At 41.4% G+C, this 206,792-nt stretch overlaps 2 protein-coding genes and 1 long non-coding RNA gene across 14 annotated transcripts; 1 reads left to right on the forward strand and 2 right to left on the reverse strand.

Annotated features, from left to right (window-relative positions):
- Nucleotides 1-5,510: 5,510 nt before the first annotated feature.
- Nucleotides 5,511-14,775, forward strand: LOC119715649 (uncharacterized). 2 transcript variants are annotated; one of them, XR_011806370.1, is made up of 3 exons: nucleotides 5,601-5,750; nucleotides 6,940-7,043; nucleotides 10,297-14,775. It is a non-coding gene; the product is annotated as an uncharacterized lncRNA (long non-coding RNA). The 2 variants fall into 2 exon arrangements; XR_005262922.2 differs by lacking the exon at nucleotides 6,940-7,043 and having other exon boundaries at nucleotides 5,511-5,750.
- RAP2A (RAP2A, member of RAS oncogene family) lies at nucleotides 14,316-44,680 on the reverse strand. Its single transcript, XM_005027684.6, has 2 exons — nucleotides 44,307-44,680; nucleotides 14,316-18,333 (listed from the first exon to the last, which is right to left on the reverse strand). The coding sequence occupies exons 1-2, from the start codon at nucleotides 44,618-44,620 to the stop codon at nucleotides 18,096-18,098; spliced, it is 552 nt and encodes a 183-aa protein (XP_005027741.1). The 5' UTR covers nucleotides 44,621-44,680; the 3' UTR covers nucleotides 14,316-18,095.
- Nucleotides 44,681-62,602: 17,922 nt separating this feature from the next.
- MBNL2 (muscleblind like splicing regulator 2) lies at nucleotides 62,603-171,161 on the reverse strand. 11 transcript variants are annotated; one of them, XM_027443310.3, is made up of 10 exons: nucleotides 171,022-171,161; nucleotides 132,331-133,144; nucleotides 96,706-96,870; nucleotides 93,455-93,655; nucleotides 92,328-92,591; nucleotides 86,070-86,123; nucleotides 85,252-85,405; nucleotides 81,988-82,023; nucleotides 80,478-80,572; nucleotides 62,603-65,561 (listed from the first exon to the last, which is right to left on the reverse strand). In XM_027443310.3, exons 2-10 carry the CDS (start codon nucleotides 132,502-132,504, stop codon nucleotides 65,547-65,549), a joined length of 1,158 nt encoding a protein of 385 aa, XP_027299111.1. In that variant the 5' UTR covers nucleotides 132,505-133,144; nucleotides 171,022-171,161; the 3' UTR covers nucleotides 62,603-65,546. The 11 variants fall into 11 exon arrangements, with proteins under 11 accessions (XP_027299111.1, XP_038029394.1, XP_027299132.1 ...); XM_038173466.2 differs by lacking the exon at nucleotides 171,022-171,161 and adding an exon at nucleotides 154,619-154,879; XM_027443331.3 differs by lacking the exon at nucleotides 86,070-86,123.
- Between the last annotated feature and the right edge of the window lie 35,631 nt (nucleotides 171,162-206,792).

Here is a 206,792-nt window from a genome sequence, read left to right on the forward strand (position 1 = left end):
CTCTCTGCCTGCTGAGCACTCTTCTTCACCATGCTGTCCCCCTGGTCCAGGGCCACCAGGAGGGTGCACAGACACCTGCATCAATCCTTTGACTTCAACCCAATCAGCTCATGTCCACTTGGTTTCTCTGTTTTCTTAATTGTTCGCAGATTGGTCACTTGTTCTATCTATCTATCTATCTATCTATCTATCTATCTATCTATCTATCTATCTATCTATCTATCTATCTATCTTCTATCTACCCGATTTATTTATTTATTTATTTATTTATTTATTTGTTGGGAAACCCTTTGCTCCTGGAAGGAGTCCTGCTCCTGAAAACGCCTCCTCTTGCAGCAAGACTATGGTGACGTTCAGCTCATGCCCTGCCACCAGGAGGGATAATACACGTGCTCTCTTTTTCCTGGCTCCCCGGGGAAGTGCAACCTCTCCTTTCCAATGTTATTATCAATAACTTATAAGGCAATGCTGATTATCTGGTGCGAGCTAATCAGGCTGAAAAGTAGATTAACTATGTTAATTCACTTTCATTTAGATTTTATTGGAATTCAATCCTGCTTCAGCACTTAGCTGCTGAACTCGAATATTGCCTGCTTCAACCTGTGAGCAGACTGCGGTGTGTGGTCCACTGGTGCCCGTGGCTTTTCAGGTCTCAGGCCATGGAGGCAGGTGATGAATCCAAGGAGAGCTGAGTAAGAACAAAACTGGTGTGGCGATGTGAAAACAACCCTTCAGGACAAAAGGCTTCTGCAGACACTGATCTTTTGTTCTTAAATCCCTGGGGATGTTGCATTGAAACAGGGCAGGAGCACTCATGTGATCCTTAGCGAGGCTGCCTGTGTGGTTTCCTGCCAAGGGGCAAAAATGGGTGTCTGGGCTGGGGTTCACCCTCAGGGACAGTCACCTGAATGCACATCTAAATGTAGGCAGCCATGGGTGAGCCAGGTGTCTACACCCTCACTGTGGTTAATGGAGCCTGGAGAATGATTCAGATGACCAAAGCTGAGTGTCCACTGGAAGGTGAAAGGCATAAATTTAGGAGGCCACCATCTGGAGCCGAATCCCTCCTCTGACGGCTGATAAAACCTTCACCACCTCCAAGGGTGTTCCTAATGACGATGCCTGTAAACCCAGACATGTTGTGCGTGGACAGAGGCTTTTTTCCAGCCAAAAGCTCATGGTTGCCCCCCACACATACACATTTACCCCCATCCTTCCTCAGGCTGGAGCAGCCAGGTCTACCAGGGTCTACTACGATTTCCCCTACCCCCATTATCAGGTGCAGATCAGTGTCTGGGGAGAGCATCTGTGTACGTGTGTGGTCCTCTCCCCACCTCCATCTGCCAGGGCAGGGCAGCCTCGTGCAGCTTCCCTGTTTGACCGGGTGCCAGCTGAGCCACCAGGGAGGTACATTTTCCTTGCCACTGCTGCCACATCTGATCTCTGGCTGAAAACCAGCCCTCCGCACCTCCCCTCTGAGTGCAGGTAGGTTTTGTTTGCTGAGGCGGAGGGCTGCAGAGCCTGCCTTTCTGCACTGCAGTGCCGGCAAGCACATCTCACAGGGACATTTATCCCTGCTTCTGACTTTCAGGCTTCTATTTGCTCGGAGATATGAACAGAGAGACTTTTATTTCCACAATTTAACCTGTTTAACCTTGTTTGTCTTCTAACAAATCCCATTTAAGTGCTGTTCTTTTTATTTCAGTGGCTGGCGCAGAGGAAAAAGTTCATCGGGAGAGAACTCCCTCTGCTTGTGCCAGAACTCACTGAAGGAAAACAAGCCTGGGGTTTGGGCTCCAATTATTTTCATTGCAGATTGGCCCAAAGCAGTCTCAGGGCTCTTCATTTCCCTCGTGAAGCCTGTAGGTGACATCTTACAGATGGTAGCATGGGGAAGGATGGTGGCAGGGAGCAGGTGGACATCTCCAAGCACCTTGACCCATCTCTGCCCTGCCCCACAGCCACGTTGGGGTAAGGATGGTTGGGGACAGCCCGTGTGCTGGGACCACGTGTGGTGCATCTCCATGGGACAAGTCCATCCCCAGGGAAAGGGGGACACCGAGCATTTTAGGAAGGCACCCAGCTCTGTGTTGAGCACCTGGAGCAAAGGGTTTTGGGGGCATGGTGCTCCACAGCGTGCACATCGCACTCCTACAAGGCAAGAAAAGGGGGAGAGAGTGGAGGCAGGGGAGAAAGGAGCCAGCTGCTTCATGTATGAAAAGATTTGCCAAGCTCCCATGGTTAGATTTAATAGCTGGGTGCTCTGCGCCCTGGAGAACAATGTAATTTATGTCATTCCCGCTAACGGGCTGGTTTGATGGTGAGGGCTTCACTTGAGTTGCCTAAAACGTTAACAAAGGGGAAAGCGAAAACAAACATGAACGCTGTAATAAAAATTATGAGGATTTTGGGGAGACTGCCAGGCACATTTTTCTAACGGTACAAAGTGGAAAGCGGCTCGTTTTGTCTATTCTAACTCAAAGACGTGAAGCTGGAGTTAGAAATAGAAGGAAATAATTAGGCTTCGCTTTAACTTCACAAGTTGCTGGAACATAAGTCAAGTCACCCCGTTGTGCCTGAGCAGCGGAAGCGATGGTGCATTTTTTTCACTCCAAATTAATTTCCTGTTCTTGAAAAATGACTTCTTAAGCATCCTTTTTAAAGTGCTTTGGGGATGGGAACAGGAGGGGGCAGAACGGATCCAAGGGGGCCTGTCCTTCCTCCCACGTCTCGCCAACCACAGATGTGCTCTGCAGAGGGCTGCACCATCCAGGGCTGCTGTGTCCCCATGCCATTTTGTGATGTGGAGCCGGGGGAGATGGACACCAGCAAAGCCCTGCTCCCTCCCCTGGCCACAGATGGTGACCCGATGGGAGATGTGAGATGCTCAGCATCCCTCTGCCACCCAGCCAGACCCAGGTTTGCTTGCTAGTGACGGTGGCTCTTGCCACAGAGCAGCTCCCAAGCTGTCCAGATCACCTGCTCCTGTGCTTTGAGGCTGCTGAAGCACAGAGTAAACCTGAATACTTTTAACTGAGCTTTAAAAACACCACCTGAGCATCAACTGTGGCACAAGGACAAGCACGGGGCACACAGCAGCATGCAGCCAGCACTGTGCAAACCTGCTCCCAAGAAACATCCCTTGTGGTCAGCTGGACTATACTCTGAAACACTGAGCTACATATTTAACCAAATACATGTAACCTCACTGTCTGTCATCACTATTTCGGTGTATTTATTACTTTACTTTGGTTATCAAGCGGAATAAACCCCACTGCCTTGCAGCTGTGCTGTCTCCAGTTGTTTTCCCTGCTGATGTTGGAACAGGACGGTGAACGGGCTCTGCTGGGCCTGCACAACTCCCCGACTGCTACACCTCCCCCTGCCAGCCCCTTGTATCGGTCTCATCTTCAACTCAAACAACTCTCATTTTTCCACTGCTGGCAGCAGAAGTTTTGCCTGTCATTGATCCTTATCGGCCCCGTCTCTGACTCGCTTTGCTGTTCCTGATGTGGATGCTGCGAAATGGCACGCTAACACCTCTGCATAGTATCTCACGTGGGGGGCACAATTTACTCAGAAAGAAGCCCTGCGGTTTGCTGGTTTTCAGCTTTGCTGTCTTTTTGGAGGCTGGGTTACCAAACGCAATCGGCTGGATCCAAGCAACTTGAATTAGCATGGGACACACAGCCTGCATATAATGAATGCTTTCAAGTCATCCCTTCCCATGCATGTTTTGAGAAGGAGCTCCACCTGCCACCGTGCTATTTGTCTGGTTTTCCCAGCTGGCAGCAAAGCCGCCGGTGTTTATGAAGTTAACTGTATATTTTGCCTCCAGCCAGCCCTGCCCCGGTGCTGCTCTGCTCCAGGTCATTAACAGCTCTGTTAATCACTGCTGCCAGCCTGGTAGCAGAGCCTACCCAACTCCTCACCTCTTGCTGCATTACAATGAATCACTCCTCCCTCCCCACCCCACTTTGTCTCCTGCCTGTTTTCGTTGATAATCAGAAACATCTTTTGCCTGCTCTTGCAATTTCAGCGCCTTGAGTACCTTCACGGAGCGAGCAGGGCTGACAGATCTGACAGTGCCAGCCAGCTCCTCCGTCTGCTGGGTTTTGCTGACTAAGTCCTGGTGCCGTCAGCGCCGAGGAGGGCACGCAGCCCAGCTCCAGGCAGGGCGGGGAGCGGTGGGAAGATAAACTCCTCGGCAGCTGCCTGCAGAGCAAGTAGCGTGGCATTTAATCCAGGCACAGGAACGTATTCCCCATTCAGCACTGGTGGTGATATTTCCTATGTTTACAGCCAGGAAAACAATCCGATGGCCGTCCTCGAAGGCTCGTTGACCACTTTATCTATGTTCACAAATGTCAAAGGTAGCTCATCCCATCCCACCGCCCTGCATGATGCTTGTGCCCATGGAGATGAGGGCATCCCAAAAAGGCACACGGCACCTTCACTACCCAGCAAGCCAACCAGCAGGAGAGCTCACAAATGGCAGACTCTTAGATGCCTGCAGAATACACTCTGGAAGTGAATTTTGAATTCATGTCAAGCACTGGCACGAGGAAGTCGCTCCTAAAAAGCTGTGCTCAATCAGGGAATAGATACACCTCGTGGCCTTGCATCCAATCAGCACTGCCTGGCTGACACGAATCTCAATTAGTCACAGCAAAGCTCGCAGCAAACGTTAGACAAGCATTTGCTGAGCTGGAAGGCTTTCACTCAAAACCTGTGGTGTGGAGGAACGGGTGAGCACGTTGTCACTAGAAATTATCGCCAGCCTAAACAGGTAAGAAAGACAGAGTCTGTAAGGGCTTCCCAGAAAGTGGATTTTAACTTGAAAATATTAGAAGAGTGCAATGAAACACGAAGCCCAGCTCCCGACATCCACTGAAGGACAACCCCACCAGTAGGGAGGTCAGATGGGGAGGCCATGCTCTGCTTGTGGGCTCAGAGGAGCTTGCATCCACCTGAAAAGCACCTCCCTTCCCTTCACTGAAGACAAACTTCTTTGCAAAGTCATTTTTGCTTTGCAAAGGGGATGTGCCACTTGCTCAGGCTGCCAGGACCGGAGCTTTCCTGGTGGCAGCCTTCATCTACCCTGTCACAGACCAAACTGGAGGTGGCAGACAAGGCCTCATCACCAGGCCAGGTTATGTATGTGTCCCACAAGATGTGCTGCAGGACAGCATTCCTGCTTCTCACTTTGTGGGTTTTCCCTAATGTGCTGTTTGCAAAAGTGTGGGAAAAAGCTACTGGAAGGGCATTATCACGGCCAAGGATTCCTCTCAGCCCCTGGGGCTTCCCTAGAGAGATGTCTTGAGGGATTTGTGATAAACACAAACTTTCCCTTTCCTCATGACCAAGGCCTTTAAATGACTTGCTGCTGCTGAGACCAAAAGAGGACATTTTTCAGTGTGTCTGGTTCTCCGTTTCTTTAAATTGCCTCCCAAGTCTCACTTCACCAAAAATCAATGCAACACCCAGGATGCAGGTGCAGCCAAAGCTAAGCTGCTCATGGCTCTGCTGTGGTGCTCAAGGGTCATGGCCAGCTGCTAACAATTAAAGCTGCTAATTAATTAAATTAATCAATATTATTAATTAAATAAATGAACCTAGAGAGAAAGCACCAGTAAAAGCTAAACTGGGATCCCACCCCATAGGACCTACAGTGGCAGGCTGTAGCACTAACTAGCAGTGGTTGCCCTCAGTCTGAGCCTCCTCTTCCTCCTTGTCCAACTCAAAAACAGGTGGGTGTAGAGCAAGCTGAATTTTATTTTTTTTTATTTTTTTAATTTATTTTTCTTCCATTTTAGGAAAGAAAAAAATATGTAGAGTTTTCTTTTGTTTGTTTGCTTTTCCTTTCCTCTGGATTGCTATTCTTTCTGTGGGAAGCTTACACTCTAACTTCTCTTCTGTAGCATTTTTCCTATTGCTCACTTTCCAGCTACAAACCTCTCTATCACCAAAAGTAGGTTTTACTTTAATGAGCTTCTTCCCCATGTTTCTTCTGAGTTTTGCCTAGGGGGGAGGGGGGAAGCTTGTGCCTGTCTGTGGAGTCACTCTCTCCTCAGCCCATTTGGGATATCCTGCGCGTTTTTAAACCAGCCTGCGTTGTATCTGTAGTCTGAATAATTGGCTGTAGGAAGATATACATCCCTGGGTAAGGACTGAGGAGGCTCCCAAGGGGCTTGCTATTCATCACCATGCTGCCAAACCCACCAGCTAGTTAGCTTTTACATATCAAGTTTACAGCGCATTGCTCCATTTATTTTATTTATTTTCTTTTTATCTTATTTTTCACCCATTGCTGAAGCATTCGGTATGTAGGATCAAAATATATAAAAGGAACGTGTCCCCTCATTGCTTCCTCTTTTCCAATTCACCAGGGCAGAATACAAAAACCAAGAGAAAGTATTTTATATTCCCCCATCTATTACAGTTGCGAGCAAAAATGTGCTGTTGCACACAAACGCACCCTCCTCAGTTTATAACAGCTCTTCTTAAATAATCCTAGCCAGTTTATTAAGCCTGACCTTCTCTTTTCCTGGAATCATAAGGCTTGGCTCTATTCAGGCTGTCCTTTTCCAGGAGATTCCCCATTTGAGCACTCAAAATGCTTTGTGTCTCTCCTCACACACAGCACTAAAAGGACTGGAACACAATTGCTGTTTACCCAGCCTATTTTCGCAAGTGCAAGGCCTACAAAGCTACTTCTTACTTCACTGGGATTTTAAAGCAAGGGACGAAGGGATATCGAAGCTGCAAGTTTTTGTAACAAACAAAAATACTGCAAACTTCATTTCCTGCCTTGTTGCCTTATGGTCTCTGTGTGCTAATACCCTCAGAAGCAGGGTGGTTCAGTGCTTTCCCAAGTCCCTTTATTTTCAGTCTAATTTTTATTGTTGCTTATTGCTACCACATCTGTGTTCATCACAGGAGGGAATGTCACTTGGAAATGTGAGGCTGGGGATCTGCTGGGCCACGGAGTGCTCCTTTGGATGAGTAACTCCCTCTGAGACTTCCCATGGGCATGAAATGAGGTACTCATTTTACTTAAGAGTTTAAAGATCATTGCTTGAGAGCATGATATCAACATAGACCAGAATATCAGTAAAGAGAAGTCAAAAAACTGTGTTTTTAGATGAATTTCCCTTCAAGAGACTGTTGGGCCATTAAAAGAAAAGGATGGTGATAAAGTTTGTGTGTGTGTCCAGATAAATTACCGGTGGATCAAAGTATCAGCAGAGAAAAGGATTTCTTATTCCCAGGCTTGAGCACAATATGCATGCAGAGGTGTCTCCCTGCCCTAACAGGAAAAAGAAGCTTGAAAGGAAGGACAAGCCACCTGAGATACTTTGACCTGAGGGCCCTGAGTTTAACTAACCTTTGAGACATTCAGCCAACTGCTCATTTTTTCCAAAGGCCTTTTACAATAGCAGCACAGAAGGAAGAAGTTGGAAAAAATCAGTCTTCTTGGCTGGAAACTAACCTTGCTTTAACTGAGGATCAAGTATTACCTTCTTAAAAACATACATTACCAAGGTTATTTTACTTTTTGACAGGCTTTCAAGATAGGCCTTCAAAAGCCTGCTTTTACCATCAGCAGCTCACTGGGCCTGGCAAGAGCACGTTAAACGCTGCTGCACTGCAATCACCAGGCGGGGAGCCATGCCAAGTTTTGCTCGATTTTTAATTTAGCTCTTCTGTAGGAGTCTCAGAAAGCCCTCTGGTCTTCATGGCCCTTCAGTTAACTGCAGGAAAACCTCCTGTTCTGCACTCAAAGCTAGTTACTGTGGTCAGCACTGGAATAGCTGACACCGAGCGATCTGCAAGTGATGCCAGTAAGTTGTGCACATTGAGGGAAATGCCCCCATCCTTTGAGGAACCTGAGATACACTGGTAGAGAGATGCTGAGAAGGAGGGAAAACATCCCGTGTGCTACCCTGATACAAGGTTTGCTGTCATCTTCTGTGCCTTTGGTGACTTGTGGGTAGGCAAGTCCTGAAAACTTCCAGGCAGAGAACTGATTTCTGTGTCTTGCTTGATGCTTTCGTGAAGGACACAGGATGCTTCAGATCCGGCTTGGGTGTACAGCAGGTGTGCTGAGGGACAGGGTCCAATCATGGCCAAGCACTGTGGCCTATGGCTTGAGTTTTGGCAGCAGTGCATGGATTTTGTCACAGGAGGAGCACACCCTTAAGAAAGCCAGTCATGAGTGGTGGTGAAAGGCCTAGAGGGCAAGGTGTATGAGGAGTGGCTGATGTCCCTTGGTTTGTTCAGCCCAGGACAGAGCAGGCTGAGGGGAGGCCTCATGGCGGCCTGCAGCTCCCTCAGGAGGGGAGCGGAGGGGCAGGCGCTGAGCTCTGCTCTCTGGGGACAGCGACAGGACCCGAGGGAACGGCATGGAGCTGGGACAGGGGAGGGTCAGGCTGGGGGCTAGGGAAAGGTTCTGCACCCAGAGGGTGGTCGGGCACTGGGACAGGCTGCCAGGGAAAGTGTCAAGGCACTGAGCCTGTCAGAGTTCAAGGAGAACTTGGACAATGCTCTTAGACACATGGGCTGATTTTGGGGTTGTCCTGTGTGGAATGAGGAGCTGGACTGCATGAACCTTGTAGATCCCTTCCAACTCGGGATATGCTGTGAAATACTCCCACAGTGCAGTATCATTTGCACTTCACAGTGCTAGAGGCCAACAGAAGCAGGGCACTGTGCTCTGGGTCATCAAGGCACTTTGCTTTTGGTGCAACTCAGAAAAATTACTGCATCAAGCATCCTAACATCCAACGCTATGGACTCTATTATCCCACAGATCCACCTTTGGCAGCATGTTTACCTCAGCCAGTGTGTGGTTGCTTCATCAATCACAAAATGGACAGAGCTGCTACAGAGTCTGTCCACACAAAGCTAGGGCAATGGGAGGTCTGCTCTAAGGGGATTAGAGGGGGATCTCTGCTTAATTAGTCTAAGAGGGCTGATCTCAGACATCTCTTACACAGAGTAAAATGAGCGACCTGGTGATCTTTGGATCAGTCAATTACTGCACACACCACAAGGTGTGATACAGACAGCTCTGGCTAAGACTTGCCCATGCAGAAGAAATGTGGTAGTCTGAAAGTAGTTTAGGCCCACAGTGATGTGTGGCTGGTCAGGAGTGATTATTCAGCATACACTGTTCTGCAGTTTGTGATGGACACCTCACATCTAGCCCTCCTCTGTGATGGAGAGTACCTGAAGGCTGTTTGTAAGGAAGATGCAGGTTTAGGTGATCACATAGGCAATTAAAATAGCTGTGTATTTCTAAACTTACTAAGTCCCAGCTGTGGTCTGCAGCAAAGCTTTGCTAAAGACGTTGAATCTAGCAGCTGCTGCAATGCTAATCCAGCTTTCTTGGTGCTTGCAGCACCACTGTTGGAGGGTACCACTCATCACCCAGCACAATTACTGTGTGGTAGACATCAGTTGTTAATGCATTTCTTTGCAGGGAGACTTGCATGCGGAGGAGAAAACAATTTTATTACCACCCTTAAGCCCAGTGAAAACCAGCTTTCATAATCTTTCTATACTCGATCAGAGATCTTTATGGATAATTTTGATATTGCCATCCAAAGTCAATGAGCAGTCAGAAACCCTTGTATTTTCCCCTGTAAGCCTACCCCTTTCTTTCCTCTTTATTCACATTTATAGGTGACAAACAGTAGCAGAAACTTTGTTGCAGATACCTGGATGAGGAAATGGGAATAGGCTTTATTTTCTATATTGTTTGTTTGGGTTTTATTTTTTATTTTTATTTTTTTGGTGGTGCGGGTATTTTTTAAACTTTAGACCAACATGCCAAAAATAAGAAAAAATGGAAAATCTTAACAGGAGGCAGCATTACAAACTTTTCCAAAAGAGGGGTCTTCAGTTCTTGGAAAACATTGCCATTTATAAGCAAGTGAGCTCTATGTATAGTTTCAGTGATCCATAGGCTCTCTGTTCATTTCTGAGAGCAGGGGATAAGCAGCTTCTGCCATCGGTGTTTGCTTCCAGAACAGTTTGCTAAAACATGTCTGCGAAGTGTGAAGTCAAGACAATAAATAAAAAGGAAGGAGAAAAAAAAAAAAAAAGGTGCATGTATAGGGGAAGAAGGGAAGAATGTCTCTTCTAATTGAAAATAGTTGCTTTCCACATAGGAAAAAATTTTTTTCGCCACCTGGGAAAAAGATGCTCATCCAGTGGCAGAGGTAGCCCTGTTGCTATTCTTTCTCTATACTGACAAATATGATGTTTTTGCCTTTTTTTTTTTTTTTCTAGACAACCCAAAGAGCTCCAAGACTGGAGTTGCCACTGCTTGATGGGAAGAAAATATTATTACTCTTCAGACTTCCTGTAAATGTGAAAAGTGAACCAGAAAATAAGCATTTTGATTTAGATGTGAAGCAGACATGGAAGACTCCTCCCCAGTTATCTCAAAGTGTGTCTCCAAGTGGATGTTGTCCTCCTGAGTGAAGGATGCCCACGTGATGGATCAACTCCCTCTTTAAAGGCAGAAATCAGGGATAATCTGAGTAAACCATCATGCATAGTGGAGCAAGTAAACAACATGCTGCAAGTGCACGCCCACACTTAATGGTCTTTAACTGTTTGAGTAAGCAAGTTCCCAGAAATAGCTGCAAATACCACCTTCATCAAGAAAGGGTGCTTGAGTTTATCTTATGAGAAGTTGCCACCTCTTAGGAAGACTTCTGGAAAATCTTGAATCTTCACAGCTGCATCTTTCCCTGGTAAATTAAGCAGAACCAGCAGAGGTATTATCTCAACACAAACCGTAATAGAAAATCAACAGGGTCACCCTCCCTGGAACAAATCTACAGTAGAGCCACACAGGAAACAATGTGAACTTCAGCTAAAATTGACTGAGAGAAACACACGGGGCTTTACAGACTCTTACCCCATTACAGCAGCACCAGCACAACTCCTGAGGCTTTGTGGAGAATTTGAGAAGAGCATTGCTCTGTTTTGCATTGAAAGTCCTCATTCGTTCACTTGCTATCAGTCAGACACTTGTGTGTCATCCTTTCTGCTTTGCAGAACCCCATCTTCTTTGATTGATCAATTACTTGTGTTCCCGTAATCAAAATCTCATACGGAAATACTGTAAAGGTTAATTTATCATTGCCTTAATTTAAGAGAGCAAGACTTAATTTAGGAGAGCAAAAGCTATTTGAAAGCTTTTCCTGTCCCGGTGTTGGTCACGAGCCATGAGGCAGGTTATGTTTGCCTCCTCAGACCAGGCCTCTACCCCTGGGGTAGTGAAGTCCACCCCCAAGTCCCTTCCTAGGGGACCTCACTGTCAGCAAGCCCAATTTCTGCTTCTTCAGCAAGATACGCTAAGATGTACGGCTGGGAATCCTCCCTGCTGAACGGTGTCATCCTACTCTTTCCCACTCTATTTCTCAGCTCCCACCCACTGCATATAAATACATACCGCCCTCCCTAGCAGCTTCTCTGCAGATCCTTCATCCCAGCTAGTACGAGGCCGCCTGCTCCTTGCCTTCAATCCTTCCCTCACTCTTCCTCCAAAGAGAAGCAGCTTTATGCTACCAGCAGCAGAAAGACTTGCGACATCGCTTGCTCCAAGCACTGAAAAAGAGTGGGAAGAAATTGCTTCGCTCAGCAGTTTCCATTCCAGGATGAACGCTCACATGCACTGTGCAAGGTGCCTTGTGCCCAGAAGTTACTATAAATGAACTACAAAGGGCCAAAAGCATTGCCTGCGGCAGCTGAAGACTCTGGATGCCAACTTCTAACTTGCTTTGTACTGACTAAAGTGCACCCCACCCCCTCAGTAGCTTATAAATATGTCCCAAGACAGTGGTTTTAGGGTAATTTCCCTATGGTTCAAACCAGAAAGGTGCCAGATCTTAAACTATTTTAAAGAATTTTGCATATGCAGAATGATGCATCTTCCTTTGTTTTATCCTGAGAAACAACCGAACCATTTTACTTAATATACTGGATTACAGCATTTTTATTATTATTATTTTTATGTTCTCAGCTGTAGGAGGTGTGTTTTATTTTTCTAAACTGTTATACAACAGGAAAGATAAGGTGACACGTCTCAGGTATTTGAGGATAACATTTTTCCTTTGGTTATTGAACTGTACAAGGACTCTACAAGAATGAAAAATCCATTTATGTAGAATACTTCCCATTACTGTATCAAGGTAGCTTTATATCTCTTTCAGATAGAAGAAATTTTTTGTAGAATGCTGCTTTTTGAGATCCAATTCTCTGATACAGCTGCCTTTACGTTACTGTGTTAGTGCAGGAATACTTACAGACTTGGTCAGCCATACAGGCTGTACTTCTCCCCTTGTGCTTACCACTCTCTCTATCGACCTTCATTATCAACAATCTTTCAGCTGTATGTGTTCACCTCCAGGCAGATCCATCTCCGCTCCCACCTCACTTTTCCATCCTTCAGCAGGATTCCTCTGTGGCTGCTGGACCTCTCATGCACTCCTTGGAAGAGCAGACAGGCATCGTACCCAGTAGCCTTCACCCGTGGGCACCGTACCGTGGAAAGTTTGCAATAAATTCTCAGTGATCCCCAAGCTGTTTCATATTCAAGTCAAACCAAAACGTGCGTGCTTGTAAGTACACTGAAAAAAAAAACACCTCTATCAGAGCAGGATGAAGATTTGCTGTTTTAGTGATTCCAGTACTGCATGGTGTCTGGTTCACAGGAATATTGCTCCCCTGCCACCCACTTGCAACCCAGCCTCTGAACACAGCCTCCCGTCTGAAAGTCAGCGTGGGCTGTGCCTGCTCCGTGCCCAGACAGAGCTAGAGGAACGCCAGTTCCTGCTTCCACGCCGCGTTGGTTTCGCTAGGCAAATAGGCACAAAGTCTAGCAAAGCTTGCACAGCAACAGCTCTGAAGGCTGCTAGGCAGTCCAGCCGCTCAGACAGGGCTTTTATGGTCATTCTTCAAGCAAAAGTGCTGTTTAAAAATGTTAAGAGGCCACATGATGAACGTAATGTGGGAGCTGAGGCAAAGAAAAAAATAAAAATAAAAAAATCTTAGCACTATGTTAAACTCATGCAGTACTTTCTATCTGCAGTGTGAGAAGACAGAAAGTAGTGCAGCTAGATCCAGTAAGACTGATACCTGTGCAAGACAGAAAAGACATTTATTTCCAATCAAAACATTTTACAAACCTTTCGCAGAGGCAGCTAGCTTCCTGCACAAGCTAAAAGTAAAAAAAAATGAAATAAAATAAGAGGATTCAGGGAAGGCATAAGAGCAAAACATTCAAAGATTTCTAGTTGTGTTTGTAAAGAACATGTTTCACCAACTTTTTTTGAACTCTTTAGAAGAGCCCAATGGATTCCTGTTGTCTCTGTATAGATATCTTCTTGGGCAAAAAGAAAAGATATTAATAAATGAACAGTATGGCAAGAACCCATCCACATAAGCTCCCCTGGAACTGTTTTACAGAATGAATTGGTGTATCAGAAGCACAAAAACAACAGTGTGTGCCAGCCCTCTATACTATCCATAGAACCAGGAGCTTTTAAGATGTGCCAGCCTCAGGCTTCGTGTTCCTTATGGCATGCATGACATGAAAGCAAGAGAGCATCAAGCACCCATCGTTACTGAGAACAGCGTATTTTAGTGATACTGGCATGACCAAAATGTAACTGCTGATCAATGCCAATTAGCTAGAATAATCCTGTTAGCATTAGCTCAACTGTTCATTTATCTCTGCAATGCTAATTGTGTTTGAAGTTCTTTCTAACGCTGACTCCTTTTGTACTGCAATGAAAGCCTGCAAAAACACTCATCAATTGAACAGCTGATATAGGGAACGATCCCCTTTGTAACCCTTTGTAATCCTCAGCGTTATAAAAGTACCACTGGATACTGATTGTATCATATATTGACCAAGTTCATGCATTGTTTTAATCTGTTTTACAGGAACTATCATCCTTCTGCCATAACAAGATATGTATCTTATCAAATACCAAGTCTTGATGATTGTTGTGAGTGTATATTCCTCTAAGAAAACAAACAAGAAAACCCCAAACCTTTGCTTTGGTTCATTATCAAGCATTAACTTAAATCACAACACGCATCCATCTGTTAAAATGAAAATATATTCTTTCTTATTGCTTCTTAATTTGTACTAGAAGAGCGTTTTGGCAAAAAATGCTTCGCTGAATCCCAAAATAATTGACAGCATGTTTGAAATGACTGGGCAGCTCTTGTTATTAGCTTTGGATGAACTTTGTGACCAAACCAAAATGGACAGTACAGAAAATCCAAGGGCAGTTTCATTAAATAAATTTATTTGTTAAAATAATTTAACTCCAAATACAACTGCTGAGTTTGCATTGAGTTCTATGTACAATTCTTGTTTTATTTGAAACATCAAGGTTTAAACAACTGACATTGTTACAAAACAAACTGTTGCCCCATTTTATGTTGCCAGTTGTATTAGAGCTCAACAATTATCTGTGAAATACATTAATTCACCTCTGGGAAACTCCAAATCAACAGCGTTACGCCTGGTTCCAGCACCCACTTCAGTCTTTCTTCAAACCCTGATCAAGAATTAACAGATGCACAACAATGCAGATAAAGCCTCCTGCAGTTGTCCAACATTTGCTTTTGTCGCGGAGTTTCACAATTAAAGCCTAGCCAGTGCTTGGACAGCACACTGGCAAAAAAATAAAAATAAAAAATAAAAATAAAAAACAAACATGCACAACCCCCCCCCCAACCAAATGGCTGACATCTTTAGGCAACATTCTATACAGGAAAGCAAATACCAGTAGTTTTCCCACAGAAAAGTAATGGCAACTGTAGCACTGGGGTTAGGGAGAGGCTAGAACCAGAACAGAAGTCATCAAATCGGTTTGATGCTTTGAAGGGGGGGGCGAAAACCAACAACAACAACAAAAGCAACTACGTGTAATACTCGAGATCTGATTCCCGTTTTGTTTGTTTGCTTGGACCAGTTTCTTGTGTGCATTTTTAAGGGAAAGAGGAAACAGTTGCTATCACTATCATCGCTTAAAAGAATAAAAGTTGCAACATTATATATATATAAAAAACAAAACAAAACAACAAAACCACAATAAAACAGGAGAAATGCTGTCTTTGTAGAAAAGGACAAAGCTCTACAAGGACAGCCAAAGGAAAAAGCGGGTCTTTGGAACAAATCATAACGTTTTAAGGCATGTTATAAGAAACTTTCCAATACTATAATTGGTAATCCGATCAGGGCACGAATTAAACACCGACCAATGACTCCCACGGGGTGGCCACAAAAGCGCCGTGTGGCTCACTCAGCTGCGTTTCTGCTACCCCTGGATTTTGGAAAAAATCTCTTGTCAAGTGCAACTGTCATTGATTCAAGCTCCACTACCTTCACGTTAGTGGAAATACAAATAGTGCATAACTACTTCCTCGGAATTACCCGAAAAAAAACAACACAACACTTACGCTTTTCCCCCCCGCAGTACTGCACGGTGGCATACACAGCCTAGGTTTTTGAAGACGTGAAAGTGTACTGAAAAAAGCAAAACTGGGAAAATATTGTCACTGATATTTTCTGTAAGGAATTGTACTGTGCCATTTTTCCTATGTTAGATCCGTTTCACAATATGAACTCCACATATTGTACTTTATGCCATTTTGTGGTCAATTAACAATTTCCAAGGTAAGATTTTTAATACCTCTGTAAATAATGTTGCATAACGTGCACTTTGCACCTCCAATTAAGCATTTTTGATTTTGTTTTTTTGAGTGCTTATACAGTGGATCTCATGCTGACAAGCTATTTGGCAATTTGTGCTGCTCAATAATCCATTTCCCAGTCTAGATTTCCTAAAAACTGTCACTAAAGCAAGACTTCAGCTGTTGAATTGATCTTGCTTCAGCATGGTGGCTGCCACGGCAGGCGGGGGGGAAGAGAACATTCATACCATCTAGTTTAGGCATAGAAGCTGTGGACCCAAACTAAAAGCCTACGTTTGCTATATAGTCAATGGAAAGAGGTAGGTGCCTCTAGGAGGGCGATTCGGAGCACCCCAAAACGGGCATTCAGATGCCAGAAATAAATGGTGTGAATACCTCTCGAAGAGAAAGAACAAAGCGCGGTAACAAAAGCTCCGTAAGGTAGACATTGGGGGGGGTAGGGGGGGGAAAAGGGCTACATGAACTTTCGAGTAAGGCGTCATTTTGTGTGACATCTAATGCCCTTCCAGACGTTGGCGGTGGAAAGGTTTTGAAAGCTTAAGGGCAGAGATGGCCAGTTCTCTTCCGTCAACATGATCTCCTTTGTTCACCATCCACCGAACTACAAGTTAAAACGTTAAGAACACGTATGACAAATCTGCAAAGCGTGTTGCACTTCAGTTTCCTGTGTAGAAGATGAGAGCATTTTAGGCAGTTCTGCAGATGGAGGCAAAACTCTCGAACCTAACTCCAATTACAGCATTTCTAAGGGCCATATACACACACACGTACACACTCAACACACACGCACACCCCAGCACCCCTGTTTGCACTCGTTGAAACACAAGGAACTACACTGTTACTGCACAAGATTGAAAAACTAATGAATGCATGGTGTTATTTAGACCACAGGCTCAGTGACTGTATTTTTATGGCCAATTTTACCTATAAAAGATCCAGCTCAAGACAATCTCTCCAGCATTTAAAATCTAAACATTGTGATTGAAAACTTTTCTATACTTTGATTGTAAGACTTCAGAATAGGTATTTCTGTGCCATTAGTCATGCAAATGATAAATACTTCACTGCTATGAAACTAGCAAGCCAGAGCTCGAGCATCCTTTCAAAATAAAACATTTGCTCCCACCATTTAACACTCCAATAATTGGGGAAACCTTTGAATAGTGTGTCAGGCAATTAAAGAGCCATTTCCACGCTCACCTAAGGAATTATAACTGCAACTATTTCACCTCTGAACCAAATGATTTCAGGTGGTTATCCAATTTGCGTTTTCAATATTAAAGCTACGAAAGAGCAAACGTGATTTTCAAAGGTTAGTTAGGGATCACACCAGAGAACATAGCCCTTCAAGGCAAGAAAAACTGTTGTCTTCAACAAACTTAAAAATGCAGGATGTTCATACTGTCCCATGAGGTTTCTGCAGAAGGGAACATATGGATGCAACATGGCTTAATTTTCCTTACAAGATGGTACTAGTTAAACTATTAAAGTGTTCCTTGTTAGTAAGGCTCAGCAATTTTTTTCATCACAGTTGCTTCCTCCTGGTTCAGTAAAGTGATAAATAAAGATGCTTCCTGCTTTGTAAACAGAGGGTTTGTTTGGCTTTTTGCAGACCAAAACCTGAAGTGATCCTCCATTTCTGAGCAGCAAAACAAAAGATTCAAAACATTCCCATGCCGTCCTGTTTCTTCACCTGCCACTTCTTTTCGGATCTTGCCTCTCGTTTCACACACCGATGGCAATGTCTTCTGTTTCAAGATGTGGGATAAAGTGTTGAAATAATAGCATCACTTTTTGAAAAAAATCCGAACTTATATAGGTCTCTGGTAACCTCTTCCTCTAACACTGTCAGAAGTTCAGGTGAAATCAACACATTTGACTGAACGAACTTGGCCACAAGTGATAGCGCACACCTGAAGCACAGCGGTTTGAAAGACTTGGCTCTCCTTTTGCGCTCCTGCTAGACGCCAATGGTCTTCAGAGATGATTTTCTCCACTGCTTCTGTTTCCCATTTCCAAAGGGTTTCTAACTTCTTCGGAAACGGTGGCTGTTGTTGCCGTGTGACGTGACAACGTGCGTACGCTCAACTGGAATGACCCTGTAGATCAACTGGCTATGCCATAAAACTGCAGGTGCTCAAAGGGAAAAACGGGTGAGATGTGGTCATTTAACCCAATTATATATCCAGAGTCAGTGATTGACTTCCAATGCTCAGCTCTGAGTTAATGATGCTACTTCACTACAGATGTATTTCAAGTGACCCACAAACCAGGAAGTGAAGTAGACAGTTTTACCACCTTACAAAATTTCTGCAAATCAAGTCCAGGTTAGGTCATTTTTAATGCTATTGTATATTACATGCAGAACAGCATGGATCATCTTTGTCTGGCTGTGCTGCATAGTTCATTTGTCTAACAATTTCCGCAAAGAGCTCATCCACCATTGTTTTACTTTTAGCAGAGGTCTCCATAAAAGGGCAGCCCCATTCTTCGGCTAAGGCTCTGCCTTCGTTCGACGACACTTCTCGCTCGCTTTCCAGGTCCACTTTATTACCAACCAGAATTACTGGCACTTTCTCATACCTGCAGTTTAAAAAAAAACAACAACCAAACAAAAAGAAAGCAGCAATCATTATATTTCAAAAGAAACAGCATTTGAAGATGTAAACACCTATTTATGAACACTATAGAGCCAACAAGAAAGGCAAGTTTGGACAATGTGAACATTCTACTTGGAAAAAAATGCTTTGCATGTTTTGCACCATTTTTGCCCATCTTTTTACACAAAAACTTCCTTAAAATTCAAGGGAGTTCTTCCTCCTCTGAATGTTCTTCATCACCAGGAAACCTGCCCACTATTACCTTTTCTACGTTGTTAATCTCAGTTAGGGTGCAAGAACAGGACCGTGGTACTACCCTCTCTCCGACATTACATCTTCCTTCTCCCTGAACAGGTTTCACATTGCATTTCTTGCTTGCAATAAGGAAGATGCATCACTCCCCCTTTTCAAAGGTACATCTACCTTCATTTAATGCACATGGAAATCTCGGGTGAACAATAAATGGGAGTACACCAAAGTGCCAGTAAATTCATTTGGAATTCAAGGCAGCCCCCTACAAGTCCTGTCTACACACAGAAGTATTATATAAAAACAGGCATTAGCTAACGCAGAAGATACAGCTTTTCCCTGCAGCATTCACATCATTATATGAGTTACACAAGCTGAAAAGAAAATTAAGTACCAGGCAATGCTATCACAGTTCTGCTTCATCACCAACTTGGACAACACAACAGATCATATAAGCTTTGAAGGAATTTATTACTTTGAACCTCTCTGTGAGGGGATCCTTGGCATTTTTATTATTATTATTTTAATTAAAATGCCTATCTTGTTTTTTTTCCCCCCATCCTCACATGCATAAAACCCTTCTTTAAACATGGATCTCAGCAAGTCTTTAGTCAGGTTTTAAATTTACATATTTGACATAACAGAGAAGAAAACACTGGGCCTATTTCCAAAACGCTTTTACACTGGTTTTCTCATAAAAGCAACAAGGACTAAGAGAAGAAAAGATTATGGTTTTTAACACTTGAACTAAACTAATATCCAAGAGAAACAAGATGGTTGGTTCCCTCCTAATTTAAACCTCATTTTCTACTTTGTATTAGCTCAGTAGTGCTGTTCTGAGTCAAACAATTTGAGCCAAGACATTCATTGTTAACAAGTGCAGCAGTTTAAGATGTTACTGTCCTAAAGCCACCTGTAATAATTTATTTATCCCTCTCTTCTTTCTGCCTCCCAGGCAGGGCAGCAGAGCGGAGCTGGTGCATGTGGTTCCGCAGCTTGGTGTGACCCAGCAATGGTGATGAAATTCGGCTGTGGAGACTCTGCACAGGAACAGGGAATCTACGTGTTCCTGTCGACTCGATCCCAGAGTCAAAGGATAAAAGTACAGGAACTTCTCAAACCAACTTAGTATCTGAAATTGGTCCAACTATGTCATAAGATGCACGTGAAATTCTAAGCTTTATAATGTGTCTTCTCCGAGAACATCACTTAATCCAGAGTTTAAGGCTGTGGTCAGTAACTGTAGAGGATTCCCCTCACTTTTTCACCATTTATCCTATCCTCGTTTACGACCTGAACAGCCGCAATCCATTTCTGACTCTCTAGATGCACAGTATTTAGCACAATGATACCTTTGGAACTCTTACAAGAGCTAAGTTGCCATTAATTAAATACCAAAATACACACAAGCATCTTGAAATCTGTCCTCCTGCGTTTCAGCACATGATGGCATAGTCTTTAATTACATAAGATGGATGGTGTTGAACAGATAAGACAGCAATTCAGTATTTTTCTTTTAATCATTGCTATCCGCGTGCATGTGTCTTATTTTATTTGCTGTACAGCATTAAAAACCTTTAATGGAAGTGGAAACAGCTGCACCTTCACTATATGTCTTGAATATCTGAGGGCCCCAAATGCAAACCTTTTTCTTCCAGCTTCCATAGATATTCTCTCTCTTCTCAATTTTACAAGTGGGAAAACGTGAGAAATTCAGAGTAATCGCTTGAGAAGCATTCAGCAAAGAAGTAGCTGAGCCAGAATTAAAACACAGGATCACCTCTCTTCTTGTTCTGCAAGATCACTTCAATTTGTTGAGAAACACAGAGGGAAGAAAAGCCCACACACTTGTTGCAGATTTACAGATAGTTCAAATAAAACATGTTAGTGCTTTGAATGGTTTGAGAACCCTAGAAAAGCTGTGCAACTAAATATCCAAGGATCTGTTTTCTATAAGTGCTTAGCATCTGGGAAATAGGGGGACAGAAATTATGAAGCTTCATGCTAGATGACAAAAAGAGGAATTGATGAGCTGATGGGATAGATATAAAAAACTTAACTGAATTTATCTGCACAGGACTATCTAAGAACTATTACATGGAACAGACTGAATCACCCTTCTGTATTGCTTTTTTTCCCCTGCCTTCAGGGCTTGTGTTTGCCCTATTCACTACCTACCTTCACTGTGTAACATGAGATGAGAATCCTACAGTCAACAGCCGTATTTACCTCATAATCTGGATTTATCTGATGACCACTATGTAACATTGAGTTGTACGAAAAATGTTTCTGCAAAACCCTCACATTGTTTTACTCAAATACTTCCTCAAAGGGCAAAAATAAGGTTGCTCTTGCAAAACACACATCTGTATTACCTCACCTTTGAGCAGTCAAATTTACAGAGCAACTACTTTATGTGAAGTATACGTATATTTTAAAAGGTACACTGAATGTATTAATTCTGATTATATTCTGGTTTTATACATATATATATACACAATGTATATGTATATTCTGTATGAAAAGAGTCTTAATCTGTCTTTCTACACACAAAAGTTGTTATCCATCATCTAGATGAATGCAAACTGGAATATCACAAATAATGGGAAAACAGTCCATGGACACCAAGCAGAAGACTGGCTGCAGTATAGGCTTAATCAGCTCCAGTTCAGTATTACTCAGTATCACAGAGATGTCTGTGCCTTATATTCTCTGAAGATCAGGACGATGATGGACCACCATGCGCTGGGCCGTGCCACACCTGACCTAGCAGGCCTCTGCAGAAGCTACGTGGCTCCAAGTCAGCCCCTGCTATCTTCAAAGGCCCTACGGGTCTCTGCAGCGTACTTCCAGCTTTAGGGTTCTGGTCACACACCGCAGAAAACCTAGAAACCCTGGAGCTGGCTATTGACTAAACGTCTCTACAAGATCTGAGGGTCAGGCTGGCTCTCCATGCTTGTCTCCCAGAGCTGCCAGAATTTCCTGCCTCACTCAGCACCCGGGCAGATCTGTTTCTGCTGAGCATGGAGGAGCTCCCCGCTTCCACTCCCTCCTCACAGTGGCAGCTGATCCCACAGGAGGCTACTCAGAGGTCCCACACACACGACTTCGGCCTGCCCTGGTTTTGGCACACCGCTGAGGTGGTGGGCAGCAGCACAGGCCCACTGTGAGAAAGGGAGATTTGTCAGATGTGTCAGAACTACGAGATTTTAATGAAATTTGAAGGGAAGAAGAACATCTATTCCCCCACAGGCTTTTCACCCTGCGGATTTCAGTGACCCAATAGGAAAACAGCTTCTTTATGAAAGGAAAAAAAATAAAATAAAGAGCTGTTATTAGGTTATCTGGCACCCGAGCAGCAATGCAGATCCTTCCCATATAACCACAAAACTCAAACCTAGGACATCACAAATCCTTCCAAAAGCTTCAAGCTGGATCTTACCCACTCACAAACACGCTCCTGAAACAGCCAGCGTGCTTTTTATTCCCTCAAATTCTGTCTCAGCTTTCAGCCAATTCTGCCTCAGCATATACCTATCAAATTGTGTATCAGCAGAGCAAGAGAGGCTAAAAACCCACTGCCTATACTTGAGCCTGGAAAAAAAAACACAACAAAACACAACCAAATTGCTGTTGCTGCCATTCCTGGATGTGTGAGAGGGCAGCTATCCACCACGGGAGCTGTGTAGAGGTCTTGCCTTTAGGCATGGCCTGCTTCCCCCTGCCTGTCCCCGTCACGGTGGAGAAAGAGCACGTTCCTGCCCCTCGTTCCTGGAGCAGAAAAATCCAATTTTCTCAGCACTGCTGAAAAGCTCCAAGCAGCGCTGATCTCTCCTAATGAAAAGGCTGAGGGCCACATGAAAATAAGGACTGCTGCCAGTTTGCTCTGTCTCGGTGCGGTGAAGTATGTATTCCAGGGCAAACATCACAGCAGAGCTTGAAAGCAATATACTCCAATGTAGCACGGGAAGACTTGACTTTTCAGGACCTCAGGAGGAAATTTTTGCAAGACCAATTACACGTGTTTGCAGAACGTGTTTAAAGAACAAGGTACTTCACCCTGCTGAAATGATCTCACTATCTTCGGCTCCAATCTGATGGGTACAGAGCAGCAGCAGCTCCTGAAGATATAAACCTGACTGAGATCATTTACAGCCCCGTGAAGGACACCAGTGCAGAGTCAAATACCATCATATCTAGAATGTCACTCCGGCAAGATTCAGTCCTTGCTCCTTAAAAGATAACCAATATGTACTTACCAGTCTCAGATAACTTTATTCAATGCTAAAAGACTACCCTGATATCCATCTTTACAAGCTTCTGGGACCAGCAGGCCACGGTAAATCCCCCCAGTTTTCCTGAGGATGGACACCACAGCCACACAAGATCAGTAAATACACAGACTTTAAATGTTTAATGCAGCTCAGCTATGCACCGCTGACCACACAGCCTTACATGACATAGTGATAAACAGTTTCTACATTTTATCTTACCTCACATGGCACGTCCACCCGCATTTCTGTTTAGATTAATATGTATACTTTGAGTAACAGCTTAATTAACTTGTTAAACATTTAGAAAGTCTCTAGATGAATGGTATGTAAATGACCTCCATAGATTTCTACCTCACATTTTTTCTACCTCCAGTCTTACTCAGAGAGAAAAACATGGGCAGTACAAACATCACATCTGAATTTCTTTTACATTTACAAGGTACTTTTCAGATTTCTGGTTGAAGCTGTCACTGGAGAAAGATGAAAAAGATGACATGAAGCAAAAATAGAATAAAATGAAGAATAATAAATAAAATGAAGAACAAAAAATTAAGAATTTAAAAATATACACCACGATGCTGATAAACAGATCTGACTCCCTTAAACTGTACTAGAGATTGTCCCGTATCCCTAGAACAGGAAAATAAATAAGTTATGCACTGGACCAGAAAAGGAGAAGACAAAAAGTGCAAAGGGGTTCCTACTTTTTACTTCCCATTCAGGAAATGCTGCATCTTTTCTAGGATTTTTGCCTGAGCTCCATACCAGAGCTGGACATGTTGAACCAAAATGCAGAAGCTTTCTGTATAATAAAAAACAAATTAAGAGAAAAAAAGATGTGTTCTTAAAGACTATTTTTATGACTACCTTAATTCCTTTTGAAGTTTACGGAAAGATGTATGGATTTCTAGCTTTATACGTTAAACACTGTGACCACTGAAATGCAAAGGTATCTATCCATGGTAACATTTCCTAATCGTCGGAGGAATCTGAGGTTTGAAACCACCTTTATCTTCTTCTTTTACACACAGTTTATTCCCTCCTGCTTTTCTGAGGGTGCTTCTGACACTTTTCATACTAGCTCAAAAAGGAAAGCCTGTAAAGTGGTAAGGATACTAGGGAAAATGATGATACAAATATTAGCAGAAGGTCAGGAAAATAAGTATTCTTCACTTCAGACTTCCAAAAAATTATGATAACCATCTTGCCAAAAGACACAGTAGAATAGTTCTGGGAAATATGAAGTACCAAAAATAGCAGTTAAATCCATTAGATTGTTTATAAATTCATATGCATCTATTACTAAACATTATTTTGTAATGCAGCTTGCAAACTTTGATTGCCTGCAGTGAAGTCTGTCTTAACTTGAAGTTTCCTCAACTAGGGAAAGAATTTATTCTGCGTTTAACTATCAAGACTGTTTCTAGCCCTTTAACACAGTTTCTTGGATATTTAATGTAAAATCCTCCATAGATACAAATCACTTCAGCTGCAGAGAATAAGAAAAGAGACAGAGTGTTCCCCAGTCTGGTGCTGAGCCTCTCAGACATGAGGATGAGAGGAAGCAAAGCTACAGAATCATCAAGTGCAAACATGCAAGCTGAAATGTTTATTTAAAGCTTCCAATTCTTGAACCAAAGCAACAGGAGAAAAAGAGGTATCTATTCTACACTTTTATTATGTGTATATATATATATATATATACAAGCACTTCTTTACTACATTACTACCTTACCTTAAGAAATTTAGGTTGAAAGGATGTTTCACTATTTCCAGACCCCAATTCCTTACATTTTGGTAGTTTTTAAAATAAAATTAACATTATGGGTTAAATCAACAGCACGTGCCCTGTCTGTAGAGCTCTATCTTGTCCCTGTGGAATTCTACAAATACACACCAATGAAGATGTGCCTGTAACTGTATACACAGATCAAATGTGTCAAGAGAAATAGATATATATATAAATCCAAAAATAAGTAGGTTTTTGCAAAGTTTAAACTTTCCACATTTTGCTCTTTGCAACATGAAAACTATTGCAGCTTCTCGGGTAAATCCATACCTAACAGCTGTAAAACCCACACCACCGTGATACAAACGAGTCATTCCAGTTTGCCAATTAATTGCATTTAATATTCAGTTTTGTAAGCTAGATTGTGTAAGGATTTAATTAGTTAAGCAACAACTCCCAACTAAAAAAAAAAAAAAAAGTCTTAAAATCGTTTTTTCTAAATGAGTAGATGTTAAAGAGCTTATTGGAAGTCCCACTGCAATTAGGTGCCTGAGTCATGAATTATTTTGCTGTACAGAACAGCGTATGGCCTAATTGCGGGACGACGGATCTAACGTTTCATTCGAGGCTTTGACATGAACTCCCTATAAAGCCTTCGGGAAACAAACTCTTCAGATGGGTAGACTGAGGATAACTGTCCGGTTAATTGTACTTACTCATAGAACATCGAATTAAATAATAATTGTAAAATGACTTGAAGAATAATATTAGTATAATAAATAACCACCACACCACATTGCTCTTGAGAAGACTTCAGAAACTATCCTTGCTCTTGTACATGAAACCTGCTGGTAATAATCACCTCAGCTTAAATTAAATACTTTAAAGGCCAATTCAGTTCACTGGTTGTTGTAGTCCACTTACACTTTCCAGTTTGGTTTCAAGGTCTAACTGAAGTCTCGGCCAATCCTAGTTTCACTGAAATTGTCTGACAGGCTCACCTTTGGTACTGTGCCTAGGTAGTATTAGAGGAAATAGTTGTCTTCCAACCAAAAGCCCAAGAAACAACAACAAAACCCAGTGCAATGAAGCCCTATATATACATACATACATGTTTACGTGCACACACACACAAATTCACATATGTATTCACACACACACAAATATATTTGCTTCCCAACTGTTCCTACAAGCACTTTTTACTTTAACATGTTACTTCTTGGTAGCTTACAGCTGAGAACTTGCTAGGGACATAAATGCTGGATTATATTATCCTTTACATGTACTCAAAGGTGTACACCACCTCATAAACCTACATTCCTTTGCTGCAACAGATGATATGTGTCATCTATGTATGAAGGGCACTGAAGAATTTTCCAGGCTACTTCCAGTCACGTCAGAGATAAATTCTCATTTACAGAGGATTTTCCACATCTAAGATCTCACATGGGAACAGTACAATGACAACCTCCTTCCAGATGTTCAGCCTGCTTCTAAGGGTCATTGCAGATAAAACCTCTGCCGGCAGCTCCATCACCTGCTTATATAGAAGAGCAAGGCTGCCTTAAAATTCAATCGCTTGCCAGCATGCCCCATGTGAGAAGAGATCACCATCCACTTTAATGTACCAAGCCAGTCCTAAAGAAAAATTACTGATCTTCAAGTTCCTTGGGAGACCTTTTCCTCAGCAAGTTCACAGAAGCCCATCCATGTTTAAATCGCATCCAATGGCATTACCAGTCCCCCTCAAAGAAAGGTTCTGGCACAGGAAGAGGCAGACAAGCAGCCCTTTTTGCACTGGGATGACAACAGGGAGCCTATGACCCAAGTAACACCAGGTCTCACCCTTTCAGGCACTCAATAGCCTGTGCAAATAAAAGGTAGACTTTCACCTTAAAGAGTATACTATACCTTTCCCTAAGTATCTATCATTCCAATTCATGTCTAATGCTGAAATCAATTACCAACATTGAAAAGGCTTGCTGTGAACACATGCATACACGTATAGTATTTCAGTCCTTGCATCCCCCCTCTATACCACTCAAAGGTCTCATCTGATAGCAGCAATAACCATGAGCAGAAAAGGCAAGGCAAGTGTTTTTACCTGACCTTTTTCTTCGTGACTTGTTCTCTTATTTATAACATGATACTTCCAAAGCAGCAGGAAAAATCAGGATGTCCTACAAACCTGAGGTTCTCACAGGTGCATCACTTTCACTTAGCTCCTGTCTCGTACTCAGTTTGTGTTGAAAGAAGTCAAGTTATCACAAAGGCTACGAACAGATAAGGCACAGTAGGGTTGCTTAAGTGCAAAGCTCTCACTCAAAAACTGCAGAAACTCTAAAACTAACCATCTAGTTTAAAATAAATAAATAAAAGAATACAGCTACTACCGGTAGCAATGGCTCAGCATCTTGAAAATTAGGCTGCATGCTGATGTCTTTGAACTTTGTATCCATAATTGAAAATTACTCTTAATGACTGTATTAGTTTTCTGACCTTAAATATTTTCAAGTCATATGCCATGGTAATATAGTAATGTTTATCTCAATGGGCATGACTGGATGTGTCAAGGGTTTTGGTGCATACCACATGTACAACACGCAGAAGATACTACAGTTATAAAGAACAGAAAATGCTACAGAGTCTACCACTGATATTTGATTTTTATTTTAAAGTCTTCCAGACGTAGCCACTTAGAATTAAATTTTCTACAAGGTGTCAGAGGATAAAACACATTAAGTGAGAGGAGTGCCAGCACGACGTGGGTTCAGTACCAAACCCTGCTAAAAGACTTCCTGAGTGATTTCTCACAAGTCCTTTAAACTCTGTATCTCTGGTCTCCACCTGGAAAAACTGCCATCAGCCTTTACCTCAGAGAGCCTAAGGCATGTCACCACCATTGAGGCCTTCCATCCTTGGTCACCTGCACCCCAGCTGTTCTCAGCAACCTGCTACGTAACTGCACAAACCTTCAGTTTTTCTTTACAAGCATCCCAAACGTGTACATTAAGACAGATTCAGTGCCAACACCAAGCTTGCCAGCAGAGATAGTAGAGCCTTTAGATGAGGTGTGCCTCAGAGCAGGAGCAAAGAACAAACACCAGAGTGGGGAGGAAGCCAGGGTTGCTACCTCACTTCAGCTGCACAGACTGGAGCAAACAGCAGAGCTCATGGTATCTTAGAACACTGACATTGAAGGATTTGTCCTCCTCCTCGCGTCTCCATACAAAACTTGCACAAGGTCAAGAAGCCTACCTACTCCGACAACGTGGGACTGAATACAACCCTTTGCAAAGGCAATAAAAAAATGCATGCAGGCCTCTTGAACATCATACAGCAAATTTACAGAGCCTATTTTTTTCACACTTCTAATTTATGAGATCGTGACCCTAGCAGGTGCTACCATTTATCTAGCAATACATGCTTTGTCACAAGAAGCTTCTCTCAGAACCATACTTTTTGAAATGCAAACCTTCAGATGGATTACTGTAATGTTATAAAAGGTACTGTAAACTTACTGCACGAGGAAGCACTGACAAGCAGGGGGAAGGAAAGTTGCCAAATAGATTTGTACCACTTCAGATATAGCAAAGTGTATGCCTGTAGTTAGGTTAAAGAAAAACCTCTGAGACCAAAATTTTGTTAGCATTCCACCTGGAAAAGCAGAATCAACATCTAGCCCTTCTGCAAAGCACAGAATCTAGCAATAAATGTACATGGATGATGTCAGGTCTACTTTCCTATAGATTTGGTCAATGCTGTACCTAAAGCTCCAGTTTTTCCTTCCGCCTTGTACTCTTTCCCTCAACCACCCTCAGATCTGTAAATCTCCAAGCTATACAAATACGTGTAACTACTAGTTTATGTTGAGGAATTGACAACCATACCTACACAACTCAAGGTAGGCGTATATCTTATCACTATGAAAGCAAAGCGACTTAACGAGATTTTACAAAACTAACTAGAGCTCCCTCCCTAAGTTAATGGTGACTTCAACCTCTTTATCCTTAAATCTATAGACAGGGGAACTCATTAGTGAATACACAAAGTAAAAACTTTGGCTAGCATATTCAAATGCATAAGCCCTTTAAAAGGGTCAAAAGACCACAGTTCCCGTAAGGCCTTATTTCACTCTTCAAATTGAAAACGTTCTTATATTCCTTGAACCAACTCATAATCACCGATAAGAATCCAACTACAAAACTTATTTAAGTAACTGTTCTAATAGGATTTTCTCTAGCTCGTTAAAATTACACTTTTACAGTCTTTAAGAACAGGCCTAACAAATAATTCAAAACCTTTTTAGTAGCATCATCTGCTTCTGAAGGATTAGAATTTAGGAACCATCACATTGTTTGGTCCAAAGAAAACCACACAGCCTCTTCTCAACATCAAGCTAAGAGCCTTCTTACTCCAGTAAGTAAGGGCTGCTGGTTTTTACCTCTACCCAAACATATTCCTTTAGAAACAGCTGCAGGCCTGGATCACAAAACTCACAGGTAGCACAAAACAGCCCGGGTTGTAAGGGACCCCAAATAATCACCAAGTCTGATCTCAAACACCTATGCCCCTGGGTAGGCTTAAATTCACCTCCAACAATTTGATTGCTACTATCTGCATCAGCTGTACAATCAAGTACTGCATGTGGCTATAAACTGCATTTCCACAGTGCCTTTTACTTATTTACTTTTAAAGAATTTGACCTTTTGCGATGAACTTAGCTCCAAGTCACCTAAAGCTTCAGAAAAAAATAAAAACTGGATTAAGCAGCAACCAACCTGGCATCAATTTCTGTTCTCCCATCAGTCCCCACGTAGAAGAAGCTCAGGCAGATGGATACCAGAGCGTATGTGACGTGGCACAGCCTGAAGAGAATTTGAGAGCCTCGCACGAAGCAGAGGCTTCCTTGTTACCCTAGTAACCACAGAATAATACAGCTTAATGTCCTTCAAGCTAATAAAAATACCCTACACTGCTTCTAAGAAAACTTTGCAAAAATGCTCTGCTGAGACAGATTTTCCTCACAACTGTAGTATTATATGACAACTCTGGGTATTATTTGTAAGATGGGCTATTTTGCAGAAACTCTAAGCGAGTGGCAACACAAAAATACCGAACCCAGAGAGGAGACAGAAATCTGACTTTTATCATTTTGTCTTTTACTTTAGAAGCAGTATTATGATTTCATATCCTTTTGATTATATTCAAGGCCTCTTTCACCAATGTAAAATTTGTCTTAAGGAAAAGAAGCCCAAGAACTTTGGGTTACAGGTCCAACTGCTTCATTAGCAGATGCTCTGGAAGCCTCTTCCCTCCTGCTGAGTTTCTACCAGAAACTCTGACTCCTGACTTGAGAAAGAAAACCATTCTGCCACGACCACAGAAAGTTGGTAGCCCTCACCTTAAAGAGTAACTTATTTAATTACCATAAGCTTGGTTTAAATAATTTGAATGTTCAGTCCGACTGCTTTGGATGAACAGAGCACCAAGAATGTTTCTTCTCCACAGTTTTCAGAAGTGGCCTCTATGTTTAACAATTCAGCTACTTAACTCCAGAAATAAAATGCACATCAGCCAGTTAAGTGAAACTGTTTCCATATCTAAAGATTAATAATATATAAATTATGACCTTCCAAAAATCTTGTGGGTTTTTTTTTGGTTTCGTTTTTTAAAAATGCTTTGGTTCACCAGGTATAAAGTAGTGCCTCCCAGCACACTACTGCTATGCTGAGAATACCAAGTATGATTTACTAATAACCTCTCTTCTATGTTGAGTATAAACCTCTGAAATAAGTTTCTCAGGAACTTATTCTTCCTACGTAAAGACAAGTACCCATTAGAAAAAAATACCTCACAAACTATTTTATTCTAAATCGGCATCCTGAATATGTTGGAAGACATTGAACAAAAAGTTCAACCATCCTAGCATCCAGAACTTTCCTAGGAAGAAATTAATACCTATAAAACGATACCAGATACAAGGTATCAGGTACATAGAATAGTAAAATGTAAATACTTTCTTCCTTATGTATATCTCAAATCCAATATTTGTGTAAGTATTAAAAATGACGTCAGCCAGAATGAGGAACTTGGGCATACTCAACAGCCCAGATGTTATTTATGTTTCAACTCATGTACAAATGTTAATTTCTTTGGGTCTGGCCTAGGTTATAAAGGAATAAAAGCTGCCTTTTCCCAGACACGTTTTATTAACACGATGGACAGATGTTTTATCATCTATAAAGACAGCCTGTGGTGTCTTCCCCAGAAGAGTCAGAGCCCATGGCTGCTGGCACAGCCAGTTTGTGGGATGCTGCAGTCAAATAGGTGGTAGCTTGGTTGACAAAAAAGATGTGTTTTGCTAGCTTGTGGTGAGAACTCGTGCATCTGCATGAAAGTGGAAGGAAAAGAAAGGAAAAAAAAAAAAGACTTTTCAGCAAAAGACCATACTGTTCAGACAGGGAGATTTTTTTTTCACAGGAAAGAAAAAGAAGCCAAGCCAACCTCAACCATTTAAGATGTCACAAATTCTGACATGGACACCACTCTCAGTATTGCTTAAATTAGTGAGGAAAATGATTACATTTATCTGAAGCGGGATCAAACAATGTGGCTTTATACTGGCTCAACTAAACTTCAGAAAGTAATTTGGTGATGAAATTTTCATCCAGGAAGGATGGCAGTTTGTGTACTTAACACTCAAAATGGTAAGAAGTCATTTGAAAAAAGTTGGATTTCTTTTAAGAAAGAGTCTATATTTGAAGGAACCACACACCCAGTGTCCATAACACCTTCTTTGTTGAATCACTAATTGGTAACCAGAATTTCCTGAAAATAGTCCACTAATTATTTTTTCCACATTAAGTCGTCCTATGCAGAAAGGCCATTTCAATTAATATGAAGGTGTGCGTGGGGGTGTGAAGCCCAGGCTGTTCCCAGTCCTTTTAATCTAACCGTGTTTCTTGCTGACAGACGAAGTCTTTCAAAGGAAGGTGTTTTGATCATCTCTGGGAGAAGAATGTAGACTTCAATTACCGGCCCAATTATCCCAGCTAGGAAGGCAATACAATTGCTTAATTTTAGAATAATAAGTGACTTTCAAGGTGAGCCTTTTCAGCTTTCATCCAAGACTGAGCTTTCCATTGTCCCCCTCCAGAAGACTGAGCTACCACGACTGTAGTCACTTTTTTTTTTTTTTGGAATAAAAGCCAGCTGCAGGAGAATTCAACATCCCCTGAGTTCAGTGATTTGCCACCTGTAGGTGATTTGTCCTCTTTCTTGACTATGCTCATGCCAATGTTAAAAAAAAACAACACACAAAACTTTATTTTGGGTGTACTTCAGCCAAATACAGTTGCTACGGTTGGAACAGGATAAAAAATAAATAAATATACAACATCCTGCAATAAACGGCAAATTATATTAAGTGATCAAGTTCTTGAGAGTTCATGTAAGGAATATGGGGTAGCACTAGGGGATACATCAGTAATCCCTGCAGTACATGGCATGTATGCCACCCTCCCTCCTTCTTCCTTATGTTCCAGAGCAATCCTGACCTTCTAAGTTCAAGTATCCTGACCTCAAGTTTCTGCACAACTCATTTGCTTTTTCAGAACACAGTTCTGAAATTTTGATCAATTTTGGTAGGTAAAAACTGAATTACGTGAATTTGTTTAATCAAAGAGTTACATGAGGGGGAAGAGGACAAACATTTCCATCATCAGATCAGATCATCACAATGCTAATCGTGAGCTTCCTGTGGCAGAATGCTCAGCAGATAAATGTATTTGAACATGTCCACTTCAGGAGGATGACTGGGGGTTTGTAACATCTCCTAGTGTCAGTCACTTCCTTCCTTTGAAACAGGACCCCAGTTTTAGTTACATATTCATTCACCTCATGTGTCCCAGATAAAACCGTTACCGTTGCCCTGTAGCTGAACACCGGGGAATTACAAATGTAACTGACAGTGAAAGTGAAAAAGATGCAAAGAGCATGAGCTCCAGCCCATCAGGAGGCTGTCCAAGGACTGCATTTGCTCACTGTGGTTCTTGAAAACCACCCCAGCACAGGTGCAGAGCAAGTCCAGCAATCCTCCTGTTTGCTGAATCAGAGGTCAATGCAGAACACAAAGTGTAAGGCCTGGAGGCAGCAGGGCTATTTCCACAATAGCTGCAGATCTTTAAGTAAAAACTGGTACTTGGAGTGGTAACAGGAACAGCATTTCTTGCCAACGGTTGCTGACAGACTCATCTGATGAGCAGATTCAGCATATGAATGTGGTTGCTATGAAATCTGGTTACAGAGAGTGCTAGAAGTAAAAGGGTTAGAGGAGGTTTGACTAAAAGCTGCTAGATGGTAAACAGATTCTTCAGGGATTTGCAGCAGCTACATAACAGCACAGTGATACTTCAGCAAGCGACGGAGGCTCCACAAACCCAGCTGGAAAGTCTATAATGTACCTAGTGCCAGATTGAGATTGTTAGATATCCATTCAAATAGCATAGGAAAAATTACGATCCAATCCATGATATTATTATTAAAGGCAGCCCAGCGTTCCTCAAACCTAATCCCATCACGACATAACCAGATGTTCACCCCACTGAAAACAGGGGGATTAGCTTCTCCACAATTTGAATAGAATTTAGGAATATCTGGATCCAGCTAAATTACCTACATTTTCTGCAATGTGATTGAGGATCAAAGAGCAGAAGGCCGTTGCTTATCTCACACGGCCAACCTATAACTACTGGAGAAGCAGATGACAGACAGCCTGCTAAGAATCCACGGCTTTTAATGTTAAGTGAGGCTGCCAATATCCAAGCAACGGGGAAATACAAAGAGACACATGTGAAGACTAGTCTACCAACTTTCCTCAGATTTGATATTTGACTTTAAAAGCTGTGGGCTCCCAACAGGCTATCTTGATATCATCTGCTCACCCAGTTTCTTCCTACAAAAGAGTCTACCATCCCTCAGACAACTGTTTGTTCAAGGATAGCCACCCGAGTAGATTCTACTCCAAATATAGTTTATTAATAAGCAACCTGTGCATGAAACTTGTTTTTAGAGAAGGAAGACATCTGAGAATGGTTAAATATATTCTCATGGAAGCAATGCAGTTTGTCTTAGTGACTGACAGTAAATCACATAGCAGAAACACAATTTTATAAGGAGAAAGAACTCTCGGCTGTCCAAAGAGAAAGGCTTCCCCATTTTGCATTGGCAAGTCTCTGGGTCACAGCATTCTGGGTTTATTAATACTTAAATCCGAAGAAACCTCAGCCAGGAAAGGGTCCCATGCAGTTCTGAAGCGTAATAAAGCACCACAGGCTAGCTGATCAGCTCCAGGTACAAGAACTGTCAAGCCCATGCTGTGGGCCTTGTGATCATCAAGCCTCTGGTCTACTTGCTTGTCTGTACTAAGAGCGATCACACAATCGTGTGGTGGAATTTCACTGCTCAAAACATTTCAAAACGTTAAATAGATCTGAAAAATAAGGAGGTGAATGAGGAAAACCATTTTGGTGGCAAACACCGCTAAGCCTGAGGTAGGTAGCACACTAGGCCTCCAGAAGGATTTAGGCAGCCATGTCTGAGAGACTGCTCCACAGACCCGCTGCCGACCCGCTTCAGCTCCTGACAAGCAGCATATATCTCAGGCTTTTTTTTTTTTGGCTGAAGCGATACAGCTGCTTTAAAACTGTGCTAGCCCAGCCGAGCTATGTGCTGGAACCACAACAGGGTCACACTCCTCAGCTCTCGTGGGATTTGTAGATTAGGCACGCAGGCAGCTCAGCCCCTTGGGAGGCCTAATTCACTGAACGCTCCTCTGTGTGTCTACGAACGTGACAATGCTAAAACACTCGATAAAAATCATAGCAGATATCACTTCCACACAAAACCATGGGAATAAAAAGTAGTGGCAATGCTGTTTCACGCATTGGACATGCATGTTCTTCAGTCAGGGGAGTTCATCACCTGCCTTTCCCAGAAGGCTGTCATTACCACTACACTACAAGCAAAGCTGAGGGAAAAAAAACAACACTCTTCAACCCTCCTGTTGAAGATGAGCCACTATTAAGGCATACGTAAACACTTGAAGGTAAACTCACGATTTCCAAGGGAACAACAGAAAAAAGATTAGGTGTACAAGGTAGTATGGACAGTGGCCTAAGGAAAAATACCAGGGACTGAAACCCAGAGATCCCCTGATACTGTTTATACAGAAAAGTCACTGCAAAATGCAAAAATCAATATCCCAAACACTGAACAGTCACCAGAAGACTTCACTGACCCAGGTGACTGCAACATTTCAGGCAAAGCTCAACTGTTGCTTCATTACTGCACAGTGGTTCCCATTTATTTCCTCACTACTAGAATTTTTAAGTGTTTTAATTAGCGAGAGAGCCTGCTTCTGAAGAGGTGGGATACTACATGAGTAAGGAGATAGTTCAAGGAGTTTGCTGCAAGAGGGACCACACACCTCAGAGCACAGCAGACTCCTAAAGCTCTTTTGCAAGACCCATTTCCCATTTAAGTTCCTCCCTATTTCTCAATGAAAGTGAGAAAAGAGAAGGCTGAAACTGAATGTAAAAAAAAAGGGGGAGGGGGAAAGCATCTCCAGTGCATAGCATGTTCAGAAAATGAATGCCAAGATTCGCTGCATCCATTCTGCTTCGGACAGCATCCTGCACGCTTAGTACAAAAATGAAGCCATCCCCTCTTTGCCCCCAAGTCCCCTGCTGCATACTGAAGAGGTTATCTGTTAAAGACCCCACAGCTGATGAAAGAGGTTTAAGCTGTACTACATCGATCCCCTCTCCCCCCAAAACCTTATCAACACGCAAGCAAAGGCGATGGGAGAATTCACTCCAAGTCGCTGCCTGGCTCCTGGTTGCGGCTCGCAGCACTAACCCAGCAGAAGGTGACTCATGCTCCTCTCTTCCAGGCATCGTAGGGAGTAACCTGCATGTCAGCCACAAGGAATCTGACTGCTTCTCAGGCAGGCAGAGCAGATGCCTTCCTTAAGCAGTGAGACAGAGAGCCTGGGTTTGGTCAGACTCCGAGGCACTTAGACTAGTTAGGAGATTTATTTCTTTTTTTGAGGCTATCAAAGGCATCTGAGAGAATGCTCCAGAAGACGCCATGCAAGGTGATCATCCTTCCAAATTATTTTCAAAAAGGCTGAACTCCTAATTAAAAAAATCACTACCAGCACCGAAACAAAAAGCCCACCACCTCTTGACTGGTTTTCAGTAAAATTACTACAGTGAAAGAGGAGCAAAAATGTGAACCTGGAGATTACCACTAGGAAAGTCCTTAACAACATCGAGTCTTTTTGGCAGTAGAAAATACACAGACTGAAAAAAAACTTATCTTCATAAAATACATTATAGTGGCAGTATACAAATAGGACTGCTGTCCTGTGGTTCACAAAACACACACCTGCAGGACTCCATGTCACGTCCAAGTAAAACACAGATGGGTGAAAAAACAAACAAACAAAAAACAACAGATTTCCCCCTGTACCTTTTATAATTTTTTAGGGAAATAGCGTAAGAACAACTCTTCACATCCATTATTTTATTCTGACAAAAACAATGAAATTCTAAAATTTAAAACATGAAGAGGAAATTTCAGAAGAAAAGCACATCTTCAGAACAGATTTATGCATTTCTAAATGGTTCTTACCAAGTTCATGTCTTTCTGAAAGAAAAAGCATACAGGATTTTTTTTGCATATTTATAAAACGCTTTAAGTAAGATTTTGCAAAGCAGTTAAAGATGTTTTAGCAATGTGAGAAACTGCAAGCAGATCTACTCCAAGGAAAGTAGGTTGATCAGTCTTGGCTTATCCTCTATGCTGTGAAATGTATTAGGAGTAAGAGGGCAAACAGCACAAACATCCTCCTAGCAAAACCAAAACTAGCTTGTCACAGCAGGCTCCCTTATAGCCCAGACGTGATCTATGTGGCTATTTCTTGAAAGCATCTTTTCTTGCAACTCATCAGAAACCCAGGACTGAAGCTTTTCTTCACAACGCTCAGAGCACTTCAAGTTCAGTGCCCTTATCCAATTCACGGGGATCCAATTCATTTCCAGTTCAAATTAAATTGCCATGTGAGTATCAACTCAACCACAATCTCAGACACCATTCATCTTTAGTTAAGGTGGCTGGCTACCTGTTAACCAGAACAGTAAGAGGAAAACATGAGGGTGGGGGGGTGGAAACAACACAAAACCACTAACCAACCAACCCTTACTTTCCAGAATTATTTTAGCACAAAAAACGATCCTCATCGATTACATTCCAATACTTTAAAATGCTTTAGTCACGTCTCCTCGTTACCCTGATTTTTTGCAGAAGACAACAAGTACAACTTAAAAGATGTTAAAGCTCTGTCTATGTGACCTGAGCAGTGTTTCGAAAACAAGCTAGTCAACTCTGAACACATTTTTCCCTTTTTTGTCCTTCGCTAGATCTTTCATCTAGTCTAGCCTTTCATCTAACCAAGACAAGAATTAAACACCGTCACCACTGCACCAACTAATTGAGCTAGCCCCATGACGTTACTGTTGGGAAAGGATAACATGCTCCTATCACACCTTTAATTCTCTCGTCTAGACTAGGATTTAAGACAACACAGCTGCTAAAACACAACCCATCGACAAAGAAAAGCACTTGAGTTGTATCCGTCGCTGTAACTGTACCTAGACTATACCGTTTGCCTTAATGCAGTAAAAACTGAAGACCACTCCTGTACTGGAAACCTCTGGCCAAGAAAAAAAAAATAAGCAGGAAGCTAATGAATAAGAGGACATGAAGAAGCAGATAGCTATAGCTCTTGTTACCTTAATCACATAAATCTTTGTGCAAGTCACTACGTGCCAAGATAATTTAGCGCTGCAGTCCCAATTGCTTCCCAATTCTCTCTCAAAACGTTATCATCACATACCACCTACACAATTTACAAGGAGGGGAGGAAAAAAAAAAAAGGAAGAGGTGTTTTAAACAACACCCGCAATATTTCTTAGATGAAATAACCAGTAACCACAGGTTTGTTCTTAGTTGCAAAAAAAATCTTGAAGTGAATTAAGTGAAAAACTAGAAAAGGAATGGATTTAATGATTTTTGGGACAGCCACTCACTCAGACATTTCAAATTTTATTCATTTAAAAACTCTCTTAAAAATAGAATGACAATTGAAGTCTCAGTCCAAAGAGTATGCCTGCTAACAGAAGAGTTTTAAGGAAACCTACTGTTACTCTGAATGTTTTATTTATGACCCAAACAACAAAATTTGTTTCTTACACATACTAGCCAACTGAAGAGCAGACAATCATGGTTATTTTGAAAGAAAACACACAAGTTACTGCCAACTGTGCTGGCTATATTAAAAAAAAAAAAAAAGTATTTAGAGAATTATTGTCCTCTACATATCAAAGGGAAAACAGAAAATCTTGTAAGCAGTGACTTTTTGGATAGAATTTTCCAAGTAATCATTGCAAAATCTGTCAAAACCCTAATTAAGCGTAATTAAGAGCAAGATAGAAAATATTGAGCCCCAAGCATTAATGTACAAAGTCCAAGTATTACTGTTCTAAACTATGAAAACCATTGAAGTCACTGTTATATTTGCTCTTTAACATATTAAACTGCATTTTTACAACGCAGACGTGATCAAGTAACACTGCAAGACTGAAAACAAACTTAAGAAATCTTGCCACATGCTGTGCTACTGTTTGACAATTTTAGCTATCCACATGTATTCACGCACCTCTGCAACAACACGAGCTGCAGCAGCAATTAAGACCTGAAGAGAGAAAATGATGCTGAGTGACACAGGCATGATTCTAAAAAAAAAATAAAAATGAAAAGAAATGCTGTTCTCTAAACTAGCACAAACTAAACTGAACGTGCACACAAAAGGAGCACGCATTTCAGTAAGTCTAAAAAGAACAGGTAAAAAGCAGGAGGGCCCAGGGAGGTGGTTGAGTCACCATCCCTGGAGGTATTCAAAAGAGTTGTAGATGCGTTGCTTAGGGATATGGTTTAGTGGTAGACTTGGCAGTGCTAGGTTAACGGCTGGACTTGATGGTCTTAGGGGTCTTTTCCAACCTAAATGACTCCTGATGGATGATTCTATGATTTGTTTTCAGTGCCCATATATGCAAACTGTCACATCATTTTACCTTATAATGGAAAATAAATAAATCTTGGAAAATACCTACCAATATGATTAGCTGCTACGGGTGGAAGCAGACAAAAAAAATATTGGAAGACTCTAGTTAAAGGCATTGTCTCAAATTTTCACAGCTTCCACAGAAAGTAACTCAAAGTAGCATGAATACTTCAGATCATCAAGAAAGGGCGCGGGGAAAGAAGAATCAGGAGAACTCTGCAAGTACAGAATTCAGTTAAAAAGCTTCTACAGGAGAACATGAAAGGTGGTATGTTCCAAAGATGCATGAACACTTTGAAATATTTGACTTTAAGACCAAGCTGAGGAATTTTAAAATAATCTTCTATGGTTTAAAATTGCACACTGTCAGAGATTTTTTTTTTAGGGGATTGTCTATGTACGAACTCCACAGTTAAATCAAGAAACCTATAATTTTGTCTGACAGAATTATTTCATTAACTTCATATTAAAACAAAGGTAGATTGACTAAAAAAATAAATTAGAAAATTTACATTCTAAAGAGCCAGAAAGAAGTCTGGCAAAGTTGTTTGAAAACTACAAAGGGAAACTAAAGTTGAAGATGTTACTGTAAAACTTATTTAGTCCTGTACCCTGCAAACAGGTACTCTTTCCATTCTAAAGAGTTTCTAGGGGATAGTCTATGTATCAGCTCACCGGTAAGACATAAGAGCTGTCTGAACAGCTGAAGAATGTGGTGTTACATAGAGGGTCAACTTGGTAAGACTGCCAACTTGTGTTTACCACTTTACATCTCCACACACACATAAAATATTTGCATTTTCTTCTCACTCCATGAGATTCTCACCTGAGAAACTGCCATCTGTAGCATCCCCTCCAACAGGGGGGAAAAAAAGGGAGACAAAGGGTCAGTACAGGTCTTCTTTTACACTTGGTGATATTTTAACATAATGTCTGAAGCTTGCATCGTGTCCAAATCCCACCCAGTTTCCTGCATTTCCTCAGAAGTAGGTACACCTGTTTGATGAGATTTTAAAGTCTGTTAATCCGTCCTTGCAATGAAGCGCTAAGTTTCACCTGACAAGCACACAAGGAAGGCCTGGCAGCTTGGCAAGCCATGCAATGGAGGATGTGGACCGTGCTCATTACCTGCCCTGCCTTTTTCACTGAGAGATGAGTAATAAATCCACTGTGTCACGATTACTGGAAGAAAAAACGAAAACAAAAAAACCCAACACAAACAACCCACCTCTTGCTAAAAAAAAGACTGAAGGATTTCAGTCTCTTCATATTTCTACCATCCTACATGGAGAGCATCTGTGAAAGTCCCTCCACTTTTGCATACGGTACTTTAGAAGGAATAATATTTTCCAAGTTTCACTTCAACTGCTTTTGCTATTTCTTCCTGGAAGGCTTGAGCCATACTCGTCACAAGTGTTGAAGCTGCATTTCTTGAATACTGCTCTACATGGTTCTTAAAATTAGACTAGCAGTTTCTTAAGTCAAAGAGAGATGAAAAATAGATAAAACCTGGAACCCTTGCCCAGATGACCTCCTGAGGCCCATTCCAACCAAACAATTCTGTGACACTGGTAAATTCACTGCAGTGAGAACTCTTTAAGCCAGGTTGAAGAGCTAAAGAATAAATCCAACTATTTAATCCCTTCCAAACTCTATTGACAGTCATTTGTATGATCATATTGAGATTTAATAAGGAACTGGACCCTAATGTGCTAAGTGATTTTTTTGTAAAAAAAAATATATTTAATTTTCATGGCACTTGGAAAACAACATTTTTAAACTAGACATTTGAGTAATTTGTAACTTCAAGTATAGTTTTGCAGACTTAATCACCATGAAGACACTAAAAACATCAATCATCATTGACTCGAGATGCTGATTTCACAATTAATACATTTCAATAATTGCTTCTCTCGTGTGTTTTGAATTGCCACAGAGAATCCCTAGACTGGGAGGCAGATTTTCATCCTGATGGTAAGCATTGCCATGAAGAACACTCAACTCAGCCACATTTCCATGATATTTCATTGCAATATACCTGTACTGGTTAGTCTGCACTTTCAGTCAAAATTAATGTTTTCTCGTCATTGCTTCCTAGAGAAATTAGGCAATAGGTTATTTAGAAGTTTTATATTTACCTGTTTTCCCACTACTTGAAATAAAGCGTTTCCCAAAAGCACTGCCTGAAGTAAAATCTGGCGGATTCTCCAAAAGATGAGCCCAACAGTCCTGTCTTTAAAACACCGGTCTACAGAAACCACAACAAGTGAAGAACGGCAAATTGACTTTGGAAGAATTTCCCCTCTGTGCTTTAGGTTCTGTTGGAATAACAACACTTTTCTATTTCATGGGGTTCTCCTAAAAACGTCCAACAATCCTTAATATGTCCAGATTGAGAAGTTTCATTAAGGAAAGCTACACAAGTGCCTAGAGGACACAGTCGACGACGCTTAAGCATACCTCATGGGAATAAAACACTGGCAAAGTCACATCCAAAATTAAAATTCAGTATATGGTAAATGTCAGCAGGTTGGCTTCAGAGAGCTTTCTAATCACACAACAGACAAACACAACCGTGTTAGAAGTTATCCAACTCTGCTCTGAAACAACCAACCAACCAAACAAACCCCCCCAAAAACCAACAAACCACTATTCCACACTTCTTAATCTACATCCTTGCTGTTTCTTTGCGAATCTCGCTGTCTAACTGGGGTGTATCACCACCAATCTGTTTCATCTGACAGCTTCTGCTCTCGCTTCACTGCAGACCTTCACCAGCATGGGCCCACTCATCCAGGTCAGCCTTGTTCTCACCAGTAAAAAGTTTCTCCAGGAAACAGTTCAGTCCGCAGCAAAAGCTGAAGAGCTCTTTGCTGCCAAACCTGCTAATCCATTCTGGGAGGAGAGGAGGTCTCGGAACTGCAGTACCTACAAATGCACAGATAACGTTTTGTGTTTCTCACCCAGCAGCACAAGGCATCCCCTGCTTTGTGCATCCAAAGCTGGCAGCACGTGTAAAGGTGGGAAACTCCAGCCGACAGCGCTTCTAAAACCTCTCCCTTCTCCTCACCTGCCTGCTCAGCGCTGCTGGAGGCGCACCTTAGCACTGACAGGGCTCCTTCACCGAGGGCGAAGCGCCTTGAGTCGTTCCCAGAGAAAGCCAGACAAAAACGCTGCCTTTCCTTGGAAAAGCAGGCGGTTTACATTTCAAGCAGCATTTTCCAGGAAGGAACTTTAATTACCTGCTTGAAGGCTGCGGAGCCGTCCCCTGCTCTTTTTGTGCAAGCCGTGCACCACGCCTGACAGGGCTGCAAGGCTCCCACACCACGCGGTACAAAAGAAATCCTGACTTTATAGTCGTGCCACTAGGAGACTCCTCTGCAAACTGGGAGACCTGGATTTCGGGCCTGTTTCTGAGGAAATTCATGCATTTTTTTAATATTAAATAGCCATTTAATGAGAACAGAAGCTAACCTGACAACAGCTATCTGTTGGACAGCCTCTAGGGACTGGCTTCAGAGCTAAGTAAAGGTCCACTTTTTCCCCTCTCTTTTGGCCATGTAAACATGTCACTCATTCCTGTGAAGTTAATCAACTTCCTCGGGAGGAATGAAGGGCTCCCTTAGCTTAATTTGGCCTGGTATGTGGTGGCCAGGCCAGGGAAGCAGAAAACTCAAGCCCGCATCTCTCAGCCTGAAGAGGGAATTTCCCCCCAGCTTTTCTACTTCTTGGGACAGTAACTATAACTATCCTCTAATTATGTGAGAGCACGGGAATTCTTCCATCAGAAAAAGTAAAAATAGCAAGGACACACAAAATGCAAAGGCACCCAGCAGCTGGGGACCTGGTCAATCAGTTTCCAGGTACAATCAAAGTTCAGAGACTTTTATATCATGGTTTTGTACCCATATAAGCAAACACTGGCAGTTTTCAGGCACATCTCCTCCCAAACACCTAAGTAAATGAGACTGTGATTATTTCTCTCTCATTAATGCATTTGTGCAGCTGTAAATGATAACTCAGAACTCCCTGCACAGGTACATATCTGTACCTCTGCATTCTTCCAGTTAAGCTTGCATCCTTCTTACTGTTTAAACGAACGGCACATCAGGTCTCAGACGCTGCCTTTTAAACTTGCATCAAGTGGTAAAACAAAACAGCAGACCCCACAAACAGAAGGCGAGGTAAGTTGACCAGGGAAGACCTGGTACATTTGCTGAGATCTTGTAATTCACTCTTTAATATGGCACGTCGATATTATATTCCTTTCAACTGCACCTCAATTAAAAAAAAAAAAATCAGGACTGGCCAGAACCTGGATTTTTTGCATAAGAGAAATTTAGCATTAAAATACTGCTCGGGTGTCTTTCACAAAGTAGCTCACTGCCAGCCAGAAGAAGTTGAAGTCTTGCAGTAAGAGCCCTGACAGCAGCAAGCGCCGAGCAGCGTGCAGACCCACCCTGAGCAGTGCTGAGTCAATATAACCCTGCAAGTGTGAGTTGCTTTCTGTTCTGCTTCACCTACCTACAGGCTGGCAGCTTGGCTCTGGAGGCAGACGCTCCGCTGCGAGGCACAGAGCACGCTGAGAGAGCTGCAGCTCGCGTTCAGGCACTGACTGAATGCAGAGCAGCGATTAAACACGGGCAAACCAAAGGCATTTACCAAAGTCCACCTTAACTACTAGGAGAAAAACTGTTCTGCTATAAGGCACATGTGAATGATGAGGATCGTGAGGATACAGAAAATGCATTTTCCCTACTAAGTTTAAGATAACTTTGTTACATCAGCCTTCAGACCCCCCCCATTACAAAGTTAGGACATATATTAAGAAACGCCTCCTGCGAGGAAGTTGCGAGTCTCTGAAAATATCCGAGCTTCGCCTCCTCCCTCGCCTTTCCCCTGCTCACCCTCCTCCCCAGTTTCAAAACACATCTTTTGGGGCCTCGGGCTGGAGCAGCAGCTCCTGCCACCAGCCCATCAGCCCCTGCCAGCACCGCACGGCGGGCTGCAAACCCCAGGGCTGCGGTGCAGCGGGGGTTATTGACAGGGGTTTGCCTTTCAGGTGGCTGAGCCTCTGATAAAAACAGGTCTGTAGCAGAAGCCCAATCCCTCTCCATGGCGGGGAAGAGATGTGGGGATGAGCTGCGGGCAGCATTTTTGCAGCTCGAAGGGTCGCCGCGATGTCAGCCCTGCAGGCTGCGGGGGCCTGGCCGGGACCTGAGCATCACGCACCGGCAGCAGCGGGGTGATATTTGGGATACCCAGCGGCGCCTGCAAGGCCTGAACCTCACAGCCACCACCTCCTCAGCGAGGAGGGATCCCAGTGGGATGCTGAGGGGAATATCTACGTGCCTGGGGAACGCGGGACACCCCCACCCACCCTGGTGTGGGTGCGTGGGGAAGGAGAGCGCCCCAAAAACCCCCTCGCAGGGCACCTGGGGCCCCATCCCCGTCCTGCCAGGGCTCCTGCAGCCGCCCCGCGGGGCTGGCGTCGGGGAAGGGCCGCGCCTCGTCACCTCTTGACGCGGATGATCTGGTCGCGCATGGGTCGGATGTCCTGGAAGCTCTGCTGGTTGACCAGGCTGTAGACCAGGATGAAGCCCTGCCCGTTCTTGATGTAGAGGTCCCGCATGGAGGCGAACTGCTCGGTGCCGGCCGTGTCCAGGATCTCCAGCACGGAGGGCGACGCGTCCACCTCGATCTCCTTGCGGTAGAAGTCCTCGATGGTGGGGTCGTACTTCTCGATGAACGTCCCCGTCACGAACTGCACCGTGAGCGCCGACTTCCCCACCCCGCCCGAGCCCAGCACCACCACCTTGTACTCGCGCATCCTCCCGCCGACCTCCGCCACCTCCTCCTCCTCCTCCTCCTCCTCCTCCACCACCTCCCTCCTCCTCCTCCTCCTCCTCCTCCTCCTCCTCCTCCTCCTCCTCCTCCCGCCGCCGCCCCGCCGGCCGCCCCTCACCCCCCCCCCGCCATCCGCCGCCGCCCCCTCCCGCCGCGCCTCCTCCCGGCCGCCGGGGCCGCGGCGCGCCTCGGCTGGGGCGGGCCGCAAGCCACGCCCCCTCCTGCCCCGGTCGCCATGGCAACAGCCAATCAGCGGCGGCGGCGGCGGCAGCGCGCGGGTTGGTAGGGGGAGGGAGTCACGTGCCCCCCCGCCCTCTCTCTCCCCCCCCCCTCCCCAGCCCGCTCGGCCAATGGGAGGGCGCGGCCGGCGCCCACGTGACGCCCGGCCTTCTGGCGCTGTCGCCCTGGTGACAGCGGCCCCGCCCCGCCCCGCCCCTCCGCCCGGCCGCTCGGCGGGCCCGCTCCGCCGACACGCGCCGCGCGCCGCGGCCAATCAGAGGGCACGCCGCCGTCACGCGCCGGGAGGGGACAGCCAATGGGTGGTGGCTCAAGAGGCGGGGCGGCGGCGCGGCCGGAAGTGTCCGTCAGAGGAGCCCGGGGCGGGGGGGAAGGCGGTTGGCGGCCGTTGGTGCCCGTTCTTGCCCCCGTTGTGGGGTTCCAGGGTCCCAGGCCGGCGTTTGAAGCGTGTTCTGATGTAAAACACGATTAATAAAAAGTGCATTGAAACGGTCCTGCTTGAGTGTCCTTCCTGGTGGTGGTGGTGGTGGTGTGGGCTCGCACGGGGGTGTGTGTCACACACCCAGCGGGGGCTGGGGGGCAGCCTGAGGGGAATAATTACAAATTAACAATATCTGAAAGGAAAACGCCTGATGAGGAGACATAACTTCTCGTGGGATGCAGTGTCAGTTCATAGAGATGCGTTTCTATGCGTGTCTTTGCAACGTGCACCTTCTAACCCTTGATTTTTGTTCTCATCATCACCACTGGCCAAAACAATTGAATATACAGAGAAAAGACTTCGTTTCCCTTCAAGGCTTATGCCCCTTTGGAACCAGAGCCAGCCAGGTAGTTCCTGAAAGCTGCCAGCAAAGCAGCTCTCTCCCATGTTACGCTCCTCACTGTGCTGTTTTCCTCTTTGATTTATCAGCCCTTCATCTTGGCTAAGGCGCCTGCTTTCCAGGCGAGTCCGGTTCTACTTCCTATTTCTGACCTATTTCCAAGCTTATCGTGGAGTTTTTGGTGGCAGCAAATGTATTTCTGAGGCTTTGCTGAACATCATCCCTTCGCTGAGTCTTTTGGTTACATGCTTGCCGTATGCAGAGCTTCCACCTTTCTGGCCTTCCACTGTCATAGCCTGTCTTCTGTGCGTTTCTTCTCGATCCACAAAGCTTCAAAACAAATTTATCTTAGCAGGATGCCCGTAGCTTTAGCCCGTCTGGAAGGAAGAAGGTTGTTTGCTGGCTTCTAGCAATGCCCATGTGGTATAAAACCACCAAAGCGAAACCAAACCACGCACGTCCATGTGGTGTAAATACATTAAGTAACCACGACACACAGGATTTTTATGGGATTGTCAGAGTCCGTTTGTAAATGTTACAGAGCCTGGCGAGGCTAGTCAGAAGTGACTAACGTTTTCAATGAATAATCTCATTTCTGTTTGTTTCTTGACTTGAGACCTTCGAGTAACAGAGGTGAGCCTACATGAACATGTAGCAGCAGAGCATGCAAGATGCTGCACGAACGGGCTAATGAGTGTTTGCGCTATAAATCAGGGCACTCTCGAGCACAGGACTGGGAAAATACCTGGGTTTATTAGGCAACGATGAAAGGAAGCTAGAGATTTAATGCCGTTAGGAAAAAGCAAACATGACTGTGACATCCACAAGGTCAAGCCTCTCGGTGAGGTTAGTGAGACATCAGTGCACCCAGTTCTGATGAACCATGTCCAAGAAAGAGGGACGTGTACAGAAATACACCCGGGAGGGTTACTGGAAAAGAACAGAGCTTATCTACAAGAGTACACTTGGAATATTTGTCTGGATAAACCAGCAGAAGCAAATGTGGAGGAGGCACACGGCTGCTAGTAACAAATAAGCTGGGGCAGAATGAAAGCGTGGGCATTTTAGCTAGCAAACACCACAGAAGTGCATGGATCTAAACTGGTTGTAAGTCTAGGTGGAAAAGAGAGATCTCAGAGGACAGAGGGTCTGTCCTTCTGTTAAGAACAGTGGCAGATGAATGAGCCTAACAGGCTTTAAAACGCATTGTGCTTCAGAATAGGAGGCTGATGTGCAATCATAAAAAATAGATGCAATTATCTGTGTTGAAGGGAGGAGATGGGGGCCTCCCTTACGCATCCCGGGATTAGAGCAGGCTCCTGGAGCTGGGTATTTCTCAGAGAGAAGCTGTTGACTGCTGGTTCAGGTCCTTGGGATGAGGATGCAATGGTTCAGAAAGAGACACGAGGAGCTTGCGTGCCCGACAGGTTTACACCAGGTGGTCAGTCTCATAGGTGGCCGAGTTTCATGGGCAGCAAAGCATTATTTCACATAGTGATAGTGGGGTGATGTGTGCAGGAACTAAAGAAACACTTAAAAATGAAATATAAGGGAAATTAAATGTAAATATGGCATGGAGGATGGAAAAGAGCAGGATGGTCAACTGGAGGAGGTGCTGGCTGCCTGGAATGGATGACTGTTCCCAAGGATCTGGTAAGGCTAAAAGCCTTGTCATTGCCCTGTTTTTGTAGCTTTCACCCTTGTTCGAAGATGGCAGCATTGAAAATTCAGCTGGTCAGTGCTGGAGCCTCTGCCCTAAAAAGCAATGCGGGTATCAGTGGTGTGGAGTTACTTATTGTGAGGTGGAGGACATGGGGCTGCCTGCTTTTCTTTTATGCACACTGCTCATACTTCTGTTATTCCCTACCAGAGAAGGTGGGGGGTGGGAGAAGGATGTTTTGGAGAAAGAGAAACATCCTGCCACCAAAGACTGAATGGGCCAGGGCTCGTCCCTGCAAATATCTCATCCCACATCTGACCAGCAGACAGACGGTCTCCTTTCCCAGCACGACCTCCAGGAGTTATCTAGTCCCTCTGTGCTGTGCGTCTGGCTTGTGCTGGCTTCCCAGGATTTAGGAACTTCAGACAGTTTTATTGCTCACTTTGCAAGTCTTTTATGTCTTATATGGAACTATCATATTTCAGATTTCAGCAGCCTGTGGCTAACCACACTGTCTTATGATAGGCTGGAGTCTCTCTATAAATATTTTTTATTTTATGCAGAAAACAACACGCCGTTGCATAAGTTTCATGCTAGCTATTGTAGCCTCTGACTGCACATTATAGGATGGGTACGAAAGAGGGACTAGGCCTCGAACATCTATTTTTATGCCATAGCTAAGGCTTGCTGATTTTTCAGTAGTAACAGTGCCATTGGCAAGATGGAAAATAGGGAAATCTGAGTGCTGGTGACTGTCTCCTGACATTTAAGCATGAGAGAGAGGATAAAATAGAGCCTGTGTACTCTACAGACTGTTCTGGTGAATATATTTGCTTTCTGTGGCTTTTCCAAGTGCAGGTCAGTAGAACAACAGTGACGTCCCGACCGTGCTTACTGCCGTATTTTTCTGTTCAGGCTGGCAGAGCAGTTCTGGCATCACATGGATCCCTCCTAGCCATGTGTAATTGGAGTATTTTAGGAAGTGTAGCCAGCATCAAGTGTTAAGGATGAGATTATGTTCAGTCTTTCATGTGATACTTCTTGCCCAATTAACTGTCTGATTAATTGTCTGCCCGTCAAGTTGTTATCAAACTCAAGATACATCTAAGTGGGGCGAAAGGTGGCTGACTCTCACCCTATCCTTAGCATTTTTAGGTGGTCGCACTTTTTTTTTCCATTTTTTTGGAAATTTCCGTTCCATCCCTGCAGTGACCTTATCCCTTTTTTGTTTTGTTTTGTTTTGTTTTGTTTTGTTTTACAGATTGCAAAATCATGGTTGTTTGACATCCTTGTTCACGAAAACAGCAGCTGGCTAGAGGAGAGCAGGTACAACCCCTGGGTGCTCACACAGGGTAAGGAGGTTGGACCTGATTCCTCTGCCATCCTGCTTGGCCACGGCACAAGAGCCAGACTAACTGGGAGCCTGGAACCTGGTTTGGGGAAGGCACTTCACGAAGCTGAGGTAAGCACTAGGAAATTCTTGGCAAAACTGAGGACTGAGCGCTTGGACTGTGTTCCCAGCAGACCAAGCATGCTGAGCAAGGGAGACTGTAAACCAGCTCATCAGAAATGATGTGTGGGCAGCTTTCTCCTTTGGTTAAGTTGCACATAGTCTACATTTAAGCATTTTTGGCGTTGGGAATCCAAAATCTGCAGTAGTGCTAACATTTCATGTAGCTCCATAGGGCGTAAGCAGATCCTGCCATGAATCTCCCCGCTCCTCCCGAGCCCACGCTGCCTTCATCCCTGTGACACCACTGCTGGTGCCCTGTGGTGAGCCACTTCAGCCCACTGAATCTGTAAGAAGCTAATCCAAAGTAGAAATGCAAACTGTTTTATCATTGTTAGCTGCCCCGGACTCAGCCATGACAGAGGAACAGAGTTAACTCCATCCTCATCTCGAAACATTTAAACCCACACCTATTGCTTCCCACAAGACTTTTTGTTTGGTGAATTAAAACAAACTAGATTGCGTTACAGCAGAACTAGATTGAATTAATGCATTTTACCTTACAACTGGAGAGGACAACAAGTGTGAACACAATTACTGTGGCTCCGCCAGGAGATACTCATTAAGTTGCTGTAGCTGTCACTTCCAATTGTGTGCTCCTGTCCCTGGGGATTTTTTTTTTCCCTTTTAACAATTTGAAAGACTCGGAGACAATAGCAGTAGGCATACCAAAGTCTTCCCTCAGTCATAATTTAATTTTCTAATCAGAAAGGAGCATTCAGGCTTCAGTCCTGTGGGCTTATTTCAGAGGATGACCAGTTTAGTAGCTCTGCAAATGGGGACAGCTTTCTGTTGTTATCATCTCATTAATGCTCATTCCTGGCATTGCAGATTAACCATTCAGAGGAAGGGGATCGCTCACTGAGGGGCAGGGCTGATGTTGTTTTAACTACTTCGTGCAGCCAGATATCCATCCCTGTCACGTAATAAGGTCATTATATTTAATTGAGAATGGTGGTTAAATTTGAAAAGAATAATTGCTCCTGGTCCCTCTTTTTATTAGGAGTGAAAATCTGATTGGACCATTCATTCCCAAAGCACCAAGAAATCTAAATGAAAATACTCTGTTTTAGCTTGTGACCTGATTTTTATTGTTTTTAGTGGAGATTTGGTGGACTTCTGCTGATGTCTCGTGATGTTTCACAACGTTTTCTTTGCTCACCATAGAAGCAAACAAGAAACCTTGGTGGTGGTATTAATTTTAACGAAAAGTGTTCCACTGCATATCTAAGTTTCCCAAGAAATACTCATCTGCCAATGAATTGAAGTTAAATAGCTGTTGTTCACATATAGTTTCAAAACAGGGGAAGTCAGCTTCAGGATATAAAAAAAAAAAAAAAAAAAAAAAAGCACAGTGAAATAAACTAGTAACAGCTAATTTATTATTCTATTTGACTCCTTCTTTCTCCTTATGATGTTCAAAAATAATTCAATCACAAGATTTAAGAGAAAATGAAGATAATGATAGTCTGTTTTTATGAAGGTACAAAAGTCTTGGAATGTCTATCACAAGCCACGCAGACGTATCTTTCTGAGTCAGTCTTGGAAGCAAATGTTTAACCCCTCCTTTGTAATAACCAGAGTGTGGGCATCAGGGCCTTGTATTTCACAAGCATTAGATTTTGTACATATCAATAAAAAATAATATTACAGCTAAAATAATATTTTCTTATTTTGTGGTTGTTTTGAGCAAAATATACAGAACTGAATTAAATTTTAAGATGCCTTAATTGTTGTGAGTTACACTGTAAGTTAAAATAAACTTTCCAATCCACTTTTCTTGTATTTATTTCTTAAAAGCACGTTTCCTTAAGCAGAGTAGTATTTAATTATATCAAGTGTAATCAAATCATTTAGATCATTTCAGTCTATGTCCTAAAACTTGTTTAGTAATTTTGGTGCATGTCCGAGTAGACACATTTGCTCTGGATGTTTGGATTTGCATCGTCTGCTCTGGGCAGGGAAGTGGATTGCTCTACAGGGTACCCAAAGCACACAGTGGGTGACAGGCCCCTAAAGAGGGGCAGATTTTAAGGGCAGACTGAGGGGACTGGGGGAAAATGAGATCGTGTCTTTCCGAAAAATACTCAGCAGCCAATTTGTCTGCAGGCATTGTGCAGACCCTCCGTCCCTCAATACGTGCGTGTATGGAGGTAGGATGTAGCTTGGGATAAGGATGTGGGGAGGCCAGACTTGCTTGTAGGGTAACTTCTCTCTTCCTAGCTGAAGGTCTTCCCGAAGGTCCCTGCTGCTGGAAGCCTGTTGAGCCAAACTTCTGATTAGTGGAGCAGGAATTCCTAACTAAGTGCTTCAAAACCATGAGTTTCAGATGTAATCAACACAGCAGTTGCCACAAAGATGAGCATTAAAGGCCTGAAAATCATGAGGGCTCGGATGTCTTTTTTCACCATTGGATTTGCCTTTTAGTCTTTAGATATTATTGCTTTTCACTACTTGTACACTTATGTATTTATTTATTTTGAAACAGAAGTTGTCTGTTCTTGTTTCAAGTGGTTGGTGCTTTAAGAAGACTGAATGTCGTAAATTAGTGATAAAATCGGAAGTTTTGGCAACAGGCACTATTGACAAGATAAAAATAGGTTAGTTATTATTTTGAGCCTGAGGAAAAGATTCATTCAGAGAAAAAACGAAAAAGAAACTGAGTTTGTGAGGTGTACGAAGATCTCATCTTCTTCTTTAAGTCCTCAATGCTGTACAGGAATGCAACCCTGTGAGTACTTTCTAGCACATTTTCAGAGCTGCGTTATACTGGGTGCGCTATTTTACAAGCAGGAGATACACGTACGCTACTTTAGTGAGGAACCACAGTTAATTTCCTCGGCAAAAATAATGCAAAGAATTAGCTCCAGCCTCTCTCTGCATTTTCTCTCAAGACTTCAGTGAGAACTGCTACAGCTGAAGGTAAATTATTGCAAAATAATGGGGGAGCAACTTAGAATACAACAAAAAATCCAGAAGATTAGATTTTCAAAAATCATTCAGATTTTTTTTGTACAGATCTGGTCTCATTTCACACAGCTGAGCTTTATCAGACTTTTTGGGGCAGAATGCATGATGATTTCCTAGCAGGCTAGGGATGAATGTAGTAGGCATAGCAGATGAGTGATGAACCTGATGGAACTGCCCCTTGACAGTTTCTCAAAGCAGTGTCTGCTAGTTCCTCCCATCTTCCTGGTTCTCCTCTCATCTTCCAAGTCAATGCTTTACTGATGCTTGAATGTCTTGTCCAGCTTCTCAGCAGTGGAGGAAAGAAATACATAACTCTTCGTGTACTTACTTAAGAGTTTGATATAGCAGTACAGCAAGGGGGTTCTGTTATTTTATTTTATTTTATTTTATTTTATTTTATTTTATTTTATTTTATTTTATTTTATTTTATTTTATTTTATTTTATTTTATTATTTTATTATTTTTGTGCTGTCATATTTGCTGGTTTTACACTTTGGTGCAAACTTCTCTTCCTTATGGGATGTCTTAGCTTCTTTCCTTTTTAATGTAGTGTCCTCACAACAAGTCTTCCCCAAGGCTATGTTTTCATGGTATTTAGCTCTGGCCAAGAAACCAGATTACAGAATTCCTCCTCTTCCACTTAGCTGCTCACCCGATCAACTTGTAGTGCTATTTTATCCAGTTAGCACAGAGCTCCAACACAGCATTGCTTCTCCTCTTTCAGTCAAAAAACAACCAACTAACTAACCAAAAAACAAAACAAAACAAACAAAAAAAACAAACAACCACCAAACCAAAAAAGTCCCGTCTCTATAAACATTCACCTCTTGGTGTAGCTCTCAGTTTCCAAAATTAGCTGTGAAGGGTGTTGCTATGATCTCTAAAGAGGGACAACATTGAAGATCTTGCTTAGAGATGTTAAGACTGCTGCCACAAGCACCTGCAACTAAAACATAGAGGAATGTACAGCCACAAAATAGGCTGAAGAGTGAATTTTAGGAGTTGGCAAGGCTCACGCTCTGCAGTGGGGCAGTCTGAGCACATTGGGGTCAGCCCTGATGGACATCTGCACAACTGTTTCTGAAAGACCTCAAGCGGTCTTGCAGATCTTGTGCTGTTTTTCTTTCTCTTTTTTTTTTTTTCCTCTTTTTTTTTTTTTTTTTTCCCAGTTTATGAGGTTCTGTTTTGTCTTCCAACACACTTGCAGGCCATTCTCAGCTTGGTATCGTCTTCCAATCTAATAAGCATCGTCTTTTCCATGTAGTGCCCTGATAAGTGACTAGTTGCTGGATAGTGCCCTAATAAAATAAGTATTCATTATCTTTACTCTTATTACATAAGAAACTAGATTTGAGCGAGTACAGAAGCGATGTGCATTGGATGCAGCTCTGTAACCACAACAGTGACAGCTGTGCAGAGAGCAGAGACCTGAGCTAGCTAGCCTAGATAGCATATAAATACTCACTTAACCTGAAACAGTAATTAGTAACATACTTTGCACTTTTCTATCTGATCATCTGATTCTCTGGGTAGTGGGGTTTTGTTTTGTTTTTCCCCTGAGAAGTTTCTATCTGCAAAAACTTGCTGTCTTTAGATATAGCTGCACCACTGATCATGCTCACACCGAAAAAAAATACTGCTCAGGTAAAACTAGTGATGGCTCAGCTTTTCCATGGGCTGAGACATAACTCTCTCCACATCTCATGCCAAGGAGCTGCTAGGGAAATCTAATTGTTTAATAAAAAAGTCTACTGAATAATGCACATGGCTATATAACTTTATTGTACTTACTCTTGCTTCCTAAAAATGTGCATCGTGGTGTAATTAAGTGGATTCCTTTTTCAAAGCTGCTGAAAGTTTAAAAATCAAGCATAGAAGTTTCTTTAAGATAAAAAAAAAAATGTTTTAATTGGTCATTCTCATTAGTTTCAGCAGAGAACACATTAGATAACCTAGACAGCATGTAAGTATCCAGGGAGGAATTGCAGAAAGTGGTAGTCCAGAGAGATGTTGTCACACATGTAGCATGCAGCAGATTAGACCTGCTGCTTGGATGGGAGCTGGCAGAAAACCGATGCAAAATCGAACTGGGAAATCACGTTTTAGCACAGGCCAAGAGCCATTTCTTTTCACGCAGCTTTGATGGGGATCTCCTGAAGTACCATCTTGGTGGCTTGTGGCCTTCAGGGCCTAAGCCAGATGTGACGGGGTTGGTGAGCCCCCAGGTCATCCAGGTGTTTGAAAGGTGTGATCCTGTATATTTTTGGCTACAGTCTCTAGTTTAATGTGGCAGGCAAATTGTGTCCCTCAACAAATTGAAAAGTTGTTTGGAACAAAACCTGAAAAATAACCATTTAGATCTCCAAAACACTTCTTTACAAGAACAACTAGCTGCAGTTTAACATGGGAAGAAGAGGAACCAAGGCAGCAGTAACTCCAAATCAACCATGAGTAAATGTGCTACCTGTCAGGAGGTGACAGATCCTCTGCTGTGCTGAAGGGATGTCTGAAGCTCACGGCAGGGCTACCTGTTGATCTGGGGTCCATAGGGATGCATGCCTGGATGGATAAATGTGCAACCTCTTGCTCTGTGGGGACTGGATCTGTACCTAATTTAATGGAAAGGTGGATGTGCATGCCTGCTAGCTGCAGTTAGGTATGTAACTGCTGTGCCTGCTTTAGAAAAAATACCCTTCTGTCAGATAACCTTATCTTATTCTTTTGTACACAGAGGGAGATAGGAGCAGGAAGAGTTACTGGTCACTGTGGCCCTGTTCTGTGAATCACACAGATCAGCCACCACATATCTACTTAAGGTCTAACTTTCCAAAAAATACTCTTACAAGCCAACTTATAAAAATGTGCTGGGAAAACAAACAAACAAACACACACAACGGCGTTGTATTTTAAAGAGTGATAGCTCAATTTGCAAATATTATTTAAGTTTCTGTTCCTGTGTATACATGCAAGTGTATTCTCTGTCTGTGTTCCTGTGTGTGTTTGCACAGGCTCAAACCCCACTGAGTTTTATCTAAACCTGTTTCATCAGGAAATAATATTGTTTCATGTTCTAAATCAGGTAGATGTCCAGATGAAAATGATGATAATATAGTTAAGCTCCCTTCCCCTCCAATCTATATACAAAGAAAAGATTAAGCAGCATGCTTTGGTTAAACCAGACTATTTACAACTTTATTTGCCCTTTCTTATTTCTTTTGTTTTCGTATTTTAGCTAGTGCCTATGAAATAGATTGTCACTGAGGCTGATATATTGTTATACAGTGTCATTTGATTCGAGGATGAAACATCTATTTAAAAACACATAAAGGAAATTAAAGAGCAGGACCAGTCTTAGTTGCAGTATTTTTCATGGCCTTGAAAACCTTCAGCTAGAGTCTCGGCTGCTATAAATTGGCAGAAACTCCAGTATCTTGATGCTGCATTGGTTTATGTGACCCAAGGAGGAGACCTCAGGGATTTGTGGGACTACTGTATAAATATCAGAGCTTTCAACCTGCCAACGTGGAAATAAATAATGTGTTTGGTCCAGTCCTGGCTCCATGCTTACGTGTTGCTCCTTGGTTTAAGCAGTGTGGCGCGAAGCAGCTGAGGGGAGAGCGCGGCCTTCAGCAGCTCTGCGCTTCTCCTCGACCAAAAGCCCACCCTTCTGGGTGTTGCTGCTTTCGTCTTTGGACACCAATGAGTTTATAATCCCTCACAACACCCTGCTCGAGTAACTCAGCCCCATGATTTCTCCTTTCAGCTGCCCTTCCAGAGGCAGAAGTAAATTTCTAATCCCCGCCACTGCAGATCTCGCTGCTGAGGAGGCAGCCGCTAGCTCCGGCCCAACACTGCCACTCACATGTTCTGGGATAAAACCCATGTTGGGACACATTTCCATCTCCGAGAGGGCTAAATCCCAGTGCTACAGAAACCAGAGCTCATCAAGGCCATTTTCTTCATCAGTTTTATTGCAAATTGGCTCAAGTGTATAGACTCCTGGAGCTTGGAGCCGCATCCAGCTATGTCTTAGAAAGGAGCTGAAAAAGAAAGGAGAGACAGCTGTCTCTGTGAAAGTATTTGTGAGGTAATAATAGCAATAATAAAGGAAAGTCAAATGGAGTGCTTTCACTGTGATGTTTTTAAAAAAGTAAATATTCAATTGAATATGAAACGATCATTGATTTTAGGCACTTTGACTGACTAATGTTTGAGTCTAACTGAGTCATTTTCTGAGAAGAGCAGAAAGAAAGCTGTGCTACGAGGAAACAACTCTGGCTTTGTATAGAGGTGCTGCTGAGTAGCACCGCCGGAGTCCTTTATTTAAACAGGAATAATTTCGTTGTACAGGAAACTTGGATTTGAGAACAGTTCCTCTGATAATTACTCCTGAAGAGGAATACATCTGCCGCGTTCACCAAAGCTTGAAGCTCGTGTCACAGAGGGTCATCTGCATTTGGGCTAAAATTAAAGCAAAGGGAGAGGAAAGAGTCACATAAGAAAGGACGTAGATTCCCAAAAGCCAGGTCCATGAATAAATAAATAAATAATCACACACAAAAAAAGGTTCATTTCACCAAGAAGTGGCAAAATGGCTCTTTAGCATGAACATCTGATGTAGGCAGATGTGAGAGGCAAATAAGAGAATAACTATGTCGTACTTTGGTTCTTTTTCAAGCATCCCTGCTGAATTGTTGCTGGAGGATGTCCTTTCACTGCTCTACACCTTCTGCCTTTCTGAGGGTTTCCACAATACTTGGTAGCTCTCATCAAAACCTGTCCTGTGGATAGCATTCCTCGTGAAAGACCGGCAAATTTCTCTCACCTAATAATTGCATAGGGAGAGCTGCTTTCAATTCTGAAAGTAGGTTTATTTACAGCCAGCCTGGAATGAAGCCTGCCCTCTCCATCTCGTCTCTGATCTCAAAACATTGCATGGAGCGGGCGCGTCACTGCCTGCGAGGAAGTTGGATCCTCTCCGGGAAGGTCCTGACCACTCTACCTTCAATGCAAAGCAAATCTGTAATTAAACAATGCTTTGAATACTCAGGCCACTGAGTGGTTTCCTGCTTTAGTTATGAAAATGAAAACTGTCCGGTCAGTCTTACTGGAAATGACTCTCACATAAGTTTTCATAAGACTTTCATAGGAAGCTTCTGCATGTGGTAAAGTGCAGTATGGCTCCTAATTTGGAGCAAAAGGCCTCCTAAAGAAGGCCAGCAGAAACAAGGGGCTAAAAATAAATGCCTCTGCATACAAACTAAACCAGGATCAGCTAATACTTTCCATAAGTAGCAAGAGGGCATGTTTCCCTTAAAGTTTCTCTAGATAGTAAGGGATTTATGTTAACATGCATAGGTAGTGGTGGGGAAAGGTCTTTGATTATTGCAGGAGAGGTCACTTGCTCACAAGTCAGATCCTCACCTTTCAGGCAGCCTGCTCAACCTGTGCTGGCAAGAGGAATCAATTCATTGCAACTAATGGGCAAAAACGACCTTTTAGAGAGCTGCATTAGAGCAAGGACCAAAATATGCACCTCTGCCACACAGTGGTTAAAAAAAATAAATAAACACCACAAAAACAAAACAACCTGTGTCATTTCTAGAAAGAAAGAAGAACGAGATGCTTTAAAAAACCAACAACTCGGAGAAAAATAAAGGAACAGAAGCTGGCTGGCAGCACGGGGTTCCCATGGTGCACATATGCTCAGAAGCGAAGCTGGGGTGAAAGTCAGAGCAAGGAGGATCTGGCTGCCTGGGCGCAGGAGCGGGGATGCACAGCATGTCACTGTGTGCCCCAATACGACTCAGCAGGGCAGTCACCTTGGGCATCTCTGCAGGCAGCTGGGCTGGGCAGGCTCCAAAAGAGGCAATGCTGTGCAGAAGCTGGATGTTGCTGCTCTGACTGGGCCCCTGGTGAAGCCTTTCTCTCTCCGTTTGCCTACACAGGAAGTCTGGGGCTGAATGCAAAAGACCTACATTTTGTGGGGTAAAAATAAACTTCTGCTATTACTCAAATTCGTCTCCCACCTGACTTCAGTGGGCCCGTATAGACAAAAAGATGCCCGCTAGAAAACCAGTGCTGCAATTTGGGCAATCTGTATAAATACTGTGCTACATCTGGCAAATAGAATGGTTGCAAGTGCAAAGTTAGCTGACAATCTGATATAATTAATTCAGTTGCATTTGCCTTATAGGCTCTCTGTATGCTGTTGTAAATTATTTTTCAGATTGTGCTTCATAAAGTAGAATATTTGAAATACCTTGCTGCAGAGTCAGTTCTGTGAAGAATAAGAAGAATTGATCTAGAAGACAAATGAGCACATCTGAAATGTGCATTGAAAGAGGACTAAAGCAAATCTGAAATATAAGTAGCCTGGCCCTTAAAAGCTACAAAGGATGTGCAATCAGTCTAACATTCAAATAAGTTGGGGAGAAAACCAATAACCAAACAGAAACTCCTGTACATACCTGCAGCTCCAAATAAAACAGGGAGTTGAAGTTCAGCCTCTCCCATCAAACAATTAAAAGGAAATTAACTGAAAAGCCCATAAACTGCAGGGAGAGCTGCAGAGTTTCCACTGCTGCCCATGAACACATGCCATGGGCTCCAAGATTGAGGCTGAAGAAGGGGCAGTGCCAGCAGCCCAGGGATTTCTCAAGTGGTTGGTCTGGATCAGAAATGTCCCCCTCACAGAGGAGGGAACTGATTCTTTTTTAGAAGAATTCAACATCTTTTTTGTTCCCCTGGAACTGGTATAAAGTAATCACTTTTAAGATCAAGAAAAAAGGAAAAATGCTTTCTTTCACATCTTGTTGTTAGAAAGCCTGCTGAAATCTGATAATCTTACCCCACATTAAGTCCCATGTTTGCTCATGTAGCTTTTCTTTCAGTCACGTTTGGCTTGAGGAAGGACACGAAGCAGGACCCTTGCCTTTCAACATTTATCTTAAACCTGGAAAAGAATGCGCAGGATCTACCAAACACCTGTCAAAGGACAGCTCATTATCTGGCCTTACAGACAGAGAAATTAAAGCAACATAACTAGATCAGACAAAGTAGGGTACATTGGGCCCACCTGAAACATTTGGAATAGAACGATTTATTTTCATACAAGAATAGTATATCCCATTGCAAGCGCATTCATACTAAGTGATACAGATAAAATCACATCTCTATTGACACCGTAATAATAATGAAATAAAGCCCATGTGAAAACTAATCCTAAAAAGATGATACTACATGCCAAAGGGGTACAATATTTCTCAATTACTCCCTATAACTTGGTAAGAGATAAGAATAACTCCAAGTCACCAAACCTGTAAAATTCATGTTGTCCATTTTCATGACTTTCTCACGAATGTTGTGAGCTGCTCTTTACCTCCATGAGTATGTGGGCATCTTAGTTAACAGGAAAAGTATTTCTAGGCATCAAGGTAGGAGAAAAAAAGAAGAAGAAAACAAAAAGCTTTAATATGCAAGCTGAAAGTACTCCAAACACCTACAAACAAGAACAGGATTTGTACCAATAAGACCATTGAAGCCAATCTTGTGATTTTTTGATGGTTTGTGCTTGATCCTGTTTGGAAATCCATCAAAGCCATTGTTACAATTGACAGTCCCTTGTGAAAACAAGTGGAATTCATTGCTTAAACCCATCTGAGGTGTTGTGGAGTGTATGAGACATCTGCAGGGGCTGGCAGACTCGAGTTAAGATATCTATCCAGATCTGTGCTCCTCCAGAGCAGTGGCTTTAGGCCAAGTCGGTACCCTGCAATGTCTGAAATGATACTAGACAGCTTCCGATAAGAAGCAGAATCCCACCCCAACAGCTTTCCGAGTGAGAAAAACTTGCTTGCTCACAGTCCCGAGCAGTGCTGTTAGCTACCAACTTCAGCATCTCTGAGTACGCTCCACCGCCATTCAGTGCGGTGACTGTCAGCACAAAAAATAAAGGAATTAAAAGGACTTCCCCTTCTATACCCCCAGGAAAAGGAGAGGCGTTCAAGGAAAATGTAAACACAGTGCTCAGTCACCCTTGCCACCACCACAGGCCAGCGCCTGGTTGGTCCTGTGACCCTCAAAGGAGTGACCTACCAGGCAGGCACCACCCTGAGTGGTTTTGTGACTTGGACAATTGGAATAAGGAGGGCACTCACCAGAATTTGTTTTCCTTACAAGTAGTATCCAAATTCAGCTCCTTGCAGAGGAGAGGGGCAGGGCATCCTTCGTGCAGTGGCTTTCCTAGATCATAAAGCCACGTGTACTTACATTGCATAAGCGGTTCACACCAATTTCTCCCTTTCAAATATCTGAGTGTTTTTTTTTTTTTTTTTTTTTTCCTCCCGTAGCAGAAGGTATTTTCATAAAACAACATGTAATTTATTTTCTGCTGTTTCTGTGGGTTCTGTAATTACTGAACTAGGCGAATAAGAATTTAGAAGGCATTTCTGTAATTTATTCATTCACAGATAATTTGACTGTGTAGCCTGTACCTATCACAATTTGCTCAAATCCACTCCATTCCAGAAATAGTAACTGCTTTGATGCAGCAGCTGAGATGGTATTCCCCCCCCTTCCCTTCCCCGCCCCGCACAAGAGCAATAAAAATCATCGTGATCCATCTGAAAAGCCCTCAGAACTGTCAATTATATGACATTAAAAAGGGAGGTTACTCGAAAAAGGGCTTGGCTAGAGAAATGATTGCAGGCATAAAGAGCATGGTATGCATGTGATCAGATGCCAAGGAAGGTTTTCAGCAATTCAAGGCATATTTTTGGGTCCCACACATTCATGCAATAAATGCCTCTAGCAGAAGACTCAATACGGACTACGTTCACGCTGTCAAACAACCATGCTCACAAGTCCCTTTTCCTTCATCATCCACAATACAGAAAATGTCGTGTTGTTCCTGGGCTCTCTTCTGGAGCGAAACAGCTCTTTCTGAGACAAACCCCAGCTGCTGCTTTGGTAACTTGCTCAACAGACACTCCCAAAATGCAGCATGGACAAGGCTGAACCAGTTTTGGCTTCCTCCACTGTATACAAACATGCAGAACTATCCCAGCAGGCTCTGACCCCTCAAATGTCACATACCCTTTTGTTTCATGCTATTAATTCCAGTGGGCCAAGAAAAGAAAAAAAAAAAAAAAAAGAAGAAGAAGAAGAAAAGAAAAAGAAAAAAAAAAAAAGGCTTAGATTGCTTTAGACCTTTGAACTGAAAAACAAACAAAACCATACTGAAAATAATAATTATGCCTTGTGGCCATGGCAGCACCGTGTGAGGCCGGAGGAGATGCACAGCCAAACGCAGTGAGCGTGGACCTGGCCAGGCTGCTCTGGAGAAGGCTGATGTTAAGCAGCGCGATGCCCCTGGGGCAAGGGGACCGCTCTCTGCAGGGGAGGCAGCGTTTGGCACCAAAGTGGTGGCCCTGGTCTGTGCGTGTGGGCATGCCGGGCTGCTGAGACACAACCCGCGGCCAGCTGCCTTGTGGAGAATACCAAAGGGCTCTAAAGTCTCTCGGTTCATTCTGGAGGCCCTAAAAATTTTCTGAAGGAGGGACACTGCACGTAGAGAAGTACAAACCCGGTGGTTTGGTGGGGTGCCCCAAAGCTCGTGCCTCCCACAAGAGCTTCTCCATTGCTTTGTAAGTGCCCAAGTTGCCAAGAAACAGAGCAATTTTTAGACAAGAAAATCAGCACGTCCTGACCCTCCCTGGCTGCTGACAGCTGTCCAGAAAGTCACTGCAGGTTGAGGTTTAGCACAAGGCAGTGTAAACAGACAGGGTTTCCGCTCTTCAACCTTTAGGAGGTGAATTTGAATTGTTTGCTGCTGCTGCTCCACAATGCCCTCTAAGTCTCCAATCCTCTAGCTCTGCCAGGCAGCACCGTGTCTGTTCTCCATCCCACATGCTTGCTCTCAGCAGGCTTCTGGCTCAGTACCTTTGTGATACATCCAAATTGACTGGTTGACCTGGTGGTTTTCCACATCACTTGTGACCTTGGACTCCTTTCAAGCCAGCCCCGTGCTGATGCAATGTATGCAACCTTGTGACACAAATCCTTCGTGATTCGGCATGCTTCTAAGGGAGCGGGAACTGCTATTTCTTTTCTTTCAAGCATTTGAAAAATGGATCAGAGGAGATCGTGTCAAGAAACCATGGAGCTGCAAACCAGCGGGTTTTATCCCTCCTCTGCCTCTAAGCTTGCTGTGTGATCTCCTGGGCACGTACCTCCTCTGCAGTGCTGCTCTCCCGGGAGGAACGAGTACCTAACAGGGATGACCTGTCAGTACAAAACCCTCCGAGATGTGGGCACAACAAGAGGACGGGGCATAATGTGCTCACAGTTCTCCCTGGTGGTTACCCATCTGTGAGCCACCCTGGCAGGCCTGTGTAGGCAGAAAGGGCACGAAATGACTGTCTGGGGCTAAAATCCATGCCCAAACCTCTGCTCTGAGCAGGGTGCATGCAGTGGGCATGGATGTTGGTACTGCGGTCGGTGGTACCCACTGGTCAGTGGGTACGCGGCCTGCAGCAGGAGAAGAGCACAGGCTCCCTCACCAAATGTCTGTGTGTGTCACGAACCAGGGAATTGTACTTAACAGGTAGTTTCTTGAACATTCAATTAAGTAAAAAAAAAGAAAATTAAAAAAATAATAATAAATTACAAGCTTTTAAAAGACTACCTCCACTTTCTTTTGGCCATTTTTGTTGCCCCATCTTGTCAAGAGTCACATCCCACGAAAGGAAAGGCCCGACTCGTCTCTCACTTTAAAATGCTTCTTTTTATTTCAGTGGTTGTACATTGGGTGAATGAATTTAACGTCACAACAGAAATAGAATGGCTATTTAACAGACCACTAGTAGTTATATGCTGGAAAAGAGCAAATGGAGGGGTTTCTCGAACGGTTACCGAAGTATTCATTGTAAGCGTTGTCAATTATACTGTATGAGAGAGGCAAACAAAAAGGTATTTTGGTGAGGTGCTGTATCGTTTGAAGAAAATAAACACTGAGGCATCTCAAGTAACTTGAAACCACGCCTCAGCTACAGTATTCACTGTCTCTGTGTTGGCCCATCTCATGGTTCTTTTGGGGGGGGTTTATTTGTGTGTTTTTTGTGTGTTTTTTTATTTTTTTTTTAATTAAACAAAGCATTTAAAATTTAACCATTTTCATTAGACTTTTTTTAAAATATAAACAAAGTTTTGGCAAATAATATTTATACAGAAAAATAGTTTTAGATCTTCCCAAATTTTGAAATAGTCTATAAAATTACTTTATAAATAAATAAAATGCAGAATCTGTTGTACACGTATTTGCACATCTCTGTAATTGCCTCCTTACTGTTAGCATAGGTTTGTACTTGTACAGTTTTTAGGAATATTACAAAGTCATAAAGTCGGAAAGTGGATCTCTTATTAAAAATACATTTTCTCTTTTTGTCTGTCAGTTTATCTGGATGAAAGACCTGATGTATCTGAAGCTTCGTCATCCATGGGCAAAAAATAGTAGTATTGGATTAATTGTAAAAAACATAGAATAACAGTTATTTTGAAACATAAAAAGTTCACACAAAACAATGTCTTGAAGAGTTATCTACATAAAATATTTAAACAACATGGATAATTTACCATTTAGTATTGTACAATAAGCTACCCAAATGCCTAAATTAACTATTATAAAAAAATAAAAACAACTTTGACAGATATAGGCAAGTTGCAGTGTCAACTACCTAGTTATAATGACTGAGAAAGTCTACAAATATTAGTGTTTTAATAGTATATAATGGTGATACCTTAACTGCTAAATAACAAGTTAAGATACATTATTTTTCCACAAATTAAAACTAACGCAACGTTACAAGCACTATGTTAATTTTACAATCGAATTGTGATTATTTTTTTCTGTCGGATGATCAAATCTCCAGCTTTATATATAAATAGATAGTAATTAGACATTGGACAAACAAGATTTAGCCTGGAAAATAATTTCCAAGACAAATAATTATATGGTTAGTGCCTTCAGTCGTTCAGAACAGGCAGTGCTGCCAAAGTTTAAAATAGTTTACAATCAATCTGAAGAGGTTAAGTTAAAATACTGCAATCACTAATAATGTCCACATAGAAAACTTATGCTGCAAACAATTATACATAATATCCACTTATAACAGCTGTCTTGTTTTTTAAACAATAATTTAAAAACTATGTAATTTCTGTGATACATGTGCAACATATAAAATGTGAAATATGAAATATTTGGTACAATAGTGCTTGAAACAAATCTCAAATCAAACAAATGAAATTTTAATTATACATATATAATTACCTTGTAAATCAACAAAGTATTTAAAAAAGTAAACAACATTAAAATCTGCTTCATCCATATATATGTATGTATGTATATATAATATGTATATAATTGTATTAAAGATATCTTCATACTTTTGTGACATAAAATATGTTTTTAAAGAAAAACAATTAAAAGAACTATTTTTCTCCATTCTAATCTGGTTACAATCTTATAATCCAATTAAAAAAAAATGCAAATACAGTAATGATTTATTAAACTGAATCTCATTCTACATTCTTAGTGTTCAGTTAATAACCTAGATTAAAGTCACTTATGAAGTCTCAGTGACTAAACTGAATTTTAATTAAATTAGAGTATCATACAAATCTCTTCACCTACATCCTTCTTCTTCTCCTTTTCCTTTGTTAGTTTGGTCTTTTCATTTGATTTTTTTACATTTATAGAAGTTACTTCTTAAGAGCTTGGATCTTTTTGGTAATGTGACTATGAGTTTGAGAGATTATTCGCTTCCGGTAAGATTGACTGTTGGCATCAGGCTCACTTTCATCAAGTCTGATGTGACAAAATTTAGGCACTTCTGCAAAGTTTCTTTTAAAAACATTATAAATATACTCGTAAAATAATATTTTCAAGACTTTGTTCTTTTGGGGATTGAAAGGGGTATGAAGTTCATACTGTGCAAAATTTTTAACTTTTTTTTTTTTTTCTGCTATTCTGCTATGACTCAAATGCAACTTCTCCATACAAGTCAAACACCAACTATGTGCATCTAAAGAATTTGTGCTTTACTTTGGATTTCTGGCTAAAAATTTTAGACTGGCAGGGTGATGTGCAGGATACCGGGCTTTGTTTCACTTCCTTTGTCTTGGAGTTAACTTGCTGCGGGAGCAAAACCAAGATTTTTTAACCAAGAAGAAAAACCCCAATCGTAATTTGGGTTAAAATTAAACCTGCAACTGGCATAAGTTTTTAGCCAATACAAATTAATTATTGCTGAGCTTGAAAGATTCATGACCGCTGAATCTCCCAAGACTAACTTAATTGGACCATTTCCATTAGGTATAGTTATGGAGAAAAGACAATATTTGCAAGAATTAAACTATGTTTTTAAAAATCTTCAAAACTAAATGTTACCCTTTATGTCTTGAAACATCACAGCTGGTATCAGGTAGTTAACTATTTTAGGTCGGAGTATAGTAAGCATACCATATTTAATATTCATATATGACATAGCAGCACTAGCTTCTTAGAGTTTGTGATTTGTCCGTAAGAACAAATTCTTTACTTAGCATGCAGTTTGTGGCAATTCTAGAGAGGAGGAGACAGGATAGTATGTACAGTAGCCGTGCTTGGCCATCCGCAGGGAGGCTTCTTGACACTCCGTCCCATTCCTGCTGATTACTTCAGGATTATCTGTGGAGAGAAAGGAAAGTGTGATGGGGCTTCCAAGTGGCACTTCAAAGAGCAGGTCACCGGCACGGGTGGCACCGGTCTGACTAAATCCACCTTGTACGAGACGGCCTCCCGTATCCTTACCGCTAGGCGGGAGGCCTGTGTGTGTCACAAACCTCTTCATCACGTCCTCCAGTGTGTGAGGACACATGAAGGGGACGTTTTAGGTATCAAAATGTCAGAGGGGGGCCACGCCAGCCGGAGGGCACCCTGCGAGGTGTCCCTGCCTCCCCGGCTCGGTGCCTCGTGAGGAGGCTGGGGAGGGCATCGGGGCCTGCTGCCCTTTGGCAGCCCCCATCCCCAGGCAGGAACAGCAAGGGGCAGAGGTGGAGGCAGGGCCACTCACCGCTATCAAGCCAAAAAAAATATATAAAATAATATAAATATTTATGTGTGTACTGGGCTGGATGTTTTCTACAAGCTAAAGTGCCTTTTTAATGTGTTTTTAGCGACTGCTAATTTCCTAACAAGTTATCTTCGGGTCAGTGAGCCGAGAGCTTCTTCATGCTTCCTCTCAACAGGAGGTCCAGGGGGATGGTCGTCATGGCACCTCTGCGCGCCCGGCTGGTCACTAACCTCCCTGATTTGCCTCCACTGTGCCTGAAACTAAGGGTGAGGCAACCATTTTGCAGCTGCAAGCTCTCTTGCTTCCAGTGCTGCGGTGGCTGAATGCAGGTTGTGCCCAGCACTCTTCCAAAATGTGAAGGCAGCTGACTCAGCCAGCTGGCTGTTTTGGGAAGTGACCTGGATTTCCATCACCTGCCATATAAATGGCTATCAGTGGAAGGGATGTCAGAGACAAGGGGTGTGATGTTTTACCGTGCCGTTGCTAATCTGTACTCCAGGCCTAAGCGTAAGTCAAGGAATTGGAGTGCATCGCTTGCTCTTCCTGTTTAATTTGGCACTTGACACATTTCTGAGCTGTATTTGTAGGTAGTACGCAAGGCAGGCATGACAGCACTTTGACCTACTTGTGTATTATGCAGACAGACCGCTGCTCAATGCAATATTTATTTTAAAAGGAAAAGAAAAAATAAAAAGGAGATGTTTTGAAAATAACTTCAGCAACATACTACCTCTGACATACAGAAAAGAAACACGCTCAGTGCTGCCTGGAAAGCACTTGCTGTAGGCACTCCCGAGACCACCTCGAATGCACCTCACAACCCCTGCACCATCGAGGAGGGCTTCACTTTAGGTACAGCACCTAAAGCTGTAGCCCCCTCCATCACTACGTGCTCTCTGTACTCAGCTCCCTGACCCCGTATGACTTGCTGGCATGCCTAAAAGTAATCTTTGATTGCCACTGATAATGCGGTGACACTCGAAGCCCCATTGTAATGATCCTGTACGAACACCTGCCGGCTCCAAGGGGCGGAACATCTAAATACACCATTCATACAACAAGGACATATATTTTTAATGACTTCCACTCATTGTGGGTTTGTTGGCTTATCGTCTATCTTCTGTTTCCTTTTGTAATAACAAAGAAATACCTTTGCTGAAATAATAAAGCCCTGCCTGTGATAATCCTGGTCCATCTACAGCACTGCAATTTGGCAGGGAGTACAAAGAACAGAGCCGTGCTGGAAATAAGAGGTGACCAACATTATCAGCACTGGTATTTTTAGCACGTTACAGCCCAACATGTCAATGTAATTAATAAAGCAGCTTTATCTATACTGGGTTAGCCATAATCACACAAATGTGTTTAAGGGATCCTAATGTCAGTTTTAATGGAACATAACCTGAAATCTACTCAGTTAAAAAAAAAAAAGGGTTTCAGATAATGCAGCTGCCTACCTCTCCTGACAATTTTTGAGGGGATAGGACTTGCATTTTTCTATAACTTTTTTCTCCTTGTTTCAGAAATACTCAGAGAAAGGATAGAGAGAGATCATTGCGGTTTGTAGCGAGATGTCCTGAAAGGTCAAACAAGCCTGATGCTCCCAGCTTCTCCAAAATATGGGACAGAAGAGGCAAGGGGCTATAACGTGGCAGAAGGGCTGGGCTGTCCCTGACACTGACCTGGGTGCAATTCACAGGGGGCTCTCAGCAGCATGAAAGAGCAGGGACCCCTTCCCTGCACCACTCAGGCGAGCAGCAGAGACCAGGTGAGGACTTCCACCATCGCCTCCCTACTCCTGCCATTTCTCCCCGTCTCTCAACACTCAGGAAACAGCAAAGATGAGGCGGGCACTTTCCTTTTGTGGCCTGCTTATGTGGTGGTGGGTGCAGGAGGAGCAGACGGCAGCTGGAGCCCTCCCCACCGCGCTCCTCTGCAGCCCGTTCCCACCACATCTTCCTCGCCGCCCCGCCACGCATGCAGGGGATGTAACTAGGGCATGTTGCACCTTGGCTATTTCTAGTGCACGTAGGAGTCCTCCTAGGAAAAAACCTCAAGTCTCTCCTTCAGAAGAAGCTTCTCCAGCCCAGGGAGGCAGAACAGAGGAGCTACATTTCTTTTTTAACCTCAGCCACAAAGTGTAAAATGCATCCCATAGTCTTTAATTATATCTTCACACCCTATTTCTCCAAAGATATCACAACTCCACCACAGCTACATACACGTGTAGCAGCTTCTGCAACTGTTTTTTTATTCTTCCTTTTTTTTTTTTTTTTTTTTTCACTGTGTCTGACGGAGAAACATAAAATGCTAAGCTACTTTACATGGAAAATACACTGTGAACCTCTCCCGTTTAATCTACAAACGAAGTAATAAACTGTGATGGAACATGTAAGCTATCTAAGTCTGCATCACTGCTAATTGCTCCATGCTAATTGCACGCTGAAAAAGAAGGAATTGCACAGACCACACCAACCAAAGGACATCCCTGCAAACACTTATTACAGTCTCTACTCCCTCATTACTTGCAAAGAGGTCCAGCAGCCTTTATGCTCTCTGTTTGAAGGATTACGTCTCATGTGCACATCCACATGACTCATTACATTGGCTGTGATACTATTATTTTCATTAAACTTCACAGCAATGTGATATAGCGCGTCTGGCCATAGTAAGTGTAAACAACAACAAAAACCCTGAAAAATAAGGCTACACAATGAGCGTTTGTGTGTGTGCATGCCACGCTCCATGCACAAAGGTCGACAAGCCAAGCATGGGAAAGCAAATTCTCATGGATAAGACATATCAATGTCTGCAGGATTGGGTACAGACATGCCAGAAAACAGACTTTGTGTGACCGCAGTAACAGAGCTAATAGGAACACTATTTCTAGCAGAAGCAGAATGGCCTGGCACTTACAATCTGGAATAGTAATGCACAGAAGATTTAATAATAGCAAAGGGCATTTTTTTTCTGAGGCAATTGCAGACATAGAGTACTCTCTCCATTGCCTTCTCACTTGGTACCTGCTTGAAGTGCCAGAAAGATTGCCTCTCTGTAGAATAAAATCACTAACACAGCACCACTGCTAGCTACTAGACATCACTGAAATGAGTATATACATAGAGTGAAGCTAAATTTCTGCTTTCTGACTGCCGGGAAGGGTTTGCTTTTCCAAATTTGCCAGCTGTAAAAAGCACCTTTTTCACCTCTGAAATGTCAAGACTTTCTTTTTCTCTTTTCTATCTGAGCACGGCTCTTTTAAATGTTGACAGCCCTTCAGGAGCTCTGAATGGCCACAGTGCTCATTGAGCCCACTGCGCAATACAGAGCATCCACAAATTCAGCCAGGATAACCCTGGTTACTCCCAAGGGTGACACATTCCTGCCGTGTGGTCTAGGGGAATGGCAACCAGGAGATGAGTTACTGCCACTGGTCTCTGTTTCTCACCAAACCGCTGGCCCACAGCTCCAAGTCAGCTGTCAGTTCCCTCAGGACCCCGCAAAGAAGGCTGTGATGGGTTATTGTTTCAAGATTTACAGGGTAAAACTGAGAATTTGTTTTAAATTAAGGCGGCAATTCCACCTTTGTGAACTCTTTTCTGACCCCTAGTTTATTTTGTGCACTGGCTCACTTGGCATGGCTCACATAATCACCTGAATTCCCTAGAATTACCACTGGGTACTACTGATTTCATGCATACAACTCATGAAACTCCTTGACATGTTGACTTGTTTCCAGCTCTGGATTTCTCATAAAATGACGAATACAGAAAATTTACCTTTCTGTGCGATTTCAGAGCACAAGAATCTTGTTCAATTTAGAGACCTGTCACGGTGGATCAGCTGGAAAACAAGACTTTGCATCTGTCTCCAAGATTTCTAAGAAGTTTTGAAGCAATTTCTCCAAGTTACGCTTTGCTCTGTAAGCATTAATACTTTCTATGGTGGGATTTAAGATCATACTTGACCTCCACATTGCAAAGTGCTTATCCTTCTAAAAATGAACTCGCAATGTAGTAACATTTTTAGACTACTCCGCCTTTCGTTTTTAGAGCGATGCAGCATGAGGAGTTCTTTGTAGACAAGACTCATCTCAGATGATTTCAGACACGGCAAGCCTCAGCTGGTCACCCTGTTTTACATCTTGCTAGCCTACCTCAGGCAACTTATCTTAGCATGAGACAAATTATAAACTCATGATGCTTCTTGTCCTCCACCCAATGTTAAGAGTCTGTGGCAAGCAGTTCACACTGAGGTATTTAACTCGTAGACACCTGCGTCAGGGCAGAGGACTCCCACCACAGTGACATTTTCTATTTTCATGTTTTTCACACCAGTAGCAGAATGGTCAGACGTAAGTAGGGTATACATTAAAAACGACAGATATTTTCAGACAGCCTGCTCATATCAGGCTGTCTTATAAGTTCTCTCACTTTCTAAAAATAAAACTAACACCTAGTATTTCTTCCCTTTGACATGAAACCCAAGACTATTTATATTTCTCCGTGCCTTTGGGAGGTGCCGCCATCTCTTTATTTTTCATTTTCTCTTAGGATGCTCTTTTGTGGTATGCACCTTGTTCTTTGTCTTCCAAACGAATGTCTCTTTTTTTTCCTCAATCAAAAGTGGAAATGGAGGAGTTTCAGCCTGAATGGCTGAAAAGATACAGACATTTACTGAGAGCAATCCCCATCGTAACAGTTATGCTTGGTCATGTATAATTTTTATGTAGCCTTGTAGATGGATTTTTTTTTTTACCTCTTATTTCTCCATGGCTGCAGCAGCAGCACCTCCAGGGAGCACCAAATGGAGTCATTCAGTGCCCCCCTCCAGGACTCCCACCAATGCCCTCCATGGGCTGTAATTCCCCGTGGGAAGTCTCTTCCCAAATTGCTGACTGGATGTCAAAGCTCTTGTCACTGTCACGAGAGCCTCTGTTCCTTGTCTCGACCAAATACATCTATCTACATGTTGATGCGTCCGTCTAACCTCAGGCTTGCCTCACTGACCTGTCCATTTCCAAGTCTACGCGTTCTACCCGATGGGATATTCACCAGCCAAATGCACAGAAAACTGCATGTTATCACAGCCAGAAAGAAACACGCAGACCACACACCCCTGCAAGCCAATTCTGTCCGGTTTCTTTGGGTAAGATCCTATAGCAATGCTTTTTCAGTGTGAATTCAAAGGGTCAGATGTAGCAACAAACACTAGCTTTGTTCTTAGGGCTGCAGAAGGAGTAAGGAGAACATCTTATGATCTTCTCAAATCTGCATACTTAGCATATTTAGTTCCTTTTATAAGGAAAAACAGGAGTCGCCTCTTATAAATAGTAAAGATTAATTTATCATTAAAACTAGATTACAGGTTTTTGCTCTTTTATGCCTGATTTATGCACTTTGGGCACAAAACTTGAACTCTTACGCTCATAGTTGCTAATAGGGCTTTGGAAAAAACAGAGGGTCAGATGTCCATGCTGAGATGAACACTGCTAGCGTACTCCAACAGGCACAAGCTGTTGGTCATCAGGGTGTTACAAAGCTGGCAAAGACTTTGTCTGAACTTAGCTTTTCATGATGATCTAAAGAAAAGATCAAGGCACCTATGGGATCCCAAAGGGCTCATGGGTTCAACATTATTCATCTCATTTAATACTCACACAGTCCCAAAAGAGAGTCCAAACCCACTGGTGCTGCCAACTTCTTAGCATGCTTATGAGCTTCGATAGGTATTTACTCAAATAATATTCTATAATATTTAAGTACAACATAATAGGTGTTTACTCACTTCAGTCAAATAGGACTAGTTGCTTTTAAAATGAAAGCAATCTGGTTTTATTTATTCTTCTTTAAAATAATTAATAATGCAGTACTTGAAATTGATCCTAAAATACTCTTAACACATTCCACCAAAATCTATTTTAACTAATCATGCAGGCAACAGACAGACTACCTAGAAAATGAGAAAATTACTGCTGTAATATTTTAGGAGCCCCCATACAGTGACTGTTTTGAATGGCCACTCAATGCTACCTTTCAGCAGACCTGAGCTACTGCAATCATCTGTGTTTTTCACTTCCTATTTTTAGGTCATTGTCCTTAGCTTCTTGATCTTTAGAAACTGTCATAATGGGCTTGCACAGAGGAACTGAGAGCACAAAGGAGCGAAAGACCAAACAAAGCTATTCAAAATCTGCACTATGGGATGTGCACAATCCTCTTGTAGGAATATGGGCACCCTTCTTCAAACCTGTGTTTTCTTCAATTCAGATTCCCTTCAAAGCAAGAGATGCTCCACTGCTACATCCAGAACTTCTCTTGAACACAGAAAGGCATCAAATTCACATTTTCTTCATCAAGGTTCCTGACGAGACATGACACTTATAATAGGATATATTTATTTCAGTTACTGAACTTTTTGTTGGTTTTATAAAACTCACTATAGTTATCTCTGAGGCGGATTTAATGTTCCTGACTTTACCTACTTAGTGCTTCCTTCATTTTTTTTTCTTATCTGAATCCTCTCATATTTCCCTGTCCATGGCAGGGAGGTGGGAACTAGATGATCTTTAGAGGTTCCTTCCAACACAAACCATTCCATAATTCTGCACAAACATACCTGCATATTCTTGTGTGGCACTGCACATAATATTATGCCAAAAGTGAAGGCTGTCAAAGTTAACAGACCTCTGCCTGAAGCCAAAAGACATGGCAAGTACAATAAATAAGTAAGTACCTAAGTAAGTAAATAAATAAATAAATTCAAGCAATGTTTCCGCTGCAGTTACGCGGGCAGCCTCCTGCACACTCAAAGCCAAAAAAATGACATTTCTGGTGTGCAAAATGCTCATCCAACAAATCGCACACTAAGATAAAAATATGATATTAGTTTATTTCAAAGGCAAATAGCTGCAGCAGCTGTAGATGTACAGACACAATTATTTCAAAGAGCAGAATCCCAGGCAAGTAGTACATCTGGAGCTCTGCACTGCACTGTCTTGTTAAAATTTTATGATGGAAAAAAACGGACTCACAAGAGCTGTGCATACATACTAAGAACAATGAGACTAACTCATTTTTTCCCCAAATGCCTACAAAATCGCTTGACCTCAGAATTTTTTTTCCTATGTTTAAATAATAAATAGATGCCCCAAAAGACTTTTACTCAACTTGTCAAAGTATCATTTGTTGAATAATTGAAAGAAAGAGCACAAAGGAAAGTTATCTCGAATATAACTCCATTGTATTAATGTCAATACTATGAAAGTTAAAACAGTCTGTAACAGGAAAGGGAACTATGTCTAGATTTTTGTTATATAAAAGAAACGTTCCCCTTAGCTTAATGCTCAGGTTATGTGATACTGCCATCTAGCAGGCTACCAGGGGAAGCCAGGCTTCAGTCTCTACAGGGATGGGACAGAATTACTGAAAAAAGCAAATCGATTTTTCATTTCTTCCCACTTGTTTCTTGTGTATGAGCATGTAATATGAAATTCTGCAAGTAAGACTTCATTATCTACACAGAACAGCAGTCTATCCAAACTGAAGAGACAAAAAAAGTGAAATATTAGAAGTAAAATGAAGACTTGGTTAAACTTCGCGTGAGATTTAAAATAGAGTTCCTTCAAATTTTCCAAGGTAAATTTTTGCGTTTGCTTCTTTGCTGACTTGCAGTTTAAGAAAACAAAGTTTTGCCATATATTTTGTAATGTCAGTTGTTTCAAGGCAATTCAAAGGGTCTTTTCTTGACACTGCTTGAGATTTGTTGCAGGTTTTACGATTGAAAACTCTCACTTCTTGAGACTGAAAACTGTTCATTCTGAAGGTTACAGCTACTTACATGTAACTTGCTGTCTTCAAACATTATAACTTGATCGAATTGAGGCTTGTGATTTTTGAGTGTCTAGCTTGAAATAGGCAGCAGCAGTTTCAATTTGACTTTCATACTGTGACAAGATATTCCTATTCCAATACCTTCCCTGGAGAAATTACTCTTCAATATCTTCATGTTCAATGACAGTTTAGGAAAAAACAAATCTCCCTGCAAACCAGTAAATGCACCTGTTGCTGCTACACATCAGAAAGAAAAGAAATGGAAATTTTTAACCGTTCCCCCCAAATGTGTTAGGGATCAGGACTTGTTCCCGAGCCACTCCGGACACAGCCAACCCAGCCAAGTTAATCGGTCAGCCTTGAAGAGCGTGATTTCAGCAGATACTCAGAGTGCAACATGCTCAGTGTTGCCCGGTTAAATTTCAAAGCTGAGTGCTTGGAGCAGCATTTGGGAACCACCTTCACACTTTCTGGAGGCTCGTTTTGCCAGCCTGGTGTTGGCACTCAGTGCCCTTTCACATGCAGCCAGGTGAGATGTTCATCCTGCATCCCAGATGGCAAAGCTTGCTGGTACCTCCACGTAGGCTCACCAGAAGCCCAGCTCTATTCTGCCCAGGGCTCACTCTCTGCAAGCATCCCTTCTGATAATGTGCTGAGAAAAGAACCTGCTCTTCTGCCTTTGTTTTTTTTTTTTTTTTTTTTGGACTTTTTCATGCCCAAATGACCCTTTATGCTGTTAGAGCAGAATTTTTTATGGGAAAATTTAACTTGGGACTTTCTGGAATTTTTAGACCAAAACTTTCAGCCAAAAAAAAAAGCCAAAAAAATTCTAGATACCACTACTTCATAGTGACTCTCATTTGTAATGTTATATCCTGGCACTAAAAGATGCAAATAAAATCTGTTTCCCCTTCCCATCTTCCTTTCTTAAAGTTTGTTTTTAAAAATCCAAACAAGGACGTTTCCAGATTTCCAACTCACTTCCCCACCATATTGTTGCTCTTCTCCTTGTTTACATGTTCAGCAGGTTTCCACAAGGAGCAAAGGGAGCAGGAGACAGAAAAAGACAGAAAAAGCCTTTTCACTCCTCAGCAGCTCTGACGACAGCCATCTGCCCTAGCAGGCGGCTTCTTGGGGTGAAATGCACAGCCTGGAGAAAACACCCTTTTTGGGGACACAGGGCTCTATTTACAAGAGCAGCTGTCACTCCATGCTTTGCTCTATGCAGACGAAGAAATTTGCTTGCATGGGGCTGAGTAGGTGCCACAGGATATTTTGGTCTAATGGCAATCTGCCTTTTCGGGCAGCCCCACACCGATCCTGGCCAAGAGAGGTGTTTTCATGCTGTACTTCCCTGCTCCCCTCATGCCCAAGAGAGCTGCCGCTCCGGGCTCATCAAATCCCCACAAAATATTTGGCACATTAGCACAGCGTTAATGACTTCTTGAATCTGAGCAAACATTTTAATTGTTCTCTTGTTTGTGGTACTTGAATGTAACATAACCATTTTTATTTTCGCTTCTTTGTATTTTTACAGATTTTCACAAAACTGAAGGCTACCGAACGATTTCATAATTAATATTTGCATAATTGCCACCTAATTTAGTGTGAACACTGATGCATAATTTAAAACAGCTGTGCTAGATAATCACAAGCCTTAGCATGAGACAGCCTGTTGATCTTATAATTCTTTTCAGACATGGCTTATAAGCATTTTGTTTTTTCTACTAGATATACCTTTTAATTTCTCTTCTTTGGCGAAAAGTCACGTAACCAGCAGAATTGTGACTAAGCAGTATCTCTACCCAGTATTCTCTGTAATTCTCTTTTTATATGGTCAGTCTTTGGCCCATTTTCATTGCTGTAGGAAATACAGGCTTGTTCTGTTCTGTACCAAAGTGATGTGAGTGAAACTATCTTATTTAAAGCAATTTGGAAATTGGTAATCGTCCTGTAGTAACCAACAACTAAATAAGCGCTCAGTAAGCTGGAGGACACAGATGAAAACATAATGCTGGTGTCTGAACTCCCATCAGTGCATTTGCTCACCAGGCTTTGACTACTTTGGGCTAAGGCCTCCTCCCTGTGGTCCAGCTGCATATTCAGAAGCGGGCAGATTTGCCTGTAGGTCCTGTACGGTATCTGACAAGCCCGTCTTGGATAACCTAGACATTCAAGGTTATCTTAGGACAATCTTAAATGTCAGCAGGCACATGTTTAGGCAAGCAAATCAAGGCCTGTGCACCTTCAGGAGGGTGAGCCAGGCTGTTCTCCAGACCAGGCTGTTAATCTTTACTGCCTGCTACAGGCACTTACATTTCCAGCTTGCATGTAGACACGTATACTCAGATACCAACTCCTAGGTGCCCTTATTTCAGACTCAGTCCTAACCTTTAATCCTTGTAATCCTTGTGACTCAGCAATGTGTGTTTGTAATGTAAATGAAGTAGTAGCAAGGCTTTCTACTTAGAAACTAAAGCAAAACAAACAGAAAACAACAAACCAAACTGAAAGAAAACAAAACAACCGAACAACAACAACAAAACCAGCTGTAAGTATGCTGGAATTATTCAAAATTGGGATTCAGTATAACATTTCTCTCAGGTAATATCAGGACAGATTGTCCTCTTTGGAATCTCATGGCCACCTGTGAGTGAAGCTGAGTGGGGAACAGTTGATCTGCTTGCTCAGGTACTATCTGGTCCACTGTCTGATCCCACTATCTACATGAGTAATAATTAAAAGTTGTGTTAAAAATATCTGAAGTGTATATTTATACAGAATTACTGCACTAGTGTTTTAAATAAGTTGCTTACATTTCTCTGACCACAGACATGCACTAGAGGGAGCTAGTACCAAACCCTCCGTTGATGTTCCCTGATGTTGTTCAGTTACTCCACAGTTTTTGGAACTTTTTTGGTTCCATCCTGCAAAGCAATGCTGTCAACATCCCAAAACACCCAAGTTCCTTAAGCCTGAAGTAAGGTGAAGCAGCTTCAGCCTCCAGCACCATTCTGGTGGGAATTGCTGGAGCAGTTGTGAACAGGGGAAGAGGAAAAGGGGAAGGGGTTTGTTACTGAGGGCTCTCCTCTCTTGCTGCTCGTGCTTCCAGACTCCTCACATTGCTCTCAAAGCCCACCTGCCTTTCTCTGGAAAACCCAAGCAGGGCAGATGTCCCTGCTCGCTCCCTTCTCATCAGTCCTGGCAGCTACAGTAAGTGGTGGGGTTCCCCTCACAAGATGCCCCCATGCAGTGGGTGGTGACACTGACAGATCTTGTATGAACTGAGTCATTTTTTTATCAGAACTGATCCAGAAATTCTCCTCCCCTCTGAAGTACACTAAAATAAAATTATTTTGGGTTTAAAATGTATTTTCTGTAATCAGGAAACACAAGAGACTCCCAATTTTTCTGTATATTCTTAGCTGGGTCTCCCTGCATGTATGCGTTATGATATAGCTTTTAATCCTACACAGTCTTCTCTTGTGCCTTATCCACACTCATACTGATCACAAAACACAGAGAGCTGCTGGCCGAAAGTGAATGACTGTGAACGGGTCAACGCAGGCCCGTTTTGCACCCTGTCACTAATGTTATTTTCAGAGAAGAACAATCTGTAGAAGACATGAGACACAGCTCATCTCCTTTCAAAGTACAAACCGACAGCATGTGCTATATAATTTTCTGGACCCTACAGAGTTGTTAGTTCTTTTCAGCTGTCACCTGAGCAACTCCATGGCTTTTGGGATGTTGATGTTTCCTCCCACTGGTGCTTCTAGGACACCTGGATCATCAGACTCAACACAAGGAAGTATAGCAATGTTTCTCCAGGTTCGAATATTAAGCCGAAAGGTATTGAGTGAAATGATTCACCACTGCTGTGACTCTCCTTTCATGCCTGGCATTGTGAGGAGAAGCCACGGGAGCAGAAAAGGAATGGTGTGAAGGCTGCATGTTGATTAAAAAAGTGCAGTAGATACACTGGGAGGAGGAAACTATCCCACAAAGAGGTAAAGAGGCTGCAGTGTGGCACAGACCAGAAAAGGAAATTTTATCTAGATGGGAATAAAGATGTCCTTTTCTGAAATATACAACAGAATTTAAACCCACACAAGGACATGATGACCATGAGCTCAGTCTTAACAGGTGAACTCAAGTTAACTACCCTCTGCTGCTATGTTTCTTGGGATAGAACATCAAGGGTTGGGAACATAAGAGTTACTATATGGCCTCTCTTGGTGTAGTGTGGTCTTCAACCCTTAGGAAGGTGTAAATAAACAGCAAAGGTGGAGCCTTGCCTCTTATAAAGAAGTAACTACTCCTCCTTTCCCTGCTTTCACATTTTTTTAAAGTAGCTTTTAAAGGTTTACAGTGGCTACAACAAAGGCAGGAGTGAGAAGAAGACAGTGATGGCACACACTGCAGAAGCCAATGAGAAAACCTGCTGGGGTGGGACTCATCCCTTCTAACTGTGGTGCTGCAGAGCTTCAGTTGCTCTACTAAACTCCTTCCACAGCCAACAGAAAGAGCCAGGACCCTCCAGGGCAACTTATCTTGCTCCAACAAGGACTTCTAGAAGAGCAGATGAACTGGATGCTGAGCTTCCAAGTGGCTGAAGTCCAAGTGGAAACCCATCCCTGTGTTAAACCATCCTTTAATTTCAGCATGGAATTATATGTATACAGAGAGAAAAAGAGACATGCATGCAACTAAATAAATACAGACGCTTTTACAACTACTGTTATACTTAAAATGCTCTAATCCACCAATGCAAACAAAATCTGCATTGGGAAAGGAGGGGCTCTGTCTGCTGTCCTGCTAGGTCAGAAAATGCATTGGGGCACACCTCAGACTCCCAAGCAGCACAAGTTACTTGTGTGAAAGTATTCCCTGTAAAAAGCCCTCCGACTGCTTACTGCTCTTGCTGTAGGTGCCTATACCTTTGTTCGACCTCGGCCACAGCCAGCCCCTCTGGTGCAGGAGGCCATGGCTGCCTTCCCACCACCCTTCCTGGGCATCTCCACAGCAGTGCATGGTGACCCCCTCCCCCCAAACTGCCCAATTTTCTCATTTTCTATTCTCAAGTGCCACTTTGGGATCACATCACTGTCCTGGGTACCACCAAGCAGACATTGTGAACCAAGAACCTGTGATCCCATGCACCCACAGGCTCTTTGGCCTACGCAGCCAGAGCATTGGCCTGCTACATTACCACACTGCCTGCTATGTTACCACACCCTAAAAAGTAGGAGGGAAGGATGGTTAAATGCATCATGTGCCCGCTACACCTTCCTCCTCATCCTCCTCGAGTGTTTTCTTCAATAAAACATGCCAGCCCTCAGAAAGGAGCGCACAAAATGACAACCTTCTCTTGATGAAAACGCTAGAAGCACAAACATCACAGTCTTGGTAAACAAGCCTATCAAAAAAATGAAGAGAAAATGGACTAGTTTGTGTTTCTTTCAGAAAGTTGGGTGTATTTCAGAGGTAGTATATTTTTCCTAGTTTATTAAAAATTCTTACAGCAAAATCTGTTTTAAATATCTGCGAGATATTTAACCCATTTTGGGACTTCAAAAAAAAAAAAAAAAAGAAAAAATAAATAAATCTGCTAGTATAACATTATTAAGCAAAACATTTTCACGAATTTCCCCGTAATTCCTTGGCAGGTGGAGGGAATCATTCAACGGGTGTGCATTTCTGCTAGGTCTGCAGCAGCATGTTGGTCTGGCCAGAAGCAAACAAGGGGAGACATGCTTGGGACACAGCCCTTTTCTTTCTTTTGGCTTCTTGCTCTCTTTGCAGCTTGACCTCTCCAGTCCCGAGGGAAAACGGGGCACCCCAGCTTGTTCATGGAAGTGCCCGAGTGTGACAAAGCCAGGAAAAAGCCAGGGCTGAGCCTCAGTGGAGTGAAGGGAAGAAGCTGCAATAGATACACGTCCTTATGGACCAGGTCCTACTGGAGGAGGGGGAGACCCTAGCAGAATGAAAACTGCCATTAACATAACAAACCGCAGAAGAAAAGGAGAAAGTCTCATCTTGCCTAGTCTGTCTCCGCCAATAATCCTGGGGAATTGCTGAAATAATGTCCTTCCTTAGGGAAATACTCTTTCCAGGTCAAAGATATTCTTTCGAACATAAAGCAGACACAGTCATAAATACCTCGAGGACTGTTTTGATCACTAGCATTTACAGAAAACATTCAGTTTTGTTTCTCTCATTTTTTTTTAGCTGCCTTGTTCTGCTTGTTATTTCAGACAGCTTCCATGCTTACGAATTAGTGACTTCCACACACTGCATGGAGAAGGTTACATTAACACACCTGAATATTTGGAATCTGTGATGGTCTTCATTTGAACTTAAGGAGTTAATAACAGACTATTGTAAGCAGTCCAGTACTATGGTGATTCTAACTTCAGCTGGGTTAATTACACAATAATTAGGTACAAACATCGCAACACAAAACACAGCTACATCATTATTTGCAACAAATGTTAACTCTAAATAAGTGCAACCTGTCCCACAAACACTTGCTATAAACGACTTAAAAATAAAAGTAAAAATTTGATGGGGTAAACACAGAGAAAAAAAAAATTCTCCGGGAGAATTTTTTTTGTTAAAAAAATAAAAGTAAATAAAAATCTCAGCACTCATTTAGAGTTCGGGATCTTGTGAAAGAAAGCTTTAAAAGGAGCAAACCTGATTTGCTGTGGCTGTTGCGGCGAAGGGAACACTTGTTGCAGGAGTTGTTGCTGCAGAGACAGTGGCGGCCGTAGCGTTGTGCATCATGGGTACTTTCAGGAGGGGAACCATGGAAGCAATGAACAGGAGGGTGCAGCATTATGGTAAGAGAAGTGGTATTTTTGGCATGGTGAATATCAAGAGCGGCAAGCCATCGTCATGGGTTAAACCGGCAGATGGCATGCAATCACAGTGCAAAGCGAGAAAGCGTGGCGGAGAAATAAAAAAAAGGGAAAATAGCTTATTACAAGTACAATTAAAGGAAGGTTGTCAACACAATCGGCGATTCCCAGAAAAAAAAAAAAAAAAAAGAGCAAGGAACATTGAAAATGCAGATGTTATCTCAAAGAATGGGATAACTTATGTAATACGTAAGGCCTCTGCCAAAATAGCCTGGTACCTGAGAACTGTCACAGGGACGATTTTTTTTTCTCCCCAGTGTTGCCATAAAGCACTCCAAAATAAAAGTCTGCTAAAAAACGAGAGCGTTTGGAACTGGGAAGGAAAATTGTAACTGTTTATCTTAATTTTTAAACAGAATTAAAACCAAATTATTTTCATGCATCTTCATTTTTAAGTAAGCCAGATACTCGCTGTCTTCCTTTATAATCCAATTTATGCATTTTTTTTTCTACTAGCACTGCAAAACTGCTAGACTTTACCAGAGCTAAATTGCCATCTGCTTTGAGGCAAAAATCAGAAGGATAATAATCATTTTCCTGATTTAAATACTATTTTGATCTAAAAAAGCAAGGTCAATTTTGTGAAAGTTGCTGCTTTTACTCATTTTAAGAACAAATTTTCATCAGCATCTTCATGAGAGAATACTAACTTCATGTTTTAAAGGCTCAATGCTTTAACTGCTTATCTGAGTAGTCCCACAAAAAAAAAAAAATCACTGGGATGGGGCTACAGAATAGAAGGAAGATTACTTTTCCATCTTGAAGTCTGTTGCACTGGACTTCAATTTTGCATGCCCCAAATGTTCATTCCAAATGTATTTCAAGGAAGAGTAAGATTCAGATCATGGGTTTCAACAGACCCTTTGTAGATCAAAGCATGCATTTCTGGGAAACGCTGATAAAACTTTCTAACACACAGCAAAAAGGAGAAATAGGCACACCACTATGAAACTTTAAAACACTGATGAAACTTGCTGGCTTTTCCAGTATTTTATGATTTTATAGTACTAGACAATATAAAATATAAAGAGAAATAAAACTTTGAAAACTGAAAAGCAGACTGGAATTCATGATATTATGCTTTTGCAGTGTAGTTGTTATAGCAGGTGATATCACATCTAAACTGCAGCTTCTTCTACAAATCTAAATACTGCACAAAGTCAACCAGAAGGACAAGTGAACCTTTAATTCTAGTCATTGGCTAAATCTCGCCTAGGATTTTTGAAACAAGTGAATATACATCATATACATTATAAAAGAGATCAATAAAGAAATTTGGAACCTACCAATACTGGTAGCGGGTGTCATGCACAAAACTGACCCTGCGTGTCATGCAATGATAGGTGAAAAAAGTGGATAAAGGGAAGAAACAGGTTAGCTGTTTAGAGTTAACATTCAAAGTGAGATTCAAGCATAACCACAGATAAGTAAGTTAGTTAAATGAAGGATTAAGGTCATTCATAGTTTTGCTTTAACATAAAAATGTGATTATGTTCATATTAAATTCCTACTTGGGTATATTGTATGACTTTTGGCATGTTTCTGTGTGCACACAAGATACTTCATAAGCTCTTTCCTTCAGTACTTTTACCCTTTCATTTAGTACTACTGCAGCAACTGGTTTTTTGTTTACAGAAACATCTATGATTAAATATCACATTATTTGGCAATTTTAGAACTCACTGCATAATTCAGTGAGCTTAGTGCTGCACAGATTCATCAACTTTTTCTGCAGCAGAGGAAAAAGTTAAAATGGAAGTACCCAATATCGCTCTGCAGAAGCTTTGTCTAATTTATGTTTTATGTTGACATACGTGTTCTTAATGCAAGGCTTGGAGCAGAGAGGTGTTTCTGACCAGCGAAAACACTACTGGGACAGTTCCCAAGCTAAGCATGTGTAAGTGTGTATGTACCCTTGCAGCAAAAGGTTCCATAGGCTTTGGTGCTGAGTCCACCTTTAGCCTTTCTAAAAAGACCAAATGAAAAGAAAAATAAAAAATCAATCAAACAAACAAACAAAAAACAACAACGTGTTTTCAGTACAGGGCATATAGCAAGCTGGTGAAGGTGAGGAGGCAAGGAGACTACCGCCACGTACACACATATTTGATATAAAATCAAATATGCTTCCTGTGTTCCTGTTTAATTATTACAGCAGCCTCTTCCCCGCCCATCACAGCAGCAGCAGCATAACTATGAATGACCTTACCGAAGAACAACCCCCAGAGAACACACACAGTTCCTAGTCTAGCGGCCATAAAAACGCTAACGAACAGCGATGGGAGGAGAGAGAGGATCTGTTGGTTTTGAGATCATTCACCAGACAAGAAGGAGAGGCGATGAAGCAATCAAACTGATGTAAAACATGGGAAATGCAAAAATTTGGAGGTAAGCCATGCTCAGTGAAGCCCCACACGTTTTATTAGGGGAGCAAGTGGTTAAGAAAGCAGAGAGGTTATATAAAACAATTACGTTTTATATATATTCCAGCAGCAAAACTTGTCTTAAAAGTTAACTTTTTTTAACACACACGAACACACACACACAAGGAACACATTTGAAAATTATACCAGTTCAGAAAATATCACATCATCATTTAAAACCCAACAGATAACGTCATGCATTGCTCCTTAGGGCCAGGTGACATGACAGGCCTCGCACCCACCAAATCCAACTTTCTCTTGGACTTCCCAGGAAACATGGGAATATTGGATAAAGCGTCTTTAACAAAAAGCATGTTGCACCCACTCATATAGAGCGGGTTCCCTCTTTCTAGCTTCCTCCTACACCTCTCTCCTCTCTCTAATGCCCTGATGGTGTTCACAAAAAGCAGGAGGTTCAACATCTTGTGAAAGGCTTTCCACTCCGGGCCTGGGCTCCGTCTGCTTTGTTATCCCTCCCTCTTCCTTTTTGAGCTCTTGTTTTGGGCTTGTCAATAATCCGGCCCTTAAGGTTTGGTTCCAAGATCCACCCTTTCTACCATGAGAAATTTATAAGGTACTACTGTCATTACAGCCATTAGCCAGAAAGAGGGATGGACAATAAATGGCACAAAGAATGAGCTACTTAAAGAAGCACGAGCACTCAAAAAATATGGAAAATATCCAAACGCTATTTCACTGAAAAAAAAAGTTTTAACTACTTTATTTTGCATAGTTAATTTAAGTTCTATGGCAGTTCCTTACAACAGTGATAAGCCCTGAAAGGGAGCGCTTAAGAGCAGGAGTAATGCATATCAGTACAAATTGTTAGGGTTATGATATACAATAAATTTCTACATCGTTAAGCACAGGGCAGTCTTCCATTCATGTCCAAATAGGCAGTCTCACCATTTTTTTTAAATACTCCCATAAATGTCTGCATGTTTTCTGCCACAGATATTCTGGTGTACGAGTGTGCTAAAAATACAGCATTCTATAACTTGCTATTATCAACACAGGGGCAGGCTCCAAGGTTGTTACTCAGGCCTTATAGCAAAATCTCATGAAGTCAATGCCATCTGTGTTTGTTTTCATCTTCAGAGACATACGGGGATGCTGATAGATTGGGCAATCCTTGCGTGTTGTGTTTCATTCCCTGTTTAAACCAGTGTTATTCCTATAAACTAAAATAATATTGCTGAAATGTTAAGTGCGTTTGCAAACACGTTGTTATAAAGGGTTCTGACTGCTCTCCATGATCACGTTCTGATACCAGAACATGCTATTTGTCAACCGCAGACCACATCACATTGGTCCTTAGAGAGGATGTTCAGCTGCAGAAAGTTCGGAGTAGGGGCAACTGACATAATTTAGGGGATTCTGGTGTCACTGTTTATGCAAATACCAAGTGCATTCATTCCTTCGTGGTGTTGAGGAGGAGCCCCAGCACCAGCACCATGGTGCAGCTCAAGCCTCTGGACCTCACAGGCTTCTGCGCACTGACATGCAAAGCGCATCCTCTCACCTTTGGCTCACCCGGACGAAGAACTACAACCTCAGCTATTAGCTGCAAATGCTAGGAAAAGTACTGGTAGCGTGACAAAAGGAAAGCCAAGAGAACAAACCTGATGCCTCCAAGCCCCTTTAGTGCCGAGGCGGGGAGCAATTTGTTTTGAGGATGCTCCTGTGCGGGTATGAGCAGAAGGCTCGTGCTGGGGCACCCGTTCTCAACCTGCTGCAGAGCAGCAACGGACGGGCCATGGAGGGACACCCGTGGCATCTTCAAAGCCCTATGCTTTTCCCAGCATTTTCCCAGCAGTGTTTTGCCCTCTCGTTCCCTGGGAAAGCTCTAGCAGGTGAAGTCAAAATACAGCCAAATCGATGTAGGAAAAAAGGGCGAACTGTGGGCGATGATGAAGGAGGCTATGAAAATGGAAAGCAGCCTAACGGCGTGCCGGGATTTCAGCTTGAACCCTCACACTTTGCAGAAGGAATTAAACCAGCGTGGAAATAACTATGCAGGCCTCATCTCAAGCAGGGCGGGGAGCATAATAAAACCTTTCCTTAAGCGCAACTGGCTGAGGTAGAGGCTACCCTACACAACCTGGGGTCAGTGCGGGTGCAACATACCTGTCGGGATAAACGCTGCATGTTGCTGCAACTGAGCATTGGCAAGAGCCTGTTGGTAGTGCAAGACACTGGGATTGAAAACGGCACTGGCACCATTGCTTTTTTCAAGTGCTTGTCTCTTTGGTAAAGGGTGAAGAACACCGGGAGGAAAGGCCTGTAAATAAGAAAGTTAGTTAAAACAGTGTAATTCCCAAGGCGTTGTCTGCAACATATACAAAAGTACAAAAACTTATTATTTTTAAAGCGGCTAAAGATGCCTTGCCATGCATATTAACTCAAAGCACAGCAATGTAAAATGAGTGAAATTTTGTTATTGATAGCAAAAGCGTGGTACTATTAACCTAAAACTGTAGCAGCACAACTACTGAAAAGAAAGGCCTTTAAAGCAACGAAAATGGCATTTCCTTTAAATAGGCTTTCAAATATTATAGGGAGAAAAAACCACTTGTGTTTCATTGCCAAGTATGTTCTTTTAATTTAAGTATTGTTTCCTATTATTATATAGATTAATGGATTATGTTAAGCGTTTTCAATTACAAAAGCAGTTTTATCTCAATTCGACTTTTTATGAGGAGGTATTTAAAAATGAAACCATGTTAGGAACCAAACGAAATCGTTCTGCGTTTATTACGTATGAGAATGAGATGGATAAATACGGTACCGAGTTGCCGGTAAATTAAGAGTATGTGAAATCATTTCCGGTTGATGTTCAAAAGAAAGCGGTACGAATTTCATTAGTTGCTTCTCCGAAAAAAAAAAATATATATAAATAAATAAAAAAAGCTACATGCAAAGCAAAAGGTGAAAGGTCAAAGTACCAGGTCTACAGTTGCTTCGAGAGGTCGCTTCATTGCTTTGGCAGTCGACTGAGTCTTTTAATAACAGGCAGCGAGCACATGATGGCAGTGGGCCAATGGGAGTCAAGCGAATTAACATACAGGTAAACAGCAAGCAGAGGTGCGTCATGGGAACGGCATTGCATTGTGGATAGGTGAGAAGGAAAAAAATATTCTGAATGCAATATACAACATACAAAAAACACTAGGCATGCACAACAACAAAAATGTCTTCTAAAGAAATGAATATTACACTTTCGAATTAGTACTGAAGCAAAAACGCATCTACTATACCTTAGTTAAAAGCATATAAGAGAGTAAAATATAGATGTTTGAAATTCAGGAAAGTTGAGTAAAACAGCAGCTTGCAGACACTATTAAGCATTTTATAAACACTTCACAGAGATGCAGAGAGTTTTAAGGATACTCCTACAAGAATTTCTGATAAGTTAGTTGAGTCAAATTTGCCAACAAAATCAATTTCGAACGCTGGATTTTCAAATCCAAAGCACTAGGGAAAGTTGTAATTCGTTACAAACGCTACCGATGCTTGAGTTTGCAAGGTGAAGGTCTTAGGTAATAAAACCACGAAATTCAATAAGTTTGGGATTCAAAACGAGAGGTTGCCCTCTTCCAATACAGACTACACAATATGTCTTACACTAACTTATCATTAATTCCTTATTTTTTTCCCTACAAGTGGGTCATTGTTGTAGATTTTTTTTTTCCTTGTGACTTACCACATTACATTGAGAGGAAAAAAACCAGCCTTTCAGAATTTAAGCATATTTTCTAAATTTCACTACAACCTTCAGTACCAGCTTGGGGAGCAGGGAGTGAAAACACTGCTCCCAGCTTAAAAGTGAACATTAAAGTATGATTTACAATACTAGTTCAACATTATTATTTTTTTTTTAAAGAAAATATGTAGGCATAGTACATAGACATATAAATTTATGTATATTTTCATTGTAAGATTAAACCTATGGCTGATACGATGACATTCTTTGATTTTTTTTCATATAAAATATTACTTCTGAGTTTTGTAGTGCAAATAATGTTTATAAACCTTCAGAAAGAAAGGACAATTTACTTATAAATCAGATTTTTTCTTTTTTTTTACAGGCACATGCTGATATTTAGCTTTTTTTAGGATACGCCAATTATGTCCATCTTGACATCAGTATGTGGAAATGTGGAACAAAAGTATAAAAAAGAGAACAAGGCACAAAACACCTACAAATAGGTTATGGTCATGGTATTAGCTAGTGCCAACAGGTTATTTTGCAGGATAGCCCTTGCTTTCCTCATTCACAGCTCTGTTGCAGCTACGTTGCACAAAGCTTTCCTTGGCTCCCTCCTCCTCTCCTGCAGCACATTTCTGGATTTTATATACCTAATCTACAGGATCTGCTCATCTGTCTGGGTCAAGACCTGGATATAACAAGAAACACCTGATGCCAAGTGAGGATGTGGATAGCCTTCTTGCATCTAAGCATGGTGCTGTGCAGCTGACATGTGGTACCCACCACGGGGGACATCGCTCCAGTAAGCTAACACAGCCTCAGACCCACTCTGCATCCACTACTGATGGAAGTCTACCTGGAGGTGAAGTATCACAACTGAATTTAGCATTATGTGATGGTGAAGCCCATAAATTCAAACCAACATCAGTAAGAGTAGAGCATTTCAGTTAATTACCTACAGGTATTATCTCGGTTATTTTCTTACTATCTCTGTATTTCTGATTGCCTTTCTCCACCTTTTCTCCATGCTCTTCTGCCCCTTATCTCCCTACTTTGAAAAATTTTGCTGGCTTTCATCTCATCTTCCATACCAAGTTCAACCCGAAAGCTTTAAATTGATCACTGTCTAGACCTTCAACCTTGTTTCCATGTGGTCTTCCCCTCTTTTCAAGCTTTTAGACTGCCTATCCACTCCTCCCTCCTACCTTTATGTTTCATTTTGTCCCGATGGTAAAAGCTTCTTTTGATTCTTTCTGTTCCATCAGCTAAACTCCTCAACATTTAAGCTCCTACATAACTAACAACCAAAAAATAAACAGTTACAGACTAGATAGGAAAATGCTATGGAAAGCAAATAAAGATAATAATAAAAATTGTCAAACAATCTGAGGCACAATATTTTTCTGCCGTATGCCACATCTGTATGCTATAATGCATCCTGGAATATGAGCAAGATACACACGACTGCATGGATGAGCAAGGAGCTCCTGACTAAACTTAAACGTAAAGAAGAGAAGCACACAAGAAGCGAAGAGATGACCTATAGGGGCATGGCCTCAGCATCCTTGGTGGAAGAGGATCAGGTTAGGGAACATTTAAACAAACTGGATGTTTACAGGACCTCATAAGATGCATCAATGGGTGCTGAAGGAGCTGGGCAATGTCATACAATGAGAGGCCATTCCTAATAATCTTTGCAAGGTCGTTATGACTGAGGCAAGTTCTGAAAACTGAAAGAAAGTAAATGACACCCCTATCTTCAAAAAGGGAAAGAAGGGAACGACAGGTCAGTCAGCCTTACCTTGATGTCTGGGAAGGTGATGAAGCAAATCCTCCCGAAAACCATCTCCAGACACAGGAGAGCCAAGAAATTGATGGGGACTAGCCAGCACAGATTTATGGAGTGGAAACTGTGCTTAACCAACCTGATAGCCTTCTACGAGACTGGCTTGGTAGATGAGGGGAGAGCAATCAATGTTGTTTCTCTTGACTTCAGGAAGGTTTTCTACGCTGTCTCCCATTTCACTTTCACAAACTCATTTAGTACAGGCTAAATAAGTGGAAAGGGTGAGGTGGATTGAAAATTGTCTCAACTGCCAGGATCAAAGAGTTGTGATCAGCAACATAAAGTCCAGCTTGAGTCCAGTCAACAGTGGTATAAAACTGGGAGGAGTGATTTATATATCAGACAGCTGTGTTGCCATTCAGAGGGACCTCGACAGGTTGGAGAAATGGGCATGGAGGAAGCTCATGTTCAATAAAGGGAAATAACACATCAGGCACCTGGGGAGGCATAGCCCCAGCCAGCAGTATGTGCTGGGGGCCACCCAGCTGGAAAGCAACTTAACAGAAAAGGTCTCTGGGATCCTGGTGGACACCAAGATGAACATGAGTCTGCACTGTGCCTTCGCAGCAAAGGCAGCCAACAGCATCCTGGGCTGCTGTGTCCTGGGCTGCACTGGGAAGAGCATCACGATCAGGTTGAAGGAGGTTATCCTTCCCCTCTACCCACCTCTGGTGAGGCCGCATATGCCTTGCTATGTCCAGGTCTGAGCTCCCAGTGCAAGAAAGAAATGGACATACTAGAAATAGTCCCATAGAGAGCCACAAAGGCACTGGAAGGAATGAAGCATCTCTCATATGAAGAAAGGTTGAGAGACCTTAGATTGTTCAGTCTGGAGAAGAAAAGATGCAGGGGGATTTCAACAGTGTGTATAATAAAACAGGGGAGTAAAGATGGAGCCAGGCTCCTTTCAGTGGTGCCCAGTGACAAGAGAAGATGCAATGAGAACCAACTGAAATACAGGAGATTTTATTTAAATATATTTAAATTATTTAATTATTTAAATATAACTTAAACAAATTACAGTAAGCACGATTTAATCATGCAGTATGTTGCCAAAAGAAGTTTTGGAGTCTCCAACCTTGGAGACATTCAAAAGCCAACTAGGCATGATCCTGGGCAGTCTGCTCTAGCTCATCCTATTAGAGCAGGGAGGGTGGACTAGACAGTCTCCACAGGTCCCTTCCAACCCCAGCTATCAATTCACATTTTAATTTAGGCTGTACATTATTCTGTGACTTTCCATGCTCTCTGATGCTCCACATGAATACCTGCAGCTCCCTGAGTATAATGATGGATGACTATCTTCTAATGAGCTTCGGATTTACGCTGCATGTGGTTTATAGCCTCTGTCACAGTGTCTTTCTCCTTTCTTTTTAGTTCATATTATGAGGGTCACCTAAGACATCCGAGAAAAATTTCCTTAACTTTAGTGTACAGAAGTACAGGCAGGGTATTTTCTGGTACCAGACTGCAAACTTCATTGACCTTCAATGTTCTTACAAGTTCTGCCTCCAGTGCTGTAACCCCATCCACAAAGCTCACCTACAAGAATACCCTCTGGACCAGAGCAATGCAGACAATTCCCCCAGGAAGGAAAACCTCTTAGACACAGCTCATCCTGGGAGCAACCTCCAAGTGAGTCCTATAGTTAAACATTCATATTTCTGCCTTATTTTTTTTCTCTCTAGATCCAATTAAGTATTCTTGTTCATTCTTGGGTAGCCTTGGAGGCATGTCTTTTCTACCACTTTTTTTGTTGTCAATCTGGTGATTTTTCATTCACTGTATCTGATTGTTTCAAGTCTACATTAAATAAATAAAAAAAAAACCAACAGTTGGATTGAAAAGAGTCTTTTCTGTTTGATAGTCTACATATTCCATGAAAATATTCTGTATATATTTTTCTGCAAAAAGTTACCCTGAATTACAGGTCCCAGTCTTCTTCCTCCATGACATTAGAATGCTAATATTTCAGTTCTGTCTTTCCAAAGATGCTTCATCTTGCTTTGAGGCTGATGCAACTCCAATTATGGCTTATTTAAAATCACAGGATATCTATCCAACGATTACTGAAGCGCAAAAAAAATGAATCCCCTCATCTCTCTCCTTTCTTCTTTAGTATTCTGTCTAGAAATATTACATTCTCTAAATGGTCAATAAATATTGCACAATAGAAGCTAATTAGAATAAAAATACAATCTCCTCTGCTTTAATTTCCAGATGGTATTCAATTTCCGCAAGCACAGGAAAGTTTAACTAAAAATCATCATGTGTAAAACAGTCACTGGGAAACTATATGAGAAAGAATTTACAACTTAAAAATTTTTCTTCTGTTTGTAGGTTTACTTTCTTGCATAACTTATCCTTTGTTCCTCAGAAAGTCTGGTCTTTGCTCATTTGCTAAATACAATAGCTAGGGGTAGTTATATACTGTACTGTATTGTGTTTCTGGTAGGCTCCTTACTCAGAGAATAACTGTATTGTCTGTTACTATTGTATGCACTGCCCACAAGTCCACAAACCACATCTGCTTAATTATTCCTCCAGTGCCAGCAATGAGGACAACGATTCTTTGATTTACTGCCAGCAATTTTGTCTCCCAAGACAAATCCCGCATGCTCGATTTATTTAACTTTATCAATACCACTTTACTTAAATTTAACAACTTTCCTGGTAGCAACCATAAGAGATAACCAATACTGGTAAAAGGATGGGCTGACTTGTCTGAACAGCTTTCAGTAAGAGCTTAAAATTTCTGAAAATAGTCCTCAGTCTCTTTTTTTTTTTTTCTGACTACACTCACTCTGCTTTTTCTGAACTATTTCTGAACTATTCTTCTATTTCTGAACTATTTCCATTTTAGTTACCTGATTTTTAACACCATTATTCTAATAGAAAATAGAAAGGCATCATGGAGAGATTCAAGTAACTTGCCTTGTCAGTGGGAGAGGTAAGAAAGGTCTCTTAGCATGAGACTCATCTCCCCTAACCAAAGTTCAAAAAGATGTAGTCAACACTTCTTAGGCAGTGGGGAAAGATCTACAGAGGACAATTCTTCCTCGTCCTTCAGTGATGAATAAATGAACAGCATGGATGAATATGCAGGTTTTTCTCCACCGCCTCTGAGGTGCAACCAAGGTGTCTGGGTTAGGCTCAGGTATCTAACTGAATGACATCTTAATGCAGGTCTCTCTTCTACTACCAACCTCTGAAGCAAAAAAACGTCTCTTTGCTTTTCTTCCTTTTCTTCCAAATTTCCACATCTATATATTTCAGAGTTTTCAGAGCTAAACCAGCATATCCATGCCTGTTTTCCAATGGACATTGAACGATTTTATTTCTGTTTGGAAATACGAGGGGCAAATTTAACATATAATCAAGGCAGAGAACAGAAGTGGTATAGAGTGTCATTTGCTTCACTGTCTTGAATAGAAATACAGCATTCAAATACGGGAATGAAGAAAAAGAGCGCTTCCTCCCATCAAGCAATACTAGCAATTTTATCAATTCTTATCTTTTTACCAAAAAAAAAAAAAAAAAAAAAAGCAAAAGGGAAAAAGAAAGTATAAGCAAACAGCATTAAATTGAAGCAAAATAGGCATCAAAGAGCTTCTGTCAAGAAAAGCAGCCATATATGCCAGCACTTACCATCACAGTCGCAGCTGCCGCAGCTGCCTGGGCTGCCACCGCAGCCTGGTTGGCTTGGTGTTGCGCCGCTTTGATTTTGGCCTGCAAATGTGCAGGAGGGTGAAAATACTTGCATTTCTCCCTCATGCAACGACCTTTTATGTAATCCATACACACGGTTACGGTGTTGTCGTTTGTGTCAATCATTGTGCTGTCTGCCGGATGTGCAAAGCGGCAATCAGTCTCTCCACGCGCACAGTTGCCCCGCTGGAACTCCCTGCACACCTACGTGCAAAACAACACTGGTTGCAACCCGAAACGGCAGGGAGAGCCCATGTCCCCCCAGAAAGGACCATCCCCTTCCCCGGTGAGATCACTGAATCCGATTTAATAAACCCATTATGTTCTTCTGGGAGAGGGAAATGCGTCTATTTTACCCTTGCGCATTGGGCACCTCAGGTAGCTTTGTGGTATGTGGCTAAATGGACATGGAACAGAAACATTCCCAAATGTCTCTTCTTTTCCTGCTTAGAAAACAGCTGGGAAGGATTCTTACTGAAGAAACTGACCCTGCTAAACTAGCTGACTCACAAAATGTTCAGTCCCTTTCTAACTGTAGTTTATATTCTTGCAACTCCACTGCTATGGATGCAGTTCCTCTTGCTGATACATGAGGTAGAGAGTCTACAAACAAAGTGGACAGCCTCCTTAAAAATAATTAAATTAACAGAATGGACAAGCTGATTTTTCTAAGGAGAATATAATATAATAATAATATAATATAATATAATAATGTAATAATAATATAATAATATAATAATACTGCAGTGACAATGTGCTTGCTAGGTATTTCACCAAAGCATACCTTTACGGGCATGCAAACTTGAGGTTTATTTGAAGAGATGAAGTTTAAGAAAGATGAATCTTCATGTTGATTTCTGTGTATTAAATTTGAGCAAATGCACTACCTTATAAATGTATTTAATTACCACTGGCTGCAAGTGTAGGAAATCTGTCCAGTTATGATGTCTACACTTCGAGCAACTATATTTCAGCATAGTTCCTAAAATAATGCTTTTTCTCCTCCACAATCTTCCCTATAGCCTGACAGAGAATCGCATTTCTAGTCATGGTGGTGCCCACAATACCTCCAGTTTATCAGTCCTGAGGAGTTTCTGAGTAGCAGTTGAACCAGGGACTGAAACCGGTGGACTTCCAGGAACAATGACAGGCGGCGTGGGTAGGATCTCGGTCGGGACTAAGCCAACTCCCGGTGTTACTGGCGTTAGGTAAGGAGCAAAGCTAATAGCCGTGTTCGTTCCTATTGTGGGACCCACTGGAAATGTGGGCTGCAAAATGAAAACACAGACCAAGATGAAAAAACCCTTAATCAAGAGCTTATTAGTTGTCTTTTGCATGTTCTCCCTGGCGCCGATTCATTTTCTTAATCAAAGAATTTCAAGCAGCTGGCAAAACACACAGCATATTCTCTTCTTTTAATCACGTAACACATTCCAGCTGCATACTAGGAACTGCACATTGTAGCTCTGCTATTGGAAAAGAGGCTGCCACTGCAAAGGAAGTCCCACTGTGAACCCGAATCTCTATGGAGGTCCAGCTTATATTGCAGGCTTATTTACACATCAAAAAATTGAAATAACAGAACTTTATTGCTTTTTCTCAATACCTGCTTTCCTTTGGAAAACAGGCTATTCTTTCAAAGTACCAGATTTCACAGGTGGGGCATTATTACCTATATTAAATCCATATTTCTAGTAAGACTACAAATAATGAACTCTTTGGCATGTAACTTCCATCTCTTTGCATGCTATATTCAGCCAGCTCCTGCAATTGGAGGAGTTGCTACGGCTCACACATCAAAAAGTCTCACCTTTGCAAATGTTTGTGTGCTCAGCTGTCACCAGTGGCAAGCAGAATAAATATTATAATCTCAGCTGGACACAATATTTAGAAAGCGATTACTCAGCCTTAGCTTGAGTTCATCTTACAAAAAAAAAAAAGGTTGATTGGAAGGAAAGATAAGGGTCTAAAAATCTGTTTCTTGCCTCCTTAGAGCAAGTCAGTGAAGTCACGACCAGAAGAAAGAGCACTTGTGTAACTCTAAAACCCAGCTCTACCAAGGCAGAATAGTGGGTTTGTCACCACCAGCTCCAAGGGGGGTAGAAGCAGAACATCGCCATGGTCAGACCACGGTCATGACTGGAAAGTGATTTAGCTCTGCAGAGCAGATGTTTACTCCAGAGAGAGAAGCTATAATGGAGCTATAATGGTAAATAATTATGATTATAAATGCAAAACTCTGCAGAAACAGTACAAATCTGACATTAGCTTTGTCACAAATTAAGTCCCTGAGTAAGCTGGCAGCTAGAAATGAACCATGGAATAGCTGAACACTAGAGATGGACTTAGGAAGACTTAAAAACACTTAATGAAAGAGGAAAGTCTTTCTCATCAAGATGGCCTGCATACCCTTGGTTCCAGAAGGGAAGCCAACACACAAATTATACAGAAAATATGCAAGAGAAAGCACACAAGCTAGAAGGTTTACTTCTAGTTTTTGTTTGTTTGTTTGTTGTTTTTTTACTAAATTATAACTGAGTTTCAGTTAGTACCAAGAAGATGCTGAGAGCAGCACATTAGCCAAGATAGCCAACTGTACGGAAATGTCATCTATTTGCCCTAGAGCGTTAGAAGTGAATAATGCTCTGTTTTTATCAGAGATCAAAACTGCTCGATATCAAATAGCATGGTTTATATGCCAAGTGTGAGCTAAATTATTTCAAGCATAATAATGAAGATTTATATGAAACAATGGTTCAACTATTTTAGGGACAGTATGTGTTATGTAAAATATAAATACCATCTTTGTATCAGATACAATTTTAAGAATAAATCTACACGTCAAATGACTTCTATGGAATTTTCTTCTACATTTTATCCATTTGGTCAAGGCTGAGTCATCTTAATCAGGCAATTTATGCATGACAGAGAAATAAAACTCTCCACTTTTATCACAGCCATCAGCACAGAAGGCATTACTTCAATGAAATTGTAAAGTTCAAATGATAAAATGAGTGAGTAGTAAAAAGCGTGATTTTGCCATTTCCAATTTTTATTCATAATACCAAGAAGTGGAATCATTTTATTATTCCATGAAAACTTTTTTGGTGAAAACTTAAGCAGTAGAAAATCAGGAAATACCAAAACACGATGTGACAATGTATCAAGATACATCTTCCATATGTACTGAAAGCTGATAAACATGTACCTGAAACTCAGGGACTTCTGACACCCATTTTTTAATCATGCCTTCCACCTTACGGCAGATGTTTCAAGTGTAAAACCAGGCATCTGGGGGCAGTTAATGTAGCCAAATACAGATGTCCTAACCTGAGATGCTTATACTTATCTCCTTTGACAGTTCATGGAAAGACAAAGGCACTTAAAAGAAACCAAACCATATAATCTGAATGCAGATTTCTGAAACAAGCTAGGTGAATGGTAATTAGAAGTGCCTATTTCTTTTGATAAACTATCAAAGGATTTAGGAAGCCCAGCATAAAATTTGATGCCAATGCTGTATACGCCTCAAGTTAGAGAAAGAAATCTCACTCCAGTGCCTTACAGTGGGCATTCGAATTGAGAAAATATCATATGTGAAAAGTGTTGTTCAGATTACGTGTCACTGGAAGTCTGGTGCAATGAAGAGCTGAACTGCAAAGGCAGTCCACAGCAACTGATATTTTTCATGTACAGCCCAAAGTTGCTGCAGGACACTATTTTTATGTCACCTACTGGATTTGAAGTGTTCCAGGTACCATGTGAATTACCTTAAAATAAATCACAGAGTTTGTAGGTGGACATATCATCAGTTCTTATTCTGGGACACTTCAGATCAGAAGAGAGAGAGAAATCGTTACCCTGAATGACATTACCCTTTTTTCCAGGTATTGGGATTAGATACTGCTTGAAGCCACTCAAATTCACAGGCTTCTGAGAGGGGAACTTTGCAATCCTACTCAAATAACTTACTAACAAATTATTATTATACAACTTTACACCTCCAGAGATATTATAGGTAAAATCCTTGCAAATCTAGACAAAACCTAACAGGAACTGAATGAAGGGAAGAAAAAAAAAAAAAAGGTAGAAAAAAAGCAAGTGAGTCTAGGATAAAAAAGGTATCAAATCTCCAGCAACACTCCTTCATCTCTTCAAATGCAAATATAAATGAAAATATTTCTAGCATCTCAGCAGTTCCCTAAATCAACAGATGGTGATTATTTTTATTGGTACCACTTTAGAGAGCTTTTGTGGGTCAATATATTCTTCTACCTTAACTTACTTACCGATAACACCACCAGAGAAATAAACTTACCACTGGCTGTAGTGGTGTTCCTGGAAACATAAACTGCATTTGCTGGGCAAGCATTGCTGCTGCAGTTTTTTGTTGGATTAAGTTGTTCCTGCCATTGATTTCCAGTTGAGTTTTTAAATGTGTTGGTGGATGAAGGTACTTGCAGTTCTCCCTCGTACAACGACCCTGGAAAAAGAAGTCACACTAATTGGTCTATTGCTTTTGATGATAGCTTAATGCCCCGCAGCACAATATTACACCACAAGCTAAGCGAGCAGTAATGAAATGCAGGGTGTTTCCTGGGAACCGTGTAGCAGGCTGGGAGGAGCTGATGGCCTTGAGCTCTGCCTCAGCCCACTACCTCTGACTGGTTGTTAAGGGTATTAGCCACGGACAAGGAGAAAGGCTTTGAAAATTGTTGATGGCACTTTCATTGTTAAGTACAGATCACTGCCGTACAATTAATAGGCTGAGTATTATCGAGGCTGCCTGAATTGCCTCTCATGGTATCTTGGCTTGGGTACCCAGTGTAACCATACCATAAATGTTTTTATGAATTACATTACATTATGAATGATAAATGTAAGCCTCCTTTAAGAGAAATATTTCTTGTAAGTACATTATATTAAAAAATAACCGTGTGGCAACTCTCTGCTTGTGTTCTCTTGTACGTTCATGCTTATTTCAGTCCACTGCCTTCTGGCCTCCTGTTTTTATTACATCATATAAAACTTTGCCTCCTGTTTTTATTGCATCGGGTAAAACTTTGAACTCTTTCCATTCAGGTATAAAATAACAGAATTCGTGTCGGTATTTTTGGAGCCTAAATTCAGTAGAAGTGCATGGGGCTAAATCTGAAGGTGCACAGCAAAAGGAGACAGCCTGAAGACAGGGGTTTTAGATAGCTATGAGATAGTACAGACACCAGAAGCTGGATTATTTTGGAAAGTTGATGGTGGTGGGCAGCCATCCTTGAGGTGATTAGTGTTGGAGGTAATGGGCGTGGAGCACACCTCTACAACAACTGACTACATGTTGGCCAAAAGGTCGGCAGAGCAGCGTAAGAAGTAGACGCATTTTCCCCCAGAAAAGGAAACTGTAGGGTGCACTAGCAGGTCGTGTATCTGCCTCTGCAGCCGCAGGGCTGGACTTGGTGAGATGGGCTCTTTGACAACATGGCTCATAAATTGTCACGAAGCTTTGAGAGCTGTGACCGGAGGACCTAGGGCATTAGTCAAACTCGAAGTGACACACTCAACTTGCAGAAACAAGTTTCCAAATTGAGACCTTTTTTAGAAGTGCTTCTTAAACTTTCCATTCTCTGGTATGAGCACTTTGTAATGCTCTGCCAGACAGGAATACCCTCCTATAGCCTCAAGAACATTAAGATCCCTGTGAGGGAACATCACACAGCACACACGTACTCGGATGCCGCGTATGTGTACACGCACACACACTTTTTCCTCCAAAACCCTCTGTATGCTTTGGATGTCCCAGAATGGCAGTATTAATGTCACACTTTTTACTCACACACTGAAATGCTCCTGGTTCCAGCTCTAATCTGCGATAAGGACTTAATAGCTACCTGTGCAGGAGAACATTAAACACTTCTAGGAGTGCTCTCCAGCACCGAGGCCAAGGGGAATGCAGACAGCTATTTCCATGCCATTAAACCACGGAGAACAGCCCTTAGCTGCTGCTAGCACCTGAACAGCCCCTGGATACTGTGACTGTACTGAATGGCAGAGGCCAGAAGGAGTTCAGGAAAGCTAAAAATTTCAGTCTATAGACAGCTACGCCTCAGTGCCCAGGAACATTACTTGGTGCTCTTTAGATGTGCTGGTATAGGTGCAGCCATTTTCGGCTCTTCCTCCTTATTTCCACGAGTCACTAATTCTGAGGGTTTTAATTATGCACCCAAAAGGAAAGTCACTTTGTCAGCTGGCATAAGGAGAACCAGAAGTCGTCACGATTCGCCTTGGACAAAGCAAGAGGCAGGCTCTGCCATTCATGGGGTAATAAGGCCATCGCCTTTACAATGTTAAATGGGAACATGCTTACCCGTGAGCGCGGCAACGAGCGTGTGCTTTTATGTTGGCTGATGAGGATTTCCTGATTAAGACATTTTTAACTGAGACCTATTTAACCTTAATCTAATTTGTATGTAACCTTAATCTAATTTGTATGTAAATGGTTCATACAGCAAATGTGAAAACGAAAACAGCAAAATAAAATCACGTAAATCTGTCTGATGGAAATATCTACCAATGCAAATGAAAGTGATCCTCAATTAGGGAGTAACTTTCAACTGCCATGGCTTTTGAAGTACCTCAACTTTGAAGTAAGCCTACAGTGAGCACTCCACCACCACCTCCCAAAGCACATGGCTAGCATACACCATCGCTTCAAGCTCTGCAAAGCAACCCACAGAGCACAAAAGACTGGTTATTTCAGAAAATTTTCCAAAATAATCCAAGCACATAAAAATTTACTCCATTCTCTGAAGCTATTCATGTTTGTGCTTCATTGACTAGTTTTTTCGAGCTCTTGGTTAGCAATGAACTTGTGTAGCCCCGTCACGCTGCTATAGACGCACTGTAAACAGATCAAGCCTTGTTAAAATGAAATGACCCAAAATAAATGGCAATGGAATGAGCACTGAAAATAGTGAGCAGATGAATCCCGTCCTAGCTACCAAAACAAAATAAATTCTGAGACCCAGTTTCACTTTTTGGACCTTCAGTGGTTGGGGGAAAATGCCTGGAAGCGACTTTTCATTTCTTTGGCGAGAAATGCTCCGTGCCCCTATGAACTGCTGATGGGAACAGTTTCACAGCAGAACTGGGCTGATTCCCAACAACTGATCAATGCAAGAATGAAAATTCGAACTTGTGGTATCACCTCAGTCAAATGTGACCCTTGGTTTTTTGTTTATTGAAATATCAAAACCAAAGTCCAACTGAGACGATAGCAACACACCAACCCAACAGCAGAACAAAGCACTGTGCATGAAGTGCTGGAGTATTCACCTTGTTGGGTCTACAACAAAGGCCTTTTGTAGAAAAATTACTGCGGTAGCAGGCCACCTCAAAACAAATACAGAGGCAAAACCAAGTGGTTTGAGTTTAGGGTGTGTGAATATCAAGCCTCTGGAGTGAGGCTTGGTCCGTCGCAGTAGCTCAGGAGCTGCTCCACAGACTGCCTGGTGCACAGCAGCACTAACTGCATGTGAAGGATGAGGCAGGCAGGCAGCAGGGAAAATCATTGCTTCATACAACTTTTAACCCACTCCCACATATGAGTCAGAGTTCTGAAACAGGGTGTGCAGACAGATTGGTTTGAAACTTGTGCCCTAGAAACTGCTTTCACCCATGAAGTGAAGGTTATCAACATGCACATCACAAGCAGTTGCTCAGTTCCCATACAAATTCTCTTGAAAAGCTCACTCGCAGTGAGCTGTCTCCCTACCTGTAATTGATAGTAACGATGAATGGATCTCAGATTAAGTTCCCAGTGCTCTGTTACTCCCTCCCCTCATCCGGGAAGCATGGCACCTACCTCTGACCTCTCATTTTTCTTGCTTGGCTCTCTACAGCTAGCCTAGCTGTACATGACACTTCAGGCAGGTAATGGAAAGTTTCAGCAGAAACACTACTTTCCTACTGCTAATTATGCAGACTGAGGACATGCTGTGGCTTGTGGCTGGGGTGTGCCAGAGGTTTGTTCCCGTAAGGAAGTGGGAGGCAGAAGGGATGCACACGGGGAGCTGGGAACACAACAGGGCTCAAAGGGCCCTGGTGCAGCAAGGGGTGACTCTGCTTCCATAGGGTCAATGTTCTGGAGAGCAGCTACCTGCCTGGCTTGGTCCCAAACCCACGTCCCTTAATGAGCTGTGGCACACCACTGACTTCTTCTGAAATCAATAGATTTCCCTAAAAAGACCAATAGGTAGTTTGCCGAAAACCAGTGGCACAAAACAGTCCAGAGACTGGAGTATATTAAAAAGCCAGGAATTATAATTTCAAAATAAGCAAAAAGAAGTGAGTGCAGAAGTAAACCACCTTAACCGTGCATATTAAAATACCGAGAACCCATTTCCTGACTGCAGATTGTATAGCCACATCTCTTTATTTAATATTTTATAAATCCACAGCGTTTTTCAGTATTTTACCATTGCTTTAATGGTAACAACAATAATAATAATTCATCCAGGCCCGGGCTGGGAATTGCCTATGCATAATAATGAGTTAGTTTTTACCTACTAAAATTACCTTTATCTCTCATAAAAATAAGATGCTTGAATTTTATTATATATATATATAAACAAAATAATGTGTTGCTTATCTTTTAAGCTGAGAGTCAACTAATGCATCCACAAGCACTTTGCTCACCTACCAAAGGCTGCTTGTAAGGCAGGGGTCAATGCATATTCTTAGCATGCTTAGCATAAAAGCTCAGTAGTGAATGGAACAGCCCCACTCTGTGTAGTCAATCCAAACTCCTGTGATGTACTTTTCTCCAGCATATTTTTTTCTTTCTAAAGTAGGGGCTAATTCAGGTTGGAATGAACTTTGAGAGGCTCCCAGTTGAAGCTGCTCAGAGCAGGGTCAGCCCTGAGGTCAGACCAGTTAGGTCTTGAAAATCCATGGATGGAGCCTGCACAACCCCTCTGAGCATGCCGCTCAGCTTCCTCAAGATGAGGAAGTTTCTTCTTATTTTCAGCCTGAACTTGATGTGTTTTGGCTTACGTTGAGTGTCCTGCATGGCTGTAAGGAGCTGGGCTGCACCTTCCGGACACCCCCTTGGTGATCGTGAAGGCTGCTCTACCAGGAGGAGCATCATTACACATTCAATATGTTTAGAAGACAGACTACCTGATGAGGAGCAGAAATGGGGAGGCCTACTTTCTTTCAGATCCCTTGTTCCCATCCCTCTCCCCAAGGTATGTCCAGTTACCCCCACATCAGCTCTCCCTAAGCTCCCAGATTCCTTCTGTACCCCACGTCCATCCCTCCCTTTTTCCTCCCTTCCCACAGCACCCTCCCACCTCTCCTGGCTGCAGACTGGCACACAGGTCACGCAATAAATATAACTTGCTCCAGCTGCGCATGTCCTAAACAGCCAGCCAAAATGTGCATGTGGCTGGCAGGCCGCACTCGTGAGTGGCAGCTCAGTTTATGCTGTAGCCTTTTCCTTAGCAGGGCAGTGATTTGGATCTCTGCCTTCCACCCAGATGCAGATTTTTGTGAGAACTCTTTCACATCAAGTGATACGTCTTTGAGACATCTGCTTCTAGTAAAGTGGCCTGAAATTGGCCAGGGTGTTCCAAAGTTATTGGGGTGCAAAGCTGACGCTGACAAAAATACAGAGAGTGCAGTTATGCCAAATCTGCTTCCTTAAGAAAATGAGTTCAAACTAACAAATGCAGATGGAATTGTGTGATCTCTGAGGATTAAATATGCAACTTTAAGAAAAAAAAATGTTTATGACATTCAAGATGAATGGTTTTAGAAGATATTTGAGCAACTGGTTCTACAAAGGTCAAAAAAATTTCTGGTTTCCAGCTAGACACTTATCGATCCCAACATTTCCTGGAGTTAGAAAAACAACACACACACACAAAAAATCAACAAAATCAACCAACCAAAAAAAATCTCCTGATGCTACAATCACCTCTCCAACAGAAATAAATAAATAAATCTGTAATTCTGTATCATACAGCTTCAGCAAACTTTCCACATGCTTGTAAAGACCAGATCAAACTCTAATACATTTGCAACTGTGGGCATGCCAGTCAACAAGACATCACCTGCTCTTGATATTGATATTAGATACCTGAAGATATTACATGCTGTTCAGAGCTTGGCTGAGTAAGAGCTATCACTGGCCCCTGTCTGGGATGGTAGCAGCACACAGCAAGAATAGCCACAGAGACAGCAATGTCAGCAGCTGTGGAGGTACCTATGCCATAAATACTTCTCTGGAAGAGTTTCTGGTGACAACTCTTCTTCTTTTCCTTTGGGATTCTTCTTCAGCAGCCCCTTGGCAAATTCTGGTTGGGAATGAGTATGTCCTCACCCAATAAATTTAACAATTTCACCATTGCATAAATAAGGAAGTTGTCATTTCAATGATCTTGGGCTCTGTAGGGCCAAAAAACAGACCCGGTAAATATGAGGGCAGGGTATTTTTAGATGACCAAAATACAGGGGTTTATGCTCCTGTCCACAGACAGTGACACTATCTCTACCATCCCAAAACATTCAGTTCGAATGCTATTTTTCAAATGCAGAAATACCAAAAAGGAATACAAATTTAAAAAAAAAAAATCAAAACAAAAGTGAGGACTGTGTATTCATTGAGGTATGCAGAGAAGGATGATTCCTCTTGTTCTCTCGGACTTGCAGTTCCTTATTTCCCCTTATATGATTTCTACATGAGAGCTCAAATACCAACAGCTCGTTCAACACTCAAGATCAAGTCAAAATCCTAGACTTCAGTTTGGGCTGAGTTAAAAACTATTTTCCATCCAGCATCACATTGTTGGGATTCAATTCTCCTGTGCAGCTCTAGCTGCTTCCCAAGTTCTCACAGAAATTAAAAAAAGCAGACACCTCATTAAAGAATTCCCTTTTTATCTGCTGTGAATACATACCACCTCACGCAATCTATAGGACTATACATGCCTGCAGAGTTAAGCCTATGTGCAAGGACTTAGGGGATTTAGTTAAGCCTTGGGAGTGACTAGTCATTGATTTTTAAAGATATAACTTAGCATTTTATTTATTCATTAATGTATATAAAAAAGCTTCAAATGATTTTTGAATTTTGCATTTCATATTGAAAGCATGTTGACTTGCAAATACGCATGCTTATGAAAACATGATTCCTATAGCCTAAGTAGAATTGTATCTAATTTTCTACAGAAGTTGGAAATCGGCATAAAATCTTGTATTTTGAAAATGAGACATAAGTGAACTACCTGAGAGAAAGAAAAAAAATTAAGAAGGCCATACTGTACTAGTAACAGTCAAATAAAGCTTTTGATGGGGAGTTCAAACACCTGAAAATTTACTTGTTGCCAATACACCTTAGGACAAGGATAAAATTTATTTCAAAAGAAACAAAACTAAACAACAACAACAGAAAAGCATCTCATATATCACACCTAAAATATCACAGCTGTTTGATCTGCCCCCCCCCCAAAAAAATCAAAATTTTGAAGAGAAATTAATTCCTTATTTCTAAAGCTACCTTGCAAGTCCACCCACCAAAGTTAGTGAGTGTGCATACATATTTATATGCACCTACACATATCCACTTTAAGAAAAAGTAGAAGGTAAATTCAGCTTCTGACTTGAAAGTAGAAAAGGAATGAATGTAAAAAAAAATCTCAGGTGACTTTAGCTTGATTCATTTTCCAACAAGCAAAGAAAACCCATTAGCTACTCTTCTAATTATTTCAATTATTTGTATGAAACTAAAAGCGGGTAGAATAAAAACGATCATTTTATTCATAAAGAGCTAGAACTGCCTGTAACTGACATTAAAAAAAAAAAAATATTGAAGAAAAATTGAGGTCTTATAAAAAGATGGAATGTCTAAATGATGTAAGAGTCCTAACACTGAAGACTTAATAGGAGATATTTATTTAAATGGAAAAAGACAAAATGTTCTACTGGAGAGCACATTTGCAATGCACAAAGAGCTCTGAGTCTCTCAAGATGCTCTTTCAAACACATGTTGAGAAGGATGGCTACAGAGAATGGTTTAATAATTTGCCTTGCAATATCAAGGGAATTGTACTCAATATTAAATTGCTCAGACGCGTATGAAATTGTAAGTCGCTTGACAAACATCCTTGAGATTAACAAATAAGACAAAGAAAATTCAGACAAAGAAACAACAGTTTACATGAATAATATTCTATTTCTGTGTTTACTGACTCAAACATGAATTAAGAATAATAAGGAAATAAAGATTATTTCTTCCCCAATTACATAGACTCTTCTTTTTCTTTTCTTTTTTTTTTTTTTTTTTTTTTTCCCCTCCTTGATTTCTCCCCTTCATTGGCACTCAAAATCTAAACCAGTTATTTTTACCTCAGCTTCATGCTTGGCTACCAGCACTGATGAATATATCACAGGCAACTGTGGACAAGCCTTGAAATTCATCTTCACTCTAATGCACGTAGGCAATGTCCACGGAATAAAGACAAGCCATTGTGCAGTACAGGGAAAACTACTGAACCAACATCAAAGAAGCAGATGGAAGTGTAACTTTGTTTAGTTAAAATTCCCCTGATGTATTGCTTTTATTATATCGGTGGTAAGGCTCTTCACAGGATACGAAGCCACCTTGTGTGGGGCTCTTTTCGAAGGCCCTAAACCTTTACAGAGCCTCGGTATCTGCTGAGCAGAGAGCATTACACGCACGTAACTGATGACTGGGCAGTTCTAGTGCACCCACTCATTACAAAGATCGACTGTTTTTCAGACAGAAAAGAACTGTATAAATCCTGGGTGGGACCGCATGGCAATTCAGGGTGACGTGGATTTTTTTGCTGGCAAACGACGTGCTCCACTATTAAGTTCAACTTGACTGAACTGAAAAAGAAGATAGCTGAAAATCTCAGGAAGAGGTGATTTTCTCCAACTTTTCTCACTATCTCCAGAGCAGAAACAAATAGCTGTTGCAGAAGTAAAGCCAGTAAAGAAAGACAAGTTGTTTGACTGCAGACATCAGGCAAGAGAAAAGGCAATAGAGGCGTAGAGAAGATGAGCATATATCATGTTCTGACCAAGCAAGAAAATGAGCACGGCATGGCGCCGCTCCCTGACAGACCTCCTTCCTCACCTCCTTTACAATCCGCACAAAAGCTTTCAAACAGACGCATGCTTACTTTAACACAACCCTGCTCATATGAACAGGAGTGAGTTTAAACTCCAAGCTGTGCTTTACCTCGGTGTGGAAACACCATTTGGCAGTGAAAATGTAGGCAAAGGTAACTGCAGTACTGACAGCTATTGCCCTGAGACACCTTATTTTTCTCTCAGTGGCCTGTGGAGGAAAGACAAGTTGTCTTCAACATTTATACATGTCTTTTGCCATAACCAGGTTAGAAAAGAAAGAGTGAGCTGTCAGTAGCGAGAACAGGGCTTTGCCGTCGGGATGTCTGCAAGCCTCAACAACATAGTAAGGATCTTAACATGCCTCAGAAAAAGCCATAAAGGCAACTATATGTCATTTGAAAGGAGCAGGAGACGTACGTCAGCAATGAGGAGCGATCTGTGACCAGACCACACCAAAATGGGGGGAGAGCGCTGTAAAACCAACCACCTTAGTCACGTACAGTGAGTCACCTGTCCAAGGGAACCTTGGGAAGATGTTTCATTTGGCAGTTGCAGTGAATCACAGAGGTTTGGAAAAGGCACATCAGTGTGATTTGGCTCCTACGTACCAAGGGAGTCTGCTGAAGGATGGGCCCATTGTATATGGAGCAGGCAACAACCTCGACCACAAAGGTTTCACAGCCCCCAGCTCTCAAGCCAAATGACTCCACGGGACCATAAAGCGAGCTGCTAGGTGGGTGACCACAACACACAAAGCTTCTGTGAAGACACAACACACAAAGCTGCTCTTCCCTTGGGGATTTCATGCTTTCTTGGCTGATCGCTCTACAAACAAAAGGAAAAACCTACGGCCTAGTTAAATATACAGATAGCCTAGGACACATTACATAATCGCAGAGGTGAAAAGTACACTATCTTGTCCCTGTGCAGAAGGCAGAGTGTTTACCAGCCCTTAATGACAGTGCAGGAACCACAGCTGTGTTATTAATAAATCATAGGCTTCGCTTCTGGGATGCACCAGCGAGGCTGGAACCTGACACAAGTTCCCAGTGCATTGGAAAGCTGCTGAAAACACACTGAAATTTCTTGGTGTTTTAGAAACACCATGTATTTGTATTAAAAAGCACAGATTAAGAAGAAGAAAAAAAAAACCTCCTAAATTGAAAAGGAAATATACTTGCATTTCCAAAAAAAGAATCACACACAAAATCCCTCATACTATCCATCACCATATGAAAAGCCACAAACAAATAATCAAGGTGAGATTAAAAGCCACTGTACTCTGTAGGACCGCTTGTAGAGAACAACTTCCACCACGTGTGCCTGACCTGAATAGCAGAAGGTAAGCAGGCACCTTTCCTAGCCTTTGCCATACCCAGTCTATAATCCTTTTCTTCTGGGAGCTGGCTTTCTTAACATCAGTGATAAATTTCTAGCTTCTCTTGAAGTTTGGCACACCTCAGATTTCCTTGTTTAGGGAATGGAGAAACCAGCACTACTAGCAGGAAGGGTAATAAGATCCCTTCCCCTGAAGCAGCAGGGCGCGAGCGTTATTAATGTGAATTACCCAGAGAATCAACACTCCAGACCAGCTTAAATATCAGGGGGAGAGGGTAGCAGGAGGTCTAGAAACTCAAGCAAGAGGCAAGAATGAACCCCTGACATCCCGGTAACTGAAACAACAACAAATCTTTTATTTTTGTTATAGGGCTCTTTGTCCTCTCCACTCTGTATTAGGAACCTTCCAGAAGACCTAACAAAGCCTAGCGAGAAGTAGAAAGCAGTTGCATTTATCTCAAATGGTAGCTTACAGAATTAGGAGCTAAATCATGGTTATGAGAAAAGATAAGACATATTAGGATGTCTTATTACCTTATTTGAATGCTATATTCATCTAAGTACCAGAATATGTGATTGTGGTCTTGAGAGTGCTTATAACTCCTCAATGCTCTGTTGAAGGAGCAGATAATTACTCTTTTCCTTAAGACAGATTCAGTGACAACTAAATAAAATTCTAGGTTAATCTCAAATTAAAATATTGCCTGTAGGTTTTCCAAAGCATATATCCATGGCTCTTAGAGGAACGTACACACTATGTACCAATTATTGTGCTGCAACTACATTGCCAGTGTACACTGATGTTGACGGCGAGTTACTTCATCAGTGTCACGAGCAGATGTGGCAATACCAACCTCAATTACATGATCACATCTTTTTTACACAGCCTTCTTTCCCATACAGTGAATAGGGAGTCAAATAATGTTTATATATGATTCACATTCATCTCTCCCTTGTCCTGAATGCAATATATCCACTTCCTTATGGGCCTACCCATAGGGCTGGCCCTAGAGGATCGCTTTATGAATGGCTCTGTTAAAATTATTAATGGGTTTCTCAGTCTCCTTGTGAGATTAGATAGCATTACTCCCACTCTACACAGAACAAACTGAGACCAAATATGGTTAAAACGCTGAGAAATGTCTGCGGTTTTTGGCTGCAGATCTCTGTCCTCCTTTCGCTTTGCAGTTGGGCCCACTTGGCACGTACAGGTGGCTTCAGCAGACTCCTACGGCTCTTGATTTTTTGGAGTCTTACGCCAATTTTTGGAGTCCAACCCCACTTTTGGGGTGTCACTCCCCATCCTCCAGAGGAGCGGTGAACATCTTTCCTCACCACTGGCCTCCTCTGGCCTTGCTTCTTTCCTGTCTCATGTGCTTGTGTTTCTTATGTCCGTGCTTTTCCTTTGCTCTACACAAGGAGGGCAAACACGGGGAACACCGAGAAGAGACAGAGCAAACACAGAGACAGTTGTACTTGAAGCACGCTCAGAGTCTGTCTGATCTGGATACCAACCCGTACAAAGCCTCTGCTAGGCATACATAAAAAGCGAGTTTTCACACTTGCAAAATAACCAGATTTGGGTGAAATTTCACAAAAATAGCATAAGGCAAATTACTGGTATCAGAACAACCCTTCTGCTGAGAGATCTCATGTTTCAGCTGTAAGCAATGGGAAATCAATTTTATTATTGAACTAGTTTTAAGAAACACTTAAAAAGGAAAAACAAGGTATTTACCTCTCAGCTGTTTCTCAAAAATGGTTGAAGTGTTTCACCAAAACTGTAAATAAACACTGAGTCAGCTAATGTTTCAGCCCAGGTGATTGCATTCTGACTTGCAATCCTCAGAAAAGGAGGATATTATATCCTCGGGAGGATATTATATGGAAAGTGGTGGGTAAGATTAAATCCAGGTGATGACAATGGCACAGCGTTGGTAATAAAACACTCATACGTGCTTCATTAACACACCCAACCGAAGGCTAATGATTGCACGCGCTCCAAGCACTTCTGAGAAATAAAATTATTTAAACGTGACTGTAAACAAAACATTTGGTAACGTTTAAAAAGTTTAAAAGGACCATTTGTCTAGAAATGCTTTAATGCAAGGAGCCATTACACATCTCAGCTAATGCATTGCATTGACAGAATAATGAGTTGCCAACCAGTGTTTTGAAGAATATAATGCCTTTAAGCATGTAAGCACCATTCCAGTGCAAACTCTCTGATATATTTTAAGTTCCATCTAAATTTATTGCGTACTGGTGTATAAAGTCTTCCCAGTGTGAAAGCAAATGATCTATGCAGCAAGAACTTCATGACCATTTGACTTAAACAAGGACTTTTCTGAGTTTTCTTCAACATTTTGTAGATGGCACCTTCACACCCTAACTCTCAACACATAAACGCAGTTCAACAAGTATCGACAGGCTGTATTAGGAGATCTGCCAGGAAATGCGCAAACCCACTTGGAAAAATGAACCACCTTGGTGACTTGCTCTTCCTTCCCCTTAATGTTTCTACAGGAGACAAGCAGGTTCTCCGTGTGAAGGTGGCAAACTGACAGCTTTCAGTGTCTTCTTCGTGGAAGCCCTCACAGTTTTGTTCCACTTTCATCTCCTTCTCGGTAGAAACTACCATAGGATCTGAAATACTGTTTTCCAAAGAGGAAATCAGAAGACCACATAATTTATGAATTTCCTTTGTGAGTAAAGTGTTTCCACTGTCTGCACTGTATCTGAGCAGCAGTCACAAGGCAAAGACTCCCATCAAACATCTTTTTGTCAAAATGTTCCCCTGTGGGTGCCAAGGAGGAAGAGACAGGATGCAGTCCAAAACAGGAGGGGCAGCCAAGGCTTCTATCACTGTTCTTTATGTCAAAATGGTAATAATGACCAAATGAGAAACTCCAGGTGAAGATCACACTGCCTGTCATCGACCGGCCTTCTCCCCCTTCTGCTCTTGGGCAGGAGTGAAGAGATCAGAAGTACCAAGAACTTTCCCCTCTGGATCAGGAAGGAGAAGACAACAGCCAAGGACCTAAAACTGCACACAGAGCTTAACAAGTTGTCCGTCCCACCACCTGGCCTCATGGCATGGCCAACCCATGTTTTTCTCATTTGCTGGAGAATCATTCATCACAGCTACATTGTGGTCAGAAAGGACTGCAACTTAAATACTCCTTATAAATGTTGAAAGGCTGAAGAACACATTAAACTAAAACTCCACAAACCAAAACAAAGTTTTATGGTGGAAAAAATACATAGTGATCTCATGCTTTTCACAAGAGTTGTTCTTTCAAAGCCAGGAACCATGAAGTACTTGTTTCTGTTTTCTATTTTTATTTATCTGATACGCATAAAGTGATTAAAATTGCTATAGCACTTCAAATTAGATCTGAAGGGCACCCCAGTTAAAATGTAGTATGGTACGAAATGTTAATCATAATTGCAACAATCATGATTCAGATTTTTCACAAAGCCTTTGTAATTGCAAACAGTCTGGAAAAGAAGTATTTAGATGGCTAAATCAGTGTTTTTTCCCACCCTGCTGCTTTCCGGTGAAGAAAAATTGTGATGGATGAGTACCATTCATCAGGAGAAATAGCCAAAATATGAGATCACTAACCAGCAGCTAGACAGGGTTTAACCAACTCCTTTGTTTAATCACTGGGGATTCAATGTCTGGATGGAAAGAAGGAGTGAGGGAGTTTGGACAACTCAATGAATTTAACACTAGCATATTAAAAAAAAAAAGGCTTTAACCAGTCTGTAGCACGCAGCCACATCTATTGTAGTTTCCCACAGCAGAATAGAGACAACTCTCTCAAAAAATAGTGACTCTGTGATGGTTGGCATATGTAGCACTGAGAACTTTTTTGCCATGTTAGGAAGGCAAAGACTATAGTCAGGCTTTCTTTGGCAAATGTAAAACAAAACTATGCCCAAAACATATAGTTCCTGATACAAGCAGTCATTTACCTCCTACCAGTCATTCACAAGGCAGACTACAAAATGTCACTCTTCAGACTATTCAATCCCTACATTATACTACTTAGCAAATAAATAAAACAATGAAAGCAAAAAGAAAAGTTGACTTTCACATATATTTTCACATCTTCAAGCCAGTTGTAATGGGGCATAAATTGATTTATAGGGCTAAGTGGCAGGATATCCATACATACAGTATGGAAAATTAAAAATCATTAGGAATCCTCTGGAAGACCTAAGACTCGGAAGGCAACCAAAGGCAAAGCTCTGTCCCCAACCAAAAGTCAGACAGATAACAAGCACACAGAAAAAAGGTGTGGGTGGTTGGAAGGACTGCACTCATCTTCCCTTATCTGTAGGCAGGCCATATACTGCAGGGTATGTGGATTGTGTATAGGCAGAGCAACTCCATACAGAATGTAAGGTTTTTATAAGGGTGCCTCCATACCTTTAAAGACATGGGCTTTGAAACAGAGATTGCTTTGGGGATGAGTTGAACATGAATGCCATCATTAGCTTTACAATTATTTAATTCTATCTGTTTTTGTAGATTTTTAGACCCCTTATTTCAGACTGATTAGAAATATCTTGCTTTCCTACAGCAGGTCAAGTGGAATATAGTAAATAATCTCCATCTTCCTTGGCAAATAATGTCATCAGAAAGGAACAAACTGCCAATGCAGAAAATGTCTTTTAATGAATTTTAAATAGACACTAAGAATACACCAATGCTGTTAACATTTTTAAAGAAAATTGTCTCCTCCAGTAGACGTCACGAGGCTTTTTATGTATTTCACTTTACCATCCCACACTGAAACTCCAGTGTTTCATCAGTAAGTATTTATCGGAGTTCTCAGCAATGTTAGTCCCAGACTCGAAGTTTCAGTGAATAGAGAATTCCAAATGAGCTGTAAATGTCAACTCTGGTTTGAGAAGAAGAAATGTGGCGAATTTTAAAGTTACTGAGGCCTCCATAGAAGGTTCATCGTATGCGCAGCCACTCACCATACTGTAGACCACACTTTATTAGTTTTCCCATGCTGTAATCCTGAGAACAATGAACCAGAAACAGCAAAAAATGGGGATGCACACCTGAAGGATTTCCTTGGCTGGTTGTATTTAACAAATAAGTGTTCAGTTTTAACTAGTTAAGGGACATTTGATTAGCATATCATAGCAAAACTGAAGAAAAGGTAAGAGCTACGAAAAACCTTCTCAAGCATCAAACAGAAATGAAACAAACTTATAAATAGAGTTGCCTGCAAGCAAACAATTTCTGGAATGTACTGGGGAAAGCAAAGGAAAATCCCACAACAAAAGAGATTGCAAAAGCCAACCCAGTTTAACAAGTGGAATGACCAGTTTGGAGACTACAGGGGAAACAATGCAAAAACTCAGGCACGTTATACAAAGGATTTTTCTCAGCATTTACCAAACAAAACCCCAGCATAAAGACCAATCATGAGGTAATTAAATATGGCGCTTCAGAAACACAAAGCCTTTAAGAGTTGTTAACTACTCATGAAATATTAGAATTAATGAGAAACTCAAGGTGTCTCAGAGTAAAGCCGAACAATTTCAGATAGATTTTAATATATTCAACTTGCTGTGAGCAAGTGAGTGAAAGTAGACCAGAATCCTAAACAAACCGTGCTGGATTGCAGTCGGGAAATGTTAAGCTACTTGAGTACCAGACAACATGTTATATATCATCAAACAGCTGTCTGCCAATTTATCATGTACCACTTGTAGACACACAAAGAGCTGATAACACTATGAAGGCCTCTAAAAACATGGCTCTAACGCTCTAAATCTACCTTTTATGACTGCTATTAAAAACAAACTCACACAAACACTACAAGACCCTAGATTTCTAATGAAGTGTTCTTCTGATCTCTCTGACTGCAGCTAAGAGGGCAACTATAGCCTCGCTCTGATGGAAACGTGATGGTTGTCACTGCTCTGCAACAGTCTAAAAATCCTTAACGTTGCTAGGGGAGTAAGGGTAAATGAGCACTTGCCTGTCTGGCAATGGCCCAAGCCGACACCATGGCTTGTTGGTCCAAGCAGGGAGCTGCCTACAGAGGCTGTGTGAGTGCCTGAGCTGATGGCTACCACACCACGCTCCATAGCAATATTCAGCTCCCCCAGTTTCCATTCCCTTTTCCCAATCGGACTGGGTTGGCTGTGAGTAGCTGTACCATGAGATGTGGGATTGCTGGTGCTGCCTAAAGGCCAGTGCCCATTGCTGAGAACAGAAAAGACAGCAGAGAACCCAACCCAACCCAATTTAATGGTCTTCAGATAAATATCATCTTCCATTTGGAAAAGTAACATATACAAAATAAACTGCATATTATTTATTTATTTATTATTATTTTTGCTCATGTTCACTAATAGTTTAGGGGCTAACACTAGTATTTGTACATCTCTCTAGCTGCCCTAAATAAATGCGTGTTCCAGAAGTTTAAATTTTTCTTTGTTTAAAGCTAAAACAAACATGCTGGCATTCCTTAAGATCAAAGTCCTTCAAGGAGAGTGGAGTCAGATAAAAATATATTGCTTGTTGGCTAGTTCACCATTGCTGGAGAAGGGAAAACTGGTGTTCCAAGTATTCCTAAATACTGCTAGGACATATTTAGGACAGATATTCAGCCAGCTTTAACTAACTCCTGAGCAACAAGTCAACAAAGCCCAGTAGCTGTAAATGCTCTGCCAATTTAAAATTTAAAAATATGGGTCAAGGTTCTCAAACTTTCTAGATCCCTTTAAAAACTTAAAAAGAGTGTACAGTTAGAAGGTGAATGCATCAAATGGAAAAAAAAAAAAAAAAAAAAAAAAAGTGAAACAGTAACCCCAGGGTAAATAATTAAATCAGATTACAGCACATTTAATTATAAAATCAGTTCTGATGATCAATTTACTAAGTGGGCAAAAGCACAGTAAAAGTAAATTAAAAGTCTACCTTTGATGTCCAAATGCAGAATTTGGTTGAAAATACTGTGAATTCAAATCCCAATACTAAGAAAACAGGAAAGCTTTCACCTTTACATATGGCCATGTAAGCAGGTAGGATTAATTAATGCCCAGGAATCTTTGAAGACCTCAGTATGAGGTGAACCTTGTAAGCCTATCATCATTAGTCCACTGTCATTAATAACAGTATTTCTATGATTCCCTGCCAAGTCTGGGCTCCCTGAAGCATGCCACAACACTGTTGCTGACTTCAGTGGCACATGAAGCACTAAAGAAACAAGCACAGTGAGGCAATTGATTTAAAAACAAAAAACTAACTTTTTATTATGCTATGTATTCAAAGGAATAAAATATTCCTTTGGATCAAAATGAATTACTGATAAAATATAGAGATTTCAAAAATAATGTATGCAAAGTTGTAGTAAGTCTCTTAAATTTAGCATCTACAGTTTTGATACGATATTATGGAATTTGGAAAACTCTCCAGTTCTTCCCTATTTCCTTTCCAGAGCAGTGGCAACAACAGCTACCAAGTCTTGGGCAGATTTTTTTCCCATCTGGCACCCTTTTCTTCCCTCCACAGTGCAAGCTGGGACAGTTTCCTTCTTTGCCTGCTGTTGGAGTCCTCTGGCTATTCTTCTCCTCAAATATGCAGACTTTCTGCAAGTTGCAAACTTCATTGCAACACATGACGACTGACTCTGCACTCTGCAGAAGGTTACAATTAGGAACACTTCTGCAATTACTTAGATGAGCTGTTGTACACCTCTGAATTTGTCTTTATATTCTCAAGAGCAAACCGCAGACTCCACTTCTCGAGAGCCACTGCAGCTGCATAGAAGTAAATAAATAAAAATCACTTTTTCTGACAAATGATTCAGCATTTAAGAAAATAAAAACAGCTGTACTGTGTTAAACCAAGGGCCATCCAGCCCAGTATCCTGTTTCCAAAAGCAGTCAGCAGCAGATGCCTAGGGAGTAGTATAAGAACAAGGAAACCATTTAATGATATATATTGAAAATATTTTTCACATATCCTTGATGGAAAACAGAGATGGAATTTTGACAGAAAGGGGGAAAAAAAAGCAAAAGAAAACAAAGAGTCCAACACACATACCCTTTGCAAAAGCATGAAACATTCCTAAAAGAGAATTAAGGGGAAGATAAATCTTATGATTTCTCTCTTTTTTTTTTTTTTTTTTTTTAGAAAAATTGCCCACAGGAGCAGGCAAAGCCAAAATCTCCCTTGCTGTGCACAAAAACAGTGTAAGCGCATACTGATGCACGTTGCTGACCAGATAATTTTTAAGAACCCTTGACTATGAGTGTTAAAGTCTTTTCTCTTGCAAAATGGTCCTCATGGAAACATACAGCCAGGTATTTATGTCACGATATCACAGCTGAGAGTTTCCAGAATATTTAAATCAATGGATGAAAAAAAAAAAAAAAAAAGCTTCAAAAAGTAGATGCATCAGATGGAGGGAAAGCCTGTTCCACTTAATTCCCCAGACAGTGGAACAACCATTAAATCAGCATGCTGGAAACAGGCAAAAATTAGAAAGGTGCAGAAAATCTGGGGACAGTGAAATGCCCCATGAAATCAATTAGAGGTTTATTACAGGCTTAGTAGGACACAGTATCAGTTCCAGGAGAAGTCATCTGTGAGGGCATAGGCTGGAGGGGCTATGAAGTCACAGATGCAGAAACCAACCACTTTGATTACACTGTTAAGCTTCATATCTCCGGGATACCAGATCTGTGTTTTTCAGAAGCTCCAGATAAGCTAGCGAAATGTGCTGATGACTCAAACTCTGCTGGCAATAGGAAGATAGAAGAATCAGGGTATGGCAGAAGATGATGACCTTGAAATCTGGATAATAAGAAACAGTATGAAAGAACAAATTATTTCCAACCATCAGAATGAACTCTGCCCATCAGTTCAGACACAAATAGGCAGTTGTCCAGCTATTACCTGGGGATGGAGCTGGCCGTGCCTGAGGAGAACAACACGGATGCTTTGATCAACCACTGGCTGACGGTGGAGACACCAGTGTGACAAAACTGTGAAAAAGGCATACACAGCCCCAAGGAAGTATTAAACAAGGACAGCCTAGGAAAGGCAGCAAGCTTCTGTGGTAAAAGCTTTTTTTTTTTTTTCTCATGGTGAATGCCTACTTGCAATGCTGTGCGTGCTTCTGGGCACCAGAGTTCAAGAAAGATGGATCTGGTCTGGAGCAGGCATGGGTAAGGGCTGCCAATGTGATTCAAGGAAATAAAAGCCTGTCTTACAAGCAGAGAAATAGAGCATGGTGTTTTTTTGGCTTAGCAAAACAAAGGCTGAGGAGGGATATGACTGTCTCAAAGCACTGGTCATAAAACACTGCAGCCTCACCTCGAGTTCTGTGTGCAGTTTTGGGTGCCATGATATACAGATATAAAACAATTTGAGAGTGTCCAAAGGAGGGCTACAAAAATGATGAAGGGTCTGGAGGGTGAGATGTATGAGGAGCAGCTGAGGCCCCTTGGTTTGTTCAGCCGCGAGCAGAGCAGGCTGAGGGTAGGCCTCATGGCGGCCTGCAGCTCCCTCACGAGGGGAGCGGAGGGGCAGGCACTGAGCTCTGCTCTCTGGGGACAGCGACAGGACCTGAGGGAACGGCATGGAGCTGGGACAGGGGAGGGTCAGGCTGGGGGTTAGGGAAAGGGTCTGCACCCAGAGGGGGGTCGGACACTGGGACAGGCTCCCCAGGGCAGTGGTCACGGCAACAAGCCTGTCAGAGTTCAAGAAGCATTTGGAAAATGCTTTCAGACATATAGTTTGATTTTTGGGTGGTCCTGTGTGGAGCCTTCAGATCCCTTGCAGATCCCTTCCAGCTCAGGATATTCCACTATTCTATGATACTTCATGCCTGTCAAATAACAGCTTTATAGCTAGAGAAAGCCTCATCAAAGGAGTACACTTCTCCACTCCGAAGTTAAGAGAAGATCACATCAAGCTTCAGCAGATACCCTAATGTGAAAACAAAAATGCTGTGTGCTTTACAGGTTTTGAGAATCTCTGGAGTGCTGTGCTTTTAAAAAAGCTGGAAACAAAGTCCCATTCCTTATGGGAGCAGGCATTAGTCTCTTGCAGTGTCTTGCCCACTCCTTGCAAAGCCCTTGGACATAGCACATGGCTGCCGGTGTGGCTGGAGGCTCTGGGCAATGTCTCTTGCACAACCTACCTCCATTTTGGAGAGCCCGAATTTGAGCACCAGAACCAACAGGCCAAAAGGGAGAGATTTATCCTTAGGTACTAGATCTAGAGGACCTAAATAAATGATGCATCTTCCCCCGGGTGTTGGTATCTTAATTTACACTTCAACCACCAAGCTCCTGGAGGTAAACAAAGATCCCTCCTCCGTAAATTTGGGTATAAATCTCTTCCCTGAGCTGCAAAAGAAATCAACAGAGCTCTTAATTCCTCTTAATTCTACCACTTCAAACTAGTCTAACCATTTTTTGGGTGTCAGGAACCCACAGGTAAATTGCTATTTGATGCCCAGTGCATTCTGGATCCACCAACACTAGTGCTAAATATTCTGCGTGTGTGTGTATATATATATATATAAACACACATATGTATATAGGTGATCTATGTATTCACAGATTCCTATGGGAACAGTAAGTTGCACTACAGACACAACCTCTCCCAGTTATTTTTAAACATTATTTTTTTTTGACCAGTGAGAATGACAGATATGATCTGTATTTCCAAGACACTTTATAATTTTTTATAAATATGACTCAATATTTATAACACCTCTTGTGTTAACACAAGTTCGTGTTTTTTTTTCCAGCTGTTAGTTGTTATTATCTCTCTCTTCTAACCTTGAACAGCTTATTCATTTCTCCTAAAAAACAAAGAGAGAAGTAATAAATAAATAAATATATAAACCCAACAGTTGCATCCCTTTCACAAAGGGGAAAACAATGGCACAAATGTGTTAAACAATTTGTGTTAAATAGCACATCAAGTCCTATGCCGCCATTTAAATAAACATCTTCTAATATCCAAGGTTATCTATTTGTTATCCAGCAGAGATCTGCTATGAAGCAAGTGGTTACTGTGACTTGTAGCCCCAAGACTATCATTATTTCAGCTCAGGACAGGCAGACACAAATATTTGATACATACTAGTGTGCTTAAATATACATATAAAGATTGATATCTTGAAAAGATTCTGATTCACCACTCACTAATTGTAAGGTCAGTGTAAAAGATGGTAATACCTGTAGTAGATCTGTAACTATGAAAAGGTTTTCAAATATTGTAAATTGTACACAGATATTAACAGAGGTCTGCTATGCATCATCAGACAAATGCTGCCTTGTAAAGGTCACAGAAAAAAACACATCACTTTAGGAAATTATAATTAAATAAAATGCTTAAGTTACTGCATTTATATTGATAAGTTATGGATATCTATTTAAACCAGGGTTTAAATGCATTCAGTATGTGCATAAAAATGCAAAGTCAAAAACATATCAAACTAATCCATTTTTATAGTGATCCTACAGGTGCCATATCAGAAAGCTTCAGCCCTGCCTTCAAATCATTTAGAGTCTTTTATTATTTTCCTTTGTCTGCAGCTGTACGGCAAATTTTTATTCTGCATGATAATGCTGTTCTCCCAGTCACTCTGAATTAAGCACCCAAGCCAGAGAACACATGATAGTGTCTGAGCATCCTCTTAACAATTTTGGCATTCCTGTACTCTCCGTGCCTACTAGTTTTTACCCTTGTTCCAGAAAACAATCAGTCTGGGGGAAGATTCGTCCATGCTTTGTGCAACAACAGCACACAGTTCTACCCACGGCTTTCCCCTTTCTACATGTTTACAAATTCTTACATTCTTACAAATGCCACTGAAAAATCAGTAGTGTTTTCCACAAAGTGTTGTCCTCTCTGTGGTCTCGTGGTGTCCGCAGCGGTGCAGCACACTAGGGTCAGCTGCTCAGCACATGTGCCACCTTGGACATGTCTTTCTCCTCCTTTGGGTTGCTCTCCTCAAATCTCATCTCAAGCCATAAAGCTGTCTACAACCACAAGCATGCTGGGATCAACAAAATCTGCTAGGTATATCAGTTAATTAACTTCTGTTGAACTGAGCTAAATATCAATTTGCCATCATTTCTCTATGGCCTCTAAAGAAGCAACATATTTATTAACTTCTTGCACCACCTTTCCATTTGATATTTCCAAGCCTGTATCAGTAAGCAAACACACTAAATAGAAGTTGGCCGTGTATAGGAATATTTTATGAATTTACTGACCTTCACTTGCTACCTAATTAGCCAGCAATACCGTTTCTCGTTTCACATAAGAAACTGGCTGGCTATTTTTACACCTCCAATTTCTGTGTGCACCGCCGAGGTAAACAGATGCTTTATAGCAAATCAATGCACACCATGATACAATTGACAGAGATCACAGGAGATCTTCTCGCAACATCTAGGATTTAAAGGCGAATAACAAACTAGAAAGAACAGCCATATTCAAATACCTAATAATAAATTCCTGTGCTCATTAAACACATTACATACATTGTAACAGCTGGTGTGCTGAAATATCCAATAAAGGAAAACTTGCGTGCAGTATTGTTGATGCTTTAGGGAAAGCTGGCTACATGCATTTTTTATAATAGTGCTTGTTTAAAAGACCATCTATGCGTGGAAGGACTTCAGCTGCACTGCAGAAATGTCAAGTTTGGGGGAAGAAAGAAGTTACACAAACATCTCTTAGGCCAGTCCTGAGTAATGTCAAAGACCAGCTTACGCATGCACTAGGACACAGGCAAAGCCTTTGGGACTGCTGCTCTTAAAACAAAGTGAGATGCTAAGAGCTCAGGACAAAATGGCATATGGTTCTTATATAAAAGTATTGCCACCCCTTCTCCCAGTGCTCCCAGGACACTTTTCTTTCTTTCTTCTTCCTCCCTTTCTTTCTTTCTTTATTATTTTTTTTATTTTATTTTTATTATTTAATCAATTGTCTGCCTAAAGTAAAACTGCACAAAGAAACCTAGCAGTAGAGATGGTCACCACAAACTCCCTCCTTCCAAAGGAGCTCTAACCACTAAATCTATAGAGCTACACCTTCTCTTGCTTTCTCTTGCTGTCTTTTATAAATTCGTGCTTCCTACACAATAGCCAGCTTCAGCGAGGTGCGTTAATGCTGACCTTCCCCACCTACCATATGGGATCCTTTCGTTGCCTTGAACAACCATCTAAAATAAGACCTACGCCTGCCTTCCTAATGGAAATTTCCTTCTTGCAGAAGAAAAAGAAGTAACGGTAAGTACCAATGACTCAATAAGATAAATCTGGTATTTGAAAAGGTCAAAAAAGGAAAATACCATGAAAACCACACTTTAAAAGTATGCGGAGGCTAAAGTTTAGAGGGAACAACTGCAAACAGTCCTCTACAACAGCTGCTTCTCAGTAAAAAGGCTGCTAGCATCATTAAACAGGTAGTTCTATGAGTCCTGGGACAAATGACGGCAGGAGTTTTACACCTTTGATTGTAAATCCCCAAACCTGACTCAGTTGCAGTTAACTGAATTTCAAGGATCTCCTTTATTCTTTGGGAACTTAAAGGAAGCTCCCACTAACCTCTTTTCTTCTGTTTGGGATGGTTTACTGGTCTCTCCTTCTTTGTCCCCCCCCCCCTCTATTTGACTCCCTATTTTCACAGAACTTGTAGGAACTTAATTATCCTTGAGACTACGATCTCTTTGTCAAACTTGGCTGAATTTGGCCACTGGGTTCAAAAGTGAGTGGGGGAGGAGGGAAAGAGAGGCAGTCTGATTGCATAAGCCTCATTTCCTCAAGAATCCAGGCTACAAACAATTATAGCCAGAAGGTTCAATTAAAGAAAGAGAACCGTAGACTTTCCCCGCACTTCTAACACAGACTGGTTCATGCATACTAATCAGCCGACGCTGCTCTCACTGAAGTAATGAGAGTTTTGCAGCAAATTAATATTCATATTGATTTATACTGAGGCCTGTCGAAGGGAGGAACTTCAACAGCATAAACATGTTTAGCACACAGCACAAAATCACCTTTATACAAGCTCTGTAATTTACAAATGCAAAGATGCCCTAACTCCATACCCATATCCACGTACCCCCATCTGTGCACACGCAAATCCCATGCCTTCACTTTTAGTAACGCTGACGTACATTGTATGACTAGCACCACGAAGCACAGAGGTAGGTAGGGCAAGATGCCTGTAGGGAAGAGTCTGCATTTTCATGACATTATGTAAAACCTCTACCTTAGGAAAATCATCATTAAGATGGTCTTTGAAAAGTAAATAGTTCTTGTTTTGGATTAGAAGCCGGCTATGTGTTGCTACATCTGATGGTACTTGACACATGGCCACATCTATGACAAACATGAAGTGATGGAAAATTATGCTTCCAGGGAGCGGGGCTTGTTTTTTTAAACTTTCTTGGTTTTTCAAATGCATAGACCATGTCCTGGTTAATTTCTAGTTTTAAGATCTTCATTAAGAAGAAGTCAATTTAAATTTGCAAAAGATTACCCATCTTTTTATTTTTAAATAAGCTTGAGTTCACTTTCATAAAATCCCTGTGCCTAGAAAGATTTTCCTTCTTGTCATAGATAGCAAATGAGCCTAGTTACATGGGTTACATTTATTTCAAGTTAATGACTTTACATTAGCTGATAGCATTACTAATAGCAAACTATAAAGTACATGCTGAAAACGTTCCTCCCCTGCTTGCTCTCCGCACCAGCATTCTTCTGCTACAAAAGACGTTTTCTTCTGGGTTTAGCCTATATGCTGATTTTCTTCTCAGCCAGGTCATCGCTGTGACAAATACATTGTCCACCTTTTTACTCAAGGCAGTTGGCAACACAGTCCCCAGTTAGTACAGCAGCTAATGCTGCCTCCTGAGAAGGGCTTCAGTCAGTTGCCATAGAGAAGTCAGCAGGACCATTTGGAGCACCCTGGGACATCCTGGACTTGTGCGCAGTGCCAGCAGATATGACACACTCCTCTGACATGTCACTGGAAAGCCACCAAGAACACTCTAGGGCATCGTAAATGGCACGAGATACCCCTGTTTGGGCAACTAAATCAAGCCCAAAGACTCGGGTCCTATCCACTGCAAACAAATATGCGTTTAATTTTAACATAATGACCTAATCTAGAAAGTGATCTTAAAAAAAAAAAAAAAAAAGGCATTAATCTCTCTTGACTTTCACATCTAACTAGGAAAGACAGCTTTTGTGAAGTTGTTTACTTGGCTGGGAGTGAGTGCCAGGAGAACTGTTTGACAACAGCCACTGGGGCTTATTCTAGTGCCTGATGTGCTGGATTTTCTTTCTTGGCTTGCTGTGAACCAGCAGAGCACATCGCAGCAGCTCAGTTAGCTTCTCAGTCACAGCTGAACTGTTCTTCTGTCCATTAGGTATCTTCACAGATGCCACCAGACACTCAGTAAGACAATACATAAAATGCAGTACATGAACCCAGTCAGAGATGGATCTTCACCGCAGAGAGTTCAACTCAAGGCCCCAGCTGAATTTCAAACAAAATAAATAAATCTGTTTTTTTACCAAATAAAACTGTAAATAAATCTGTTTTTTGCAAAGTTCAAAAGCTGTCTGGTCTATGGCACATGGAGGTGAAGTAGACGCAGCACACCTGATGGGTTGTTAGCCCAAGCCATCCAGCCAGCTGCGACAACAGCATACGCATGGATTCCCTCTCATTTAAGCCACGGGAATCTGTGAGGAAGCAAGGGCTGAGAACTTGTAATGCCTCGTGAGAAAGGGTATGTTTACACTGTGGTTACTGCACTCAGCCATCTTTCAGTTCGCAGCATGGCACCACGCAGGGCAGCAGTGTGCTGCAATGTGTGAGCTTGTAGGTTCACAGCTGCCTACAGGAAGCAGGATGGCCCTGTTGGCACGTTGAGCCATCATGGATGCAGCTGCCTCTGTCATGCATGATGCTGTTTCCCACTGATCATCTACTTTTTTTCTATTCACAGCTCAATGATTTGTCTTTCCAAGCACTGGGGCCATCTGACTTCTGGGACATTGTTCACAACACGTTGCCCTGTGGCTCCCAGACAAAGCAGATGAGAAGACTGCTTTTTTTCTCCATTATCAATTTTTTCCTTGTCTTGGTGAAGACCTTGCAGGAATCTAATCCTGCATGGCACAGTATGCTGCCACCCACCAGAAACAACATATCAGTGTGGAAGACAACAGACACAAATGATTTCCTCTTGAATTTTAGTTTTGGGACTGGTACCTCACACCAGGCTTTCAGAGCTGTGTTCCAACATCTCCAAAACCATAACAGCTTTCCTTTTCTTGCAGTGGGTTTCCAGTGCAATCCACCTCCTCAGAAACAAGGTGCCAGTCTTTGTGTAAGATGTGAGTTGGGAGAGCAGGATGGCTGTCAAATGGACTTGCAGGTAAACTAATCGAGTCCTGTCTGAGCTTTTGCTATTAAAAATGTCTTTCCAGCCCTGTGGATGACTTTGACTAATAGGAACATGGGTCTTGACTCTGCTAGGCTTTTACATCATGAAGGTCCCTGCATCTGAACACAACCCTGCCTTTTGTATTCATGATGCAGTCTAAGTATAACAGCTTGGGAAGAACAGCTGATGCCTGAGCTGAGAGAAAGCTGCACACACAGGGACAAGAGAATAAAAAAAGAGCCTGGAAAGAAAGCAGGACCACCTGCCAGAAAAATAAAGGAGTAGGTGGGAAGACCTGGAGAGAGCAAGCCTGTAGGAACAGTGACCTGAGTTAATAGGGAGCGTGGGGGAGGAGTGGGCAGCAAGCAATTGCTCTTGTGTTCAAAATCCTAGTGATGGGATGAGTCAGAGACTCTGATTGAATTTTGCCTTCACTACACCCACAGACTGGTTATTATAAAGCTTAGGGGAGCATGGGTTGGTGCAGCAACAAAAACTACACAGAGAATCGGTGGGCATATGAAGGACCCTCGAGAGCATGAGAATCTGAAGAATATCTGCCAATACTGTGCCCTTCCACACAATGTTTCCTGCAGCTCTAACGAGCCTGCCTAGCTGCTCTTCTTCATGCAGACTGAGACTGATAACTGAGTGGCAGCTGTATCTGAGATAAAGGGATGCAGCAGAACTACCTGGGAATGGTCTTTGCGGGTCTCTGCTGGGGCTTCTGGAAGCAGCAAGCTTCAGGAGTTAACTCCACCCAGCGTGGTCAGTGCCCAGGAACTACTAAAAGAGTAACACAGGTCCCTCAGGACAACACGATCCAGAGAACAAGAAGATATATTTGTATTACATCTTTCAGCTACTGTTCTTTAAATGTTTTCATCTTCAACCATTGCTGCTCTTATTGCTCACTCTCCTCCACAGGCCAGGGGCCAGAGGACCTGCTCAGCATGTTCTACCACACCGACCACAGCAGAAAGCTGCTGGTAAACACCCACTCGCTCACGTTGGGCAGCCCTAACGGGCCAAAGGAGGCGTGAAGTGTTGTGACAGGTCTCCCAAATGCAAAAGGCTTCTGCTCTGATCACAGCAGGACCTTGCACTTAATGGCTTGATGGGGAAGAGGAGGCCCCGCACCTTCAGAGGGAAAGAGGGTCTGGGTAGCTCAGGTAGCTCAAACACCCGACTTGGCTCTCCTTTGAGAGCAGAACTGATTTCAAGTTGAAGCAAAGTGCCTGAACTTAAAAATTTGACAGCTTTAGTGGCTACAGAGGGTACTAGTGATGGTCAGGATAGCTTCACGCTCACAGTATTGCCACTAGGAGAGCAAACAAGCAAACAAAAGGCCTGAGGGAGACACCCCGTTTTTCTACAGGACAGAAACGCTGGCTACACAGTACACAGGTTCAACATCTCCCTGTTTCCCACAGCTTAGTCTGGGGGCAGCCATTTCACAGCAGAAGCAGTGGTGACAGGCTAGGACTTGCTGCTCTGAGCTGTCGTACTACTGCTGCCCCTCAGCCTAGGCCTGCACAAGAGGCCAGGGCTTTTGCAGGCTGCGGGGCCAAGCTACGCCTCTGGACTTTGCTCTGAAGCCAACGAGAAACTTTCCCCTTTCTCTCTCTCCTGGGAGAGAGAGGCAAAGTCTAGCTAAGGAGAGGGCCTCTTCCAAAGAGAATGATTGTCCAAGGTGTTTTTTTAAAAAAAGAAATGCTAAACACCATATCACTTCACGTAAAGGCTTGTTTTTGAGTCTCTCCTCACCAATTCATGGTCAGCCAAGTTCATGGATCTTTAATTGTGTCTGCAGAGTGCTTCAGCTCGCTGGGCTTTATCCGTGCCTTTAGTTAAGCCAGCATAGCTAGCACAAACACGGCTAGGTGAACACAGGGAAGGGAGGCAAAGAGGTAAAAAAAAAAAAAAAAAAGAAAGCGTTTAAGGAGCTTGTGTATGCTGGGAGGACTGCAGGAGAAAAAGGGAATACAGAGGGTTTTGCAGAAAACAAACAAGAACAGATGATTGACAAAGGCAGGAAATAACTGCAAGTCCCTGAACTCAGAGATAAAGGGCACCTCCAGAAAGAGATTTTCCTTTCTTAATCTCCATTGTACCTCAATTACACTGGATTTTGCTGCCTACATTCATAGTTTCACGTTACATTTAATGCAGTTCTTCTCCTTTTCTTTGGACCAGCTCAAACAAGTTGCATGGCTGCATGACTACTTGAACAGAGTAGTCATGCCCCTTCCAGAGGGAAGTCAGTGGGGAAAAAAATAAATCAGATTAATCCTGAGGATAATTCTCAGCAGGTTCTCGTCTGCTGTTCCAGTACAAGATCTGTGGGCTATCAAGTGAAATCAGGAGGTTTGAAACAAATGGCAGAAGATGGTTTCCACACTGCGTAAGGAAGTTGTGGAAACCCTTGCTGCAGCATGCTGTGGGTGCTGAAGGTGCACATGGTTCAAAAATGAGAGGGAAAACTCAAGGGAAAGACGTTCCCTGAAAGCTATCAGGTACAGCCACATCGTGTCTGGCTGTCAAAGTCCCTGAGCAGCAGACCACTGGGCACTAGGAGAGCACTGCAGAAAGCCTCTATATGCTTGCCTACCTCCTCCTATATGCACTACTGGCCCTTACTGGGCCATGGGGCTAAATGGGGCTTTGGTATGACACAGGGTGGTCACAGCTATTCCGACCACAGAGGGAGCCCACAGAAGTAATTCTCAGGATGCTAAAACTGGCCTTGATCAACATTTTCTCTTCATGTCCACAATTCTCTGAAATTGAGAGATAGGAAAGCTTCTGCCAGGTGTTCCCAGCTACCTGTAACTATTGGGGCTTTTTAGGAGTAAAAACATATGTGAACAAGAAGTGACATGACTGAACTCATTGCTCTGTCTTCTATATGGATAATGCATCCATCAGCAAGATGAAGAGACCTGGATTCGGAATCCTCCACCTGAATGGTTTTGGGCTGCAAACTCCACTTCCCCAGATCCTAAATCTACCCCATTCAACTGGAATTAGGTCACTATGCAGCAAAGCAAGCAAAACTCATGGGCCCAGAAGGAACAAGCGATGCAGCAATGCTGTCACTCAGGAGAAATGAGTTTGCCCATTTCAGTCACTCTTCCCCTATTCCCACCAGCTATAGGCAGAACCCTTGAACTCACCTTGTCTTCAAAGAGTGTCACACCACATAACTGTGTGATAGGCAGAAATTCAGCCAGCTAAAGCACTATGAACACTCATTTAAATGTCTTCTGGTACAGACAAAACTAGCTAGTCCCCTCTGCCTATGGTGCACACCTAGAATCTGTCCAGATTGCCTTAACTGCAAAGTGAGAGCAGGTATCATTGACCCCCCAGTGTGATATGATCCCGATTCCCTGACATTTGTAAAACATGTAGAGATCCCCAAAAGAACCGCAGAAATGCAAATGACTGGCTAGTGCATCCTAACTCTAAGATCACTCAGCCTGCTTGGTTTACAAAGGCTTTTTTCCCCGCCTTTTTCTAAATAAAACTGGAGTCCATCTTAAACAGATTCTTTTCAGTTCCAGATATTTCAACAAAGTGTATGTTCCTAAAATTTCTTTTTTTCCTGGAACCCTTTTAACTTGGTAAACAGGTCTCTCTGTACAGCTTTCAATTACCTTTTATTCTGTAGTGCCAAATGAGACCAGATAGGCATGTTCTTAAAAGGCTTTCATGAAAATGCAAATGAACAGTTCACACTAGTCTGCTGGCTCAATAAATAGAACAGTTCAATGTATTTACACACTAGTAAATAGATTAGAAAAATACAGAAAAATCCATTTTTAGCCATAGAGATGCTTTCATTCTCTTGTCACCACCATGAAATTTGCAATGACAGTATCTTTAAGATACCTCCTCTGTTGTCAATACTAGCTTAGACAATGCATCCTCCTAGTAGCTGACTAGCAGAAAGGGTATAAATCTGAGTCAAGAGAAATCAGACCATAATTTAAAAGCTAGACTAGCCTGAGAAAGTGAGAATCAGCTCTTGCTGAAATGCACATGAGCATATTTTTTTATCTGCCAAGCTGCTCCCTTCTCCCCCTCACAGACATCATTATTCATTTTAATATATATGTTTTTTAAATACAGCAAAGTTCTGTATGTTCTTGGCCCTAGAGATTACATTATATATTAATATTCCTTTGAAAGGATTTTGTTCTTTACCACTAGCAGAACTAGAAAGTCCTGAAAACAGGTTTGCTTACAGTGTTGAACTTGGAGGACTCTGCGTGTGATATATGAAGTGTTACACATCCAGGTTCTTCACTTTTAAAGAATTATGCTACTTGAACTGAGAGAGAAGTATGAAAACATAAACAGAGGAGTTCCTGAAATTGAAACTTTCCCTTAAACAGGCCTCTTTGCAGACCTAAAACCACTGCAGCATCCAAATGGGAACTTGTAAGGGGAAGCAAACAGCCCCAGAAAGGCTTCAGGAAGGTTTAAGGCAGCGGATGAGGCTCTGGCTCTAGCAGTGCTTCCTTGCCAGCTCCCTGCTTTCCCGTCCACCGGCAATGCTCTGGGCTTCGTCATGTAAATATGCTTTAATCCGTGTCAGGCACAGGCAAATGGATTAGCTGAGAGCCACTTTCATCCTGACATTAAGTTAGCAGGAGCCACTCGCCTGGTTCAATTTCGGGTGTCGCACTGGCTGGCAGAGCTGTGCAGGGCTCCTGTTGGTGGGAGTCCAGGTGCTGGAGGCAACGCTGAGAGGGGTTAATGGGTGCTTATCTGCCAGCTGCTGTATCAGCACCAACAGGATTACCAGGAATGATCCCCTGCACACTCCTAACCCCCCAAAGTGCCCTCTTTAAGCCAGGGCAGGCTCTGTCTCTCACCAAGCAGAAGAACAAACACCGAGCCCTATCTCAGAGGTCCATGTGGCAGGACCTGGCATTGGCAAGTTTCTGGCCTGAATTTGAACCAGACTCATTAGTTGTTAGCTATTTCTGTCTAGCCTGGAGCACCGTACAGATGAAGGATATTCAGAGCCTAGACAGTCTTCAACAGTGAGCATTTTGGATCCTCAAAAACTGTAATCGGTTTGAGGGGCTGTTGTTGCAACTTCTGCTGGGTTTAAAGTCAAGTATTGCAAGGACAGGTATTCTGAGCCAAAAATCCCTTTTGAGTTAAAAGCAAACACTCTTCATTAAATTTTGTTGACCTTTTACTTGGAACCGGTAGACCTACAAATATACTCCTTTAATACAGGAAAGCTTCGATTCTGATGCAATCCCATCACTCTTGAAGCCAGGGACTAAGGCCACAGCACTATCAGTGACAGAAGTAACCCAGTACTCTGCTGGTCTCCTGTATCTGCTGCTGCCACACAGCCCTTCTCCCCTCTGTCAGCAGCAACTACAACACCAACAACTTAGTTTTAACCACAATCAATTTCCCAGCCTGGCGTACTGCACGGCCACAAGACGGTGGTGGTAGCACAAAGGAGGATGTGGTGTGGCATCGAGGCAAGCATCTTATTTCCTTTCTTAACACCAGCTTTTACTACCTTTGACCGACCATGAGGCTAAGGGCAAAGTCAGAGTAAAGGTGCTTCTGGCAGATAAGGACACCACAACTCCTCTTCTGTCCCAGGAAGGAAGAACAGAGCTGAAGGGTGCACGTCCCTTCCCCAAACAGGAACCCTCATGGTATGTGGTTAAAGGAGAGCCGGTCTGAGTGCTCTATCTTGTGTTTGACTGATTTCTGATGGAGCTGCAGTAACTACTAGGCACCACATAAATGTAATACATACCTCAACATTAGACTAAAAAAAATCTGTTCCTTCTCAGGGTAATAAGATGTTTATTCAAGGACCCTCAACTTACTAATTCATTTTTACAGCAGGTACACTGAGCCAAGACAGTAAAAGCGCTAAATCTCCAAAGCTCTAAATATTATGTAAATAAACTCTAAATAATTGTCCACATTAAAGTGTGGTTCAGTGTTCAGCAAGGAAAACAGTTCTTGTTTTCTTTTAATTAAATTCTGATTTTATCTATAACTCCAGACTGTTTGTTTATTTACATAACTGCTATCCCGCCTGTTGAATTCCAAAGCCTTATTCTGAAACTGTATGATTAACACCAGCACTGCAGAAAGCCACACATCAGACAGATTTATGTGACTAATGACACAAGTCTCTCAACCGGCAGCATGAATGAATCGAGCTACCCGGCCCCAATCTTGCTGTATATGCACCAATTTCCAGACACCCTTCGGAATAACACAGATAATGGATGCGAGCTGACAGAGCCCTGCACTTGGAACAATTTCTGAAAGCTTTCCACGTACAGGAGGTCAGGCAGCACATGCTGGTGCAGAGCTCTGCCTGATGCTCAGTAGACCTTGCCATCTTGCCCACAGCAGTCGGTGGAAGGAAACCTGAGCCTCCAACTCTGCGGCTTCAGGCCACAATTCAGCTTCTTGGTCTGATCTCATCTTTACCTGCAATGTCATTAAATGGACCTGAGAAGCATGGCACAGGAGGCACAGGTACCTGCTCCCTTCTGCCAGCTGCTTGGGGCAGGATAGGGCTGCTCAGCTTCAGCCGCCAGCACCAGGTTTGAGAGCACCAAGCCATTAGAGCTGGCGACCTACTGCACGAGAACAAAGCACCCTCGCTTACTTTGACTGCATTTTAAAAATTGTTTTGGACTTCCTCCCGTTGAGCCATGATGCTGGTTGTCAGTGAGTTACCCACAGAGATCCCTCAGGATCTCCCTGCGCTGCATTATTAGCTTTGACTACAACACAAGTTTCGATTCTTGGGTGGTGATCATCCCGACACAAAAGCCTCCAGCTTGACTAACTGGCACCTCAGCCACAAACATCCTGTGCTGTCAGGGGAGGCAATGGGCACTGGGGTGAGTCAGGCAGCACTGGCACGCTTCGCCACCTCCGCTTCGGCCAGGAAGATGCAGCAGCAGCCTCTTGCCCTGCAAACCAGCCGTTTGGCCAACCCTACCACCAAGGTGGACTGAGCCCTTCACCCCATGTCCAGCCTCCTGCCCAGCAAGGGCAGCTGGAGAAGAAGCAACGCAGCACAACGGGACTTCTTCTTGCAGCAAAACCTGATGTGAGCAGGGCAGCTTCATAAAACGGGCTCCCTTTCTTCCTCCCTAAAAGGAGGGGACATAGACTCAAAGCACTGGGTTTTAGGTTGGCTGGGATTTTCTCCAGCTCTGTTTTGTCTGCATGGCTGCTAGGGTGGTGGTACTTCTAGACTTTGAAATTAAGACTTGCTTTGGCAGTGATTTACCTCGCTGCCAAGTTCTATGTTGTTTAAAAACTCTTTTGGTAGGGGAATCGGAAGTGCCTAAGACTGATTCTCCTCTTACATTAATCCCTTGCTTCCAAGGCTATAGGGATGAACCACAAATTCTTGTACTGTGATTGAAGTTTGATGTCAGAAATGAAGGATTAAGCCACAGTCTGACCAATTCAAAATCTAACAGTTCTATAAACTTACAAACAAAGCCTTGGTTTAAAATTAAATCTCTCTGGCAGCCCATAAAGTATTTCTCAAGTCTCTACAAAGGATAAAAAATTGCATCTGAAAAAATTGTACTGACTTGCTTATTTTCTGTAAAAGCTACTTATTGCCCATTTGCTGCAGATGCTAGCCTGCCTGCTTAAGAAAAAAAAAATTATCCCATTGGCAAGCGACCAATATACTAGAACATCTACAAAGAAGCTGTTACAGTTTATCGTGCAGTAATCCATGGATTAAGGTCATTAATAGCACTCGATGACATACTGTGATGACTCCAAAGGTGCTGTTCTGGCTTGTAGGATATACAGAACGTAAACCCCTCACAAATATTTCCACAAAATTACCTTCTTCTAAATCTTTAGAAGAGAAGAAATGAGAAAACCCAGAAAAAAAACAGATGCTTAGTACAGTGTTTTGCACTCCACACACACACAGAAAAAGAATGTAAAATGAAACTAAAGTAATGTTTTTAAACAGCACAATTTTCTTCTCATTCACACTGATGTAACCATAGTAAGAATTCTTGGTGAGTAATTTAAATTTTGAATTACAGAGCCAAATTTGAAAAACAGGTCAAGACATTCTCCCATGACCAAAAGACAAAGCAATTAGTAAAACTTTTAAAATAAAATCTCAAATGGTAAACTTTCTCTGTGCATTATTTACATGTAAAAAAAAAAGTATTTTTCTTTCTGTTTACATGAGAATACAAACATTTCTTCACAGAAAACACTGTGTACTCCCCAAATCCCATGGGGCTTTTAAAAGTCCTTTCTACAGTACAAAGAATTTTGGAAAACTTTTAAAATAGTTCTCTAAAGCTTGCTTGATGTCATTAGCAAGTCAGAAGAAGTTGACAGCCTATCAACATAATTGCTAATTTTTCTCCAAGGGAGAGAAATCCCTTACTTTGTTCTGAACTTATGTGGCTATATGCACTATCAATATATATAAAATGCTATTTGTTTATCTCAGAGTCCACAACACCACGGGTAAACCATCTATTGTGTCTAAACTGATGGACAGGCTTTTCTTACTTCTGTTGATTTACATGAAAATGTCCTTTTTTTAATGTCATTTGTCTCATTAGCATACTGATAATGGCCCAGTACTCTGCCACCATGTATCTTCATTTGCAGTGGAACAATGGTAATTCATAAAATGTACTTGGGTGACTACAGTTCTCATACCAGCTGTAAGCAATCCTGTATCCCCCAGTTGTATGACATTTTTGTAAACAACATATTGACACTGGGAAAGAAAAATCCTTAGAAAGAAAACTTTTCAAAGGTTCAATAAATAAAAGTTAAGACGAATAACATTTGTATTAATACACATCTTACCAAGAACAAATTACTTTCTGATTAGCTATAACTCAATTTCATTTTTTGCTTTCAACACAATATATTAGCATTTTCACTACACATGCAATTTTCTTCCTTACCTTTAAGGAATCAAAGCAGGCAATAACTCTTCCATTTTCAACCTGGCAACTTTTAGGGGGATGTGCAAATTTGCATTCTTCATCAGAGCGTGAACAAGTTCCCCTCTGAAACTGCCTGCACACTTCTAACGTTAGCCATTTTGTATCTCTTACAGGAGCAACATTCAAAGCCATGATGAAAAGCTGAATTAGAACTTGTAAACTGCTGTCAAGTGAATTATGCCAAAGAAATTTCCAAAACTACCGATGAAAGGAGGGGGAGAAAAAAAAATAATTCCAATTGAAAAGAAAGTTAAAAAAAAATAATAATGTGGGGGACGATTAATGATGTCCGACTCACACAACACGGAATAAACAGAGAAAGTTTATCAGCAAGCAGTCACTCATCAATCATTAAGTCCCACTTGTAGACTTTTGGCTGAAAACGACCATGCTCAGTAGCATTTCTGTCCGTAAAACGTGTGGCTCTGCTGATTGTATCACTGATGCAGCAGTTTCAAGCACAGGTCCTTCAATGCAATGGCACTCCTTGATGGAATACTAGCTCGCTGCAGGTCGCTTGCTGGTATTGATTACCCAAGAAAAGCAATGCAGTCATTTGTTCGTGTCCCACTAATAATAAGTCTTCTTCCTGTTTTAACGGTGAGTTCAGTTTCCCATCAATTAATTGGCAAATCAAGACAGTTGAGGTATCTTCTGCCACGGGTAAGGTCAAGGCAACGTCTAGGTGGCAAAGACAGTATTTTGAAAACACAGGCGTAGCAGTCCTCTCTCATAAAAGTGACTTCACAAAGGCACTTTTTAAATCACTGACCTGACAAAACAAATACAATATCAGTTCACATTCAGCTCATTCACATCAACATTATGAGATCTATCATCACTTCTGATCAGGTATTATACATACACTGCCAATACTCGCTTCTATTTCTTTTCCCAGAGAAAATCAGCATCCTTCGTGAAGTAGTGCATGACAAGGGAATAGCCAGTTGAAACACGTACTGCAGTAATATTCTAGGCAGCAATCCAAAAGTTGGGAATGATTTAAATAGATGAATGTGGCAGACACAATAATTAGGCATGCTGGTTGTGAAACAATTCAATCTAATGTGCTTAGTCTCCAAAACAATATACAAGAACCAGTTTCCATTAATTTATCATTTGGCCCTTCAGATTGTATTATTATATTAGAAACTACTACTTTTTATTTGTTCTTCCTTAGAAATGAAGATGGTAATATTGTGTTCATATTTCTCGTTTCTCTCCCTGTTTCTCTGCAAAAAAGGAATCCCAAAGAACCATCATCCCAAAATTACAGGAAAAAAAAAAATTACTTTTCCAGCAAATAGCATGAGTTTCCCTGTTATGCTAAAGGTTGTTTCACAAAGGCTTCATGAAAGGGCTCACTACTCTAAATCATCATCCTCTAATGAGTTATTTCTAGTATGAAGCAGCCTTTATCTGAAATTTTCTTTGATTAAATTGGCTTTCATTTACCTTTACAAATACATGGTTCAGCATCAAAATAAAAGGCTTTTAAATATAGAACTTAAACTATTTTATGACTATAAAAAAACGAGGACATTTTATAGCTAAACAGATTTGAAAATCAAAGGGTTCGGTGTTCTAAACAATTTTTAATAAATGACTATATTATACGCAGACGGTGAAACCATGGTCATGATGTTTCCTCCTGTTTAGCTTCAAAGGAACACACAAACTTCCCTTTGCAGATACCAGCCAGAAACAGTTGATGGATTATTTTTATGCAAGAAGAATAAAGAAAGAGGGAAGACTGGAATAAGCGATGTTTTAAAATGCAGCAATAAAAATAGCTCTAAAAACACTGACAGCTTTCCCATGCCAGAATAATTACCATTCTGTGCTTGGATTCATCCTATTTAATTGGAGTTGGGATTGCTAGTAATGCGAGTAAGAATTACTCACACACAGTTTCAGGAACAGATCCCAGTTCTGACTTCCAAGTCTTCATATCAAAAGGCTCTTCTATTACTTAGTAACACTACCAAAAAGTATTTCACTATGTGACTGATACCTACATCAGAATTTGTTACTACTGTCATTAATACAGGTAAAGCAATGCTAATTGCCTGAAAATTCAGTTTCAAATCAAACATGTAATAAGATGTGTCTGGATGATCCTTAGGTAGCCTTAGAATTAGCACATTTTAAATTAGTACATTTAGAGGTGGTATATTTTAAAAGTTACACAACTGCAGCACAGTATAGGATACGAATTAAATATTCATTTAATCAAATATTCTATTGATGTTGTCCCACAGCATCAACGAAGAGTGAGGTTAAGCTGAGAATGTACAAAATGGTGAGAAAATGCTTATGAAAGATTAAAAGGAAAGAGAGGGGGAAAGAAAAGGAGAGCCTTTGCAAAAAAAGCCTGTTGAGCTGATGGCTTGTTGGGCTGATGATGTAGCTGGCTAAACGCAGAAGAGAAAATATTCTCTCTAGAGCCACCCATTCTAATTCAGAAATGCCAGTAATGGTTTTCAGTAATATATGTGGGAGACAGACTGAAATTTTAGGAAAAGGGTAAATGTTAAACTGCACGCTGCTCACAATCACAAGTAGTAATACTCTGCTGCACTGCATACTACTAAAAATGACAAAGTCATTTCTCACGTAGTAGGTGTGAAGGCTGAAGAAAAACAGACTTTACACATGGTAGCAGTGCAAACAGCCTACATTATATAAATGGCCGTAGCCATGGTTTTTAAAAAAATGTGCACAACAAAATCCCATACAAGATTCATGAGACTGCAGCAAGAATTAACACCACAAAGCGTATGGGGTGGGGGAGTAGAGAGGAGAAGAGGAGTGAAGTACAACCTCATCATACTTCCCATCTTCTTAATATATCAACATCCTAATGGAAAATTTCTAAAGAAAGGGGAGCACGAGAAGTTTTTCTCATAAACCTGTACCTTGTCAAAATAATGATACTATCTGACTTCTCAAGAAGCACTGAGGATGAACGATGAAGTGCTGCTTGGGAAGAGGGAAGCGATACAAGGAGAAGGGAGAGGATATACAAGCAGAAAAAAAAACCTATAGGAGGAACCAAGGAATGCAGGAGTTCTAGACGTGAGGCAAGAGCTCAAGAGGAGGAAAATATGGGAATAGAAAGAAGGAAAGAAAAATGGATAGTTATGGAAAAGGGAGAGAGAGGGGGGAGGAGCTTTAAGGGAAGTGACCAAAAAATGAGATGGGTGTGAATGAAAGATTGAGGGAGAAAGGGGGAGAAGGAATTTTAGATGGAAGGCAAAAGAGAATACAGTTATGGGGGAAAATCCAGTGGTTTTTGTAAACAAATGGAAGTAAATGAGGGAAAGAAACATATGATTTATGAAAGAAATTGCAATAAAATAATAATAGTAATAAAGCCCCTGTAAAATACCTCTCAGGCCACGAATCATTACTAACATCACAGCCCAGTCTGACCTTGCGTGTTGCAGAGCCCATCCCTATGGAGAACACGGAGGCCCCCAGCAAGTGTGAACTCTGCTGTTCTTTCCACCCCTTCTAACTTTGATTTGCATCCCAAAGTACCAGCAAAGTCAGCTGTCCTGCTAAAAGTAACGGGACCTCACCAGCCTACAGACTCAGCAGCAACTGGGTCCCTTATCCCGGCAGATAGGTTTGCTTTTTTGGTTTGCTCAGGGGTTTCATCTCGTTGTGTTGTTTTTGTTAATAAATAATTAAATAATGATAAATTATTAAATAGTTACTTAAGTAATTAAATAAATTCATGGACATTTATTTGGAAAAGCTACTTGGCTTTAGATACCACCTTTCAGATGCCTTTTGCAGAAAGCTATCAAGGCGTAGAGGAGTAGGAGGCTTCTGACAATCTCATGTTTTGAGATAGCAGGGAAGAGTCTTTTAGACTTCTGTTTTAAACCACAAAATCCTTTCTGCTTTTCCAAGTAGGCAAAGAAGCTTTCCCAGTAAAATAATAAAATAATACTAATAAAATCCCTTTAAGTATCAGAAATGGCAAAACATTCAGGTGCTAGGAGCCCCCAAAGAAGGTTTTAATTCTGAGCTTGCACACCAAGCAGCCAGCAGCTTTTGGAGTATCAAGCGAGCACAAAACCCTGCCCTGTTATAAACCAGTGGATCGCTCAGCTGGAAAATAGGAGCTCTTGCTGGACACAAAATATGGGCTGTTCTGGTTTTACTTATCTGACAGATTATGTAGTGATGGATTATGTAGTATCGTGTAACGGAGAAGCTGAGGCTTCCTGGACATGATATTTTCATGCTTCAGCTGATACCGCGTAGCAACGAGCTAAGACCTCATCTTCAAAAAGTTACCTCTGCAGGTGATTGTCAGTTGTAGGCAGCTGAGAACAGGCTGTCTCGTAAAATTAGATGTTAACCACAACCATCACTAGCTTCACGCTCCACAATGCAAGTTCATAAACTAGCAACAACATCTAAGCCACGTATTGCTCTCAGATTCCCAAGACGTTCAGTCAGTTCCAGGTATTTGTCCAGGACATAAACTAATCCATAAGAAATAACGCCCTCAATTTACTTACTAGTTTCAAGCCAGAGGTTTCACCCTCTGGCAACATTGGACAAAGTACAACCACACCTTGACATCCCAAGACATTCCCATTAAATCCAAACACAAGCCAAGAGGTCTCTGCTACATGAAGCCACTGGTGCTGCTGGCCAGCAGCACCTGCTTCTTATGGTCAATTGCTCCTGCCAACGTCAAAGTGCTATTCTACCAGAAAAGCTTCAAATTCCATTTGAAGAGAAGAAAAAATGAAATCTGGATGCACACACACACACACACATATTCTTTCCCCCTCAAAAAGCCTATAAGTCACGAAGACTCAAAACCTATGGAAAGACTCCATGTGTAAATCTAACATGTAAGGGATCTTCTGCATAAAGCAGAACCAGATCGAGTTGAATATCTTGTATATTCATAATGGAAATACAGATATTCAAAGTCTGACAGCCACTAAACATGACCTCTTACCCTTAAAGCTGGGAAAAGGTATCCAAACCCCATGAAGCCATGAAGCCTTGTGGAGCTGCAATGTGGGCTCCATTTTCAAAGCACTCAGGACACAGCCAGGGGACACTGGCAGGCACTTCAGTCCAAAAGATGGTGGGACTGCACTTCAGCTTTTCACCTACTCCTCACTGTTACATTCTATTAAATGTCATTTTTTCCATTATTTGTGCTTTAAATAGCATTCAAGGCCTCCAAGCTGAGTAGGAGCTGCATATCAAGTGACCGCCACAAACCCATGAGCCCACTCCAGCATCATTTAAATGCCACCTGCCTGCTGTTTCCTTGACCCACCCCGACCTGCTTTCTCTTGTTTTCCCTCAGGCTCTCTACCGAGAGGCCCAAGAAAGCAAGGCTGTGCTAAAACTGGACATAAAACTCCACACAACAGCGTGCTGGCCTGGTATACTCTCTCAGCGAGTCCAAGTTTGTTAATAGCCTTTCAAAAGCTGACTTTGTTCCAGCAGATTTTCTGATAAGTCACCAACTGTCCATTCATACCACTTCACATTACATGCTGGATCAGCTACGATCTGCCTCCCTAGGCAAAGAATGGAGCTGAAAGAGCAGCAAAAAGCAGCCAGAAGCCTTGCATCACCCATGCTGACTAACTCCATAGAAACATGCCCACGCCTCATACCTGTTGGACAACTGGGCCAGGGCCGGTGCTGATGGGCCCTGATGGGCCTGGCACCATGGGCTGCATCCCTGCTCCCTTCCCCACATTCCACCTGCCCTTTCTGGCAGGTCTGGCTCTTACTTGCAAGGTCCTGTATTTATTGGTAACACCGTATCAGACAGAAGGGGCTTCCCTGCCCTTGGAAAGCAAGGCCGACCGAGTCATCCCACTGGTTTAAGCCTCACTGTGCAAAATCCCCCATTAACCAACAGAAGATCTTATTTCAAACGATGCTACCGTGCATGGAAGATAATTATCCTACAGCCGAGCAATATGTCAGTCAGCATGCCTGTTAAGCACATTTCAATAAATCACATTCTGAAAGACAGAACACGCCAGAAATTTTTGTTTGGTAGATAAGCTTTTCTCACTCCATCGGCCCACCAGATTAGGAATGAGGACTAGAAAGTGATACTCAACACAGAGGTATCATTCATCAGTGAGTACAATGCCAGTTTTGTGTTCTTCTTGCAAACCAATTTCTAACACCTCATTCATATTTTTGATACGTAACCTAATATTAGAGTATCTAGTAGGACGGGACAATGTATCATAGAGTAATGTCTTAGCATAGGTCAGCAAAATTAAAGTATTAGAAACAGAAGCAGACTACTGGCTCTTTTCTGAACTACTGTGAAGGCACAAAAATAATATTCGCTATGTTCAAGAAACGAGAAAAAAAAAAAGAAAGACTTCCATGACACATCATATGTTCTTTGATGGAAAACATGAATGGAAAACCTTCCTGCCACCGCAACATTTTAAGAAAAAACATTCAATTATAGTAGAAAGTGATTAAGACATTTTCTTCAACAAATTTCGTATGTTATTTTGAACATTTCTTTAATCATTTGCAGTGTTCCCCCACACACTTTTTTTTTTTTTTTTTTAAAGATGTTGAGCAGCTTTCATTTTTCCTTGAACAAACCATTATTGCTCAAACGAGGAAGAAATCACAACTGTCCTGTCAGGGAGGTAGCCCAGTACCTTGAGCAGGTGGCCGGGGGCCAAACACACTAAAATTCTAATGCCAGTTCCTGCATTAATTTGACCTGAACTTTACTGAATCAAATGTGCCCTGACTTACAAAAGACCCATTATTTATGTTATTTGCTTGACTTGGAGATAACTGTTGCAACACCTCTCCTTGTCTGTTATACAACCAGAGATGAACACTCACCAACTGTAATTCAAATGGTAAGCCTGCCAAGAGTCGATCCTAACCCTTTTACTTAAGCTGACAGAAGTCCAGGGACAGGTTAGAAAATGCCAGTCTGCTTTATTTGAACTGAGCATGACCTCTAAATATCAGTTTTGCTAAATGAGCCACAATCTCCTCGCCAAGATCACTAATGTGCCGTGTTGATCCTTCTGCTGTGCTGCGGTTCAGGTTTTCACTGTGCTCCACGCTATTTACAGTAGAGCGCCGAGCTTCTTATAAAAACCTGTCGGTGTGCTTTGAAGCTAGCTTTACAATAAAATAACACTAATGTCCTTTGTCCTCTGGGAAACAGGTGAGGAAAGTGTGCTGCCAGCTGTGAAACAACAGCCACAGCTCAGGACCTTTTCAGCAGTCCCCTGCACTACTTTGGTAATGGACCATGAAATATTTCTGCTGAAGTTCAAGCCTGTAGGTGACTGGAACCCACAAGAGTATTTTTCTAACATCAAAGTGTTTAGAAGTCATGCTGATAAAACTAAAGCTCATTATGCTTCAGTTAAAATGCAATTGCAGAAAACAGTTTTCCCTTCTTCACGCAAACTTTTTTTTTTTTGTTTTTACAATTATATTCATCCTGCTCCACTGAACCTTCACCTCCCTTCTTGGTCTGCATCTTCTCTCACAGTCCGTAACTTAAACGTTTCTTGTTTTCAAGCCCAATGAAAAGTTTTCATCCTCTAGCCGTATGAATTTCATACATAAAATCCTGCTCCCACCTTGACAAGAGGGCTAAAGCAATTTCTGTTTCTTTGCTTCTGTGAGCAGAATTAATCATCCCTGGCAGCAATGACGTTATCACTTGGCCTCTTGTGAACACCAGTGTTTTGCTTTTGGCAGAGTGCACCATGTAGCAGCTATTAATCAAACCTGATTCCTCAGGGAAGGGTACCCCAGTACATTAGGAGGTCCTGCACACACATGGCTACAGACATGCATTATAGTTTTTCAGGACTGTAAAAATATTTATAGAAGAGTGTGTGCATATACTCTGATTTCTTTTTTATAGTCCTGGACTGGCATGGAGGGAATCCATGATCAAGTGACTGTTCTTACCTGCCAACGGACCAACAACATGCTGTTACAAAGGAGCACAACTTAAAAGAGCTCCGGCTTCTGTGAGTTCTCTACTTTCTGTACTCCAGTTTCACACTAAGTCCAGAAGACAGAACTTAGGAAGGTATTTATTTACATGACAAACAGTTTCCCTTTCCAGTGAGAGACAGGGACAGCTCTGAACAAACCAATAATCCCATGTAAATTTAGAACTTGAAAGCTGAAAATACATATAAGACTGCCAATAGCATTATTAATAATATATTCCAGCAAATTACCCTGCTCTGGAAAGCTGTACGGCGCATCCAAACAAAGCTCTGGAGGAGAATGTAGCAAGACTACTACCTAATGCTATTAACTACGACTGCCTCTTACGCAGTAAATCCATCGTGATGTACAGATTCCTGCACAACCTCCGGGAAGCACCACTGTCCTGAGATACCTTCATCTCTGGGCCATTTTCTCCATTTCCATTTTAACTGAGAACAGAACACTAAAGTACATGAAGATGACTTTTACAGGTCAGTTGAAATATCCATCTAACGCAATATCTTGTCTCCAACCATGGCCAAATACCAGACATCTACTGAAGATTATGAAAACAGGGCAGGCAAGAGTGTGGCAATTGCCAGGAATATACTCCCACCTCCAGCATCCTAAGGCTGATGCCTTTGTATTTAATAGGTCTTGTTCAATTCTTCTTCCATGGATTTGCCCACTCCCTTTTTGGATGCTGCTCTGTTAGCAGTGTCTTTCATCACGTGCATGAAAAGTGGGAGGGAATCTGACTGGTTTTCAATTGTTGACAGAAGACTTTCATCTCTGGAGAGGAGACTGGATATGGAAGGAAACACGTCAGAATGTCTGAACACAGCAAATGTAGCTGTGGGGTAAGGTGGCTAATAAAAACAAAAAATAAAACATACAAAAATTTTACTAAATCTGTATTTTTTACTGGCTTTTTTACTACCCCTGATTGTGTTAAACAAGAAGAGAAGACGTCCTTTTTCCTTCCACCCAAAGTGGAGCTTTGAGAAAAGTGCTTTAAAACCCATCAGCACAGGAAGAAACACCAAGATCCCTTCTTCTGCATCCCAAGCTCCATAACCTAAAAATACGCCTAAAAGCAATGCTATGTTAGCAATCCAATGGGGAATTGGAGAGAATAAGGAAAACCCAAGAGCATGCCCAAAAGACCCAAAGTTTGACTCGCTGATTGTGCCCTGCCCAACCCTAAACGTTTTACATCAATCTCAAACACATTTTGAAGGCAACTCATCACAACAGGGAAGTACTTACAGCAGGAAAAATAAGTATCATCTAGAGTGTCTTTGCTTCTCAAAGGGTTGCCCAGGCAATCCTTTGTCAGCGTCCATTTTAACACAAGTATTCAATTCCCCTTTCTCTCTTTGTTAGTGGCATGCATGTAACAAACAAAGCCAATTTTATTTACTTCCAAAAAAATAATAAAAAAAATCACAGGGCTGAACAGATGCAAGATTTTTACTTCTTACATATTTCATGGGACAAACTGCATTGATGGATTAAATGTGAATGTCAAAATACTTTACATCTTATGGCAGCTAGAAACATGGAACAGTGACCTAACCTTGATGTCTATGGAGTATCAGACTGTTATCAAGTACCTTCAAAAGCAATCCTACTATATCTTCTTAAAACAATGACTGTTTGACAACATTCAGACAGCAAAGGTTTCGAATAATCTAAGCTGAAACGTTTCACTAAAAGCCATTTTTCAAAGACCCCTCCTAGTCAAAAAGAAAAGATTTTTTCTTCACATGGGCCCAAAGTATGGGGTAAGAAAGTATTAAATAAGTTCATTAGTCTCTTCTGAAAGTAGCCTCCTTTTCTTTTTTTTTTGTTTGTTTGTTTTTTTGTTGTTGTTGTTGTTTTTAGCATAAAGATTATCTTTGGTCCTCTAAGATGAATAAAGGAAATATCTAATTTTGCTCAATGTGAAAATGACAGTAAAAGGCCTTTTCTTTTCAAAATTTGTGTCATTTATTTGTCCACATTAAAAAATAATCAGAGGCTACCTGTGTTGTATTTAACAATACATAAATATAATTTATAATTAAATAAATTTGCATTTATGAATTATTACTCTGTTGTCAGTGTATCATGGGTTCAAAGAGAGAATGCTCTTCCTCAAAAATTGGTTTTGCAACTGCTAGCAAAGAAACAAAGAGCTTTTCTCAGAGTACTTGCAAGTTTTTGGTGAATTTCTGTTTTCTAGGAAATCCTGAAAACCTCTATTTAATCCTGAACCAAAAAGAAGGAGTTACAATTGGAAGAACCGTGCATCAACTGTCTGCAGGTACCACCTCCCATAGTAAACATCTGTCATTTTTTCCCCTCTGATCTCTTGGATGATGAATTTGGGGGTTGATACGCAGTACTGACCTTTGTTTTTGCCTGAGCACTGATTAGGAAGTGCTGACCCAATAAAAATGGGTCATTTTGATCTTGGTCCAAAAATCTCATCACCTGTTGGCATTTGAAGATAGTTACTTTTTAACCCAGCTTCATTGTAGGAAAAAAATAAACAAACAAACATAGATATATGTATTTATATAAGTAACGGAGATAAAGCACTTAAAACAACGGACAAGAAGGATACACAGGAGGGAGCTGAGGAAGTTCACCAGCGAATAACAATGCCATCAGATAAATTTGTACTCAGGTTTTCTGCCACGTGCATAGTTTAACTGTCTACAACAGGTAAGGGGGACACTGTGTGAGAAGATCAGGTTTGAGGCTGCCTAAGGAACCTAAAGGTGCACAAGTCCATGGGACTTGATGAGATGCATCTGAGGGTCCTGAGGGAACTGGAAGATTCAGTTGCCACGCCACTATCCATCATACTCGAGAAGTTGTGGCAGTCAGCTGTGGTGAAATTGGCAGAGGTATCACCCTCTAGATCAGGTTGTCCAGGGTCTCATCCAACCTGATCTTGAACATCTCCAGAGATGGGGCATCCACGACCACTCTTGGCAACAACAACCTCCCTGATCTATGTCGGTAACATGGACAGTGGGATCAAGTGCACTCTCAGCATGTTTGCCAATGACACCAAGACATGAGGTATGTCATGCTGGAGGGAAGGGATGCCATCCAGAGATACCTGGACAGGCTCGAGAGGTGGGCCTCTGTGAATCTCATGAATTTCAACAAGGCCAACTGCAGGGTCTGGCACCTGATTTGGGTCAATCCCAAGCACAGATACAAGGTGGACAGAGAATGAATTGAAAGCAGCCCTGAGAAGAACTCGGGGGTGTTGGTTGATGGGAAACTCAACACAAGCCAGCAACATGCACTTGCAGCCCAGGATATGGTTGGATTTCTGAGGCACATCAGAGGTGTGGCCAGCAGGTTGAGGGAGGTGATTCTCCCCCTCTACTCTGCTCTTGTGAGACTGCAGCCTTCAGTGATGCATCCAGCTCTGGGGCCCCCAGCACAAGAAGGACATGGACATATTAGAACGAGTCCAGAGGAGGGCCACAAGGAGGGTCAAAGGGCTGGAGCACCTCTCCTACAAAGACAAGCTGAGGGAGGGTTGTTCAGCCTGGAGAAGAGAAGGCTCTGGGATGACCTTATATTGGCCTTCCAGTGCCTAAAGGAGGCCTACAGAAAAGAAGTGAAGGGACTCTTTGTTAGGGAGTGTGGTGATGGGACATGGGAGAATGGCTTTAAACTGAAAGAGGGTAGATTTAGATTAGATTTCAGAAGAAATCCTTCACTCACTGTGAGGGTGGTAAGGCCCTGGCGCAGGCTGCCAAGAGACGCTGTGGGTGCCCCATCCCTGGAGGTGCTCAAGGCCAGGCTGGATGGGGCTTTGGGCAACCTGGTCTGGTGGGAGGTGTCCCTGCTCATGGTAGGGGGGTTGGAATTGGGTGGGCTTTAAGGTGCCTTCCAACCCACACTGTTCTATGATAAACAACATTCAGATTTCCAAACGGAAACAAAGCTCGTTGTAAAATCAACTTCAAATGTACAGTCTTCCTTTTAATTTCTGCTGGCTTACAAATTGAAATGGGCATGGATACGGGTAGTAGTACTGACTGGGTAGACAGTGCCAGTCCAAGGCTATTTAGTTTCTAAACCCTGCTTCAAATCAGACTGCAAGTTTTTATCAATATTGAAATGAAAATCCATCTCTATTTTAACTCAGCTATTTTATATGGAAATAGAGCAATAGGAAGAAGTCCTTCCTACTCTTACTAGGATTTGTTGAAAACTTTCCTGAAGGAAATCTCAGTATCTCGATGCTTCCTTAGACTGAAAAGGGGAAAATATCAGGGGAAAAAGTAAAAGTATTTTTAGCAATATTGAAACAATTCCATCTGAGCACTTTATTTTCATATGCCTGAACCACTTTATTGTAACTTAAATGTTATCATGGACAAGCACACAGTTACTCAGGAACACATCATAAATTCCGTTTTGATAGGAAAGTTGAATAAGAGTTCTTTCATCCTACCAAAACAAGGAGCTGCAGTATGTTTTCAGTGAAAATTTCCACTGAACACATTTCCCAGAAATGTTTTGATGGAGCACTTTTCCAGACCTTTGCCTACTATCTATGCTTACCTGTAACTGCAGAGATTTCTCTCTCCTGCTGGGGACTGCTAAGCGCAGCTTGGTGTTCCTGAGTATTTCCGAAGAATAGATGTGCTTGTGACACTAAGTACAAGCAACTGGATTTTGGCAAGAGCATGATTTCTGCTTGAATTGCAGAAGAAGATTTGGACTGTTTAAAATAAGTCTAAACAGTTTTGGCCTTTTCAAAGGTTTAATTCATTTGTTGTACTTCAAGCTTAGTCACAAATGGCTATTTAAATCAACATTTTGTTTTACACTCTGTGTTTTGTACTGCCTGGCATAATTTCTGCGTTAAAACTGTAATGCAAAAATTTTCCTTTAAACTTGTATAAATATCACTTTGATAGACAGCACTGTTTTTAAAGGTATCCTTTTTTTTTTTTTTTTTCCTAGCATTTTACAACTTCCTCGTAAGGGGGTGTCGAGAGGCAGGAGACCTTTTCTCCATTAACACCAGTGACAGGACCCGCGGGAACGGGGTTAAGCTGAGGCAGGGGAAATTTAGGCTGGACATCAGGAAGGGGTTCTTCACAGAGAGAGTGGTTGCACACTGGAACAGGCTCCCCAGGGAAGTGGTCACTGCACCGAGCCTGACTGAATTTAAGAAGAGATTGGACTGTGCACTTAGTCACATGGTCTGAACTTGGGTAGACCTGTGCGGTGTCAAGAGTTGGACTTGATGATCCTTAAGGGTCCCTTCCAACTCAGGATATTCTATGATTCTATGATTCTATGATTTCTTTCCCTGAAGAATATTTTCTATTTGACAAGGTCAACAAACAGCACAAAAAATATTCAGGATTTGGTCAATTAAACAACACCAAAAACATCACTCAGAGGTAAAACGCTGTCCATTTATAAACATAAAAAATGGACTGCTGTGATTATGCTTACACATTTCTATCTCAGAAAACAACTTTGCAATAATGACTTAACAGATTTCTCTCTTGAATGCGCTTTATTTTTATGCAATGTTTTCTTAGCTTGTAAATAAGAGATTTTATCTCTTCTAACCTCCAGCCTGTATACACACACAGGCCTGTGACACTTGATAGGAGTTCTTCTCATTTCATACATCATTTCCAGGACATAGCAAGTAGGACATAAAATCAAACCAGACTGGGGAAAAAAAAAAACACAACACAAATCAACCAGCTCCCTCTCAGTCAAAAGTATGCCCTCAAGTAATCCTGTGCAACTTTGTGTGCTGCAAAGTATACATTACCAATATTTGGATTTTACAGAGATAGCTACTCTATTACAACACATAGACTTTAGAAATCCTGAAAAAACTATTTGAAATGTCCTTCTCCAGGTTTATCCCTCTGTCCGTCATCTGAAATAGCAATAACCATGGAACCACTTCACAGGAACTGAACAGAATTGCCCGTCCACTACTAAAAAATAAGCACTATTGTACTCTGAGAAGAAAGAAAAGGGAGAGACTAAAGGTATAATGGTATTATAGTTTCATGTAGTTGGATTTTTTTTAGAAACAAAGCCCACTTAATATATATCTTCAGAGTTACATGTTTTCTTTGTTGTTGTTGTTTTTAATTTATTACAATCTTGTAATGTTAGATTGAAATCCACAATTTAAGGCTTTTTTTCCCTTTTTCTTCCCTTTTCTGGCTTTATTATTGCCACATACTCACTTGATGAGAAAGGTCTCTATGAAAAATCTGAAGAATCTAAATTTCATAAGTGAAGCACTGGAGTCAATTAAAGGCACACAAATATAAATGTTTAGTATTTTTAAATCAGAAGAGCAGAAACTTGTCTGCTGTTTCTGAAGTTTCAACTTTCAGGCAATCATTTTTACCTCCAGATAAATTACTCTAAAGATGAAAACCATCAGATTTACCTTTCCCTCCAGTGACAAGTATGTTAGCTTTTTGGTGTCCGAAGGCCAAGAGGGCTGAGATACAACTACCTGTCTTTACTGAAGCAGACCATTGCTACTTAGGCAGCTTTAATTTCATTTATCTTTAAGAAAATAACTTATATTGATTCCTCTCACAGGAATCCTCAAGTTCAAGGATCTACTATGCTACCCTACTGCATCACAGCTAACTCTCACTCATTTTACTGGAAGCCTTAAAACATTGAGTGCATTTCATAAAGCCTTATCACCTACAAACATGTTTACAAGAACTGTTTTTAATAAAAAGTACAAATCTGACAGCTGTGGGTAAGAGTTAAAGAAACACAAATCCTAAAAAGCTTGGAATTAAGCAAAATGAAAGCAAATGAATCCGTCATCTTTGTAAACTGATGATTTTTGTGGGACCTAATTCTCATGACATTATGTTATGATGATGTTATGTTTTGATGAATGTTGTGGATGTCAAACAAAATTTAATTAAAAGAGGTAGCTAAAAATGCAAAGTACTTGCAGACGGCATGAAGACTGAAGTCAGCAGAAGTTCTGGGTCAATAAACTCTATGAAAGGCCTCCAAACTCAGCAAGTTCACATGGCTAAACAGCACAGTTTTACTTATCTGCTGCGATTTTTGCAATGAAGGAGTTTACTAACAGTTGTCCTCCTCTGCTGTTCAATATATCCATAAACATCGAAAGAGTTTGCCATTAACATTATATACTGTGAAATCATTCCTGGAGCTAACTGTGAGGAGTTACGAAAGGATCTCATGATAATGAGTACACTGGATGACAAAATGACGTAAGAATTTAACATAAAAGCAGACAAAATAATGTGGATGAGGGGAAAAACAACAATAAAAGTAATAAATAACACATACATAACATCAAGTTCAAGCAAGACACTACTACAGAGGAAAGATATTGTCACCCCTCTGAGATGAGGGAGCCCACAACTGAGATGGGAAAGAGAGGGACAAGAGCAATAGCACCGTCAGCATTATGAAGAGGCTACTAAATACAATGGCTCAGATGGAAACTTCTCCTCAGAAAGTCTCTAACCCCCAGTGACTAAAAGCTGAAGTCACATGCCTGTCAAGGTACACATTCCTGTCCTCAGCTCACCCCTTGCCTTCTCTGCTTTGGGACTGCAACTCCTTACAAGCAGCCTAGTTCTGCAACTAGGGCTGGCAACAGACCCGTGGGGACACGCTGATCCTTGAGCCCTCCCATGAGAAAGTCAACACTCTCATCTCTTATTTCAAACACAGTTTTCAGAGACCGTGGACTTGTGCCACCTATCTTCAGGCACATAAATGTGGCACCGCTCACTGAAAAACACAATATCCTTAGTCACCCTCGGTGCCAAAGGAGAGGTGGGTACCTCCAAAGAATGATTTGGAGCGTAAAGGCACGGCTTTACCTTCTGGAGGTACCACTAAGCTACATATCATCCTTCGCAGAAAAATCCCCACGGAGAATGGCAGTGTGGGCCACGTGCTCTACTCTGCACAGGAAGCATCTAGCAGCTTGGGAAGGTAAAAAACGGGCAGAAGTGGACATTTGTTCTCAGGCCACGCTCCTTCACCCTTCAGCTGTTGGGCCCTGCTCCTCAAGAGACTGGGGAGAGAAGGGAGGACAGAGAGAGAGTGGAAAAACAACGGGAGAGAGAGAATGGGGGCTGGATGCCTCAAACGCCTCATGGTCTACAAGAGTCCAACCACTTCCAGCTGCATGGGTGAAGTCCAGGTCTGTGAGATGGATTTAATTCCAGGTATCACTCTGAAGCTTCCCCCCATGAGATGGATGCTGGGGCTTTTTACCACTTCGGACGTTTTATACTGAGGATTAAGCTGCTGGTGTGTCCCCTGCTGGCGTTTCCACTTCAAAGAGCTGCGGCTGTGGATTGCAAAGCCTTTGAAAGTGGCCTCACCGCACAAAGTCCTGAGCATTAAATGAGGTCTTTAAAAAAAAAAAAAAAACAAAAAACACAACAAGGTAAAAAGAAAAAATGCTGCCTTTCTAAACACTTCAGTGTAGCTACTTTCAAAGGCTTTCATGCCTTGCTCGCTGTGGCAAAGAAAATCTTTTTTTTTGGCATTTCCCTATCCTTCAAAATTATAGAAATAAAGCAATCCAGACTGGAAGCATGCCCCAGGATTAGCAGAGGGGAACTGAAATACACAAGGGACCTGAAAAAATGCCCGTGAAGCAAAAAAAAAAAAAAAAAAAAAGTTTTTAAATGCATGTTCTACCGCTCCAGGACAGTGGCGCACCGTGCTGCCGGCGCATGTTTAGCATCTCAATAAGGACTGCAGCACTGCAAGCGGTAGCACAAGCGGCCCACACACAAGTGTCCTCTGGCACAGAAACCTCGCGACAGAGAAAGGTCTGCTCAATACCACCGTCACTGCCAAGCTCCTGTTCGCCTTGCAGCTCCCTGCCTCGCTCCTCGGGCCGCAGAGAGCATTTCTTCGTCCCTATTTTGCGATGGTGTCTGGCCAGCAGCCCACCTTCACCAGCTCGGGGACCTCCTGCCTTGGAGCCCCAGCCCCTCCTTTTGGGCTGTGGGTGGAGGAAGGTGAGGTAGGAAAATCAATATTGCTCTTTGCAGAGCAATAAGAGGCAGGGAAAACGTGCTACCAGTGAATGCAGCTGCCGGGGAAATCCCATAATTGTAATGGCAACCTTTTAAATAAATAAAACGCAAGGCTCTGCTGAAGTCCTGAATCATTAACTGGGCACCCACATACACATGTGCCAGCTACCGATGTGGGAAAGGAAGGATAGCCATAGGTGTCTGTTTACAAACCAGAGCAGTTGTAGGAGTGAAATATTTATGTATGATAACGGCACCAAAAAAAAACACCTAAAAAGGGAAAATGAATAAGGAAACAAAAAATGGACTAAAACTAGGCTTTGATATTCTACAGGGCAGTCACTTTCCCCACCTCAATGTCAAGCAGAGTCTCCGACTGATTGCTGCCAGCTGAATGCGTTAAAAGCAGAAAACCAACACACTTCAATTCATTTATTGAAAATCATATTCCAAGCTCTTGAAAGTAAGTGGAAATCTTATCTTGCCACTTTTCAATTTAAGGTTAGTTTTAGACTAAGTTCCAGACACTACCCAAAAATAAATGCTTATAAAGTACTTGCTGTAAAATAAAAAAATCACTACAGATTCAGGAAGTGGGTGTGGGGGGGTGAGATTTCAAGCCTTTTGGTATACACACCTGAAGATTGAAAAAGGATAAAAATCCTCTGTTTCTGAAGAAAAAAAATAATTCAGCCTGGCTAGGAGAGAATCTTAGATGGAGGTGAAAAGAATATTTCCTAGGCCTATCTCTTAAAAGTGATCACACCCAAAAAGTATTGAAAATTTGCCCTCAGAATCCTCAGAAAGAGGAAAAAAAATAATAGGCACTTCAAAGTCCAAGCTTCCTTACATAAAACTCTAGAGGGAAAACATGTCCGTATTTTTCCTTACCTGTATTCTCTAATTCTCCCTATTGTTCAAAGCGCTGTACTCTCTGCAGGAGGAAAGATTTTACCACCATATGAACCTTGCTACCGCTCATGTCTCTGCTTACAAGTTCAAAAATGTGCACTACCCAGACATTCTTCAAATGGCATGCATCATCCACTCAGAAATGTCTAAAAATTATTGATCTAACGTAGATAAAAGAGTAATAGACTCTGATATAAGCCATCTGTTCCTACTTGATTGATTTCTTCATCCAAGAACCGCACCAGTAAAACCCTCCTGTCTCATTATGTATTTCTTTGTGTTTCAAAAAATCACAACAATGGAAGATGATAATTTTATGTGTATTACACGTTTGTTTGCATACATCTACATATAAAAATAGGAGGAAAGGAAAAAAAAAAAAAAAGCGTGTGTGTCTCCTTCATTTACCAGAAGTACAGCTGAGCTCTAAATTGTCAGGTTGATGATATCACAAGCCCACCAGACCCTTTGCCAGACTTACACCTCCAGGAATCCTACAGGTGTTCCGTAACAGCAGCCAGCTGAACACTGGCATCTCTCAACAGTGTTAGAAACGAACACTAGAACAAGAAGCCCTCTGCGTACTTCTGCCTACTTTGTATTTCTTTGCACTGGTTACAATGATTTTCACATTTAATCTCCTGGTGGGTACACCCTTGAATTTTCACAGTCTCAAACTTTCCTTTTTTAGCGTGCCCAAAATACTGAACTAAAAATTTTATATACCTTATAATAGATATAGATACATACACATACATGGGGAGATTAAGACATTGGCAAATTCTAGGAAGATGATGCGTCATTTCTTTCTCCTCAAGCATATTCTGCCCCAAACAGAGCTGAAAAGTTTGTTTTTAAAAGATTTTGGGCTCCACACATCAATAACCAACAACTGTCACTGCATAATCTATAAGAATATAAGAATCTTCTGTAAGAAGATTAGTTTAATTAGTCAAACAGATAATACTACCATTATTTGAACCAGTTTTCACCACTGACACCCTCTTAAAATGAGTTTTAATTTCCTCAGGCTATAATTTCAGCCTTTACAGACAAGTTACATAGCACTAGTTCACACTAGTTAACCATAACGCATTATGCTAAACACAACATATCAAATTAGCTTCACAACCAAAGGCTGGAAAATGGTTTTTAAAAGCAAACATACTGATAAATTCTAAAGCAAGAGATTATATTCTCTTTTGTAAAGAGCTATGTGTTTTTACCCACAAAGAAAGTAGAAAGTCATTGAGCTTTAAAAAAAAAAAAAAAAGCATTTCTTCTCTGAAAGATAAAAGTCCTTAAAGTCAAAGAAATTTCCAGTAACTCTGGAAAGCAAGATATCATTAATAGCTGTTATTTGAAATTTAAACCTTAGCAATGTGTCTCACTAACGATTTAAGAAATCAAACCATATGTGGAATTACTAATGAGGAATTTCATTTGAACACTAAGTCTTTTTCTCATCTCTCAATACTATAAAAAGTGAACATTTTACAGATCTTTTTACAAATAAACACAGTGCAGCTTATTCCTGACATACTTGCGAGCAACAGAGAAGAACATTCATCCACAGCTGAGATGACTTACCAGACCTGAGTGCCTGAAATCCTATATAATATTAGTAGCTACTTCTCTTACTCAGAAAAAAATATATATATTTTTAGCATATAGTTATTTCAGAGTTTTGTAAAATACATGCTTACAAATGAAGAACTTGATCTCCTTTTATAAACAATCTGTAGTCGCAACACTATACTTCAGGACTAGTAACTCACTAGTAAATACTACCTTAGGAAAACGAAGAAACTAATTCAATACGGAGTAATTTATTCCCTGAAAAAAAACAAAAAAAACAAAAAAAACAAAAACAGACTGAACACAGTAAGATATTACTGTACAAATAGCTGTGATAGAGTCCACAGAGAAATTAAGCAGGAAAGATATTATTAAATGAAAAGAGGTACCAGAATCTGGCCCAAAATAATTTTATTACCAACTAGTTACATAAAAAGATAATTCAGAGTATTTGTTACTATCTCTGCCCTCCAAGATGAAAACCCACCATAAAAAAAGCGTACCTTGAGCAGGCAAGATTTTTCTTTAAATCCCTTTGTTGACTGATTGTGTATTCCACCTGGTCTGCTGTTCTGCTGTTACAAGCTATTTGATCGAGTGATGAATGCCAGTTTTCACTTGGGCAGTTAGACATAAGAATGATAATTCTCTATAGTGCCATCTCAAAGATAAAAAAAACAACCAACCAGCCACTTAAATCATCTGAAAAAGGCAGTCTTGAAAAACGAGGCTGAAAATTTTTCTGTGTAAAAGCTGTGCATGAAAATAGTTTTATTTGCAAAAGTAAAAAAAACCTCACACTTCATAACAGGAATAAGATTGACTTCTAATTATCAATCTTTGCTGCACATGCTTAGCATACTTTGCACACAAACACTACATTTGAACATCAACAGCAACAGCAAGATGTACATACTCATACTCCATTAATAATAATGTTCTACATCCTGACATATGTTTCTCTTGTTAGCAGCTTGAAATCCTCAGAAGACACATGAGGTTGCTATAACTTCGAAGAGCTCGGTGTTTGTAAATTACTGATTCATAAACTGAAGATGTGTCAGCATCCCAGCTCCAGGTCTTCAGCGAGCATTTAGCCAGGTAACGAGGAATTTGAATCAACCTCCGCAGAAAAAAGTCAGCTGTGAGGAGCTGGGTGATGACATCAGAAGTTTTGAGCCCACGTCCTGTACCTCTCCTTGAAAAGGTGAGGGATGAATGGGGTGGGACAAGGGGGACGCTTGGTCTAGCAGGACCTATTTAATGAAACCCTTTTAAATTGGCTTAAATTGAAAGGTTTCTTTTTTCTTTAACACCATTTAAAGTCTTCTAGTCAGTAAAAGGTTCGTTTACCTTATTCCTTCTTGGAGACATTGATCTTCAGTCCTCCTTAGCTCACACACTTGATTTTTTTCCACCCACATCTTATCTGAATACAAATATTTATACGTAGTGTTCAAGGGTATTATTGCTTCACCAACTGTTAATCTTCATAAAGAAGTTTTTATTTTATTTTTTAAACTTTGTTATGTATTATGATGATATTGCTATCAATGCAGCTGAAGACAGCATGGTAATTTGGGTAGCTAATTGGGTGGGATCCTGACTGGTACTGAGCACCATCAGCGCATATGGCAGCCTGAGAAAGTTGAAGAGGCTTTAGCACGTCACAGGATGAGGCAATGTCCTCAGACCCTTCCAGCAATACAATGGCAAAGTTTGCTTCCAACACCTAACAAGTAATAATAATGAATAATAATTCTATCCCTCCAAAATTTTACAGACTTCTGTCTAAATAATCCTTTTCCTTCTCTCCAGAGCACTTAACATAAATCTTCTCCATTGCTTCCCGAGGCTCCTCCTCGGCAAGAAAGTTGATGCGTCTCAGCAGTGAAATCATTGCTGCAAAAGCCAGCCTGCTCATTAAATTATTCTGCTAGCTGTGTGTTCTCTCATTAAAAATGCAGAAGGATCAGATAATTGCAGTACGTATTATTAACCTCGTTATCCTTGTTTTCACGTAAAGGTCCTGTTTTGTTGCCGAGACAAAGACCTGGAAATGGCAGGGGAAATGCTCAACTGAACTACAATACGAAAAACTCTAACAGCTTGCCTTCGGGAACACAAGGAATCACTGCGCAGTCTAAAATGCACAGACTTTTGTAATGGAGTAAAATACTGTAATCTCACTGTGCAGCTCCTTCAAGCCCCAGGCAGACCGTCCTGGCTTTAGTTAAAGCCTCCGATAGGGAATTATTTATAAGAGCCATTCTAATTCACGTAAATCTTCAGACATATCTGCTAGAAACTTCACAGATTTCCAGGTTGACTCATTCTCTTTATTAGAGCTAGGAAGCACTGCCAGGCGGCAGCCCAGCTAAAAATCCAATTAGGGTGCCGTACTTCTGAAACACACTGACCTATTTCTTTATTTTTGCTCGCGTTATTTTTAATGTGCATATACTCACGGTCTATTTCTGAAAAGAGCTGCTTATGTTGTGACTGAACTCCCCTAGAAAAACAAGTTAGCATAAAATCCGCATACTGCGCCCCGACAGCAGGTAATCACCGGAGAAATCTTGTTTCCCCGACTCCCCCAGGCAACACATACGGTATGCAGCACACTGCAGCAAACTCTTAAAACATTCAATAAAAGACAATGATCCTCCTACCTTGTTCAGCTCTGTCTATTCGGCACATTTCCAGCGGGAACAGAAACCTCTGCTATCAACAAACAGCCGCACCTTTCCCGTTCCATCATTGTGATGAATAATTGTCACCCAAAACAATCAGCAGTCCCCCTCCTTTTTTTTTTTTTTTTTTTTTTTTTGGGTGCTCGGGAAGCCCTGTGCCTTATCGGGGGATTTTTCCCTCAGATGATGAAGCAAAGACACAGCCTAAACTCTGTTGCTGAAGGACTGCAGCCCTTCCTTCTCCCAGAGCCCTCCCAGCATATGGCAGCCAATCACACCCCGCATCGTCAGCCCTGCCGCTCTCGCACCGACTGTATCGGGGTGATTGACACAGCAACACAGCGCTTCCAACGTGTAAAAACAATGCGTCCATACTGATGAACCGGGAATTTCCCTCGCCCAGGAAAGGAGTTTTGCTGGCGAGGAGGCAAAGCGATCCCCCCTCCATGAAATCCCACATGCGGCAAACGCAAACAACTCCCTTCCCCTCCATCGCCACGACAGCTCGGCGATGTTTTTGCAGAAGGGTTTTAGGAGCTTTTGCTGGGCATAAACGCGTGCACAAACAGCACTGGTGAAATCGTAGAACTGCAGCGATGCTGTTTTATTTGTAAAGGTTTGCCGTGCATCTCAAGGCAAATAATCCACCCCTTATTTTAACGTGCAGCCAACGCGCACTCCGAGTCAGACCTTGATGTTCTCATTTTAATACTGCACAACCCTACTGTGCAGTGTTTGCATTTAACAGCCACACATACACCATCACTTTCATAACATTTGAGACCAATTGTCATGCACCACAGGTACGGGATGCTCCTCGACAAAGACATGATCCATCTGATGACGTTTTAATACCCTTGGCAGAAAAAACACGTAAGCAGCCCCCAAACTGTGGTACATGCTCACAACTGATCTTCGTTAGCATCGAGGTTCAGGCGTAAGGACTACGAAACCAGTTGCCATTTTCAAGCCAAACCATGGGCAGATCGATACACTCGTTACACAAGGTCTGGTGTCGGTCAATTTGCTCACAATTTTTGCTGGAGTTTTAAGTAAGAGAGCAAGGCAGCAAAGGATTATCGAACAAGAGTTGCAATTAAGAAAAAATACAAAAATGAGCTTAACCAGAAAGTCAATCTTTATCCAGAAGGGGATAAAGATTGCAGCGCAATACTACTTTAGACAGCAGTTTATGCAATTCAATCCATTACATAAAAATGTGTAAAATCTATTTAAATTCCACTGAAACTTAAAAAATGTGAATAGACAAGAGGAAAACAAAGCCCTCATTCAATCGGCAGTTCCGTCCCAAGGCCCCATTGTTTCCTATCGCCTGTTTTGCATATTAGAAATGACGCTTTCCAAAACCCATCGCCCTGCCATCCTGCAAGCAAACACTCTCTTTCGGGCTTCATCATCTCCCATCTGATTTATTAAGGTCTCCCCCCCCTCCTTGGCACCACCAGCCCTCTGGCCTGCCGCCACCGGTGTCCCCACCATCTGACCATGACGCACTCCTCTCCTCCGTCCCTTCGCAGCTCCCCCTCCTTCAAGTTCAAGTTTCTGCTGGCTCCTACAAGGCAGCCCTCCCTCTCTGCTGAATCACCCCCTCCATTCTCTGCTTTTAACAACAACAACAACAACAAAAAACTAAATAACTGGTACTGAAGAGTCTGAGGAGAACCCCAGAGACGGGTCACACGGCTGGCCTGCTCCATCTATTATCGAGGTGGCCCGGCGCATCTCGTTGGTATTTTCCACATTCCTCTGATTCTGTCAAACTCAAACTGCCCGTGTTAAAATTTTCCATGCTGGACATCTGCTGCAGGATTTATTTATTTGTCTGCCAAAACGCAGTTTGCCCATTTCTGAGACAGGCTAGACAAAAACACATTGCTCTGCCGTTCTCACAACCGACTCAACTGGGGAACTCTGCTCCCCCCGCTCGCCCTTGACAGGGCAGGCTTGAAATTTGGCACAGCGCTGATCCCTCAGTTTATTATTTATTTACTTTAATTTTTAAAGGCTATGCCTTTTGCTATGCTTATGAAAACATCTTTGTGTCAGACAAAGCTCTAGCACCTACCAGAACCCAGCTGATACACCTCCTTATTTTTCTTTTTGAGCCCTGCAACGTAAATCACGGAAAATGTTCTGCAGCAAGCATCCACCACCTCCTCCGAATGTGGCTGGAAAGGCACCAACCCCACAGTGCGACTGAGCATGTAATGGGCTCAAGTTACAGGAGATTAGCAGGATTTCCCCTGTAACTGCTGCTCCCATCTGCCAAAGACCAGACATTGGAAGTGACAGCAGGAAGACAACCTCGCCTGTTGCTTTCGTGACCCTTCGGCTGATGCCCCACGGATGTGCAGGAGACAGACTCTTCATACAGCACCACAGCAGGGTGTGAGAAAAGGTCAAGGGGACCAAAACATGGCACGAAGCTGGGCAGGAGAGGAGAGGTCGCAATTAGAGGAAGGGGAGGAAGAGAAGCAAGAGCCAGAATCTGGGAATCCTGGGTCTGGTTGAGCAAAAGGTTAAAACAAGGAAGCAGAGAGCGTCTCAGCTGGATGAGGAGCTGGAGAGAGCAGCCAGCACAGGGATCCACCGGGTCCGGCATGGCCAGGAGCTGAGAGATGTTACCAAGGGAAGGACAAAGGACTGATGAAACTCGATGGCCCCACAGCACCGCACAGGGTCCAAGGATGAGGATGTGCAGCGCAGACATCAGCATTCTGCCCATAGAGGGGCTAGCCCTGTGCTGTGGAAAGGCAGGCCAGCCGTGTCCCTCAGCTTGGTGCCAGCACCCTGTCCCCTGACCTCTCCTGTGCAGCAGGACACAGCCACGGTCCCCCTTTCTCAGTGAACCAACATGGCAACACACATCAAGAGTGTTCGTTAGTTTGCTTCTGAGAAGGAAATTTCCAAGTTACTTCAAAAAAATTTTTAAAAAATAACTAAATCCAGACAAGTTATGCACACAAAGCCCAGAAGCACTGGGATTCACCACTGCCTCCACAGCTTTATTTTGGTGGCAGTGCTCCACAGCACACGTTGACTGTGCCACAGCTTCCAGGTGCATTGCAGGAACAAACCAGGCCCACACTGAGCAACAGCTCTGAGCAAGAGACAGGCTGAGGGAGCTGGGGTTGTTCAGCCTGGAGAAGAGAAGGCTCTGGGGAGACCTCATAGTGGCCTTGGGTACCTAAAGGGGGCCTGCAGGAAAGCTGGGGAGGGACTCTTCGTCAGGAAGTCTGGTGATGGGTCAAGGGGCAACGGCTTTAAACTGAAAGAGGGTAGATTTAGATTAGATTTCAGAAGAAATTATTCACCGTGTGGGTGGTGACGCCCTGGCACAGGCTGCCCAGAGAAGCCGTGGGTGCCCCACCCCTGGAGGTGCTCAAGGCCAGGCTGGATGGGGCTTTGGGCAGCCTGGGCTGGTGGGAGATGTCCCTGCCCATGGCAGGGGGGTTGGGACTAGATGGTCTTTAAGATCCTTTCCAACCCAAACCAATCTATGACGATCCTCTTAAATTATGTAAGCAAAACTAGCAGCTATGTTCTCACCCAGTTCCTCGTATGTATGATTACATTTTAGTTCCTCCCTTGTCAAATTATCAGAATCCTCTCAAATCACTAAGGTGTGCTGCAAATAAATGGTCAGATGTGTCAGCCCCTCAGCTAAGCCCCATCAGAAAGCTCAAGAGAAAATACATAATCTTTCTGAAAAAATAAAGAAAAAGTGTTTGAGTAGTATGCAGCAAGTAAGGCATGAGTTCACAGACTGAAGGAAAAAAATATATTTAAAAATACCTGTTCTGTACATTGAGCAAGGAGTTCCAGAGTGACTGATCTGAAGTTGAGATGTGCCCATCCAATCATGCATCTTTTTTTTTTTTTTTTGTAACTAACGTAAAAGGACAGGATTTCATTTTTCAGGCCTACTTATGCATTCTATTATATATTTAATTGCAGTATGACAAAATCTTACAGACGCAGAGAAACTCAGATGTCAAACTGAGAGAAGAAAAACAAATAAAGGTACATTCTGAACACAGAAATGCCATCTGCTCTGTTTGAGAGCTTCCTGTAATTAATGATTCAAGGTAAAAACACTGCTGAAGGTGATTCTTGCACACAATTTTCTGAAGGTTGTAGATATAACTTTTGGAGAAAATTGGATGATTTGGGAAGTAATAAAGTAGCAGTAAACTGGAATGAGCAAAATGTATATTTTTCTTTTTGTCTTCTTTACTCTTGAATGATAGCTATTAGATCTAATCCCTGAAACAACAAAACTTGATTTAAACAGAGCTATACAAGTATGGACTATAGATATCAACAGCATTTAAAGTGCCAAGCAACTTACTTGATATTGAGTACAGCAGAAAGATGATTTTCAGCCCTGCATAAATGACCTATGGCAACAGTGACATTTCAGTAAGTTCAGCAATGGGGAAAAGAACTTCAGAACTATTCCTCGTGTCAGTGATAGACTCTTCCCCTAGTAACTTCCCACAGCTGCTACTACCGGCAAAATTCAGCCTCAGTAGCTATGGTCTGAATGACAGCAGAAAGAACATTCAAGGCAGCTGCCAAGAGTTTAAATCCAGACTCCTAGACCTATTCATGCACAGTGCTACTGATGCCAGCCTTTGCAAAATATCTCACTATTTCTGAGATAATGGGGCTGAAGCGATGGTAGAAATCGTCTTAAGTTACAAAAATAAGATCTCCAGCACTGCCAAAATTCAAGTTACTGACCAGAATTAGGCATGATGTTCTGAATGGTTGTTGCTAGATCCAATTTGTTTCTTTTTAAATATGCTTATAAGAACTGTAAGTCCAGGATTTCAAATGCTTTAACTTTCTAGTACCTAGACATCCCAACTTCCTCCTAACCTAGAAAACCTTGAAATTGATCATACACAGACAAGAAAACAGACTGTTCTAGTTTCACCATCTATGCTGAGAGAAATATGAAACAAAAAGACAGAAGCAAGCACTTATTCAAAGCCAGAAGTTAGGATTCACCTTACCAAACCTGAGGTGGCTTCTGGAGGCCTTCTAAATCTCCTCTCTCCACCCGCTGGTTGCACAGGGAATTTAAGCCATGTCTAAATCATGAGATCCAAATGCATGGGTTCAGGCTCGCACCCTACCTGCATCCTGACTTTATTTTGGGATGACAACACATCCCCATCAGGAAGCAAACTGAGTATGCATGCACCCTTCCTTCTCACGGTGGTCGCAGTTGGGACGGGTAACGAACACGCCAGCCAGAAGAAGCTGCAGCACACTCCAACCAGGTTTTGTAGCTGAACATTTGAGACACGTATCCTGGGTGCACCACAGAACCGAGCTGCCTCTGGATGTAGCCTTATGTGCTTAGCTTGAAATATATGTGGCCAAATATAAACAACCACATCTCCATGAGTCACCCTACTCCCCCTCTCTCCTTATAGTCACTGGAGAGAAATAGGCATTTGTAGGCTGTGATTCATCTTATCCCAAAGTAGGTATTCTAAGAGATTCTTCCATATCCTAAAAAATGTCTTTCTATTGATTACCTGAGATGGCCACCCTTCTATTAAGTCCGTTGTTAAACACATAAAAGATGAGATCTTACTATAGAAGAATCTTTATTAGGAACTTACAAATTTAGTCTCTTTAGTTACATTGCTGGATAGTACTTTTTATTTTCAGTTTAACTTAAAGTAACTAAAGACATAAGCATATAGCTTAAGACAACGTACATGTATATTTTCACAATGCACAGTTACAGCTTTGGTGTAAATCCTCAGCTTGCTATAAGCATGTTCCAGTTATGTTGCTATATAAGCTACATAAGCTTGTTCTCTAAGCTATGCTGAATATGTTCCAGGATGTTTTTTTTTTCCCTGACTGAACTTCAGTCCTTGAACACCCTCATGCTTTGTTCCTCTGAACAACGGACTGACACCAAATTAACCTAAGAGGAGTCGGACTAGGTTCTTCTTTCTGATTTTCTATTTGGTTTTCAGGGGAGGATTCCAGGGGAGGGAAGATCGGTTAAATAGCTGATTTCTTGCTGGCTTTGTCTGTATAAGCTAGGAAATACACACTGGCAAAATAATAAATCAGGTAAAATAAACTGTCTAATGACCTTCATTAACTAGCTCTTAGAATGCAGAATTACACAAAAGTTTCATCAGAAACATTCATGACAGCTAAAAAAGCTGTTTGCAGTTATCCAAAACACCAAATCACAGAAGCATTAAAACAGCAACATCAACATTGTAGCCACCCAAACTCTGATATCTAGTGCCTTCTTAGACTTCCTAGGGAGTTTCCGTTGCAGTGGCAACTGCTGAAAGATTGAGCCATTGGTGTGGCCTGGGTTGTATCTGCCAGCCCTATGCAGGTATCTCAGATACAAAATTGTCCCGTGTCATTTTAGATGCCATATATTTAGCTATCTAAACCCATCCAAAAACGTACGCAGTATCCTCAATACACATCAGAACACAACCTTCCAACTCTTTTAGCAAATTATCTAGTTAAGAAGAAAGATAACATTGTTCCTGTAAGTCTTTGGTATCCAGCTGGAACCAATGCAAAGGTGTAAACCGCTGCTGTTCAGTACTACCTAAATTATCTTTACTGGGACCACTGGGTATTGGGAAGTTCTTCCATTGCTGATAAAAACATGCCTCTTCCTCCTCAGATCCTTCCATGACTAATTTCCTCCACAGCTATTGTTCTGGCCTCAGATTTGGAGTAGCTCCCGTTCAAACCTACAACAGGAGGAAACCAGTTGATAAATCACCTTGTCAGAGAACCTACTAACCTCATCCCAAAGTCACATGGGCATAGGAAAAACCCCTTGTGCTTCAGGGAGCATAGGTGGAGGACACACGTACTAAACTTCTGCCTCTTACCCTGAGAAGCTAGAATTTGCTGGCTTCCTGTAACAGCCAACCTACCAGGCTGTTAAAACAGGAACGAGACTTGTCCTCTAAAAAGTTCCTAATTAACACAAATAATATTTCATATAATTGCCTGAAAAAAAAATATTATGATTACATTTTCTGCAGGTAAACCAAATATTTTTTAATCTTCTATGAAGCTTCAGTTATCAGCCTCTAACATAACCCAGATCCTGCATATAATTCAAGCAGTGGCTGCAAATGATAAATTTTCTGACCGGTGATGTAATGAGGACTCTTTAATTATCCCTTAAATCCAAGAGCTCTATTTTATTACTCCATTATAAACCCAAGGGGAAAAAGATGCCACCGAAACTAAGCTGCATTTTGATTATCCCCATCTTCAATTAGCACAAAAATAATTCAACTCACTCTAATTGGTTAAAATTATTCTATTGTTTTTGCACCCTGCTGAGACGTAGGTGCAAAATATCCCATTGCTATTTAGCAGGTGACGCTAGCTGCCATTTCCCTACAAGCTGCCACTTAACAGCATGAGCCCGTAGGGTAGATGCTCAGGGGCATGCAGCAAAATCAGCAAGCAATCTCCACTGTAAGCAGAGAAAATAAGCTCTGGGAGACTTCAGAGAAAATGAGCAGCAATTGAATAATTTTTGTTTTATAAAATCAGTAAGAGCAGGATTGAATCCCTCACCCTTTTACAGCAATTAATGACCCGCACACGTAAGAGTAGAGGACTCCATGTAATTAACAAAGCATTACTTTGGCAAGGAAGATAGGCCTGGAGTATGTAAGTACAGGGTTTTATTTCTTTCTGTGAAGTACGGATGACAGGTAGGAGAAAGCTATGCCAAGCGAACTGCTGGCAAGCAACTAGTCTTTTGGTTAGCAGGCAGCTCTGTTTTGTGAAGGCTATGAGTTTGTGTTCACATAGGCAAGCTTTTCTTTAAACATCAGAATTACACGCGTTCAAACAGTCGTGGGTTTTACACCAAATTTCAATTTTGACCTCAAAAAAAGGTTGATTTGTTTCAGCTTGCTGTATGGTTACTGTGAAGCACCAAGAACGCTTTCATTTGTGTAATGTTTTAAAACATCATATGTGGTTCTTTGCCTGGTTATTCTGCCACATAACACTATATAAATATACATGATCATGGACCTTCATTTTTTCTGATGTCACATTAGGCTAACAGAAACCAAGGAAATAAATAGCTGTATACAGAGGAAGAAACAAGAATTGCTTTCACTCAGGAAAAATAAGCAAACAAGGAGTAATGAAGGGCGAGAAACAAGGTCCTCTAGCAGAAGCACTAGGTGTGGGATAAAATGGCATCCAAAAGCCTAATCTCTGATGACAGTATGGCTCCAGCAGCATACTTGCAGATTTAATCCCACCACCTCAAAAATGAAGTAAATTGCAGAAAGAATGCCTCAAAATCAAAATGCACACACTGTGTCATTCACTAGAGGTCCACAAACAGAAAGGAGAGTTTATTTGTAGGGAAAACTCTGTAAGTGGATAGCATCCAGCTTTCTAACACTGTGCACTTTACTGCTTCAGCATTTTACTCTGACTCTCTTCTCTTCTTCCACTCTCATATAAAATAAAATAAAAAAATTGACCGAGCCATTCATTTGGCTATTCCCCCTAGTACCAACTCGAATAACGATTAAATATTAGCACTAATGCATATTAGTAGAGGCAAAATAAGATTAGAAGGTATCCTGTCTGCTACCTTTGGCTTAGAGGGAGTACTAAGCAAAGGGGACTGCAGAGGAAAAGTGCAGGATGAAGATTATGTAGATCCTTTGCTGCAGTCGGTATACAGTCTTATGAACTTAAGATCCTAAGGCCAGTTTCAGCACAGTCTACCTGCCCTCTCGGTGATCACAATGGCACCTCGTCCTGTGAAGCCAGCCTTAGCAGGCCCATGACTTGGGGTTTGACTGTTAGGGCTGTATTAACCACACAAGGATTTCTACCCTCCTATCTGGGCCAGGTGAGACAAAAAGAAGCCTGTTGACAGGGGTTCCCTACTCCAGCCTCCAACTGGAAACAAAACCATCACCAAGAGCAGACCAGTTCAGCTGTTGCACTGTCTTAATGAGTCCTGAGAAGCTCTGGGGACAGGTATTGGCCTCTCTGGAGGACCTGCCACAGTGCTGCACTACCCTCCCCATGTCCAGCCTGAATCTCCAAAGCTAAAACGTGTTGCCATTGCCCATCGCTGCCATCAGGCACTGCTTAGGGGAGTTTGGCTTTAATATCTTTATAATCATATCCTTGAGTAGGTGTAAGCAGCTACCGAGTTGTGCTTGAGCTTTGTCGTCCAACTCAAACCCACAGCTCCCTCAGCCCAGGCCCCTGTTCACAGTGGTAGCTTCATACTGGATCTAGACACGGCAACAGCTCTTCTTCTGAGCTGGATGTAGCACCTTGGATAAAAGCAGTGAAGGTATGCTCAGTTCCCAGTGGGTGAACTGGAGAAAAGTTAGCTTTATCTCTGTCATAGGATCATTAAGGTTGGAAAAGACCTTCAAGATCATCTGGTCCTTTACTCTTGGCAGCATATACAAGGGAATACCACTCAAATGTTTTTTGCATTTGCTTCTTTTGATTCTTCTTTGAACTGCTGGCAGAAGGATGGGTTAAAAGCCCTGGATCCTGCACAGAAAGGTCCACAGGATTTTGGGCCCTGCTATTTCTGTCCTCTCAGATATTTTAAGTATTGAGCGCACTTCCATTTTACAAAGATATCTATCACGAAGCCACACTATCTCATCAAAACCCTTCCAGCTATTGAAAGACAACTGAACAACAAAGAAATGAAGTTATTAGTGCTTACTTTCTAGATGAATCCTTTATTCATCCTTCAGAAACCAAGATTTGACGCAGACATTGCCAGTAATGGCCATGTCCAAACATTTCTTTCTGAGGCAACACAACCTGAAGTGTATTGACAGCTCTAAAAAAATCCTTTTAGAATATCCCATTTTTTCAGTCTACTCCTTTTTTCAGTCTTTTATGCAGAAAGCAACAAATAATTACATCCCCTTGACAAAATTCTGCTGATGTAAACAAAGCAGAACTACAGCAGTTTTAATCATTCCTCCAGTTCAGAAAGCTCGTTGTCTCAATCCCCAAAGCCTTGCGCACAGCATCCCACAGACTGACATCATCCCCGTTTCCAGTTTGTTTCCAGACTTCCTCCACTGGGGACTCAGCAGCAGCAGGGACCAGCCCTAGCAGGATTGGCACCGCTGGTACCGCTGCAAGAAAAAGGGCTTCAATCATCTCTGAAATTTTTAAAGAAGCATGAAGTAAGCTCTCTAGAAAGCGAGGACAATGCCATGCTAATCCTCCTGTCAGCCCTCGGGCCATCACCACAATTCAGACTACCAAACCACCCTGCTGCCTCACAAGGGAGGAGTACTGAGCTCCACCCAGCTCAGGCCTCCAGTTATTGCCACGCTATTAGTCAAGAGGCTGCTTTACAGCTCAGAAAGCATATTGATTTTTCTTCCTCTAATTCATGGCAGTAAGGACAGGTTATGTCAAGAAAATGTCGGACTGAAACCACTCACAATACCTCGGCTCTGCTGGATTGTGTCCAAATCATACCACCACAGATATTAAGCCCTCACCCTTCACGTCCATGCTCACCACTGCTTGCACAGGATGCATTGCCAGGTCTAACCATGTCCAAGATTCAACAGCTTGTAGCTCCAGAAGGAATACCAGGAATAACCATACTTCTCCTGAGGCATCTAGCAATCCATGTGACAGAGTCCACTACCATGGACTACCAAAGCATAAACTGGAATAGACAGTTCAAGAAATTTGGAAAAGAGCCAGAGAAATCAGATATCTTCTAAAAGCTGTAAGTAGCATGAGAAATACAGTCCACCACAAACAGGAAGCAAAGAGCATAAAGCATTATGAAATTAAGTGAATGAATTGAGTAACATGAGACCTGTCTCTAACTGCCAACAGGCAATACAGATTCTCGGGAGTGAAATACCTGATCAGAATTGCATCACCCAAAGCTGTCTACAGGAGATCTAAATCCTACGTCTTTTTCTACCTCCCTCATGATACTAAGTCAAAGACTCAGGCACAAGCAGATGGCAGGAAGCACTTTACTCACCTGTTCTGCAAATATGAAATCTAAGGTGTTTCTAGTAAGGCATTTTTATTATATTTCGCTAACCTGGAAAGCTAAAGTTAACATTTATTCACTTAAAGGAATAGAACAGATTTAGGAAGGCTAACACTAATACCTTGTAATAGAAGGTAGCAAAATGTACCAGAATAAATCTAGGGAATTTCAGCAAATATATTGACAAGGCTAAACATGTTAAGACTCCAATATTCATCTTTTCATGTTTTGGATGAAAAGCCAGTTTCCTCATAGTTCCCTTGGCACCTTCACAGGTCACCTCTGGTCCAACCTGCAGAGCTGGCTGTATTGCAGACCTGACAGAGAAGTTGAAGATTAAGGATGTCACAACATTATTGCCGTTTTGGAAAAAGCACCACGTTCAAGCAAGTGGAAGAATTCCCAGTTAATCAGGAACTACAGAAAGCCATAGTAGAGCAAAGGCTGGGAAACTCCAAAATCTTGTACAGTTCACAGAAGGCAAGCATGGCAAGGGCCTGAGAGCTCAGGGACCTGCTAACTGGTGCCACTAGCACTGATCATAAATACAGTCAAAACTCAGTAACCACTGCTGCAGTAACACACCCAGAAATCAAAAACCACCTTGATATTTTTAGGCTATTCATCAATTACATACATAGGACGGAAGTTCCAGATTTTAGGACAGCAAACAATGGCCAAGTAACCAATTCATCAAAGTTTATGCTAAGGCCATTGATGCTCAGAGCCTATAATGTCCATATAAACTTAGAGCACTGCAGGGAAATGTCCTACTTCATAAAAAACCTTGTGCATGCTTTGAAATCCCTTTCAGCTAACAAGAACACACTTCACCCATACCCACTAACAGCTCACTCACAAACCAAGCTGAGTACATTTTGACATCCCTCTTCTTCAAAACATGTTTTCTTCCAAGACCTGTGAATTCAACCCACACTCTTTCCAGACTTAAACCATTAACAAAATACTCAGAAGTTCCCTTCCTCCTCGAAAATGTAAAAAACTTGCCACTCTCCTTAGCTAGTGCCAAATCTCCCTTTCCCGAGAAAGGTCAGTAACAAAGCCAACTACCAGCTCACCTAATTGAGCCTAAAGCTATGGACCAGGGACACCAAACTAAAGAGAGGGCACGGACCTTCCTGCACATCTAATGAGTTCCTATCACAGGAGATGCAGGTTCATATATACTCAGCCTTCCAGACTTCCTTTGGATTCCATCAGGCATGAAATATTTGTCACCAGAGGTGGGGGACACCTCACAAGAGTCCCCAAAATATGATAAAGTCTGGGTCCTTCCTGAATAAGCTAGGAGCAATTGAAAACAAGCAGCAATATAATTCGGTAGCAGTGGGAAGCTGCTCTACCAGCCTTCGGCCTTCCCTGGTAGAGACCTACAAAGCTCAATTCTCTCCATGCTGCTTTCCAACATCAGCATCAAACCAGCAAGTGAACAGGTCAGAAACAGTCTCTAATTCTTCCAATATGGAGACAACAAGACCTATTTATCCCTCAGCACAAACAGCTGCGGCACTGTCAAAACGACCTGCTGCTGAGGAGCGGTTGAAGTTAAATTGAATTGAAGTTAAATCTAAACCTGGAATTCACCAGCGAGCAAAGGAAAACACTTGAGAGGCTGCAGCCACCTACAGGCTCTGGTTTTGTTGCTTTAAGATACATGATCCCAACTGGTCATAGGTCAGAAGTATTTCTGGACTTTACACTGACATTATACTTTCATACTGAAACATTACTCAACGACAGCATTGCTGTCTCAGCTCTATCTAGGCAAAGAGTGACCTGTGCCTGCAATACACTGTAGCAGGCCATGAAGCCTTCCACTCTAGGAAATTTTATTACTCCAGAACATGCTGTGTCTTTCCCCAGGAATACAGCTGCAGACCACCACATCCTCCCACCTTCCAAACTGCATCAAAAACAGCCTTGTAGTCTTCAAGCACTCTGCGGCCTAGGCCCCGGACAGCAAAAGGGCTACCTTGGGCTCCACAGAAAAAATAATCCCTGACTATAATTTCCTTCAGTCACTGAGCATGAGCCAAAAATGTTGATCTGCAACTGCAAGGCAGGGATAAACTGTTGCATTATCCACCACTTGCAGCTCTTTGAAGATGCCTGCTCTTCCCTCGTATCTGTATTTGTTTGAGCCATACTCAACTGTGTTTCTATTCCAAATTTAGTTGTGTTTCAGTATCACGTTTCTCTGAAGCTTTGAAGGTGTCAAACCCAGTTATCACAAATAATCCATCCATAATGATCAAGACTGTGCAAAAAGCACAGGGGAAATATCAATAGTCTAAAAGGGAGATTATTTTTGTTTTTAAAGGATTATTCACAAGAAATGAGTGACTAGAAAATGAAAAGTATTTTGATCAACACTTTTCCTGACTTTCACTTCAGTGACATTTTAATGAACACTTTCTAGCTACCTCTACTTACATAAAGTTACAAATGAACGTGGGAGAGTACTGATGAAGGGTAATAGAGAAAAATAAAAGAAAAAGAAAAAAGAAAGAAAATTTTATCAGGCATTTCAATTTATCGGATGCCTATAAAAAATGAATAGTAACTCATGTGAAGAAAACTGACCCAGCAAAGATTTGATAAGTAAAAGACATCTGGAAAGGAGTCATGACTAGACAGAAAGAGTTTGAAATATGATAGAGGGGCATGAGAAAAAATACACTGAGATCTGGAATCCAGTTAGGTTACTTTACAACTCTTCAAAGATGAAGGTAGTGTGTTCACATCTGTCTTGAGCACTCAATCCAACACCACAGAGCTAAGAATAAATGGCCAAAACAAAACAAAACTAAAATATGTAAAAGAGCAGTAACTGTGATTGTAGCACTGGATGGAGCAATTTGAAGTGAGGTTTCTACCCTGATAACGGACAGTATTAAAATACCTTATTCAATAACAAGTTTAATATGGTTCGTGGATCTTTGTTTCTGTTTTCGTTGGCAGGTTAAATCAAATTCTGAAACCTTCTACTAATACCACAGTAAGACCTATGGGGGCCTATTAAAAATGGAAAAAAAAAAATAGAAGGTAGTATAAACAAGCAGACTGTTCATTCACCTAGCATAGCATCAGTTTCAGAAAGAACATGCCCAGCCTAAATAAATTAGGCTCTATAATTTTACTCATCAGTGTAAGGAGTAAAAATAATCATAAAGCATTGCTGAGATTCCAAGAGCTACCCAGAGGATGCGAAAACATCCAACACCATCACGCAGCAAAAGGAATACCAATTTTGTATGCTTTTCCTTCTTCCTGCCATAAATTGTTAACAGAATTTTTTCCACTGCCTTGTGATTGAGCTTTCAAGCTAAGAAAAAGCAAGACCAGGAAGGTTCCCAAACCCAGAGCAGTCACACATCACTGGTCCACCTCACATACCACTTTTGCTACGGTACATGTACTACGGTTTGAGAATCCCTGGGCTAGAAGAACAGGCAGCCTATTTGGTACTGCATACTACAATTCTAGAGACTATGCAACTAGCAGAGAAGCTACAGACCAGATGTAGTAGACAAGATGAAAATTTCACCCACCAAGTGTTAACAGCAAGTAGACTTTATTTTTAATCTTCTTATGACAACTGTTATTCTGCAAAAGCCAAATTTAAGAAAATGATGCTCAAATGAAGATTTCAGCATCACAATCCCAAACAGACCAATGCCAAAGATTTGAGATTTTGGCAGGTCTACCGAGGTCTAAAAATAGGCCGTTCCTTCAGAGAGGGCCATAAATGATAACGGAGATAAGTTTCAGAGGGAAAGCATGTTGGGGTGACACAAGCCATGTGGCCCACCTATGTATCTGCAGAGGGACCACTCCTCTGGTGACATAGGGAAACATATTCCGAATTTCACCTGCACATAGATGAGCCATAGCATAGGCTGGCAACACTGGCAAGATCCAAAGACTGGCACATCCCAACTCGGGGCTCCAGCCAGCACCTGATGAGCAGCAATGGTTGGCACCCCCAAACCTCCTCATCACAGAAGGGAGAGGCTACAGGGCTCTTCCCTGGCTTCACGTACCCTATAAGAGCCTACTAAGCTGACACTACACAAAAGGGCCTTGTCCACAGCGGGAAGAACGGCATGCTTTCCAGCAGCAGTACCAGCTGTAGGGTGTGTATGCAAACAGCCTTAACACCCAGTGCATTGCAAGTTACAAACTGGCATTGCTGAAGCAGTTTTAAAATAAAAACAAACACACAGTCGAAAGACTGTATCAAAGAAGCTTCCCATCAGTCCTCCACGGTAACTTTAGAGTGTTTCCCAGAAGAGTCGAAGCACCTATTTGGCCCTAAAGCCTACTACAGGCACATTTTTCACGTGTGTGCGCACACACACTGGTATGTGCACACAAGGAGGGAAAAGGCAGGACAGATGGCTAAATCTATGCATATTTACCAAGGTACGAACGCCACGTTAAAATGATAAGCACTGGGCCAAGTCACATGCTTAAAATTAATCGCACTTCCGCTCCTGCCTGCAAGTCCACACTGCTTTAAAAACCTACAAGCCTGAACAAGGCACACCGGCACGACACACTCGCTTCACAGCGCGCAAATCCCACGTGGCCGTCCTCCGTGGGGGCATTAAAGGCGACCGAGTTGCTCCTTGCTCCTGTTTCTAGCCCGCATTTCTGCTGCCGGGCTCACCTCTGAGCAGAAATGCAAACCAGCCTGAGGGAAACAGAAAGGAAAGCGTCTGGAAACAGAAGCCCGTAGGCGACGTTGTCACTGCTCGGAAAACATACGTGTGCGCGTATAGGTGCCGTGTGTGCCTATACGTGCCCGTTCCTTGCGTGTGCGAGCTCTCTGCATGTCGCTGGCTGCAGGGGGGACATCCAGCATGCGTGCCAAGCTCCTTGGGGTGCACGCTGGCCTCTCGCCCCGTCTCCTTCACCGACACGAGTGGGTGCGTGGGAGGTTTGGGGTGCGTACCCCAGCACCCTAGAGGGGAAGGGAGCGAGTGCGTGCGGTGGGTGCCGCTCGGAGAAGGGGGCTCCGAGCTTCCCCCCCCTTTTGCAAAGTCCCCCAAACTTGCTGCCGAGCGCCAGGTCCCACGAGGAACACGAGCAGGGGAAACTGCGGGCGTGGGAGGGGAAGGAGAGGAAGAGGAGGAGGAGGAAAAGGAGGAAGAGAGGCCGGACAGCGGCCGAGCCGTGCGCTCCCGGGGACACCGGCGACGTCCCCGGTGCAGGGGGCTCCGGGGAGAGGGGAGAAAACCCGCGGGGTGCGGGGCCGCCTTACCTCGGAGCGGGGCCGGGGAGCGGCCGCTTCTCCCAGCCGGGCGGCGGCGCCTCCTTGCAGCGGCTCCGCTCCTCTCCTCTCCTCTCCTCGCCTCTCCCGCCGCGGCGGCGGCGGCGGCTGCTGGCGGAGGGGCGGCCCCGGCCCGCCCCGGCCCGCCCCGCGCCGCCCCCCGGCCCCAGCGCTTCCCCCCCGGGCCGAGCGGGGCGGTGCGGGGCGGTGCGGGGAAGGAACGGGCTCCCCGGCCGCCTGGTCAACCCGTTGCTCCGGACGGGCCGCCCGGGGCAGGGTGACCGGGGCTGTGTGGGCTCCGCGGCCGCCTGGTCAACCCCTGCTCCGGCAGGGCTGCCTAGGCCCGCTTCTAGGTGGTGTCTGCAGATCCCCAAGGAGGAGATCCCACAGCCTCCCATGGCAGCATGGTGTTTAGGGATCCACGCACTACCCCGCTGTCTCAACTGCCCCCTGCTCCAGGTGGGAGCCTCGTAAGAGACCCATGATCTGTTCCTACACGGTGAGGAGGCTCTCAGGAAAGTCAGACAAGAAGGGGATAGTTATACACCGCCAGGAGCCCCTCTCTAGATGAATTTAAACTGTTGTAGCATCACAACGAAAAAAAAAAATAAAATCAGAAAGCATCTGCACTCCATTTCAACTAAATTCCTTTAATCTACCCCCGGGCTCTTTTGCAAGGATCGGTTATTGAACTTTCAGGCTTCTGTTCATACACAATGTGTTACATTTTGAGAAAGTCAGTAAACCTTTAGATTCATCCACCTCCTTTTTTTTCCAGAGGCTGAAAAAAGGAATAAAAAGATTGTATTTTATTTTTAAAGTAATGAGCAAAGTGATGAATTAATATTTTAAGGCTAATTGGAGATCAGCTCTAACCAGTTTGTTCAAGGTGACCCCGTGAATAAAGGTGTTTGAGTAAAACCAATTAGGAAAAGTATGTTAATATCACTCTGCTTTGAAAGGGAAATACAATGCATAGAATAAATACAAAGGTCAGCCAGAGCTGGGGATGCCACCAGGAAGAACCCAGTACAACATGCACCCTGCCCTAGTTGGTAGGAGGGAGAATGGCTTTGAAAAGGGGAAAATAATAAAATAAAATAAAATAAAATAAAATAAAATAAAATAAAATAAAATAAAATAAAATAAAATAAAATAAAATAAAATAAAATAAAATAAAATAAAATAAAATAAAATAAAATAATTAAAAAAAAAAAATCTGCTGCTGCTGCTCCAGCTCATCCCACTGCTGAGGATTGTCATCCTCAGGTGCTCAGGAGCAGCACCAGCAAAATTTCTACCCATTTTTTACCTCCATTTGAATAATTTTGGCCTTGGTGAATGGCACTTCTGCAGAGGAAAATAACCAAGGTTATAAAACATTTTCATGGCACTTTTTTTTTTCTTCTTCTTAATCTTCATTACATGAGAGAAGAGAGAACTGAGAAAGACATTGTTAAATATGCAAAAAGCCTCAACAGGATGTTCCATCAATAACATTTTAGTACACAGCTGACATCATAAAATGCAGGATCTCAAGAGGCCTTCTATTAAGCATCTACTCAGAGTGAAGCAGTATTAGACATATTTCAGGTCAGGTCTAACATGTTTTATTTTGCCATGCTTTTAAAAACCTCAACTGAAGAGCATATTATCTCCAGGCAACCTGTTGTGCCCATTAACTGTTTTTGCCTAAGCCTCTCTTTCTGCAAATTAACCCAATTAAATTTTGTCTTCCTCTTGTGGAGGACAACTGATATTATCCTGTTTACAACACTGTTTTGCATATACATCTAAAGGTATGATAAAATAAACGTTCATGTTTTGCAAATATTTATCATTCTTTTTGGTCTCCTCAAGACACTTGGGTATGATGTCCACAATAGACGTTGTAGATCATCTGAGCCTCATCAGTGATGAAAAAAGTAGAACAATTACCTGTGTGTTACGAACAGTGTATTTGCTAATAATCCCTCAATGACATTTCGTTGTGGTGATGACAACTTCACGTTGACTCTTTCTGCACAGGGTGAGCATCAATAGCAGCCTTTCTCAACCAGCTACTCCCTGTATAAATTTCATGCCATTCTAAGCACTTGCCTAGCGCTTGCCCTTATCTTGCTAATTTTGAATCATCCCTCCACCAATTGAGAGTATCTTTTAGTAGCAATAGTTTAACAATGTACGTTCTAAAGTGGCTTATTGATATTGGAACATGGTTCATTAATTTTGCATGTTTCTTAAAAAAAAACTCTGAATCAGTTTAATGAGGCTTAGTCAATATTATCTTACTTTGAGAGACTCAGTCTAGAAAATTTATGAGAAAATAAGGCAAATTTAAATACCATTAACTCTTTACTATTTTCAGCTTTTTTATCTCATTTGCCTTATTGCTTTTTATTAACGGCATACCACAAAGACTCTCATACCAAACAAGGCATGCGAGTAGGGCCATTAATATTTTACAGAATGCTAAAATCATAACAAGACATTTTGAGTACACTTTAAACAGATCTCTCAATTCTTTTAACGGAGCAGTTCTTTTGTTCTCCTACGTATGCTGCCCTGCTGCACCACTGGCACCTCTGGTGCTTGCAGTGACAACGATGCCTCACATCCAGAGCCCGGGAGGGCAAAACAGCCGGACCCCAGAAGGTGCCAGAAGACATTAATTTTCCACCAGCAGCCAGTGGTGCCCCCATGTGTCTTCACGGATGAATTTCAAACATTGGGATTCCAGTAATTTGCTCAAATGTTATGTGACACTAGAAATCTGGTGTGCACAGTCTGTACGCTGTGCAACCCCTTTCTCTGGAGCCCCCAAACAGTTAAAGAATTTCATGCAAGGGAGGATGTATGAAGTGAAATAACTTGAGCCTATACTAACATAAGCCATGCTTTTAGCTGAAATACAGTAGGTAACCATAAATATCCAACAGCCTGTTCTGGCAAACTTGTAAGTTCAGGCATGAACTCTTGTTCATTGATTTCCAAGACCACCAGTTTAAATAAACATTACAACTTCTTAGTATCTATATGTTCACATGCTGCAGCTAGGGAAAGTTGGCATGCTTTCATTGAAATTATTCCTCTCTATACAAATTGAAATTAAACGGATGTTTTAAAGTCAGTCTAGTGAGTTCAGCTCTGTCACACTTTTTTTGTAAAGAACACAAAAAAATTACCCGAGTATGAAGTTTTACTGTATGTGGACACCTATATATACATACAGAAGCATACTTACAGAAGCATAGCTATACTTCTTTCTCTTTCTTTCTTTTTTTCTTTCTTTCTTTTTCCTTTCTTTCTTTCTTTCTTTCTTTCTTTCTTTCTTTCTTTCTTTCTTTCTTTCTTTCTTTCTTTCTTTCTTTCTTTCTTTCTTTCTTTCTTTCTTTCCTTCCTTCCTTCCTTCCTTCCTTCCTTCCTTCCTTCCTTCCTTCCTTCCTTCCTTCCTTCCTTCCTTCCTTCCTTCCTTCCTTCCTTCCTTCTTTCCTTTCTTTCTTTCTTTCTTTCTTTCTTTCTTTCTTTCTTTCTTTCTTTCTTTCTTTCTTTCTTTCTTTCTTTCTTTCTTTCTTTCTTTCTTTCTTTCTTTCTTTCTTTCTTTCTTTCTTTCTTTCTTTCTCTCTCCCTCTCCCTCTCTCTCTCCCTCTCTCTCTTTCTCTTTCTCTTTCTCTTTCTCTTTCTCTTTCTCTTTCTCTTTCTCTTTCTCTTTCTCTTTCTCTTTCTCTTTCTCTTTCTCTTTCTCTTTCTCTTTCTCTTTCTCTTTCTCTTTCTCTTTCTCTTTCTTTTTCTCTTTCTTTTCTCTCTCCTTTTCTCCTTTTCTCTTTTTCCTTCATGAGAAAACACATGAAAATTACCTATGAATTTATTCAAGTTAACAGATTACGTTTCTTATTACTTAATGTTGGAGCATCAGATTTCCATAAAAAATTTACCCAAAGTTTGTGTACAACAATCATCCAAGGAAAGAATGTCTGCAAATTTCTTCTTTACAAGTTTTGTGGTGCCTTTTCTCATGCATGTGATGTTAAATTTGTTCGTATGACAATTGGACCATCTGCCCCATCTGTTTGGATTGCTTTTGGAAATAATACTTCAAATACTCTGGCAATATATTTATTAGGAAGTTTCACAGACCTTCAATATTTCAGCTCTTAAGCCCATAGAGCACAAATAGATTATGGACACCATATGCCATGTGCTGTTAAATTTTATCTAGACACAACCACAGAGAGCCAGGCCAATGACTTTGTTACTCATTTTCAACAGTCTCAGCAGAAACTGTCTTATCCTGCAGCAGATTGAGCTTTGCATGCTACACTTGAAAAAAAAAAGGAGAAACTAGGGTTGACCAAGAGCCTGGCAGAGGCTGGCTTCTTCTTTAATCTGCAGTGGTGCCATATCTCCAGATGATCCTAACAGAAAATGCAAAGGAGATAACTTCCAAAATACAACTGGGCTATTGTGCAACAGAGAGGAGCCTTCCCTTTACTATGGCAGCCAACCAGCTGAAGTCCAGACATACAAGATTTTAATACATTCATTGTCTTAATGAAGAGCTACAAATGTAATGAACATGTTCAGGACAACACAGTGCTGGTATTCTTCTGCAAAGGGACATCCTTACACTGCTAAATACAACAGGCCTTGACTTGCATCCTATGGACAAGTGACACAGTGTGCACTGCATGCACACTGCCAAACCTTCTGTGCCCAGTAAATCTGGCCACATCTGTACTGCCTTGTGTGTGCCATTATCCCCTGAGCTTAGGGGATGGTGTTGCCTGTTCACTTGCTCAGTGTTGTCTGAAAGAGCATTAGTTGCTGTGTAACTATACCATGTACTAGGTAATCATTGAACAGTGGGGTCCAACACCAACAGTCAATGCTCAGCCCAAACCACTGCCCTGTGCAGTTTACTTGTATACATGTAACTTCATGAACTCCTCAGCCAAAAGGAACAGGCAGTGCTATGACCATCCACTCTGAAACAAGGCTAAGTTGAGTGTGTTGAGAATTCCAATGAGGTTTTCACATACCTAATAAGCATGGGTCCTCTGTCTTCCCCAGTAACCTATTCCAACAGTTACACTTGTTGGCAGCAGGATGTCTCTCGTTTTAAGCTTGCTTTTATTCTTCAAACTTCCAGCCACCAAACAATGTGATACATCTGATATCCATGTTGGGAAGCCAGCCAGGACTGAGATTTCCCACTTCCTTTTTGCTATACCTACCAGTCAGTTTAATTCTCTTCAGTCTCTGATAAGCTGCATGCACCACATTTCTCAAGCCTTGCATTGTAAAATTCCTTTCCAAGTCTCCTACCCTACAGATATGGCTAGTATCGTCACAGCCTATGTGTAATAAATTGTATTTGTCCCCTTTAATTTGCCTTTTGTTGGACTGTAACTCTCAATCAGATGATTCAGCCCCATTGGCAAAAGTAATACATGCTCTTCAATATTTGCCGTTATCTGCAAACTTTATCACAATATTTTATGTTGTCTAGACCGTTGATAAAAGTATTGGGAAAAAATCAATCTCTGGGTAAAAAAAACTCAGCACAATAACTGTCTTTGTTTATGTCTTTTCATTAGCAGTGACATCTGGAGATCTACCAGTGAGTCAGTTTTTAATCCATGCAATGTTAATTGCATATAATGGATGTTCTCTTAAATCAAAGTGTTACTGTGGTATTGACTGAAATGCTTTGAAGAAATCAATGCTATTATGTGAACACAGTTGTCCTCAGCACACAGAATTATAAACTTCTCAAAGCAAGCTAAGGAGCACAGACAGCCCCCAGCAACACAACTTCAGTAAGACGTACCTTCTGTGATGCCATGGTGACTTAATTATATTTTAGCCTCTAATTTTTTTGGATAAGATCACAAATTAGCAATCTATTTGCTATGGCTATGAATGACATCTGTTATTTATTCAATAGGTCCTTTCAAGCTTGCAGAAACTGAGGAAGTTTTCGTAATACTCCTCTGGAATTTCCCATGACCTGAAGAAATACATTGGTAGTGGCTGAAGACAGGTACTCATCTAGCTCTATTAAAGGCTGAAATTTAGTTTGAACAGATCCTGCCCTGCTTGCTATCTTGCAGGTGATTTTTATTCTATTTGTCACTTTCTCATGTGGATACATAATTTCTTTGTTCCAAATACCAAACAGAAATCTATGGAACTTTTTTCTTTTCTTTTCTTTTATCATACTCTTTACTCACCATACTTCATGAATACTTAATGTAGGATATTTCTTTCCTTTTCCACCTAATACTAATTAAAATAGTCCTTTTACTGCATTTAATCCAGTTGCCCACTACTATTCCAGCAAATAACTTATTTTTTCTATCTTGTTACTTTTAATCCCTGTCATTATTATTTTTTTTTTCTCACCTGAGTCTTTACAAACTGATTTTATATTTTCTCATTTCCTCATTTCATTTTTTAACCAGGATGGCTTTCTGCCCAGTAAAAGCTTTACATGCTAATTAAATCATGGCCTTTTACATATCCAACTGGATATCTTTGAACAACTGGCAGCTTTTGTTAACACTTCCTACTTCAAAGCCATGTTTCTGTCCATTATGATGACAATTACTCTAAGCTTTGGGTAATTAGCTCTTTTTGAGTTTCATAGATGGATATTGGTGGCAACATTGCATGTTTACGCAAATGGAGTGTAATCAGATTCTAATCAGAAATACATAAACAACAGAGCAACATTCAGAGTGAAAATTAACTATTCTTTGTCTGTCAAGAGGTCTGATAATGAGTCATTCCCTTTCGGAGCAGGGCATATTGCACTAAGAAACTTTGAAAACAATAACCCTTCTCCTTGAAGCTTGTCACTTTTTTTTTCCATATGTGCTGTCCAGAAAATGTTTCCTACGTGGGATTAACTAATGTTACGTATTTTCTGTGTGATGTTTTATATGTAGTTCATTAGATTTACCATGAAAAAACATGTCATAGAGTAAGATCCAAATGTTTTAATAATTTACATGCAGAAGAATCTATTTTCAAACCTTTTACTCCATAGCTCTTTAAGGCTAATAAAGACCATAGAAATAATCCAATCAGACCTGCATTAAAATAGAATCTACATCAAGGCCATATCCACTTAAACTCATAGTATCAAGAGCTCAAATTTTTACTATTTGCTTGAACATTGGCTAAATCTGTGCAAAATTTGATGCTACAGATACTCATCTACTAGGGAAGACATATTTTTAAAATTATATCCTTACTGTTTTTATACAAATCTCCATTATGCATCTGTTTTAGGCATTGGAACTGGTTGTCCAGGGAGGTGGTGAAGTCAGGGAGGGGTTGTTTAAGGAAATGATGGAGCTGGTGTCTAGGGACATGGTTTAGTGAGTAATATTTGGTGGTAGGTAGATGGTTGGACCAGATGATCTTGGAGGTCTTTTCTAACCTTAAAGTTTCTATGATTCTATGTTTCTACACGTTTTTTTTTAAATATCATTTTTGTATGTAAACGTAATCATACTGTGTAACTGTAGACAGACAGCATACATGGTTTAACTGTTGCTAGCTCACCAGCGGAGAAGTTTCCTCAGATTCATTATTAAGGTTTCTAAAGCTCATACTTTACAGCTTCAACTACGTCTATTTAATGATTTACAGGGCGAGAATTACGTTGCCGAATTCAGTTTCAACAAAGCACTTAACAGTAAGCATTTGTTTAAGTCTATCACTATTTGTCAGACCACTTCAGTATGTCTTGAGGTTCCAGTGGAGCCTTGGTATGTTTAAGTGGCCTGCTGAAGAGAGATGATTTTAAGTATACACTTACATATTTGGATTTTTTTTTCTGAAATAGAAACTTGTTCTCCCATATAATATATACTGGTAGTGTTTCTCCTAATAAATGTCTTAGAATGATAGCTGTTTAAGAGCTTTGATTTCAAATTTACCTAGGAATAATATGCAAATATTTTTTTAGAATTTGTCCTTTGAAATACAGAACAAAGCACTGAAATATCCAATGGCTCATAGACAGCAGTAAAATTTTAAAATGTGCAAATGACTCTTATAGGGATACACTCAATGAATACTTAACAGATACCTAAAGCTACTGGCACAACTTCACAGAAGTCATGTCAGAGTTTTATACTTATGCAGCACTGCTGCAAATGGATAAAGCTTAAATAATTCATTTCCTTATACATGCAATGCATTGATAAGTACAGGTGCCCTACTATCTAGCTGAACCTCAGTTATGATGTAAAAAAAAAGAATTGAATATTTCTGGAAACACAGAGGTGCAGAAGTAACATAACCAAGAGTGCAGTTCTGCAGATTCTGACACAAGCTGAAAACAAGAGGCAGCTAATCCATTTAAATAAAAAAAAATCCTGGGAAAAGGGCATGATATAATTTTCCCAACTCCAATGAAGCAGGTTCGCAGCCAGTCAATATCTAGTGAGTGTCCCAGTTCTGACTGCACCATCTGGATTGTGAATTAGCACAGACAGGGCAATCGGGGAGCAAGTGCTCGGAGAGGCCAGCTAGTAGCTGCAGATGACATGATGAAGTTGTGCAACCCTGGCAGAACATGGGACTGGAACTGAGCAACTGATTAGGGAAAAAAAAAAAAAAAGTTTATTTATTTATTTTTTTATTATTATTATTTCAAAATCAATAGAGATAGCAATATGAAGCAACGTTGCAGATGGGAAAATGATACATGCTTTCACATCTACATTATTTTCCACTAATGTATGATTCATATAAATGTTTTGTTGTGGATAAACCCAAGGGTGCACTATGAAGAAGCAATGTATCTATAGGCTAACTAATAGGGCATCTGGCACTGAATGGGGAAATCCTGTGCTTGATATGTTACAAATGGAATAAAATTGATTTGACATCACGCTATTTTTAATTGTGATCCTGTTATTCTGGACCAAATTTAGAGCATGTGGGGTACAAATAGTATCTTAAATATGCTAAACATATGCTTTTTATACTTGAACGGATATCTACACTTAAACAAATGTCTACACTGTGTTTTACAAATCTGAATAGTTATATATATGTTAGGTATAATCCCCAGTATTTTATCTTTGTTTTTTCTCTCCTTCAATTTATTGAGTGCCCTGCTTTTTTAAACAACATAACTCAAAAGAACTTAACAGTGGAAGTCCTCTGCCTACCCAGTTTAAAGTCTTTTTTATTTTAAAAACTAAAATAAAGCTTTATATAAGGGAAAAACTTAAAAACGAAGCTGTGACTCATATTTTACCTGGAAGCACTACTGAAACATGGTACTTCATCAGTGAAAGTTCTGCTGTGGTTTGTGATGCTAGGAGAAGGTATGATAGATAGTATATAAATATGTAACATGTATTTATCTCAGTTCACCTTATGGATAAAACATTTACCTTAATATGTCTACAATGTGGGTGTGGGACCGAACACCAGATTATAAATAAGTAAATGTGGGTGTCCATAAATAAGACAGGTATCTATAGAAAGTGAGTAAATACTGCCAGTGGAGCCTGGGCAGCTGCATAGTTCACCCTAATGTGAGCTACTTACTGAGCTCAATGCTCCGCTGACTGTGTCATCCAGAGATTCATTGCCTACAATGCAAGCTCACCCAACAAGTTCACATAGACACACCTAGGCTGTGATCTTGGACAGCTGAGCCCCCCTTGATATCTACACTGTAAGAAATCTGTTTGAGGTAATTTACTGATTTTAGACTCCTACTTTAGGAAGAGACAAATGGCATCTTAGAATAATGTCCCTCTGTTGTCTGAAAAAGAAGTCGAGACAGTTGATGCATAGACAGCTGCATCATAGATATATGAAATTAGGTGAGCTGAAAACAGCCCTTTTTGTCCTTCTGGGATGTGTTATCTGACTGTGCTCTCCCTTCTCCAGGACTAGCACAGTGTTTGCTTTGCAATAACACTGTGGCAAAATAATTAGCTAAATTTAATACTGTAATGCATTTCTAAGTAATTAACCTTAGAAACATAGAATGAGACCGATACATTTCGTGGGTAGGAAAAGCTATACATCTCATGGGGAGGGCACAGGAGCGTTCAAAGCCCCTGTGACAAGTTGGTAGACTGGGAGGTAAACAGCTCTCTGTATCCATAATTGTACCCAGGCTATCTGGACAGGCTGGTCTCTGCTATTCTAAACCCTCATGTCTCCAGGCACGAGTCCAGAGCGTTTGCAGTATATAGGGTTCTTTGTATGTTTGCGGATTTTACATGTTGGCATTTCAGAACTTGAAAGTACGGTTACTTTATGGCAGCACATCTCAATGGAGCTGGGTAGGGTTCAGATTATATGAGCGTTTCTTTTCCTTTTGGATGGATTTCAAGCTGCATTGGGAAAACCATCTGCAGCTACAAATTGCAACCATGTGAATTCCTAGGTAATAACAAAGGTCAGTAGGACTTAGCCCTTCTTATTCTGTTATTTTGCCTACCATTATCTACCTTTAAAAGTATCGTTTCTGGGGCAGTTGAGTCCTGCATAAAGCAAATTCAGCTCAGTGGAACAATAACACAAAGGAAGAATGGCACCATAGAGAAAACGAGTCAGGCAAAGTGCCTATGAAATCACTGGATAATAAAAAAGTGCTCTGTGTAAAAAATGAGGGGCTTGTTGCAGAACTGATCTTTCTAATAAATTTGGAGAAACAGGGAATTACATAGAATAATTAACTCAGTGGAAATCTCACCTTTGGGCTTCTATTCCTCATTGCCAGAAACAAGAGCTGGGAAATGGATCCAGTCTTTCCTACCCCCAAGTAAAACCACATGGCTACCACAGTCTTTTTAAATACTCTGTAACAGCTTTTTGCTGCATGATCAATACTTTATAGCACTTTGCCTCTTCAAAGTCCAACATAAGTGCCAGGAATTCAATATAATGTTACACTGAAGTTTAATAGGCTAAGGATTATATTCATTTAAGGGAACGCTATCAAGTCAGAAATTACATTAAAGTCCTCTTACTTGTGTTATTGATTAGAACTATCTAAGTTTTCTTCTAAGGCTTAGTGCTATGCCCATTTGCATGGGTCCTATCTACTTTAACACAAGACTAACACCGGTCCTAAAACACCTTATTTCTCTTGCTTTCACCCTGTCTGAGTCATCTTTGCTTTGCATACTTCGTACCAATACCACAATATAAAGGAAGTCCCCATACCTTTGGAGAGGCAAAGGCTCATGTCTTCATAATTTGCACTGAACTTAGTACTTCGTATGGAATATATATTAACTGATTGTCCACCACAACATTCTTTTTATTTTTTCCTGTCTTTTAATTGTGGATATGCCCTTTCTATACTAGAAGATTTTCCTATTCGCTCCTATTGCACCTACAACAAATACATTAAAGGTTAGTGGTGAATATTACTGCTTTTGAAATTAAAGTTGCGCGTAGGTTTCTTGAGATGGTGCCTCATATGTCAGGAAGAAAAAGCCGCAGGAGCACAATTCCCCTTGGGACAAGACATAAAGGCTGTCTGGATGAAGGCCAAACAGCCTCGGCACAGACATCCCAGGTATATATACTTAGATCAGCCTGCCTGGACTTAAGAGCAGTCTGAAACAAAAGGAAGACTTTGTTTCTAGGCCCTGCAACAATGCTAACAAGAAATATGCTAATTCAGAGCCAGAGATGCAGAAATGATGTTTTTGAGAAAACACAGCTTCTCCAGAGGGAATATGAAAGTGGGTGACAGAGGCTCTGGAAGGAAAGCAGACTTACCCAGATTCCTGTCTAAAGGATGTGAACTGGATCTGTTCTTTCCTTGTATCCAGAGAAGGACGCCACACAAAGATTAGATGAGAAGAAAATGCGTTTTGGTTGTTTGCTAAAGAAAATCATTTCAAAGCAACATGTTATTCAATTTGCTAATAGTTTTCAAATTGTTTTCAGAAGGCTCTTGTCTCATTCCCAATAGAGTTAGTCCCAGTCTCTGTGGCATCGATAAAACCTTAAAGACTCTAATGACAGTGAGAGATCGACCTGGAAGATGCAGTACCATCTGATTCCAGTCAAAGAGGAGGAATGCTATGAAATTTCACACCTAGCCATGAAAGGGACAAAGGCCTAGTGCTTAAAAGGCTACACTCATTTGTTCTTCCAAATCACTCTCTGCTGTTTTACTATATTTTATGAAATCGTTGCACACCATATGGAATTAAAATAGCATATGGGAACTGGCTTGGAATTCCAGGTTTATATACAATCCTCAGCTGTGTCTTTCAAATTCATGCATATATTTTGGATATCTTCCAAATTATTTATAAGATCTATTTTCTAGATGACCAAACAAAAACAAAAACAAAAACAAGCCACAAACAGAATCCCCTTTTATATGGTTCTTCAAGATTTTTTTTTTTTTTTTATCTGATGTAATTACTTATTTTATTCCAAGACACAAGATGAAAATCTTATGTCCCTTTTTGACTTACAGCAATCTCTGGAAAATCATCAGTACCATTTTGTCTTTGTATTTATATCTCCACCCAAAAGATATTCTCTGATAATCTTATTAACAGTATTGAAAGCAGCTCCCATAAATCCATATGTTTGCACTCTTGCAGATAATGTTGAAGACCCTGACATGAGTTTTGCAGCTGTGTATCAACACTGTAATGCTCCCAGCATATCCTTCAACAAACACATACAGAGAGCCTTAATAATATTGCTGATCCTTTATAATGATGTTTTTTGGACAAACAGAAGTGGATGGCTGTGAGCATTTCAGAGTCCCAAAGAGACACATAAATGAAGCCTTCTGTGCAAGTTCTTATTTCTCAGCAGATAGATCCGGAGAAAAACAACAGAGAAGGGGATAGATTAGGACACATCATTTTTTGATGTTGGGATTCCTTACAAGAGGAGCTGTGATTTCTCAGTCTTCTTCAAATTGTCTCCTGGAGAATGTGAATTGGCAATGAGCTGTGATTGATATTACATTTGCATTATTTACAACTCTTTAAAAGGCAGATTTAAATTATTCTTTTAGTTACTATGGCAATCTAGGAGACCTTTTCAGCCTCCAGCTTTTCTGAGTAAGGAATGAACTGTTGCTTCAAAACTCTTTCAATATTGCTAAAGAAGATTATTTATTAATAATATATTTATTTGTTTTAATATTTTCTTTTTATGCTCATTTGGCTGATAACACATTAGATTGCTGTCATCTGGAGTGGTAACTTCAACATAATAGTTCTGGCATCCATTCTGCAGACAGCATGGGTTAAAGATTCTCATACCACTTATCTTCATGTGTAATGATGTAAACTTAGGTTTGTCCAATATCAGGTCATAAATGCACTCCTGATTAATAAAATATGAGGTCAAAAGTTGGAATTTATTTTATTATAAGGTTACACAGACTTTTTTATTATTTTCTTGTTTTTGTTGAAGGTTTTACATTGAAGATAACATTTAAGGTACCCTTACAGATGCCCTTTTTCTGAAGAGACTTATTAGAAGTGTTTATTACTACTATCTCCAAACTTCACTGAATAGTACTAAACCTTGGTAAAATGTTGTAAAATATTACTATATTAGTGAATTTTCATGCAACCTGAATGCAGTAATATATAGGAATCACACAGCTGTGAGAGGTGATAGACTGGGAGAGCCCTGGGGCCAGAGATTTTAACTCACAAAGTACAATATTGAACAAGTGCAGTACTGAAGTTTTGCTTATTTTATCTCACTTTTCAGTCCAAATCTCAAACAAAAGCAACATGAGCTTAAGAAGGCACTTCTATCTCTGTACCTTTCCACTTGCTTACTGTCCAAGTATTTAAGTTCTTTGTCAGGTCTGGTGGAAGTATGATGGGAGAGTTTTATGATACACACAAGTTTTCAGGGAAACCAGACTGATATCGCCTCAACTGTTTTAGGAAATAGCGATCCTGATGATAAGAGATCTCAGTCACTGCTGACCTGGATTTAATTTGAATCACAGATCAAAGGATTAGCTTTAAACTTGATTTATACTAGTTCTTTTTATATCTGAATGTCAGTGGATTTAAGTAACATTCTTTTCATCCTTGGCATGACTCTGTGTTGATTGGAAGCCATAATTTTAATTAAAACACATATTTTATAATTTTCTACTGCTGCATTTTCCCCACATTTGTAAAGGTAGAGGCAGTTAAGTATTCAGGGGATTTAGGCAGGCTTTGCATTCAAATCACTTTCTTTGTCCAACCTCCTGTATACACTGCAGTGAAAATGTCACAAAAATATAACATTAAGTTTGTGTAAACAATCATGTTGCGGTGGTAACCACCATCTCAGGGCTTCTGTTAGATTAACTTGGTTCTCTGGCTTTTAAATCCATTACGTGTGCAGCAACACAATGCAAGTAAAATTCGTATTGACAGAATGCATGCTTCTTTCCCAGGAGAAGCCATTGAAACAAAACTTTAGGATTTTTCCACCTCATGATAGCTTGTTCATCAATTTCAAGCCACTTTTAAGTACTCTTTAAAGAGAATGCTTACTAATAACACTGGTTTTAAGTCACATGAATTGTATACACCTTGTTGATGTAAGGGAAACGCTGACCAAGTCAACAAATATAACTAGAAAATGAATTCGACTGTGTCTACATTGACATTTTGACTTGGGCTATTAAAGCAGTTTTGAATCAAATTCCCCAGTTGTTCGCACTTGCTGCATGTTGTTGCATAAAAGGAATGGGTTTTGTATACACAAACTAGATTTCTTTCAGAAAAACTAAATCTCAAGCACCACACCAGCTGCTCCCCAAATGTGCTCCATCCCCAAGAGGGGTCCAAACCACAGTGCCCAAAACAAACTTCAGACAGTTTCTAACCACATGTGTGCCAGAGACGTTTGGTTCAGAACACTAGATTAGGCCTAGCCTGAGTCAAAACTCCTGACCACATTTATTGAAGATGTAGAAGGCCAGACATCTAACAGAAGATCTATTGATCCACTCCTAATGCACCAAATTACTGCCTGACATGCCGGTTTTCTCTGCCTCAGTTTTGCCTGTGTGTGTGTAGGCCTGGTGCTGCCGGGAGGGATATGTCTGCATGTTTTTTGCAAGCCATTGTGCAAACCTGTGAGCTGAGGCAGCTATTGCTGTGGCCGAGTGAACCACACAGCTACTAAACCTTGCTGCGAGACATGCTGATCATCACACTAACGTCGCTGCATGGCTCTGTGTGGCTCAGTGTCCAGGCCAGCTCCTGCCTGCCCACCAAAAGCCGCGCGCCCATCCTCGGGGCACTGCTCCACATGTGCTGAGCGTGATTCTGCACAGGGCTTCCTTAGGAGCAGGAAGACGCTCCGGGGAGATAACCCAAACACGCTGCTCCCAGGCGCAGGGCCTGTTCCGGTGCCCCTCGGAGGAATGTTCTAATGATGGCATGCAAAATTATACAACGCTATCAGATTTCAGCCAAATCAGGACCATAGGTCACGTACTACACAGAGATGTCTGGAAAACAGATGCTCCTCATAGCTCTGGTTATCTAAATGTAGGCGGCTGATTGCTTTTTTCATGTTCGTAAACAGAAATCATGGGAAATCTTCAGAGAAGAGATTAAAATAATCGTGACTGCAGAGGGTCCAGGAGGTCCAAGGATGTTTTGCAAGCACATTTAAAAATGTAGCAGCTCTGAAGCTACAATGAATACTTGACACAGAGTCACTTCTGTCAATGTACATAATGTTTCCCTTCCTGTTCTTGAGGAGATACTCAGAATACATTTCTGAAGCTTATTTTTAAGCCTGTTTGTGGACTTTCAGCAACTCAGTTTTACAAAACAATCCTAACGAGAAGCACACAGTATAGCTTTTCATAACAGTATATTTCCTATTCCACTTTTTATAGGTGCCTTATAGTCCACCCATCTTATCACATAAAAGGAAAAACACCTTTATTACTGAGAACCAGCTTTTATATGAAACAGTATAACACAATACTTTTCTGCTAGATAGAAAAACAAACCATTCCATGTTAAAAACTCTGTTTGCATCTCAACTTTTCACTTTATCAACCAAACTGGAGATGAGCAAATTTCAAACATATGTTCAGCATTTCAGCTAAATATCCACCAGTGTATTTGAAAAAGCCAAGCTTCAAACAGGCAGAAAGACAGTTTTCTTCTCTCTTGACACAACTTTGAAGAACACTTATGAGAAGATCCACTCACTTGGTTGGAGAACATTTTAGTAGACAGAAATGGCAGTTCAAGCATACTTTTAAGCCCTAAATTGTAATGCCCAGCATTAAATGTTCTGCCATCTCTACAGCATGCAAAAGAGCTCCACTTTTTCTTCTTCCAGTTAGTTCAGTCACTTGCCTGTACTCATCTTTCCCTCTCTTATCAGGCTTAGAAACTACACAAGACTAATTTCTGTAACAGCATGTTCAAAAAGTAGTATTATCCCTCAGGGTAGGGAGGACTGGATGGCCAAGCATCAGGATTTTTTTCTGCAAGAAGATTCATAAAAATAAAGTAAATGAAAGAAAAGTCAATAAATTATTAATCTCTCTTTAAATATATTTTCTGAATGTAACCTTGAATGCTACATAGAATTGATCTTATTGCTATAACAAGTGAACACAAGAAAAGAAAGGAAAAGCTGAAGTTCGTAAATCCTGACTGTCCTAGACTGAGAAAAGTCGTCTTCATTGTTCTAGAGAGGTTCACTGAAACTGTTGCCACCAGCCAGAGACTCAAAGCCATCATATGGCTTAAGGCATTTTAAGATGTACAGAAGCAGAAATGTCTCTGTCAATGTAGTTTGCTCCAGCACAACTCAATGGGTAGAGAAAAGAAAAAAAAAAAGAAAAAGAAAAAAAAGAAAAGAGAGAGAGAGAGAGTTAGTTGTGGATATAAAAGGGACATCTGCCCTCAACAATTCTTCAAACACTCTTGATGTGCAGATGTAAGCACTCTCTGCTTTTGAGAGCTAGTCTTAAATCAGCCAAAATAGTCCTGCCTGGATTCAAGCAAAAAATTAATACCACCTAGTCCTAATGTGACTTCAACTGGACTCCTTTGTGTAGTTCTGCCCACCTATGGTTACGAGAGAGGAGTTTAGGTTTCAATAGTTGCAAATGATATTCAGATAATCCAGGCAATGTAGAATGTGTTTCACAACAGGAAGCGAAAAGGCTTTGGATTGCTTAGTCTAGCAAAAAGGTGACTATGAGGGAATATGATTCATGTCATATGCCTGGGTTTGTTCCAAACTGTGTAAATTCTGACCAGCTGGTCAGTACACATGTGTTAGCCGGCTAGTGGGCAAGCCAAACAGATCAAAGTCATACTGGAGCCTTTCCAACGGTGGCCTGCTGGTGTGGGCCTGTCTTGTCTACCTAGCAAAACTTCTAGTTTCATAAAACTCATAAAAACTTAATAACTCAACTTGCAATCCCTCTGTCAAAGCCAGCTGAAGCTGAGCAATGTCTTCAAAAGATACTGAGGTGAGAGCAGACTGAAATGGACTAACCAACAGGCAGATAGACAGAACCTATAGTTTCTTGGTAAACCAGGCAAAAAATGACAGCTGTGGAAACCTTATTAAAACTGTATAATGACAGTAAACATTACTTAAACAAGAAAACAATGGTGAGACAGACAGTCAAGGGAAGAGCAAGCGATATTTGCATGCATTGAATAAGCCAAAAGAGAAAACAGCTCTTTTGCTACTTTGATCAGCGCTAGCACTGTATTATATTCTGGGCATCCCTATTTAACACATACAGACTGCAAGTAGGAACAACTACATTAAAAATACAATAAACACCATACTGTAACATTATCTTAAATTACATCAATCATAGTTTAAGGAACTGCGATGAGAAAAAAAAAAAAAAAAAAGAAAAAGAAAAAGAAACAGCAATCTGGTTGTGAATCTGGTTGCAACACAGTCTGCAATTACAGGCACCATGTTTTAATGTTGAAACACTTATTTTAAGAGTGGTTCACTAAGGTATCTGTACAGAGAGATGGGTGTCTGTGAAAACTTTCACCCCTTTACTTCTTAAAGAACTTAAGCCCTTGCTTTGGGAGAGGTGACTCAACAGGCATCTAAAATTGATGTAAATATCAAATATTTAGGAGGCGTGGATTGAAAATCATCCTTACAGTGAGGTATGTTCTCAAACTCCATTTTGTTGTTGTTACTGTTGTTTTGGTTTGGTTTGGTTGGAATCAATACCTTACTGATTGCAAGAAAACACTTACTTTCATTACTTTTTAAAATGTATGGTGTAAACAACATTGTTTCCTGGTCCCCTGTATTGTAAAGTGTAGATCCTTCCCACATACATTCAACACTTCAACATCCCACTGCTACATTTTAATTTAGTTAAGAAGTTGGCCCAGAAAGTTTATAGAATGATCAAATAGATTTATCTTTCAGCTGCTGTCATTCATGGGTTTGCACAAGGAATTGCTGTCTTTTCCTCCCTTGAATGTCAGGAGGGAATTTAATTCTCTTTCTGTGACATTTATATCCAGGAAGAAAGTCAGGAGACTCCACAGACCACCAGAGTGGAAGGACTTGTAGTCCAGAATTAAATTATATTTGAAATACTCAAAAGTTGTCTTTTACTTATGGTTTATAATAAAATAAATAAATAAATAAATAAATAAAAAGCACACTGGTGCAACTTTCTGTTAGTAGCCAGGGCTTAATTAGCACTAGGCATTGATCGCAATGGGCTGTGAAACATACAGACAGCTTTTCTGGGTGGGATGAAAGCAATAAGACATGGGAAAATAACTTTCTGTGAGTAGAATGGGAGATGGTCCCCTGCCACCTGCAACAGGAGGACTGCCAGGTGGGGTGGCTGCTGTAACATTTGTGTGGAGCAGCATGGCTTCTGAGACACCTTCACACCATAGGAGAGAAGAACTGATGAAAAGAGGAATGCAGGGGATCTCATGCCACTTGTGTTCATCTGCAAGGAGGAGAGCTGCATCACGTCAGTCAGCAGGGTGATACACGCAGCACTCCAGGTGGCTAGGAGACCCCTTCTCCTGAATCCCAGTGGCAGCATCTCTGCCTGGATGCTCTCAGGAGCAGTGCAAAGTCCAGATGTCAGGAGCTGTCTAGCGACCCTTGTCGTCTGAGTTTCCACCAGAAAACATGAAAATAGTGAAAAAACAGTGAATAGTGAAATTATGTTTTTTTGGCAAGCATGTCCCTGTGAAGAAACCATCAGGAGATTCAGAATTGTGGCTTCACAGAATTTTTACAGAGGTAGGGACTTCTTTTACACATCTTAACTCCTCAAATAATGAGAGAGAAAAGAGGAAACAACAACAGCAACAACAACAACAACAACACACACAGAGGAAGAAAATGAACAAAAAAACAAACAGAACTCACAGCCCATTCCCTAGCCTTTTCTCTCCTCTCTTTTTTCAGCCTACTGGTGCAGAGAGGAGAGTGGCTTTTTATTCTGTGCTGTTTTGCATCTAGTTCTCCACAGGAAGCCTGCCTAATCTAACAGCTCCCTCCGACTGACTCCAGGCCAGTAGCTGGGTCTTCGCAGGAAGATCAGTGAGCTGTTGATAAGCCCTGCCAAACTGGACCATGTTTCAAGATCAGAGCAACATAACTAAGAAACAGCTTTCCAAGAGAACACAATATATTTCAAAGAATATAAGGTATTTAATACTTACAGTGGCCTCGCACTTGTGTAAGATGTTAGAGTGTACACAGCAGAGTAATCTTTGGGATGGATTGGATGATCCAATATAATGAAAAGCTTTCACTTCTAGCATCTGTAACAACATTTCCATAGCAGGCATATTTGACAATGATCTTTAGCTGCTGTATTTTGGATTAGTCGACCAACTGATAGCTTTTCCAGGTATTAGCAGACAGAATAATAACAGCTTATTATTGTAGTCAGCAGCACACATAAACAGCAGGAGACAGTAATTATAACCCTCTTGGTTTACAACTGCAGGGACCACCACTAAAAACAAAAACAAAATGACAAGAAAAAACAACTAACAAACAAAAATCACACACATACAAAAAAAAAAAAAAAAAGGAAAAAAAAAGATGACTCTTCACTATCAAAGCTTCATTTTCTACCCAAAAGTTATGTAACAAAGGAAATAATGTTGAGATTATCTGCACTTATTTTTTACGGAGTACATTGGAAATCTGAAAAAAAAAAAAAAAAAAAAGTTACATTTGAAATTCTGGTGTACAATACGTGGAGAAAAAAAGGGATGGTCAAGTAAGATTACCAGTAAAAACTGAACACAGGGAGAAGGAAGGGACTTATTCAGGTTGTTTTAATGTCTATTAATAGTGACATGTCCCAGGTAAACTTGACAAATGAATAGATGGCACAAAGCATAAGGTATCATTTCCGTTTCTTCTAAAACACCAGAAGAAAGTAGCCATATTATCTTTTGCTTGGTGTAGACTGACATCAACTCTTCTTTACCTTAATTGCATTTTCTAATTTTCATTATTGCATTAATACATCTGATGTTTATGTTACAAATATTTCACACATTATTGCAGGGAAGGCTTCCATATGGGTAGAGATTTTTGGTATCAAATAAATTCATAGCAGTTGAAGTAGTGCTACAGTCATTAAAAGTGTAATGTTCTATATCTGTATCATGCTTCCCAACTTTATTACTATGTCTGTGATTAGGCAATTTTAGTCAAGCTTTAAGAAGAGGCAATAAGAAGATAGTATTAGCGCTGAAGTCTCCCTCAGAAAGATATGGATTAGGGAATCCTCTCTCAAAAGGAGATGTGATTAAAGCTGAGGTTATAAGAATACACTAGAAACTTTTAAAAGCAATTGGGAAAGAACTGAACTTGAATTGTGTAATACAACTTTACTCTGGAGATCTTTCAATGCCAAATCTGCATCTTGAAATAATCCTGCAATAATTCTGTTTTAGCAGTTTCATCTATTTTAGATATTATATTTGTAATCCCAAGGTGGACCAAAGGTGTTTGGTATAAAAAAGCTGCATAGAAGCCATTCAAGAAAGAGCATACATTAAAGGCAAAATCTTTTATCCTGCAAAAAATCTGACACTGATCCAATTGACCCATTGCAGTATAAACAAATTGCTGCTATACCACATCAGCTTTTCCAAAAACAGACCATGTGATTTATTGGATTGTGTGTTTGTGATCTCACCCTCTTAGGTTTTCAAGGCTAATGATTCTTCATATGCCTATTGTTGGAAGCTTCTAATAGCCTCAGCTATGTATCTGACATTTGATATATACCAAACCAATTCAATTTAACTTTTAATGCAGTGCCCCGACTCTGCTTTTCAACAATATGTAATGTCAACTTGGATCCAAATCAATTTGGATGACAGTTCTTGAAATCCCTCTTCTGGAGGCTGGATTGCAGAAAGAAGAGTCCAATGGCACGGAGAGGCATGTACAGAAAGGCACTGGTGTGGTGCAGTCCATGAGCTGCTCAGCTCAGGTGTTGTCAACCTCTTCGTTGTAACAGAGACAGAAACTTCTGCCCAAAGCTTTTCTACCCAAACCTATCATTCTTAAAATTTCTTAAATGGTTCTTAACAGCATAAGGTAGTACTGCTGCAGAAAGAAGGGCTCCCCAGTCTCCCACATGCTCTACAGCTCATTCCCACCTCTGCACTGCTGCCACCCTTTTGTGGACACAGCTGTTCTCACAGCTACATGCTCAGCCAGACAGGAGATCAGGTCGGGCTGTGTATTAGCCTACAGCTCAGTCTGCTCTCGGCGTAGCCACACAAACATGCATGACTCTATAAAGCAGAGAATGAGCAGCTGGGGACTAGTGGAAGCTTATTCTGGCTTAAAGAGTTCCTCAAATTACAGACTTGGCTATGAGCCACACGTGGTGATGGCGACTCAGGCTGGCGAAGTCCTGACAAATACCCTCAGGAACATTAAAAGGACTTAACCTAGCCAGGTAAATAAATATCAGAATGGCAGGCTATGCTCGACATTGCTAGATAATGTATGTGTGAGAGGAAATTTTGAATTATTTGGGATTCTTGTTCAGGAAGGACACCCGCTCACCAGCAGGGACAAGTCAAATGAAAGGCTTTCTTCAGTACACAACTATATTCAGAAGCAAAACCAGACACTGTAATGCCTGAGAATGGGACAGACAAAAGCACCAAAAAATACTATTGAATCATTATCTGGACAGAAGCTTAGCCCCCTCGTTGCAAAAGTGATTGTTCCATGGCAAACAGATTATGGTGTTGAGAGGAAGACAACAAGAATGATTAGGAGTAAATTAAAAATAAGCACGAATAGATTGAAATGATTGGGATTTTTCACTTTACAAAGCAGATGTTTAAAAGAGAGAATGATAATTGTATTTAAAGTATGGAATGGTACAGGCAAAGGTAGATAAAAAGCTGTGTTGAGACAGCTTTGTTCCTCGGCTCAACACAAGACTAGCGAGACATTCAGTGAAATTGCAAGGTAGCAAATTAAACACTGATAAAAAGCACCACTTTTTAGCACAATATGTAATTAGAGGACGTGGTACTGAGGCAGGGGGGTTGAGATGTAGGGTGCATGGGGTAATTTGAGGTTGCTAACTTCTCGGTGAAAGAATAAGCTACTAAGCATGCAGGATAAGGTAAGAAAGCATGAACTCAGACAGCTACTACAGTTCGGCTGATTGCCACCAGCTGCTAACCTGCACTAGCTTGCTATCTGTCTGGACTTGTAACCATCCATCTCTTGTCATGCTGAGGGGTTCTTAATTAGAAAAACAGCGAGATTCCCACATTTTGAATAGTGTGAGAGGTGTCTATTCAAAGGAAGTCAAATGCATTCCCTTTAAGGGATTAAGTGTATACAAACACACAATCATGTAAAAGGAGATTTCCTAAAAAATAATGGTCTACAAAGGGACTTTCACTGCATGAAGAAGACATGCATTACCACAGGAAATGTCTGTTATGTTTCAGAAGAGAGAAACCATCACATCTGAAGATATAGGCCAACTCGATGCAGCTGGCCCTACGCATGGAGACAGGTGACCCCTCCTGTTTTCCTACCATGGGACAAGCAGTGAAGACCAATACACAAAGTCATCAAAATAAATTCATATGGAAACAAGATCTAAGGTTGCATTTGTCAAAGTTAAAAAATATTTATATATAATAAAAACATAAAACAGTTCCCTGGAGGGGGAAAAAGCAACATTCCTGTACTGGGTGCCTTCACCCACTCCCTGCCAAAGGCCGCGCTGCCTCGGGCCTGCCATGCAGTGTGGGTGGTTGGTGCCTGAGGTGACATGGTGCCCTTGGCACGGTGTGGCTGGTGGGCTGTGGGGCCAGGATTTTTGTCCCTTTCCCCAGAACAGTGTTGGCCGGTTTCACGTGAGAGGACATTAGTGGCACGCAGTGGGCTGGTGTCACTGAGCTCCTGGCGGGGTGGTGACTGTAGTCAGAGCCATCGATGTTCCTCAGCACTGTGGGCTTTGAGGCTCTGGCGCAGTGTTACAAAATCCTGCAGATGGTATTAGGAAAATAATGATGTGGTGTGTGGTTTTCTAGTGTGAAATGTGTAGTGCTCAACAGCTCTGGATAAAATTGTCATGCTGTATTTACAGTACAGGATGAGAAGAGGCAGCCATATGATAGTTGGGGTACAACATAAAAACAAGGGATGGGCTTACTTCAGTTTCTTGGAGCTAGTGGATCCTATGAAAGAAAGAAAAAGTGAGCAGCTGACATAATTTTAGTCATGAATTTACTTCCTTAAGAGAAAACAGGGACCCCAGAGAAGCACTAACAACTACATCGGTTTCTCCAGTTTGAAGATCCTTCTCTGTCCTGTCAGCTCTGCCCACCACTTTCCTGAAGTTATTTTCTTCTTCAGTCAGCAGGTTCTGTCAGACCAGCCCTTGTTCTCCTCCTTCAGTCCCCTCCTTAAGTCCATGCAACAGAGATTCCTCTCCCTCCCTCCCTCCCTCCACATTGTCTTGTACAAAACCAAATGATGGCAGCAGCTCCTTTGCTTCATTTTGGAGTTGTCTGTCGCTAAATATTTATTCAGCTTAAACATACATATACTGATATCTCCTCTATCCCTTAACCCAGTTTTTCCTCCTTTCTAATCATCTTTTTTTATTTCTATTATGTTATTCTTTTTTTTTGGTGAAAGAGCAGAGTTATTCAGTCTAGTTATGGTCAGATTTTTGCTTCCCTGTGATACAATTCTGAATATTTATTTTCCAACTTCTCCTTTTCATCCCATTCTTGTGAGGGATACAGCGGGTCTATGGTGATTTATGTGTATGGCATGCAGTGTGGACCCCAACTTTTGTAATTGTCTAGGTATCTTTACTTTTGGTAGGTCTTCAGTAAGGCTGAAAACATTTGAGGATCTGGGCTTGGTTATTAGCATAGTCACAGCAGATTATATTACTTTAGTTTGGTTGCAGTTTGTTGACATGATGCCAGAAAACAAGCAGAAGACAGGACAATCATTTAGCAAAGTCTTTGCAATTTGGTACAGTGCACAACAACTCTCCATAGAAGGTTAGGACCTATTCATCGAAGAGCTAACCAAATCACTTTTGACTAGCAAGGTCAAAAACTCTAGGAAATGAACCAGATAACAATCTAAATTGACAAGGATATTTTTGCTACAGAGATTTGGGGAGCTGTTTGCACAGAACAAGCATCTGCCTGGAAGGCTGCAGAAGATGGGAAGAATATGTTCTGGGGGCTTTATGATGGCAAAGCTTTGCCAAAATAGTTATCTGTGCAGTTTTTACAGTATTTGGGGAATGGCAAATCCTTTTAATTTAATCTTTGCCTTGAGTGCTGAATTTTACTGTAATCTCTGAACAATATTTTGGTAAAAAGATCACATGTTTACAGACTACTAAGGGGAAGAGTTATACCCAGGCTGTGAGTATGTTAGTTACACAGTGTGAGAGGAGAATTGCAGACTTTGCTCTTCAAAGTTAATCAGACCTCACACTTGAGGAGACAGAGAGAGGAGAAGAGACAGCTCACTTGGTACTAATGGCACCTGTGCCAAGAACTGTTAAGTTGCCTCGAGTTCACAGAAATGTTGGCAGTAACACTGAACAGTGCCTCTATATTTACTGAGTGAAGAGACAAGAGAGAAAACAAGAGGGTAGTAAATCCAAGTGACCTATTTTTAAATGTAGAGGTCATCTCATTCATTTAGTAACAGCTTTTGTTAAGTAATATTAGCTATATAGAAGTGCTCAAAATTGACGTTTTTCTGGACACATTTGTCTCTGAGGAAAGTTGAAGACCTTTTTGGCTCCTAACCTCAATATATGTCCTGTCACTGTTTTGAAGGAGAGCTACAATAAGCTAGTGAAGTCAAGCAGAAAATACTGGGTATAAGTGAGAAAGATATAAAGAAATCCAGTGTTTCTCCACATAGCTAAAATAGACCAACACTGTTCTCTAGTTGGAAAAAAAATAAAAAAAATGCTGCTTCTTATGTCAGCAGAAAGACAAGGTTTGGAATTGACCAGGAGAACCAAAGCAGAGACAAACGTTAAACTGCCTAGCTTTTTAATGTCAAAACCAACTTGCATTCAATAACCGAGTATGAGACTGACCTAATGGGGTAGGTGATAGCCATATTTCAGGTTTAGTGGTTCTCAAGTTAGTAACAGCACTGGAAGAATGCAGTTAAGACTGGAGACAACAAGGCTGTGTTTAGAAGCACTAATACTAGAGCATTGATTAGAAATAAAGAGGCTGTTCTCAGGTAATGAGTATCTTAGCCAACAAATGTAATTCCCAATGTTTTGAGACAAGGATGGGCACCAGAAGTTAGGTCCAAAAGCTTATTTAGGAGCATGTCTATATTAAGCAAGAAAAAAATAAATAAATGTAGGAATGAACTTCCCTTGGACAGAGAAAAAAAGGAAGAGGGAGCCTACAAGAAGTCTAGAAAACTGCAAGTAGGGCCAAGGAAGGAAAAGACCAGCAATGGCAGTTAATGGGGGAAGGAGGAAACATCCACTAGGGCTGGGGGCAGCCAGTGTCTAGAGGATCTAGAAACCTCTTAGCCTGCTGCTTTAGTCCCAAGCAGGGCTGCAAGAATATGGAAAATAATCCATGCTATCAGCAATCTAACAGCTCATTATACAAACTCATTATACAAACCTTGGCTTTACATCTAAGCCAAGGAATACAGCTATGACTGGTGGCATAACACGCACAAGTTCCACGCATATGATTGAGACTCCAACCTTGACATCGCTTTTTGTGAAAAGAAGGTGCTGGCTGTTGATTTTATTTGGAGGGAAGAGAATCCAGTACAGTACTGTCACCATGACCCTCTGAAGAAATATTATGGAATGAAAGATTACTTGTATGTGGCATTTTCTTCAGCATAAAATTTGCAATAAACATTTAAACTATCAGTGAATGTATAGATATTTTGGTCTCACTGAAGGCTTTGTAAAAAATCAGCAATGCAATGATCAATATCTGTTTCTGAAGAGACATTAAAGCTGTCTTGATATGTTTGGCATCCTTGGTTTATTGAATTTGAGATTTAAACTAATCCATCAATATTTAGTAATCTGCCATTTACAGCTATTAAACCTTCACATGCATTCATCAGTGGAAACTAATGCTGACTAGTACTGCTAAAAATTGGGTATTGCAATGGAAGCACATGTAACAGATTCTCTTGACCTCAATGAATGTAAAATATTGCTGGAGTTTTAGTAATACCCACTGGGATGCAGAAAAGCATTTCTGCTGGTATGCTAAACTGTTCTGTGATCAATAAAAACTGTATGAGAACATGAGACTAAATAAATAAAACTGTCCATATAATTAATGTATTCTCTTCTCCGGGAGTATTGCATTGCCCTTCTATAGCTCTGCTTTCACTGCACTGCTGTTGCCATTTCAGGTTTTTTTGTTCTGCCTTCTCCTTTGTAGGTGTTTTGTAGGGTGTCAGGGACAGAAGGGGGAGAGAAACAATATTACATCTTTGTCAAAAATCACTAACCAAACAGATAAATATAGGCAGAACCACAAATTCACTAACCAAAACAGATAGATTAGCTCTTACCCATGACCTGCAGAGATAGCAATGGGATGGGAAGGAGACCTTGTGCTACCCACAGCCTAGTATTCTCTGCACCTGCTTATTCCAGCTGTCCAGCTCATTGAAATCCAAAGCACTTTTGATGCAGAATCCTAAATGTGCCAAAACCCCATACTATGCGAAATGTTCTTTCCCAATCAAAATATTCATGTCCTTTCCCTTCCCCCTTACTTTTCCACTGACACTCCTTGGCCAGTCATGTTTCTTCACCTACAGGCAAAGGAGTGAGTGAATGCGCCCTTGCTACTCAGCACATCTACTCTGGAAAATGATGCTCTTTCATGATATTTTACCTTTGGGCTTTTGAACAGCAGAATGCAGTGAAAATTTGCAGAGTATCAGACCAATGTCACCATCAAAACAGCTGATTTCCAATGTGAGTTTAACCGGGTGGAAATGCCCGTGCTTTAATGGAGGCAACATGGCCAGTTATATCGTGGGTGCTCATGGATGTAGCAGCCTCACACTGGTTCAGTGTGGCCCAAGCAGCAGCTGGCTGGGGAGAAATCCCAGCAGCAGGGTGTATGACCAGAAGCAGTGTATGCAGACTTGCTGCACTAAAGGCAGAGCTGGGTTTTCCAAACTTCACTGCTGAAAATCCTTTGGTTTTAGAAACATCCTAGAATAAATACATATTCTTCATTCGCAGCAGCTACTTTGAAAACTCTTTTACATATCTCTAAATGAATGTATATCCTGCATTAAACATGAAATTATCTACTAACATCTGAAACAAAGGCCACTGAAGAGCTGAAAATACTGTTAATTTACTGTTGAAAATAGTTTGTCAAATCCTAGTATGAGGTCTTCGAAGGTTAAAGAGCTATATTTAAAATAATATGAAGATTCATGATTGCTGTGAGTATTCTGGAAGCCCTGGGCACGATGAAAGCTAAAATTTTGCCTTCTTAGTTTTACAGTGTGAAAAAAATATAAATTCAGTCTGTTGCTATCTGTGTGTTTATTTTTGTAGTTATTGTATCACATAAATAGATTCTCTGGGGAGGAAGAGCTGCTATTTTGAAAAGATTTATATCTCTGGCAAACTGAGAGCAAGGGTGGGGAAACAGGGAAGTTTCTGTTACAGGGATTTCAAACTGACTAACTGGGTAACAAAAAATATAACTTGAGAAGATGGAAAATATGGAAGTACTGCACATTGGACCGGACATTACACAGTTTCTGTATTCAATGTCCCATAAAACCAAACCAAGCCAAAGAAACAAACAAACCCAACAAAACACACCATGAACACTGTTTGGGTTTTGCTTTTGAACCACTACATTCACAGAGCACGAATGGTGTGGCATTTTTCCTGCAGGAACATAAGGCAGTCAGGGTACACCTACCTGTGCATACAGTGTGTACACAAGTATGTAAACAATCCCCACTTCTTTCTCAATAGGCCTGCTTTTTCCAGGTGTTTCTATTCTGACCAATGGGCTATGTAGTGTGGTAGTTGTACAAGACCTAAAGTGCAAAAGGTCTTGAACTACACAGTGTCAGACCACATATATATTTATTGCAGTCTGTGTCCTCTGCTGGGTTATTGCATTTCTCCCTCACTAACCATAGGGAATGGGTAAAGGAAGCTTCATTCTTCTCTCTGTTTTAGGACCCAACCTTGGTTTACTGAAAGAGAGCAGAGTTTATCCTACATTGCCTGAAAACTCCAGTTCAACATCTAAGTCAGTTCCTGCACATACAAAACTTAGAAAAGTTCATGCCATCTTGTTGAGGGCGTCTACATGAGGTGCCTCCATTGAAAGCTTAGTCATCCATGGACCTTGTGGGGAAAGTGGAGAGAGACAGCCCTCTAGAGGTGCCTTTTTTGCCCTATAGAGATATTAATTAATTTTTGCAGATGCCACAGAAGAAAGCATATGAATCTGTGTTCTCATTCAAGTATTTCAGTTAAGAACCAAAACTGTGAGAGCATGAAATTTTCCCACATTCCCTCACCAGGATTTCTGTTCTCCAAGTCTTTGAACTATTGCTGCAAGATGTCTTTAGCCACTTTGCAGGCTACTTGTAACACCTATTGCAAACACAGGATTTACGCATGCCTCTACCAGCATCCTCAGTCCTAGTCCCCAACTTCAGGACTTCCAAATACATGAGAAGGTCTTAGTGACCAGGTCAGGGTAATGTGTGAACAAAGATGTTTTTAGGGAACCAGCAAGCCTCTTTATAAGGTTTTCCAGGAGTGGGGAATGATGGAATGAAGAAGTATATTATTCTGGAACACTTTTATCTATTCCGTATTGTCCATGGCCAGATATTATGACTCTGAGTTTAAATTTACGTATGAATTTCTACTGAAACCTACCTTAGAGATTGAAGCTTGGTTGCCTCTGTATATCATGGCCTGTGGACACTAAGTTTAGGGATATGAAAAGTTTCTGGTCTATTTATGAAAGACCATACTTACAGACATGTAAAAATGCAGATAAGTTTTATTTAGTAATAATGATAAATTTTAGTTCTATTTCCTATCTTAATGATCAATAGTTACTCTTTGTTATTCCTTGTATGAACAGTGGATCTCACAGAGCAAGACAGATCATAAAAGGCCAGGTGAAATTAATTTGACATTCATCTTGCACTGATGGAATGGAGCAAGATGTCAAGAACGTGACACTGAAAAGAAAGAGAAGAATGATAAAAATTGTAAACCTTACCTCAAATGCTCGGGAAGTTTTTCTTCTTTACCAACGTGACTTGAAAACCCAACTGACTTAGACTGAAAGTTAGGCTTCGAGATGCACATGGTGTCTTGAAAAATACAACCTCCATTCTTAAAGTTTTGATAAGTATTAAAAGCCATAACTAAATTTACAAGCATGAAACATTGCTTATGTTTCATAATAGATAATTGCTTAGTCTGGGAAGAAAATAGTGATTTGGTATATTGCCATGGCCTGGCTACACATAAGTGCTTACTTTAACCTGTTATACAGTAGAAGAGTGCAAGGGACTGATGCAGTTCTCACTCAAGCCCAGAAGAAAAACACATTACACTGTCTCCAGTGAAAACTGGACGGAGGCCTTCATTCTGAGATAAGAGGATGGACTTTCTCACCAAAGGTGAAAAGGCAGTCTGAGTTGTAGACAACTTGACTTTAGTTTTTTTTTTTTCTTCTTTTTTTTTCTTTTTTCTTTTTCACTTTGTAGCTGCCCTTGTAGGCTTTTATCTATTCTAGGAATCCCATGAGACAAGAACATTCATGCTGATTTTCATGGAATGGACTGAGAAATTTCAGGAGACTCCGTGAGAAGCACTTTGTGCCTCTGGCTAAAAACTGAAATACAAATCTACAGGAGAATAGGGAATTAGGCTAAGAAAAAAGAAAAGAAAAAAAAAAATAAAAAGAATGATACAACAGAAAAAAAAATAACATGGCAAGAGCAACAAAAAACACCGAAGCCATGAACGCTCTGAAGCCATGGGCTATTACATTTTATCCTCTGTAGAGAGAAGAAAGAATTCTACTTAGACATCTCCAGTTGAAAGACATGGAAGGAGTGGATTGGAAACAGATATTGATGGGTCTAAATAATCACTTTTCTAGAAAAGGAATAGAAAGTTCATCCTGTTCACGCTCACAAAACGACTTACCTATAGTCATCATTGGTTTAAGAAGAACCTCATTAGGTGTTTATTAATTGAGAAAGAAATCTCATATATACAAAGCTTAAACAAAAAAAAAAAAAAAGTGAAAGATAAATACCGTTTTTATCTATCCACTCATTTCTGAAGGCCTCTATCACAGCAACATCTGAGCATCTATGGATCCCATCCAGTCCTTCCAAACCTCCACAGAACATGCTGGAGCTTCTCTTATTTACTCTTAATGGATACTATTATTTCCCAGCACACATTGTTTCAGACTGAAGGTTAACCTCTTCTATGTTGTTACACACACATACACACAGCTGTACATGCACTATATTAGTATTTTGAGAGAACAGTGGAAAGAAAAGTGGTACTACAAAAATGAATGGTGTTACTTTTTCTTTGATCAGATCAAACAGCAGTGTGAATCTGGGTAGACAAAGAAGCTTGTTATTCTTTTTTGGGGTGAGATTAACTGCTAAGTAACACTAAGGCTTGCACAATGGTCTAGAAAACTGCTATCAAACTAAAAGGATAATAAAATGTTTTGGAGAGAAATCCAAACAATGGTGAATAATGAATATCTAGAGATCTATAATTCTGACAAAGGATTTTCTTTGGGGCTATGTGCTAGTATTACATGCACATACACATGCTGAAAATACTGCAGTACTTGGCATGATTTATGTACTTTATAAAATGCCTCATAGTAGTACAAAAATAGAATTACACCAGGTGCATGACAAACAGACATGCTACTTTTAAAGACTCAAGTAAGCCAACTGGAGTGGGAGCCAATGAGAGCAGATGATCAACATATTTATTTTGAAAGCAGCCAGAATGCCTCAACCTTCTTCAGTCACAACTATCTAAACTAAGTCACGGTAGCCCCAGATTCAGCTAATCCTGGCTGTGACTCTGGTAGCAGGTGAAAGTTAGAGTCAGCGTCTCATTACTCGGGACCTTCATCTTTGTTTGCCTTCTCTGTCTGTGGCCAGGCAAACATGGACCTTCATGTGCTCAGACATGGTCTGAATTTTGGGTGGTTCTACATGGAGACAGGATTTGGACTCAATGATCCTTGTGGGTCCCTTCAACTCTGGATAAAACCATGGCCCAAGTTCAAGTAGATTGATGTCCAAATTGATACTCAGAGAAATCCACAGATCCTGTACCAGTGGCACCAGGCTCCAGGAATACAAGAAAATAAGCCAGTGACACAAAGAAATGAGTCAATACAAAGCCCAATATTTGGGGATGTAACCTTTTTGGTGGAGCTGAAAAATTAATATGACTTCTCCTGTCAGTAGAGTAGGGCCTTTGACAGAGCTAGGTTGTTGCTCTGAATTAAAACTGGGCATTCCTTCACGGCAATTTTCTCTAAGTAAAGGAATATATCTTTGAACACTGGGATTCAAATTTTAGATTTTATCGTAAATGCTCAAGAAATAGATGCTAAGATCTAGGAATTTGACCTTGTCAGAGGGAAGTAATTTTACTGAACAGTTCTTTGAAAAAATAGTTTGGGTGGCAAGGAAAATCATCATTATAATATCAAAGTATAGTCAGTGGTAGAAAACTTGGGAACAGTGTAGGCATATAACTGGTGAAAAACAACAATTTCCTATAATCTAATTCTAGTACCAGAGTAACTAAGACTCAGCAAAATGGAAATTGTGCTGATGTAAAGTTATCGTTATGTAAAGGTTTTAAGGGACAAAGTAAATGTCCTGTCTGGCACCAGCCATAAGGACAATGTACTGTTGGGTCAGTTTGATATCTTGTCTTTCGGAATTTATGGATGGTGAAGGCATTTGCTGAAAAACATTTGAGGTGACTTGAAGTGCCTTGTAGAGAATCAAATAACTGCATCAGACAGGATTAGAGGAGAAATTCAGATAGGAAGAGAGAATACTACAAGAAACAAGTAGACATGGAAGTGACACAGGAAAAGCAGCAATCCATGTTTTATGTGAGCAGAGAAAAAAATGGGACTGTGATAGTCAGATGAAGTATACAAATCAGACAGCTCTCATGGAAGTATCTAAGCCATGAGGCAGTGATTTTACCTTGAGAACAGGTGAGCATGGAGAAAAAAAAGATAGGAAACTGGAAAGAAATATGAAGGAGAGGACTTGCACACAACAGGTAAAGACGTGGAGGTACAGAGAGAATAACAATGCATAAAGCTAACCTTGCTCAGACACTCAGAAAGCAAGATGCCGATGTGCATTTCAGGTCATGTGTTGGCTATGAGAAAGGTATCAAAATGTAGACCCGTTTAATGATGTAGATCTATCCTGGAACTGTGATAGCATACTGCTGTCGATTTGCATTTTAATGAGTCATAATAAAATATAATATGCGGATGTAATCTGTGCACAAATGCTTGAGGAAATGAGAGACTGACTAACAACCATTGCATAATTTCAGCAAGGAGAAGTTATTGCCCAATTCAGATGTCAAAACCAGGCAAATAGAGATGCCTTGGTCCTACTAGGTTAATGTCCAATTTGTTCTATTACCATTTCAAACATCAAGGAACACAAGCAATAATATTTCTGATTTGGATATTTAACCTTTATTCCAGTCATTTCTCTTCTGGATGAAATGAAGTCTAGAACTAAAGAAATCTGAGTGAGGGTATGGATCTTCACCTAATTCTGTCATAAAGCAAGGATCTTCACATAATAAATTGGGAAATATTTTCCCTTAAATCAATATTTCCAGAACTAAAATATCTGTACCATAGATCTCCAATTTCTAATTTATTGAACACAGCCATGCTCAAATTTTGAATTCCTTTAGAATAGCAAATAGTAAAGCTAAGAAGATTTTTTTTTCCAATAAGCAAATGCTAATTTACTGAGACCAAAGCGTTTCTCAGAGAAGTCTGCATTATGACTACAGCACAGGGACCCCTCAGTTGAAGTTATCTCAGGTCAACTACCAAGAAGAATAAGAACATACTAACTGGAACAAATAAAATAAAAAATTTTGAAATGATCCCATTTCTTTATCTTTTTCACCATGTTTTATTTCTATGGTTCATCAGAGCTGAAATGGATTTTGAAATCCGTTTTCCATACCATTGACAAAGGTTCTTTCTTAAATGTCTTTCCTGGCACAATGATATTTATTGTTCCCCAAAATAGCATGAAGAGAAGAGAATATAAAATATCAAATCAAGGAACGGATAGTTGGGTAAAGAGGGAATTTAAGACAAGCAGACATTAAGCACATTCCTCTTACTTCAGGAGCGAGCCCTTTTCAAGGACAAGGGAAAACAAAATGTACAATTTAGCTTCATGGCGGTAGGTGTAACATTTTAATAGCTGGCAAGCTGCCTGTATCTGATGCACTTGTTCAAGTAGGCAGATGCCGGATTGGATAAATGGAAGGGCATCTGAGGACACAGAGTCTAGCTCCTCGCTGCATTTATTAGCACAATATCTCACCAACTGCAGAACGTGGGAAGAAAGTTCTCTGGATGTTAAGAGAGGCTTTATGCTGACAACCGAGGTGGAGGGTTTTGTGGTGATTAATGGAAACTAAAATCATAGAATAACTGAAGCTATCCTATGTCAAACTCAAGTACAGTTCTTAACATTCACTGGGGTAAAAGCCTCTCTCCCCCCAAAATCATCTGACATTTAACTCACACAATTTACATTTTCACATGGCTAATCTTGCACTACCAAATTCTTTATTAGCAGGGCATTTTAAAGATAGTTTTATATGCACAGCACTTTCATTTTTATACAGAAGTCAAACACATTTATTTTTTTTTAAACTAAGCATAGTGAATAGCGTGGCTGATGAGAGACCTGCAAGTCTGTGTTGCCATGCTCCCTGTTACCCTGTAGCACCCAGCTGGTAAAGCTTGGCAATCAGCCAAATGACAACAAGAAAGCTCACCATTTTCAAGTGGAAAGATGTTAGACTTTCCTTTTTGTTTCATAAGTTTTAGGGCTGATGTTAACTTTCTTCTCACCCAAACCACTGGGGATATGTTTTTCCTTAAAAAAAAATAAATAAATTAAAGACTCTCTATTTGCCTGGAAATGATTCCTCATACAGATTTAGTTGTGGGCATTTGAAAAGCTAACTTTTAAACAGGATGTATTCCTTTAGGTTTTGACGGTAGCACACCACATGTTTTAGGTAAGTATGCTGTTACTGTTAGTAAAAAGTACTGTAAGAGAAAAGCTCCAGCCATATAACCCGGTTCCTAAGGAACGATGCTCTGATTTGCAAAGCTGCAGAGCTTTCACTGGAATGAATTACACCCGTGGAGGGTGCAATGCCAGTCGCACCGGTACAAAACATGTCTTGGAAAGCGTATCCTCAAATATCTGTTGCTGCCACAAACAACGTCACAGGTGTCCATGAGTCAGCACTGCAGTTCGTGTTGTTTTAACGCAGAGACCAAACCAAGAACTTCTGCAAGAAAATACCGCAACATGCATCTGCAGCTGCAACGTGTGCAGGGATCCTCCCGCTGGGTCCCAAAATGAGTTAATAAGAAAAAAAAAAAAAAGGTGTATTTGCCCATGCAGCCCTCCTTTTTTTTTTTTTTTTTTTAATTATTTTTTTTCTTTTTTAGGGGGGTGTGGGGATGAGTAATGACTGCTCTCTGCTACTTGCCAGCAGAGGCTGGCAGCGCTATGGCAACCGGGCTGCTAAAAGGGCGGAGGGGAGAAGTCTCTTAGCAACGGGAAGCTTCAGACAGGCAAACGCTGGTTGAAAGCACAGCATTAAAAAAAAAAAAAATAAAAAATCAACAAAACCACCAAAAACACACCCCAAAACCAAACCCACAGTTGCCGTCGTCAGACAAGATGACACGATCAAAAGACAGATTGCAAGAGTTGAAGATTAAAAAAAAAAAAAAAAAAAAAAAAAAAAAATCCAAAAAAACAAACTCAACAAGGCATGGCAAAGCCAATTCCAAAAAAAAATAAAAAATAAAAAAATAGCCAGGAGG

This window comes from Anas platyrhynchos, chromosome 1, assembly GCF_047663525.1.
Source record: "Anas platyrhynchos isolate ZD024472 breed Pekin duck chromosome 1, IASCAAS_PekinDuck_T2T, whole genome shotgun sequence".
In the NCBI taxonomy this organism is placed as follows: domain Eukaryota; kingdom Metazoa; phylum Chordata; class Aves; order Anseriformes; family Anatidae; genus Anas; species Anas platyrhynchos.

What these genes read in the sequence shown, in the direction of transcription:
- RAP2A (XM_005027684.6), bottom strand. Translation starts at nt 44,620, where the DNA reads ATGCGCGAGTACAAGGTGGTGGTGCTGGGCTCGGGCGGGGTGGGGAAG. An exon ending in CAGATCATCCGCGTCAAGAG is followed by an intron (nt 18,334 to 44,306) that starts GTGACGAGGCGC and finishes TTTAAACTGCAG; the next exon opens with GTATGAGAAAGTGCCAGTAA.
- MBNL2 (XM_027443310.3), bottom strand. Translation starts at nt 132,504, where the DNA reads ATGGCTTTGAATGTTGCTCCTGTAAGAGATACAAAATGGCTAACGTTA. An exon ending in GAACACCACTACAGCCAGTG is followed by an intron (nt 93,656 to 96,705) that starts GTAAGTTTATTT and finishes TTCATTTTGCAG; the next exon opens with CCCACATTTCCAGTGGGTCC. An exon ending in TCGAAGCAACTGTAGACCTG is followed by an intron (nt 85,406 to 86,069) that starts GTACTTTGACCT and finishes TCTTATTTACAG; the next exon opens with GCCTTTCCTCCCGGTGTTCT.